Here is a 288,358-nt window from a genome sequence, read left to right on the forward strand (position 1 = left end):
GTTCCTTCCTGGGGGTAGGGGGGGGCGCGGCGCAGCCTGAGGCCTGACAGTATCGCGTTGCGGTGGATGTGGAGAGGTGCAAAGGCCCAGACCTGTAAATGGATATGGTCTCCATGGAGTGCAGTGCGGGCAGGAGCTATTAAAGCCAAGAACCAGCACATCTCCTGACCCAGCAGATTCAGTTCTCAGAGTACACTTCAGACGTGTCTGTCCAAGAAGTCAGGGAGAAGGAAGAATGGCCATGGCCATGCTCTACATGATCATACAAATGGAGCGGCCTAAATCCCCAAGGAGTCAGAAAGATGCAGCAAGAAGAAAATACGGAACTTGTGTCCGCTTTTAAAATTGTCACTTTTTTTTATAATTTTATTTGTCCTTCATAAGGTGTTGAAATCTCTCTCTCTCTCTCTCTCTCTCTCTCTCTCTCTCTCTCTCTCTCTCTCTCTCTCTCTCTCTCTCTCTGTGTGTGTGTGTGTGTGTGTGGTTGTGTGGTTTTGTGTACACATGCAAGTTTACTTACATGTGTGGGAATGTGAGGAGGTTGGATGTCTACATCAGATCCCTTCTCTACCTTGGTTTTTTTTTTTTTTTTTTTTTTGGTTTTTCGAGACAGGGTTTCTCTGTATTGTTTTAGGGGATGTCCTGGAACTCTACCTTGGTTTTTAAGACTGGGAATTTCATTTACTGTGGAGCTTGCTGCCTAGACTAGACTAGCTGGTCACTCAGGGAGCCCAAGGAATCCATCACCCAATCCTAGGGAAGCGTTCTACCATGCCTGGATTTTCACTGGGTGCAGGGGATCCAAACTCAAGTTCTTTCCCCACCAAGCCAACTCTGTAGCCCCTGCACTTTACATTTTTTAATAAGAACAGCAAACTTGCTATGTTTTGCAAGCCCTATTTTACATTTAATTTTCACAACAGCAGCATTCTGGTATGGGTACTATTATTATCCTTTTTATCAAGGAAGAAAGTGGTGTACAGAGAAGATAAGTAATTTTTCCAAGGTCACCAGTGACTTTGGGATTTGAACCCAGGCAGTCTGCATTATGCAAGTGGGGTTAATCACAATGCTATATAGCTGTTCCTTTTCTGGAATGTTCATGAGATAGCCATTTAGAGAGCATGTCTTACCATGTAAAAATAATTTTCGGAGAACTTGATCATAAAGTTTAAGCCGGTTTAGAATAGTGTTCAGCTTCCTACTTCCTGAACCCGCCAGCCCATGACCTAAGAGAGTCTCCATCAAGGGATCACCTCAGTCAAAATGGCCTGTGAGCACAACTGTGGAACATTTTCCTGATTGCTGATTGGCCTGGGAGGGCAGAGCCACTCCTGGGGCAGGTGATCTCGGGCTGTATGTGAGCAAACCGTCAGGGGCCAGCCAGAAGCAGTGTTCCTCTGCGATCTCTGCTACAGTTCTTTCCTTGAGTTCCTGTCCCGAATTACCCCAATGATGAACCGTGACACGAAAGTATGAACCAAATAAACCACTTCTCCCCCAGTTGCTTTTGATCAGGGTTTTATCACAGCAACAGAAAGCAAACCCGGACAGCTGCCACAAAAAGATGAAGTCGTCCGTCATGTTCACTTCAGTGTCAGTCCCTTTGCCTCCCAGGTCCAGTGGGCACCTTGCACATGCCGAGACCACATGAAGACCGGGCGTGCCTTGATAGCTTTCATGTATTGCTTGCCCTGGTCTGCCTGCAAGTGGGAAAACCCCTAAGGTATGCGTTTAGGCTCCTTGCTCCCCCTTGCCAGACTCTGTGACCCCAGGGTGCTGGCTGGGCAGGTGCAAGAAGCTCAAGTGTCTTAGAGTAGACCCGGAGATCTTTCAGGCTGAGTAACAGAGCCGGGGATTCCTGGAAGAGCAATGAGAAACCTTAAGAATAAGAAACAGCTCCTGGAACTGACATGCATACAGCAACAGCACAGAAATACAAGACTAGCACACGAAAGTCGGTCGTCTTTAAAGTAACTCCACTTTGCAAAACCTGTGTGCAATTAGGTCCAAAAGGAAAATTACAATGTTGTTTATAATTACTAAAGACCTTAAGGTATAAACCCAATAAGGTGATACAGGCAATAGAATTAAGATGGTGAACTGCTGGTGGGAGCTAAGTGGAGACAAAGCATAAACATGCTATGTTCATGAAGCAAAACAACCCGATTCTACCGACAAAAACACAAAGCTCAAATGGAACCTAACACATACACAAAATCTGACTCCTAAAGAATCATGGTATAAGTCTAAGATATAAAATGATAAAAAAATTTAAGAAGATGTAAGAGAAAAGTGTCATGGCCTCGTGGGAGCTGAAGCTTCCTTGGACATAACTCCTAAGACACAGCCCCTAGGAGGAAGCATGGAAATCGGACTTCGTCAGACTTTTAAACCTCACTTTTCTGGAAGAATCAGTTAAGAAGCTAAAAGATGGTCACAGCCTGTGAGAAAGCACAAAACATGACCCTGTAAAGTAATTTTAAAACTTAAGAGACCCCCCCAATTCCAGGGCCATGGAGACCACTCTGTGGGTAAAGGCACTTGTTGCCATGCCTGGAGACGTGCATTTGAGCCCTAGGTCCCAAAACGGTAGAAGAACTGACTCCTGAAAATTGACCTCTGACCTTCACATATATACGGTGCCACACACATACCCATGCACATGCGTGTGGGTCCCCCCAAAAAAATATAATTAAAAAAATTCCATTAGGCCGGGCGGTGGTGGCGCACGCCTTTAATCCCAGCACTTGGGAGGCAGAGGCAGGTGGATCTCTGTGAGTTCCAGGCCGGGCTGGACCGACAGCCTCCAAAACAATACAGAGAAACCCTGTCTCGTAAAACCAAAAAAAAAATTCCATTAGTAAATGGGTTCAAGATACAAAGAGGCACATGGGATCTAGATAAGCATATAAAAAAGAGGCGCAGTGTCTCTGGCCATGAGAGAAATGCAAAATAAAGACACAGTGAGTAGCTATTAATAGATCTCAAAAAATTTCAGATCTGGTAAGTGTTGGTGTGGTTTTGTGTTTCTTGTGAATTTCTGGTGGGACTCTAGAATGATACAGCAATTTGGAACACATTTAGCAGTTTCTTTTCAGATTGATGTATTTTATTTTATGTGTAAAAATGTTTTGCCTGCACGTATACATTGCATCACACGCAAGCCTGGGTGCCTCAGGGGGGTCAAAAGAGGGCATTGTATCCCCTGGAAATGGAGTTATAGATGGTTGTGAGCTGCTATGTGGGTGCCAGGTTTGGGTCCTCTCCAAGAGCAGAAAGTGCTCTTAACTACTGAGCTATCCAGCCCCTGGCAGTTCCTTGCGTGTTGGACACACAGGGTCCACATAGATGGCTCAGCATGTAAAAGTGCTTGATGGGCAAGCCTGAGGACCTGAGTTCCATCCCTGCAACTCACGATGGGGACGGAAGGAAAGAGTCACAAAGCTGTGCTGAGACCTCCACAAGCACACACAGTAACATAATATAATTTGTAAAAGTGCACCCTGAGACCCAGCCATTGTTTTCCTGTGCATTTCTAGTAAATGTGAAAGTGGATGCATGTGCTGAGTCCTATTCATGAACCCTCATAGCAGCTTTATTTGTAATAGCTCCAAACTGGAAGCAACCCAAATGAACACAGGAGGGAATTAATATTGATACATTCAACCACTTGGCTCTCCAAGACATTAAGCCAAGAGAAAAAAAGAATCCAGTCAAGAAAGTTTAAATACTACACAATGTCATTTTATAAAATATCTCAAAATGACAAAATGAAAAAGATTGTCAACAGGTCAGTGGTGTCCAGGGTTTAGGGTTGGGACCAGCATGGCAGGATACAGACGTACAATATTAGAATTCCTGGTGGTGACGGAATGAGTCCCAATCCCGATCATGATGGTGGTGGTGCCGGTGCCTACACAGGATGGAATTCCAAAGTTTGTTCCATTGGAAGAATGACAAGGACTGCATGCGAACACCGGTGCCGTCTGAATGCAGTGTAGTTTAGTGACGCTGTCAGTCTCCTCTGCTCCCTTTGGAAGCTGCTCAAGTGCAGACAAGACATGGGGACATAATTTCAGCAGCTTCTAGCAAGTGTAAGTCTATTTCAAGATACAAGAGCTTTCAAAACTTTAAGGTAACTTATTTATAAAAATTTGAGGACAGTGACGTAACAATGTATGGTGATTAAAATGAGTAAGATGTCTTCCTGGGCCAGTCCTAGCTTACTAGTGTTTCTCCATGTTATCACCATGAACAACCAATAGAATGGAACAAGGAACCCTTGAATAAATGGAAATCTTGTGTGGACTCATGTCTCCATGCTCAGGTGACCCCTTCTCTAAGCCTTGTGACCTTGTCCCCAGGTTGAGTAGGGACGCTGTTTCTTGTCATAGGGAGACAGGTGCCAGAGCTGGCAATTGCTGGAAGAATTCTAAACAGGTGATGGGGTGTCAATCAGGCACAGCTGGTCCAGGTTTGACAGAAAACAAGCTCTTTCCAGGGCTTGGTTCTGATCTGGGCTGGTCATATGGCTCTAGGGACACTGGACTCCTTCTTTTGACATAAATTGGCTGCTCCAGCAAGCTTCCTGGCACTCTGAACTTATTGTCCTCTCAAGCACCCCTCAGTTTTGAGTTTGGAGTCCTTCCTCATTGTGTGAACTTGAGATAAGTTGTTTCACCACACTGGAGAATCTGTCCTTGTATCTATAAACTGGACATCATATCCTCTTAGCTTGCCAGACTAATACCACACAGGAGTGTGGATTAGTATTTTTCAAGTCAGGATCTCAGGGATAGGCCTTTTTGTTTCAGGGTCCATGATACAGTGTGCTTTCTTTCTGTAAGGTGTGCCCTGGGTGCCAGTAAAAGTGCTGGCTCTAGTATTCTGGATAATTTGTTCTTCCTACTGGCCCTCTTAGCTGACTTCTCTTTTGTATCTAGCTGAAAGCAAGTCCTACCAGTGTCCAGGGTGATGTCTGAGGGGTTCAGAAACCTGAAAAGAGCAGTCAGGAGATTGACCAGTGTGAGGCATAGCCCATTGGTAACAAGTCAGGCTGCCAGGGTTCCCATTCCAACTCTCTTCTTTATGGAATTAGATGGGTGTCTTACTTAAGGTCTATTCTAACAGAGATGAGTCAGGCCTGGTGGCACAAACCTGCCATCCCCACTTCTTACAAAGTTAAGGTAGAAGGATCAGGAGCTCAAGGCTTGCCTGAGTTACAGTGAGTACACAGCCAGCCCAAGTAATTTAGTGGAACCTCTCAAAATTTAACAACAAAAAGGCTGGGACATAGTTTCATGGCAGAGCCTTTGCCCAGGCATGCATGAATCTCTGAGTTCGATCTCCAAAATAAACAAACAAACAAAATTAAGTAAAATGGGGATGAAAGCCTAGGCTCATCGGACTACACAAGTATTAAAAATGAGTATAAATACTGCATAGAAAACCCTAAGCATCATGTTGGGGACACCATCATCATTTTGATGTCTGCACAGGTGAGGAAGGGCACAGAGCATTTGCAGATGTTTCCAACTTCCAGACTGTTTCTGCCACCCCCACTGGCCATCTCTGGGAGTCACTTTCCCAGAAGGGTGAGGCAGCTGTCCTTGTCTCAGGTCCTGCGGGAAGTATCCTCCAGGGAGAATATAAACTATCTGGGTTACCTGCAACCTCACCAGACACATTCCCTGGAAACTAGGCCCCAGTTATCTAGACCCAGTGGCTTTGTCAGGACAAGATAACACCCTCTGTGTCCTCGGATGCCCCAAGAGTCGGGTAGATGCCAAGGCCTGCTGGGGAGGGAGGAGTGAGCACGCCTGCAATTGGTCAGCAGGCCAACCTCACCTGGCATAGACAGGAGAGGAACTCAGTGTCCCTGGTCTGAGAGCACGGTTTTCTGCTGCTGTACGCTCTGCCCTGATTTTCGAGTCTCACTGAATAGCCAAACCTCAGAAGCCACTGGAAACTGCACAAGACAGTCCGTCCAACCCCTTGTTTTTCAATCAGAACACTAAGGCCTATGTCAGCTCCCTGGACAGTGCTCTTGCCCTCTGTCCTCTGATCCCCATATCAGTCAGAGACATTTGGGTAAAGCTCTGGTTCTACTGTTTGTGGGAACTGTGTATTGCCACAGAGGCCCCCCTCTGCCTTCACTTTACCATCTGTAAAATGGAATAACTCAAACCTCCAAGGGGGCTTGTAGGATGCATCAAAGCAATGCCAGGATGAGCAGGGGCTCAGGGAGTTCAGGAGAGCTATTTGCCTACTATAGGCCATATTCCAGGTATAGACTCTGTACCTGTAAACTCATGTTACCTTCCCACCAGCGGCCAATGAGACCCCATCTTTACAGGAGACAGAGGCATAAACTAGTTGAGACACTAACTCAGATCCAGTAGCCTGGATCCTGAGCTGGTGAGGAGCCCTCAGATCCACTGAGGATTCAAGCCGATCCCCTCAGAGCTCCTGGTAGCCTAGGGCTCACGTCAGTAAAATGGTAAGAATCAGAGAGCAAGGAGGCTACACAGAGAACCTGGAGCAGGGTCCTTTGCCAGGACACCCTAGAAGTACAGCCCCGGGAGTCTGTCCTCGCTTTCTCCCTTGTTTGAGACAGGGTCTCTTGTTGTTTCCCACTACAGATGCCTGGCTAGCTGGCCTGTGAGCCCCTGGGAATTCTCCCATCTCTGTCTCTCATCACTTTGTATGGGCACCGGGATTACAGATGGGTACTACCTTGTCTGGCTTTATTGTGGGATCAAATTCGGGTCCTCATGTTTGCACAGCAGGGTCTTTGCCCACTGAATCGTCTTCCCAGCCCTCAGCTTGAGTAATTGAATGTGAGGTCAGCAGTTTGTGCCATCCTGATTCCAGAGACCTCACATATAATTCCAGAGACTGCTCATATATAATGGCAGGCATCTTGAAATGCTCAGAACAGACTCAAACAATTAACTGCCCCAAAGGCCAGCAGCCTCCTAATGATGAACTTATTTGTTAAGAAACCTCAAGGGAGGAGCTGGGCAGATGGCTCAGTTGATGAAGTGTTTGAACATGCTTCTCAGGACCAGTGGAAGAGGGCATCTGGGTGTGGAAGGATGCATTTATAATCTCAGTGCTAGGGAGTCAGAGACAGGAAGGTACCATGGGCTTGCTGTCTAGCCAGTCTGGCCTGCTTGGTGAGCTCCAGACCAATGAGAGACCCTGCCTCACAAAAAAGGTGGACATCACCTGCAGCATGATGTTCAAGGTTGTCTACACACATAGAGACCCCGCGTGCGTGCACACGTGTGTGCACGCACATGTGTACACACACACACACACACAAACACACACACCTACATACCTTGTGAGGAAAGACCTGACACCTATAGACTTAAGGTAAGACTCATGTAGCTATACACCTCTCTTCAGTTGTCTAGAGGGTAAGGAATAAAACAACAGGATTTCATTAGATCCATATTCTCCAAACTTTGATGCATAGGAAAACATTCATCATTTTAATAATGCAGCCTAATGTGTACTAGAAAATAGTACACCAGATTCATTATTAAATGAAAAGTATTTCTCTATTTAAGATGAAACCAAAGTCCCTGTTGTCTCCAAGGGGTACTGGTTCCAGGGAGCCCCACAGATGCCAAGATGAATTGATGCTCAAAATTCCTGATGCAAAGTGCTATATTATTTGCATGTAGCCTACATACATTCTCCCATACTCTGAACCATCTGTGGAGTGCTTGTACCCAACACAGAGCATACACTCATAATCACCACAGTGTATTGTTTAGGGTACGATAAGAAGAAAAGTGTGTGTATGTGTGTGTGTGTGTGTGTGTGTATGTGTAGCACAGATGTGATTAAAATATTTTCAATGGTTGAATCACAGTGTATAATGCAAGGATAGAAAAGACCAGCTGTTTGATTGTTTTCTTTTAGTAAGTAGACAATGTTATCTAACAGGACCAAAGATAAGTTGGAGTAATATTGTGATATAACACATAACATGTTTTTCTATTTATCAGTTAACTATCTATCCAAAATCAATTATCTATCATCTATCAAGCAGTCATATATCTACCAATCAATTTTCCCTATATCAATCAGCTCTATCAGTCAAATATCTATATCTATTTATTATCTATTAATCATCTATCACCCATCTACCCACCTATCATCTTCTTTAAGTCATCCATCTACCCACTATTTAGCTTTCAATCATATAATAATCATCTCTCTACCAGCTATCTAGCTATCAATCATATATCAGTCATCCATTTATCTCTCATCTATCTATATCTATACTCTATCTATATGAAGTGCCTATCTCTATCTATCTATCTATCTATCTCTGTCTGTCTGTCTGTCTGTCTGTCTGTCTGTCGATCCATCTATCTTGGTCTTTGTCTCTTTGTCCTGCTTTGACCACAGCTTCTGAAACCCTTGTACTCTCCTAAGTGATAGTGAAAAAAAAGCATCTTTTGTTATACCTACATTTTGTTTTATAACCCCAGAGCCTGAAACAGAACCAGAGTGATAAAGGTGTTATTCATCACAATCCATTTTCAACCACACCCAGATGCAACCTGGACAAGGATCCCTCCTTTACTAGATATTGGTTAATCGTTTGAGAGCTTATATCATGCACAGGTCATTATTACTGCTACCTTGCACATGTGCCCAAACTAATCCTCAGTGAAGCTGTGCTGGTAGGCGGGGTCTTTAGAAGGTATTGGATCAAAAGGACCAATGGGGATACACAGTGTTGATCACAGAGTGCATTGCTGGATGTCATGCTTACATCTGAAATGTTCCTCCCCATGCTGCCAATACTTTCAGAGCTTGTTCCCCAGCTGGTGGCACTGTGTTGGGAGGCTGTGGAGCTTTTAGGAGATGGGAGAGGCTGGAGGAAGTGAGTCACTAGGAAAAGGGTTTTGAAGGTTTGACCCGCTCTGGTAACTGTCTGGCTCTCCATTCCCTGTGTGCCATGATGTAAAGAGCCCCTGCCACACACTCCTGCCATAGGCTGTACCAGTCCACATTAGCTTCCTGCTATAGAACTGTGGGCCCAAATAAATGCTTCCTCCTTTACATTGTCTCTGTCTGGAATGTTGGTGACAGTGATGCCCATGTCACTGAGACACTGGTCAAGGAAGCAGACTCCTGCTGAAAGGGTGGTTCTTCTCTCTCTCCAGCACACATGTCCCCTCAGAACAACATAAGACCAGAAGGCCATCACAAGAAGCTGGCGTCTAGAACCATGTACCAAATTGATGTCTGTGCCTGATTACTTATCTCTAGCATTCTATTATAGCAGTGGGAAACAAATCATCATGACACCCGCCATCTGTCACTCCAGGCCATCCCTACACACCTAAAATGCTGTGTAGAGTTTAGAGGCACCCACCCCCTCCATTTGTCCCTGCTACATTCCAAGAGGTTCATTCTCTTGTCAGGCTACTATTCACATCAACTATTGTTTTTCCTGGAAAATCAGAAATTGGGCTTTTAGTGTGTGAAGTATCCTAACATCTTAATGTTTTTAACAAATAAGTTTTTAAAGCAGCAGCAACAACAACAAAAACTATTGTAGCCAAATAAAGCCCATGTGTAGAACAGATGTGGCCAGTGGGCTTGTGACCATGTCGCATGACCATGCCATGGGAAGACACTGGTGTCCCCAGCTTCAGAAGGTCAATGACAATTCCCACTTTGTGCCACTGAGTTCGATGGAGTGATGGCAAGGTGCAGCACTGGGCACATTGCTGACACTCAGTAGGTCTAGTTATTATGACAACAGGGACATTAAGCAGCCCCAGGACGCTGGCAGGCAGAGGTGGAGCAAGGCAGATGGATCACTTGAAGTTTGTCAGGTTTTATGTGCTTTGAAGACACTGGAGGAAGATAGCCAAAGGCCGACGGACATGGAGATTGGAAACTGGGGATGTTTCTCTGGAGTGCGGATGACTTCTACTGAGAGTGTCTGTTTACAAAGAAGTGAGATGATGTGTAAGTGTGCGTTCATATTTATGTGAGTGAAGCCCAGAGGAAACCTTGGATGTTGTTTCTCAATAGACATTCACCTGGTTTTTTGACACAGGGTCTCTCATTGGCCTGGAGCTCACCAAGTAAACCATACTGGCTGGTCAGAGAGTCCCAGGGATCCTCCTGTCTTTGCCTCCTTGCGCTTGGATTTTAAGTGCACACCACTCCATCTGGCTTCCCTTTGTACATGAGGCGAGGGATGGAAGTCAGGTCCCCATGCTTCCAAGGCAAGTATCACTGACTGAACCTTCTGCACAGCCCCAAAAGTGAGCTTTAAAAACAGCTTTGTGAAGATTCACTCTTCCTTTTGATTGTGGGGTGTGTGTGTGTGTGTGTGTGTGTGTGTGTGTGTGTGTGTGTGTGTGTGTGTGTGCTTGCGCATGAGTACAGAGACCAGAAGTGGGTGTCAGGGTCATTGTAGCTGGATTTCTCAGCAGTTGTGAACCATCCAACGTGTGTGCCATGAACCAAACTCAGGGCCTCTGTAAGAGCAGCACACAGCCTTCATCACTGACACACTCTCTAGCTCCCTTAAAAATCTTCTCATACACTTTTGTCTTTTTGTTTGTTATTTATTTTTTATTTTTAAATTTAAATTTAAATTAGAAACAAGGTTGCTTCACATGCCAATTCCAGGTCCCTCTCCCTTTCCCTCCCTTCCTCCCTTGTCCTCCCACCAACCTCCCCAATATCCCCTCATTTCCCCAGGGAGGGTGAGGCCCTCCATAGGGGTGTCCATAGTCTGTCATTTCATCCAGGGCAGGGCCTAGACCCTCCCTCAAGAGTTCAGGGTGAGAGTGCATCTCTCATTGTTGGATGGGAGTCCAAAGTCCATTTGTATACCCGGGATAAATACTGATCTACTACCCAAGGCTCAATAGATTACCTAGGCCTCCTCACTGACACCCCCACTCAGGGGGTCTTGATCAGTCCCATGCTGGATTCCCAGCCATCAGTCTGGGATTCAAGAGCTAACCCTCGTTAGGTCAGCTGTTTCTGGGGGTTAAACCAGCCCAGTCTTAACCTCTTTGGTCATAAGTCCTCCCTATCTGTCACTGGATTTCTTGAGTTCAGCTCAGTGCTTAGCCATGGGAGTCTGCCTCTGCTTCCATCAGCCACTGAATGAAGGTTCTATTTCCCAGACTCTCTGGCCATGGGATTGTAGGTTGGCACTCCCCACAATCCATATATGAGAGAGTACATACCATGTTTCTATTTTTGTGACTGGGTTACCTGGCTCAGGATGGTTTCTTCTAGTGACATCCATTTGCCTGCAGATCTCAGGATTCCATTGTTTTTTTCTGCTGAATAGTACTCCATTGTGTAAATGTACCACATTTTCTATCCACTCTTCGGTTGAGGGGCATCTAGGTTGCTTCCAAGTTCTGGCTATTACAAATGATGCTGCTATGAACATAGTGGGACAGACATCCTTGTTGTATGAATGGGCATCTTTTGGATATATGCCTAAGAGTGGAGTTGCTAGGTCTTGTGGTAGGTTTATTCCCATTTTTCTGAGGAATCTCCATACTGATTTCCAAAGTGGCTGTACAAGTTGGCACTCCCACCAGCAATGGAGGAGTGTTCCCCTTTTACCACATCCTCTCCAGCATAAATTGTCGTTGGTGTTTTTGGTTTTAGCCATTCTAACAGGAGTAATATGGTATCTCAGAGTTGTTTTGATTTGCATTTCCCAGATGGCTAAGGATGTTGAGCACTTTCTCAAGTGCCTCTCAGCCATCTTAGACTCCTCTATTGAGAATTCTTTATTTAGTTCTGTAGCCCACTTTTTAATTGGATCCTTTGGTGTTTTGGAGACTTGCTTCTTGAGTTCTTTGTAAATTTTGGAGATCAGCCCTCTGTCAGATGTGGGGTTAGTGAATATTTTTTCCCATTCTGTGGGCTGCCTTTCTGTCTTGCTGACTGTGTCCTTTGCCTTACAGAAGCTTCTCAGTTTCAGGAGGTCCCATGTATTAATTGTTGATCTCACTGTCTGTGCTACTGATGTTATGTTCAGGAAGCTGTCTCCTATACCAATTTGTTCTAGGGTACCACCCACTTTCTCTTCTAAGAGGTTCAGTGTGATGCCTCTGGACATTGCCTTGTTGAACAGGGTTGTTTTGGCTATCCTGGGTCTTTTGTTTTTCCATACAAAATTGATTATTGTTCTTTCAAGGTCTGTGAAGAATTGTGCTGGTATTTTAATTGGGATTGCATTGAATCTGTAGATTGCTTTTGGCAGGATTGCCATTTTTACTACATTGATTCTACCCCTCCAAAAGCACGGGAGATCTTTCCATTTTCTGAGGGCTTCTTTAATTTCATTAAAGATTCAAAATTCTTGCAATACAGGTCTTTCACTTGTTTGGTTAGCGTTACCTCAAGGTATTTAATGTTGTTTGTGGCAATTATAAAGGGTGATGTTTCTCTGATTTCTTTCTCAGCCCTTTTATCATCTGTATATAGTAGGGCTACTGATTTTCTTGAGTTGATCTTGTAGCCTGCCACTTTGCTGAAGGTGTTAATCAGCTGTAAGAGTTCCCTGGTAGAGTTCTTTGGGTCATTGATGTAAACTATCATATCATCTGAAAATAGTGAAAGTTTGACCTCTTCCTTCCCAATTTGTATCTCCTTGATCCCCTTTTGTTGTCGTATGGCTCTGGCTAGAACTTCAAGTACAATGCTGAATAGGTATGGAGAGAATGGACAACCTTGTCTTGTTCCTGATTTTAGAGGAATTGCGTTGAGTTTCTGTCCATTTAGTTTGATGTTGGCTGTTGGTTTACTGTATATAGCTTTTATTATGTTTAGGTATGTTCCTGTTATCCCAGATCTCTCCAAGACCTTTATCATGAAGGGGTGTTGGATTTTGTCAAAGGCCTTTTCAGCATCTAGTGAGATGATCATGTGATTTTTGTTTTTCAGCTTGTTTATATGGGGGATTACATTGATGGATTTTCGTATGTTGAATCATCCCTGCATTCCTGGGATGAAACCTACTTGATCGTGGTGAATGATTGCTTTGATGTGTTCTTGGATCCGATTTGCCAGTATTTTACTGAGTATTTTTGAATCAATGTATATAAGGGATATTGGTCTGAAGTACCCTTTCTTAGATGTGTCTTTGTGTGGCTTGGGGATCAAGGTTATTGAAGCCTCGTAGAGTTTGGCAAAGACCCTTCTGCTTCTATTGCATGGAATATTTTGAGAAGAATTGGTATAAGCTGTTCTTTGAATTTCTGGCAGAATTCTGCACTGAGGCCTTCTGGACCTGGGCTTTTTTTGGTTGGGAGACTTTTGATGACTGCTTCTATTTCCACTGGGGTTATAGGTCTATTTAAATTGCTTATCTGTTCTTGATTTAATTTTGGCAAGTGATAGCTATCCAGGAAGTCATCCATTTCCTTTAAATTTTCGAATTTTGTGGAGTACAGGTTTTCAAAGTATGACCTGATGATTCTCTGAATTTCCTCAGAGTCCATTGTTATGTCCCCCTTTTCATTTCTGATTTTGTTAATTTCCTTGTTCACACTCTGCTGTTTGGTAAGTTTGGACAAAGGTTTGTCTATCTTGTTGATTTTCTCAAAGAACCAAGTCTTCGTTGCATTGATTCTTTGTATTGTTTTCCTAGTTTCTACTTTGATGATTTCAGCCCTCAGTTTATTTCCTGGCATCTACTCCTCCTGGGGGAGTTTGCTTCTTTGTGTTCTAGAGCTTTCAGCTGTGCTGTTAATTCTCTAGTATAACTATTCTCCAGTTTCTTCATGTAGGCACTTAGTGCTATGAACTTCCCCCCGTAGCACTGCTTTCAAAGTGTCCCATAGGTTTGTGTATGTTGTGTCTTCATTCTCATTGAATTCTAGGAAGTCTTTAATTTCTTTTTTTTTTTATATCTTCTTTGACTCAGGAATGGTGCAGTTGTGCATTATTTAATTTCCATGAGTTCGTAGGGTTTCTGCAATTTGTGTTGTTGTTGAATTCTAATTTTAACACATGGTGGTCTGATAAGATGCATGGAGTTATTCCAATTTTTTGTAGCTGCTGAGGTTTGATATGTTGCCAAGTATGTGGTTAATTTTTGAGAAGGTTCCATGTGGTGGCAAGAAGGTATATACTTTTTATGTGGATGGCATGTTCTATAGATGTCTGTTAATCCCAATTGGGTCATTACTTCTATTAGACCCTTTGCTTCTTTGTTGAGTTTCTATCTGGTATTCCTGTCTAGTGGTGAGAGTGGGGTGTTGAAGTCTCCCACTATAAGTGTGTGGGGCTTTATATGTGATTTAAGTTTTAGTAATGTTTCTTTTACAAATGTGGATGCCTTTGTATTTGGGGCATAGATGTTCAGAACTGAAACTTCATCTTGGTGGATTTCACCTGTGATGAGTATGGAATGACTTCCTTCATCTCTTTTGATTGATTTTATTTTAAATTCTAATTTGTTAGACATTAGAATTGCTACCCCTGCTTGTTTCTTGGGTCCATTTGATTGGAAAATCTTTTCCCAACCTTTAATTCTCAGGTAATGTCTGTCTTTGAGGGTGAGGTGTGTTTATTGTATGCAGCAGAAGGATGGGTTCTGTGTTAGAATCCATTCTGTTAGCCTGTGTCTTTTTATGGGTGAGTTAAGGCCATTAATATTGAGGGATATTAATGACCATTGATTGCTCATTCTTCTTTGATTTGGAATGGTTGTTGTTGGGGGAATTATGTGTGGAATTACACCCTTTTTTCTTTTGGCTGTTGGTAAAGTAGAATTATCTAATGCCTATGTTTTTCTGGTTATAGTTAACTTCCTTGGGTTGGAGTTTTTGTTCCAGATCTTTCTGTAGGGCTGGGTTAGTGGATATGTATTGCTTGAATCTAGTTTTGTCATGGAATATCTTGTTTTCTCCATCTATGGTGATTGAGAGCTTTGCCAGGTATAGTAGTCTGGGCTGCCATCCGTGGTCTCTTAGTGTTGGTAGAATATCTATCCAAGACCTTCTGGCTTTCATAGTTTCCATGGAGAAGTCTGGGGTTATTCTGATAGGTTTGCCTTTATATGTTACTTGGCCTTTTCCCTTAGCTGCTCTTAATATTCTTTCTTTATTCTGTATATTTGGAGTCTTGATTATTATGTGGCAAGGGAACTTTTTTTGTGATCCACTCTATTTGGTATTTTGTAAGCTTCTTGTACCTTCACTGGCATGTCTTTCTTTAGGTTGGGAAAGTTTTCTTCTATGATTTTTTGAATATGTTTTCTGCCCCTTTGAGGTGGTTTTCTTCACCCTCTTCTATATCTATTATTCTTAGGTTTGGTCTTTTCATGGTGTCCCATATTTTCTGGATGTTTTGTGTTAGGGATTTGTTGAACTTAAGATTTTCTTTGGTTGATGAATCCATTTCTCCTAGGGTATCTTCAACACCTGAGATTCTCTCTTCCATCTGTTGTATTCTGTTGGTTATGTTTGTATTTGCAGTACCTGACTGTTTGCCCAGCTTTTCTATTTCCAGTCTTTCTTCAGATTGTGTTTTTAATCTCTATTTCAGTTTTCAACCCTTGCACTGTTTGAATTGTTTCTTGCAATTTTCAGTTTATCTTTTCATCCATTTGTTGAATTTTTTGGTTTGTTTTTTCTTCCATTTTTTGGTTTGTTTTTTCTTCCATTTCTTACATTTTTTGATTTGTTTTTTCTTCCATTTCTTGCATTTTTTGGTTTGTTTTTTCTTCCATTTCTTACATTTTTTGGTTTGTTTTTTTCCATTTCTTAGAGGGATTTTCCTATATCCTCTTGTAGGGCCTCTATCATTTTCATGAAGTTGTTTTTAAGGCCATTCTCTTCTGCTTCATTTGCATTGGAAATGTTGGAGTCTTGCTGGTATGGACTTTCTAGAATCTGGCAATGTCATATTTGCTTTTCTGTTGCCGAGTGTGTTTTTGTATTGTCTCTTTCTCGTCTCTTCTTCTAATGGATGCAGAAAGAGCCCCTTACTGGTCTGGTGGTTAGGAGACCCAAGTTCCCTTTCGGTGGGTGCAAGCAAGTCCAATACTCTGGTAGTTCTTCTATTCCTCGTCCTAGTTCTGGTCCTGTGGGTGGAGAAGAAGCCCAGGAATCTGGGGTGCTTAGTCTCCCACCTGGTCCCCTGGTCTCGCTGGTGGAAGAGAAGACCTGGGATCTGAGGTGCTTGGCTCCTGCCGGGATGGGAAACTCTGTGGCAGTCCCCAGGCAATCCCCAGGCATTGGAATGCAGGGCCTGTTTTATCTGGTCCTGCTGCACCCGCTGGTTCCCTGGTCTTGTTGGTGGAAGAGAAGACCTGGGATCTGGGGTGGTTGGCTCCCGCTGGGATGAGAATCTCAGTGGCATTCCCCAGGCAATTCCCAGGCCCTCACATGCTTTTGTAAGTTCTTCATGTTCACAGGTTTCTGGCCACCACTGCCATGTTGGATGCTTGGCATTGCTTCCTGGAGGAGGCACTGTTCTTTGAATCGACACTTTTCTGTTGAGAATTTACAATATAAAATCAGACTAGTACTGGTACTTTTTTATGTAGGCCATTTAAAAAAACATTTTATTTTTAAGTGTGTGTATGTATTTGTGTGTGGCATGTGTCCACATAAGTGTGCAAGTATGCATGCCTATACTCACTCTCAGAGGCCAGAGGAGGACTTTGCATGTCCTCTTTCATCACTTTATACCCTATTCTCTTGAGCCAGACAGCCAGCAAGCTCTGGTCTACCCCTACCCCCCACCACACCACCCCTCTAGACTCCAATGCAGCCAAGTAGACTTTTTACATAGGTACTGGAGATCTGAACTCAGATCCTCATGATTACACAGCAAGTGCTTTTACCCATGAAGCCACCCCCCTGCACACGTGTGTGAGTGTGCATGCATGCGTGTGAGTGTGCATGCGTGTGTGTGTGTGTGTGTGTGTGTGTGTGTGTGTGTGTGTGCCTGTGCATATACGGGGCAGAGGAGGACACTCCGTGGCCTGCTCTATCACTTACTCTAGACATAATGTCTCCCATTAACCCTGAAGCTAACCTGGCAAGCAGCTAACCTCAGTGATCCTCCTTTCTCTGCCCCCCCACCACACTGGGGTTACCATTGCATGGATGGTATGTAGGTGCTGCTATCCAAAGTCAGGACCTTGGGTCTACTGAGCAAAACTCTTACTCTCCGGACATCTCCTCAGCATCCAGACACTGTTGTCTGCCGTCCTGCCATCGTGAACATGGAACCAGGAGCTTGGTTGATGTCCACCAGCATTTTCAGAGTCTTCTGTCATCAGCAGGGTCTTGGTCTTACTTATGGGAAGAACTAATTCTCCAGTTAGGGGATGTTGTCTGCTCCTATGGTTCTGCATCCTCTGTGTGTCTTTGGCTGAGTCACAACTACATTTTGGACCTGAGTTAACTGTTTGTAAAGCAAGTGCTGGACTGTGATTCGCTATCTAGGGTTGCCATGACAAAGGACTGCAGGCTGGGAGTCTGAAACAACAGGAACGCATTTCTTCACAGTTCCGATGGCTGGAAGACCAAGCCCACAGGGTCAGCAAGGCCTCTCCTTGGCTCTCCTGTGCATCCAGTTGCCTGTGTCTAAGCACTTTTTTTATACAGATGACATTCATTTTGCATTAGGACCACCCCATGACTCATGTCATCTTAGTCACCTACTTACAGATTCTGTTTCTGAGTACAGTCACATTCTGAGCTATGGGGGAAAGAGGGCCACAACTCCAGTAACAGTTCATGTGACAGACCAGTATCTTCCAGTGTTTAAGTTGGGGTGGCTTCATGTCAAATGCAGCAGACCATGAAGAACCATCAGGCATTCTGAGTACATGAAGAAAAGACAGTTCAGTTCAGTGCTAATGTGACTTTGGTTTTTGTTGTTTTGTTTTATTTTTATAAAGCTTTTGTTGAGACAGGATCTCATCACAGGGCCTGTGCTGGCCTCTAACTTCCAAATCTCCTGTCCAGACTTCCTGAATACTGGAATTACAGGTATATACCACTATATCTGGTATGCCTTTAGCACACATTTGAGACATTTCAGTGAAAAGGAAGAGTAGGACCCTGGCAGAGGTTTAGCAAATATCTGCAGCTGTGTAAGTCACCTACAGCTGTGTAACAAATCACCCTCAAATTCAGTGGCATCAAAAAACTACTCATGTCCCAGACAAGTGTCCACAGGTCAGGAACCCAGGAGCATCTTAGATGAGTGGCTCTGATTCTCGGTCTCTTATGAGGTCACAGTGACCTCAAGGTTTGACTGACTGTAGATCCACCATTAAGTTGGCCCTGGGTGGTGCTGGAAGCTGGTGGCAGCTCTCAGTTCCTTATCACCTAGGTGTCTCCCAGGCTGCTTGAGCTTCCTTACAGCATGGTACCTGACTGGATCCAGAACCAGCAGTGGAGAGAACCAGGGAGTAGATAGGAAGCAGCGTTAGACACCATCACTCATAGATCTGTCCTGTCAAGGGGCTGTGAAATACATAGGACCCAGGTCAGCTCTGTTCACTGCAGAGGGGACCGACACAGAGGCCTGAGGGGCAGGAAGTGAGGCTCACTGGGGACCATCTCAGAGGCTGGAACTTTAGAAAGTCACAGTCCTGCTTTCTGTAAGTTATTTGATCAGTCACTTCCTTTACAGCTGTACACACAGAAAATGTGTATTAGTGTTGCCTGCTCTTTTAATTCGCCAGCAATGCTGTGTGACCTCTCTGGGTTAGCATTGGTAGACCTGGTGCACTGCCTTAATTTAACTGTACATGCCACTCTATTTACCCAGTGTCCCATTTGTGGCCATTTAGAAATTCCTGGCCTTTGCTTTTATAACAATGGAGGCTGGAAATCCTTGTACATATCCTAGGATAATTAATGAAGAGAAAATGCTGAGTTGTAGCATGTATGTATTCCTTTGTGTAGACAGGGCCAATTGCCCATTAAAATAATGATTTACAGTCTAATCATTCTCCAATAAGGTAGTTTCCATTTCTCCAAAACATCACTAAGTCCTGTTGCTAGAAATCTTAATTTTTGCATATCCTTTGTTTTTGTTTTTGTTGTTGTTGTTTGATTTGGAGTCTTTTTGGTTTTATAGTTTTTTTTATCGTTTGGAGAGTCTTGCTATGTTTCTGCATCATCCTCCTGAATTGTAGAATTACAGGTATGCCCCATGACAACTGTTCATTTTGACAGTCTGATAGATAGAGAAATGGTATTTCAACATTTGGGGCTTTGTTTGTTTGTGTACTGTTGTTTGTTGTTTTTTAGATGGGGATTTATACTCAATAGCTACTTGTGCTATAGGTAGCTAGGAATGATCCTGAACTTCTGATTTTCCATCACCTGAGTGTTGAGACTACAAGCAAATGTCAACACACAGAGTTTATGCAATACTACAGACAGAACATGGGACTTGGTGCAGAAGCAAGCTACCAGCTAAACCACACACACAGCGCTTAATCATTTGTCAGTATGTTTGAAAAAATAACACAGATTTCCCTGAGTCCCCACAGCTATCATGCTTTCTTTTGATCAAGCTCAACTTTAGATACCCCACGTAAGTGTGTCCATGCATCCCATATTTGTGCTTTGCACCTGGTTGGCTTCTCTCACTACAATGTCCTCAGACTCCATCCGCATTGTAGTATGGACAGGATTTCCTCCTTGTGAGGCTCCTGCCATACTTCCTTCATCCGTGTACCTGCAGGTGGGCATTTGGGTTGTCCCCACGTGTTGCCTATTGTGAATAATGGCTCTGTGGACACAGGTGCACAGATTTCTTTCAATCTCCAGAAGGAGATTGCTGGGTTGTGCAATAATTCTATTTTTAATTTCTTGACAACCCCCAGGACTGTTTTCCACAGCACTGCATTTTTTTTTTACATTCTCATCAATGATGGGACAAGAGTTCTAGTTTCTGGACCCAAGTGAAGCTTGGTTGATAGATTGCCTGCCTAACATGCATGAGGCCCTGGGTTAGATCCCCAACACTTCATAAACTAAATGTGATGGCACACCTCTATAAAGGAAGATCAGAACTTCAAGGTCCTAGCTTACATAGCTACTTCAGGGCTAGCCTGGGATAGATACGTGGAACCCTGTCTGAAAGAGTCACAGATTTTTCATGTGCTTACCAACACTTACTATTTTCCCATAATTGTTGTTTTTTGACAATGGCTGACCACTATGTGCATCTTTATACCTCACTGAGTTCCAGTGACGTTGGGCATCCATACATTGTCCCACTTGCAAGATGGAAACTTGCAGCTCTAGAAGGGTAAAGCCTTTATTCTGAAGCACAGGGCTAGACAATGGGGGAGCCAATGCCAAAGGCAGGGTGGCGTAGCCTGGAGAAGCACACCCTTGTCAACATGCCACCCCTGCCTTTCGGCTTTCAGTGCTTCTTAAGGAAGGAGGAGGGAAAGGTTCCTGCTCCTGACTTCCTGCTGCACACACTGCAGACGAGCGGGGGATGTGTACGGCATTGTTGTTCTTGGACTCAAAGACCAAGTGGCCTCTACCTTCACCTAGAAGGAAACAGCATACAAGCTAATACCCTGGACGGGAAATGTGTGCCCAGAAGATTATAGCTCCATTGTGTGCAGCTGGACGCTTTCCACTGGTTTTGTTTATGGGACAGATTGTTTTTGCTAAGTTGTTTGCTCCGGTAGGTCTCCAAGCTCTTGAGGCCCCTGGCCGTGGAGAGGGTCACATTTATGGGCCGCGCAGAGCACAGGCAGGAAAAGTCTACAAAGGACGTAGATTCCGAGAGAGACCTCCAAAGCTCCCTGGACAAAACACAAGCTGCTGTTACTTTATTTTCTAAATTAATGTGCCACAGGTGTTGATCTTTCCTTCCCTCTTGGCCGTGGGTGCCGATACCCTCGCGTTACTGCCTACACTCCGTGACGACTCACCTCTACACACTTCCATGTGTGCCGCTGCAACTTAGAGGCATTTTCTTTGGTTTTCCTACTTTTTGCCTTCCAGGAGTACAATGCCCTCGGTAGTTCAAGCTTTGCTGCACCATTTGTTCTAAATCACGGAGCAGATGGAGCCTGCGGAGTGTAAGGTGAACACGCCCCACTCAGGGGCCACGAGGGGTGTCTCTCCTCTGGTGGTCTTGGCGCTGTGTTCCTCTGACGGAGAACGCATTGTGTCTGGCTATCCGAGCAGATGCCAGCTGCTAACTGCGCTCCTTCTTCATTGTTCTTTTCCCACCCACCTCGCAGCCCAGCCCAGCCCACCTACCAGCCTTTCCCACTCTTCCCAAACCTCAGGAATTTAGGCCAGTTAGTCTAGAAGACAGATGTGGAAATAGAGAAGGTTGAGGGTCTTACCCTGGCTGAACGTTGGAGAAAGGCCACACTTGGACACAGAGGTCACTGCAGCAACAGGGACATTGGTGGAAAAGCACTCAGCACAGAACTGGGAACCTTGAAGCATTCAAGAAGTGCTTCCTAGGGCTGAGGGTGTAGCACAATGGAAACCATGTCCTCAGCATGCACAAAGTCATGAGTTCAATCCTAGCCCAGTGAAAATATAAGTCCCTCTAGCCCCTGAATGCTACCGTGGGTTAGACCTTCTGCTACAGACACTCTCGCCAGTGTGAACCACAATGAACTGGCTATAATGTACTGATTAAAAGTAGACACCTAGACCCAACTGTATCAGGGAAGGCTTCCTGGAGGAACTGACATCTAGATTGAGCCTGAAAAAAGAAATCTCCTTCTGCTATTTAGGCAATCTCACCGAGAACAATCCAGAGCCATAAAAGATACTGTTTGGTGTCTACGGCTGCTCAAGTGCTTAGCCAGGTCCACTTCCATTCATTTATTCATTCACTCATTTAATCAATCTACAAAGTGTCAGTGAGCATCTATAGTGACAAAATAAACCTGGGTCTCAGATGGCTTCAGGTGTCTCCCATGCCTGTGGGAGGAGAGCTGAGATGGAGAGGGTCACACTCTGAGGTCCCATGCCCAGCATGTGGCCTCCTCGTGGTTCTGACCACCGTGCTCCTCTGTCTTCATAGTGCTAGGAATGGCTTTTGTTCCCATTTTAAAGGAAGGACATTGAAGTGCAGGTACTGGGTTTTCTGGAATTTAGAACACTGTAACAAACAACTGAGAGACTTACCTGACTCACAGCTCCAGTCAGTGGTTTCTGCTTCTACTGAATGTTATGGAAGGATGGGGTTAGGGTACATTGCTGACCTTGTGGCAAGAGATAGGAGGAGGGAGGAAGGGTGTGTCTTTGGGCAAAATAGAGCCCCCAAAGATTTTGATTTTTCTAGAACTTCTCAAACTAGGACCAGCATTTGGGAACTATACACCAATGGGGTACATGCCATATTCCAGCCATAACAGGGATGGCATGTAATCTTCATGGTGCCTGCCACTGTGCTTGTCTGCAAACCAGAACAAATAGGAACCCACCATAAGAGAATGAGCATACTCTCACGGTGCGAAGCAAAGGCTGCTCCTTGGTGCCCCAAACCTTCTCTGACCTCCCCCTCAGGCTTTGCCCATCACTGACCCTGAGCCAAGAGGGTTTGGAAATTCACCCAAAGACTCCATCATCCCAGAATTCTATACTCACTTCCTCTGTCTCACAACACAATGGGAAAGATGGATATGTGTGGGAAAGAGTCCAGTGTGTCATAATACTATCTGTTGGGCCCCATGGCAGGGCTTCCTTTGTCCGTGGTCACTTTCCCAGAAGGCTACAATTGTTGAGTTTGTAATTCTGGGACTCCTGGATGGTAACCAGTGACTCCAACCATCCAAAGCAGCTCCTAGCTGACAGCCTGCTTTCTGTACTAGGTTGTTCTCTGGGAGCATTCATTTTGGCCCTGGTCATCGCTGGCCATCTCTTGATCTCAGAGCTATCTCACCCCTCCTGTAATGGCTCCATCCCTCCACAGCATATATGTAGCCTTCCAGAAACTTCTAGATGCGTGATCTAAGACCTCCCTCTGCCTAAATACGTTGTTTGTCAGTTTTGTGTATTATTCCTTCTAGTATCTCACATGGGAAATTATGTAAAGTCTTCTCAGCTGTTGAATTTTCCATACCCTACCTAATAATCCTGACTCAACAAGTTCAGCCCAAGTGGACATCTGAGGACTGACTGTTTCCTGTGTGTGTGTGTGTGTGTGTGTGTGTGTGTGTGTGTGTGTGTGTGTGTGTGCTCCCGCTTCATGTGGAATACCATGTACAGTGAAGGTCTGACCCTAGAAGTGGAGAGAGAGGGGTAAGCTAGGGAGATGGCTTAGTCAGTGAGGTACTTTCCTTGCATGCATGAGGACGTGAGTTTGATCCCCAGAACCAAAGGGGGTAGTGCATGCTTACAATCCCAATGATGGGGAGGCAGAGACAGGTGGATCCCTGAGACTTGTTGCAGACAGACGGGATTACTCAGTGAGTTCCAGGCCAGCGATAGACCTCGCCTTAAAAAGCAAGGTGGTAAGTACCTAAGAGTGACCTTTGAGGTTGACCTCTGACTTCACATGCATGTGCACAGGCACATTCTGCCATGCACACACACAATGCAGAAAGTCACAACAGAAAGCGACTCCAGGAAAGAAGGCAGCTAGTGAGAGAACATGTGGCTTTGTGGGCTGGCATCTGAAAACCCAGCCTGCTACCCTAGCATTCAGCAATGTGGGGAGAATGGAGAGTGTGAGAGTGTGCAAATAGGAAAGACCAGAAGAGTAGGAAGAGGATGGGTGCTGGCACCCAGTTTTGTGAGTTCAAGCTCAACGTCTACCAGCTGGAAGTTTCATGACCCATGGCAACTCACTTAACTGATTCTCAGTTTACCCAGCTGTAAATTGGGGATGACATTAATCTCTGCCTCACAGACCTGTGACAAATAAATGAGAATGTGCCACTAGAGATGATAATAACATGTGAGCCAGCTTTATTCAGGGAGTTATGTTTCTTGGCACCTGATTGAATAAAAATGAGTTTCAATTGTTTATTACATGTATTATTTATTACATATGTGTGTGTATTTCTATGCCATGGTGCCTGTTTGGTGGTCAGAAGACAACTTTCAGAAGTGGCTCTCTACTTGCGTCACGGAATCTGGGGATCAAACTGGAGTCATCAGGCTTGGTGGCAGATACCTTTATCAGTGAGTGATCTCATTGGTCCAAATGTGAATTTTTACAGGGAAGCAAGGAGAAAGAAATGGGCGCTACTGAGTGGTCAGTGACATTAACCGTGGCTGGTGAAGTGACATCAGCATTGTGCCAATTACAGAGTACATTCTGGAGAACAGCAGTTATCAACACAACACAAGGCCTGAAAACTTGTACTAGTGTGACATGGTTGGTTGCAGATTACTGAGGGAAGTCCACAAAGTCATCAGAATCAACAGATCATAATGGTTTCTTGTTTTGTTTGTATTGAGACAAGTTCTCAGGTATCTCGGGCTGCCCTCGAACTCACTATGCACCTATTTTAATTTGGGTTTCCATTGCTGTGAAGAGACACCATGACTACAACTCTCATCACCATGGCAGGAAGCATGGCGGCAGGCAGGCAGACATGGTGTTGGAGAAGGAGCTGAAAGTTCTATGTCTGGATAGGCAGGCAACAGAAAGAGAGAGACACTGGGTGTGGCTTGAGCATCTGGAACCTCAAAGCCCTCCCCCAGTGACACACTTCCTCCAATAAGGTCACACTTCCTAATTGTGCCACTTTGTATGAGCTTATAGGGGCCATTTTCTTTCGAACCACACAGTATCCAAGGTGATCCTCCTGCCCGCACTTCCCAAGTGCTGAGATGACAAGTATCTGTCACCCTGCTTGTTTTATGCACCACCGGGTATGTAACTCAGAGCTTTGTGTGTGAAGTGAGCACTGCTGAGCTCCACCCCAGCCTGGGAGATTGTAATCATTTCTGTCCAGCTATGGATTGCCTGCCAGCTACATCTCTACAGAGTACATAGCCGGTGGTTAAGAAACATTTTCTTGAGTTAAAAGGGGGGAGTCTCCTGGGCTCTGGTGGGCTGCAGCTTCCCATCACTGTGCTAGCGGAACCTTGGAGTGGCTTTCAGGAACACCAGTTACAATGAATGCCAAGCTCCATCCTTCCCATGGTACACAATAGCAAAGGCACATTTCCTGTGCGGCATTTCTTGGCCTGTACATGAAATCACCAGACTTTGTGCAATGCCTTTCTCCTCCCCAAAACCCCAAAGCACTAGTCTGGCCACTCTCAGAAAACAGTGTGAATCTCTCCTAACTGCCACAATCATTGTTCTTAACCTATATAGCCTGACTTGTTAGCACCAAGTAAACAGGACTTAGAGCTAGACACCGAAGTGTACTGCCGCAAAGGCACTCGGACAGCAGATCCTTCCAGCCAGAAATGAATCCGATCATAATGTCAACAGACAATAACAGTTCTCTGAGCAGTGATTACACACCAGGCGTGGCTCTAAGTGCCACACATCATCGACTCCTTTCTTTTAAGCTTTTAAGCTCCAGGGATGACCCCTAGTTTATACAAGAGGAGCTACAAGCACACAGGCCAGTGGTTGTCGGACTTGATCAGGGGTCAGCCCCAGCCTACAGAACTGGGTGTGGGGTCATGGGAAGAGGATGGGTGGGGGCCTGGGGGTTACAGTTGGGCAGAGAAATCACTTCTTGGCAACATTTAGTTGTATATTTCGAAATAACTACTGAGGAGGATTTTTGAGTGTTCCAAGACAAGAAAAAAGTCAGCAGTGGTATGCAGATGGGCTGGTGGCCCTGATCCCTTTGCACACACCTGTTGAAATGCCACCCTGGACCACATGAGCTCCTATGGGTGTTAAGTATCAACAAGCACACACGTATGAAGAGCAAAATTCACACTAAAATCTCAAATAGAATTTGGATTTGAGATACTTTGGACTAATAACAGTGGCTCAAACTCTCGGGCTTCCTTTTCCCTCAGGAGCAAAAGTAAGAGGATTCTGAGGTGGCTCAGGGCACAACAGCTCCTTGGGTTTCAGGAAGCTTGCATACTACTCAGTAAGTACCACCCTGTAGCTCAGCAGGGAAGGAAGGAGAGGAGGGAGGGAGGAGGGAAGGAGGGAGGGAGGGAGAGAGGGAGGGAGGGAGGGAGGGAAGGGGAAGAGTAGGAGAGGAAGAAAGGAAGGGAGGGAGAGAGGATGAGGAGGTTTTAGTGCCATATCTGGAGTGCTGGCAGATCTCTGAGCCTCGTTGGCCAGGAACCACCTCTGCCCAGATTGTCACTCAGGAAAAGGTCAGGTCAGCTTGCGAAAGTGCCGTGAAAAAGCTCTACAGGGCAGGGGACACAGGGTGCCTGTCAGGACAGGGGACATGGCTCTGAACAGAGGCCTGGTGACCGGAACCCAGCTTCACTGCAAACAGAGCTTTCTACACAGAACAGGGACAATGCAAAAACCCTGATCTGGAAGCAGGTAGGGAGGGTGCGGGGCCAGGGTGTCTCTCAGCAGAGAGGGCAGTTTAGGGTCAGTGGAGCCTGAAAGCCACAGAAAGACAACAGAACAGGGTGGGGGTGGGCGCACAGGGGCATTTAGACTGGGGCCCAAGGGGGTGGGGTAGACCTAGAGCTTTCTGTCGGGGACCGGCAGGACACACTCACAGTTGAAACACACCATTGGTGTGCCCGGGTTCATTTGAGGGTGTGATTCTCCCTGATGCTTTCCTTCTGGAAATCCTCACCCACTCCACCCCCTTTTATGGCAGCCCAGGTCCTAGAGTGCAAGCCTATGTCCTGTTCTCCCCGGGACCTCGTGCAGGGCCAGAGGTGGTAGAGACACCTGCTAAGCACCACTTGAGCTGACCTGAGCAAGAAAGTGTCTGCTCCAAGATCCCCCACCTGTTTTCACAGACTCTGCCTAGAGAGCTGGCTCTTGATGGGGCGGCTTTGCCTCCCAGGGGACATTTGGCAATGTCTGAAGACACGTTGTGCTGCTGCCATAACTAGAGAGAAGCGACCACGTTGCCACTGTTTCCCTACAGGGCACAGGGTGACCCACACACAGAACAAGCTGGCCCCAAATGCAGTAGTTCTGAAGCTGGAAAAGCCACACTGGATCCAAATGTTTCCTAATATTTCCACCTAATTAATTCACCTTTTTATTAGCACATATTAATTGTGTCAAATAATGGGTTTCATTGTGACATTTTTATACAAGTGTGAATGTACTTTGATTAGATTCCCCTCCTTTGTTCCCCTCCCTTAATACATCTCCCCAAATGAGTTCCCTTTTTAAATGAGGACAGAAAAGAGTGGGGGAGGAAGGAAGAAGGGGTGAGTTAGGGTGCTTACTGAGCATGAGCAAAACCCCGGGTTCCATTCTTACCATGTAAAAATACACAAATAAAGAAAAGAAAGCATGAAGTAAAATAAAAACCAGACCATGTATGGCTCCCTTAATTAACAAACCAGGATGACTTCTGGCAAATAGAAGACTGTATGAAAATTAATACTCATTAAAAATCCAGATAAATACTCATAGAAAAAAGTTACACCGTAGCTGAATGTTTCAACCACCTCAACAAGGTCCTGAGCCTGAAGCTTCTCTCTCTCAAAACCAGAGTCTGGTGGACATCATTAACACCTGATGAATTAGGTTAAAGGAAGGCAAAAAGAAAAAGCAGGTAAATGTAGTATGATTCTTGGTTGATTTTGAATCAGAAAAAATATTTAAATGACTCAGGTGGCCTTATTGTGACAACTGACAAACTCTAGACATGGTAACAAGGAGGGATCAACATCACATGACTGTGGTTATATTCGAAAGGGCCCTTGTTTTCAGCAAACACATGAAATGTAAGAATGCGGCCAGCAACTACGACACTGGCAAGTTATTCTCCATGCTTTTGAAAGTTATTTTATTGTATTGCATTATCACTATGTTTATGACTAGAGGCGTTTGCATGTGCCGTGGTACTAATGTGGAGGTCGCATTACTAGTATGGACAATTCTTCTCTCCTTCCACTGTGGGATCCAGGAATCAAACTCAGGCTTTTGGGCAAGCACTTTTACCCATTTCACCATCTTGCCAGCCCTCAAATGCTTTTTTTTAATAAAAAAGTGAGATACAGACACACACATGTGCAATACACACATGTAAAGAGACATGGAAAGAGAGGCAGACAAAGAATATAAATATAGCAAAATATATAAAGCTAAATCTAGTACATAAGAGAAATTGTTGTATTGCTCTTTCAACTTTACTTTTTTTTTTGAGACCCAGCCTTGAACATATTAGAACTGAAGATAACCTGATACTTATAAACCTTCTGTAGCACCTCTCGAGTGCTCAGAGAGCAGTCATGTGCTACCATCCCTGGTTTATGCTGTGCTGGGCATGGAAGTTAGGGTTCATGCATGTGAAGCAAGTACGCCACCCATTACCCAGCCCTGCGCCTCACATTCACCCAAAAGAAAAAGCTAAAAGCAGGGCTGACACAGGTTGTGGAAATAACTCAGTGGGAAGGTGTTTTCCTTGCAGGTAAAAAGAAAAAACTGAGATAGACCCCCCCCAGGTCCCACATTTAACAACAACAAAAGCCAGGCACTTAAAACCTTGGTGCTGGGAAAACAGAAACAGACAGTTCCTTGCAGTTTGCTGGCAGCCTCGCCTACCTGACACACTCCCGACCAGTGAGAGGATTTGTCTAATAAAGAGAGAGAGAGAGAGAGAGAGAGAGAGAGAGAGAGAGAGAGAGAGAGAGAGAGAGAGAGAGAGAAAGAGAGAGAGAAAGAAAGAAAAAGAAAAAGATTGACATTACCTAAGGAATGATACCCAAGGTTGTCCTCTGGTCTCCATAAGCTTGTACACATGTCCATCTGCCCACCCACATGAATGTATTGTGTATGTGCTTGAAAGCAAGCAAACACATGTGTGCACACACATAAGCAAGTAAAACCTCCTGACTTTGCCTCTCACATAACAAATGCCCGTATTTTAGGAGCTCAGGGGGGCTTGGGATGTTAGCGGTGTCTGATGAGTTGAATACTTCTGTTTTTCCCCCAGATCGGTAACAAAACAATAGAGAAGTGATGCTTTCCATGCCATCCCACCATGACACACATGTAGATAAGACAGGCAGATCACCTGCTGGGGTCAGGAGGTAGTGCTAGTTTCGAGAATCCTGCGGGCAGTGGCTAGTATGGCACATCTCTGTGGGAAAGCTGCTCCAATTTGTGCAGCTGAGTCTGGAATGCTCCCCGTAGACACTGCACTGCTTGGTAATAAAAAGTTGCTGCTGGAGAGAGAGTGTGAAGGGCTACCCTACGGAAGAAGAGAGGGCACACTCTCGCTGCCCCTGGGCGTGCTCTGGCCAGCCAGATGTGATACCGGCTCACCAGCTGGTAGCTTCTCCTCAATTTAAAAAAAGCATCACCTGTGAGACTCAGTTTCCACAGCTGTGAGGCGGTGAGACACAGTGTAAACTGGGTGTTCAACGCGCCCTCTGAGATCTCTAGAAAGCCTTGACTCAACTCACCACCCACACTCTGGTTCCCAGTCTTGGGGAAATTCCAATACCAATGCCAAGAGGTCACTGGATTCCTGCAGCCTTAAATTCCCACCCAGGGCTCTGTCCCCTCTTATCTAGGCTGACTTACTGACCTCCCTCCAGCATGCACAGCTCTCTCACAGAAATTCCCCTGTAATGATGCTCAGCACATACACAAAGGCAGGAGGACACAAACCTATCTAGACGTTTAGGAGACAGAGGCGCGCACACACACGCACACCCAGATATAGCGGCATATCTAGGCCCAGAAGTGAGAGGTGCATAGACAGACATACAGTCAGAGCCGGGGAGGTAGCTCAGCAGTACAGTACCTGCTTACAATTTGTAAGGCTCTAAGACAGTCAGTTCTCAGTACTAATGGATACATTCCTTCTCAATGGGAATGGTGGCTTATGCCTGTAATACCAAAATATGAGAGGCTGAGGCAGGTAGAAAACTATGGGTTTTAGGCTAGTCTGGGCTTACACAGTGAGTTGCAAGACCTCTTGGGCTACCAAGTGAGACCCTGTGTCAAGTGAAATAAGAAAAATTTTTATCTTCAGCTACACCATTCTGAACAGAGTCAGGGTAAGCTTCAGTGTGGGAGATAGAGAAAGAGTGCATCTAGACACACATATACACATGCATGTGGATGAATGCATCATACACACACAAATGCATAAACAAGCCTACATGTGGGGAAGTGTATAGAAATGTTGACACTCTCAAGTAAGCAGAACACACACACACACACACACACACACACACACACACACACACACACACACACGAGGCCTGAATGTGTGGTCAGCTTTACAAGGTCTGGGAATCGGGAGTTTTGATGTGCCAGGTGCACATGCTGCTGTAATCCCAGCACTCGGGAGATGGAAGAGAGGTAGTTACAGGGTCAAGACCAGGGTGTGATTCATAGTGAGACTCTTTCACAAAAGACAAGAGTAATTGGCAAGGCAAAGTTGAATATTAAGAATCTTTTCAAAGCACTCTGAATATCCTTTCTCTCTTCTACAATGTTTCTCATTAATAGTCTCCATTTTTAAAATCAGAATTATTGATTTCTTTTTGACTATTACAAACCCTTCTTTTGATTTCCACGTTACATTTGCCTAGTTGTTTGATCCTCCTCTACAGGAGGCTTGTTGGAAGGTTGGTGTGAAATGTGGCCGTGGGTAGCAAACCCATGGTTTTGGGTAGCAAACCCATGGTTTTAGGAAGCAAACCCATGGTTTTAGGATCCCAATATAAGTCAACTTAACCAATTAAGCCAAAGTTCATGGGGATGGGTACCACATCCCCTAAAACACATCTCCACAAGCACATTGCTATGATTTGGGCAGGGTCTCAGTTTGTCCCTCAAAAGTTCACACACCAGAAAGGCACTGCCGACAGGCAGGAGGCTGTAAGAGGTGGGGATCAGAAGCAGGTGGCTAGGTCACTGGCTCTAGAGGGACACTCTTGGCAGGACTAGTGCAGTTATGACAGGAGCCTAGGCCACTCCTAGGAGAGCAAGTTGTCATATAAGAAAAGCGTAAAGTGGAGTAAGAGCGAGGCTGGGGAGATGGTTCAACCGGTAAAGTGTCTGCCATGTAATCATGGGGCCCTGAGTGCGGATCCCTGGCACCCAGGTAAATGCCAGCAAGAAGTAGCAGCAGGTGCCTGTAATCACAACACCGAGGAGACAGGAGTCACGGAGCTTGCTGGCCAGTCAGTCCAGTTTCAGGTATAGTGAGAGAGACGCCATCTCAAAACTGAAGAAGACCTGATGTTGACCTCTGGCTTCCACACACATGTGCACACACACACGAGTATACACGCACAAACCAAGGCCGGCCCATGTGTCTCTGAAAACTTCCTGTCGCAGCATGTGCCCTCTCTCTCCCTTCTGAATGCAGTCCCATCGGGATGCCCGCCATCAGACATGGTACAGACAGACAAGAGGCAGAACAAATGAGTCTACCTGATCCTGAACTTTCACCCTTCAAAACTGAAGTTAAACGGAATGGTTTTCTTTATAAATCTTGTAGACTCTAGTATTTACTTATAGCAATAGAAAATGAGTTAAGACACACACCTAAATCTTCCCTGACTCAGGGCTTCATACACGCTGCTTCTCTGACTGGCAGTGTTTCTTCTCTGCCGGGAGATTCAGCTCTTTCTTGTCGGTCAGTTCCTGACTTTTTATCATCAGTTCAGGAATGCTCCCCAGGCCATCCTGCTGGCTTCCTGCATCTGTCTTAGCTTACAGTGATTCTGGATTTTTTTCTATGTGGTTAATTTCTTAAAAGATTTTTTTATGTGTATGTGCAGTTGTATATATACGCACTACATGCTTGCAGAGGCCAGAAGATGGCATCAGATCCCCCTGGAACTGGGCTTACAGACAGTTGTGAGCCTCCATGTGGGTGCTGGGAATTGAAACCAGGTCCTCTGGAAGAGCAGCCAGTGCTCTTAACTGCTGAGCTAGTTCTTCAGCCCCTTGCTTTACTTTTAAAAATATTTCATTATTATTCCTATGTATGTGCACGTCTCTCTCTCTCTCTCTCTCTCTCTCTCTCTCTGTGTGTGTGTGTGTGTGTGTGTGTGTGTGTGTGTGTGTGTGTACATGTGAATGCAGGTCCTCTCCAGAGCTGGGGTCACAAGCAGTTGAGAGCCACCAAACATGGGTGCTGGAACCAAATTCTGGTCATCTTAGAGAGTAGCAATTGCTCTTACCAACTGAGTCTGTTGGACTCCTTGTTCTTGTTTTTAGTATATTTTCTTAGTGAGTTCTTAGTAAGTATGCCCATGTGTCCACTACATACCCGCAGAGTCCAGCACAAATGCTAAGTATGATGTTGAATGAAGATTCCCCTTTGAACGCCTCACCACAAGGTATAGATTGTCCTAAAGAGCCTTACTTTTGTTTTGCTGTGATTTGAGTTTTCATTTTTTGAAATGGTTGTGTCAGTGTATTTAGGCATTTTACTGGCCTGCCTTTGGAGTTCTGGTGATACGCCCTCAGCTGATGCCACTAAGAGCACCATCTGTGCCTATTCACTACATTCCCTTTCAAAGGGCCCTGCCCACCTCCCATCCCTCTCTCTCTTTCTTTCTCTCCCTCTGTCTGTCTGTTCCTTTCTCCCTTTCCTCTTTACTGATGCTCCTGTCCCCAGAGGTCGGTCTCCCCACTCCCCTTTCCCCCTTTTTTACGATCCTTTTCCCTTAATATAAAACCCCTCCACTTGAACTCTGTTGCATGGTGTCTTTCTTTTTAGAGCTGCTTTTTAAAAATTACAAGTTGTGCTGTGTAACCCAGGCTGTCTTCAAACTTGCAAACTTCCTACACCAACCTCAAATCCTAGGACGGCAGGCATACCCACCATGCCTACCCAGGGTGTCCAGTCTATTACCAGCTTTTGGATATACAATTTTCAGGTTCATATTGCTTCTAGAAAACTGAAGAAATGTCCCTATCAATCATGTGGGTGGAAAGCAAGTGCTATATACTGTCCTAAGCGTGCAGCCCTGGTGTGGCTTATTAATGGTGATTTGGAGCCCGAGTCACTTGATTAATGTGGAACCTGTTTAATTCATAGACTCCTATGAATTAATGCTGTGGTCCACTGGGATTTTTCTGGTTACTTAATGTCTCCCTCAAGTTTTAATTATGTCTCCTTAAAGATGAGAATCCTATCCATAGGTGCTCATAGAGTATGTTGCGTTCTGTGACTTCTATTCCAGCACTGTTACTGTTCTGTTGCTGAAACTGTCCCAGCTTTGATTGTGGGTCTTCTCTCCCGTATCCCTTCAATCCTTCCTCTGTCATCCTGGTTCCTTTTCCCAGGTAGCATTTAGAAACTGAGATTTGTCTGAAAAATATGCTCAGCATTACAGCCTGGGGCCCTTGAGGCTAGGCCTCTTAATGCTGCCTTTCTTGATTTGTAATTGCTAGGTATTTTTTTCCCTCCAGTTGAAGGACTAACACTTAAAATCTCGACAAAGCTGTGAGTAATGTTCCCTCTCATGCCCCCATGCCTTCTTTGCCCCTCACATGACTGGGAGTTAGAGTGCAACTTTGAATGAATGCTAGATGATGTCGTTAGAAGCTGACACCATGGCCCTTCCTTCTGTAGGAAGCCCTGAGCAGGGGTGCAGGAGGGTCAGCTGGGCTCTGGAATGTGAGCTCATTATTCCAGGCAAATGAGTCAGAAGAGATGGGAATGAAAATGCATCTGAGCAGTTCTGTGTCAACATGGTACTGGGGAAAAGGGGGGGGCCTAGGGCCTTCTGAGGAGATCCCTGCAACAGCAGTTTTTCCCTTTAGCCACTGGCTTCTCTCCTGAAGGCACTTGCCACTATCTTCTTGGTGACATCTGGTCCCTTCTCCTCCTGATGCCTCATTTCCATCTGACTTTCCATCCTTATACCTGTGAATCTTCACCTCAGTGTCCCAGCTGGGTCCTAGGAACATTTCCCATACCAAAAAATGAAACAAACAGACAAACAAGACAAACAAAATCAGGCTTCTATTGCATTTCTTTTGCTGCCTGAGGTCTTTCTTTCCTCCTGTGAGGTTCCTCAGTTTGTAAAACACTGGGTGTTTGAGGAGATATTCTGCATTTCCATCCTTTCATACCAGCAGAGCCGTGTTTAGCATGAAACTTCAAAGAGTGCTTCCACCAGAAATCCAAATGGTGCCCACTGCACACCGGATGTGGAAAAGTTAGGGGAGGGTGTTGGTATCCTGGCTTCTTCCTCTCCCCGGGTCCTGGGCAACCTGGTCCTGTTCCTTTTCCCGACCCCTCTCCTTCTCCCTCCCTGTGGTTTCTCCTCAGCACCTACCATCACTCCGCCCCAGCCCTCTCCTGGGCCTGGGCCTTCCCCTTAGGGAACCTTTCCTGGTCGCAGGGACTCTTTAAACCTCAGGTTCTCTCCCTGCCCCGGGACCCTTCTGTGGGCTATCTTCCCTCGACCCCGGGATCCATCTTTGACAGGTGATCGCTCCTCACTGACAGCTCGAAGGCTGTCAAAGGTTGCATGGCTGTGTCGTGCATGTGTTAGGTGGCTGCATAAGGACTCTGTATGCAGAAACCATGTGGAACTGGGACTGCGCAGAGCTGGGCCAGTGGGAGCTCCATGACTCCAGTTTCAATGGCCCCAGCTGCCAGAGACTCCGTCTAAACCGCTCCCTTTCCCTTTATAAGCAGGCACCTCCTGATTGTTCTCTCTTCCCTTTTCTGCTCCTGATTGGCTAACACCTACCTTTCCCTTTGCTCCCTTTCCCAATAAACTTCATGTGGGCATGTTGGGTTGCGTTTTATCACCCGAAGCTGCAGCCAGGATATGCTCCCTAGGATGGCCTCCATCGGTGATTCTCAACCTTTTTAAGGCTGCGACCCTTTATAGTACAGTTCCTCGTGCTGTGGTAACCCACAACCATAAAGTTATTTTTGCTGCTACTTCATAACTCTAACTTCTTTCTACTGTTATTAACTATAACGTAAATATCTGATATTGTAAATATCTGACACCGTCAACTCACAGGCTGAGAACCACTGGCCTACAAGCTTTGGGACTGCACATCAAGAGACCCACTTCTTTAAGCCTCTCCTCGAGGAAAAAATCCTGTCCCATATACTGCTGTATCTCATGTCATCAACGACGCCTGAATCCTGCCCTCCCACTGGCAAGGTGGCTACCAGGAATAGACTACAAATCCCTGACACTCCACAGCCTGTAGATGTCAAGGCCACACAAGAGAGAGCCTAGGGTGAGCCCAGATTTTCTTAGCTGGTTTCTAGGAAGTCTGGATAGAGCGTTACCAGGCATAAACCTCCCAAGGACCCACTGGGTAGCTTGCTGTGGGGACTGGGTGTCTAAATCATTGCCTGCATACTGAACCTTCACAAGACAATGTAGAACTCATTTGGAGAGTTCCAAGAACACTCTCCGTCTTTGAAAGGAATGTTCAGCAAAGCTCCTTGGAGGTGGCAGGAAGGGACAGAGGATGTGGTGAGTAATATCGTGGATGATGTGGTCAAGGGCGTGAGAGATGGCGGCAGGAGTTGAGGCAAGGAGACAGCGATGCTGAAGGGAGCTGGGATTTCACCACCTTCTTTAGAAGCCTGTTGATGCTCTTGAGTTTGTATCTTTCCTGGATTCTCACTGTGTGAGCTGCGTGCTCTCATAAATCCATTTTTATATCCGATAACCGCGCTTCAGAGAACTGAAGCGTAGCGGCTGTAAAGCCACAAAGCGGGAGGGTTTGGAAGAAAACCGTGGAATATTGGCCTTTGGTCAATCTTCCCTGAGTGATCTTGTTAGAAAGGTCCATCACGTGGGTAGTCAGGCTTTGGTTTACGAGTGCTAGTGTGTCCCGTGTATGTGTGAACGTGGGCGTATGCACACATGTGTGGGGGTCAGATGTGGGCGTCATGTTTTCCTCAGTCGCTCTCCACCTTATTTTCTGAGACAGGGTCTTTCACTAACCCTGGGGCTTCACTGGTAAATGAGCAGGCGCTGGGGTTTGCTGCTGTTTGCTGCAGCTGCGGGTAATGAATGAAACACGAACCACAAAACTCAACAAACCCAGATGGAGTTTATTGGGAAAGGGAGCAAAGGGAGGGGTGGGTGTTGGCCAACCGGGAACAGAGATGTGAGGGGGAAGGGAAGAGAAAAAAGGTGAAGTGAAAAGAGACACAGAGAGAGGACAGGAGAGGAGAGGAAGACAGGAAAAGTCCGGTCTGCCCCAGGGGAACAGCAGGAAAGAAAGGAGAGCGAGAAAGAGAGTGAAAACAGAGAAGCAGGAAAGAGAAGACAGCAGAGAGAGAGAGTAGGCAAAAAGACCGTGAAGTAGGCGGGGTCTTTCTTTTAAGCAGTTCCTTTGCACCTGCGTGCAGACTCCATGGAACCCTGGGTACTGCGTGAGTGCGTTCTGTCAGGTGACAAGGGCAGGCAAGCATAATGCCTGCATCCGTATAGAGCTCCTCCCGCCTGCCTCCTGAATTCTGGGATTATAGAAGTGCTCGTCAGTGCCCGTGTTTTCACATGGGTGCTGGGGATCCAAACTCAGGTCCTTACGCTTGCACAAGAAGCACTTCAGTGACCGAGTCCAAAGGCTTTGGTTTTCCTGAACTAAGTACCAAGGTAGCCAAGGCTGACACTTTTTAGCGCATGGTTTTGATGTTAGTCCCATGACTGAGAGAAAGGCGGTCAAGGTTCCACCCTCTCTACATGTGCAATCTAATGACAGAAGCACCTAGCTGACAAATTAGGGCCACTCAGTGGGGACCGCTACAGCATCACCCAGCCTTCAAGGATCTGGCCGCGGATTCTGGAGACAAGGTAGTGAGGCCAGAGAGAAGGCATGCCAGACAGAAGGCTTTGTTACTTGTAAAGCGCCTACAGGTTCCCACTCCATGCTGTCTCTTTCAGATGCTAACCCCACTTCTTTTTAACTCCGTGTCTCTGTTTACTCGGTCCATGTGACCCTTAAGAGTAGGGACTGAGCTCTAGACCAAGTTCTTCATTCCACTTGGCAATGGTGGGAGGCTGGTCCCCAATGTCTGCAGTTGGAATCCTCAGGGCTGCAGCCTGAGCTCTCTTGCAGTCCAGCTAAGCACAACGCTCTGAATCAATGAATGAAGGATCTTGTTGAAGGTATCCAGGCCCCCAGGGATTTCCAAATCATGGATGCTCAAATTGTTTATAGAAAAGGCATCATAAGACTGGGAAAATTGCTAGGTCAATCAGCCAGCAGTAAGGAGCAGGCTTTGGATCCCAAGAACCCACAGAAAAGGTGGACACAGGGGCTCCCTAGAGCAAGCTGGCCAGCAAGACTGTAGATATCAGCCAGCTCTGGGTTTGACTCAGACATTGCCTCACTGAGTAAAGTAGAAGAGAGTTGAGCATGACTCCTGACATCAGCTTCAGGCCTCCACATGCACCAGCACTCACATGTATTCACACACATGCAAACACATTTGCACACACACATGCATGCAGCATATACACAAATGGAATATCCAAAACAAAAATGACATGGTATTTGCACATTATATTTGTAACCATCAGTAAATGGAACCATCTCCAGATTGCTTTAATATACTACAGTGTAAATGTGATATACAGAGTTGGCATACTGCATTGTTTAGAGGGGGTTATCTGCTCAGTGAACATGCAGATTAAAACATTGGTTCCTCCGTTGAGTTCACAGATGTAAGATTCATGGCTATGGAGGAGAAATGGTCATCCAAGACAGACTAGAGCACATGGGGACAGCCATCACGGCCCACTTCCAAATGTCTTAGGATCAAAAAGCTCATCCTCAGCTCACATTGTGTGTCCATGTCCCCCATGGACACTGCTCAGCAGACCCACCACTGTCCTGGGCGCTGCCCTGCTGGACAGACAGAACCTTGTCTCAGTTTAGCTTTTAAAGCTTTGTCCCAGATATACCATCTTCTCCCTCTATTCACCCTCTTTGACTAGACTGTGACCCAACCCAAGGGAACCAGGAAGTACCAACATGTACACACCCAGATAGTAGGGATCCATACATCTTTGTTGAACAGCACAGACAATAAGCAGCCTTCAAGAAGGTGATCTTGCCATTTCACAGGGGGCCTAAAGACACCTGTTCAAAGCTAGGCATGGTGGTGAACACCTATAACATACCTATAATCACAGTACTTGGGATTTAGAGGCAGGAGGGGTCAGGAGTTCTCTGGAGTCAGCCTTGGCTACATGAGTTGGAGGCCAGCCTGGGCTACATGAGGCTCTGTCTCAAATAAACAAAACAAAACAAAAAGTGTATTCAGGAGCAGAGAGTAAGAGACTGAGCTGGCTTTGTGCTGAGGAAGCTGCTTCCAGGCTATAGCTTTTATTTTCTAATGTAATGAGGTTGGACAGTACATGACATTAGATGTCGTGGTTAAAAGCATGCAACGTCCTATAGACTGTCGTCTTTGCTACTCACCGGTTGTATGAGCAGAGGGAAGAGACCACTTCACTCATCAAGCAAATAGGAGGAGTGGGGGTCGGGTGGGGGCTGGAGGATGTGCTTTCTAGACTGAAAGAAGTGGATCTGGACAGGGCTTACGGGAACAAGTCTGATGGGGAGGGAGGATGTATGCAAAGCCTGCCCAGCAGTTGGAGCAGCCTGGGCACAGCGGGGGCAGGGCATGCAAGCTTACTCCTCAGAAACTGCTGCCTTCTTCTCGTGCCAACGTGAATGCTTAGGTTGCTGGGGACAGAAACCGCATGCAGTTGGTTATTAGCTCAGTGAAGGGGCTGTCCAGGGCCCTGTGGGTCTGGAGTCCTCCCAGAGCAGTGTGCTGATGTCACCAAGGAGCCAAGCTCTTTTGACTTCTTGGTTCTCTGTCTTGACGGCTCCCACCTCTTATGGGCGAAGCACCAGTGACCACAGAGTGTGCTGGTTTCCAAGAGATGGTCAGTTAGAGCAGAGAAAGCTGCCTTTGCCCTGCAGTCAGTAAGCCTCTCCTCCAAGTCCCCCAGGCTCCAGCCTGCTTTGGCTTCTGTGGGTTCAGAGCTCCTGAGTAGACGTCTTATTCGCTTTAAGCAGAAAGGTAGAGGATGTTAGGTGCTCACAGAGGCTCTAGGGGAGAGGAGAGCATTCCATTAAGCTTCTAAGAAAAGTACCCCAGATCACATGGTAGGCTGATCCCATGAACTCACCACCACTGAAAGGTGGGTGAGTCTCCGCCATCTCGGAGTGCTGGGTGTCAGGGGCTTGGCCTGGCTGCTCTCATCTGCTTGCCAGCACTCACATGGACAGAGTGGAGGCTTATATTGGGGTTCAACCTCCTGTGAGACCACAGGTTGACAGGGAACGTGAGTGGCAAAGGAGGCTGACTCTGGGATGCTAGGACATTTCCTTGCCTGCAGATGGGATGGCTGTCAATTACAGCCTTTGTATCTTTGCTGGCTAGTTTTAACTGTCAGCCTGGAGTCACCTAAAAAAAGAGTCCTAATGAGGGATTGTCTCTGTCAGGTTAGCCTGTGGGCATGTATGTGTGTGTGTGGCAGGATTGTCTTGGTTGTAAACTGGGGGTGAGGGGGGAACCCAACCTGAAGGAGGGCATCACCATTTTCTGGACTGGTCCTAAACATGTGGGAGTGGAGAAAACACTAGCTGAACACAAACAGGGAAGCAGCCTGTGCGCACCCACTTTTCTCTGCTATTGACCGTGGGGTGATGTGACTAAAGTAGGTTCCTGCCCCTAACTTCCCCCACACAAACTCTAACTCAAACAAAACCCTCCTCCTTGTGTTGCTTTTTTTTAAATCACAGCTACAGAAGTAGAATTAGAACACTACCCTTGGGCAAGCCTTTGAGCAGAGATGGAGGACTCCACAATGATGAGACTGGATTGGCCAATAAGGAAGGACAGATCTGTACCTGGGGACCGTCTTGATTCAGTTCAGTCACCTCCTTTCCAGTGTCTCTCCATGTTTATGGCATGTGTCTTAGTTAGGGTTTCTATTACTGCGAAGAGACACCACGACCATGGCCAACTATTATAAAGGAAAAACAAATGGGCTGGCTTACAGTTTCAGAGGTTTAGTCCATTGTCATCATGGTGGGACAAGGCAGCATGCAGGCATGCTGGAGAAGGAACTGAGAGTCCACATCTTGACCCACAGGCAACAGGAAGTGAACTGATACTTGGTGTAGCTTAAGCATAGGAGGCCTCAAAGCCTGCCCCCACAGTGGCACACTTCCTCCAACAAAGCCACACCTCCTAATAGTGCCACTTCCTATGAGTTTATGGGGGCCAACTACATTCAAACTACCACAGCATGTACAGGCCTTTGTGGTTGTTGTTTTGAAGTAGGGTCTGGTCTGGCTGTGTAGCTCAGGTTGGTTTGGTACTCAAAAATCTTCCTGTCTCAGACTCTCCAGTTCTGGGACTGCAGGTGTGTGTCACCACGCCTGGCTGCATATGTGACGTACAATGTTTCCAGAGGCCCCAAGGTACTCTGTGTTCACACCTACCCATACTATTTCTTGGGGATCCATGTTGTCCCTATCTCTAGAAGGATGTCTTCTTTCTACCTTGCTAACTGTATGGATTTGAATGAGATTGGCCCCCACATGTTCATATATTTGCAAGCTTAGAACCCAGTTGGTGAACTGTTCAGAAGGATTAGGAAGTGTGGCCTTGTTGGAGGAAGTGTGTCATTGAGGGTGTTCCAAAGCCTGTGCCAAGTCTAATGTTGCTCTCTCTGTCTCCTACCCTGCTCTCAGGATGTAAAGCTTTCAGTTACTTCTTCAGCACCATACCTACCGGCCTGCGGCCATATGCTCACTGCCTTGATGATAATGGACCAGCCCTCTAAACTATAAGCCAGCCCCCAATTAAATGCTTTATTTTTATAAGAGTTGCCTTAGTTATGGTGTCTCTTCACAGACACAGAATACTAAGACACCTACTATCTCTGGTATATACTTAAGAACTCATTTCAAGCATGTTTTTCCCCATACTCTTCCAGCTATTAAAAAATATCTTGTGTATGTGTATGATATGTATGATATGTGTGTGTGTGTGTGTGAGAGAGAGAGAGAGACAGAGAGAGAGAGAGAGAGAGAGAGAGAGAGAGAGACAGACAGACAGACAGACAGACAGACAGAGGGACACAGAGATATGTTGTAGCATGTGTATGAGACAGGATCTCTTTGTTGTTTGCTTGAGTGCGCCAGGATAGCTGGTCCTTGCATTTCCAAACATTTATCTATCTCTCCCCCGCACTGGCATTACAAATGTGGGCTACCATGGCAGACTTTATGTGGGTTCTGGGGATCTGAATGCTGGCCCTCACACTGGCACAGGCAAGAGCTTTCACCTTGAGCCATCTCCCCAATCCTTTTTAGAGAGCTCCTTTGTTCTTATTGATTCCTGCCTCTCTCCCTCTAACACAACACTAGCCAGTTAATGCTTCAAGTTTTCACGGGAGCATTAACCAAACCCTATTACCAGCATTTATAAAGTCCCTCATGGATCAAAAGACATTTTGATACCTTACATCCTCAGTTATACCACCTACTATATAATAAGCCTTGACCCTCTAAGAATGGACACATTTGAGCCAGGCAGTAGTGACTTTAAACACCTTTAACCCCAGCCCTTGGGAGGCAGAGGCAGAGGCAGATGAATCTCTATGAGTTCAAGGACAGGCTGGTCTACACAGCAAGTTTCAGGACAGCCAGGGCTACACACGGAAATTGGGTCTAGAAAAACCAAAACTAAAACAAAGAATGGACACATTTAGATACCTCTCATATTTTAGTAGTCGAACAATAATGCCCTTGTGGATATTGTTACACCTACCCCTTCTGAGGGTCACTCCCATAACAAGCCATTGCCGTTGCTGGGGACATGGGACAGCTTCTCTGTTCACAATGTCACAGATGTTAATGCCAAATCCCACTAGAATTTTGTTAACAAGTTTCAACTTTATTCATTTTCAAATGTTGCCCTTGTTTTCTGTTATTTGTGGCTGCTTTTCCCCCAGTGGAGTGACTTTCAGAGTCAGATATTTAAAAATGTCTGGGTAAATTTTCCTGTAAAATGGGGAGAGACTTTTAAAAAATGCTGTTCCTCTTATCGAAAGTTGGGAAGAAAGGGCTTTGGGGAAGGCACAGTCTCCTTTCAAACTACATAGTGGATTCAAGGACAACCTGGGCTACGTAAGACCAATCTTTTTCTTTTTTTTTCATTGTGATAGAAAATGCTTTTAGTCCCACAACCAAGCCCATCTTCCAGCATGATTTGGAGCTTATATTGGGAAAAGAGGAACAAGACAGGTATTAAGGGAACTTTCCCATGGTAAGAGGTCTTCAGTCTGTTTAAGACAATTTTACATATGCATCTTGTATACTAACTTAGTTCATACCCGTATTTTATATCAGACAGAAAAATGCTGAATATTTTTTTGTTGAAATCTTGATCTCAGGCAATTTGTACAGTGGGAGGTCAGAGGACACCTTGAGGGTTGGTTCTCTCCTTCTACCATGTGGATCCCAGGAATGGATCTCAGGTGGTTAGGACTGGCAGCACGTGCCTTTACCTACGATAGGGTATTGGGAGAGGAAAGAATTTGTAGGTCACAAAAGCCAAGTTTTATATGTTTGGAGTCAGTGACCTGGAGTGGGGTTCCTAACACTGCCACTTACCAATTTTGTGTCCTTAGGCAAGTCCACTCATTTTCTAGACTCCTGGTTTCTTCGTCCGTGAAAAAGAAACAGTATACACTTCTACATAAGTGTGTGACAGTTGATTTGAGGCATCCACCTGACTGGGTTAAGGGATTCTCAGCCCATTATGTGTGAGTGTGTCTGCTGGGCGTGCCTGGAAAAGACTGCAATGTGAATCAGTGGGCTGAGGCCAACAAGGGCAGTCCTCTAAGCCCCAGACATCAGCCCTCTGTCCTTCAGCATAAGAACTTCAAGTACCCTGATCTTTAGGCTCAGAGACTTACACCCATTCCCTCCCAACCCCTGGCATGCTCTTGGGCCTTCTCACTAAGACTGAGCACACTACATCATTAACTCTTCTGGTTCTTGGGTCTTTGGACTTGGACTGAGCTATGTCACAGAGTTTCATGGTTACCAGTCTGCTGGTATTGTGGGGCTTAGCCTTGGTGATAAATACCTTCATGAATCTATACCCTATTGTTTTTTCCCTGGAGAACACTGCCTAATAGGGGCTCTGGGAGGACTGACCAAACTAACAGGGCTTGTACTGGTAACTACCAGTTGGATGGGATCTTCTCTCTTCAACTCCATCCCATTTTGTTGAGCTGTGTTGTTACATTTCAAATGCTCTGGTCTCTATTAGAGGAACGCCTTCTAGAAAGGTTAGGTTGGGAAGGTTGATGTGGACCCATATTTGCTGACATAAAGTGACTGTCAAGATGGGTCAGCTCAGACAGCTTCAGTACAGCTTGCAGAGGTGAGCTAGAACCTTCCAGGCTCTGAGTCTACAGAAGCTGCCACAGAGGAGTCAGCTCATAGGAATACACAGATCCAGACTGTGGTGGACTGAATAAAATGTGCTCCTCCATAGGCTTCACAGAGAGTGGCACTATTAGGAGGCGTGGTCTTTTTGGAGGAAGTGTGTCACAGGGGATGGGCTTTGAGGTTTCAGAAGTTCAAATCAAATTTAGTGGCTCACTCTTCCTTCCTGCTGCCTGTCAATCTGGATGTAGAACTCTCAGCTACCTTTCCAGCACCATGTCTGTCCATGTACTACCATGCTTCCAGTAGGGAAAAGAATCACACTTTGGCCCTGCGACCAGAGCCAAATCTGACCCTAAACATGTGCAGAAAACTAGCCAATCCCGGAGCATGAGATCTAGCCATTCTGAGCTCAGGGATTGAAATCTGACCAATCCCCACCCTGGAAATCTCTCTAGAAAAACTCTGCCCCCTAAGAAGCCCTATATAAACCCTGTGTCTGTTCAGCTTGTGGCTGTCGGGCTGCCCAGCTGCCCAGCTGTCCTCTGCCACCCTGTCCTTCCTCTAGCGAAGTGGAGTTGTTACACTCTAGGGAACCTGAGCCTAACTGTAACAGCTTCACCTTGATGCCCTCCTCTGCTGGAGCAGAGCTGTCATACTGGGGAAGCCTTTCCCTGAAGCAAGGCTGTAAGTTGCTATGCTTACTGCGACCTGTGGCACTCCCAACTGCCAGAATAGCTTTCCACCAGAGCTGTAACACTCAGTATTCTGTGGCTCCTGATTGCCAGAATCCCCATCCATCTGAGCCACTGTAATGCTTACACTTCCCACCATGGCAATGATGTGTTAAACATCTGAACTGTAAGCCAGCCCCAATTAAATGTTTCCCTTCATAGGACTTGCCATGGTCATTTTGTTTCTTCACAGCAATAGAAACCCTTACACAAAGACCTTCCCACAAGGCAGTGCCAGGCCCTGGACTCAATGCAGGTTCAAATACTGCCTATGACTATGTGGGATATTTTCTTAATTGCAAGCTTGGGAGATTATGGGTACCTACTTTGGTGTACCTCAATATACCAGCCTCTCTTCTCCTGTTGAGAAGTCACACGATCCTCCCCAAAGGAGTGGTTGTCAATCTTCCTAATGTTGTGACCCTTTCATATAGTTCCTCATGCTTTGGGGACCTCCAACATAAAATTATTTCGTTGCTACTTCTTAGCTACAATTTTCCTACTGTTATGAACCGTAATGTAAATATCTGATATGTAGCATATGTGATATAGACCCCTGTGGTCTAGAACCGCTGCCCTAACACCTTCTATGCTCTGGTTCTGTCCTTGGTCCAGTCTATCCTACTGTCTCCCACTGCATTCTAAGGAAAGCATATACTGCTTTTTAGGGCTCAGGGAGTTGGTGCAAAGAGTGAGGGGCATGCAATATCTTGCTGCACAAAGGTGGGAGTGAAACTGGGTTCAAGAGAAGGGGGGCCCCTCGGGGCCAAACCGAGGTGCGGATCGGGCATCAGAGAAGCCCCGGCTCCACAAAGGGTCTGCCGTCCTGGCTGACCCCCACTCTGGAACGGGGAGACGGTAAGAATGCACTCAGTGAGGCACCATAAGCTGTGAGCGTGCAGGGATAGCATGCACTGACTGACTGACTTCGGGCACAGCCAGAGCTTATGCAGAACCTCTGAGCGCGCTGCTCCGTAGCCCGGTACGCGCATGCGCTCCGGGCCAGCCAGGTGAGGGCTCCGTGATAGCAGTCTCGCACCTGGGCTTTAACCCTTCCGGGTCACGTGCGTGGGCGGACGCCGAGTGGGAGAAGAGAAGCTGGTCGTAAACTCCTAGGGTCCGCAAGGCGCTTCCTGGAGCTTCTAGGCCGGGGTCGGTGCCCTTCTCGTTCGGGCGGGAGGGGGGGTAAGCGCGGGGCGGAGCGAAGTCTCGCGAGATCTGGCGGTAGCTGCGGCGGCGGCGGCGGCGGCAGCAGCAGCGGCCCGGGAGGTGAGCGGCGGACGGGCAAGAGGCGGCCGTTGGGCTGAGGAAGGGGAGAGCTACGGAGGGCGAGGCCGGGCTCGGGGAGAGGGGCGGGTAGAAGGCCCGTGTCCTCGGTGGCTCCCCGAGGCTGCTACGGCGCCGTCTGGTGCGCGCTGTCCCGGGACTCGCGCGGGGCGGGGCGGGGCGGCCGCGGTCTCCGGGCCAGCGGAGCCAGGCGTCCCTCTCTGGGGGTCCCTGCGCGCGGCCGGCCGCCACCCGATCTTCCCCGTCCGCCTTGGCTTGCACGGTGTCAGGCGCGTCACTTGCACGCTCCCACGCTGAACTGCAGGGAGCTGCAGCGCCCTGGCCGAAGCCACACTGCGGGGACGTGGTGGGGATGGGGACGGCCCACGCCCCGGACTCACCGTCCATCCTCCTCCCCAGTTCTGCTCGCGCTCTTCTCCTGGGGCCCCCGCGGGGCTGCGGAGGGTGCGTGTGCCTGGAAGCCCTCCTGAAATTGCACGCAGCGTCCCATGTTTCTAGGCAGAAAGTTTGCCCTGTCCCAGAAGGTTCCCTAGCCCTGAATGTTCAAGAACTATCTTTTGGCCCTGTGTGAGAGAGCAGACGCTGGCCGAGAGTGACGAGGGGTGCGCTGGGCGTGGGGTCTCAGGCCGGAGGGGTAGCTCAAGGCTTGCCTCAGGCAAAGGAAACTTTGAAGTTTCTTGTCTGAAGCCTTAGTGATTGTGAAGCTCGCCATCAAGGCCTCTTAACTTCTGTGGCAAACTTTTGTAAAGCCCACCTTGCCACCCTGACACGAAGTTCATAAATAATATACCTTTATAAATACGACCCAAGGTCAGTATAATGCTCCCATTTGGATGTAAGAAGAGGTGCTGTCGCGCTTGGATAGCCCAGATGCCCTGCTAGGAAGTAATACTGCAGACCCTGCAGCCTCAGGAACAAAGATTGGGACTTGAGAAGACCATCTTGGGATAATTGATGCTAATAAGAAAAACAGTGTAGGCTGAATGACAGCATACAAGATAAATCACAGCCTGAATCAGTCAACACTCAAATAATACAGCCCTCCAGGGGTATAGTACTCCATGCTACATTGTAACCCACGTTTTGCATCACAAAATCCGATTACCACCTTTTAAGGGATCACGTCAAATCCCTAATGTGTATCGTTGGTAATCAGGAAATAGAAGATTGAAATTGTTGCATTTGGCAGTAGAGGCTTCTCTTGTGCCTAGGAAGCCCTTTGGAAGTTCCCATGGCTCCCCGTTCCCTCACCACTTTGTCCTCCATTGTTAGGGCAGGATGATGAGTGTTTCCCAGAGTATCTTGCCAAATGGTTCAGGATTGAATCCTATAGTGAGCTCGTGGGCCAGGGTAGCCTGGATTTTCACCTCTACCACCCACGTGTTGTATGGGTCTAGATCCTGGATCCCAGGCCCAGATGCTTTCTGCTGCCTGCCGTCAAGAAGTCTCTGCAGTAATTAACAGTGTGCCTTGGGGACAGTTCTGCCCCCTTGAGAACCACTATATAAAGCACGTGCTCCACTACCTAGCTAATTATAACAATCTAATGCACACTTTTCGTTGGGAATTAAAAACAAAATTCTCTCTGATGTGTCTGATATATAAAAAAGACAGTGTCTTTGGTAAGTGACACTTTCATTGGTTACCTTCAAGTCTCAGGAGGTGGGGTTAATACTTGTTCACCTGCTGCTGTTTCTCTTTGGAGGGAATCCTTGTTGGGAATGTTGGTCACACTTGAACTGCTGAGCAGCTTGAGGTGAAAATGGAGTTGTAAGCCTCAGCAGCCTCATGGATGGTGATAACCGAGTGGCATTGAGTACCAGTCAGTGCAGCCCCTACATAAGCAACCTTTGCTGCCTTTGATAATCTTATTAGAGAATTTGGAGAATACAGATATGCTCAAAAGTGAAAACTAAAATTGCCCATCTAAGCCATTCTGGGGATGGCTCACAACAAAACTGTCTGTACCGGAAGTTGTTGCTGAAAGTTAAGCTCAGTCCGTTTTGTAGCTACAACATAGCAAATTTCTCCAGTCCGAAAAAGTAGTTTATTTTCACTTTTTTCCCTTTAATATAGTTGTTTCTTGCTATAGATTATTTATTCTGGTTGCTTATTACTCTAGGAAGGCACTGAAAATTAACATAAGTAAAGACTTGTGAAAATAGGATACATTTAAAGTTGTCAAGTCATAGATATAGTGAACTCTTCTGAGTTGAAAAAGTCATGTAAATCGAAAGTAATTAATTTTTATTGCTTTAAGCAAACACTGTCCAGTTCCCAGGTAATAAAGGCAATGCTTTTGGTTGTTTTGTTTTTTACTAATCACTACTTTAAAAGAATACTTCTGTTTTAGTTAGGGTTTCTATTGCTGCAGTAAACACTGTGACCAAAAGCAACTTGGGAAGGACAGGGTTTATTTTGCTTACACTTCCACATCGCAGTCCATCATTGAAGAAGGTCAGTGCAGATGCTCAGAGCCAGGATATGGAGGAAGAGCTGACGCAGAGGCCATGGAGGAGCACTGCTTACTGGCTTGCTCAGCCTGCTGCTTTGCTTTTTTTTTTTTTTTTTTTTTTTTTTTTTGAGACAGAATTTCTCTGTGTAACAGCTCTGGCTGTCCTGGAACTGGAACTAGCAGAACTAGCTCTGTAGTTCAGGCTGGCTTCGAACTCACAGAGATCCACCTGCCTCTGCACTACCACTGCCCAGCTCACCCTGCTTTCTTATAACATCCAGGACCACCTGCCCAGGGGCCTCTCACTAGTCACCAGTTAAGAAAATGCAGCATAGGCTTGCCCATAAGCCAAACTCAATTGAGCTTCCCTCTTCTCGTCAAGTTGACATAAGTCTAGCCAGCACAGCCACCTGTTCTTAAATGAATTGAGTACGAATTATGAATTAAGAGCATGTTTTGATGATACCATCTCAGAGAAATAGGGATTGTTCAAACATGTTCATGTATTGGTTGATTTCTAACAAAAAAAATTGAATCCAAGGGATGACTTACACAACGAAGCTACCCACTTTCCAGATCCTTCATCTTGACTGGAATTCTTTACTTTGAAGACTTAAAGATCACTGTCACTCTCGGAACCATTTTAAACAAGTGTTTAGAGGAAAGCCTCTTGGGATGGTGGCGTACGCCAGCATGAGGTTAACGTGAGTTACTTTGGTCGGCTGCTTAATTTGCTCTTCCTTTCGGTAAAGCATGTTGTTCTCCTGATAATCTTTTCTCGGATGGGTCATCCTTAGAGTAATTTCAGTGATTCACATTTGCTCCTGCATAGGAAGACATGTGTTTGAAAACACTGACTGTAGGAAGCAGACAGTGTATGTGGAGAGCTGTCCCCTGGTGTCTTAGCCATTCGACACCAAGGGCAGGCTCGCAGGAAACCCAACTGTATAACACAGCTTGAGCACCTTGTCCTTTTCAGGTTTTCAGGTTTGGTGGTCCCCCACTAGCAGCTCCATATAAAGCCCTAGAACTTGTTTGCCAAGCAGACAAGTGCTGAGCTGAGCCTGTGAGGAGCACCAGATGATGGGCTGTGGAGATGGAGCCATAGTTAATGTGCTTGCAGCACAAGTGAGCTCTGCAGGAGGCCCAGGGAGATGCTGGGTGAGTGTGGCAGCCCACCTATAATTTCAGCCTCGGAAGCTGACTAGTATGACCATATCAGTGAGCTCTGGGTTTGATTGAGAGAGCCTGCTTCTATGAATAAGGTGCAAGGACAACCAGGGATAATTCCTGACATCTACCTCAGGCTTCCATATGCATTTGTACACACATACACATGGAGCCACACTCGTGTACACACATGCAGACATGTTGGTATATAGAGTGTACAAACATACACATGAAAACAAAGAAGCAGCAGCAGAGTGGAGCGTGAACCCCCAGGACTGCTGGCCACCTGGAGCCTGGGTAGGTAGGGGGAGCACTTTGCATTTTACCAAGTCAGCCACGGCTGCTGCTCTAGAAACCATACTTTTAGCATCACTTTTAGCATCATCACATGCTTTGCTTGCCTTTCAATATTAAATTTAAAAGAAATATTCCCTCCTAATCGTTAAGTGTAAACTCTGGCTTATAGGCAGTTCTCTTTGTGTGATTATATTTTCCACATTTAAGAATTCTGTTTACGCCGGGCGGTGGTGGCGCACACCTTTAATCCCAGCAGAGGCAGGCGGATCTCTGTGAGTTCCAGGCCAGGCTGGACCGACAGCCTCCAAAACAATACAGAGAAACCCTGTCTTGTAAAACCGAAAAAAAAAAAAAGAATTCTGTTTATATGGACAAAATGTTCATATGACTCAAACACTTAAATAATGCAGGTATGTCCGGAAAGCCAAATTTCCAGTTCTCTTGGGTCTCCCCATATAGCTTTTATCTATTTCCTATAAATATGTCCATCATTTCTCTTTATAGATACGAGCAAATGTCAGTGGGTTGTAATTTTTTTATATAAAGTACAGTGCACTATGTAGCCTGTCCTAACGTGGCTTTCCATTAGTTACTTAGTTTATATGCTCTTGAGAGTGTTTGATGTTAGCACCTAGTAAGTGTATCGTGTTCATTTACAGAAAACATTTTTAAAAGAGTATTCATTTTTATTTTATGTGTATGAGTGTTGCTTATATCTATGTCTGTGTACCACATGCATGCAATGGCCTCAGAGGGCAGAAAAGGGTATTGGATTCCTTGACACAGGGGTTACAGTTTGTTGTGAGCCACCATGTGGTTTTGGGAAATCAAACCTGGGTCCTTCGCAAGAGCAGTCAGTGCTCTTAACTTCAGAGCCACTGGCATCTCCAGCCCCAGAAAACATCTTAAAACAGCTCTAGGCATCTGTTCTGTCCAGGGTTTGCTTTGTCTTCAGTCTTACACACTGTGCATACCATTGTGATGTACTCCCAGAAGTGGGGTTGCTGAGTTACTGGGCTGTGTGTTTTAATTTATAAATATTTCCTTGCTTCTTGAGTTGCACCATTTTGAACTTACACAGGTATGATTGTCCTCAGTTTCTGTGGAGGGTTGATTCCAAGACTCCTGTGGAGATAATGAAATCCAGGCTTGCTAGAGGTAGTGTTTACATATAGCACATAAACACACTTCACAGGCTGTGAAATAATCTGTGGATTACATGCTGTGCTGGCTTTTTTAATATCAACTTAACATAAGCTAAAGTCGTCTGAGAGGTGGGAACCTCAAATGAGAAAATGCCTTCAGACAATCTGGTTGCAGGCAAGCCTGTAGGGTTTTATCTTAATTAGGGTTGGTTTGGGAGGGCCCCATTGTGGGTGGGGTCACCCCTCAGTTGGTGTCCTGGGTTCTGAAAGAAAGCAGGATAAACAAGCAACGGGGGGGGGGGGGAAGCCAGTAAATAGCACCCCTCCTTGACCTCTGCATCATCTCCTACTGCAGGATCCTTCCCTATTTGAGTTCTTGTTCTGACCTCCTTCGATGATGAGTAGTGAGTGATATGGAAGCGTAAGCCAAATAAATCCTTTCCTCCTCAACTTGCTTTTGGTTATGGTGTTTGATCACAGCAATAGCAACCCTGGCTAAGACACATACACAGCCTGAATCAGTCGTGGTGCTATGCCGCTCTTGTTCACCCTCCACCTAGACTCTCCAGCCCCATTAAAGAAAAAAAAAAGACACTCTTTAAAAAAAAAAACAATTTATTTGTGTCTGTAAGTGTTTTGCCTGAATATATATCTGTGCTCTACGTCATGCAGTGTCTGTGGGAACCAGATGATGTTGCATCCCCTGCATCTGAGTTATAGATAGTTGTGAGCCACCATGTGCTAGGAATTGAAGCCAGACCTTCTGGAAGAGCAGCCACCAGTGCTCTTAACCATGGAGCCATTGCTCTAGATCCACATGTTTTTCTTTAAGGTTTACATGGTTTCTGTTGGTTTTCTATGGAACCTGAATTTGGATGTCCTCATTCTTGTTTCTGTTAAGTCTGTGGGTTTATTTCTACACTTCAGTCTCTGGTCTTTGTAAGATTTAACCTGGGGGTGTTGGGGGGGGTGCAGACTCAGCTGCATCACTGCAAATATTCTCTGTGCTCTGGTGTATTTGGCAAGAGCCTGTCTGGGAACTCAGTGCTGGCTGCCATGTGTGTTAGGCACATCTTTGCACTTTGTGTCCTTCCTTTCTAGAGGGAAATAGAAGAAGTGAAATCACATTAAAGAAATAACTCAAAAGTCTGTTTAGCTTTTTTCAAACCTGATTGCCTCATCTATAAAAGGAGTAATACGGAGGACACTAATAGACATACTAAGGAGGAAGGGGCAAACTTAAGTCTGCTCAACCACTGCCTTCTTGCATTCTGTTTCCTACACTCTCCTTGACATTTTTTGAAAGAGAAAGAGAAAAGCCACAGGAATGTTAAAGTTAGAATTAAGATCTTGGTCTGAGCAGGGTCATCACTTTGGTGATGTACCCAAGGTCTCTCTTTTGCTAGGCAAGTACTCTGCCACCGAGCTAAGAGTTCTAGCTTCACCCTCTTTTTATCATCAAATTTTGGGTAGAGTCTCCTTGAGTTTCTCAAGTTTGTCTCGAATTCACTATGTAATTCAATCAAGCGTTGTGCTTGTAATCCTCCTGCCTCAGCTTCTCCACCACCGGGGATTATAGGCCTACCCTAGTACAATCATTAATCAATACATTTGAGAATAGAGAATGAGCCTGACTAGCATTCAAGGCTTCCTTCTTGCTTTCTGGCCTGTCACTACTTAATCCTCCCTTGTATCCACCCTGGCCATGATGCTGCTAGGCGTGTCCCAAAGGCCTTGGGTTTCTAGAATACTATCCAGAATGTTCTGTTGCCTCATGCTGCCATTCAAGTGTGGCATTTAGTAAAAATTCATATCCAGCAGCTTGTTCAACTGGTGATTTGTACCTGAGTAGCTTGGAAACTGAAGAGATACCATGCTTCTCTTATGAGAAACACCTAATACCCAAGCAAACACCTGGTAGAGGCAAACCAGATATTAACCAAATGAAGGAAGACTCGACTGTGGTCTTCCTTTTCCTTGCAAGTCAGGTAACTCATCTCACCTATTACACTTAGCCCTTTGAGGACAGCCATAGGAACACAAACATTAGATGAATTGAGAGGTAGACTTCTCTTTATAAGAAGCTATACTAACAAAAGCATGAACAACATGTGTGTTCAAGAGCTGCCAAGGAGTACCTGGCTGGGTCATCCATGTGACCTTCAGTCTGTAGTTGACTGCTATTGGCAGACACACAGAAAATGGGTCCAGATGTTTGATGGCTGACTGAAGATACCCTGGTTGGTGCAGGTGGTCTGAGCACCATGCCAAGCTCCCAGCCAGATGCAGAATTAACATCATCTGAGGGTCCCTGAAGGATTTAGAAGTTTTCTCTTTGTTCAACTTTTTTTGTTTCCTGGCCATCCCCTTTTTGGTGATCTCAGTGCTCTGAGTTGTCTGTAACTACCTGCTGGCAAGCTGTTGGTGGTCAAGAAAAGGTAATTTCTTCTTTTTTTTTTTCAGGTTCATAATAAAGGTGCTAAGGAAGAGAATGTAAGACAGGACAATACATATTTTTATTGAGGTAAGTCTTATGATTTTAAAACCATTTCTTTGAAAATATAAATTTTTCACAATTTCCTTTTCTCTAATGTAATGGGTGGTTGTCTTAGGAGTGTTTGAGGTTATAAAACCTGGGGGTTGTGATGTGTGCAGAGGGGCTACAATTTAAATTTGTGCCATCTCAGAGAAAGAGAGCAAGAGAATGACACATATACATGCGCACGCGCGCACACACGGAGAGTCCACATGTAGAGGTCAGAGAACAACTTTTGGGAGTTGGCTCTTCCATTGTGACATTGGATCAAACTTAGGTCCTTAGGCTTTTGGTCCAAGTTCTTTCCCAACTGAGCCATTTTTGCCAACGCTAACAACTTTATAATAAAGAGATCACAATTACGCCGAGGTGGACTTGGTAGGCAGTAGTAGGCCCTGAGTGAGGAAGGTTTTCCTGTGCCTCCTCTGATAGTCCCTCTGGTGTCTTACTGGGAATAATATTGTAACCCCCCCTATGTTTCCCTACAACTCTGTAGTTCTTTGTTCTGGAATCCCTTTCTATGGTAGTATAGTAGTTGTTTATACAGCCCTTTTGTTTCACTGGTGAGAATGCCTTGAAACCCAAGTTCTAGTTACTTGGGGAAGTGAGTAGTGAATGGAAATCTTAATTCAAACTCACTGCATTGGTGAAATGCACTGTAAGCTGATCTCAAGGCTTTCTCACATGGTGACTGTTTAAAAGGGGGTGTCTCTAGCAGCTTCCTCCCATTGCAGGAAGAGTTTTGAGTTTAAACTGACAGCCTCAGTGACCACTGGACTAAAAGTTGGGCCGAGGTGGGAGGTTGAGTTTGAGCATTCAGGGCATGTGATTGTCAGCTTTCTCAATGGATCTGCTTTGCAGGCAGGGGGGTTAGGCTGAACTGTGTCAGGGAAGGGGTCTGCTGCTGCTGTGTGGTGGGAACAGTAGGCCCTCAGGGTCAGTCCGATGTGCTCTCTCCTTGTGCTTCTATGCTGAAGGAAGAGTTTTGGAAGGGGGTGGGGAGAGAGGAAAGCAGTAGCCTGGGGCCACAACTTATTTCCTAAACTCCACATCCCTCAGCTCCGTGTCCCATCCTCCCTGAAAAAGTGTTTCCTTGCCAGCCCTGAGAGCTGTGCCTTGTGTGTGGCCTGATAGAAATTCATCTAGAGCTAGACAGAGGAAGGCCGCTGCTTTGGAGCCTAGATGCTAATCTGACATCTAACATGAGATTACAGTACAAACTGGCCTTTTTCCTCTAGCATAGACACAGCTCCACACAAGCTCTTCTTCTTTATCTTTAGAGAGAGGAAGATGAAAGTTAGCTGTGTATGTTAAAACCCAGTAAATTTCATCTTGATTGCATTTCAGTCGATTCTAATGTGACAGATTTTTCCAGTCTGAGCTTGTTCTAGCAGCCTTCAGTCAAATGAGAATTGCTGTCAGGGGAAAGGATACCCTCCCACACCTCTCTCTGAGTGCTTGAAGCCATCCCACTTCCTTTTTCTTTTACCTTAAGAACTGACTGCTGACACTTGGGAATTATAATCAGATTGCATCAGTCTTATGGAAAGGTTACCAATTACTGTTCTGCACAATATGCACTTCAAGTGTCTCGGTTCAGTGCTTTTAAATGCCTGTTAGGTGAATGAAGGCTTTGTGTCACGCCCTGATTTAATACATTTGATGAGAGACTTTATTGATGGCTTCTTGTCTTCAGTTCTGTGGTGGGGGCTACATGGAGGAAGGAGGTTATTTAGGATGAAGTCTTCATGGGGTCTTTCGGTGGTTGCTCCATGAAGCTGGATCCTGGAAGAAGTGTGCCTAGTTAAGTGACTGGGACTGCGGGTAAGCCCTGCCTGGGATGTCACATGATGCTGTGAGCAGGAAGATGTTTCCTGGTGGAGCATTCTTGAGTACTGTGCCCTGTTTTCGTGACCTCATTTTGTTCATTCAGTATCTCACAGAAGGACACAGTGAGATTGTGAAAATTGTCCTTGGGCATGTAGCTAGTAGGTGTGTGGCTGAAGTCCTCTCCTTGGCTCTCAGATCTGTCGTATGTCACAGAGGATGTAGGTATTATGTTAGGAATGGTTAGAGTGTCTCCAGTGTTGTAGGGTCTGCAGTTTTGAACAGGATGACAGTCACACCATGTGATCCTCTCAGTGCTATGTTCTCTTGGTTTCCTACATCTTTAGCCATTGCCTGATGAAGTCTCTCGGCTTGCCAGGGTGTCTGACTGTGTTCAATACAGCATAGTCTTGTTTAATTTAGCCATGCTCAGAGGTGAAAGGCAGCTGACAGCCAAGTACAAACAGGCCTTCTGCAGGATGTTGATGTAGTGAGAGGAGAGAATGCGTGTTTCCTTTATTCTGTGCCAGTCAAGAGGCTGGCAGGTTTTCTCCTTATGAGGCAGAAGTGCTTAGACTTACTGAAGTAGCTGTGGCCAGCGGGAGGTGAGCTGTGTGTTGGAGAACACTTCTCCGCATACAGTCTTGAGTTGGTTCCATCCTATACCTACGGGCTGATTACAGATTGTATGCTCTTTTGTTCTTGGCTCTGTTTACCTTGGATTTCATTTTATGGTTGGCCACAATGGGGATTTATTGGTAGGAAAATCAATCCTTTCCTCGTTTGAAAAGATTGTGTGTTCTTAAGACAGATTATCCTGTCGCAAACAGATTCAAGTAGGCCTCTGAGTCGGGGCACTACTGTGCTATGCCTCTATGCCATTATTTCCTAAAATAATAGTTTTAGTCATACTTAAGTCACATACTGCAAGGTTCATAAAAGTGGGTTTTAGTGTGTTCACAGAATTCTACAGCAGTCACTATTGTCTAAGTTCAGAATACTGTGAGCTCTCTATAAAGATTGTCTAACCCTCCACAGTCACTTCCCACTCAACCCATTCCTGACAGTGCTAATCTTTGTCTTCTAGATTTAGCTGGTCTGGATATGTCATGTAAATGTATTCATTTAGTATGTGGTTCTTTTAGTTAGGGTTTACATTACTGTAGTAAAACACCATAAACAACTTGGAAAGGAAAGGGTTTATTTCAGCTTACAACTCTTGGGTCACACATGGTTACTCAGGGAAGTCAAGGTCGGGACTCAAGCAGGGGCAGGAACTCAGAGGCAGGAGCCGATGGAGAGGGGAGCTGCTCACTGACTTGCTCCTTGTGGCTTGCTTAACCTTCTTTCTTATAAAGCCCAGGACCACTGACCCAATATGTGATATTGCCCACAGTGAGCTGAGCCCTCCTCCATCAATCATTAATCAAGAAAATGTACAGTACAATAGACTTGCCCACAGGTCAATTTAGTGGGTCATTTTCTCAATTGAAGTTCCCTCTTTTCAAAAGACTCTGGCTTATGACAAGTTAACATAAAACTATCCAGCATTAGCGTGTTATTGAGGTTGTAGCAGATATCAGAGCCTCATTTTTACTTTAGTGTATTCTGTTGTGTGGATATACATATTTTGTCAGTTGGTGGACATTTGGGTGCTTTCCACCTCTTGACTTTTACATATACGTTTGTGAACTTCTTTTTTTGTTATGTTTTGTTTTGGTAGTGGCTTTTTTGTGTGTGCTGGGGCGGGGAGTGGAGGTGTACAGAATGGACTCAGATCTTGGAGACAAGAACTTCTTATTATCTCCAGTGATTGTTTCTTTTGGTCCTTTCTGCTTGGTGTGCTATGCACGGGCACCTGCCATCCATGCATGTTTAAGCCATGTGCACAGGGCACCCCACTCCACTTCACCCCACCCCACTCCACTCCTCTCTTCAACCAGTTGTAGGTTTCTGTGTTAACCACCACCCGCTGCACAGAGAAACTTCTCTGATGAGTCCTGAGAGCTGCACTAATCTGTGGGGAAAGAGACCCCAATTTAAAGAGGAGTTTGATGCTGGGTCTATTTAGCAGAACAATAGTAGTATGTTTAGTGAAGTGCCCAGCCACAAATCCATCCCTTCACAAGGGGAAAGGAACATCACAGAAGAGTGGGCAGAGACTGTAAGAGCCAGAGGTTAGGGAGGCCCAGAGAAAGCTGACTTCTGAATGTGACGGGACTTACGTGCTCATGAGCTCACAGCACCTGAGGTTGCCTTCACAAGATTAAGCCAGTCAGCATTTTAACATGGAGTGGGGTTATGACCCCCTCCCCCCAACTAAGGGGCTGTGGATAGTTGCTGGCTTCTAGGGAAGAGTCAGTTGTGGCCCCACTGCCAGGAGGACATGGACAGCACTAATTGGACTCCTTGGCTTATAAAAATAGAAAAAGAAGACAAGAGGTTATAGGAATAGGGAGGTGAGGGTGGAGTTAAGGGAGGAGTTGAGTGAATATGGTCAAATACAAGAATAAAAATATATATATTCTACAACAGCTTTTCAGTGTAGTCATAGTAAAGTGGAGGTTTACATCGATGCTTTGATGCCTAGGTTATTAGAAGCCCAAAGAAAGCCACTTGACTTGAGTTTCGTCATGCTTGTAGGAATGAAAGCATCCTCCTAGTAATGGGTTCAGCATGTGTGGTGGTGGTCTGAGGTCAGCCTGCTCCAGGGTGCCTGGTTCAGGACACAGCACTCTCATCAGAGTACCACGTCTTTGGTTGGCTAGGGAAGAATATTGGTTGTGGAAGTTAAATGTGTCCTGTTGCAGAGTTAGCATTTTGTCCTCAGTAGTAGGTAGGGGGATTGAGGCATCTAGCAGAGAACAAGGGGATACTGTTAATGTGTACTCTAGAGCCTGAGTGTGCTTTGTGCTGCTGTGCCTGAGAGCTGGTGACGACCCAAACTGGGTGCTGGGGTGCAGTGAAAAGATGGAAGCTGCAAAAGTACAAGAGTAGTTGTCAGGATCCTGGCTGTAAGTTAACAGGAAGCTCATGCACAGTATTGCAAGTAAGAGAATTCACAAACACTAACAACATTGCAGAAACCAGGAGGACTGCAGCCACCCTGGGAATTAGCATTGTGGGCCTCATCACTGGACAGGGCTGTCCTTACACTAAAGCTGAGAGCGAGTGAGCCTCTCCTCCCAGCTGTCCTTTCACAAGTCCCAGAGATACTCCAGCCTTGAATTTTGTGCCCTCTTTGCTGGAGCACTCTGATGCGATCACTGAGTTCTCAGTAGAAAGGGAAGATGCCCAGCAGGGTCATCTGTGCATGTCATTCTGGGAAGGTGAGCTGGCACAGTATCTGACATGAAGGGACAGGTCAAGGGCACCTCACAAGTTTGTGGCTTTGGGAGCCATTCTGCCCAAGCATAAGGAGGTTCAGAGTTGGACAGAACAGAAGGGAGGACGCAGGCTGAACAGTTTTAGACTGGTTGGGTCTGGTATACCACTTCTGGGGATAACCCTGCTGGGGATAACATTTTAAGTATCTGATTGACTTGGCTTCCTTCATTGTTAGAGGCTAGAGAATGTTCCCTTGGCTTTGCCTCTCCAGAGCCAATATCTTGCACTTGCCACATGACTGGTGTTGGAAGCAGGTTTTGGGTGGATCCTCTTTTGGATGGGGAGTTACTGCATCAGGCGAGGTGGTTGAAAAGCTTTGGACCTTATTGGTTAAGGGACATTTCTAGTTCAGATACTCTGTGGTCTGATTTCCATGTTCAAGTAATATTATTGTGCCTATTTCTTTCTTCCTTCATTTTTTCTTTCTTTCTTGTTTTACCTTACATTTAATGCTGTTAATTACCTGTTGATAGTCCTGTCAATAAATTAATTTTTTTCTAAATTTAGACTTAGGGAATAAAGATGATAAAGACAGAGAGACTTCAGAATAATTGAGCCAGAAGGTGGAGCCCTGTTTGGCTGCAAATCTCTCTGGTAAATGTAAGATGTTTATGAAACACTTGGAATGATACAGACTGTACTTAGAAAATGTGTTCTGATCAACCATGGAGATATGAAGCAGGAGCTTAGTAACTCAAGGCCTCTGAGAGTGAGGGACTTGAAGTTCACCTTCAAAGAGTTCTGTTCACAGCAAGACTTTAGAATTGAGGCTTTTGTATTCCAAATAGCAGATGTCAGCTTGTTTCATCTTTATGTAAAAATAAAATGAATCTCAGCATCTTGAAATTAGACTCCTTATTTCTGTTTTAATAACCACCAGACACTAGACCACAAGTAGAATTTGACTTTGTTTTTTTTTAACCCTTTAGTTTTAAAATGTCTCTGCTTCCAACTCCATCTTCTCTCCATAGCCAGGAAAACCAAACCATTGGTAGCTTGGGTATGCTATAATTTTTATTATTTAAGTTTTAGAAAAGCACACTTGTGTTTATATATATATATATATATATATTAGCAATATTATGTTCTTACTAGGGCAAAGTATTTTTTTGTTTTGTGTTGTTGTTTTAGTTTTTCCAGACAGGATTTCTCTGTTTAGCCCTGGTTGTTCTGGAACTCTCTCTGTAGACCAGGCTAGCCTTAAACTCACAGAGATCTGCCTGCCACTGCCTCCCAAGTAATGGGATTAATGACATGCGCCACCACCATCCAGTGGGCAAAGTGTTTTTACGGCAAAAATACAATTGTGTTGCTTTTGTAGGTTAAAATCACATCACCCTACCAGTGGCATGCTACTATTGGTATCTGCATGTTCAGCCATCAGTATCTATGACTGTTGTTTCCAAACACTCTGTGGGTACCAGAATGTGCAAGGCCCTTTGTGGTGGTTTGAATAGGAATGGCCTTCATAGACTCATGTGTTTGAACTTAGCCCATAGGGAATAGCACTATTGGGAGGTGTGGCCCTGTTAAAGTAGGGGTGGCCTTGCTGGAGAAAGTATGTCACTGTGGGGGCAGGCTTTGAAATCTCAGAAGTGGAAGTCAGTTTACTTTCTGTTGCCTGTGGATCAAGATGGAGAACTCTGAGCTCCTTTTCCAACACCACGTCTGCTGCATCCATGCTTCCTGCCATGATGATAATGGACTGAACCTCTGAACTATAAGCCAGTCCCAATTAAAGGTTTTCCTTTAGAAGAGTTGCCTTGGTCATAGTGTCTTTTCATAACAATAGAAACCCTGACTAAGACACCCTTATATAAAGTGATGTAATGTTTACATATAACCAATCACATTCTTCTGTCTACTTTAAAGATTTCTTTTTAATTATATGTGTTGCAGGATAAATGCATGAGAGTGGGTGCCTGTGGTGGCCTAGGTACTCCTCAGGATCTGCAGTTTCTGGCAGTTATAAGCCATCCAGTGTGTGCTGGGAACTGAACTTAGGTACTCTGCAAAAACAGCCCACACTCTTTGAAGTGCTGACTCATCTCTCCAGCTCCTTTTGTCTACTTTAATCATCTTGAGCTTACTTACTGTGTTCGTATAGTATAATGTTGTACTCTATCATTTAGGGAAAGGAGGATATGTACAGGATAAAAGCAGTGTTTTTAAAGATATCTTGTATGTGCACTATTGAACTCATAGCTGCAGAACTGATGGATAAAAACAGCCACGTATATTTTCAGTGTTGTTGCCTGTTGCCTAGAATCTTTTCTTTCTACTATCCAGTAGAGATGTGAGCAATTTTTATTTAGTTTTTTGCTTATTTGTTTAATTGAATCTTCACTATTTAAAATCTTTTTTTCTTTCAATACATCTTAACCCCCACATCCACTCCTCCTCCATTCCCCTTCAGAAAAGAGCAGGCCTCCCAGGGATAGAGGAATAGGTTGTTTTTCTTTTTCTTTTTTCTTTTTTTCTTTTACAGAGAATTGATTAAATTTGGCTGCATATGCAGGCTCTTATCAAGTTGAAGTTTAATAGACATTTCTCTGTAATAAGTCAGGTTATAGCCTCTTAAATTATTGTAAGATATGCTGCTATAATTATTTAAAAATAACTGATATTTTCATTTGAACTGTAGACAAATGCTTATTCTGCCTGAGTCTGCTTCAGATGGATTGAGGTCTTGCATAGGCTGCATTTTCACAGAGATACTCAAAGGCTTTGAGAAAACAGTCCGTCATAGAATAACCTGGACCAGATATGGTGACTCAGGACTCACACCTATAATCCCAGCACTCAGAGGCAGTGCTACTATGAGTTCTAGGCTAGCCTAGGTTACTGAGAGAGCTCCAGGCCAGCCAAGCTACAGAGTGAGACCCTATCTCAAAAAAGCAAAACTAGGAGCTGGGAAGATTGCACATTGCATAAATTACTTGCTGCATGAGCATGAGTGCATGAGTTTGGATTCCCAGAACCGTGTAAAGCTGGGCACACTTGGTCTCTTGTAATCCGAGCTCTCTGGAAGCACGAACAGGCAAATGGGCAAGTGAGCCAAGCTCATCAGGGAGCTCTGGGTTTCAACTGAGAGAATAATTGCCTCAAGAAATAAAGTAGAGAGTGATTGAGCACAGCACCAGATGTTAACTTTGGTCTATACAGCCATGTGCATATATGATACACTCACATACACACATGCATTCACTACACACACAGGCAATTTTTTTTTACAAAGGCATAAATAAAGGTGTGCAGTTTCCCATGTAGGTTAAGTAATCATATGGGAAATGCCTGTGCCAGGATCTCAGACCTTTACATATAACATCATACTTTAAATCAGCTATCAAACAGTAGTGGAAGATAGTTGATTGGAGGAGATAGACATCCTTAACTGCTCCTGCAAAAAGTAACCAAAGTGTACCTGATACACTACAGCTTATTCTGTTTTCCTAAGTGTTAATTATTCCTTAGGAAGTAGTTAGTGTTGGTCTTTACCAATTAACTCTTCAAAGGTGGTACCATTTAAAATAGAAGCCCCAGCCCCAGTGTTGTGATAAGTAGACAGGTGTTATCCAGACATTCTAAGCATAGGCTTTGCTGGAAAGAGCCTCTGCTTGTTGGGGCTGCTCCACTGCTGGATTACCATTTACAGTAGGACCACTTTTCACACACTCTTGACATTCATTAAGTTTTGAATTTCCTTTATTTTTACTTTACTTGTATATTATTATGTAGGTGATACCAAGATGGGATTTGTGTGTGTATGTATGTACACATGTGCATACATTCATGTGCCATGGTATATGTGTAGAAGTCGGAGGACAGCTTTATGGAGTGGGTTCTCTCCTTCCACCTTTACATGAATTCTGGGGATTCAACTCAGGTCATGTGTATTAGTTTAGTCAGGGTTCTCCAGAGAAACAGAAGCAATGGGATGAATGATTATATTATTATTATATTTATTATATATAAAAGAATTTATTAAGCCAGCTTCTGTTAAAATAGTAGCAGTTATCTCACAGCTGAGAGACTGGGATACTTCAGCAGTTGTAGTCATACCATAGTAGCTGTCTCTCACCAGAGAGGCTAATAACCCAGTGGCTAGCTGGTCAGTTCATGGGGTTGGGTGCTTCAGCAGTCCTCGTTGGGCACCAGGCCTAGACGATTTCTGATTGCCCCTCATCCTCAGCCCATGATGGAAGTCTGGGAACTCCAGACTCCACTGAAGGAAGCAGCAGCAGCAGGTCACCTTGGTGGTAAGAGGCGGCCACATAAGAAAAAGACTACTGATTTCCCTTCTGCCATAACCTTTTTAGCTTGGCTGCTATGAGAATGTGCCAGCCACAGTTGGAGTGGGTCTCCCACATCAATTAATGTGATTAGGACACTTCTTCAGATGATGCTTCCTACTCAGGTAATTCTAATTTGTGGCAACCAACCACGATCTCATGCCATTTTGCTAGCCCTGGTTTTTGCTTTTGTTTTTTTTGGACAGAGCATAAATAATGGAACATTGGCAAATCCAAAGGATCTGTCCTTACTGAGATGCAGTCAGAAGCACTTGAGGGAGAAACTACTGAAATGCACTCTGGTGAAGTGCATATAGAAGTTAAGCTGAGTGGCCGCATGGGCCATAATACATTTGGGAGGTAGAGGAAGGAGAGTCAGGAGTTCAGTACCTGTGTTTACATAAGATCATGCTTCAAAAATGCAAAAAAGACAAAGAAGAAAGGTGGGCTGTGTGCTGGCTAATCTTATGTCAACTTGACACAAACTAGTGTCTTCTGAAAGGGGGGAATCCTCAGTTGAGAAGATGCCTCCATAAGATCTAGCTGTAAGGCATTTTCTTAGTGATTGATGGGGAGGGCCCAGCCCATGTGGGTGGTACCCTCTCTGGACTGGTGTCCTGGGTTCTATAAGAAAACAGACTGACAGAGCTATGAGGAGCAAGCCAGTAAGCAGCACTCCTCCATGGCCCGTCTCCAGGTTCCTGCCATGCATGACTTCTGCCTGCACTTCTTTTGATGATGAACAGCAGTGTGCATGCAAGTGTAGGCCACATAAACCCCTTTCTCCCCAGGTTGCTTTAGTCCTGGTGTTTCATCGCAGCAATAGAAACCCTAACTAAGACAGGCTACAACACCCATAAGAGGGAGGTGAGGAGACGGAGGGAAGGAGAGTATACACCCAATACATGAACACACATTTCTCAAGCACCCGTGACAGGTGTGTTCATGCTGTCTGGTTTCCTCATGGACAAAGGGGCTATAGCTGTTCAGATCATTCTTGTTCCTGTCCAGTGAAGTCTGAATTTTGGTTTTAGTTTTCATCTCAATGATAGCAGAAGTCCTAAGAGGGTGGGAGTTTTTGTGGCCTACTAGCTCCTTTTCTCGGTCTATTATCCATGGAAATCTCAGTCTATAGCAAGTAGAGCAGGGGTTTCATCCCAAGACCTGGCTGCTGACCCTGAAGCACCACTCAAAATCACTGTGCCATGTTGCATAGACAGTGGAAGATATGCATCCTGTTACAGCCTTTCATAAGATTATACACTCAAGAGTACTGGTAACACTTAAAATCAGAATTGTCATAATATAAAGCTACTTTAAGCATGCTAAGTAGTAACATTACTGCTAAGAAAGCCATTTCATAGACTGTAGATGCATGTTGGGGTGGAGGCTAGAGAGTGACATCAGGTGTCTTCCTATGTTGCTGTTCACCTTGCATTTTGAGACAGGGTCTTTCACTGAACCTAGGGCTTGCTGTTGTGGCTAGATTGGCTGGTTGTATACTCTGCGTTTAAAAATTATTTTGTGCATATCCGTGTTTGCCTGAGTGTGTGTTTGTGCACCATCTGAGTGTAAGAACCAGTGGAGGCCAGAAGAGAGTATCAGATCCCCTGGAACTGAAGCTACAGTTGCTTGTGACCCCGATCTCTGCAAGAACAGTGAGTGCTCTTAACCACTGAGCCATCTCTCCAGCTCCATGCCCAGCTGGTGGGGGTACAGGGAGATAGTGGAGGTACTAGGGATCAAAGTTAGGACCTTATGCTTCTACAGCAAAGACATTATCCATTGGGCCATTTTACTTATGAAGTGAAGCCAGGTCTTTCTGGTAAAACGGCCCAGTGGATAACGTCTTTGCACAAGTTTTCTGCTTAAGCTGCTCAGAATATAAGGTGTTGTATGTAGCCAGCCCTGTCACTAAGACAGACCTTTAGATTAAGGCAAATTAAAGAATATTGAAAATAATTAAACTGTAAGTGTACATGGTGAGGTGAGTCTGCATTCTCAGAAGTTGTGGTCACATCTGGCCTGGGAGACAGGAGCTGATCTGTTAGTTGTCCTTGAGCTGTTAGTAATTCAAAGTAGCTCTGTGGCTGTGACAGTCATGATCACCTGGATGTTCTCTAGCATAGTGAGGGTGATGGGGCTACTGTGTATGAAGCAGCAAATGATTAGTAACTGGTAGCAGATGTTGGGCCATGGCATGGAACAGTGTTCCCTTTCAAAGTAAAATGAAATTCTGGGACCGACCATGTTTGACAGTAGAGATGTCATGGGGAGGCACAGATGACTCTGGAACATCAGTGGCGTTCAGACCATAGCAGATGTCTTCCCGCCACCGTGACGGAAGGCAGGGCAGCATAAGCAGTAAAAGTCTAGATCTGTCAGATGTTGTCTGCTTTTACTTTTTGGATAATTTATTTCCTTACTGCTTACCTAATATAAAATCATTTTCATTTTTAAATCTCAGAAAAACAAGAACCAGAAAGTGAATTTCCGGGTACTGTGGTTTCCTTGTCATCTTTTGTTTGATGGGTACCACTGCTCCCTGGGGCTGAGGATATTTACAGGTGTGTCACAGAGCCTGTGTTCCAGAGTACCATAGCCACTGGACACTCACAGGGTTAGCAAGGCAATATGGGTCTGGCTTAGGTTATGATGCTGTAGAAAATGCTCCAGGGAATCGTTCTGTCCGCTAAAAGCTTGCTGTTTGTAAAATTATTCCTCTGAGAAGATAGAAGGTGGTGTTTCAGAGGCAACTGAGGACCTTTCCCAGGGGAGCCTGAAGCTTATGTAGCACCTCCCTATCCCCAGGAAGAGATTTTTAGTGAACCTGAGTCTCTTGTGTGAGGTCAGTGGATTCTTGTAGAGAAAAGCCAGAAGCAGTATCACTACAAGGAACACAGAGAGTAGTTTTCAAGTGGATGTATGTGGCCTGCTGGAAGATGTGTATCTTGTGGGTTTTACTGAAGAGTAAAGAAAGCACACATATCTTCTGTATGCAATTTCCATACTTGATCCACAGCATAGAATTCTCTATAATCAAAAATAAAGTTCTTAGGGATGGTGGCACACATGTGTAATCTAGCACTCAGGAGGCTAAAAGAGGTCAGTCTAGGCTTCATTATGAGTAACAGCCCGGCCAAGGCTCCACAGCAAGAGCCTGTCTCAAACCAGAAAATACAAACACATTCCCGCAAAACGGGAAAAGCTATGGCATGGAATATTACCTGTGCTATAACCCCTAAGAATTTACTTAAATTTCAGGGTTATTAATAGTTTCAAACCTTTAAGTCTAGTTTGAAACTATTAGCGTTCCACAGTTTCCTGTTCCAAGCTGGAAGGACTTGTTTGGAGCCAGCTAGCTCCTTTAGAAGACTGGCTATACAGACTGGCTGAATGCATTTTCCCCACCGCCTTCCTCCACTGTGTGCTTAGTACAATGACTAAGTTCACACGAGAGAAGCAGCTTTGTAATGCGATCCTGCCCCTGTTGCATGAAGTCCAGCACTTCAACAATGCAGAGGGCATGTACGGTGCATGTTTACCTCAGTTAATGAACCGCCTTAGGGCAGGTTGCAGGAGTAATGATTTCAATATCTAGTGACAGAGCAATTCGTGCTTATGGTTGAGCTAAACATCCAGGCTTCCTTCAAAGGCAGTCAGCAGAATCCAGGGAGACCAGTTCGTTCACTTTTCCACCCAATACTCATTTACTTTTACAGTTGTGTTTATGTAGAGTAAAGGGCACAGGGAAAGGTGTGTTGAAGGCAATAGCATCAGTTACTTTGTTACAGCTCAAGTTTACTGTGCTGTTGAAAGAGCTGCAGAATTCAGACAACCCCTTCTTTCCTTCCTTCCTTCCTTCCTTCCTTCCTTCCTTCCTTCCTTCCTTCCTTCCTTCCTTCCTTCCTTCTTTCTTTCTTTCTTCCTTTCTGTCCCTCCCTCCCTCTCTCCCTCCCTCCCTCCCTCCTTCTGAGACAGGGTTTATGTGTAGCTTTGGCTAGCCTGGAACTTGCTGTGTATACTAGGTTGGCCTAGTGCTGGGATTAAAGGTGTGCCCCTCTTTATTTTTAATGGCAATTAGTATCTGACAATGCCTTATGTGTGCTAGGCAGGTACTCTCCAGTGAGCTTTAGCTCCAGCTGTTCTGGTTACTTTGTTTTACTGGTCTGTGATAAAACACTGACCAAAACCAACATGGGGGTCGGGGAAGGGTTTATTTTAGATTGCACTTTATGGTTCATCTTTGAAGGAAACCAGGGCAGGGCCTTAAGGGTGGAATGGAAGCAGCACCTCAGAGGAACACTGCTTACAGGCTGGCTTTCCAGGGCTTGTTCCGTCTTTTTCTTTTTTAAACGTCTTCTTTAGTTTTTACTGTCCAATCCCAGTTCCCCCTACCCCCTCTCCTCCCACTCCCTCTCCTTCCCTCCATCCCACCTCCAGTCCATTCCTCAGAGAAGAAGGTAAGGCCTCCTCTAGGATGTCAGCTAAGTCTGTCCCATCAGCCTGCTTTCTTATACAACCCAGGACCACCTGCCCAGGAGTGGCCTGGCCCGCAGTGGACTAGGCCCTGCTTCGTCATCACTAATCAGGAAAATGCCCCACAGGTTTGCCCACAGTCTAACCAGGTTACCTTTGTGTCATGTTGATAAAAACTACCAAGTACAGCAACCCACAATCTTTTTTTTTTTTTTTTTTTTTGGTTTTTCGAGACAGGGTTTCTCTGTGGCTTTAGAGGCTGTCCTGGAATTCACTCTGTAGACCAGGCTGGCCTCGAACTCACAGAGATCCGCCTGCCTCTGCCTCCCGAGTGCTGGGATTAAAGGCTTGCGCCACCAACGCCCGGTTTACCCACAATCTTTTAAATATTACTTTTTGTATTTTTTAAAGTTACAATGGGGATTGAACCCAAGACTTCACATGTACTTGTTAAGCACCCCACCACTGAGCCTCTGACAGTTTCTTGAAGTATAATTGGCATCTGCAGTGAACTGACCATTTAAAATGTGCAGTTTGATCAGTTCTAGCATGATCATATGCCCATGGCATCATCAACATATCCATCATCCCCCAAGGCTTTTTGTTCCACTCTGCAATCCACTCTCATGGTCCTCTGTCCATCTCCAGGCAACCACTGATGTCATTTCTGTGGCTTTTGATGAGTTAGTTGTCTCTGGCTTATAACAACCCTGTTTGCTGCTTTCACTCAGTGTGAGTATCCTGAGAGTTTGATGATGTTGATGCATCAGGGCTGTTGTGGATATACCAGCTTTGCGTGTCTGCTCACTGTTCTAGACTGTTTGGATATGTCTGTGTTTGCTCATCTGAACACTTGCATACTGAGTACCCACACTTTTCTTTTTTGTTGTTTTCACCCTTTTCTTAAGAAAATACCTGGGAGGGAAGTGGCAGGCGGCTGGACCCTATGGTAGCTGTGAAAACTGCCAGAGTGTTTCTGTAGTTACTTTTACAGTTTGATTGCCCAGTGCATAAGAACTGCCAGTGCTTGCTAGGGCCAATCTTTTTGCTCTGTTAGTTGTTCTAATACAATAATCTCAAATTGTGGTTTTAATTTGTTTTTTTCCCCCCAGTGGCTAAAGATTGAGCATATTTTCTTGTGATTGTTTGTCATTCTTTGATAAAGTGTGATAAATTTTACATGTTTACTTATTGAGGTATTTTCTTATCTTTTGCTATAGATCTGCCTCCCCATCCCCCAAGAAAGGATTTCTCTGTGCAATAGCCCTGGCTATCCTGGAACTTGCCCTATAGAGCAGGCTGGCCTTGAACTCACAGAGATCCACCTACCTCTATGTCCTGAGTGCTGGGATTAAAGGTGTGTACCCCCCCATGCAGATTTTTAATCAGATTTATGATTTGAAATATTCTGTCTCAGTGTGTGGCTTGTCTTTTATATTCTTGCAGTGTCATGGAAAGAATAGCTGTTCTGATTTCAGTGAAGTAAAGTTTATCAATTTGTTTCATTAAGCCTTGTGTTTTTTTTAAATTATTTCTTTTCATTTTTTTTATTTTTTGAGACAGGGTTTCTCTGTGTAGCTTTGTATACCAGGCTGGCCTTGAACTCTCAGAGATAAGCCTTGTGCTTTTGGTGTCACATCTAAGAACTGTTTACCAAATCCAAGGTCAGAAGTTCCCTCCTCCAGTTTCTTGGAGAAGTTTTATAATTTGAGGTATTTCACGTAGTTAACAGGTAGTTCAGTTAATTGATTGGTCTGTGGTGGTATGCTTCGTGTACATTAAAGCATGTGCTTGACCACTGACTGTAGCCCCAGCCCATAGTTAGTATTTATTTGTACATAGAGCAAGATGTAGTCACCTTTAAATGACCTATTAAAATGACAAGTTTCAGCCAGCATGGTGGCTCACACCTTTAATCTCAGCACTTCAGTGGCAGAGGCAAGAAGATCTCTGTGAATTTGAAGCCAGTCTGGTCTACAAAAGTAAGTTCTAGGACAGCCAGGTTGTTACACAGGGACGCCCCCCCCAAAAAAAACCCAAAACACAAAGGTCAGCTTCTCCTACTGAATTGCACCTGTGCATTGTCATAAGTCAGCTGCCTTTATATGTATGTGTCTTTGGCATTTTTTTTCCATTTTCTTTGTTTTCACTGGGTTTCAATTTGTAAACCAGACTGACCCCCTATTTCTGGTAATCCTCCTGCCTCAGTCTTCAGAGTTTTCTTTCTTTCATTTATTTGTTTATTTTGGTTTTTTCAAGACAAGGTTTCTCTGTATTGTTTTGGAGGCTGTCCTGGAACTCGCTCTGTAGACCAGGGTAGATTCGAACTCACAGAGATCCACCTGCCTCTGCCTCCCAAGTTCTAGGATTAAAGGCGTGCGCCACCAATGCCCAGCCTGTCTTCAGAGTTTTCTGATTACTGGTCTGAGCCACCATGCTCAACTTACCTCTTTAGTGCAGTTTCAGTACCACCTTGCCTCTCTTGCTGTGGCTTCGGAATCTCCATCTTGCATGCTTCTTTAGGCTGTCCTCTGGATTTATATAGAATGCCTCCTGGGATTGTCATTGAAATAATGGATCTGAAGATCAATTTGAAAAGAGCTCGCTTAACATTGAGTATTCACTGAACTTATTTCTCCATCAGCAGTCTCATAAAGTGTAAATATTAGACAGATTTTTTTCAGATATTGTACTATACTATATGCGTCATTGTAGTGTGATGATAAATGTTAGTTTTTAGAATTTCAGTATATGGCTTCAACTTGCTAGCATGGAGGTTCAGCTCCATTCTGTATCCAGTTCTTACATCTGGCAACCTGGCCAGACTTTCTTAGTAGCTTGCTTGTAGGTTTCATTGGTTTTCTTTTCTGGCTCTGGGGCTCCAACCTAGCACCTTGCTTCACATCCAGCCCTTTCCTTGTCTTTTGTGTAGACACAGCTATAAGGTTGTATCCTCCCAGCCACACTGCTGCCACTGCTGTCTTTATGAAATCAGCTGTGTCTATGTGCTGGAGTTAGTCACCATGGGGCATTCCCTTCAAGGAGAAGGAATTGAGAGGGTCAGTAGACTCTCATCTTTGGCCACTCCTCCAAGCCAGCTGAATGTTTATGCGTGGCTTCTGGGTATTATGGAGGGGCTTAATTATGTAGGCTGGGGAAGACAAGGAAAAGGGGACTTCCATCTTTGTGACTATGGGCAAAACCTCATCCATGCTGGGTGCAGACCTCTCAGTGTGCTTTGGGGTCACCTGTCTGTTTCTGTCTGTCACTCCGGCCCATGTTCTGTAAGCCCAATAAGTTGATTGGTTCCCAGGGTGAACGTTGGTGGAATTTGCTTTGGTTTGTCATTGGATCATTAGGAGGAGGTAGATGATGTTTACATCTCTCCCCCAAGGAAAGAAATTCTTGGGACTATGTCCCCACCCCACCCACCCTTATAAAGCAAAGACAGCATAACTCCTTTCCTAGCTTGAATTTCTTACTCAATTGAGCAGAGAGCTTCTGGTGTGATGTTGGATAGAACTGAGAGTGTGGAACCCTGGCCTTGTTCCTTGATGTAAAGGAAGCTCCTGCCTTTCACCAAGTATGTTGTAAACAGTAGGGTTCTGTGGATCGCTTTACCATGTTGAGCCCTCTTACGTTCTTGCTATGTGTTCATTTTAGCTAGGAAGCATGTTAGATTGCATGGTAGGTACTTAGCATCTGTTGAGATGAACATATATCTGGTTTCGTTGTTTCTGTTTTTTCCTAGTTTGTGTCATAAATTATGTCACATTCCAATGGCAACCATTCTTATGATCAGTCCCGTTTAACCATGATGTGTTATCTTTTTAATACGCTATTTGGTTTACTTGGTTAAGATTCTGTTTAGGAGTTTTTCATATCTTTGTCAGGATTTGATATTAGGCTAATGCTGGCCTCAATAATTTGGGAAGTATTTCTTCTTATTTAGTTTTGGTAGGTTTGGTATTATATTCTTCTGTAAATGCTTTCAAGAATTCACCATTGAAGCTGTCCAGATCTGGGGTTTTCATTCAGGGGAGATTTTGAGGTTTCAAATAACTCTTATCTGTTCCATTCTGGTCTTCTCTTCTTGGTGGCATTTTTTTTTTAGGGATTTGTCCTCTTCAGTTTGGTTGGAGAATTTATTGGATCAAGTTTTCCCAATATTCTCTTTTCCTTTTCATGTTTGTAGTATTTGTGGTGACGTCACCTTTCTCATTCTTCTATAGTAGTTCTCTCCGCTTCCCTCCCCATCACTCTGATTGGAAATTTGTCAATATTACTTACCCTTTCAAGAAACTTTCTTTTTTTCATTTCCTTTCCTCCCTTTCTTTTCTCCACTTTTTCCTATCCCTTTCCCCATCCTCATTCCTTTCATTTCCTTCCCCTCTACTCCCTTCCCCTTACCCCCTCCTTAGGATCTGGGGATTGAACCCAGCACCTTATGCACATACCTTAGCAAAGAAAACAGCTTTTAGAGTGTTCTCTCTTCTGCTTCACTGATCTTTCCGCCCCTACTCACCCGCTCCACTGAGTATGTAATTTTCACAATTTGTCTTTTACTAGATTCTTTTAATTTTAAGGGTAAAGTATGGTTCTTTAAAGTTTTTTTGTTTTATTTTTGTTGTTTTTCTGAGACAGGGTGTCTCTATAGCTTTGGAGGCTGTCCTAGAACTCGCTCTGTAGACCAGGCTGGCCTTGAACTCACAGAGACCTGCCTGCCTCTGCCTCCTGAGTGCTGGAATTAAAGGCATGTGCTATCACAACCAGCTAAAGTTTTTTTTTTATTTAAACTTTTATCTCCCTAATGCACAAAAGGGTTTTGAGGTCCAGTTGAAGTGCATCCTACTGTCCTGTGGCCACTGTGTTTTGGGTGATGTGGGGAAGTCCATAGAGTCTTTACCTAGTGAGGAGCAGAGGACAAGGCCTTTGGAGAAGCCAAGGTCCAAGGCTCCTGGCCTTGTTGGGCTGGCACTTAACCTGTTGCCAAACCCAAAGTATTAGTTCTTTAAATTTATTTTACCCTGGCTATAGGTCTCTCTTGTATATGTGGCATTATGAAAATGAGTTAGAATATACCAAGAATACTTATACACACAGGTAATGTATCCTGGGGTCTGATGGGCAAAACTGATTTTATTTCTATTGAGACTATAGATGTCATGGCTTGGTGATTTGAATAATAATGACCCCCAATATGCTCATATATTTGAATGCTTAGTCATTAGGGAGTGGAACTATTTGATAGGATTAGAAGGATTTAGGTGTGATCTTGTTGGAGGAAGTGTTTCACTGGGGTTGGGCTTTCAAGTTTCAAAAGCCAACGCTAGCTAGGTCCAGGCTCTTTCTCCTTGCTCCCCTCCTCTTTTTGTGCCTGTGGATGAGGATGTGAAGCATTCAACTACTACCCCAGTGCCTGTCCTTAGGCCACCATTCTTCCTACCATGACGATAATGGACTAAACCTCTGAAACTGAAGGCAAGCCCCAATTAAATGTTTTCCTTTGTAAGAGTTGCCTTGGTTATGGTGTCTCTTCACAGCAATAGAACAGTGACCAAGACACATGGTAACTGTGTCTGTAACAGTATTTGTAAGTGTGGCTGACAAGGTGTTGAATAGGAGACAAACCTGGGCCAGGGAAAAGGGGCTTCTAAAAAATATGTTTAACAGTCATTTGCTGAGAGGCTCTAAAGCAACCCCTGATGAATACAAGGGAAGAGCAAGAGGAAAAACTAAAGGATCATAAAGGTCATAAGGACAAAGAGTGTATTGTTATTTTGTTTTTTCTTTAAAAAAAAGGCAATTGAGTTTTATTCAAGAATAAGCTGCTTTGTTGATAGTTTGAGTACCAAATGAGAAAAAAATTCAAACCTGTTGGTTTTTTTTTGTTATTGTTATTTGTTTATGTAGAGACTGGGTCTTGTGTTACCTAGGCTACCCTCAAACTTGAATTCTTGACCTTGAAATCCTTCTTCCTCATCCCTAGTTTTGGGATTACAGGTATGAGCTATACCTAATGGTTATGGTATTGGAGTCCTGCCAAGGGTCTCATGTGTGCTGGGCAAGTATTCTTTCAACTAAACCACGTCCCAGCTCTAAGCTCTTAAGCTTTTACAGGGCCATGCAGCAGTGGGAACAGTGGTAAACAGCTGGCTGGCAGTGATGGTGGGACCAGACCCCCAGCCTCTGGAGTTAGAAACCCCGGTTCTGACCCCAGCTCAGCAGCTTCCTATAGAGGGAGATGGCAGCAATCTGCTCCATTCTTTGTGGTTAACACTCAGTGGATGGCAATTTTGTCTGGGGGCATAGTCATTTTCTCTATCAAGGACTTGAGGAAATAATCAAGGGTCATATACAGATAAGACATTTCTTAGATTTTTTGTGTCTCAAAAGTGAATCCAGTTCGCCTACTCTGTCTGCTTTTAGAATTCCAAGTGTATTTTTTAATTAAACAAATGCAACCAAATGCCCATGCATTTATAATTGCCTTTCAAACTGGTAGGTTTTCATTATTAACAATTGGATCTCATTTTGTTTGATCTTGAATTTGTAATGATGTGTCTGAGTAAACATATTCCAGTCTTTCACATCCAGTGACAAATCTGTGTGATTGCCATGTGTGTTCACTCATCCATGTTTTGACAGGTATTTTGGAATGTGACATCTCTTTGTGGGAGCTTCCTGTTACTTTAGCCTTGAGGACAGTGCGGTGTTGAGTGCTGAGTGTCAGCTCTTCCTCTCACAGCCCAGGCTCCTCCCACCCCTCCTTGTCCCTTAAGCATCCTGTTCCTCAGGACAGAGTCCTTCCTGTGCCTGCCTGGTCTTGGAATAGTTGCTCTCTTATATTCTTTGCACACTGTGTTTAGCTGTCTGTTCTTGTCAGCCTTCCTAATAGTAGGGTAGGAATGAGTCTCACTCAACTCATGTCGACCACCTAGGAAACCTCTAATAAAAGATTCTTCGCCAGGCGGTGATGGCAGCACAAGCCTTTGATCCCAGCACTCAGAGGCAGAGGCAGGAAGATCTCTTGTGAGTTTGAGGCCAGCCTGGTCTACAGAGTGAGTTCCAAAACAAAACAAAACAAAACAACAAAAAAGGATTCTTAGGGAAATGGTGTTGGACAGGAAGGATAAGCTCAATGAATTGAATTCAGAGGATGCTACCAACTCCCTACCTCTGTGTTTTCTGTTCTCACCCTCTTCAGTTTGTTGTTGTGAGGATGCACACGAGCCTTCAGTTTCCCACATGATGTTGCCATCCATCGTGGCCTTGCTCCATGCTGCTGCTTTTCAGGGCTTCTGTGGAGCTTTCAGACACATCCTGTATTTGTCCATTTCTGATATCAAGGACCACTGAACCTTTTCCTTCTGTGTTACACACATTGGCCAAATGGCTGCAGACACAGCCTCTTTTAGTATCCAGCCCAGCAAGACTGCAATAACGTGAATGCTGGCATTGAAATAGAAATAAGGGAATAATGGTTTTAGAGACAAGTTCCCCCATGGAACTTTGTGGGGTCTGCTGCAGTCCTAGATGACTAGGATACCCCAGGAAATAAGTTTTGCCTGGTTTCTGGCTGCTGAGGGCATCAATACTCAAGTGAATGTAGGCTGACAGGATAAACATGAGAATCACATGATAAGACTATATTACACTATAGTCTCCCTAGTTGAGAAAGAGCACTTTTGATTCCCTGAGTATTCTTGACCCAGAACGCAAAAGCTCACAGAAGACAAACTGCAAATGAATGTTGATATGATGCCGAGTGGGAAAGGTGGTGTGAGAGCCTGCGTTGAAAATCTGCAGTGAGGCTGAGCATGGGCTGTTCAGCTGGGCAGGATCTAGGAAGACCAAGTGTCTGGCCTGACTACATTTCCTTTTTTCCCCCTTCTTACCAGGGAGCCAGGGTATAGTGGGATGTGTGAGTCTGTTCATCCGAAAGGGCCCTAGCTGTGAGCTCTTAAGCCTCATTATTTGAAGGGCTTTCAGCTTGTAAACCACAAAGTGTGGGGAAGAGTCAGGACCCAGCAGTGTATCCTCTAATCCACTTGAGAGGCAAAAACAGGTAGATCTCTGTGAGTTCCAACCTAGCCAGGGCTACATAACCAGACCTTGCCTATAAATCAGTCAATCAACCACTCAGAGGCCTATAACCAGACTCTGTCTCAGAACAAACAAACTAACAAATAAATAAATCAGGACCCCAAACTGAGTATTGTTTTAATTTGCACATTGTTATTTTTAATAATGTTAGAAATAAGTTTGAGATTGCAAAGATGGAGCCCACCATTCCAGAGTGTCTTGACAAGGCTGAAGTTTTCTCTTGATCAAAAGGGCGTGCTGCTCATAAAGCAGAGGGGAGAGCACACGCAGGCAGAAAATGCACTTGGTTTTCATTCTGACTTGGGTGCTGAGTGCATCTTTTCCCATGGGTGGGTACTGCTGACCTCATAATCTTTTGAAATTGTCTAGTTTTTCGTTTGTTTGGTTTGAAAGGACAAAGTAGAAACTGTAATGGAACATGCCACTGACTCAGGTGCATTTGCACCTCTGCCTGGCTATACAACTTTATGAGAACTTGGAGCTTCAGGGTGCCATCAGTGTTGAGCTGACAGTTAGGCCTAGAGAGAACAGATGGAAAGAAAGAAGCCATCTTTTCTTTTCATGTGAAATTAGAAATGTAATATCGCAGAAGTTTAGTAAGCATTCCCAAACAGCTTCAGAATGACACACGTGACTGTCTACTTCTGCAGTTATAGCACTTATGTGGCTGAGGCAGGAGGACTGTGAATTCTAAGCCACCCCCCTGGGCTATATGGTGAGGTTCCATCTCAAGAAATCAAATACTAAAGGAAGAAAACTTGAGCCCATTTTTTTCTTTGTGTAGCTTATTGAGTTAGTAAAGCAGTCTCCTTTGCTTGCTTCATGTTGTGTTCTAATCAACTCGGAGAGCCCTTCCCTGGTCTCTCTCTCTAGGGACTTCCCTGTCATCTATAAAAGGTCAGTTTCAGAAACAAATGATGTTTACTTTAAAAATAAAATGCCATGATGTATATTTGTTTTTGCGGGTCAGGATCTGAACATAGTTAGGCAGTTAGATATATTGTCCATCAGATGTGAGATACTGCCCTTTTGTTAATGGATTCTCTAGTTATTTATTTGAAGAAGGAGATTGCATTGTTCATAATAAAGTTAGTTTTAGAGAGGTTGTTAGGGAAGTCAAATGCTGTCATTCTGTCTCTTCACACTTAGGAACAAAAGCAAATGATTGTGAAGTGTTTTAGTGGGTTGAACCTTAATGTAGTGCTTTCCTTCTTCAGTATTACAAGGAGTGCTTTGCCCAGTTGCCATGGAAACAGATTTAAATTATTGAAAATTATGATGTAGAATTTGATACTGATCTGTGTAAGATAGATACTGGGTACAAGGATTTTAATACTATCCCACCAGCTACTTCAGGAACAGGTGTTGGCTGCACTTGTCATCATGGGTACAAAAAAAGTTCCTGGCCTCAGGAGTTGAGATTCTCCTGGAGAGGGCAAGCAGGCAGATGGGCAAGGTAGCAGGTACAGAGTGTCATTCCTGCTGCTGGAGGACTGCTGCCAGAAAGTCAGGAATGTCACACTGACAGGTAAGGTAAAGATGGTGTTCCCTGCAAGGAAGCAGCCAATATGGGTTGAAAAGAGAGGGAAAGTTCATCCAAGTCCATTCTTTTAAATTACAGCCTTATCCACATAGCTAGAAAGTATTGGTGGGATTTTAAATATCTGAATTTATGGACTAGATCAGCCTGCCAGTGGGCCACTTGACCATGGACCTCAACTGTTTGACTTGTAGGTCTCCTAGGACTGCTCTGTGGCATTTCCTAAGCACCGTGTGGATTGTCCAGTCACTGCTCAGATAGCTGCTGGAAGGTGTTTTTTAATGGGTTAGCTCACTGTAGTACTACAAACAGTGCTAGAGATTGTTTATAGTTGGCTGTTGAATGCCTGCCTTGTGCTAAGTGCTGGCCTTGGATTCAGTAAGGGGAGTAGACGTTGCTTCCAGTTGAGAATGAACATGGACAAATATGAGACAAGGCTGGATATCAGAGTGTAGTATGACCATGCATGTAAGTGTTCATTTTGCTGATGGAGGCAGCACAGTTGCCCATGTGACTTGTGCTGTTTTCAAGGAAACCTTGGCATGGTCGCCAGGGAAGACTGGGAACGGAAATGGCAGACTGAGGTGAAAGCAAACTTTTCTCTTCCTGTGTGGTGGGCATGCCAGCTGGGGGTGGGGGGCAGTTGTACTCCTGGCATGCTGGGGGGGCTGGTCATCCACAGTCCACCACTGCAGAGGGCAGCTGCATACCTAAAAAAGGGGGACTCAACACAGCCTTTTCTGACAGTGGTTTTCATCAGAGTTGAGGCAGAGAATAGGGGTGAGTATAGTTGGGACCAATGATGGTAATGTATTGTTCTCCAACAAGCAGTTCAAAAATACATGTCAAATGACTGTCTTGTGGCAGCTGCTGTGCTGAATTAGGAATAGAAGCACAGGTGAGAAGGCATGGTCTCTTTACCTAAGTGGCTTCCAGCCCTACAGGTGAAAGGAAGGGGTATACAAGCAAGTGTGTAGGACACACCAGGTAGATGCAACAGAAGAACGTAGAGAGAGCAGGGTTCAGATGCAAGATCCCCAAGGAGAGCACTTTGAGAGCCTTGTAGGGAATTCTAGAAGACCTATTGAGCATCCTCTAGAACAGCTTCCTGTGTTCTCCAAGTGTCCAGTCCCAGAGGACAGGACACTGACCTCATTCCAGATATTGACTGCCATTGCCTTCTTTACCTGCCACCGCCTCTGCTGGGCCCTTTTGCTTGGGCAACAGTGATGACTGGTTCTTCCAGGTCTGGAGCATTCAGCAGTTGAGCTGCTTTCCATCAGGCGTCTGTTTTAGTGCAGGGTTACATGCCTCAAAGAGCTCTGCATTTGCGACAGCTGCTGGGCCTAATTCTAGAGGCAGTGGAGGAGCAGGGTTGGTATGAGCTGAGCAGCTTCCAGGAGACCGAATAATGGATAGTTTTACATGAATATTGCTTTTTCATAGGCATTCTCTGCCACATATTTTAGAGATATTTACAGATGAAATTGTAGTGTTTAGGAAAGATTACAGTGAGAACTTGAGGTTGTTCAAGTTCAGTTAACAGCCCTGACAGGATTTCCAAGTGTGTGGCAGTGATGTACTGCTGCACACATGGATATTAGCACTAGGGGATAGGCCAGGTGTCTTCTTGGCCCTGCACCTGTTAGCTGGAGTGAGGCTGTGGGAGCTGGCTACTTGGTAACCTGCTTGCTCTCTCTGTATAAGGCAGAGAAAATATATTTAAAGCCTATACCTCAAGGATGTTACCTTTCTTTCTACTCAAATTCAGGATCTTAGGTGCATTTTATCCTTATTTTTAAAGTTGGATATGGTTGTTTTTGTTTTTGTTTTTTAAGAAACACTATTACTGGAGTTAAAATCTGAAAAGCTGTCGAGCAGTGAGTTTGGTCCATGTGTGTTTATGTTTTGATCAAAGCAGTTTCATGACAATTGCAGCAAATATGCCAACAAAGAAAACCTTTCTGTTATCGGCCCTATCAAGAATACTGCCTCAGTATTTGACACATTTATAGGTAAGAGTATTATTGTCTCATTTCCAGGAAGAAAATGTGAACCCTTCTATATAGCAATCTAAAAGTTGTATAATCCTTTTAAAGTTTTGTACTAAATTTCTGTTTTGTAGTTTCTCTTTCTATTCCTGGCTTGAAATTGCTCTTTAAAAGGACGTGTAACCTGACTAAAGGATTACATGTCTATCTTCATTGTCTGTTAGTATTCTCTTTACAAACACAATTCTTGGAGCTAGAGAGATGGTTCAGTGGTTGAAAGCACTGACTACTCTTGCAGCAGATTCAGGTTCAGTTCTCAGCACTGACATGGCAGCTCACACCTGTCTGTAACTCCAAGATCTGACACCCTCACCAGACTTACATGCAGGCAAAACACCAATAAAATAAAAATATATAAAAAACACAATTATTTTTATTCAGGAAGCTAAAAAGGCAGCCTGTTCTAGAGGAGACTGGAGCATGGTTCCTTCATGTCCATACTCTAAACTGAATGCTTTTCCTTGCCTGTTAATGCAAGGACACAGTTTCTGTGAATGAAAAAGAAAAAAACTGAACAACACCTACCACTTAGTCACAGACAGATTGTCTTCTAGTTGCTAAACAAACAGATGCACTCAGGTTATGGTATTAAGGTGCTTTGTACATGTGTGGTCAGAACATCAAATGTCGACGTGAGTTGTATGAGGAAGAAAGGTAAGATGGGAACAAACCCATGGTCAAATGAGAAGTCAGAATTGATGCATTCAGCTGCCACACTGCCATCACTGTGGGGCTGTCACTTTGAAAAATTGTTCATGGAAACACAGAGCTGTCAAGTTGCACAGAAGGATTCGGATGTTTTACAGTTCTTTTTCTTTAAATGTTTTTGTCATGGTTCTTTGGACTAGAAAGAAGACAAACAACAAATAGTGTTCAGCAATTTTGCTTTCAAAATATTCAGCACTGTGGAGTTGACTTGGGCAGCCATTTAATAAGTTAAAAAATCTAGACCTGCCTACTCTCCGCATCTGCTCTAGTGAGTCCAGTTTGTTGTGACCTGTGCTACCTCACACATGTCCTTGTCTGAGATGGCCAGGTTCTAGAACAGCCAGTCATGAGAGTTCAGAAGGTATCAGGAGATGTGGGCTTCTGTTCCTGCTCTGTCACAAGTTGTGACAGATGACAAATCATGTCTGGGCCTCTGCTTCTCTGTTTATACTCAGGGGAGCTAAACCCTGCCTTAGGAGTGCTGTGACTTATGGTAGGTACATGTAGCATTGTATCTTCACTGTGTAAAGTTGGCATGCAGGCTTGAGACTCCTCCATCAATCCAGCAGGTCACCACACTTGCAAATGCCCTGTCTTCCTGCCTTCCTCCTCACTGCCCTGCATCCCATCAGCTGTTGTGTTTTTCAGGATGCTTTATATTATGCCCCCGCCCTTCCTCTAGCATGTCATATCACCTTTGTGCATCTCCTGTCCCTTTCCACCTGGTTCCAACCCTTTCTCTCATCTGCTCTTCCAGCCCATCCAGTTCCAGGCTCTTGGTCTTAGACTGATCCCATCATGAACATTTCCTCATTCAAAAATCATTGCTCTGCTCTGGCTTTTAAAATCTGTGAGCTTGTCCTGCCGCATCCATCCTACTTTATTAACTGTCCCTATGTGTACTCTGGTGTCATCACAGTTGCTGTAAGCATCTTGTGTTTTTCTACTTCCTTAACATTTTTATTCTTTATGTGGGTGTTGTATGCATGTGTGAGCATATGTATGTGGTGTGCCTGCCTGCGTGCGTGCGTGCGTGCATGTGTAGGCTAGAATCTGACTTCAGGGGTCTTAATCTGTCATTCTCCAGTACATTTTTTTGAGATTGGAAATGGGTCTTCCAGTTCTGCTAGACTGGCTGGCTGGCCAGTGAGCCCTTGGGGTCCACCCCCAGCCCCACAGGTTACAGATGTGTGTCAACATGCCCAGCTTTTGTATGGATGCTGGGAATCTAAATTCAGGTCCTCATGTAAGCACTTAAGCTACTGAGACATCTATTTCCCAAACCCAGCTTCTTTATTTCTTTTTGTAAAATATTTCTCCATGATACCATAAAATTAATCAAGAAGCAAGAGTGGCGTTAGAATAACTGAGTAGAGCCCTGCAGAGGGGGCAGAGATAGGGAAGAGGTACCTTAGAAACAAAGAGCACTGGGAGCCAGGAGGTAAGGGCAGGTAGATAGATACTAACCATGCAGGGCTTTGAGTCAGAGAGAGGAAGTGTTAAGTGATCACCACAAATAGCCTTTGCTTTCAGTAGGGTAGAAGCCAAATTCATTAGCCAGAAGAGTGAGTTCTGGTACTAGGGGCATGAAAAAACGTGGAAAAGCCCCATTTACTGTTGGTGGGGGCTCAACTAGAAGTGTGTACAAGATTTTCTGAGCAGGTATAGAGAATCAATTTGCTGGGCTGGAGGGATAGCTCAGCCATTAAAGGCTAGGTTCACAAGCCAAAATATAAGAGAATCAAGTTGTAGTTCATTGGCATGGCTTTGTGGTGGAGTCATTAACTTTTTCAGTTCAGTGTTTGCCTTTGCGGATCTGATAGGAGAACCCAGAGTTGGGCTTTGGTACATGGTTACTTCATTCTCTCTACCACCACACCAGCTTCTAGACCTGGTAAGGATGTGAGTGAACGTGGAGAGGGCTGTTTGCCTGAGAGGAAGGAAAGCTGAGGCTTCAGAGAGGTTCTGTCTGCCTTCACTCTGCATTCCCTTCCGTCATGCCTCTGTCCTTGATTCACACTCATCCATGACTCCATGCACTCTCACTCCCACCATCATGGGTGTCGGTGTGTGTACCCAGATCCTGTTCTCACCAGCCCTGCATACTGGGGGCAACAGTGTGCAGTGGGTTACCTTGGAGAGGAGGGACAGGTAGAAACAGCCTTGCTAGAGGGAAACACCAGATGGGATATCCAGGCTGGGATAGCCATTCTCAGCTGCTGTCCAAGGCTCTCCTTGTACATGGTTGCCTTCCCCTCTTGCCTCTTCAAGAGTATAGCTCATCTTTCTGCCCTGCCAATTCTTCCCTGCTCGGTTGGGTGCTTTTACTCCACTGGCAGCCTAGTTTTAGCTCAGCACTGTGTGGTTGCTTTGCAGGAAGAGTCTAGAATCTCCATTCTCATCTCTCTTGGACTGGTAAAGTAGGCTCACAGCTACTGCTCCAAGGTTGCTTCATTGCCTCGACTGCACCAGAGTGTCCCTGCCTCCAGGACTTGCATGGACCACTCTTTCTCCATGTCTGTAGTTTGTTCCTCACCACATTCAGATCTCTCTTCAAGATTAATCTCTCCTTGATTAAGCACTCTTAGTCCCCACTAAGGGCTCTGCTGGTTTGTTTTTTTTTCATACCCTGACGATCACTGTTTGACAGCATACCCTTGCTGATTGATATGGTACAGGAGGGCAGAGATTTCTGTCTTTATTCTTAATGATGCATTTTCTGTGCATCTATTGCAGAACTTGGCACATGACAGATGGTTATAAACATTAGTTGAGTCAAAGTGCCCATAACCAAATAAGTGACAAAAGGAATTAGGGGGAGGTAGCAAACAGTCAGGGGGAAAGGATGTGCTCACCCTAAAACCTTCGAGTTGAGGGTGGCAGAGGCATGTGGTGAGTTGTTTGCAAGGGAGATTGAAGTGCAGAGGACAGGAAGGTTCTTGTTGTTGAGGAAGTCTAGCTTCAGGGGCTGGGTGATTAGGACTCTACCTCCTGGCATGATGGCAAAGCTGGAGGTCAGGCCCAGGAACACTGGGTAATTTAGAAGGGATCAGGTCACCAGTGACTCTTGACAAGAATGGAAAGTGGTGGTGATTTTACAGAGGAGTGGCTGTGAGGCACACCCACCCCCTGCCCGCCATGCAGATCCTCTTCCCTATGTGTGTTTAATTCCCTGTGAACTCCTCTGGCTTAGTAGATCTCTTTGTTTTGTTTTTAAGAATAAGAAATATATTTCGAGGCCGGGCTGGACCGATAGCCTCCGAAACAATACAGAGAAACCCTGTCTCGTAAAACCAAAAAAAAAAAAAAAAAATAAGAATAAGAAATATTGCAATACAGAACTATAATATGTTAAAGCTAGGTTTTCAGTCTTTTGCTCTGACAGGGGATGCCAAGGATATGTCAGTAGAGTAGTTGGTATGACTCGCTAGTTCCTTTTGGTCTTTGGGACAGAGTACCAGCATTTGCTTTTCAAACTGTCACAGGTTCAAAATACAGAGTATCGTTTATGCTACTAGGGTTGTGGTTGGAAAGTTGAACACTGCCAGAATTTTCCCATTGACATCTGAATAGCTCAAATTATGCTTTTGATAAATTTATGGTCCCAAAGTGCCCTACCAGATCATCCTACCCTACATTGTCGGCAGCACATTGCAGTGACCTCACTCGCTGCTCAGACTCTTGAACTCTCTAGATGCTTCGGGAAACAGCTGCTCCTGCTGCCGCTGTGAAGTACACAATAGTTAATGCTTTGGGACACAGGAGGACTCTCCCCACAGAAGAAAGGGTTTCAGCCTTTCACGGTCAAGTTCCTATCCGTGTTGTGTTTTAGGGTTGAAGCATCTTCCTGAACCTCAGAAGTAGAGACCAGTTTGAAGTAGGATTTCCTCTGGATAGCAGCCCTCTCCTGCCAGCACTTGTGGCCTTGGCCCACCATGCTGTGCAGGCTGTGGCCTCCTTGCCTCATTCCCACCCTCAGCTTTCTGTAGTTATTTTTTACCCTCTGCTTTGCTCGAGTCTGCTTTCTTCCTCATTTTCGTGAGTTCCCTTGGGCTGAGGAGCTCTAGTTACATTTTTAGCTCTCAGCTTTACCTTCTCAGGGAGGTTTATGTAAAGTTCCTCTTTCCATGGGTGCTGAGTTCCTCTCCCATGGGCTGTCATCCTTGGCTTCCTTAGCACAGCTTTGGTATGCTTCTATCATTATAGGCAGCGTGTCGGTATATCTCCAGCTTCCATAGCCTCCAAGGGACCATCTTGATTGTCTTGCTGTGTTTTCAGCACTTAGGATAAAAAAGTAGTTATGAACTCCCCCCAAAAGCTCTTCCCAGATACTTTTGAATGAAAGAACAATAGAGTTGTGTGTCTCTGCAGCCATGGCTATAACCAGTGTCACTGCAGCACATTTGACACAAGTACAGAAAAGATTGGTCTCATTGCTAACAACACAGTCAGATAAATGGTGTACAGCACTGGCTTGGAAAGTGACTGCACATCTCTTTCATCTTCCAGGCAGCAGCTGCATCCAGACTTAGCCCACTGAGAGTGAGGATGGGGGGCAGTGAACCCAGAAGGAGTCAGGAAGGAAATAAGTAAACCCTGTGCAGTTGGTTTTTATTGTTTTAGTTCTTTCCACAGATTATCTGAATCCCATGAGTCACTAGGATCCTGTTACCAAATTGCCAAGATTTTAAGGAACAGTTCCATAAACTTGCTCACATGGCATCCATGTGTACCATGAGGGTTTCACACTGTTTGTGCCTAGATCATGAGTACACAAGTCATCTATTCTCCCATTTGTTCAGTTTAATTAACTTAGTAAACATCCATTCTTCTGTGTAGCTTCGCGATCTTTTATTGAACCCTGCACCTGATGCATGTCAGAATACAGACTTTCTCCTGTTTTTCATTGGCACATACTAACTACATGAGGCCACAACTCTCATTATGATTTTTCCCTACATATATGTAAACCTTTTACTGCCCTCTTGACCCTCCTGCCCTTGCTATTGGCTCTTCATTTCCATATAGTTTCCCTTCTAGTTTCATGTCTTTTGGGGGGGGCAGGGGTGGGACCAGGTTTGTCTGTGTAGCCTTGGCTCTGTAGACCAGGACTTGAACTCAGAGATCCTCCTGCCTAAGCCTCCAGAGCTTGGGATTACAGATGTGGACTACCTTCCTCACTTCTGTTTTCAGTTCTAAGGAGACATTGTACTTCCCAGTAAGTCTGGAGCAGTACCTATAACAGCACTGAGCACTGGACCTGAGGCAGGCAGGTTCTGAAGTTTGCCACATGGTTCTGGGAAGTTTGGGCAACAGATGAGTTACAAAAAGTATGTAAGTTTTGCACTTTGGGGCTTTAGGATTGTCATGTAGATAAGTCTACACACTGGTGGTATGATTGTCCTGCCTCAGCATTGTTCAGCAAGTGCTTCTCTGTGACCTTAATGGCCAGAAAAATGATGAGCTTTGAGAGGCAAGAAGGCTGTTCAGCTCAACATGATTCAGTAACCTGTGTTGGTTCAAACTTCAAGATTCTGACCTTGAGTGGTTTATTTTAGGCATATTTAAGCTTAGCACAATTTGGTGAAAATGATTCTGGTGATAATTAACTCAATCCCACTTCTATCACAAAATGTACATAAATCTCCTCGAGGAACAGAGTAAGTGAAAAACAGATCAGATGTGACTACATTGAAACTTTTTAAAGTCTGTAAAGATAGGTTCTATAGATTGACTGAGAAAAATAAACTTACAATGGGGGAGTGTCCAGTGCTGGTGCTGGAAAATTCTCTAGCCACACAATAGCACAGCAGCCACCAGGCTAGAGAGCACCTCTGCTCCAGTCTTCCGGGTGGATAACAGGTTCTGCATTCCTGCCCTTGAAGGAGCCCTGTGTGTTTAACATTCCACTTCTCCTTGTACTTATCTGTGACCACAGGACCTATGTCTTCATGTCCCCAGTCACACAGCCTCAACTTAACCACTCCTTTAATCCTTCATCCTCATTGGTTTTTCTTAGTCAACTTCATTCTCCATACCCATCTTCGGAGCAGCCTCTTTCTGCCCTGAAGGTAAGCACCTTCTTGAGCTGTCACCACCCACTGGGCAGCCGCTCCCTTGTTTTTATAGTGCCCAGTCCTCCTTGCCTGTTGCCTCTGCCTTCCACCTGGAACAGTCCTTTAATTGTTCCACAGCCCCCATGTCCCTTTGTTCACCTGGGAATGTGAACAAAGTCATATATCTTTCTTTACACTTGGGGAGTAGAAATGTCTTCCAAGGAAGCACTTCTCACCCCAGCTCCAGATCTAGCATCCCATCGTGGTATTTGTTACAAGAGCGTATACTTTGCTGCTTCATGATATGTTTAAAGTTGTTGCTTCTCTGGAACCTACATTTTGGACATTCTGATCTCCTGTCTCAGGTCACTAGCACTTGGCCTATTGGGCCCTGCACTTGGTTTCTGACACGTTCTCCTTGTTAGTCAGCAGACATGATTCTAAGCATCATGCCCCAGGCTTTTCCACATTGGCACTGTTGCCATCTTTAGCTGAATGATGTGTTGTAGGCGGCCCTCATGGTAAGCCTCACTGTAGGATGTTTAGCTGTATCCCTACTACTAGATTCTAGTAACCCTGTTCCCAACTGTGACAAGAACAAATGTCTCCAAACACTGTCAAATATCCCCTGGGTGCAAGGACAATCCTTTCCAACTAAGACCCACTGACTTAGAATCAAAGCTCTGTGGTGCTCTTTATGTTTCCTCCTTAACATGCATCAATTCCCTTAATGCAGACCGCGATGAGTGCAATGGGCAGGTGGGTGGAAAGGCTGACTCCACTCTCCTGACTCGAAGTCATTTTCAAGGATTGAGGCACCACTCACATCCTTTTGCCTGTCGGACAAGGAATTCTCTCTTGCTGTGGAGTCAGTCACTGGTTATAGTACCTTCTGATTTGTTGGAAGAGACCTTAGAACTAACCAAGAAACATTGGTTAAAACAGTGTGCAGATACTAAGTAGCATTCCTCACAGTTTTAGTTTTAGAAATTATTTAATGTTTATACTGCCTGAGACTAAGTTTGTTGATGTTTTTTTAACTGTTTGTTCCTGGTGGACATCCAGCCTATAGTTGGTCTTCTAGAAGATAGTGTGAGCATCAGTGTCAGGTTTTTCACTAAAAGGGCAAAAGTGTAGTATTGGTCTGGATGGAGGGTGTGAGAATATTCTTGGTTACAGCACTTGCGTGAGTTTATAAAACTGGAACCCACAGAAGATAGAAAAAAGAAAAATAGATTTCTCCATGGGCTTGATGTCAAACAGCCTAGTTCAGAATGTTTAGAGCCATGCTCAAAAACTAACTGATAAAGCATGACATGTTGGAGACCAAGCACCAGCCAAGCTCTGACCCAGTTGGTAATTTCAGCCTCTTCCCTCTCTTCCTCTTTGTTTAAAATAGAAGGTACTTTATACCTGAAAAATGCCATGAATACAGAAAAATGTAGAGGAAAAAAATTAGCCCCTCCCCTTTGCTCCCTTTGTCTTACATTGAAAGCTAGAGCTGACATAAAATGAAAGACATACAGTGTGCCCCTCACCCTATTCCCATGCATGGCTTGCATGTATACTCCGTGCATGTTTATAGGCAGCAGCATCCTTGGCTTATAGATAGTGATCTTATAAGTGCACAGTGTGTACTTGTGAAGTACCACAGTTTGTTTCTGCACTTCTCTGTTGGGCAGCATTACTATGAACATAGTGGTATGGGTTTAAGACTGTACAGCTCTTAATTCTTTACTGTTGATCATAGTGCTGGAGATACAGCCCAGTGCCATATATATGCTAGCCAGGTCTCCACCACTGCCTCATCCCTTCACCTACTCTTTCATGGTTTGTAACTAGAAGTGTGTGGGTGTTCCTGTATGTGCAGGTGCATATGGGGGCTACACATATGTTCATGTGTGTGGAGGCCATGGGCGAACCTGTTTTCAGGGGTTGTCCACCTTCTTTTCTTGCAGCAGAGTCACAGTGACCTGGAGGCCCCCAAATAGGCTAAACTGGCTAGCCAGTGAACCCTGGGGATCCTCTTATTCCAGCCCCCTCAGGTCCAGGATTCTAAATGTACTCATCACATCTAAGTTCATTGTGGGTGGTGGGGATCAAACTGAAGTCTTGCTACTGAGATATCTCCCTAATCCCTGAGAGTCTCTTGCCTGGGCTTGGTCTTGTCAGCTTTTTCATTTTTACCAATTTGAAAAGTGCATTCCCTTGATTTCTACTACACTTGAGCATTATAGCTTCTTTTATGACTTGGGTCTTTCTTTTATATTGTTGGAGCTTTTGTACATATTTTAGATCTCTATGTATTTTGGATATATTGATGTTTCCTTTATTCAGGTGTTCTCTCCTGTGGCTTATCTTTCCAGAACGTGCGTGCTTTGCCGTGTGGCAGTTGCATACTGTAATTGTGTTTATCATCTGCACATTCATGGTAGGACTTTTTACATAGGTTTAATAGCTCCATGCTCTAAGATACACTATTCCACCCCCACAAGTTTGTCCTGCTTTTTAGTGTTAGTCTGATCCACCTGTACTTTCTTTTTGTGTGGGACATGAGATAGGGAATACGTTTCCATGAAAATATACTAGTGGCATAAGCCAACATCACTCTTGCATAGCCCATCTTTCCCCACCGATTGCTAATACCACTTTGTCATTTGTTTGAATTGCTCAACATGCATGGCCTCTCCTTGTACACTTGCCATTGCCAAGGCCTCATTTGTTCATATATTACTGGGGGCTGGTACCGTAGGAAGATTAGACTCTAGGGTGGAGTAATCAGTGAGTGCCCCAGGAAAGCTGGTGGACCTGGCACTTCAGAGGCATTGAGGGCACAGATTAGACTTGACTGTGGCATCTAGGGGATCTCTGGTGGATGTAGCTGTCATGACCTTTTAGCTGCAGCCTTGGGACTGAGAGTCTCAGATGCTGAACTTTTCCTCTCCCTGTCCCGGTTCCCAACTGTACTTCCTATCTCTGGATATCTTTCAGCTGACCCTTTTAAAACTCTGGTCCTCCTAAGAAGTCTAGAACCTGCCAGCAGGAGGATTATTGGGAGGTACCATCTTCATTTTCTTGTTCTTGCCATTTTCCTTCTTCATTCATAGGGCCTCCCCCCTCCCTCCCTCCCCTCCCTCCTTCCCCTCCTCCCTCCCTCCCCTTCCCCTCCCTCCTTATCCTCCCTCTCTTCTTTTTTTAAACTTTTAACTTAAGGCCTATTTTTTCCTCTTTACTTTGTACTGAATTAAATCAGAAAAAGAACACTATATTTAAATATCATTGTTCTTTTGAAGAAAAGCTTCAGTTTAAAATGTTTGTTTAAACTGCAGGGGGTATCTGTCAGCTGCCCTGCTTCTGCTGAGCATGGGTAACGTGACTTCTTTGGGTGTCAGAATGCATCACCATGTTCCAGATGTAACTGTCTATTTTGGAGTCTATACAAATGGGGCTACATAAATGAGAATCAACTTGGAGAAGACTGGGCTCTGTAGAAGTTATTAAGGCTATGTGGAACCCCTGCTGCTTGTGTAGTGTTTGGAAAAGTAGTAGTAAAGAAATAGGGAATGAGAAGAGAAAGCTTAAAGTCTGTTTTCTTTTCAAATTGGGAATGTCTTCATTTGCTTTACAGACTATAGAAGTACTACACAGTCACTGAAGGTCCAGCAATTCCTGATGGTGCAGAACAGCCCTGCTCGTGTGCAGTCTCTGCCCATGAGGTCTGGTGTAGCAATCAGCCACGTGTATCTGCAGCACTTGGAATGTGACAGCATAGCTGTGGAGCTTGCTTGTCTTCCAAGTCACTGTAACTTATCGTCACAGCTGGGTGTGATGACACATGTCTGTAACCCCAGCACTCTGGTGGCAGAGGCAAAAGGATCTCTGTGAGTTGAAGGCTAGCCTGGTCTACATAGTGACTTCCTGGACAGCCAGGACTAAATAACAATATCCCATCTCAAAAGAGTAATAGTGCCAGGCGTTGGTGGCGTACGCCTTTAATCCCAGCACTCGGGAGGCAGAGGCCGGTGGATCTCTGCGAGTTTGAGGCCAGGCTGGACCAACAGCCTCCAAAACAATACAGAGAAACCCTGTCTCGTAAAACCAAAAAAAAAAAAAAAAAAAAAAGAGTAATAGTAGTGATGATGATGATGATGATGATGATGATGGACAAGAGGGATGAGCAGCAACTAAGATCCCCTGACAGCTCAGCTGTCTCACTCCCAAGTGTGCTTCAGGAACACACTTCCTCTGTGCCTCTCCTTCCCTCGCTGCACCACCTCTGACTCTCTGGCATGCAGCCTGCTGTGCACACACTCCCTACCTGCCCTTGTCTTTCCCTTGCTTTCTCCATGTTCTTGTTATGTGGACAGTAGTCTATTCTGTTCACACATCAGTTGTTTTCCTTAGTTAAGCCACATTAAGGCCACTTTTAAAGTACCCAAGGACCTGTTTGTCTCCTTTTGGTCAGTTGTGGTGTTATTTCAGTGGGATAAGTTCACTGGCATTTGTTTTTAACCATCTGGTTGTTTCAGTTTATCTCTATTAATGTTTTTTTAAGCAGCTTGTTTTCTCACTTCATGTTTTGCCTTGTAGTTTGTTCAAAACTGGGGACTGTGTCTTTGCATTTGTATTTTGATAGCTGTTAGGATTTCCGTGTAGTTGCAAATAAAACCCGTCAGAATGTTTGCTTGCATTTGATGACTGTGTCACTGCTGGCTGACTTCCTAATATTCTTTTGACTGTCGTTCAGTGTGCAAGGGGGAGCCCAAGTATCACACTGCTGTGGACGCTTGCTTGTGGCCCCAGGCAGCTGCCTTAGTCTTGCTTGAGGCCCCGATGGCAAGGTGGACGTGAGGGCAGACTCCTGATAGGCGCTTGCTTCATGCATAGTTCCATTGAGACTGAACCCATTCTGCTCCAGATTCCTTCTGGATTTAAAAGGAACTGGAATTCTAACTGTTGGTTTAATGGTCACCCACCCTGGCTAAGAAAGCAGTCATGCCAGGCAAGGGGGCAGATAGGAGGTGCTCTGAGTGTAGAACACAGCTTTGGGAGTAATGAAGGCTAGCTGGCAGAATTATTTGCTAGCCAACGCCTCAGTTTTATCCAGTTAGTGATTTTTACAGCGTCCTCTGTAATTTTTCCAAAAGTACCCTGTTGCCAATCTTTTGATAAAGACTGTTTTCCTTTTAACATGGTCAAATGGCACATTGCTCAGTGCACTTATGGCAGCCCCTTGTCCTTGGGGAGTGGGTTCTGCACATTAGGTCCATGGCAGAAGGTTCATAATATGCTGAGATCATTTACAAGTCACGATTAAAGGGTTTAAATTTTCAAGTGAAAATCTTTTTCTTAAGGACTCTGATGTATTTATAGGAAATAATTAAAGCAATGCTACTCAAAAACAAAGGATGTTAACATAAAATCCAGGCTGTCTTTCCTTCTCTAAATACCTGCTTTTAGGGACTCAGCTCAGCCCTGGCACCCTGCAGAGGGGCAGCACTGACAGTGTAATGAGAAGTAAGTACTGGAACAAGGCTTACTGTACTGGTTGAAATGAAATGAAAATTCGGTGAAAAGTCTGAGCCTATGGAGATTCAATGACTAGTCTTTTCAAGTAGCTTGAGGGACACCTTGCTAAGAACTGTACGTGCTTTTCCTTAAGAAAACAAAAAGTCTTAGTTTAGCCATGTTATGTTGCCAAATATCTTGACATCTAAATGCTTGTTACTCTCTGAAGGTTGGAAAATTAAGCAAAAGTAACTAATTCCAGCTTCTGTTATTTTTAGAAATAGGCTGTATCCTAGGGTGAATATACCATCACTATGCTAAACAGACATAGAATCAAGCTGCCCTCTAAATACCCCTGTGCCCATAGATTACCAAAGCTCCAAACCTTGCCAGGGGATTTTCTATGCACAGTGGACTGTGGTTAACACAGAAACTCACAGCTTATCAGAGTGTAAAAATTAAGTATCTGTAATATGCTCAGCCCCAGATGAGACCTCTATATTACCCACCTACCCAGGCTTAGGGACCATCTCAGAAGAGGGACTGGAAAGCTTGCAAGAGCCAGAGATGAGGGAGAACTGGGTTGGAAGTCTCTTCTGGACATGACATTCTGTACCCAGGAACTCAGCAGCTGTGCCTGCACAAGACCCACACTAGAGCAAGCCAGTTAACATTCCAGGACGGAGTGGGAAGGGCTCAGGGGATTCTACCCCAGCTGCAGAGCTGTGGAAAGTTGATGGCTTTGGGGGGAGGAGAATCAGTAGGCTCTTGGTGGACTGGCCATGCTCCAGTGGATGGTCTCGCACAGGAGTGTGAGGTCAGCACATTGGACTTGGTTTGTTATTTAAAACAAAAACAAAACACAAAATACAGTGTTGGAAGGGGATAGGGACAAGGAGAAGTGGGGAATAAATATGACCGGAGTACATTGTATGACATTCTCAAAGATTTAATATATTGTATGAAAATTGATTTAGAACCGGCCCATAGTGTTTTATGGAAGTTTAAAAACCCTATTGTTATTATTCATCAGAAAATTTTTGTGTATGTGTCAGAACAGTTGGTAGGAATAAACTTTCCCTCCATTTGGAAGTTTAAAGAACAATTTAAGACAAGCTAAAAAAAAATGAGGTTTGACATGTAGTTTGAAATCTTTTTAAAAACGATTACTGTACTTTTTGTGTTATTTCACATAATAGATGCCGGAAACCAGGGATGTGACAGACAAAATAATAACACCAATTGCTCACATTATTGACATGGATTGATTTATTCAGATCTCTGCTGTACACCACAAGTCTGTTACTGTTTCTTTATCCTGTCAAAGTCAGCATCCTGTGGCCCTCACTCTTAGTTACCTCCTGTGGCTCCAAAGGTAACAGTGAAACCACCTGGAAGGTTTCAGAGCTGGAATTAGGTGCACGCTGGCCCACCTGGTAGCAGAGTTTCGCCATCACTGGTCCAAAGGAAGGGCATTGAGTGTGGTCCTTTCTCTGATTGTGATGCAGGCAGACTCAGCTGTGTTTCAGGTGTCCATGGTTCGTTCCTTTCAGCACTCTTGTATTTGAGCACCACTTAATGGTTCTGTTTAGAGCTAAAGGTCATTTAAAGTGTGAATTTGATTGGTTTATAATTAATTATATGCAATTTTATGGCCATTACTGCAATATAATTCACATCATTTTCAATAAAACAAAACAAAATCATCCCCCAATTGTACCTGTATACAGTCAGTCTCTTTCTGGACCCCAGTTCCAGGAAGCCACCAACTTAATTTGCCTCTGTAGGCCAACTTAGGGAGCTGCACGTGAACGGAACCACACAGTGTGCATTGTTTGGCTGCTGGCTTCTTTCACTTGCCATATTTCCAAGTTTTGTCCTTTTCCATGTGTGTCAAGATTGCTTCCTTTCTTGTTACTGAGCAGAATCTGTTGCATATCTCACACTGCATACCGTTCACTACCTGACAGTTTGTTAATGGTTCTTGGTGACTTTGAATGATGCTGCTATGAACATTTACCTCCAAGTATTTGTGTTAACGTTTCTGTTGTGCAGGTAACTTAGGAGTAGAATTGCAGGATCTCCTGGTGAAAATTATGCTTTATATTTCAAGGACGACTCAAAGTTTTCCAAAGTAACTATAGCAGTTTGCACTTGGCTAGCACTAGCAGGCTTCCTGTTTTCCCCTTCACTCCCCAGCATTTGTTTCTGTGAACTTTTGTTGCTGTTCTAATAGTAGTTCTATAGGGTATGAAGGGTGCTCTTTTTAACTGCATTTCCCCTAGAAATTGATGCTTGCCAGAGAGGTGCATGTCTTCCTTAGAGAAGTTTGTTCAGATCCTATGTATAGCTTAAAATTGTGGTAGTGACCGCTTGTTGAGTTGCAAGAGTTCTCTGTATTCTGGATTTCTATCCAGATCTGTGATTTGAACAGTACCACAGAGCACCTGCTTCTCACTAAGATTCAATAGTTTCCTCTTGTGTAAGATTTCTCTTGTCTGCCTTTTGTCAATTTCTAGAGTTCTAAAAGCATCATTTTGACACTGTTCCTCCCTATTGTTCTGGAAGTCCTGTTTCCATTTCATTTTGAATAGGTTCCTAGAACATAAAGTGCTGGGTCAAAGGACTGATGGATTTGTAGTTTTCATAGGTGTTAGTAATTTTTTCCACAAAAAACTGGAGGGTTTATAATTGTGTTGCACAGGTAAGGTTCAGGCTTGCCAGTGACATGTGTTAACCAAATTTTGTCATTTGGCCCATGCAGATATAATTAAAAATAAAATCTTGTGGTAGTATTTTGTTTATTTTCTTATTTATTCCTAGTGCTGAAATTGAAGTCTTGAAGTCAGAGTTTTACACATGCTAGGCAAGTGATCAACTCCTGAGTTATGTCCCTAGCACTCTTCCCTCTGTAAAATCTTTTTTTTTAAAGATAGGGTCTTGTTGAATAGGCAGGCCTTGAGCTTGTAACCCTCTTGTCTTACCCCTTTAGTAAGTAGTACTGCAGTCTTGTGCCACCAAACCTAATTTGACTGGCCCCTTACAATCTTAAGGCATACTAGAGAGAGTCCCAGTCCCTGTTGCTATGCGACAGATGACCTCCAAACCTCTAATTTCTTGGGGAGGTTCTTACTTGACTTCTGGTATGGTTAGGGGCAGGTGAAAGCTGGAGCAAAGGAAAGAGAGCTGAAATAGTTGGAGCTGGGGGCTGATTGGATATCTCTTTTTTTTCTCTCCAAGTCATCTCAAAATTGCTTTATGTGATGTGTTTGTGGCTTCCTCATGGTATGGCAGCCACAGGGCAGTCAGCTGGCTTACAGGGTGTCTCATTTATTCCAAAGATACATGTCTCATAAGACCTTGGGAGACCTATTGTCTTACTTTGAGTTTCTATTCCTGTCATGAGTACCAGGACCGAAAGCAACCTGAGGAGTAAAGGGTTTATTTGGTTTACACATCCTGACTTGCAGTCCATTGAGGGAAGCCAAGACAGGAACTCAAATTGGGCAGGAACATGTAGACAGGAGCTGATTCAGAGGCCACGGAGGAGTACTGCGCACTGGCTTGCTCTCTGTGACTTGCTTAACCTGCTTTCTTATAGAACCCAGGACTGTCAACTTAGAAGTATACCCACAATGGGCTGGGTCCTCTCCTAGCAGTCATTAATTAAGAAAGTATCCTAGAATCTTGCCTGCCTACCACCTAATCTTATGGAGACATTTTCTCAATTGGGGTCCCTCCCTCTCACATGACTCTACTTGTGTCAAGTTGACATAAAGCGATCCAGCACACCTGTAATGACCCAGTCTTCATAGTCACTTGGAAGTATATCCCTTTCTTGTAGAAGAAACTAGCCAAATCTTAAATAGAAGGCTATATGCTCTGACTTTTATGGGAATGGCTACATATGAAGTGTATGAATATGTGAAATGAGAGGTAGTGTCATATTCTTTGGGGAAACAATCTGCTACCATAGTTTCAGCAATGAAAGGAGACTTCTACGTGAAAGAATAGACATTTTCACACGAGCATCCATAAGTTGACTGACCCAAGAGGAGGCTAGTTCTGATTCTGAAATGATTGGGATCTTTTACATTCCATCTTTAGAGAGACAGTTCAGGCAGTATTTGGCTTAACTAGTTCAGACATGAAAAATGGTCACTGCTGTCAGTGAACCCCACATGTGAAATAATACAGATATTGCCTAGCAAGGAGGAAGAGTTGAACTTTGTGAGCCTTTAGAACTTTAAGTCAGTCTCATCAAGCAATCTCAAATTTATAATTCAACTTCACACCTTAATACACTAGAAACAAGGTAAATCAAACACAAGCCAAGTAGACAGCAAGAAATGAAGATGAATGCAGAATAATAATACAGGAAATGGAAAATAATTAAAGTTGGTACTTTAACGACATCAACTTTTAGGTATTCTGATGAAGAAAAAGAGAATTCAAGTTACTGAAATCAGGAATGAATGTGGAGATAGTAATTCTGGCCTGCTTAGCATTGTATAGAGTGTCTAGCCAGGACAGTTAAACAAGAAAATGAGATCGAGATGTCTAGGTAGAAAGGGAAGAGGCGAAACTATCACTCTTTGCAGATGACTGACATACGTACGTATGTACGTACATATGTATACATACATACATACATACATACATACATACATACATGCTCACTCCTTGAAGAACCCGAAAAAGAAAACCTGTTAAGGCTTTTCAGGTTGTAGGGGAAACAACTCATGTACAAAATGAGTTCATGTCTTTGTATCCACAATGATGATTTTAAGAAGAAATCATCAAAAAGAAATACCCAGACAATATTTAACCATAAGATACTGTTGAAAGAAATTAAAGACAATCTTTTTAAAAAGTGGAAAGACATCCATCCCATGGTTGGAAGAATTACTATTATGATGACTATATTGGCTTCCTTTCTATAGATTCAACACAATATCCTTGGGCTTCCTTAAAAACCTGTGTTTGAAAAAAATGGGTCAGCTGGGCGTTGATGGCACACTCCTTTAATTCCAGCACTCAGGAGGCAGAGGCAGGCAAATCTCTGTATGTTCAAGGCCATCCTGGTCTACAGAACGAGTGCCAGGATAGGGTCCAAAGGTACACAGAGAAACCCTTTCTCGAAAAAACCAAAAAAAAAAAAAATGGGTCATAGACTGGAGAGATGGCTCAGAGGCTAAAAGCACTGGCTGCTCTTCCTGAGGTCCTGAGTTCAATTCCCAGCTGCCACATGGCAGCTCACAACCATCTGTAATGAGATCTGGTGCCCTCTTCTGGCTTGCAGGCATACATGCAGGAAGAACACTGTATATCTAATAAGTAAATAAATCTTAAAGAAAAGAAAAAATGGGCAAGTTAAAGTTCACATGATAATTCAAGAGACCCAGAATAACCAAAACATCTTGAAAAAAAAAAAAAAACAAGAGTTGGAAGAAGCCCATTTTTCAGTTTTAAAACTTACTACAGGGGGGTGTATACCTTTGTTCCCCAGTATCTGGGAGGTAGAGGCAGACAGATCCTTAGGAGTTCCAAGCCAGCCAATAGTGCATTGAGATTTAAAAAACAAAACAAAGTAAAACTTACTACAAACCCGCAGTAAGACATTGTGGTACTGACTTAAGGATAACCATATAGATCTGTGAATGAACTGAGAGTTCAAACATGAGTGCCTGGTAAATTTAGATTAAACACAGGAGCAGCAAGACCATTTAAGTGGATAGCCTTGCTATTTGTGAAGGCACACACTAGTCATCCCAGCCCTCAGGAGATTAAAGCAAGAGGGCTGCAAGTTCGAGGCCAGAGTGAGACCTAATCAGTTGAGGGGGGGGGACAGACGACAAAACAAAACACAGACAAGTCTTTTCTACAAATGGATGGTTCTGGATGTTGCCATCAGAATAGTGAAGTTGTATCCCTTCCCCACGCCATGTACAATAGTTTTAAAAAATGGATCGAAGAAAACTATAATACTTTTAAACACGAGAAATATATATATATATATATATATATATATATATATATATATATGGGATTGGTTTTAGTTTCTTAGATGGTACAATAAAACAACCAACCAAAGCAAAGCATGGGTAAATTAGACTTCATCAGAATTAAAGATTTACTATTAGAGCACACTCTTAAGACAAAGGAAAGTCAGTCTGTACAATGGGAGACAATATTAGCAAATCTATATTTAGACAGATTATTACATTTATTTTAACAGAAGAAAAACAATTGTACCAATTGAGTATCATTGGAACACAACAAAAAGAGGTTTTTAAAAGCCCATCGCAGAGGCATGTATGTTTGAATACCTTAAAATAGGTTACTTAGTGGACTTCCTTGGTAATAATCACGTAATTGTGTTTCTTATATTATGGAAATGAATAACAATGCCAAACCTGCCATACTGACATTAATCTACTAGTCTGAAATAAAATCACACTTACTGAGTTTCTAGGAATTTGAACATTATGAATAATGAATATTTCATATCAGAAGAACTCTGGCAAGGTTCTTTCCAAATCCTTAGAATTTCAGTGTTATCTCTGTACTGATGTCAGTGACTTTGTTTTTTGTCAGGTGTGGCCTATGTCAGCAAATCTGTTAAGATGTAATATTAGTTATGTTTAATGTAAAAATTTAAGTAGAAATGACTGTTCCAATTCAATAATATAAAGACAAATATTTTAAAATGGTATGTATAAATGGCTTATACTCACAAAATAGATATTATCATTAGGCGTTAGTGTTGGGCAGATTAAAACCACAGTTAGATGTCAGTTCATCTACTAGATTATCATTTTAAGAAAAGATTTGGGTGCTGGGTGTGTGGTTCAGCTAGTGCAGTTCAGTTAGTGTAGTTTTTACCTCGCATGCAGAAAGCCCTGAATTAAATCCCTAGTCCTACATGAGCTGGGCATGCTGGTGCAAGCCAGTAATCTAGAACTCGAGTGGTAGAAGCAGGTGGCTCAGAAATTCAAGGTCACTGTCTGCTACGTAGAACATTTAAGGGCAACCTGGACTATATGAGACTGCCTAAAAATAAAATTAAAAAGATATGCAGAAATTGGAGAAGTAACATTTTACTGGGGTGAACATCAAACAGTACTGCCTTGTAGATACCAGCTGAGCATTTCCTCAAACGGCTAAATGTAGAGTTACTCTGTGACCCAGCAATTCTATGCCTGTGTGTACTCCCAAATATCAAGGGTTTAGGAAGGAGGCTTACATCAGGTTGGGGTTGGCTAAAAAGTTCTGAGGGATCAAAAGGATATATGTTCATAAAGGACTTGTACATTAATGTTCACAGTAGCTTAATTCACAATAGTCAAAGTCCATCATACCAGTAATGGGGAAACAAAATATGGTAAGTCCTCACAGTGAATTATTTAACCATAAGAAGCCATGTAATACTGATACTTGTGACAATGTGAGTGAGTCTTGAAAATATGTTAAGTAAAAGAAGCTACACATAAAAGGTCAACAGTCTGTGATTCTATTGCTAACAAAATCTGTAGAGCCAGCAAATCTGGGAACACAAAAGGCAGATTAGTGACTGCCAGACACTGAGAGAAGAGATGAGGAAACAAATAGCCATGAGTTCTTGATAAACAAGAAAACAATTCCTTATTTACAACTCAGCATTAAAAAATACTTAAAAATGGTTATTTCTTATCCACAGCTATAGAGCAAATGATAAAATGTTCATAGATATAAACTGTTATTTTATACACAAAATGAGATTGACACAACTCATGAGCGTTTTGAAGGGCTAGTAAAACTGTAGTAAATTATCTCACACTTTCTAATGATATCAGATGCATATCGACATAGTCTTTTAAAACCCTATAGATGAGCTCCAAGTATTAAAGAGTACTAAATAAATACCTGGGTTTTGATTAGAGATTCCTTTGGCACCAATGTTGTTGACTCTGAGTGCTTGGTGATCAAGCCTTACCATCCTCCACTGTGGGCTTAGTGCTTCCTGCTTTCTCTACACTCTCTGTCCCAGGACTGAGCTGTGACCAAGAGTGATGCTGGAGTTTGGTATTGCATTTCTGGTCTAACAATGGAGTCATTTGCTAAGTACAAGTCAGCTGTATTTACTTCTAATCTGCTTAGGCTGTTGCAGTAACTGAAATGTTATGTAAACAGATACAGTACAAAATACGTGATCTTTAGACACACAAAGTCATGTTATAAAAATACTTTTGAAACAGGTGAGAAATTGGGGCAGAGAATGGGTTGAGTCAGGTGGTGGTGGCTCACACCTTTAGTCCCAGCACTTGAGAGGAGATCTCTGAATTTGAGGCCAGCCTGCTCTACATACAGAGTGAGTTCTAGGACAGCCAAGGCTACACAGCAAAACCATGTTTTGAAAAACAAACAAACAAAAAATAAAAGAAGTGGGTTGAAAATTTGAAAGTATAAACACATTTTGTACTCAAATTGAGTGTTTATTCTGCTTTCTCAAAGCAAAACTTGGAGATCACAGGCATTGTGTATGAGAGAGTTAGACAGCCTGTCAGAATGCTGGTAGTAAATGGCCATTTGCACACTTTATTTAAACGAAAGTGTTTTAAGATCTGCCCATTCTGTTGATTGTTAATATGAAGAAGAGCAAACAGCTAGGGGAAAGACACTTGTGTTTAGTTTCTCCTTTCCTTATGTTTCTCTTACTCCTTTATTCTTGATGTAGAGTGTTTGGAAATGAGAATATGGTATATTTTTCTTACCAGTTAAATAAGTGCTTGGAAGGTATGATTCAGTGACAGACTCTGTCACAAGGCTCTGGGTTCAGTTTTCAGCATTGCACAGAAATAAGTAATGAAATATTTAATGTTTTAAAATATTTGCTTCTGGCCAGGCATTGATGGCACACACCTTTAATCCCAGCACTTGGGAGGCAGAGGCTGGAGGATCTCTGTGAGTTCGAGGCTAGCCTGGTCTACAGAGGGAGTTCCAGGACAGCCGCCAAAGCAATACAGAGAAACCCTGTCTCGAGAAACCCATATATATATTTACTTCTTAGCAAATTTTGGTTCAAAATCAGCAGTTGCTTTAAATGCAGTGTTTACTAAATGTGAAAATCATTCTAGTTTAAAATTAATCCTCTAATCAGTTTCATACCCTGTAAGAATCATCCACTACAAACAAAATTTTGAAAACAGATGTTCAAGCTAAAAGGGGCATTTTACCTATATTACTTAGAAGTGATTGACGTTAATTCTGTCTTTTTAATATAAAAGTTGAAAAGCTACATGTATTCCATACTTTCACCAATCCTGTTTATAGATCATACAGACTATTTGCTTATGTGTCATCATTGTGCTCATCAGGACTGAGTTGTTGGGAGAACAGCCTACAGCCTGCTGCAGGTTGAAAACAAACCATTACTTGGCATTCTCAGAGCAGTAACCATGTCTACAGAGAAGGGTTGTTACATCATTTTCTATGTAGGGAATTGTCAGTATTTGATACATTTATAGTATGTTTTGTCCTGCATTTAATAGCTACATATAAGTCAAACTGATACAAATAACAGCACTTTTAGAGGGTTTCTTTGAATGAGCCATAAACTATTGTCAAAAGATACCCCTTAATCTGGCAGTGGTGATGCACGCCTTTAATCACACAGTACATGGGAGGCAGAGGCAGGCAGATCTCTGTGAGTTTCAGACTAGTCTGGTCTACAGAACAAAATCAGGACAGCCAGAGCTACACTGAGAAACCCAGTCTTGGGGAGGGGGAATGAGATACCCCATTTATACCATTACATCAAGTCTGCAGCTTCCATTTCTTGCATCTGGCATATGATTCAGACAGCTGTCTCTGTCCCCAGCCACACCTGTCTTTCATACTCTTGCCTCGGAGCCTGCAGTTTTCTCCCAGTGCCGTGGGTATTCCTGCTCTGCCTTTCACTCCTTCCTCTCAGTGCGTTGTGTACACCTATCTTCTAACTGCCCATCTGGAGGCACCTACCCACCCTCAGCTGCTTAACGTTTCGCATGGTCCAGCCCTGACACTTTGGAATTGTCTCTTAAATGCTGTTGGAACTTGGTTCCATCGCACAGTCACTGCCTAGTTCCTGGCATTTCACTCTCTGCTGCAGCTCCCTTGTTAAAATCCAATTCTGGGCTGATTCCCACTAGAGTCCCCATCCCTAACCTGAGCTAGTCTACCACCCCTGCCTGATTCCTCCCCTCTCCCTTCTCTGCCTATGCTGCTGTCTTTTGCTGAGGAAGAAAACTCTGCTGGACAAATGCTAGCTCACCCTCATGGACTACCCTGATGTGCCATGGACATACTGCGCTCTGTTAAGGTCTCAGAACACTTTAATCTCCATGCCGTCTTCTCTTCACACATGCTACAGTAATTGCTCTCTGACTGATTTCTTCTCTGTGAAAGGAGTCTGGATCCTTCTCCTCTGTTCCCCTCAGAGGCTGGCTGTTCCAGTGAAGAGGGAGAAGCACACCTACTAGGCATAGATGCCTTCTAACCAAGATGTTCTGTGGTTATTTTGATCCATTTATACAACTATGAAGTAACATTTGTTCATAAAATATAAACAGGTTTGATCATGAGTTTTGATTGTGTGTATTTTTGTCTTTAAACATCTTTGTCCAAACCTGCTGTTTTATCTTGTTTATTTAGACGTTCATTTTTGTCTTAATGTTTGAGATTCAGAAGAACATGAAAAAGCAGAGACACAGTTTTGCTACAGCTAAGGCTTTTTTTTTCTTTGTGTAGTGGGTAATCCACTTATCCAAATATCCACATTTGAATAGTTGTGTATTGAACTTCTGAAGCTCCACACAGACATAGCTTGGGTGCCTTATTTATTTAACATATGTAGCAGTGACTATATGTTAGCTATTATATGTCCCTGAAATTGACCATTATAAACAAGGAGGTATTATGGGAAGAAGCTTGGTTTTGAATTTACATTCATTTGGAAATAAATGCTAACATTGATTTAAAGACTACCTTAACCCAATAACCTAGTGTTTAAAAATACAGAATCATTATTTGTGGTATTATCTTGATTCCATTTTAAAAGAAGATTGAGAAATCAAAGAAGTAAAAACAAAAAATAGGGTAATGTCTGCTGTTTTGTTTCCATATTAAAGTGATTTGTTTATTGATAATTTTTATTTTTTAATTACAGTATAATTCATCAGTTCCCTATCCCCTTTCCTCCCTCCAAACTCTCTTCTTATTTGTTGTTACATATATTTGTATATTCTTAGATACATAAATGCAACCTGTTCAGTCTGTATCATGTTACTTGTTTTCAGGCCTTACCATTTGATGTTGAGTAACCAATTGTTGTGTCTTCCCTGAGAAAGATGATTTCTCCCACTCTCAGTATCCCTTGGTTTCCTCGAAGTCTTTGTCTAGGGTTAAGACTCATTAGCTTTTCCCAGCCCACACTGTTCAGCTCATGTTTAGGCAGCCATATGGGTGAGAGTTTATGGGTGGAGCTTCTGTTTGAAGGAATCACAATTTCATAGCAAACGCTGATCCTTTAGCTCTTAGACTTTCTCAGTCTCCTCTCCTGCAGTGTTCCCTGAGCCTCAAGTACAGGAGCTGTGTCATGGATGTGTCAGTTGGAACTAGGCTCCACAGCTGTGTATTTTGATTAGTTGCAGTTTTCTTCAGTGGTCTTGGGCTGTTGCAAAGAAATGTTTCCTTGATGAGGGCTGAAGACTACGCTTAACCAACTAGACCCTGGAGAATGATGTCTGGTTTGTTGTAAGAACAAAAGTTGAGTCCTGGGTTGATGTTACAGAATCTCCTGTGTCTTTACTTCATGCCAGATGAGTGCTGGATGTTCTGTTTTGGAATGTTTCTGTTACTAAGTTTTGTAAGGAATAAAGTCCCCAGTCATTCACCACATTGTCAGTTCCAGACAAATGAATTTTGTCATTCTTTGTTCACTTCAGATGAGTGATATTTACCTTATAGCTCAGTTTTGACCCAGAGGGACAATTTATTTTAATGTTCTTTCTTTATCATTTCATGATGTCTCATATTAGATCTCAATTAGAGACTTCTAGACAGAGTGCTGTTTATAATAGATGTTGAATTTCATTTTCAAAAGAAATTGTCAAGCACCTAAGTAGACTTTAAGATGACATCCTACAAATTTCAGAGTATATTCCATGCTCTATCAAAAATGTTCACGAGTATTAAGTTAATTTCTTTGAAAACTTATTCTTTTTCCTTTGCTACATTTTGTAAAGATTTACTTAGCTTATAATTTTCTCAATTTGGAAGTGTGTGGGAGTTTAAGGTGAGTACAATGTCAAGGCATAAGTTGAAAAAGATCTTTTAGTATTAATAACAGGTAATAAAATACTGCCTTGAAAATAAAATCTCTGTCTAAAGCACCCTCTGGGTCAGTACCACACTGATATTCAGGGTTTGCACATCTTGCCATTCTACAGTTATCATGGTTCTTGTGTCTTTGAAATATTTTGTTATGAACAGATTTTATTTTATAGGAACAAATAATTCAAAATGAAAATTCAGTGTTGAAAAATCTTTGAGTTGTATTTTAATGTTTCTTAGTAAAATAAGTAATCTTGCCTGCAAATTTATCTACCTAATAGAACCTTTTGAAATGAACATTATTTGATAGCAATGTATAGTCTTCCCCATCTTCTTGGTTTCCCCTAGTGTTCATTTACCTTTCCTAGAATCATATCTTTTTCTTTTTTAAGTGTGTTAGTTGTGAACGTATATATTTGGACTGAAAAAAACAAGCATCGTCAACCTCTCTTTTGAGTGTTTAGCTCCTTAAAATGTAATATAATTATTAGAATATTGGGTAAGGCCTACTATTTTATTTGTTGTTTTTGCTTGCCTCATCTTCCTCCTCACCATCGTCCCTTTCTTTTGGGAGTTAACTGGGTGTTTTTTAGAGTATCATTTAAATTACCTTGTCAGTATTTTAGCTAAGATTATTTGTATTGTTGTCTACAATTATTTTAGGATTCTGCCTTAACTTCGCAGTCAGTCTTTTTAAAGATTTTACTTAAAATCTCTAGAGATATAAAAAGGCTGATTGCATTTGCCCCCTTCATCCTTCATGCTCATATGGATTTCACCTGTGACTTTTGCATTGCACTTAATATTGAAGAAATTAAGAAGAAAAACTAGTCTTAGTTTTTTACTTGCATATTCACCACTTCAGTGCCTTTGCTCTTAAGAAGTCTCTATCTGCTTCACCTTCCTGATATCCCACACGAGTTCTTTAAGCATCTCTAGTAGCGTCCATCTGCTGGTGATGAATTACCATCCTTATTACAGCGTATTTTCAGTGACTGTGGAGTTCTGGTTAGCAGCTGCAGAGACTCTAGATTTTGGTAGTTTCTTAAGACTGTTTTAGGGGAATATAAGCTTGCCTCACTTGTTTGTATAGCTCTTCCTTCTGTATGTTGGGCAGCCTGGTACATCTCAGTGGGGTTCTTATGGCCATAGCTATGTTCTGTAGAGTCTTTCCTGCACATGTAATGCTTAGGGATCTCACAAAGATCTGGGGTTTGGTTAATCTTTTTGAGGAACTGAATTGAAAGACAAGGGATCCCTCCACACTATACAGGCTAAATGACTTTCAACAGAGATGCAAAGACAATTTAGTAGAGAAGATGATCTTTTCTAAAATGATGCTGTAGCAATCAGATGTCCATAAACAATCAATATTGATTCATATCTCACTGCATATATAAAACTTTGCATCTTGCTCTTAAATATATGATGTCTTTCTATGTCTAGAAGGAAACACAAGAGTTAAGTTCTGTGACCTTGTACTAGTCTAAAATTTATTAGCTACAACAGAAGTGTGACACATAAAAGTATTTGTAAATTGGACCTTACCAAATCAAAAATACCTAACTTTTATAAAACACCAATGAACACAAAAGTGGGATGCACTAACTGGAAGAGAGTGATTACCAGAAGCATACTAACAAAGTACTTGTGTCCAGAATATACAAAAGATCTCACTTTTGAAAATCCAACTGCATACTATTAAAAATGAGCATATTTCATCAAATACTTAATTCAAGAACATAAGGGATGGGAGATAATTGCATAAAAAGATATCCAACATCATTAGTCACTAGGGAAATAGTTTAAAAAGGGCTAGAGAGTTGGCTCAGGGGTTAAGAGTAGAGGACCTGGGTTTAATTCCCAGCACCCACATGGCAGTTCACAACTGCCTGTAACTACAATTCCAGGGGATCTGACACCCTCACACAGACATACATGCAGGTAAAACACCAAATGCACATAAAATAAAAATAAATCTTTAAAAAAAAAACTACCATGAGATGAAAAACCTCATGCCCTCTAAAATGAAAAGAATCTACAAAAGGATTGTCAAGGATAATGGACCAGCTGGGATCTGGTGCCCTACCACTAGGGGTGGAAAACACTTTTCCAATTTCTTAAAAATCTACATATACTGCTATCATGTAATCTGGTCATCCCATTCCTGATATGTAGGAGAGAAGTGGAAGCATGTATCCAGGCTCGTGTATAGGAGAATTTTTGTGTTGTAATTGTCAAAACTGCAAACCACCCAGCCACTAGGTAGCTCGACAGTCTAAATGTAGAGAATGCTACTGTATAAGTAGACCACAGTTTCAGCAGGCAAGTTGCCACTGCATAGCATGGATGGACTGCCATTGCCTGGCTTCCAATTCAGTACCTAACTAGTATCGCATGCTTGAGGTTCTTGTGTTTTTTTATTCTGTTTTTACCAGCTTCTCAGTAATCAGCACAGTCCAACATATGCTGTGGTAACAAACAAAACCAAGTCTCCGTGACCTAAAATAAAATTTCTTTCCCTTATGAACTGTGTTTTCTTTGTTTTGGGTTTGTTCATTCTGAGACCCAGGCTGATGAAGGAGTCTGTGACTGTTGACTAATTCAGAGTCACCCAGAATAAAGGCATCGAGATGGACTTGCAAGCCAGCCCATTTCTTTTTTTTACTTGGTATTTGTTGACTTCTCATTTTAGCATGTGCTAAAATCTTTAAATAACATCAATAGCTAGAATTTTCTTTAATCCTTGATATAAAATGTATATAAATGTCATTTAGCTTTTATTTACTGTAGAAATTCTTTCTAGGTAGAAACTGTATTCCTGTGAGTTGGACAAGGAACCTGAGATACAGAAAGGGTGAGTTGGTAATAGGCACACAGCAGTAGAACTGAGCTGTAGTGGAACCTAGGAAAAAACTTAAACTGTTTAATTTACACTTTTTAAAACTTCTGTCAGTTTCAACAGGTCACGTCTGAGAAGTGTCTCGTACTTCCTGTTGCCAGTGGCTGGAACATGATGGATCACACAGGGGCCATAGACACAGAGGAAGAGCTGGGTCCTCTAGCCCACCTTGCACCAAGTCCTCAAAGTGAGGCTGTGGCTCATGAATTCCAGGAGCTCTCTCTACAGTCCAGTCAGCACTTACCCCCTCTGAACGAACGCAAGAATGGTGAGTGTTTGATCACACGTGGGGCTTTGATCTAGGGGATCACCCTCTTTGTGAGTCTAGCTAATTCCCATTTATGAATGACGCTTTATCATTTGCACTGACAGTCCCCACAGGGGACACTTTCCCAGAGGTACAAGACAATTCCTGAGAAGGGGCAGTATTTCACTTCCCATCTACTTCTTTGCTTGTGTCTCCAGTAACTCTCTGCACTGGGAAGACCTTTTCCTGGAAAGGCATTGTGAAGGTGCTGATGCCAAAGAATTAGGTAATGGCCTTGACCGCCTCCCTTTTGCTGTCTCCAGTATATTAGAACTTAATTTCAGAGGCCAGAGTGAAAGCAAGAACTTCTTGAGTGATTTTATACTAGTGGGCACAAGATGAACTAGGTTCTATTTGGAGCCAGTTCATTCTTAACAATATGGCAAATTCTCACTGATGACAGAAGGCATCCCAGAGGCCCCCAGAAAACAATACTAATAAATATAGATTAGGTACATTTAGTTCTAATACACAGCAATACACTTCAAATATAAACAACAGTGTGATGTTCAAAGAACATGCTGACCATGCCAAGGCAGAAGAACCCAGAACTTCAAGTGGGTTTACCCTGCTGTCAGAGTTCTCCTGTGTTTACCTTTACAAGTACATTTTTTAAATTACAGTTTTTTTGTTTTTGTTTTTTAGCATCTTTTATTCTCCTTCCTTTTTTAAAATTTAAGTTAGAAACAAGCTTGCTTCTCATGTCAATCCCAGCTCCCTCTCCCTCCCCTCCTCTCCTGCCCTCCCTACCAGGCCTCCTGGCTCCCCACCCAATCTCCACTCTGATTACCAGGGAGGGTGATGACCTCCATGAAGGATCTCCAAAGAAGAAATCAAATGATTTTCCTGCAGAATGTTTCCCATCACCCTGGTAGGATTCTAGGGCCTGAATGTGTCCCAGTCGGGCCTACTGACTTGTCCTTGCTGAGGACCGCAAGTAATGTTGAGTCTTTCACCACAGGCTTCTGCATGAAGTTGCAGTGCCTTCTTTTAAGAGTCATGTAGTTTTGTGTCCTAAATCTTTTTTTATATATAGAAATCAGTTTCTAGGGATGTTTTATTATACTTTCAAGACACTTTATTTTATTTATTATTTTTTTAAATTTAGAAACAAGCTTGCTTCACATGTCAATCTCATGACTCTTTTGAGAGTCATGAAGTTTTGTGTCCTAAATCTTATTGTTAGGTTCTGCCCTCCACCATCTTAGCTTAAAACATATAGACTTGGTTCAGAAAGAGCCCTGAGTGACATTTTTTAGACATTCTGTCACCATGATCCTGGCTTTACTATAGACAATCATCTGAGGCAAATATATTTACTCAGAAATGGCAATCAGGTTGCACAGTATCCCTAGACTAGTTTCATGTCCCAGGTATTTGAGTTGTATTTGATATAAAATCAGAAGGCCACAAACTGGCCCTGTATAGCAGAGGAGGGAATGCACAGAAAATGGGTACACCATAGTCATATAGTTCATATAAGTAGGCATATTCTCTCACAGATGCTCATGTAGATGCCTGAGTGTAAGGTACACATGTACAACAGGCTCCCCTTAAACATTCAAAGTTTATTATTTTGGAACCCAGAACCTTGTCCTGCTGGGTAAACACTCTACCCCTGAAATATGCTCCCTTCCTTTGTGTGTCGTTAGGGAGATAGGTAAAAGGGTAACATGATTAATTTTCAACTTTATTTTATGAAGTAATGCAACTATTTATATTGTTCTCTCTACTCTCATAGTTACTAAAACTATCCTGCCCAAACTCTGTATGACTCTATGTGATTAGTGTTTTACCAACCCACATTTATGTGTTGAGCTGTAATTTCCAGGATACATCTTCATTTCTGTCACTCTGAGTTCCAACAGCTTTTAAAATCTATGTGTGATCCAGCACTGAAATTCTATGCTGAATCCTAAGCACCACTCATGAAATAGTAGGGCTGGTTTTCTCCAGTTGTCTCATATCCATGATCTTTGTGACATAATCATTAATGTTTGATTTGTCATCATTTGTAATCTTGTGCAGCTGTAAACTTCTGTTTTAGAATAAATCCACTTTGTATTCTGTTTTCAAACCAAATGCTCATTGTTTACCTGTTCTGAGAATACAGGAAGAGTATGTTGACCTCCAGTCTACCCTTTGCCTGCCTGAATCAACTTTTACTAGAGTCCTTTCTGAGAGAAAATATTTGACTAATTTTTTAAAAAGTAGTTTTAAAACACTTTTTTTGAAACAACGATGTTGCACTTTGAAATTATAGCTTGGAAATAAGTAATGTTATGATATTTTTCTTTGATTATCACTATAGTGATTCCATAAACATAAAATTAATTTTGAATGAAGTAGGCTTTTTAGCGTTGAGTTTTCCTCGAGAGTAATTTCTATTCAGTGTGAAGCCATGGAAGAACATGTCACAATGAGGTGCCATCTAAAGATTCAAACAGGAGCCAGCTCCCTTTTCTAAGGGATAACTGTGGGAACTTTGAAATGTTCAGGCATGTATTCTAACTTCAAGCTCGTAGCATCTTCCTGCCTTACATACACAATTCAAGTTGTGGAAGGGATCTTTGTGCACACAGTATCAGAAATGTAGGATTTTAAGGAGTTGTTAGTCAAGGAGTGAAATAAAAACCCAAGTCAGGAGGAGTGAGTTTCAGTGGTGTACAATGACTGTGGTTATAATGATGTATGGCATTCCTGAGAGAATCTAAGCATCCTTACTACAGAGATAATCTGATACAAGGCTTCATTTAGCTACCCACAGAGTGTGCATATTTCAAAACATCATTACACATGTATGTTATAACTATGTACCATTTTGTCCAATTAAAATGTTAAATAGAAAGGAATCTGGTGTTGTGTGTGTGTGTGTGTGTGAGAGAGAGAGAGAGAGAGATAAATGATAGACCCTGACTTGCTTTCTTTAATGTTTTCATGTATGTTGTTCATATTTTTAGCTCTTCGTAGTCTTATGTTTAAATCATATCAAAATGGAGGTATTGGTCTCAAATCCACTTACAAAGTATTGTGTAACCACTATAAAAGCATCACATTCACATGTCCTTGCTCGTGTATTTTGTTGTTATTCCTGAGTATTTAACTTTTTTCAATGATGCTGCATTCTTTTCTGTTAGAAAAATTATAGGTCATTCAGTTGGTGATTAGAAGGGTTATGTAATCACAGCTGATAATTCAGCTCTGTGAGCAGATGGCTTCACATTTAGGTAATGATTCCAGTATCTTCTATCATCTATTTTTTTAGAAATATTTTTGTTATTCCATTAGTTGAGTGGCAGAATGTTCCCACTCTGGAGTAAATATGGAAGATGTTCAGCACAAATACACTACATTCTTTTCTTTATGTCTGAGTGTTGCTAAAATTACAGCTACTAACATTTCAATAAGGCAATCATTTAGGTAGTTATCTTTTCTACATGGGCCCTGTAAAGGAAAGTAGATATATAGATACACATAAGCTGTGTTTCTTTATGAAAAAGTCCATCCATAAAACACCAAACTTCATTCTGTCATAACACACCAGTTAGCCCCATCTTATTTCTATATTTATGTTGGCATTTCGTGTTCAATAGGAAAAGCTCAGGTGGAGGACAGTGTAGGTGGATACCACACTCCTCAAAGGAACTGCAACCTTCCTGTGTCCACACTCAAGGAGAGCTCTGTTAGGTGTTTTGCAGGATGAAGGCAGGGAAACTGCAGAGGTATCAGGCATTGCCAGTGTTCCTGCAGAGGAGCCTGGGTAGCTGCTGTGATAAAGAGCTGTACACTCTCCAGAGCATCTTGTGTGTTTGGAGTGAGACTCAGTGCCCTTCACACAGCCTCAGGCTCACCTTCAGTAACCCAGTAGCAGTGAGGCAGTGCCTGCCGCCTGCCCGCCTATCCTGAAAAACTTTTGTCTGTGGCCTATCACCTCTGACTCCCCCAGTCTCATCTGAAGCATTTGCTGTGAAATAGCAAGTGTGTGGCCCTAGTAAAGAGAAATTTCTTTTTCAGACATTCATATCGATCATTGGTTATCATAGTTAGGGACTTCAGCCTCATCTGAAAATTTTTTTGAGAATTTTTTCCTTCCGTTAAATTTGTACAGTGAAAAACTTAGACCCTCTTGTGCTTTGTTCATTAATGACCCATTACTAGAGAGTAAATGGCATATTCAAAGGTTGGTTGTCCATAAGGAAACATAGAGCTCTTGACTTTGGACTCAGCACAGGGCTTTATGTAGCTATACACAGGACAGGGAACTTTCCAAACTGTGGCATTGAAGCAAGGGTAGCCACTTGCCTTGCACCTTAGTGAATAATGGCTTCTATCCATAATTGCTCTGCTCTTTGCATTTTCTCTGAGAACATTTCCCCACCCCTCATTAACCTGTTGGTCCAGGTATTTGGAAATGTACAAAGGTAATAGACATTGTTCTTGGACAAACTGCTTCTCAGACTGCACATGAGCTGGCACAGTTGAGTGGAAATGTGAGGGGATAGGCAGTTCTGTCTCCAGAGCCAGAAGCCACAGAACCCTGAAGGCAGCAGAGAGGGGCTGAGCAGGTGCTAAGCAGAGGAGCTGAGGCTGTCCCTGCTCCTTTGTACTGGGGAAAACAGCAGGGCATCATTTTCTGTAAAACTCCCATAGTCACTTTTCTGTTGGCATCTAGGGTCCAGGTACTTACTGTGACTCTTCAGGCGTCGCTAAACTGTCTGAAGAATTTTGATCATTTGTTTTTCTTCAGGAGTCAGACTCAGAAAATTACTGCTTATTTCTAATATTCCTTAGTCAAGATTTTAATTTTTTCAATCAGCCTTAGGATTTAGACTAGACACAATTATATAGTCCAAAAACAAACTTGAGAACAACACCTGCAAGTGAACTTCTTCAGGTTGTGGCTAATGATGGTATTTGTGAACAGTGTGTTTCCTGACTCCTTCAGAAGGAAAAAGAAGCCTCATAAGCCCCTAAGGTGAGGCACTCCCTTTCATAATGGTCCGTAGTCGCCTATTGAATAACTTGTTTTGTTTCACAATGTCAGTAGGCACCTATAACCTGTCTGCCCTCTTTTTTCTACTCTGGATTTCTTCAGACAGTTGTTGGTAAGGATTTAGTTTGCTTTTGTGTGTTGCTGAACACACCCTTGTAGTATATGCCTGGTGGGAGGGAGTGGGAGGGGACCCTTTCCACACCTCTGAGCTGGGCATGAATCTTGTCTTGTATAGCAAGTACAAGGCCAGAGTACTCGTAGTGCTCATCCATGTTCATTTTAGGGATTCTGGGGCTCACAGTTTCACATGACCACAGGGCCCCCCACAGCACCCCTGACTCCTCATTTGGAGTCATTCACTTGGGCTTTTAATGGTGTCTCTTAGAGAAATGCATCACCTGGAGCATCGGTGATTACCTTTTGTATTAACAGGGCAACTTAGTGAATAGTAATTAGCAGTTTACTTTAATCTACCATTGAAACCACATTATCGTAACATACAGAAATGCCTAACCTAACACTTTAAGATGCTTTCTAGGTACTAGATTCAAGAAGTGTATTTTTACATAAATTGAAATGATTTTCTTAAAGTTAGAGTCTACTGTATGTTTTATTAGACATTGGATTGGTGAATAGTAAATGTACTTGTGAAGGAGGAATTGTTGTCCTTCAGAGAGCATCAAGGAAGAGAAAAAAGACATCAGAAACTTGTAGTCTGCCATACCTGTGAAGATCCTGTTAAATGGAGGGAGGGTATTGGGAAACGCAGCCCATGAGTATTTCTATTCAGTGTCATTTAGTTTATACTTTAGGATATCGATATCATGGTACTGTGATAGCAGAAAGCAACATGACGAATGAGAACAAATGAATTGGAATTTTCTCTTTGGTTTTCTGACTCCTTTAACCATGCTCTTGGCTCTCCTGCCTCTCTGCTGCCCTCGCTGTTATTGACAGGAAGTATAGTGTTTGGGGAGTCAGGACTCCAGCTTCCTCTGCCGGCTCAGTCTGTGAGCACGGGTAAGTCCAGAAGCGCTCTGTGTCACAGTGTCCCCATCACGGCGTCTGTCTGCAGCTTCAGCCACATGCTCCCCTCCTGCTGCCCTTTCTCATCACATCATGCACTCTTTCGCCTCGTTTCCACTTTTGTCTTACTCTTCAGTGGGCAGCAGAACCATGAATACGCTTCCTTCTCAGCCAGCTGACGTTATTAAACATACACATGAGCTCTCTGTTAGTCAAATGCTCCTCATTGTCAAAAGGAAAAGAAATTGACTTGATGGATGCTATTTTTAAAATAATGTCTCTACTTTAGAACATGCGGTATTTCTTCCTATAGCTCTCAAAGGTTAGCCAGGTATGTGTTATGTGTTGATGGTGGCATCAGTCTATCAGTTTAAAAGGGACTATTTCACTTTTTTTTTTAAAGTCCAAATGATCGATGTTCTTGTCATGTATGTTGCTGGTTTTCACTGAGAGTGCTAATATCTTTATTCACCATCTTAGAATTTTGGTGTGTGACCTTGTGTTTAATAAGGAAAGCAGGGGTTTTGCAGGCAGCATTTAGCTCCTGCCAGTGTTTGGATGGCTTTCATGCTGTGGATTGGCATAGACACCATCATCATGGCAAGGCAATTAAGATGCTAATTGGGTTGCCAGCTAGCCAGCCTCTCCCAAGGTATTGAAAATTGGTACCCCAAAGACAGAAATAAAGATACTTTTATTTTTCATTCATTCATTTATTTATTTATGTGTTTGAGTTTGTACACACTTGTGTTTATGCCGTGTAAAGGCAGAGTAGTTCTGAGGATTGAACTCAGATTATCAGGCTTGGCAGTACATGTCTTGACCAGGTGAACCTTCTCACTAGCTACCAAAAGATATTTTTAAAAAATATTATTAGCAAACATTTATTGAGATGACCATTGTGTGCCTTGATCTAAGATAATTTTTAGACTTCCAGCCTCTAGTGCAAGGTCAGCAATTCAGAGTGCAGTGTAGTCCTGTAAAACTGTTGGGCACATAGGTCTCTAAAAGCAGTTCCCCTGGCTGTATGCAGAAAAGCAGTGTAGAGATGATTCTTGAAGAACACACAAAGCACAGTCATGCTCACACTGCATGCTTGATGAGCAGGAATCTCCAAGGAGCAGCACACAGGGTGGTTAAGAACACCAACAGGACCTAGCTTCTAGCTGGACTATTACTTGGCTGTGTGTTTTCCTCCCTCTGCCTGCTTCCCACCGGCAGATTAGGGGCCACACCTAGTACCTGCTCTGTAACACTGCTCTGACAGGAGAGGAGGTGAATCTCTATAGTGTTTAAAACAGTACAGAATTAATGTAGGTGCCTAGAGAGACTGGTGTCTCTGTTCGTGAGAAATAGGTTTCCCCCAGTGATGTTTTATGACTTGTTGGCTTTGTTTCTGTTGTTGTTTTTATTAGTCCCAGTAATTTTTGCTTCCTGTTTCCACAATTATTTCTTCTTAAAGAAAATAAAATGGTACACAGCTTCTTCCTGCCACTCGTATACCTTCACAACACTGACAAGCAGCTTCTCTGTTGAGCCCCGAGAAGGCAAAAGCAGTGGGTACAGGTTTCCCATGAAGTTGTCTCTCGTGGGTCCTGCCAGTTCCCACAATCCTAGCATTCCCTGGGCATCAGTCAGTGTCTACAAAGAAGGACTTTGAGATTGTGGAGCATGTGAAAAGACAAACAGGCCAACACTCAGGCTCTCTAGGGACCCTGCCCTCCAGAACAGACTCCAAGCTGACATTTTCACAGGCTGCTTGCAGGAGTTCCAGTAGGGCAGGTCCAGTCAGCAGACCCCTGAACAGTGCCTCCATCACCCAGGCAGCTGTGCTGGAGGAGATTAAGTCAGTAGATGTAGCTGCTGAGATGCTGAAGGCCTGTGTGAACACCCAGGGCTGGACAGAAGATGTTCGGTATAATAAAGTAATAAAGTGACTGTGATGTTTAAGGAGGTTTCTTGTTCTAGGTTGTCATCTAAACTTTTTTCACTTTAGTTACAGGAAACCTCTGATATAATCACATCTCAGACTTTTTTATTATGACCTGATCATTTAACAAAGAAATTAGATTAGATCCAGAAATGACCTGTTAAAAAATAAATATGGATATTAAGAACATGTTTATGTTGCTGTGATTTGTTTCCCAGTGACCTTTGAATGCATAAAAGCAGAGACTTGCAGTCATTTAGAATGCTATTCTGAAAGATCTTCGGTGACAGCAACTGTTTAGCCTGATGCTTTATGTTAAGGAAAGGGGCTGCAATTGTTTTTATTTGGGCCCTTTATGTTACTTTATTGTGTGCTATCATACTTTTAAGAAGTTTCACACACACACTATATATAGTGTGTGTGTGAAGAGCAAGGGATTTGGAGGCAGGATTACTTAAGGAAATAGGTGATTAAGATTGACTGAGTGTATACTTGGCTATAATTGCTAAAAGTCCTGGGGCTATCCCACTGAAAGTCTGGGTGGCATGTCTACAATTCCAGAGGTGGACAGGATTCCACACTGGAGCTGTTTATCAGAGGTGGGAAGTGTTGTTCTTAAAGTTTTTGTTTTGTTTTGTTTTGTTTTTGCATTCTCCTGTTTCTTTTCAATAAAGCTACAGAATTCCGCTGTTAAGAGTCCTTATCAAAGCCAGCCGGGTGGTGGCGGTGGCGCATGCCTTTAATCCCAGCACTTGAGAGGCAGAGGCAGGTGAATCTCTGTGAGTTTGAGGCCAGCCTGGTCTGCAGAGTGAGTTCCAGAACAGCCAAAGCTACACAGATAAACCTTGTCTCAAAAAAAAAAAAAAAAAAACCAGAAGAGAGTCCTACATAATTAGAAATTTATGATCCCAGATCCATTTCTGTTGTCATATGCTTTGAATGATTTTTTAAAGGACACGAGCAAGTAGACCATGTATGTGCTCAACCAAGCCCCTTCAGATTGGCAGTAGGAATAAAATAAATTTTATCATAGTTATCATAGTCTGTTGGGAATTCAGGATGTTTTAGATGTCCCTAGTTTTGGAAGGTGGGGGAGGAAAAGGAAGGAAATTAAAGTGAAGTAATAAATTGATCGTGAGTAGTTATCAAATATCCTGAATTGTGTGACTCCTGATCACCGTGTAAAATATAAATACTGAAAAGGATATGTGGACAAGTGCTTTTCACAACCCAGGAATAACAGTGGTGTTTAACTAGATGCAATCTTAGTACCACCCCTGTCTCTGTCTTTGCCTCCCCCAGCAGCCCCATGTCTGTGTGTGCTAGCCTTCATTTTTTTTAAACACCTGGAATATGTTGATGAGCTGGTGAATTCTCTACTTGTGTAACTGTATGCTTGCTTGTTTGTCATAGACATAGAGTACCTATTTGGTTGTCAAATGCTTTCCACAGAGACACCGTATGGACCGTATTAGTTACTTGTCTGTTGCTGTGATAAAATACCCTGACCAAAAGCAATTCTTTGGGCTTATGGTTCTCGAGGGAGAGTCCATATGTCTGGGGAGGTTTGGCAGCAGGTTGTTGTAGCAGGCTGAGAAATCACATTCAACCACAAGGATGAAGGGTAAAGAACTCACTGTACGTCAGTTGTGGCTTTGAACTCTCAAATCTCAAAGCCCACCCTCATTGACATACTTCCTCCATCAAGGCCACACATCCCCATAGCCCACCCAAGGAGCACCACTAACCAGGGATCACGTATTCAAATATGGGAGCCTATGAGGAACATTTCTCATTCAAACCACACACACTAATGCCTTCAAAGTATGGAAATTTTTACTTGAATATACAGATGTCATAATTTGGAGGTCAGTATGAAATGAAGTTCTGACTAAAATACTGGCATTTAAATAATTTGGAAATTGTGACTCAAGGCTAAGTGGTTTTAGAAAGTGTCTTGATTTTTATTTTCTTCAACTGTGGCGCTAACATTCTCTGAAGTATACTTTCTTATGGAATTGTATACATTTTACAAGCAACTGTGATTATTTCATGTAACCTTGAGGGTAGAATGTTGTTTATGTCAGGTCCCACTTACGAAGTGTCGTTTGCTGTCACTAATGACTTTCTATTCACTTGTTCCACCATGTATTCAAAAATTTAAAACTGCCTATTATCCTTGTGGATTTATTTTTCTTTCAGTATAAGGTCCTGTGTATGCATGTTTGTTTATATATGTAAAGGACAAAGGCTGATGTCTGTGTCTTTCTCAGTTACTTTGTATCTTGTTTGTTTGGTTTTGGTTTGGTTTTGAAGCAGGGTCTCTCACTGAATCTGAAGTTTATTAATTCACCTAGACTGGTTAGTTAGTGAGCTTCAGGAACCTCCCTCCCCATCTACCTATGTTCAGCACTCCCAGAAGTGAAGTTATGGATATTTGTTGTCACATCTGGCTCTCATGTGTGCTGAGGATCTGCACTTGGGTCCTCATGCTTGCATAGCAAGCACTTTTGTGGAACTGAGCTGCCCCCAGAATCCTATGTTTTGATACAAGGTCTCACTATGAAACCCTGGTTGACTCTGTAGTCTAAGCTTGGGGCAGTCCTCAATGCCTCTGCATCCTAAGTGTTGGGATTACAGGGTATGCCACCATGTCTGGATCCTTTTTGTCTGGATAATCTTTGTTTCATGTGTTTGATGTTTCTTGTAAGATAGTGTGCTCATTAATTTTTGTCAACATGACACAAACTGGAAAGAAGGGACTTCAATTAGGAATTGCCTCCGTCAGGTTGTTCTGTGGGCAAGTCTATGGGACATTTTCTTGATTGATGATAGATGTCAGGGGCCCAGCCCAATGTTGGCTATGCCACACATGGGCCAGTGGTCCTGGGTTCTGTAAGAAAGCAATCTGAGAAAACCAGGGGAAGCAAGCCAGTGAGTGTACTTCCCCCATGGTCCCTGCTTCAGTTTCTGCCTTGAGTTAGGCTTTGACTTCCTTTCATGATGGACTGTTTTTGGTCATGGTATTTATGACAGCAAGAGAAAGCAAACTAGGACAGTAATTGTAGTTGAGTCTCCTTTTTTAAGATATATTTTTTATTTAAGTATATGTGTTTGAGTCTGTGTATATGCACATATGTATGTGGGTACCCATGGGTATGTGGGCAAGAAGAAGACACCTGAATGCTGTCCCCTGGAGCTGGAATTGCAGGCAATTATGAGCTACCTGGTGTATATGCTGGGAACACAACTCCAATCTTCTGAAAGTACACTTAACCACTGAGCTCTTTCCAGCCCCTTGAGTCCCATTTTAAGCACCTCCTTTTTACAATTTCATGTGTTTCTCATGAAGTTATCCTTTCACATCATGAAATACCCTCATTCCAGGTAATGAACTTTCTTCTGAAGTGTTTTCATAAACATGACATGACATGAGGTCCTAACCATATATCTATTTCTAGTAGTTTCTTTTTTGTCTAAGTTTTTCTTTTAATTTCATTGTGCATTCCAACCACAATTCTCTCTCCCACCCCTCCTCCTGCTTCCCCTTGCCTCCCCCCTAGCCCACCCCCCATCCAATCCTCCTACTGGGTAAGGGCTCCCATATGAGGTCAAGTCGAGGCAGGACCAAGCCTCCCCCACACATACACATTAAGGCTGAGCATGGCATGCCACCATAGGGAATGGACTCCAACAAGCTAGCTCATACACCAGGAATAGATCCTGGTCCTGTGGTCAGGGGCCCCTAGGATAGACCCAGCTACACAGTTGTCTCCCACATAAGGAGGGCCTAGCTCAGTCTCATGGAGACTCCACAGCAATCTATCTACAGTTTGTGAGTGCCCACAAGTTTGGTTCAGTTGTCTCTCTAGATTTCCCCTTCATGATCTTGGCCTCCCTTGCTCATGTATTCCTTCCTCCCTCTGTTCACCTGGATTCCCTGAACTCAGCCTGGTGCTTGGTTGTAGATCTCTACATCTGGTCCCATCAATTAGTGGATGAAGGCTCTATGATGACAGTTGGGGTATTCACCAGTCTGATTACAGGGGAAGGCCAGTCCAGGCACCCCCACCACTATTGCTACGAGTCTTAACTGTGTCCTCCTTGTGGATTCTTGGGAGTTTCCCTAGTGCCAGGTTTCTCCCTAGCCCCATAATGCCCCTCTTTCATCTTCTCCCACTTGGTTGGTCTGTGGGTCTCTCTGTCTCTGTCTCTGTCTCTGTCTCTCTCTCTCTCTCTCTCTCTCTCTCTCTCTCATACTTTGAACAAGGAGATGGAAAAAATAGGGTATCACTATGATCACTTGGTCACACTGCTCAGCCCCTATCTCAGCATAATCCTAACAATGATCAGACTTTCTGTGTTCTGGCCCCCAAAGGCTGTGTCCTAGTTTATCATCAGGCTGTTGGATTAAGGTCCATACCTCAGCTCACAGGACTGTCATCACTCCCTGCATGTGCGTGTATAACTCCATTTCACATGGAGCCAGAGCAGTTGAAAGACAGCAGAGAATATTTGATAACAGGCTGAGTGTACCCAGGCATCCATATCAAAATGCACTAGAGACAGAGATGAACCACCTAGAGTAAGTGAACAGCACCATCAAGGAGCTAGTGAGACCAAGTAGGTCCAGGAAACCTGCTGCTAATGCAGGAAGCCAAATAAGAGCAGAATGAAATTAGAGTCAGCTCTTGATTGACACTTGGAACTGTCCAGTTGTCAGACTAGGATATTACCAAAGGGGTTTCATAACATAGAATTCTTGTTTGTTAACTCACATGTTATGTATGTGGATTTAGTTTTATTTGTAACCTGTTTTGAGACAACATGTCACTATGTAGCCCAGACTGGGCTAGAACTAGACATCCCCTTCCTCACCCTCCCAAGTGCTGACTTTGCAGGTATGGCTACCACTCACAGCAGATCATTTAAATTAAGGGTTAGATGGTGTAATGTGCTAGTGCAGGGTATTTTCAAAAAGAGGTTCCATCTCCATACTGTACCCTTTCAGAAGCTACTGTTCCTTTAGCTCCTTTTTGAGATGCACAGATGGATAAATCCTAGCACTTAGTTTTGACCTTCTTAGTCACTGTGCCACTTACAAAACAACCCACATTTTTATCTCCACTACCTTTAATAATATAGCCAATGGACATCTGCAAACAAGCTGCTGTGTAAAGTTTTCTGTGTGGTGCTGCATTGTGCCAATTCTTCCTCTTTGCTATACAGTAGGTCTAGATCCCATGAGTCCACAGCCAGATACAGCCTGGGATTCTGCACACAGAGAGGTTTTCTTCCCCCAGAGAGACAAAGCATTGAACTTGTGAGATAGGATGTGACTGTTTACATTTCATGTGCCCTTAAACTGAGATACAAGGGGAGTAAACAAGGCACAGAGTGACTATTGGGAAATATAGTTTCATAGATACTCAAAAGTTGCCACCAGGGGTGATGAAGAAGACTACAGAGCAGAAAAGATTGGTTTTAGCTAAAGCTAAAACCATCTTTAAGGTATTGCCTCTTTTTACCTAAAATTGTTGGAAAAGGTAGAGAGGTAGACATATATAAAACTAGAAGAGACTTGAAGATTTTACATAGCAGAACAGTTGTCCTGTCAACCACCAGCCTCTTTAAGCCTCTCTTCTCTGCCTTCTGGTTCAGTTCGGCCAACAGGTATTACAGATGCTATCTTACTCACTTACCAGTTGCAGTGATAAAGCACTATGACGAAGAGAACTTATAGAAGAGTTTTTTTGGGTTCATGGTTCTAGAGGGATACGAGCCCATAAGGCTGAGCAGAGGCATGTCAAGCAACAAGCATGTTTGCAGGAGCACCCATACTGCAACCAAACATGTAGCAGAGAGAGCAGACTGCAAGCAGAGTGGGGCCTTAAGCTCTCAAAGCCCACCCCTGTGACATACTTCCTCCAGCAGAGCCACACCTCCTAAACCTCCCCAAACACCACCCACAGCTGGGGACCAAGTGCTTAAATGCCACCCTAAATGTGAATTCAGACATCCATGCAAGCAAAAGTTCACTGCCACCTGTCCTCATGCTTTTGTGTATCCCCATCCATACTCCTGCCTCAGGATGTGAGTGCGTGAGGAAGAGCGACTTCATAGCTCAGCACCGTTGCAGTTCAGAGCCCAGAGCCATACATGATTTGGTATAGCCTAGTACTTTTAAAGATTCTCCATGAAATGAATCAACAATTTTTAAGAATTCCTCTAGCAAAAAGAAAGAAAGAAAGAAATGTTTCAACAATCATTTGATTCTTTTTAATCTTCAAAGAATTAATTATGTGTGTGTGTGTGTGTGTGTGTTTGCTCATATACCATTTCACTCATGTGGAGGTCAGAGGATAATTTGCAGGAGTTGGAGTTGGTTCTTACTTTCCACCATGTGGGTACTGGGGATTGAACTTAGGTCTGCAGACTTGGTGGCAAGTGCCTTTACCCAATCAGCCCTCTTTACCCACTGGCCTGATTACCTCATTTTCCAGGAAACTGAACAGCCCAAAATAGGTCACCCTCTTCTGCAGTTTATTTTATAATAAACTGTTTGACATTTAACAACTAAAGTAAAAACCTGCTTTTGCTACTTTTATAAATCAACTGTCTTTTCTATGGTAAAGTATACACAAGCATTTTTCACTTGTAATTTTCTACAATAGAGTGGCAGCCTTTTTACATGTTCTTTTAACTCTTAGAGCCGAGACTGTGTATTGGCTTACATCTGTGTGTAAGTTGCAGGCATGCCCACATACACCTGCACACATCTTGTAGGAATAGAGACATTCTCCAGCCTAATTGCTGTTGTTGCCTAAAGTTAATATGAGTGTGATAGATGTGTTTGAGGTGTGCCCCATCCCCACTATCCCCATGCTCCTCAGAAATATGTCTTTTAGTTTTGTATTCTTCAGCTAAGGCCTTACCAAGTATGGCTCCATGTGTTTAGCTGATAGACTTTAATTTCTCCTACTGTAGTGCCATTCTCCCTGCCTTTTGCAACCTGATGCTTTTGGAATATCTGCAGTATTCTGGAGTATTTGCAGAATGGCGCCAGTTCTTATTTGTCTGGTTGGGTTGTTGTGAGAGGTTCAGGTCAGAGTACGACATGGGCGCTCTGTCCTCACTGAGTCACATCAAGAGGTGAAAGACAAGTTGATCCATTATTGAATGAGATTAAACTGTCCTTTATTCTCTGTAATTAATGAGTAGTATGACCTTAAGACACGACTGTTCTATGTCCCAGAGTCTTTCACCCATTGTTTAAATGACAGTTTTCACTTAATCATTATAAAGTCACTTGCAAAAATGATTTCCAGTTCTGACATTCCTTCTGGAACTGGACAGGCACTATGGATTTGTAGGTTCTTTATCCACAAATGTCCCCATTATTTCTCCACATATGTACTGTGTATGTGTAGATGTGTGAGCATGCATGTGTGAGGTCAGAAGACAGCTCTTTGGAATTAGTTCTCTTTTTTCACCCTGTCAGTGCCAGCCTGTCAAACATGGTGGCAAGTGCCTTTATGCGATGAGACATCTCATCGTCATCTTTATGCACAAATTAGTTTCAATTTGAATAATAAAACTCCATTTGTGACTAAATTCTTCTTTTGTGTACTTTTGACCTTTTCCTATTCATCTTTGGATCACTTTTAAATGTTCATTGACCTAATTTTGGGCTTAGCTGTTCCCCTGTAAATCTCTGGTTCCTTTAGTGGGGAATAGTATTTAGGAGCCATAGTGAGCTACTCATGGTCATTATCATCTGGGTGTCATTTATCCCACTCTTTTTTAATAGGTCACAGAGGACATTATTTAGAATTGTGTCTTCAGGCCAAGAATGTCCATACAGGTGTAAAGATGATAAAAGTGCCAGAGTGTTGAGTAACAGCTGAGTCCTAATGTGATCTTATAGGACTTGAGACAGAGAAGCAGTCTGCCAGGGGAGCAGCATAAAGGAATTAGGGATAGACAACACTCAGACCACCTTGACCATTCCAGAGGAACTATAGTTTGAGAGATTTGGAATCTTACAGGTTACAAGTCTGAAAGTGTGCAGTGAGCAGGGTCTGAAAACAGGTCTTTGTGACTCCCAAGTTCAGTGATAAAGCATGCCTCCTTTCTCAGAGCAGACTTATTTTTTTATTGGGATTAAGGTTGATTCTGGGTGAGAATTAAGGGGAACAAAACAAAAAAGCTAACAGTGGTGTTTGGCTTGAGATATTTGCATGTCCTCCCATGTGAAAAAGGCAGATGCATGGTACTCCTGGTTCCCGGAAACAGTTTCCAAAGAATCTTGTGTCCCTGTAGTGAGCTTCCTCTAAGCCAGGAGTGCATCTCACAATAAGGTTTAATTACTTGATATACGACTTGGAAGTCCTGACTGCCCAGAAGGTAAATCTTGTGCTGAGTAGCCTAAAAGCCTTGAGAATGCACTTTAAGGCTGCTCCTCCCTTTGCACCATTTGCGTTGCTCCTCTGCAGCCTGGAGCATCAAGTGATCTTCCTGGTGCACATGTGCGCATTTCCTCCAAAAAAAGGTATTGGGAGAACCAAGAAGAATCCTATCCTTGCTGATCTCAGGTCCTGCGTCTGGTGCTTTCCTTCACTGTTCTGGGCATCCTTCCAAACACACCACTCCTGTCCATAGTGCTTCCATGATTCCAGACTGTCTTTAGCCAAAAACCAAACACCCTACAGAGCTGCAAATGCCATCATGCCTGAATTTCGCACAGCCCTCCAACCTTCCTTCATGCTTTCTTGTACCCAGCCCTCAAGTCTTGTGTAACTACCAACTCTGACTCATAGCAACCAGTCTTGACACTTCCTCCTTTTCATACGTGTTCTGCCCTTCCCATCCCAGCCTTCTCGCCCCTATGCTCTTGTTTGCAAGGTGCTGTCCTCCAACACCCCTGCTTTGTTTTGTCCAACTAGCCACTTAGTGCCAACCTTTGCCTCCATGGCACGCCTGAATTTGTGATCACTTTTCTAGAGCCTCCATGTGGGTACTAGGAATCAAACCCAGGTCCTCTGAAAGAGTAGCCAGTGTTCTTATCTACCAAGTCAAAACTTCAGCTCTGTGTTTTGTTTGTTTGTCTGTATTTACTTTGAGGTGAGTCTTTTGTTACCTGGGCTGGTCTTGAAGTCTTGATTTAAGTGAACCTGTTGCCTCAGCCTCCTGAGTAGTTGGGTCACCCAGGCCTGCTCTAAAACTTTGTTTTGAAATGATTATAGGATGGTTACAGAAATGGTGCAAAGAATCCGTGCTGTTCCATTATCTTGTTCTTTCCATCTGGCTTTTTCTTTGAACCACATGAAAGTAGGTTTCTGATGTGCTGTTTTAGTGCTAGACACTTAGGTATGTGCTTACTAAAAATACAGGTACTGTCTTATGTATCCACAGTGTTAAAATGAGAATGTGACATTGACTCACTACCAGTAACTAACATCAGACACCTCTCAGGTCCCCCAGTTGATTCAGCCATAGCCTTTGTAGAAGAAGAAATAATAATATGCCTTTCTTGTTTTGTGCTCTACTCCAGGGTCACATTCCAGTTCCAGGTCTCCACTTCTCCTTTAAGATGGAACTTTTCTGTAATCTTATTTCTTGTCTTCTGTGACATCTTTGAAGGTATTAGTTATTTTGTGAAATGATCTTTAGTTGGGGCTTGAGTCCTGGCACCCAAGAGGTGACAATTTGATTAGGCTGTATGCTTTGGCAGCTGCCATGCTGGGAAGTTATGTTTCCCATTCATTGGACAGCAAGGTATGGCATGTCATGCCGTCTATTTGCCCAATACAGGTTACCTTTGGATTTAATAGTGGTAATCTTAATATCTTTCTATTTAAGCTTTCATAATAATGTTTGTGGAGAAATATGCTGGCACTATCTGACTGTCTTACAATTGTTGATGGTTCTTGCCTAGAGCAAGAACTGGTCATTAACTACAGAGTGGTGTTTTTATGTTTCGGTCATAGTGTGGTTCACAGTCTGGTTACCAATTGTGGATTTCTATAATGGTCTCTGAACTGTGAGAAAGAAGCTTCTCTGATAAATAGTGAGGACTTTACCTTTATCTGAGGGCATAAAGGTAAATATTTAGAATGCGGTTAAAAATTACAGTAGTTTAGGAAGGTAGCAGCTCCACAGCCTCACCAGTCATGAGTAGTTGGCTATGTTTATAGTACTTGGCATCACTTCCCTCTTGTTGAGCCGGCCTTACATTCGGTTAGACAGTTGTTGGTTACCCCCATGATCTAAGTGCCATTATTGCATCTTTAGGGGTGTTTTACTGTGCTTGTCATTGTCATGGTTTGCAGGTGTCACAGCTGGGTAGAATTATTGATTTTCTCCCTGGGCAGCTTGCTTAGCATCTTCCAGTTCTTAGAGCAGAGGTTTCCAGGTCAAATTCTAGGTTAGATCATATGAGTCCTTAGTTCAAAGTCTGTGACGTCTTTAGCAATAGGGACTTAACTTCAGATTCTGGGAGGCAAAGAACAATGACAGTAGTATGTGTTGTGTTGAAGTCTTGGCCTTACCTGACCAACAACTTGAAAGGAGTTTTCTTCTACCTGTTACTGGGGGAAGCATTATCACTCCCATTGATATAGCTTCATTTAAACTCTGTGTGTGTGTGTGTGTGTGTGTGTGTGTGTGTGTGTGTGTGTGTGTGTGTGTGTGTGTGTTACAAAATGTATTTTAGGTAAGAATAAATTAATTCACATTAGCTTTTTCTAACATTCTCAGTGTTATTTATACCTCCTCTGACCCTCTTCCTCTGTATTGCCCTCCTTTTCTGCTCCCCAGTTAGAGCCCCCCCCCCCGTCATGGAGGGGGGCTACTCCTATGTCCTTTGTAGCATCTGAGTTCTGTACTTCTCTCATCAGAGCTCTTTCTCTCTCTTGACTTTTGACTTTCCTGGTTTCTGTGGTTAGTCCAGGCTATGTATTCACATCTTTCTGTAGTTAGTCCAGGCTCCGTACTCACATGTGTCTGTGGCTAGTCCAGGCTATATACTCACATGTGTCTGTGGTTAGTCCAGGCTCCGTACTCACATGTGTCTGTGGTTAGTCCAGGCTATGTGCTCACATGTGTCTGTGGTTAGTCCAGGCTACGTACTTACATCGGAAGGAAGAAACTGTAGATGAGAGCAAACTTGTGGTGTTTGTCTTTCTAGGTCTGGGTTACTTCACTCAATATAATGCATTCTAGTTCCAACCATTTACTTTCAGACTTCACTTTTTGTTACAGCTGAAGAGAATTCCAATGTGCCTGTGCACTGTGTTTTCATTATTTACTCACCATTTGGAGGACATTTAGCTTGTTTCTGTTTCCTGTTATAAACAGACTAGCAGTCAACACAGATGAGCCAGTATCTGAGGGGTTGGATGTCCAGTTGTTTGGGCTGGTCATTCAGTAGATCTGTTTTTAGCTTTTTGAGAATTCTCCCCACTGATTTCCAGAGTGGCTGGACCAGTTTGCTTCCTACCAGCAATGAGTAAGAGTTCCCTTTTCCCCATATCCTTGCCAACGTTTTTCTTCAGTTGTTTTCTATATCTTAGCCATTCTGACTGGGTAAGATAAGATCTCAAAGTTGTTCTAATTAGCACATCCTTAGCTTCTAAGGATGATGAACACTTTTGAGATATTTGTTACCAATTTTTATTTCTTCTTTTGAGCAATCTCTGTTCAGAGCCATAGTCCAGTTTTTAATTGAGTCACTATATATTCTCTATATTAAACCTCTATCTAATGTATACCTGGAAAAGATTCTTTCACATTCTATGGGCTTCTTCTTCACTTGGTTGATTGTTTCACTAGCTGTACATCTTTTTAGTTTTATAGGATCCCATTTTTGTCTTTTGTTGTCCTTTTATTGTTATTTTTTAATTACATGCATATGTATGTGTCTGAGCATGTGTGTGTGAGTGTGGTGCCTGCTGAGACCAAGAGAGGCTGTCTAACTCCCTGGAACATCAGTTAACGGGTGGTTGAGAACTCTCTGATGTGGGTGCTCGGGATCAAACTGAGGTCCTCTGGGAAGAACAGCAAGCAGTTAAACTGCTAAGCCACCTCTAACCTCAGTGTTTCAGTTTGCTTTTTGTTGCTGTGATAAAACACTAATCAAAACCAACTTTGTGGAGGAAAGTGCTTACTTGGTTTACAGGTTACATTCCATCATCAGGGGAAGCCAAGGCACAAGTTTGATGTAGGTGCTTGAAGCAGATACCATGAAGGCACTGTTTACTGTTGGCTCTTCAGTCAGCTTCCTTACAAAGCCTATGCTCACCTGTCGAGGGTACACCACCTACAGTGGGCTGGACCTGTCCATACCCATCGCTAATCAAGGAAACACCCAACAAGAGTTGCCTACAGACCAGTCTGATGGAGGTGTTTCTTCAGTTGCTATCCAGTCATTCCAGGTTCCTCCAGATTGTGTCAACTTGACAAATACTGATGATTCACGTAGCCAACAAACATCTTTTCTCCTGTTGTTTAATTTTAGAATTCACATAAAGAAGGTTCAGTATTGCTATCCACACAACTGTGAAAGTAAATCAGCATTCACACACATAAGCTTGGTGGTTTATAATTTATATTCTAGTGAAACTACTTTTTAAATATCTGTTAAGTATTTGTTTACATTCTTTTTATTTTCACCCAAAAGTCTACAGCATTGCAGTCTTGCATTGAGAGGGGTTGTGTCTGGCTCTGCCCTCTCTCCGGGGTGTTGGTTTTTGCATTTATTTGTTTTCATTTTCATGTGTGGCTAGCCCACGTCCTTCCTGATGGACATTAGCTCACATTCCAGCCAACAGTGCATGAGAAAATGAGTTCCCATAGACTATGCAGCCAAGTATGCTGAACATCTGTACCATTTGATATTTTGCTATGACTTTGATTTAAGTTTCTCTAATTGTATGAGTAAGCTAATGAGTAAGGCTGAGCATCTTTTCCTGCTTTCTTAACGATTACTTCAAAATACTTGATTTGTGGGGGATAAATGATTTGATCATTTCTCTGGCAGGTTTTTGAACTTTTTTGTTTTTGAAACATTATGAATATTCTTTTTTGGCATACTTAGGAGCTTTTTTTTAATGTGGCCAAAATCTGCATCTTAGATCAAACTTAGAAAACCTTTTCCAGTGTCTAGGACCTAGAAAAACCCTGATCCTCACTCACAGCACCCATATGATTTGATTTTTTTTTCCATTTATATACTTGATCCTCTCAGAGGTTTCTTTTTCTTTTCTTTTTTTTTTTTTTTTTTTGGTTTTTTCAAGACAGGGTTTCTCTGTATTGTTTTGGAGGCTGTCCTAGAACTCACTTGGTAGACCAGGCTGGCCTGGAACTCACAGAGATCCGCCTGCCTCTGACTCCCGAGTGCTGGGATTAAAGGTGTGCGCCACCAATGCCCGGCCTAGAGGTTTCTTTTGTTTGTTTGTTTTTTAAGATTTATTTTCATTGTTTTTAACTATATGTGTGCACACCCATGCACACACACATGAGAAAATGAATGCAGTTGTCCATGTGGACCAGAGGTTTTGAATTCCCCTGGAGCTGGAGTTCCAGGTGTTTGTGAACAGAACTGGGCCCTCTCTGTCGAGCACTCTCCAAATCCAGAGTTGGTTTTGCAGCCCCCCCCCATGACATGAGTTTTACTTTTGTATGTTTTCCTGCCTCTCTTAGGGTAGTATTACTTTTTCCTATATAAACTTAACTGTCAGTTTGTCTGTTTTTATTGAAAAACTATTAAGTATTTTTATTGGGGTCATACTAAATTTGTAGACTGACTAGATCTTTATGATTCTCTGTTGTCTGTGTATGAGGACTGTCTTTCTGTTCAATCCAACTTCTGTGTAGGGAAGAGCCTCACACATTTCTTAGTTTATTAGTAGGAATTTCCCCCTTTTTTTCTGTTCTTGGTACCTAATATGTTTTTGTTGTTGATCTTTGTTTTCCTTGACTTTTTTGAGACAGAGTCATACTACATAATCTAGGCTGGCCTGGAGCTTATGAGACTATCAGGCTCTGGTATTTCTTCCTTATGTTTCTTGAATCTGTCCCACTCCACATGTGTAGGTTTAAGTCTCCTAAGTTTATCTTTTCCATGAAGTTGGGTGAATTTTCAGGCATTAGTTTTACAAATATGTTTTTTCTGCTTCATTGTCTCTCTGCCATCTTTTTATGGCTCCTGTTGCGTAAAAAATAACCCTTTACATTCATTTGTACAAGTGTATGTGTAGGTCACAGGCTTTCCCCGCTGGCTGTGTCAAGCTTGGGCAGCAAGCACCTTTAGCCACATGGAACAGTTTTAAGGTGATCTGGGTGATCTGCTCTGAGGGTCACTCCCCACAGCTTCTGGGTCTGTAGTGCCCTCCTGCCCACCACAGTGCATAAGGCTTCCACTCCTGCTCCGACAAAGCCTCCCTCAGCTCCCTTTAAAGGACTTTTTAACAGATGAGTAAGTATATCCGGTTTGGGTTTGCTCAGTTTTCTAAATAGTAGAAACTATTTCAGGATCATCATATTGCATAAGAGGCTTTTTTCTTTGCCCCTACAAATACCATTATGCGGTTTTTGAAAAACATATTTATTAAAGTACAATTGACATGCAATAAGTTACTCATATTTAAAGTTTCAAGTTGAGGGATTTGGACATGTATACACCCTGTGACACCATCACCACAACCAAGGTAAGATAACCAACACTTTCATCAGCCTAGAATTTTCCTCCTACGACTGTACAATTAACTCAGTCTTCTTCCCAGGCAACCAATGATCTGATTTTTGTCCCTGTTAATTAATTTATATTTTCTAGAATATTATAGAAACAAAATCATGTTTGTTTCATATATTGGGGGTTGTTTCTTTCAGTGAACATGGTTATTTTGTTTCATATTGCTGGGTATAATTTTTTATTGCCAAGTTATATTCCCTTGTATGGATATTTCAAAATTTGTTTATATACTTATAGATAAATGACTTTGCATTTTTGATTCTTATAAATACAGCTGCCATGAAGGTTCTATTAGGAAACTTTTCTTCAAAAGCGAAGTGTAAGGGCTGGAGAGATGACTCTTGCAGAGGATACTGGTTAAGTTCCCAGGACCCATGTCAAGCAGCTCTCATCTTATAACTGCAGTTCTAGTGGGTTTGATGACTCTGCTGGTTGTCATAAACACTGCACTCCAGTATACATACAGAGATTCACACACATGCACATCGTTAAAAATAAAATGAATCTTGTTTTAATAAGCTGAATGTATGCCTTTTATGTAACCATACCTTATGCAAAAGAAATGACTATAAACGTTTATACAAAGAGGCACAGAGAAGCATAGGTCAGAAGTACAGTGAGTTAGCAATCAAATTTTGTGAGGAGGCAAGAGAGCTGTAGTCCTAAGCAAGGGACCTGAATTTTTCCTGGCAAAATCTCTCCTGGGGGGGGTAGGGTGTGGAAGGGGGCTGTGGATGTCAAGGAGGAGAGCGCCTATCTAAAGACTGAGAGGCCCCAGTTTCTCACTAGAAAGATGAGGGGTACTAGGGCAGTGTGATTTGAGAGCAGTAAGGTGCTGAGACCTGGTGTTGCTGATTGCAAACAGCATGGGTAAGAGAGGGCACACTGCTGTAAGGGCCAGCATGACTCTTCTGGGGTCTCAGCCTTTGTCGTGACTCCTGAGATGCTACACAAGGGCAGTGTGTCACTCACTAGGATGATACTGCACAGAACATGCCTTGGGTTATGAACCACTCCCTTGCAGAGTCACATGGTAGAATAATGCTTGCAAGCTTAAGTGAGACAGATCTTTAGGAACACCTAGTAGGTGATTTCATTCTTACTGGTGTGACACTGTTTAATATATAACCACGAGTGATGGGTAAACTGTGTTTAGTGGCACTTACATTGATACACAACAGAAAGTCCTTTTTGCTGATCCTGAAACCCACAGCATGAGTGAGGACAAAGCCCAGCTCACCTGCCTTGAAGCTTCCTGCTGGGCCAGCTCACATGAAAGTGTCTATAGGTGTGACGTTTTCTGTACTGTCTTCCCTTGCTTAGTTACAAAATAGCTGTCCAGATCACTACAGAGAAATTTTTTCTAGGTTTGAGAAATGAAGACATGATTAAAAAAATTATGAAGAGGCTGGATCAATAGCTCCATGGTTAAGAGTACTGGCTGCTCTTTTAGAGGACCCACCCAGGTTCAACAACTAGCACTCTGTCTGTAACTCCAGACAGGGGGATCCAGTGCCCTCTTCTGACCTCTTTGGATACCTGTACACACACACACACACACACACACACACACACACACACAATTAAAAATAAAATAAATCTTAAAAAAAGACTTCTCTGCAGCTGAAAATAAGTATATGAAGTCTGAGTACAAAATACCACACTTCACATGTATATCCAAGGCACATGTTTGTTTTCAAGTTATATAACCTCACGTTGTTACATAATCATGAACCATGACTAGGAAAGAACTGTGATGGAGCATTGGGCTGAAGAGGGTAACGCCACTGTCAGGCTTTGTTACTATGCAAGCAGGCACTCAGCATCACTGATCGTAATGTGATAACTAGCCACCCCATCTTTGCAGGGATTTGGTCCACTTTGCCTTCCTATAATCCCTTACATTTTTCCTGACATTTCAAAATTGTCGTTTCATTCTCCCATCTGTTTATGGCTATGGATATTTTCTGAGAGCTCAGAGGACTGGCTGGAAGAAAATCCAAGAAGAGCTCTTGGTTATGACTCCTCCAGCCAGTTGTCTGTGTTTATGTAACTGTAAAGGTTAGGAACAATGAAAGTATTTGAATAGCTTCTTTGAGCATTACCAAGTGTATTGTCATCTCATAATTACCCATACTGTGACTTGAAGCAAGAGGTAACATGGCATTGTTCACATGGAGTCAATGTTGCCATGGTGCAAAGCTGCTGTAAGGAGAGAGATGAGACCTGAGAATGAATTGTGGCAGAATACTTGGCCATGTGCTATTCTTCACCCTGCTCTACCAGTCTGAACAGGTTTTTTGTTTTGTTTTGTTTTTTGTTTTTTGATGTTTTTAGTTTTGTTTTTAGAATAGGTTTCACTCTATAGCCCAGGCTGGACTGAAACTCACTGCAATCCCCCTGTTTGAATTTTCCAAGCACTGAGGTTACAGGAATGCACTATCCTTGACAAAAATACATTGTTTAATTGATAAGGATAAAGACCTTTTAAGATAATATTTCCATGATAGCACTATTTAATTTTAATTTCCTTAAAAAATTTTCAAACTCACCATTGAAGTTAACCTATCTATTTAGTAATTATTTCAGAGTAGTGTTTGTAGTGCTAAAAAGGAAACAAATAAGGACCCAAAGTAAAATTGTTGTAGAAACGCGGGTGCCCTTAGAAGAAAACTTGAAGTGTGTCCTCCACTAAATGTTTCTTCTGTGAATGCGTCTAGCCAAGTGCAGGAAACCACCAAGTTCACCTCTTTCCAGAGAGTAGCAGCTGAGGATCTGTGGCAAAGTAGCACACTGTGGAGGTGACAGGAAGGCCACGTTCTCGCCATCTCCAAGTCAGAATCCCAGCAGCCTCTGTGTTGTTGCTTTTAAAAGATTTGCATCAGTGGGACAAGCACATTCCCTGTTCTTGCTGGGTATGGCATCATCCCAGAAGGGATCTTTTCATCGTAGTTTTGAGAGCCTCCATTGGCTCTGCCAGGTTTCTGTGTGGGTCCCTTGAGCCATGTTTGTTTGCAATTGATCCCTGAAGCCTTTCTTGAAACATTGCTACTCTAAGCCACACAGTTTTTCTCACGCTTATTAAATATCTGTGCTTGGTGCTGGGGAAATGGACTTGATTTATGGCAGTCTCTCTCAGGGCTAAAGTGCTCGTTTGAGCATACATACATACAAACACCAGCAAGGCAATTTTATCTTAAATACAAGTGACTTGATTCGCATAGTGTATCATTTGAAGTTAAATGTCACTTGTGACATTAGAACCAAATGACAATGAAGGTGTGCAATGCATGGGGCAAGAAGAGCACATCCTCTGCAAAGCAGTTCCTGCGACACTGCAGATTCTCCTGCTGAAGTCATGCCAGGCGCTCTCTCCTCTCTACTCAGCCCAAAGAGTGGTGTGAGGTCCCAGCAAGGCATCTGCCCTGAGACACTGGGAGAGGTGTGTCAGGATGAGATAACCCCTGTGCCAGGCAAGGTTGCAGCACTGGCTGTGACAGCGATGGGTTTAGAGATGCTGGAGGGCAGATTTCACTCTTGGAAAAGGGAGTTATGAATGTGGAGATGAGAAAATGCTTGAACCTGAGGAGTTGGGCTGGAAATTAGAAGTGTTGGGGTGAATTTGTGTTCTTTTGCTGTTGTAAATAAATACAGATGTCTATATCTAAATACAGATATATTTTATATCGTAAACATATAGAGATGTAAATGTGTATATGCGCTAAATGTAAGCACATATAGCACATCTTAGCTCTGTGCACAGAGAACACCTGGAAGACTGACCATACCAAACATTCAGACCCTAGTTGTTCCTGAACAGGGCAGAAGTACAAGGTAGACCTGAAACTTCTTGTCAGAGGATAATGCCAAACTGCAAGTCCTGGTGAAATAGAGACTGTTCTATCACCAAATAAATGGCAGTCATAGGTGTAAGCCCTTGACCAAAGCAGGAAGCCACGAGACTGTGCTATAAATGGGTAATATATGCCAGCTCTTCATTTTCTTACAGTTGGATATACCTCTACTATAGATGATCCCCAATTTATGGTTCTGCTTATGAGTTTCCAGCTGTATAGGGGTATAAAAGCAACACATACAGAGTAGAAAGCATGCTTTGAATTTTTATCTTTTCCTGAGCTATATAGTCTTATACAGCAATACTTGTGCAAAGTTAGGTAGTAGCCAAACACTGCCACTCGTGGTTAGCCTCAGGATCACCAGGAGAAAATGGGTATGACATAGTGTTGTGCTACTGTGGTGTTCTGCAGGTTGGGGTATTGTTTAATGCACTTTGAACTTCACAGTACTTTTATTTATAACTAATTATCAGGACATAAATTGTAACCATAGGTAGAATGATCATCTTCCTGCCAAACTTCATCACCCCAGTCTTTTCGGGGGACACAGTTCCCAGACCCAAACCTGAAGTTCAGTGAAAGAACAATCAAGAAAGACTGAGAAACTGTACCAGATTGATGGCTCTGGATCCTTTTGCTGTTTGGACAATTTGGAACTTGTTTGGGGTTTGTGGATTGATGGTAGTGGCTTATCAACCTTGATTTCTCAGGACTGACTTTTATGCTGTGGCTCTGTAAAAAGATGCCCTTGTGTATAGGAACATGCACACTAGCATTCTTAAAGAGATATTGTATCGGAATTTCTTAGAGAGCTTGAGGAAAATGCTCTGTGAATTTGAAACTATTTCAAATGATTTGAGAATTAGCAAAAAACAAGTGGAGTTTTTGTTGTTGTTGTTGTTGGTGGTGGTGGTGGTTTTGAGGTTTTTTTGTTTGTTTTTGATACATCCATTACTAGAGCAATTATTTCCTTTCAAAACTACAAAGCTTAGACTTTAACATAGCCCTGCAGTGGACAGTGCTGCATGGTTGCAATGTAGATACTTGCACAGAGCAATAATACGCCTACAGAGGGTCCTTTAGAGAGCCTTTCACACAGTATCTTGAGTTTTAAAGTAGTGAGTACAGCCTGAAATACACTCCTGTTTTTGAGCCTACAGAGTAAAACATTTGAGCAGCACCCTAGAAAAATACATACCCGGCAATTGTTTTCACAGTTCTTTTTGCAAATACTATAGACTTTATAGCCCTTGAGCTAAGCTTATTGGGTGGGAATCTTGGCCTCCACTTGTGAGCTATGCTAGCTCTAACAAAGTATTTGATTTTCATAGGACTCAGTTTTCCCGTCTGTAAATTGGATTGGCTATACTGAATTCACAAGTCTACCAACAAATAAATCATTTAGACTCAGCATATACTAGGCATTAAATAAAGTGTTGCTGCTTCATAAAAAGTTAAAACACTTTTATAAATCAGTATAGTGTGATCTCTCACCAAAAGCAGAGAGGATGACTTCTGCTCTTAAAGCTGTCTCTAGCTAAAACCTAAAAATAGGGACTATTCTAGAAGAAAACAAGAAGAACTTTGGCTTTGAAGAACTGCAAATGTGGTTCAATTCCAAGCCTGCTTATGACCTTGGTCTTGATCTGTCAATGTCTATGATATTCCAGTCACCATAGAGGTCAGCAGAATTGCTGGGAGAGCATGAAATTGTATGTGCAAAACAATGGATGAAGGACCCAACTGAACAACAGTAAACCCTTGTTACTCATTTGGAAGGACAGGAATGTTTTTTCTGGAGAATGGGTGCAGGGACAGGGGACATAGCAAAAGGTTTGCTTGAGGGCATATGAGCCGTGTGATAGACACCTCCGTGTGTTCTGAGGTTTAGACTGCCCTGGGCGGCTTCTGTTGAGCCTCAGAAGGAATCTCAGTTGACAAGAGGCATGTCATGTGTTGTGTAATCCTGTTCTCCAGAAATGCAGGAGAAGGGTAGATGGCAGTCTTTTGGATAGTGTGCATTGAGTGCATGCTAGCCTTGGAACCAGGGTGCCTCATCCAGACCCTTCTGTGTCAGCAGGGAAATATGCTTCTGGGTACAAGATGTAAACCTTTCTTAGTCCACAACGACCATGCTGTGGGTGTAACTAAAATATATCTGCATTTTTTCTTAAACAGAAATTTAGAGGCTTTTTTGTTCATCTTCCATTAGTGGTACCTGCCTTGTCAGCAGGGACAGTGTTGTTAGCCATTTTCTCATGGCTTCTTCCAGGTTAGTCCCTTCCCTTGGTTGTGCACAAGTTAAAAGCTCAGGCAACAAGACACCTTGTGGATTACAACTCTTGGGCCATAGCCCTTCATTGACGGGCATTATGGGAGCTCTATGCGAAGGCACATAGTTTGAACTCTTAAAATGAGAGTATTGTGTCTGCCAGTATGTATTTGGTTTATATAGAAGAAGACTTGTTTCTGTGTTGCCTGGAATTTCCGTCCATAGACATTTCCTGCCAGAGTGCCCCTTGAATGCATGAGCAGCAGCCTGTGCCTTGCAGGAAAGGTGTTCCTGTTGTGAAATAAAACCAGCCCATCACTGGTTGAGTCTGTTAAGAAGTATATGATCTCTAGCCGGGCGGTGGTGGCACACGCCTTTAATCCCAGCACTCGGGAGGCAGAGGCAGGAGGATTGCTGTGAGTTCAAGGCCAGGCTGGACCGACAGCCTCCAAAACAATACAGAGAAACTCTGTCTCATAAAAACCAAAAAAAAAAAAAAAAGAAGAAGTATACGATCTCTCCGTGGCATTGCTTTGTACTTGGGAGGTCCCTTCTCCTTAAAAACAAACAAACAAGCAAACAAAAAGACCAGTGATTTTAGCTCTCTCAGCTGACTAGTGGCACAAGGGCAAACTGCTGCTCTGCTGGGTTCTGAATGACCAGGGAAGCTGCTGCTTTGGAGTACATTCCTGGCTAGGAAGCCTTGGCTCTGCCAGGGATAGCCCTGTACAGCACACGGCTCCCACAAAGGAGCCTGGGAGTGAAGGGACGCTTCCACCCAGATGTGCTGGTAACGTGTTTATTCATTGTGATGTCTCTGCTGAAATAAACCTCTTCCTTTGGGTGCTCTCGCCTGTCGTTTGTATAGCTAGAGAATTTCATGAGTAATGCATGTACTTGTCTGGCCAGTTTAAAGTATTCCACAGCCCAAGGCTTTGCTTATAGAGAGCCTAGAAAAGCCTGCAGACAGCGTTTCATCTTCCTGTTATCAGCGGAGGTTTCTCTTTAACAGCTAGAGGTTTTATTTTTAACTGCTTGACTCAGTGCTCGTCAGATGATTGGGACCATCTAGCTGCAGATCGAGCAGCCAGTGTGGGGGAAGTTGGAATGGTGAAGGGAAAGGGGATGGCTGGGAAAGGGGGTGGGATCTTAAGAGTCGTGCCTCGCAGGCTCTGCCTCCTCCCAATGTGGAAGAGAGTTAAGGGCTCCCACCCACTGGAGTGTGTCTGCAGGTCAAGCTGGGAACTCCAGGAGAATGGCTGCCTTCTGCCACTTAGAGACGTGATTGCCCTATGGTTAGTGTGCTGTGAGGAGGGAGCGGGACCAGAGTACTGTGGGCTTTCTGCTGTCTTGCAAATCGAGCTTCTCTCCCGCTGGATGCTGCAGTCTCCAGAAGCCTCTCACCATGATCGATAGCTCCAAGAAGCAGCAACAGGGCTTCCCCGAGATTTTAACTGCTGAGGATTTTGAGCCTTTCAAAGAAAAGGAATGCCTTGAGGGGAGCAACCAGAAAAGTCTCAAGGAAGGTCAGTCTGTCTCTGGACAGGGGCATGATGGCCATGCTCCTGTTCCTGTCTTGCCGGCCAGCATGTCTGTCTGCTTACCATCCATGTGTCTGCTCTCTGTTCACTGTAACCCTTACACTGTTCAGGTTCTATGTGGTGACAGCTGCTTCCAAAGAGCCAGTGCGGTTTTCAATAATTGGCACTAATAAGAGCTCTTAGGAAGCCGGTCCTTGTTTCAGTTAAATTTGTCCAGCGTTGTTTGTACATTTCCCCCAGTTTGGTTCTCCCCCCCCCCATATCCTGTGGTTTTTGGAGAGGCCATTTCCTTTTTATTATTTATCAGAACACTGCTTCGTTTGTGTTTACAATCACCTAATTCCAGGAAAATTAATTATTACCAATTAACATGTTGACTGTTGTTGTTCAGCAGCAGGAAGGTAGCTGGTTCTTTCTTACTTGAGTCCTGAAATGATGAGTCAACTATGTGTGCATTATAAGCAATCTTATTTTAAAAGCTCTTTGCATAGGTTTTTTTTTTTTAAGCAAGGAAAAAGCTTGAGTGTGCTGACTGTCAGTTGTAATTGACAGTGTGTCCTGCACTGAGAAAATGGACAGGGATCTGGGAAGTGCTGCTTCTGTGTGCCCAGCACTCACTTTTCTCTGTTAAGGCTGAGGGCAGGGCTGTGGCTGAGGAAGCCCAGAGTCTGAAGAGAGCAAGATCTCCTCCATTTGAAACCTGCCTGTCCCTGATCCCGATGCTCACTCAGCTGGTTTTCTGATCCTCTCTGGTAGGCTTTTCCCTGTCCATGCTCTCAGCTCTGTGCAGACCCGCCTGTCCTCTTCAGTTCGGTTCCAGCCTACAAGAGACCTCGCTGCCCTATGTAGCACTGGGAGCTGCTTCTATCTTTTTCTCTCAGATATTTAAGAGTGTGAAAATGTGATGATGAAATGCTATTGATTACAAAAGATGCTAAGAAACAATTCTTGGTCTTGCCAGAGTTGAACTGCCCTTGGGAATGGGTAGAGAAACACCTAGGTCACAGCAGATAACACACAGGGAAATATAAGTAACTGTTGCTGAGAACTGAACAGTGGGTACACTCTGCATGACATGTGCTACTGTAGATTGTCTAAAAAAAATCAGTGCCAATTGAGATTTTAGGATACATGGAGACTCATGGAGGGGTGTGGGAGGCTTAAAGTTTTAAATCATGCATGATAAACAGTTTATGAATTTGCTTTGCATCATTTAAGTCAAGATGTTTATATGTCAGTTCCTTTTAATGTCATGTATTTAAAAAAAAAACTGTGTGCTTGTAAGATCAGGCAAATTAAGTGAAATAGGAGAAATAAAAAGATACCAGAACTGTTGAATGTGATGTAAAGGACTTAGGAAGCAAGGGTCAAAAATGTGAAGACTAGCACATAAGAGTCCCAGGTTCAATTCCCAACACTGTGCATACAGATATACCTGCATACATGTGTACATGGTAGAAGATCACAGCTGACTGATTGCATAATCAGTCTGGGAGCTGTGCAGTGCAGTATTAAAAGAACAAGGATGGGCAGTGAAGTGACCGGTCTTTAGGTTCAAAGCCAAGTGCAGCACTGCTTTTGTGACCCTGGATGCATGCATTGCTCTGCAGTTTAATTCCCTCATCTGTACAATGAAGAGGAACAGTAGGCACGTCCTTCTATGCACGTGGGAGGCTGGGTGCAGTATCAGTCTCACATTTGCTCTCTTACCCATTTGTAAACCTTTTGTTAGTGTTTGCTTATGTGCAAAAGTTAAAGAGCCAACATACACTTTTCTCATAAATAAGTGCCCTGTATGTTCATAAATGTAAATTCACAAAGAGGTGGGGAAGAGAAACTCGTGTTTTAAGAGATTCCACAGAAATGACTGGTAGTGAAATTCATATCTCACTGGAATTGCATGGAACTGGTTTTTGACATGTTTGCTTAATGTGTCATGTTTTTCAGTAATACAAAATGATAGTAAAATGATATAGCCAAATATCAAATCAAGGGTGGTCTACTTCCTCAGACTTGGATTTAGTCAAAACAGAAAAATGATTTTTTTGAAAACTCCTTTATTTGGGTCATATGAAAGCAATTTGTTGATATGAAGATGTGACCTGTGAAATTCAGTGGCCCCAGTACCAACTGCAGGTACGTAAGAAGGTGAGAGTAGTATATTGGCTGAGCTTAACCTGGCAGCCAGGCCGTGTCCTCTTGTACATCAGTTGCAATGTTTCATGAGAGAGAGTTACTCAGATGTCTTAGACTGCCTTCAAGTCTAAGTGGATCCAGTGCTGTTTTGACAAAAGATATAAATCTATAAATGACTAATAATAATGCCTAATAGTTTGTCTTTGTGTGTTAAGAGGCGCTTATTAAAGATATTTATAATATTCAGATCGACACTGTTGGATTTTTCTACTACTTGCTAAGAAAGTTGCATTTGTTTCATTGAAGATCAACCTATAGAATTTTTTAAGCATCTACATTATAAAATCATAAGTGTCTAGGCAATGAATGGTTCATCTGATTCTAGTCACAGAGACACCAGCTTGGTCCCTCTGATGTTGCTGACTTGAGTCTGCTTTAAGGGCTGGAAGCTACTCTGCCTCTCAAGTGATAGTTTGCTTGCTTGTTTGCTTGATTACTTGCCTATATTGAAGTATTTTCCAGTCCTAAAACTGTTGACAGTGCTGATTGGCTAAAATTAATTTAAGACTACAGGGGGTATGGTTCAGATTTTGTAAGCAAATAATCAAGGGTTTAAGGATTTTTGTTTGTATGCTTGTTTATATGGGGAAAGCAATTTGGCTCAGTGGGTAAAGGTACTCACCACTGAGACTGACCACATGAGTTCAATCCCTGGGACCCATGTGGTAGAAGAGAACTGACTCCCACAAGCTGTTTTCTGACATCTACGCTCATGCCATCACAGACATGCACATACAACTTTATAGAATTTTTGCAATACATCTACATATTTTGTAATGTGCAAAATAGTTAAAGCTGAACCTCCATCTCATCCAGGGTCTTGTGCATGCTTAGTAAGTGTTCTACCAGTGAATCACATCACCAGCCCAAGTAAAAGGTTCACCATTGGTAGTTGCTGTAGATACCAGGAATTGAACAGCAGAATATGCTACCACACTCTGCTAATGCTTATCGTGTGCAAACATTTTGGTAATTCCTAGTCAGTGTGTGTAGGTAGAGAATTTTGTTTCTTTCTACTATGAGTGAGAAGTAGCAGTCATCGTGAATTCCCTGAGCAGTGTCAACGTAAAGCATTCCTCATTCCAGTGCCCTCTGTGAAAGCAGCAGTGGAGACTCTCACCTTCTACCTCATCTACAAGAGCTTTGAACATTTTCTAATGATGCTTAGAACACATGCGCTTTAATTTAGCTTATAGTTCTACAACATGACAGCAGAAGAATTGCTCATGTGAATTCCAGGAACAGTCAATAAGTTGGAGTTGTTTAATTCAGACAAGTCTTCTAATGAGTTCTCATTAAAATGAGCGATAGAGTGTATTTATCAAAGGCAAAGTGGTGGTACTTACTGTAAAAAGAAATAAGTAGAATTGGAGATGAAGAGCTCTTTGCTGTTGAAAATAAAGGGCCCAAGAAAGAAAGCTGGATCGTGTATTTGACGGAAAGTGTCCCCTGCATCTCACCTGGCAGGCAGCTGTCCCCTGGCAGTGACCAAGTGTCTTGTCCCTTTCACTGAACTCAGCCTTTGTACTGGGGTGGGGAGGAGTTTCAGATCTGAGGGAACTGCTGGGTGAAGTGTGAGTCTGTGGCCGTTTGCTGAGGCAGCATGTGATGCCAGACTGGAACACTAGATTTGTTTAAGGAGAGAGAGAATATTTGTCTGAGATATCCTAGGGAATCCAACCCAGAGAGAGAATAAGCAAAAATAAACAACTTTGCCAAAGCACACAGCTTTTATGTGGCAGAAATGAACTCATGAAATTTTACCTGTGTTTATCTGTCAGCTAATTCAGTAGCTCACACTTACAGTCCCAGCTGCTCCAGGGCTGAGGCAGAAGAATCATATAAGTCCAAGGTTTCAAGACCAACCTGGACAGTATGGCGACACTACTTTGTCATAAAGGGGCTGAGGATTAATTATTTTTTTAAGACACTCATGGGGTACAGTCACAGAAAACTGCCAAGACCGCATGCCCTGAACCTCCTGTTCCACAGCTGTATAGGCCACAGTCTCTTAACATGTAGTTCCTTACCCTTTCCTAAAGAAAGCTATTCACACCAGGCATGGCGCCAGCCCAAAAATCTTAGCACTCAGGTAGCTGAAGCAGGAGGATCCACAAGCCTGGACTCAGTGAGGCTCTGTCTCAAAAAAAAAAAAAAAAAAAGTCGTTTTAATAGCTGAAAATACTTGATCATCTCCTGCATACTCCCAGTAACTTACTGGAGTCATTGGCATTTCACCAGAGACCACTGTGTTGAACATCAGTTCTGATGTCACGATTAAGCCATAATGGTCCTCCGAGATACACTCATGTTTTCAACATAACCCCAAGTCCTGCATCTCACAGAAATATTATTACACAACAGCCATTTATTCCCCTTTTTGCACAGTGTGGGAACTGAATATAGGACCTGTCTGTGCTAAACAAGCATTCTAGGGCTGGGGCTGTATCCCCAGCCCAGCAACAGATATTTAGAGTATTGTGCCCCCCACCCTACCGTAAACAGAGTATGTTTTGAACTGTTACCTTCAGATATAAAGTATACATTCAGACTCAGCCCAGTGTCTGGAAGGCACTACAGGGGGTGTGAGGACAAACACCAATCACCAAGGCCTGCTGTTGCAGACAGAGTGTAATCAACACTTTCCCTTGCTGGCCCTCCCCCTCTGATCTGCTTCACTTGATAGACATCTTTAATGTGGACAGCCAGATACACAATGGATTTCTAATGCTCTTGAGCCCTACATGATGACAAAAACAGACAAGATGCTGCTACAGAGCCCATACATCATGTAGCGAAAGGACATGAGTTTTACAATACCTGCTTTGATTTCTCTGGGAATTTTTACTTCTTTGTTTACTGCCTCCATTCTACCAATTGAAAGTACCATACATGTAAGTTAATGAGTTAATTAATGTTTACTAAGTAAGTTTGAAAAGATGTAATTTCATATTCAAGTGATTTAACATATGAATAAAGAAAAATCTCTTTCTCAGACGTGATTTGCTATTTTTAAATGGGTATATGCTACTTTTGAGATGAAATTATATAGTCTACTTTTTATTGAAAAATCATGGTTTTGGTTTTGGTTTTTTGAGACAGGTTCCTCTGTGTAGCCCTAGCTGTCCTGGAACTCACGCTGGAGACCAGACTGGCCCAAACTGACAAAGATTCACCTGCCTCTTCCTCTGCCTCCCAAGTGCTGAGATTAAATGTGTGCACCACCACAATCCAGCTGAAAATCGTTATTTAACAGAAAGGGAGTGCCTTCCACATAGGACCATGGTAAATGTCTTAAGCCTCCATAAGCCACAACATTCTAAAAGCTTGTGTAGCCTAAAAATTAGGAAATTGAGATGACATTATAAAAGTCCATACACACACACACACACACACACACACACACACACACACACACACACACACACACACACGCAAAGACAGCAGAAGAAAACTACATGTGCTTTGGTCCAAATGAGCCAGCCTGGGGACCCAGCCCCTTCTCAGATGCATACAGTCACCTCCTACAGATGTCCTCCCCAGGCGTCTTATTTCTTACATGACACATACTCCTCCAGGCTTTCCCATCACAATGAACATCACCTTTCTTAAACCAATGGCTCTCGCTAAGAGTAGCCGTGAAAGTGATCCTGGATTCTTCCATGCCCTCATCTTTACCAAGTCTGTCAGTCCTTCCTCAGAAATGCATTCTTTCCCCATAGCACTGAAGCACTGTGGCCCAGCCTTCCAAGGTGTCTGCTCAGGTGGAGGCAGCAGCGGAGTTGGCCTCCATTCCCTTCTAACAGTCCTGCACTGTCCCGCGCTACCGTCTTGCCAGCAAGAATGACGCGGCACACTTAGGATCCTTCTGCAGAACAGCTTTAATGCATCTTGAGAGGGAGAGCATAAGCTTACAGAGCGGAGACCCCGGGGAGCGAAAAACCCAACCCTTATATAGCCCAGCAGTCCCCGCCTTGGACGTGTCATCTCCTGACTGGTTCCTGCCTCTGACTGGCTCCCGCTCCACGCCTCTGATAGCATTCTTCAACATGGGAGAATAAAGCCCAGTCCCATAATGTCTAGGGCCTGCCCTGACTCCGGGACTTCTCTCTCCTCCCTCCAGCAGTGTTCTCTCAGAAGGCCTGTGTTGGCCCCTGTTCTAAGCCCCATTCTCCAGTTCCACTCCAGATGGCAGACACTGCTGTAAGGATCTGGCTGTGCCCATCTCCTCACTCTTACTTGGGTCGTTGTTGTCCTGTGTCCACCAGCATCATTCCTAGAAATACTACCCCTTCTGGACTGCGGGGTTTCAGAGGGAAGGAGCTGAGTTTTTTCTTTGTATTTCAAAGCCTGTTCTAGAGCAGGGTGGTCTCCTGAGGTGATCAACAGGGATGTGAGCATAGGCTTCTAGGGTTACCCTGATCCCTTCACCTGAAAAAAGAAAAGCCCATCAGAGCCACCCCCTGTGTGATTCTGTGAATCACCTGAAACTGCACGTGTGCAGCTGGAGATGGAAGGGTGGAGCTGGGTTTTATGTTATCTCACCATGGTAACATGGCAGGTTAGTATAACACCAGTCTTGTTGAAAAGCTTTAATAATAAAAATGTTCAAAGCTTTGGTTTTCAGATATTTCCTAATGGTGGCTATCCAAGGATGTTTGCTTTGTGCAGGAGCTGAATGGTGAAGAAGGAACAGCTTAGAGTTTATGTCTAAGCCACAGTTTCCCACACCTCCAGAGGCTGGAAGCCTAGAGGGTTGGGCTCTTGGTGAGGGCTCTCTTCTTGTCCTGCAGCTTTGCCATGAGATCCACAGGGAGAGGAGCAACACGCCAGCTCTCTGTATCGTTTTTTATAAGGACATTAACCCTTCTGACCCATCAGCATGACCTTCTAAAGGTCCTGTCTCTAGAGAGCCACTGCCTGTAACACAATGAATTCTTATTGGCATGTATAGCTTTCTGATTACACAAGACTTCCCGTACATACAGTCTGTGTGGTTAGCAACATTGTTGAGGGAAGTTAGTGCTATTGCAGAAGCTCAGTGCTATAATATTTCAGTAAACATTCTTTCTATGAGCTAAATTTTTTTAAGAAAATTATCTGTGGAATTGGCTTAATTTCTTGTTTTCTTTCTGCTTTTGTTTCTCACTAGTTTGCTTATTTCTCTGAAATAATAAATATCCATACCTACCTCATAGTGCTGCTGGGAAAGGAGATGGGTAATGCCAGGGAAGATGCCAGTGGAACCTGCTGTACAGGAAGTCGTCCATGATGTCAGCACTGGGAACCCTACTTTGCTTCCCTTTCAGCTTGGGGACACACAGCTAGACTGGTTTCTAGACTGCTGACAAGAGAACACAGAGGCAGGCAGTTTCCTAGCTGTGTACCATTTCTGAGTGGTGAACCTTCCTGTTACTGTGAATTCATTGTGTATGTAGATTTATGGACATGGTAAATTCTAGCATCCTTGTTCATTGGCTCAAACTGCGCTTTTTCTTATTTGTTTTGATGGAAGAGAGAGCATCGCCAACCAATAATCCATCTTCCAATCTAAACACCAATCAGCAATCTTTCTCCTTGTGCACACCCTGCCATTGTAGTACCAGAAAGGTGATGAACTGCTGTGTAAAGAATAGCAGGCCACATACAGCGACTCAGTGTGTCACCTGATTCATCATGAGTAGTTGCAGTGCTGTTAGGGTAACACATCATGACAGTGTTCAGTTGTCTATGCTTTGTACATTACATACATGTGAACATGGATAAATACATGAGTTTACATGTATGTAAGCATATATGTTTATATGTTTACATAATATAAGACAGAAGAATCTCTGCCAGCTGTGGTATCTTTCTTATAAAGGCATTAATTCTACTAGATTAACTTACCACATTCCTAACCCCCCCCCCCCACCAAAAGTCCAAATAGGAGGAAGCCTGGGTCAGGCTGCTGTGGAAGTGAATAGAAGCAATCTTCTGCTTTCCTGTTTAGCTCCTGATTGCTTGTTGTTGTTTAGGGAACCCACCTTCGATGTTTATGCTAAAACCTTTTAGACAGCTGTACACTTGGGCATTACAGAGGCGTTAATAGGTAACTGAAGGTTTACCTAGAGCCCATCATAAGACACACCTCCACTGTACTTCTAATATAGCACAGTAATGTTGACTTTTCATTATCCCCAAAGCAAGAAAAATAAGCTCTCTGTTCCCTTGGAGTCATGTAGATAAGAAATCTTCGCATGAAGAGCCTCATGATTCTTCAAGTAAAAAATTGGGGAAAAATCAAATATTGTTCTGACTTTTTGGTCTCTCTTGTATCAGGCAAGTGAATTGATGTGTCTGCTCCTTCAGCGCTGGCCTGCATAGATGCTGCTGTTGGCTTTTCCCTGCTGCTTTTCTACCAAGTGAGACACTGTGTATATCGTTCTGGAATTCTGCCATGGCTAGTGTGATCTCTGCCCTTCCACCGCTAGGTGACTATCAATCACATTGTCATACCAGGACAAGCAGACATTACTTCCAACTCTGCAAAAAGGGATGAGGAATCTGTGAAGGTATGCTCAGTTTAAAGGAGCATGCCCCATTTTTAGCAGTCTGTTTCCATGACAACAGAAGCAGCAGCCAACTAGAGAGTTCTCAGAGCTCCTGTAAATTTCCAGGGCTTCGTAGTGAAAACATTGTCTTCCTGCCCTGGTACCACAGAAGAGTGCAGGGAACCAGCAGGGCCTGGAGTGAGTTGGGCTCTTTAAGTGCTCTTAGGAGGGGTGAGTGCTGCACCTTGGGACTTCCCACCCTCACCAGCAGTGTGCTTGTAAGGATGCCTCAGAGGGCACTGCGCTGCTGCTCTGAAGAGGGAGGCGTTACTTCCCGCTCCACCATGCGCAGCATTTTAGTTAGTGTCATGTTGGTCCTGTTTTAACCAGAAGAGAGTCATAAAAATTCTAGAGTAGATGCTGTTTGTTCCTGCTCATGGCAGTTGCCTTTGTTCCAGATAGGGAGTGGAGACGGAAGTGTGCTCAGTCCGTGCAGACAGCCCAGCTCCCAGGGCATGCTACAACTGCACTCTGGTCTGCTTTCATCTCTTTGCATTACATTACATTAAAAATTACTTGAAGAACCTAATTTTACTGTGAGCAAATTAGACCCCCAATCAGCTAAAACCATGTGACCTTTGGTCTCTCCTTTTGGCATCTGAGGATTTGTAGGTTCCCAGTGGATCTCACATTCAGTGTGAGTAGGGCTGAGAACAAGCTGGAGCCACCATGCTTCTGTGGGTATCGCACCTTTGCTCATACCCTGTCTTTTTAGTCCCCTTTGTCCTTCACAGCAACGTAATTACATTTTGTTTTCTATTCCTATCCTACCAATATCAATTCAAAAATAAGTACAAGGACTGACAAGATGGCTCCCTGGGTAAGGACCCACGTGACAGGAGGCATTGACTTCCACTAGTCCTCTGATCTCCATACTCACTCCATGGTTCCCCCCGACACACACACATGGTAAGTTAATAAAATACAAAAAAATATTGATTGTTTTGAAAAAAACACTGATTCCCAGATTCATACAATGAGATGAAACAGTTTGGCCCAGCATAATCACTTACCCATAGAAAATCCTTTTGATAATTTGTTCCTAAATGTGGCATAATACTCCCTTTTCTTAGGAAACTGAAGCTAGTTGCATATTCTAAGTACCATGTAAAGTGAAGAAAAGTGTTGTTTTCAGTAAGCATTGTAGAAGATGCTGAAGTACAAAGGAAATGTCTACTTCTAGGGAAGTGGACAGAAGTCAATGTAGCAAGAAATGAAATTTATAACTATTTAAGTTATTAAATCATCCCATTAATGGCTAATTGAGTTGTGTTGGTGGGGAGAGGACAAACCAGGAGGTAGGAAATTGGAGATGTGATCCAAAGAAATTGGTTCTTTAGTGTATCCTACCTTATCCTCTATTAAAAAAACAGCATGTGTTGGCCAGGTATGGTGGTACATACCTTTAATCCCAGTACTTGAGAGGCAGAGTCAGGTGGATCTCTCTGAGTTTGAGTCCAGCCTGGTCTACAAAGCTAGTTCCAGGACAGCCAGGACTACACAGAGAAACCCTGTCTCGAAAAAAAAAGAAAAGAAAAAAGAAAATCTCACAGAAAAATGTGTTAAGGTGAAATTCACTTAACATTGAATTAACCATTTTAAAGGAAGCAATTCAGTAGTGTTTTGTATATTTACTGTGTTATACAATGATTGCTGCAGTGTATGCTCACAGAAATTTCATTAGCTGAAAGAACAACAGTACCATCAGCAGCTGCTTCCAGGTCCCCTCCTGGGAGCCAGCAGTCTAAGTGAAATAATGTGTCACATTATGTCTGGCTTCTTTCACATAGCATGTTTTCCAGGTTCATCCACGTTCAGATTTATTTTTAAGAATATATACCTCCTTCCTCCGTGTGTGTGTGTGTGTGTGTGTGTGTGTGTGTGTGTGTGTGTGTGTATGCATGTGTGTATGCATGTGTGAATGGAGGTACTGGCAAAGTGGAGGCGAGAGTATCAGATTCCAGGAGCTGGAGTCACAGGTGACTGTGAACGACACGTGGGTGCTAGGAACTAAACTAAGACCTATAAGAGCAGCAAGTGTTCTTAACTACAGAGCCATCTCTTAGGCCCCTCACCCACATTTGGTCTGTTTAAATATATAATTCCTTTCTATGGCTGAATAGTACTCCATTTTACGTATAGACTATTGAGACGCCTATGAGTAACACTTAAGCTGTTGAGAGTATAGTTGCTGTGAATATGTGTGTACGTGTCTGTGTCTGCATACCTGAGCTCTTTACATTTCACTTAGGAATAAAATTGCAAGGGCGTACTTGTTTTTAACAGAGGATCCATATACAGAACTTTTGAAAGACGCCAGATGTTTTGATTTTGTGTCCTATCGTCTTTTTTGCTGATAGAAATGGCATAGTTCAGAGACAGTGACTTGCTAACTAACTATAGCCTCTGCCTTATTATCTGGAATGTGTAAGTAATAAATGGCATTGTTTCTCTTTTATCTTTTCCAATTGTGCTATGAGTAAGCGCTTCATGCTTCCTTTACTGACCTCCCAGATGACCTTCCTTCCCATCACCCTTCGTACTTTCAACACTGGATCTTTTTTCCTACTTCTCTGAGAAAATATAAGCCATCATCCCAGAACTCAGTGGCTGTCCCAGACGAGAGCCTAGTGTAGATCTAGCCTTCCTGTGACACAGTAACCACCCACAAAGACTGTCCTTGGGTGTCAGCCCCTCCCACAGCCTCTAGGACACACTCCTGTCTGCCCCTTGCTCCTTGGCCTCCTCCCATCTGTCTTCCACAGAGCAGCTTCTGTGTGTGTGGAGGCAGCAGCACCCGACGCCCTGCTCCATTCTTCCTCTGATATCGTGTTCTCTTCTTTCTGAGTCTGACCCACAAGTGCTCTTTGATTTGGTTTTCTTGACAGTGGAGCCCTGAATTCCTTTGCTTTCTGTTTGTCTCTGCCTCAGCAAATGCCTGTAGCTTCAAATACCATATTGTCCCCAGTCTCACACCTGGACCCACAAAACCAGCTGCCAACTGACTTCCATATCAAATACGAGCTTCCTAAGGTCTAGCCTGAGCAACTCACATCTATAGCTGGTCTACCAAATACTCAGGCCTGAGATCATCTCAGAATGACCCTGAAGGCACTAAGGAAAATTAGTCCTGTCAGAGTTCCTGCTATGGAATATTGGAATGATTCCCCAAGGTCCCCGAGCTTCGTCACGTCACAGCCCAGCCTGCTGTCCCAGGCTCTGTGGTCCCAAGGTTCGTGCTCTTTGCAGCCCTTACTTCTTATCATTCAGTGAATATTTATATTATTTGGCATGAGGTTACCAGTGTGGCCTAGTGAATGAAGGCAATCTTAGTTTCTAAGATTATTAAAACATGGTGGTGCACATCATGGAACAGGTGGAAACAGAGTCTGTGCTTCCTGACACTATACTGGCACCACCTCTGCGTAGCAAAATGATTCTATCAGAATAGTATGTCCATTATTAGAAATTTAATCAGGCCAGGTAGTGGTGGCTCCCAGAGGCAGAGGTAGATGGATCTCTGTGAGATTGAGGCCTGCCAGGTCTGTAGAGGGAGTTTCAAGATACCCAAAGCTACAAAGAGAAACCCTGCCCCCGAAAAAAATATATATATATACTTCCAAAATGAATGATGCTCTTAACTGCACATGTTTCTAGTAGCAAGAGACCTTGCTATACAAGTACTAAGTTTTTAAGAAGAAAAAGAAATAGGTTTCATTTTTAAGCCAACTCACAAACTACATGACTAGTACAATCCTGCCTTGTGTGTTTTCTTTGCATACTTTATATGTACTATTAGTAGACTGTTCACCAGACATTTTCTGAAGCCATGGTGCTCTCACAGTGGTGACAGAAGTCAGGAAGTCTGAGCAGAATAGAATAGCTTTCATAGTTGAACAAATAAATAGGAAACTTTATAAAAATGTGGTACTTATATCAAGGTACTAGCATCACAGGCAGTGTTCTTCCTCTGAAGCCTAGGCTCAGAAGGACATCTCTGAGCTAGCTTCTTCCCCTGACTGCAAAATAAACCTTCCCAGCCAAGAAATCTGGAGAGATGCTCAGGATGAACATCCCATACTGAACATCAGAGTGCCTGGGCTCAGTTCCCAGCACCCACACTGGGTAGCTCACGGCTGCCTATAACTCCAGGTCCAGATATCTGACACCCCTGGCCTCCATAGGCACCTTCACATGTAACATGAGGTTTCCACAGCTGTTTTGCCCCAAATAAACACACACACACACACACACTATATTAATTATTAAACTGTTGGCCAATGACTAGGGCTTGTTTTTTTTGTTTTTTTTTTGTTTGTTTTTGTTTTTTTTGGTTTTTACGAGACAGGGTTTCTCTGTATTGTTTTGGAGGCTTTTGGTCCAGCCTGGCCTCGAACTCACAGAGATCCGCCTGTCTCTGCCTCCCGAGTGCTGGGATTAAAGGCATGCGCCACCACCGCCTGGCGACTAGGGCTTCTTATTGACTAGCTCTGTCTTATATATTAACCCATTTCTATTAATCTAAGTATTTCCACATGGTCTTACTTTACTGGAGAAGGGTTTCCATGTCCTACCTTCCCAGTCTCACATGATGTCTGCTGTCTGCCTACACTTCCCAGAATCTCCTCATCTCCTAATCCTGCCTATTTCCCTGTCTCTGTTTGCCACAGTGTTTTACTCATCAATAAGAGAAACATAAACAGAAGGACATCCCCCATCATTCACACATGTGTACCTACCTACACACAGACACACAATTTAAAATAATAAATCTTGAAATTAAATATATAAATGTGGAAATATGTTAGCAATTTTCTTAATTTTGCAGTTTTGTGATTGCAGTATTAGTGGAGGTAAAAATGAACAGCCATTACCATTTTAAACATTTGTTTGACTTTTAAATATGAATTTTCATGATGTGATTTGCCTATAGCTAATAAAACAATGGTTAAATCCCACTTGGCTACTGAACTGCATGACAGACACAGGTTAGACATGGGCTGACTTGACTCTCTGTGCCCGTGCCCAGAAGATAAAGCAAGTGAGCTGTGCTTCTGTGAGCCCTCAATTTGTCCTGCTCAAACAGCACGTGATATGCTTTTGCCAGAGTCGAACCACTCACTCTCTTAATTACTCCTGCATCTGTTTGGAAAAAAAGCTGAAACCAAGATCTGTTCCCCACAGTTTCCATCAGTTCCAGGTGTTATTTCATGTCCATCTCTGCTTTTGTCCCAGCCTACCCAGTCTTTGCTAGACTGCTCAGGGTTGGGTTTTATTTTCAGGGCTTCTTACCCTCATGAGTCTGCAGTTTGCCTTACCCTTGTCCTATAGTTGCAGAGCATATACTGACCCCTGTCTTTGACTGTGGCCAGCTGCTCATCACCCTTCCCTCTACACACACATTCACACACACACACACACATTCACACACACACACACACAGAGCACTGCTTTCCAGAAAGTGTCATTTCTGCCTTGTTTTGTAATACACAGCCCTCAGGTGTCCTCACAGTCCCAAATCAAAGCTGTGCTTTGTTTTGGCTTGCTTGGCTCCTATTGTTCATTGTTATTAATAAACATGAAAATCACTTTAATCATATCAAATGTAGGAAACATTTCAATACTGGTCATTTGAATTTGAAAAGCTAAAATTTTATATAAGTATTGTGTAAGTTATTATATTAAGATCTTATGTTAGATATTAATCTTAATTTTATTACCTTAGACTCTTTAAGAAGAAAGGGAAGGTAACTAAAAGAAGACACTTTACTGTCAAAACACTTGTCATGTTTACATGGTACAAGATTAATCATTAGATAAACTACCTTTTTCATAGTAGTGACTAAGATCAAGTATTTTATTTTATGAAAATAGAGTAAGTTCAAAACACTTAAATTGACACAATTTGGTTTTTGTGTTTTATAATAATTATTAAGTTAAAAAATTTTTTAAAAACTTTCTCCTTGTAGAAGTTAATAGGAAAGACCATGAATGCCCTGAGGAACATGAGACATTTTGCCTTGGTAAAAGAAAGTAAGAGTCATTTGTAGCCTCACTCATCTGCTGTAACTTGAAGGCATGATGTGTGTGCACAGACTAGTCCCATTACCTAGCAGTCATGCTGCGTGCAGAGGCCATTGAGGCATCCTTCTGTCTAGAAATTTAAATTTAGGAAGTGAGGAATAAAGTTTATGCCCAAAACCCCACCAGAAGATCATTATTGCAAACATTGGAAACAAGTCAGTGATAAATAGTGGCTCTTGAGAGCTGTATGGTACCCAGCAGACGTAGCCCGCAGCTGCTAATGTAGTGCTTATCGCTGTGTAGAGCATGATGAGACAGCAGTGTGCAAAGCAAGGAACCACTGTGTCCTGGGTGTTGGCATCCATGGTTTTCACTTTTAGTTCTCTTTCTTTTCTATATTCTTGTTTAATGTGACTTAGGGCTCAGACTAGTTGAGAAAGATGGGAACCATGCACGTATCACAAATGGACTGAGCCCTCATCTGCCACCATTGGCAAGGCCTTTGTACACCCTGTGAATGTTACACATCTGGAAGTGCACAGCATTTGGATTCACACACTGCGATGGAGGCTCTCAAAGGTGCCCTGCTGCTTGTATGCAGTATACTTCTGTGTGTCAGCACTTCTTTTTCTTTTTCCTTATGAAACAAATGTGTTTAAGGACTTCTCAGGGGACAGGGCATTGAAATGCTTTCATTCCTCAAATTTCCAAAAATAAAGACAACCTCTGCAAGAATTCAAATGTGAATTCAGTTTTACTTTCTTAGCTGTGGCATTTGCCTTATGAAAGATGTAAGCATATCGTCGGTGTGTGTTTTGAATTGGTCTCCCACCAGAATTCCACTTCACACATATTCTTTTCCCTTCAGTCATTTGCTTATAATGCGCACTTTGTGATGCTATGAGCCCATTAGTGCAGTCTGATGTCTCAGAGAGGCACAGGATACTGCTGTCTGGTACAGTGGACAAACATGAAGCGCTCCTCAGTCACCTGTGCCATCATAGGACATTATGGTAGGCTGATATGCAATCTAGGAGGGCAGCTAGGGATGCAACTCTACAAGGGGTGGAGTAACATCCAACGTTCTGGGATTTTTCTTTCACATGGATAGGCCAGACTTGGTTAATGTAGAGACTGCAGAGAGAGGAAGGGGACCTTTCCTGATCAGGCATCTCAGCCATTGCCACGGGCACATCTGTGGTTGAAAGAGTCGTGTCCTCTGATTCCTTTCTCAACCCCTGAAAGGCACCAATGCCCAACCTCTGCCCCCCAGCGTGCTGCCCCTGTCTGCTGGAATGTATTCTGTGTTCATTGCTTTCTACTAAGTTGGTGAGAGGAGTACTAGCAGGAAGTTTGCGATTTTCTAAAATTACTAGTCTGTACTATATGGCACTATATATCTAATATATTCTAATAACCTTTACCAAATTGCTCCTCACTAGTTGTGTTTAGTATGAGCAAATGCCATAGTTGTATTTTAAAATTCACCAAGGTTTGCAATGTACTGGGACATCTCTGTTTCCCACTCTCGACACCCAGGGTTCACCAAGCCCTACAACTGATCTATACCCTCTCTCTACCTGAGTCTGTGTATTAGATACTGTATGCCCCATACTGTCCACCTCTGGGCACAGGCAGAGGGTGGAAGAGATGGGCAAACAGCAGACATAACAAAGCTCAGTACTTCTAAGTCTGCCTCCTCTCCAGTCATGCCCTTTCTAATGTCTCTGCTTCAAAATGGCTGTCCCATTAGCAGTTAGCTAGTGCTCCTCCAGCAGTCCCATACAACAGAGGTGCTGTGCATGTTCTTACTTTGGGAACGCTATACGAGGAATTTTGAGAGCATTGGCTAAATCATTCCACTCCCTTCAGGAAAAATGACCTAGGTTATGCAGGAGGTTGCTTATTTTAGCCATATAGGAAGCTGGATAAAAACACAGGACTTGTGTGTGTTTTTGTTTTAACATTTGGTGGTTGGTGCCTCTTCTTGGTGGTATGAGAAATGTATACCTGCCCTCTGCGTCTGCTTCCTGGCTCATGGCTCCTAAAATGGCTTCCTAGGTGGCAGAAGGAGGGGGCGAGTAAGCATCTGTGAGCCTTGATCTTAGTCCTCGGTTCCTGACACACAGGCTGCTCAGTGTTGCCAGTGATGAGAACATCTGGGGTATGCTAGATGATAGGCAGATGGGGTCCCTATATGGCTTCTGGGTATCCTTAGTTCCAGAAAGGCACAGATGGAGTCAGAGAAAGGATAGAAGCCCAGCAGAGGACCCCTCCCTGTGCATTTCTTCCATTGATCTGTTTCTGAATTGTGTCCTTCATAGTAAAACAGCAGTCATAAATAATGTCTCTTCCTACATTGTATGGGACAGTCAGGCAAATACTCAAGTCTGAGGAGGATGCTGTAGTATGAATAGCCTAGACTAGTGACTAGTTTTTGAAATTGGGAGAGTCCAGAGAGTCATATTTTACTCTGAGTATATAGGGTGAGATTTGATTGGAATTGTTGGACACCCAGTTGCTGTCCTCAGAGTGGAGGACAGAGATACTGTGGAAGCCTGTGCATTTGCAGCAGGAGTGTTGGCCCAAGGAATGCATCAGATGGCATGTGTCCATTCTGTGTGCTAGCCTCACAGCAGCAGATACACTGCGCATGTTAGCATGAGTGATTTCAGTCTTGAATAACTCAGGGCTGCCCTCCTGTGCTGGTGGGTCCCTGCAGCACCCAGTATCCAATCAGAAGAGCCTCTGAGAAGCACAAACTTGCCCGTGCCTCTTGGCTTGCTGAAGGAGTGATGCTAATGTATGTCCTGATGAAAATATGTAGAAAGTGCAGTGTTCAAAGCGTGTCTCATAACTACATACTGTGTTTGGGGTTTGGTTTGTTTTTTTTTTTTTTTTATGGGACCATTGTTGTTTCTGTGACCTTTCTTTGAGGATCTCTGGGGAGAAGGGAAAGACACTGCTTACTGCTGGAGCTTCTCCCTGACATGGACCCTCTGAGCTGGAGTGACACCTTGACATTCTATCCTCTCATTCCTTTCTTTGGGATTCTCCCTGCTGTGACCACCTTAAGTACTACCCAGGGTTAGCCTCAATGTTCCTGAAAAATGCTAATGTCTGAAGTTTGCATGCTGATTAAGTTGCTTTTACTTGACCTTTGCTGCTTGTGACAGTTTTATATCAACCATTTCAGCTCTAAATGCTATCAGTGAAACTCTGTGACCCAAAAACAACCCCATCACATTTCTGTGTTCAGTACTCAAAAGAAGGTGTTCATGAGAGTCATGGAGCCTTTCAGGGCTCTTTGTGCAACCTAAGGCAGGACTCTGCTCTGTAGTCCGCACAGGGCCAGTACTGTCAGGACAGGTCCCTGAGGCACCCAGGGTCTCCTGCAAATGTGAAACACCAGTGTGCTGCATTCTAAGCCTCTGTTCAGCCGGCTTCTCTCCCTGCCATGAAGAAACATGCATATTAGCATGTTGGTAACTTTTATGCAGACCCTTAGTCATCCCAACCATAATTTGAAAATAAAAGCAAAACAACCTAAAATAACAAGGAAAAAGGGTTTCTGTTTTACTTGCTATGTTCTTTTTAAAATAGACTTGTTTTCTAAATTGAATATCTAGCGATTCTATAAAAAGAATCTCCTTGAAAAATCAGGGGAGATAAGTTAATTTTTATTTGGCAAGCTGAATGTCCACATTCCCTAATGTGGGCCTTGTTTCTACCAATTCTCACTGTATTAAACAGTGATACCAGCTGATTATAGCTTTCTCAGGACTTGGAGGGTGAGACTCAGTGTTTATTTATGCAAAGACCATTAAACTCATGACTTAGAAGTTTCTCTCTGGCCTAATTTATTTGCATTCAAGTATCACTAAAGCTGTTTCTTTTATATTCTTTCCTGGTGGAGAAGTCCTTCCAAACAAGCCAGTCTTTTCTTAAAGTAAATTGTTACCATTAACAGAAAAATGTCAAGGAATCTCATATTATGCTCCAAATGAGATTTCCTTTGAACAAATCATAAAGTATAAGCTAACTATCAGTTTGCTTGAGTACTTTGTGAAGTATTTAAATAGGTAATGCTTAGCATTCATCATAGATTTAAATTAACTAAACAAAAAATTACTGAGTAAATTCAGAAATCATCAAGCAGATTCACAAAATAATTTTCTTTCCCACCTTAGTGCCAAGTACTGTCTTCTCTCCTCCCTCCTTAAGACAAGACCTCACCCTACAGGTAGTTTAGGATGTCCTGGAACTCACTATGCAACCTTCAGTGGCCCTGTTGCCTCACCCCTTGAGAGCTGGGTTTACAGACATGGCCCACACTCAGCTTTCCAACTGACTTCTGTCTTGTTGGATATTGCAGTGGGTGTTTAATAAAGGATAACAGTGTCCCCTTTGGAATTTGGGGAATGGGGGTTACAGCTGCTGATAAACTCAAACTCTTTCCTTTCCACAGTGCTCCAACTGAGGCTGCAACAAAGGAGGACACGAGAACAGCTAGTGGACCAGGGCATCATGCCACGTAAGCCCAGCTCACTGTTGTCTCTGGTGTGTGGGGAATGATGGCACTCCTGAGGGAGGCTTACCTCCTTCCATTCCATGAGGGCTCATCAAGACAGCCCGGTGTCAGCATGGCCCAGCTAGGAGAACCCTTAGTACATCTTAGAAACAGATGCAGCTTAACAATGGGCTTGAATTTTACACTAATGAAGAATGCCTTTAAGACCGACCCTGTAGTTCTCTTTTCTTTTTAAGATTTATTTATGTGGTTTATGTATACGAGTGCTCTGCTTGCATCTACTCTATGTGCTCTACTGTGGCATGACAGAAGAGGGCATCAGATCCCATTACAGATGGCTGTGAGCCACCCTGTGGTTGCTGGAATTGAACTCAGGACCTCTGGAAGAGCAGCCATCTGTACCTCTGAGCCATCTCTCCAGCCCCCAATATGAAGTTCTTACTGCGAGCTTTAATGTCTGTTTGAACCTTAAAGTGGTTGAACTGGTAACTCTTCTGGTACATTTGAGGTTAGACCTGTAAGAGTAATGTGATACCAATAACTCATGACCTTCTACCAGAATTTAACTCAAGGTCATTGTCCTGTGGTGCTGGGCTATGATCTACTTAATTACATGCATCTCAGGTTTGCAACTGACAGAATGCTATCTACAGTTAGTTTGGGCTTTCTGGCCTGAATACACTTGTTTCCTTCAAGAGATTTGTAAGAGTTCATTTTAGGATACGTATCTAAACTGTTTCCTTTACCTTTAACCACCAGCTTTGGGGATTTTAGAGGAAGGAATGGTTGTTTTCTATAGGATTGTTTATCTGGACTTTGTTTAGAAATTAACTTTTCTAAGAGTTAATTTATTCCACTTTAAAACACTAGAAATTACAGAACAAACATGTGTTTCCCAGTCCTATAACTCATTGCTAGTCCAGAAATCATTTATTAGTTACTGAAGATAGAGGAATGTATTTTGTTTGCTTTTTAGCAGATTGTTTTTCATCAGTGAAGCTTTTATAAACTACTTATTGTCTGTCATCTAAATATCTTAAATCCAGCTGGGGTAGCCCGAAGTCACCTTGATAATCTGCTAGGTATCTCCGCTGCCATAGTCCTCCCCTAGTCAGTTAATCAAAAGGTACCACTGCTAGGTCAGCCCTGGCTGGTGTGGAGAGGTGGGCTCCCAAGAGGTGTCTTAAGAACCAAACGAGAAGATTATGCTCAAGACAACCTGCCCTTACTGACCTATGTCCGTGGTTCTTACATGCTACTATTCCAAGGCAATAATGGATGGACACAAATCTAGAGTCTCCAAAGGTGGCATACTGAAATGCAAATACCACTTCCGCTCGTGCTGAGATTCTACAATAGAATGCTGATGACTAACGAAGAGTCATCTTGTGTGTGTTGCACTATGGTGTGGTACAAAGAGCATGATCCTTTAAATTGAGAATACTAGATTTAAAACCCACTTGACCAACATTTAGCTATACTTCGTATACTGGGGTTCATACCCATTTTGCAGGTTTATTAGGGAGACCAAAAGAAGTCTTAACTGTGCTTTACCACAGAGCCAAGCTGGTTGTGAGTTCTGCATAAATGAGTGTTGTGTGTCCCCATGTTCAAGTTCCAGGGCCAAATGGGCTTTGTCTAGCAGCATATATGGGCACCTAGAACCTTAAAGGCCTGTGGAAGTCCCTGGGCCTTGGAATGGTCTAGCCTGGCACTTACACAGTCATTACACATCGGCTCTGTTTGAAATGTCCACTTGTTTTACTAGTGATGTATATAATTTCAGTTGGACAACATTGAAGTCTTCTTATTTAGAGGAGTCTCATAAAGGAACTGTGAATAAATCAGCACAGATGCATACTGTTGGGGTTAGCAGAGTGGTGAGCTAAGATGTGAGCTCCTGTTTTATGCTAGAGAAACTGTTTGTTTTCTTCCTAACAGCTTTGAAGAGTCCGGCAGCATTCCATGAGCAGATAAAAAGCCTGGAACGAGCCAGAGTAAGTAATTTCACTTTTTTAAAAAAATCTTTATTTCTCTGCTGTATCCCAAGCACCAGAACTCTTAAATATATTGATGCAGAACATATATATTATCTCAAGATATGTGGTACCCCACATTCTATATCACATATACATGCATTATCACCCCCACTCTACATGGACATGCTCACACATATACACACATGTGTATGCATTACTCCCACACATACCCATAAAATAAGAAACAAAATAAAATTAACTAGTTACTTTGTTTTCAGGCTTGTGCTGACTAGCTTCTTATTAACTTGACACAAGCTAGAATCATCTGAGAAGAGGCATCAACTGAGATGCAAGCCTATAGGGCATTTACTTGACTGATGTAGGAGGGCCCAGCCCATCACATCTGGGCTGGTGGTCCTGGGTTTCATAGGACAGCAGGCTAGGGCAAGACCAGAGTTGAACGACAGACTGGGCAAGAGCCTCTGCTGTTTGTTAGCCCTGCAGAGGGACAAGGAAGTCAAGTGCTTCTGAAGGTCATTGGCCAATTTCCCTGAGTCTGTGTCACTGTTCATATGCCTAAGGATTGAGAACACAGCTAAATACAGAACATGCTACACTCAACTGTGTTCTTTTTCTTTTCTTTCTTTCTTTTTTTTTTTTTTTTGTTGTTGTTTCGTTTTGGTTTTTCAAGACAAGGTTTCTCTGTGTAACAGCCCTAGCAATCCTGGAACTTACTGTAGACCAGGCTAGCCTAGAACTCACAGAGATCCAAGCTCTGGGATTACAAGCATGAGCTACCACTGCCCGGCTCATCTGAGTTCTTGAAAATGGTTCTTTTGTGGCCACATGTCACATGGGAGCTCAGTGCCATGATGCACATACTTTCTGTTTTGCCTGAGGGAAAGGAATTCTGTTAACCAGTATGAAAATAAAAATATAAAAATTCCCCAGAACGCAATTATCAGCTCCTAGACCTATTTCTTGAGTGTTGAGTACAGTTTTAGAGATTGTGTGAAGACTATGAACTTAAATAATATATATTATTTTTAAGAATTTTAGTATCTGTATAAATTTCTCCTCTTCTACAATATTTGTTTTAAATAAAGGAATTAAATATTATGTTTATTCAAAGCTCATCTTAAGAAATTGAGCTTTTCTCAGTTTCACGTTGATGCACATCGACCCATGGATGAGACTGCAGGCTACACTGTTGAGACTGTGTGCTCGTGATAGTTCCCCTAGGCACTGATGTCTAGTTACTCTCTCAAAGATACAACAAAAAGGACATAGTATTGATTTTTGGAGAAAATATAATACTACAATAAGTCATAAACAATACTTTTTTTTCTTTAAAGACTGAAAACTTTCTGAAGCACAAGATCAGGAGTCGCCCCGACCGCTCTGAACTGGTCAGGATGCATATTTTAGAAGGTAAGGGGTGTATTTCTGCTGACTTGACTTCATTTCTGTAAGAAGAAAAGTGAGGTGTCTGCCATTTCCATTTATTCCTATTTTAATATCTTTTTTCCCCCATGGGCTGACATCCTCCAAACTGGATAACACCATAAAGACTCAAAACTTGACACCTGGGGAACAGTCACTTGATGAGCTGGCTTTTCTACCAGCTGATTCCTAAGTTTCACTTGTACTGTCCTGGAAGGACATTTTTGGTTCATAAGACTTCTCTGTCATGAGAGAGAGAGATGTATCATTAAGTCAGTGCACACAATAGTCACACATCTAGCTCCAGATTTTTTGACAGCTTAAATCTCATTGATATTTATCCGAAACGATGCCCACATATGTCACTACTCCTCTTTGTCACTGCTGACCTATAGTGGTCTTGACCTGACCTCTGAGTGGTATAGTCTTAGCCTTTGGAGGCAAAATAATTCTGAAATTCCTACAGAATACAGGCTCACATGGCTATTTTTCTCTCTAAGAAAGTCATCTTGAAGATCAGCTTCTCCATCAGAAATGTTCAGAGTTTCAATTCTCCTATCACCCGCCTCTGTAACTGAGGAAGACTAGGAGCTTGACCTTTTGAGCAGTCTCAAGTGTGTCAAGCTTTAAGAAGAGTCTGGAGACACCACAGACATTTACAGACAGTGGTGGGGCAGAAAGAGCCTAGTGACAGGGTTAGGATGATCTTCACATGCAGTCAAGGGTGCCGCTCCTCAGAAGGCTGCATTCACTGCCTGATGCTAGGCACCAAGGGCCCAACAGTGAGCAAGGTAAAGCTACCTGTCTTCCTGCATCATGTGCTTCAGGGGCAGACAAACAGAGGACAATCATACAGCTCTGACTGAGAAAGAACACAGGCTGATAACTGCATTAGAATATGCTCTGAAGAAGTTCCAAGCACCGCACTGGCTTCTGCAGACCTGAAGAGTGTGTTCTCCTATATGTGTCCTTCTTGGTCCCATGTGGGAGATGGGAGATGTGTACCTTTCTCTATCATGGGTTGTGTTAGTTCCCTGAACTGAAAACCTTACCAGAGATTCAGGGTTAGGATAGAGCACTACAGATCTCAGGAACCATTGACTTCACTAAGCCCTCCACTAAATAACACAGCAAAAAAACAATGTGTGTGCTTGTGTATACTGTGCTGTTTATATTTGCTTCTGACTCTAGAAGCTGTCATTAATATAATTAAAATAAAAAGAAATACATGTACCCTTTTTTATTTTATTTAAAAAAAAAAAGAAAGGAAGAAAGAAAGAAAGGCCAAGGAGATGAGATGGCTCGGCAAGATGTTGTATTGCTCTTGTAGAGCACGCTGTTCAGTTGGAATGCCCATGTCAGGCAACTCACAACCTCCTGTAACTCAAGCTCCAAGGGATCTGATGCCTTCTTGTAGCCTTCATGGACACCCACGCACATACATGGTACACATATACACATGTAAGCAAAACATTCGTACATATTTTTAAATATAAGAACATATGTTAAACATGCATTCTCAAATTGAAAATACATCATCTTTAATTTTTTAATTGCCTTAAAACCATATTTTGACATTAACCTAATTTAATTGAAGTGGGTATTTAGTAGGTTAGAGTCTAAATTGTCTTCCAATATTCAACAGTAAAAATGAGCCTTGGCTTCATGGAGTTAAGGAGGAAGCAAGACAGACAGAAGCACACCAACCAGGCTCTGCTTTCTACTTTGGGAAGACTTTCCTTGCAGATGTACTGCTGCTGTCACTTACGTGGTGTTAATGGGAGAAGGGAGAAAGACTGAAGGCTCGCCTTCTTTGAGATTCATAGAAGCATTGAAAGCAATCAGTGTAACTGGCTGACTGGTCCTATTCTCCCTACACACAGTGTTCTGTACAGCTCTGGGTACTTCATCTCAGAGCTCAGAATCAACTCAGAATTGGGGTGATAGTATACCACTTATTTTTAAACCAGCAAAACATAGCTCAAGACAATGGGAGGAGATGTCAATGGCTTATCCCAAGTGACAACTGACAGGATGAAGCAGAGGCATTGGGAGAACTACAGCAGCTTCATGTCTGTGGTAGCAACTATGTCATTTTAAGGATATGAGCTGGTGGTTCTGTGTACCATAATCTCTGTGCAAAATGAGGTTTTCTGTTCCTAAATAAGCTCAAATTCTTAATTATAACTGACCTAAGATACAATCAACCCAAGAATATTAATCATAGCTCTTCCCACCGAAGAAAGTAAAGAAACTTCTAAGATTCAGTGCCTCCCTTTTGAGGAACTGTCTTTCCAGGGAAGCCAAATGAGGACCATCCACTTCTAGAGCTCTGGGCCACATGTGTCTTCATGCTGTGTCTCCCTGGTACCTAGTAAATGTGTTCTACACAAACCTGACCTCCTATAAGCAGATGGTGGCAGTTCCCATTTCCAGCTTCAGTTCATGATCATGCAACCCTGGGACCTTCATATTGCATAGACAGGTAGCTGCCCCACTCAAAGAAACAAAATCTACCCCGCTTTCTCAGCAGTCACTCTCTCCTTCCAGAGTTTAACCTTCTTCAAGTAGTTTAGTTCAGTTACTTGCCCTGATAGGTGCCATGATTAAAGCTGTGCTTCATCTTCCAGAAACGTTTGCAGAGCCGTCTCTGCAGGCCACACAGATGAAGCTGAAGAGAGCTCGACTGGCAGATGACCTGAACGAGAAGATTGCACAAAGGCCTGGTCCCATGGAGCTGGTGGAAAAGAACATCCTTCCTGTAGACTCCAGTGTCAAGGAAGCAATTATAGGTAAGAGTAACAGTTTCTGTCTTCCATGCCAGTTTTAAATAAAATGATTTGATTAAAATGTTAGGATCAAGCTAGGGCATCATTTTCTTAGTTAAGTAGAAACTGATAAACATCTGTCTTGTTGCAATTGTTTTGTTATAGGTAAGAAAATAGCCTCTGCTTCCAGTTAGCATGGATTTCCATTTCATGCCAGTGACTTCTGATGTCATCATCACATTTTCTAAGATAAATTACTGTATTGTACCATTCCATTTCTACTGCTTAATACTGTTAAGACTTCATTATGTCTGCCTAGAAAGATAATAAGCTTCACAAGCAAGGGGTACGGCCCATGGGTTCACCGCACTCTTGTAGAGAAGTAGCGTCTGTCCGCTTCCCCTGCTCTTACACTGGGCTTGTGTTGCTCATTCTGTCCTTGGCGCTTGAACCCAGGCCTACGTGTGCGCAGCACATTCTCACACACTGAGGCCTTCCTGTGTTACTGTTGAGGTTTTTGTTTCTGGCATAGTTTTCTAAGGGAAACAAATAAGGAATGATACTTATTCAGCACAGTTTTGTTTTTGTTTGTTTGGGTTTTGTTTTGGAGGGATTTTTGTTTTTGTTTTTATACTAACTGAAGAACTAGCTAGTACAGCTCTCATAGTCCCAAGAACTTCACACTCTGAGTTAGTGTGAGTTTAAAGCTTAGTTAGTTTGTAGTCACAAACTTCTAAAACAGAGTCAACTCTGATTCCCATCGTTTGGGAAGACAGCCCCAAGGTAAGATGTGAGTGTAGGGTGCTGTCCCGTGGGATGGAGAGACAGGCGTGTAGACCCCTCGGCACTCTCACTTCTTGCTTTCTCCTTTGCTTCCCCATGTTAACATTTGGGTTGCATGCATCTCTTAAAAATGACTCTGTGAGCAGGTGCACTCCTGCTGCTTACATCCCAGATTGCCCTCTTCTGTGGTATGCTCCTGTGTCATTGAGACTCCCTCCCCTCTGGGCCAGTCTGCAGAGCAGTGCTCATTCTCTGGCCTCCTGGTCAGCTTATACAGAGTCCTGGCTCCATCCCCTGCTCCACAAGAACAAAGTAACAAGAAAGCATTCCTGTCTCCTGCCCTTCCTACAGCTGGGAGCTGGACACAAGGCTTGATGTGACTAGAAGAACATCAAACCCAAGGAGTACATGACAGACAGCAGTGTGGCTCCTGCTGGAAGAGCCTCCGTTTCTGTAGTAGTGAAGCTCTCTCTGGGAAGAGCCCAGCTTTAAGCCAGCTCCTAAAACTCCCCTTTCTTGGTCAGCCGTAGGGTTCCACGGCCTTTGTTAACCATGGTTCTCTCTGCAGGTGTGGTGAAGGAAGAATATCCGCACACTCATGGGGAGTTCTCATTTGATGAAGATAGCAGTGATGCTTTGTCTCCAGACCAGCCAGCAAGCCAGGAGTCTCAGGGCTCAGCAGCGTCCCCCAGTGAGCCAAAAGTCAGTGCCTCACCACCTCCTGTGACTGTAAACACTCCGGCCCAGGTAAGACCCTCCTGATATTCTTACAGACTCTAGCAAGACAATATTTTCACCAGAAGCAAAATCTGAAATTACTAACACTTCCTGTGAGCCAAACTGTAAAACTGCACAATTGATTATCACTTAATAGTTCTGATACACATACACACACATTAGTCTACCTTTTGGTGAGTTTCTGAAAATCTTCGTAGAACATTGACAAATATAATATAATATAATATAATATACCTGTTTTTTTTTTTTATCATCTGAACCATTCTTAAGGGGTCACATACATTCACAGTCTTGTAACAAATCTCCATGGCCTCTTCACCTAGTGACGCTGAAATACCATTCCTTTTAATTTTTTTAATCTTTTTTATTTAAATTAGAAACAAGCTTGCTTCACATGTCAATCCCAGCTCCCTCTCCCTCCCCTCCTCCCCCGCCCTCCCACCAGCCCTCTAAACCCCGCACCCAATCCCCACACCACTCTCCAGGGAGGGTGAGGCCCTCCATGGGGATCTCCAGAGTCTGTCATTTCATCCAGGGCAGGGCCTAGGCCCTCCCCCATGTGTCCAGGCTGAGAGAGCATCCCTCCATGTGGAATGGGCACCCAAAGTCCATTTGGATGCCAGGGATAAATACTGATCTACTACCCAAGGCCCATAGATTGCCTAGGCCTCCTCACTGACAATCATGTTCAGGGGGGTCTGGATCAGTCCTGTGCTGGCCTCTCAGCATCAGTCTGAGGTCCAAGAGCTCCCCCTTGTTCAGGTCAGCTGTTTCTGTATGTTTTATCAGCCCGGACTTGACCCCTTTGCTCATCACTCCTCCCTCTCTATCACTGGGTTCCAGGAGTTCAGTTAGTGTTTAGTAGTACTCCATTGTGTAAATGTACCACATTTTCTCTATCCACCCTTCAGTTGAGGGGCATCTAGGTTGTGTCCAGAATCTGGCTATTAAAAATAATGCTGCTATGAACATAGTGGAGCAAACATCCTTGTTGTATGAATGTGCATCTTTTGGGTATATGCCTAAGAGTGGAATTGCTGGGTCTTGTGGCAGACTGATTCCCATTTTGCTGAGGAATCTCCATACTGATTTCCAAAGTGACTGTACGAGTTGGCACTCCCACCAGCAGTGGAGGAGTGTTCCTCTTTCTCCACATCCTCTTCCAGCATAAATTGTCATTGGAGTTTTGATTTTAGTCATTCTGACAGGAGTAAGATATACCTTTTGACACCTCCTCCATTCCTGCCTGTCCAGCTGCCAGGAGCCATTGTCCTGCTACCTGTTTCTATGAGTTTGACTCTTGGATAACTCATTAAAGTGGGATGAGACTGTGTGTATCTTTGTGACTGGCTTATTTCACTTAGCTTAATATCTAAGGTTCCAGCGAAGTTGTGGCTGAGCCATGTAGAGAAACTCTGTCTTGATAACAAAAAAACATACAAATGTATAAAATTTTAATAGAATTAAACTTTTACATCACATCTCACTGAGCCAGTCCATGTCATCAGCTACCCAGAGCTATTTCCTCGTTTTCACTTTTGTATTTACAGCAAGATGCCATTGTCTTCACTCATGTTTGCTGATTTTATATATGTATGTATGTGTGTGTATACATACATATATATATATATATATTTGGCATTTGCTTGATTATTTTAGGCTAAATTGCCAGATAGTGAAGTGAGCCTTGGTTTAAGGTCAGCCTGTGTTCACTGGAAACTTCAAAAATTGAAAATGCATTTCTTATGTCCTTGTCTTGTGAACACATTCTTGTTAGGAATGTGTTTCTTCATTGCACTCATCAGCATATTCCAAAATAAGTGTTCTGTTTGGTTGTTTTCTTCAACAAGAATGTTAAATAACTCTTGATTGTCAAGGGCAGACTACATAGAGTTGGCCACAGGAAACTTTGTGAAGGGAGTAGACAATCTAGTGTATGTATGGAAAGTAAACAACTTAGTGTATGTATATGTGGAGGACAGACAACCTAGTGTGTGTGTATATGTATGTGCATGTGTGTATATACCTGTTTCCCAAAGGTGTTTAATAAAGGCTGACTTAATTAAGCTTTCTTAATGACTGACTGGAACATCTGTAGACGTTTGTATTTTTGTATTTAAAAGTGGTCCCATCAGACATGGTGTGGTAGTTTGAATGTATTTGGCCCCTATAAGCTCATAGAGTGGCAATATGTGTGGCTTTGTTGGGGAAAGGAAGTGTCACTGTGGATATTGGGTGTAGGCTTTGAGTTCTCTTCTGATCGAGCTACACCCAGTGTCACAGTTCATCTCTTGTTGCCTGTGGATTAGGATACAGAACTCTCAGCTCCTTCTCCAGCACCATGTCTGCTTAAGTACTGCCATATCCCGCCATGACAGTGATGGACTAAACCTCTGAACTGTGAGCCACCCAATTAAATGTTTTCCTTTATAGGAGTTGCCATGGTTGTGGTGTCTCTTCAGAGGAATAGAAACCCTAACTAAGACAAACGGCATGGGTAGTGACAGCCCAGATCTTCTGCCACAGAACAGTATTGCTGGAACATAGCCTGAAGGGAAACTGGAGTGTTTTGTTTTGTTTTGTTTTTCTTTAAGACCCTGGCTGCCTAGAAATTTCCTCCGTAGACCAGACTGGCCTTAAACTCAGAGATCTGCCTGCCTCTGCCTCTGAGTGCTAGGGTTCCAGGCCTGTGCCACCACCGCCAGGCCAAAACTGAGGGTTAAGGAGCATCACAGACTGCAGTCTGAGCAGATGGAGAAGGGAAGCCTGCCTCTACTGCGTTCTCACACACTTGCTTTCCCTGGCTAGAGCTTTAAAAATAGGCCTAAAAAGAATGTCAAGTATGTAAGTAAATAAACTTTAGAAAAGAGTTTTACGTAGCTGTTTGGGTTACTTTTCTGCTTCTGTCTGAATAGACCAAGTTGTGAGGCAGCTGTTCACATGGCTGTAGCTGTTCACATGGCTGCAGCTGTTCACATGGCTGTAGCTGTTCACATGGCTGCAGCTGTTCACATGGCTGTAGCTGTTCACATGGCTGCAGCTGTTCACATGGCTATTCACATGGCTGTAGCTATTCACATGGCTGCAGCTGTTCACATGGCTGCAGGTGTTCACATGGCTGTAGCTGTTCACATGGCTGCAGCTGTTCACATGGCTGCAGCTGTTCACATGGCTGCAGCTGTTCACATGGCTGCAGCTGTTCACATGGCTGCAGCTGTTCACATGGCTGCAGCTGTTCACATGGCTGCAGCTGTTCACATGGCTGCAGCTTTAGTGGCAGAATTGGCAGCTCCACTGTCTGGCTTCCTGGGGCTATGATCTTTACTATCAGGTGACTAGATTTGGAATTAGGTAGGAGATGTAAGCAAGAGAGTGCCTGCTGGGGGTGTTTCTCAGAGACTCTTAGCTGAGGAGAAAGCACACAGGGAGGTGCTGCCCACGAGACGGATCCCACTGAATAAATCAGGAGGAAGGAGGAAGCCAGGCAAGCTCAGTCTGCTCTGTTACCAGACGTGTGCAGTCGTCACCCACTGCCATGCTTCTCCACCATGATGGGCTGTAGCTCAAGACTCTAAGCAGAATACCCTTCCTCCTTGGCTCCTAGGCAGGTGTTGGTCACAGCAACAAGAAAAGTAAGGGCCACAGAGGCTCCACCTGCGAGAGAGATTACCGTCCTGCCTGTTGCAGGCCTTTTCTTTGCTCATGGAAGTGAGGTGCCTAACCAGGTTTATGGGAGAAGGGTTAGCGAGAGGCAGCCCTGCCAGGCTGACACTGTAAAGCCCTTGGAGGGGAACATGAGTGGCAGTGCCTGTCACAGAATGAGGACAGTGCACACAGAGCCTCAGCTTGCTCCCTAAGTGGACACTGATGTTCACCTGCCTTCAGTGTGGCTGCAGCATTGTGTGCACCTACTCCCCATACCCAGCAGCCAGACCCGGGACAAAGACCTGCTTTAGGGAACTAAACAACCCCACAATCAAATGGCTCCACTGCAACATCACTTCTCAGGCAGTTTCTAGCCTCTGTGTGTATGTGTGTGTGTGTGTGTGGAGAGAGAGAGAGAGAGAGAGAGAGAGAGAGAGAAATTCTCTGTGTTGTAGGTTGTGGATTTGTAAATAAGGAATTGATAATTCTTACACTTATTCATCATCTGCATGACCCTGGCAGCTGAGAACAGGAAGCCTTTAGTAGTGTAGTAACATTGTTAGGGGTCTGTTCTGTTTCTAAGGTTTTTTATAAATTGTTTTGAGATAGGGTTTCTTTATCTGTAGACCAGGCTAGCCCTGAACTCACAGAGATCCGCCTGCCTCTGCCTCTGAGTGCTGGGATTAAAGGCGTGCGCCACCACTACCTGGCTTTCCCAGGCTTCTTAATTTGTTGTTGTTGTTGTTGTTACCTTTCTCACGGCTGTGAGCAAAGACTAACAAGAAGCAAATTAAGGAGAAGAAAGCAGTGTTTTGGCTCATGTTTATGAGGATAAAGTCCGCCGTACCAGGAGAGGCCTGGCAAAAAGAAGTGGCTCTTCACATTGCGTCTGCAGTCTGAAAATGGTGACTAGGAGGAAGCAGGCCAGGCTCTAAAAGCTCTTGACCCGCCATGCCCAGTGACCCGCTTCCTCCAGACAGGCTCCACCTCTGAAAAACTCCAAACACCCTACCCACTCAGGACCATGAGTGGGGCTGTGCAGGGCATTTTACATTCAAATGCATGCATAAAATCTATTAGTATTCCCTTACCTTAATATCATTACTCTTATGTCTTCATGGGAAAGGACCTTAACACAGTGCTCCTCACCAGATACAAGTTCTGAGACAGCAAGATCTCCACTCATTCTACCATAGAAACACAGAATAAACAAGCCCAACACACAGCACATCTTTACTGATTTACTGACTGGGACACCTTAGGAGATTGTTAAGGTCCCGCAAAGGCCTGTGTGTGAAGGCTGCCAACTGATGGACTTGGGAGGTGAGTGGATCATGCAGGCACTGCGTTCATCAGTGGATTAGCCATTCAGAAGTTCATAGCCAAATGGGCTATTAGGAGGTGGGCCTGGTGGGGGAAGAGCATGTCTGTCCCAGTCTCTCTTTCCATCTTTCATCACCATATTTCTGCCTTGCCTCAGGCCTAATCGCAGCATAGTCACTGAAACCACAAATGAACAATAAAACTAAACCCAGAGATTCCCAGCTAGGTATTTTTCATTCTTAGAACTCATTTCAACCCCAAAAGTCACACATTGCAAATGGGGTACAATTTGTTTTATGCTTATGCAACTCATGAGCAATGTTTACCTTTGTGGGTACAAGGGAGTTACCCTGTCCCTTTCATCTGCAGACTCTTCTCAGGAACCTCTTAAGCTATTTATTTAATTAATCTTCTCTTATTTTTAATCACCATGATGTCCAGCCATAACCATGATCTGACAGCGCTTCTGTGAACCCCCAAAGCCTGGTACTTTGAGAAAGAACTGTTGGCCAGCTGCTCTGCTAAGCTGCTCTTCCATGTCTTTTACCTCTTCTGCTCGCTCCCTTGCTTCCAGGCTACCATGAGGTAGCAAGCCGTCTCCTACATAACACTTCTACCAGTATGGTCTTGTGCCAAAGTGACAGGGCCTGTGAAACCATGAGCTAAGTAAACCTTTTCCTTTAACTAAGTTGATTATCTCAGACAGTTTGTCATAGTAATAGTATAAATGTTATAGCTTGAATGGAAAGAAACCCTGGCAGTTAGTAGTCAAGGAATACCACAGAGTCACACTACACAACAAACCTCACACAAAAGATTTATTGGGAGGGAAAAAACAGGAGCATGGCTGCCTCTGCTTGGACGAGAAACAGCAGAGAACTGAGCAAAAGGCAGGATTTATGTAGAGTTTCTTGTGGGGAGTGGAACTTTTTGGAGTGAAGTTTTCCAGTGTGGGATTGGTGAGATTTCATGTACAAGGATTGGGCTTTTTATTCTTGTAGGGTGGGGAGCTGGGTCCAGCAATTAAGAATGTTCTGTGGGTGGAACCTGGCAGTTGGAGGCCCCCAGGGCCTGTCCACTTGGTATGCCTTGAGAAGCTTACAAATAGCAAGATAATTAGTTAATAATGTATGAGCAAATATTTAAAAAAAGATATTGCAACCTTGATTTATAACTCCCATTTTTATACAGAATTTTAAAATATATTTAAAAATACAGATCTATAGTAATCACTGTGATTTCTAACAATCTGTGCTTTGATAGTATGGATGAGTACACACACCTGTATTCCCACACTCCAGAAGCCAAGACAGAAGGATCAGTGCTTTCAGGTCTGCCTGGCAGACATGGGGATGCCATAAAGCAACATCTCTGATGTGACTGGAACTGATCTTAAGAACAGCTCTCAGTGTTGTGCATGCTTGTCCCAGTAACCAAAGACAATGCATATACAAACCATACACAGAAAGAGAGAAGGATGTCAGTTCATCACTCCAAAAGTCAGCTGAACATGGAAAGACACACGGGGTTCATAGGCTTCTGTTAAGTCATCCACATGATCTCAAATATCACCAATTCAGTACAAGCCCCAGGATATCCCAACAGTGATTCCCACTGAAATAACCTAGTAAGGGACCCTGGAAACCAAAACCGTCTTGAATTTAAAAGAATATAATGTTGTCAGCCTCATCCTTTTTTTAAAAATTGTTATTACTCACATTGTTTTCTTTGACAGTTTCATACGTGCATATAATACATTGATTTTAAAAACTTATCTTAATGCCATCAAACTCAGAATAATGTGGTGTTAGCATAAAAACAACCACACAGATAAGTAGAATCTTCCAGAGCCCACTGAAATCAGAGCCTAGAGAAAACATCCTCATATATATGACAAAGTACTCCTTGACAGAGGCTCTAAGGTCACTCAGAGCAGGAAATGTGGTGTCACTATGGAAACCATATATCTATACTTAAGAAATGAATCTATGAGCAACAAGAGATAATTAGCTCTCATCAAATTTTAAAGTTTTGTACAAAGAATCTTAACAGCAGAATGAAAAGCCAACCCAGAGAGTGGGAGAAAGTATTTGAAGGATTGTCTCTGGTATACATAAAGGACAGTCACAAGTAAACAACATTGTTCAAAAGTAGGTGCAAAACTTGATTGACATTTCTCCAGAGAAGATATATGTGCTGGCTAGTTTTAAGTCAAACTAAAGTTATTTGAGAGGAGGAACCTCAATTGAGAAAATGCCCCCCATAAAATTAGGCTGTAGTCAAACCTATAGGGCATTTTCTTAATTAGTGACTGATGGGGGAGGGCCCAGCCCATTATCAAAGGTGCCCTCCCTGTGCTGGTCCTGGGTTATATAAGAAAGCAGGCTGTGTGAGTGATGAGGAACAAGTCAGTGAGCAGCTCCTGTCCATGGCCTCTGCATCAGCTCCTGCCTCCAGGATCCTGCCCTGTTTGAGTTTCTGTCCTGATTTCCTTCAGTGTTGAGCAGCAATATGAAAATGTAAGCCAAATAAACCCTTTCCTCCCTAGCTTGCTTTGATCATAGTGTTTCAACACAGCAATAGTAACTCTAAGACAATGTACAAGTGGCCAATAATATGATATAATGATCTCTGGTATATTATAACTATGTTGTATAGACAATGGAAATAAATGCATCACAACATAAAGCATAAAAAACATTAAACATAAAACTAAAAGGTGCAATCACATACCCAGAAAACACCAGGTTCTGGTGAGTATGTGGAGAAACTGGAATTCTTGTGCATTGTTACTGTAGTAACATATGTAGTTACATAGGCACTGTACAAAATGTTGTCTTAAAAATACAGTTTTACTGGGCCAGTGGCATGGCTCAAGTGAGTAAAGGCATTTGCCACCAAGTCCGATGATATAAATTCAGTCCCTGTAATCTAGCAACTGGGAGCATGCACACCCACACTCTTACACGGAGAAACTAAGTAAATAATGTTTAAGACAGAACTTAACCAGTGACCCAGAAGTTCTGTTTCTAGATGAATGAACTGAAAGCAGGAAGCAGGGTGTTGTGGTACATGCCTATTATCCAGTACTTCACAAGCTGATGTAGGAAGGTTGCTCCAAGTTCAAGATCTTGGGCCATATAGTAAGACCCTGAGCATTATAATAAATGACCAGTCCCAGAGGGACACACACCAGCAAATGAGAACTTTACATGCGTATACTCAACATACAAAACATGTTTGGGTTTGTATTCAGCTCATTCATTGTTTATTTTTATCTGTGTGGGAATTGAGATATCTAAATAGTATTCACAGAACAGTCACAGTTTGAAGTTATTTGCATGTTGCCATCTTCAGCAAGAACTTTTCTGCATCCTGAATTAAAAACATGCTTATTAGAGATTGAAAAGCTAAAGTGTAAAAAGTAAGAGCTTTCCAAAAGGCAACACCTGAGCCTTTGTGTGCAGACAGTAGTCTACAGGGGAAGCAGCCAGAGCCTGCATTGTGAACTTTTCCTGTAGCAATTTCTAGTAAAAGAAATTGTGAAAATAAGTTAGAAAAAGAATATCCAATATTTCATTTTTCTGACATTTTCCTTTGAATGATGTGTGTTGTGTATACACATGTATGTGGAAGCCAGAGGTCGATGTTAAATACTGTATATGTTGTATGTGTTCATGTGTAAGTGCATGTGTCTGAGTGTGTGTGTGTGTGTGTGTGTGTGTGTGTGTGTGTGTGTGTGTGTGTGTGTGTGTAAGCTAGGGAATAGCATTAGGAGTCATCCTCGGTCACTCTCACCTTATTTTTTAGGACAGGATCTCTCACAGAGCCTGCAGCTCGCTTATTTGGCAAGGCTGGCTAGCCAAAGAACTCCAGGGATCCTCTTGCCTGTCTCCCCAGCACTGGGCTTATAGATGCACACTTCACACCTTGAATTGTCTACATGGGTGCTAGGGTTCCAAACTCGGGTCCACAGCAAGCACTTCACCAGCTGAGTCAGCCCTCAGCCCTCTGATATTTTCTTTGATAGTGTTAGGATGAAAGTGGAGGCACCAGAAGTCATGAGCCCTGTATCCTTTGGTGGGAACAGTCATCCTGAGAACTCAAGTCTGCAACTTCTGTTTCTTCTTTAGGGAAATTAATTCTGAATCAATGGAGTTAGATATTCACAAAATGAACACAGGTTTTGGTGTCACTTTAGACACTTATGTAGTATTCTTTCTAAGGTGGTGGTGACATACTGCTCATATGATGACAAACTAACTGTAGAGCAGAGAAAGTGTCCTCTGTGACCTGGATGTTTTCAACCCTTTTAGAAGAACATGGCCATTTCAGAACTCCAGCACCTGGGTTATTTTGGAACCCTAGATATGTCTAGGTGCCATTTGGGAAGGATAGTTTGGTTTGAGTCCTTCAAGACACGTAAGAAGCTTGACAGAACGCCTGGAGGACTCTGGATATCTCTCCTTTCCACTTGTTTACCTTTCCTTAGGTACAGTGAGCAATCACTGTATCTCAGTGGACTCAGTCTTATGGTTTCTCTGGACAACAGTCACATTGAAGTAGAAGTAGTGAGAAGACAGCATCTATATTAGAGGCTGAAGGAATGCAGCCTAGGAATGCAGGCAAGAAGACGTCCTCACAAGCATCCCCAAGCTGCTGCATCTGTACTTCCAGATGGTCCTTGACTCACTCTCAAATATGTCCTGACTGTGTGAGCTGGTCAGACAGCTTACCAGGTGGAATGCTTTTGTAAGGAGACAATGTGTAATTCAGCATTCCAAGCATTTGATTCTGTTTCATATACCAGTTATACAAGCACCCAAGAGTATATTGTCTGTAAGACCACCCAGAAGTAAGTAAATCTGTCTGCAAATATGCCAGGTGCAAGGACCACTGATAGTATAAGACCATGGTCTGTAAGGAACTGCCACCTTTCGTTTGATGCATGACCCTTGGCTGGCCACAGTTTTCTCAGTCTGGAACATGGGATGCATCCTTAGCCTTCATTGCTGGATGAAATGAAGCTGATCACAGCCATCTTTAACACATGGTCTTGTGTTAATAATCTCAAGCTGAAATGAGTAGCAGGAGCCACCCTCAGAGAGAGAGCCCTGACTTGTACAGTCGCATACTCACTCACACAGGCACAGCTGGGCTTGAGAATGTGACTTTACTGAGGGAAGCCACAAGAATGCTACTCATCAATTAAACAGATGTTTATTGAGTATGCACCAGGCTTCATATTTCTTGTTGCTAATAGCACTCCCAAGTTTTCAGGTTGTTTATCTTAAGGAAGGGAAATAGTTTGTTATTTTAAATACTTCCACAAGAGGACTGATTTTGATTGTTTCTATGATGCATTTGAGGGTTCAAGGAACTGATGGGGGTGGGATGTCTTCCCTGAAGAAAAGCAAAAGTGAGAACACAGCATTCCCTCTGGCCATGGGCATCTCACATACTTGGAGTGGATTACCTGTGAGAAATAAGATCTTCTGCAGCTGCTTCTGCCCCCATGTCCACCCTGGCTCCTCAGAAAGGACAAAACCATTGTAGGAGAAGCTCCAGTGTGCAAAGAGACAGTCTCCTAGAAACACGTCCTTCAGCTTGTCTTTTAAATGACACGGGGATGCGGTCGTTAGCATTGGTCTGGAGACAGAGTGTGAGTGAGGTGTGTAGTACATTGAAAGCCCCGGGGATGGCATGATCCTCCTCTGAGATGCTGCCAACAGCAGAAGGGGGTGAGCATGGTGCAGGTACATGCTCTGAAAGGCCAAACCCTCCATGTGAATAAGCCAGGGTTAGCATGACCTATCAAGAAAGGGTTAGAAAAGCCATGCATTGTTTTGAGTGCTTCTATGAGTGGTTTTTAGTTGTTGTTCTTGTTGTTTTGTTTTTACCAAAAATAAGGATGTTTCTGACCACACTTCTGAGGGGAATGTGGGGTACATCACACACAACCATGTGCCAATTCATCCTTCCTTAGTTCCGGCTGCCCACTGCTATAGAGGTAACTTCCTTCATGGAGATTCAGCCTGTAATTCCCTCTGGATCTCAGGCACAATAGTATATTTTTCTTTGTTTCATTTTTAGACACTTTTATATTTGTAAGTTTTTATACATTTTAATTAAAATAGAATTACATACTTACCCATCCCTTTCTTCCTCCTAGCCCCTCCCAGGTCTCCTCCCTCCAGACCCCTCCCATTATCCCCTATTCTCAAATTGATACTCTTTGTTCTTATTACATATATGTATATGTGTATGTATGTGTGCATAAATATGAAAATACGACCTGCTGAGTCTGTTATGAATATGGTTTGGGGCCATCACTTTGTATTGGATAATGAGTAAGGATGCTTTTTGTAAAATGAGTTCATCCCCTGCAGTTCCAGGCCTCTCACAGTCACTGATCTCATGGCCTGTGTCTTTCTGCCTTTCCCACCAGTTTACCTCAGTGTCCCCAGCAGTTCCTGAATTCTTGAAAACCCCTCTAACTGCGGACCAGCCTCCCACGAGATCTACAGCTCCCATCCTCCCCACGAACACTGTGTCCCCAGCGAAGCCTGGCCCAACGCTGGTGAAGGTAGGTGCCCAGAGCATAGCACTGAAGGGCTCCACCCAGTGGCTGGTGCCTCAGTATCAAGTCTGGGGACACAAGACAGAGGCGTGTGTCTTGAGTGCCAACAACCTTGAAAACAAAACCTAGCTTTCTGGGCTAGGTCAGCAAGTGACCTGTCCTCGTAGTAACAGAATGACAAGGAGCTTGGCTTGTATGAAGCGCTGACTGAGTAACATCCCAGGGATGTCTTATGACAGCCAGCTTTGCACTCTTTGCACAAGGTGAAGCTCTGTGGCATCCAGATGGGCGTCTGTGCTGGTCAGAGGCTCAAGAGGACCCTTGGGTTGAGTCATCTTGGTCAGAAGCAGCTTGGCATGATCTCATATGCCTCCAGTTCCTGGCACTGTCCCCCAAAATACACTTGGTTGAAATAATTCAGTTAGAGTAAATCCCAAGGCATGAGAAAAAAAACCTTAAGTACGCAGTACATTTTTAAAGTTCTTAAAATCCTATTTATAATTTCCAAGTAAAATTATGGGAAAAACTGCAATAAGGAATAGACTAACCATCTCATTTGTGACTTTTCCTAAAACTGGTAGAGTTAATATCTCAAGCCTTTTGAAGTAAATAGGACATTAGTATTAGCTAACCTCATGTCACCATGCAGAGACTGACCTTCAAATAAGTTAAGAAGTGGTGTGGCTAAAAAGGCCCAATCTCCCAGGTTCTACTCCAGCCTTTTTCTGCTCTGAAGGTCATGGCAGCATTCAGTTATAAGGCTAAGGATGTCTGAGCCCTTGGGACTCTTAACTTCAGAGCACCTTTCCCCAACTTAACACCAGAAGCAGTAATGTCAACAAAGTCACTTCCTAATGTGTTGTGCAATATCTCCTCCACATCCACCCCACCAGTGTCCACCCCACTTCCCTCAGTGTCACAGAGGGCCAAGATGCCAGCCTGTCCTTGTCACCTCTCTCCTCCTCTGCTTCCCTAGTGTCTTCTTTTAGGGAGGTGCGGTCCCGGGGCAGGCAGAGGGAGGAATGCACCAAGGACTCCTGTGGTAACAGAGAGGCACAGGCTCCAGCAACATTCACCTGACACAGACTCTTCCTTGTACTTGCTGAAACTCGCTGAGCAGCTAACTGGACTGCTACTTGAGTGGTGTGCCAGAGGGCGTGTAATAGTTCAGCAGACTGAGAGCAAGTTACAGCCTTGCTAGTTTCCATGGGATATCTGCTCCCATTTTAACAGCCATGAGCTTCAAGTACCTATGTGATGTCACAAGTGCAGAGTTGGGAAAAGATGTACACTAAGCTTTTGTGAGTCAGAGCAGCCTGTTTCCCTGAGCTCTTTGTACCACCACTATAAAAGTCATGCTGTGGAACCATTCTTTTATGACAAGAGGAGTCCATGCGGTCTGTAGCATGGGAAGCGGGAGGTCATTTCTAGTGAGCATACATGAGGCCCACCCTGTTCCACTTAACACTGGCATGCATTCACATAGGAAGGATGTGCCCAAGAGTGTTAGCAGCCTTGGTGTCTGGTCCACATTATTTGGGGAGGACTTGTCATTTCTCATTCTTTGGTTATAAGGATGTTATATATGTAGCTTATTCACAATATCTGTTCAGTTGTCTCTCACGAATGCAGCCTAGGAGTGATGTCCTATTTTGTCTGGGGTTGGGTTTTTTGTTGTTGTTGTTGTTATCATTCTTTATTTTTAGATGTTTTTTTTATCGTATGAGTATTTTGCGTACATGTATGTATTTGCACCATACAAGTGAGTGGCTTGTGCTGAAAGAGCTCAAAAGATCCCCTGGAAATTAGAGTCACTGATGGTTGTAAATCACCGTGTGGTGCTAGAACCAAACCCAGGTCCTGTGCAAGAGCTGCCAGTGCTCCGTAAACAGCTGAGCCACCTCTCCAGTGCACTGTTCTCTTTAATTGTGCTTTTTGTTTTGTTATGTTTTTCTTCTTTTTATTGAAAATAGATGCTTTTTGTACAATATATGTGAATCAGTTTCCCCTTCCCCAATCCTGCAAGATTCTCCCCACCTTCCCTCCTATCAGGATCTATACCAATTCTGTCTCTCATTAGAAAGCAAACAGGCATCTAAAGAACAATAAGATAAAACAAAAACAAACTGAAATAAGACAAAACAAACAACTTGCTTTGTTCTTCGCCTGAAAAGGTAAAGGTGTAGTATAAATACTAAAAAAGCAGAAAATGATCTGTTGATCTTGAAACCGGAAAGAACAACTTGAGAAAGTTTTCTGACAGCCACAAGATAGGAGAGATGAGTGGTCTCACACCAATTTAAAAATAGAAATTAAACATCTTCAGGGGTTTTAATTTATATTACCTGGCATTTTAAGTTCTGTTATTTTTCCTTATTGCTGCTTATATAATCTATCTTACTCTCTTTAGAAGGAAGCATGTATTTATTTTTACATGGACATACTAGGCTTTTCAACAGGAGATACTGTATCTATGCAGAAGACCCAGAGTGGATGTCTGCTAATGTTTGCATAGGCAGTGTCAGACCAAGCATCTTGGCTGTGCTGAGGGAGCAATGAAGAATGAGAATTTAAAAGTCAAATTAAGTCTGCAAATGTCTTCATGGTTCTTTGAGACAGGGTCTTATTTGCCTGACTGGCCTCAGACTCTATAGGCAAGGCTGACTTTGAACGTCCAGTCCTCCTGTTCCTGCCTCCTGAGCGCTGGGGTTGCAGGCCCAGGTCAGTGGCTCTTGAAATATACTTCACGTTTTCCTCCCCAAGGCTGCTCAAGACCATCTAAGGCACACTGCTTTTTCTTATTTTTAATTCTGAATCACTGAGGCACATGATAGAATCCCTTTCATGAACTGACGTCTCTTAAAATGCTCTCCCTTTTATTTTTTTCTATTTCCTCAAAAAATAGCAAAGCCATCCTAAGAATCCAAATGACAAACACCGTAGCAAAAAATGCAAAGATCCAAAACCCCGAGTGAAGAAGCTGAAGTACCACCAGTACATCCCTCCAAACCAGAGAGGGGAGAAGAGCGAGCCGCAGATGGACTCCAACTACGCCCGCCTGCTCCAGCAGCAGCAGCTCTTCCTGCAGCTGCAGATCCTGAGCCAGCAGCAGCAGCAGCAGCAGCAGCAGCACTACAACTACCAGACCATCCTGCCTGCACCCGTCAAGTAAGCCTGTGCTCGGGCCGTGTCCTGACTTTGGGAGGATCCCAAGCTACAGAAGGTTAAGTGTGGCCAAGTGCTCAGCTCAGGGACCACCCTCACTTGGCTGCTGTCCAAGCTTACCGCAGTTTCCGCAGCAGTCCCAAAGTGAATGCGGCCTACCTTCTAGTTCAACACTTGTCCTCCGTAGCTTTTCACAGCTGTTCGGGCAAGATGCACCCATGGGACCTGTCAGTGTCAGATGCCATGAGAAAAACCTCAGGATGCACACCCACATACGATGAAGAAGCACGGGTGTAAATGTAAATGGGAAAGCTTTGTGGAAAGTTCCACATGGAAGGTTCTAGCAGGCTCTTCCAAACAGAGAATGAGACAAGCTCTGGTAGAGGAAAGGCATGTAGTGGTGGTGAGCAAAGATGCCTGTTGGAGACCATGAGTGATTCCTAAGAAAGGTGAAATACAGGAAGTAGAATCCGTGCTGCAGGAGACTGTTCCACATTGCAGGTGGTACAGTGTCTTAGACAGTGGTGACCTGGTAGGGCCAAATCAATACAAACAACAATTGGATACGAATAATGAAGGAGACTCTGGAAATGTTCAAGGGTAAAGGGTAAGAAGTGATGAGATAATGAAGGAGTCACCAGGTGACTCACAGAGAAAGGTCTGCATGCCCAGGAACAGAGAAGGACGCCATTTCCACAGCTTGAAACCTACTGTTAGGGCCCAGAGGAGGCAAGTTTGTACCCTCAACTCCTTGACTAGAAGGTTTTTTAAATATTCGTTCCAATATGCTTTTTCTGAAACTCAAAGATGCAAAAATCCCATCTCTGACTTGCCACTTACCCAGCTCTGGAGAGGCCAGGAAGGTACAGAGAAGCTCGTCATTTAAACTACTCTGAGCATGCCGTTCAGTATCATGGGGGAATGATGAGCAGTTTTCTTAAGATAAAAACATCATGATGAAGATTAAATTCACTGGTAATTTAGACCATCTTGTGAAGCACATGCCTAAAACAGAGCATGGAGATGGAGAAGTAATTTTGTAACATGTTATTTTTAAAAGCAAGCAAGCCCAAGTGTGCTATTATGGTAGAACAAATCCAGGGAAGGTGGCAGAGTCGGAACAGAACCCAAGCAACTGTCACTATGTTCTAGCTTTGTCTAAGACCTGGGCAAACATCTGCACCTGCTTGGGCACCAGTAGTGACAACAGTGGTGACCATGGCTCCCAGCTGTTCACACCGCCATCCGCCCTGCTGCAGTCTAGTAGGATTGCTCTTTTGACTCCATCCCAGTAAGGAAACTGAAACTGAAAATTCCACAAAATGGCTTTTCCTGTGATATCTACCTATGAATTATCCTTTTAAAGGCGAAACTGACATACTTGCAGGCCAAGCATCCATGCACATAAAACTTTAAACCATTTTTAAGGGTTATTATTTCACGTGTATGAATATTTTGCCTGCGTGTATGTGTGTGTACCATGTAAATGCCTGGTGCCAGAGGAGGTCAGGGAGGGCATCAGGTCCCTGGGACTGGAGTGACAAGACAGTTGTAAACTTCCATACGGGTGCTTGGAATGGAACCCAGGTCCTCTACAAGAACGCTAAGCCCACTCTTTAGCCTCAAAATAAAAATTGAAACAGCTTACTTCTTTACCTGGGAAGAGGACATCTAGGACATAGAACTTCAGACTCCACAAACCCTGTCCTTCCTTGAGGCTTCAGTGTCCCTTTCCTCCACAAGCATCCCCAACTACCATAACTAAACCACCCACCCTAGGAAGAGGAACAAGCCATCTAGTGTCAGTAACTCAAATTCTGGTTAATTCCCAGATCTGAAAAATGAGGATTTTGTTTTTCAGCATACTTCTAATGTTTAACACAGATCTGTCCCAGAATAAAACAGAACTGAAGCAAGGTCTGATCAGCCACAGCCAGAACCCCAGCACGAGGGGAAGTGAGGCTGGAGGTTGTAAGTTCAGGTCTAGCTCAGGCCATCTCAAAAAACAAAAAGAGAAAAAAAGCCCTGAAGCTGGACGGTGGGATTCTGTGTGTCTCTGTGCCTCCTTTTTACTGTAGAGTAGGGCTTCAGATAAGCCCAGGGTGGCCTCACACCAGCAGATTATGGAAGGTGTCATGACGAAGCTCACTTCGGGCCTCAGAACCTCAGGTCTGTCAATTGTGCTTTAGGTAGAAAGGAAATTCAGCTTTTAAAATAACAGAAATAAGTTAAACAGTGAATCACAGGCACAGATAGAGAACCTCAGCCATAAAGGTAGCAAAAAGGATTAATTTGTGGTTCTGTGTGCACGTGTGTGCAGGTCCGAGGTCAGTATCAGGTGGCTCCTCCATCACTCTTGAGGCAGTGTCTCTCATCGAACCCAGAGCTTACTGAGTGGGCCAGCAAGCCCCAGGGACCCTTATGTCTCCACCTCCCAGTGTGGAGATTAGACACATCTTCTGTGCCCAGCTTTGTATGGAGGTGCTGGGGATCTGAACACAGGTCCCCAAGCTCACATGGCATCTTCCTAGCCCCAAAAGTAATACTTCACTGTATATTCTCCAGAGGACAGTATCACCAAATAGGAAATGAAAGGTGGCTTAGGGTGGGGACCTCAGGTAAGAAAGCAAAGTATAGCTGTTACTCAAACTTCATAGAGGGGTTGATTCAGAAAAAAAAGTCTAAGCCTTGTGGGGATAATATTGAATGACAATAAAACCAGAAGTACCAATTGAGTTTTTAAAACTCTTGAGGTGAGACTTTAAGTTCTGTTTGAGAAGAGACTAATGTAGCACGAGTTCTAATTGGTCTTAATAATAAAAGTCTGGAGTCAGATACAGGGGAAAATGCTGAGAGATCAGAGAGTTAAAGGAGCAAAACCACAGCCACCTTACCTACTCACCTTCCCAGCCGAAAAAGACCGAGCTCCTGCCTTATCACTTTCTCTCTGCCAAGTCGTATCACTTCCTGTCTGTCTGTACAGACCTCCAGGCCTCTATGGTTGGCTAGTGGCTAGCTCCGCCTTGTGATCTTCAGGCAAGCTTTATTTGTACAAATTCATGATATGTAAAACACTCAGCATTGAACCCAAACCTCAAAAAACTTGATCTTCCAGACTAGGCATTTAACTGCAACCCACATCAGACAAGAATGAAAGGCACAGATGAAGCATGTGCCACAGCTAGTACGTGGCCCTTACAGCTTTCCTTTCAAGGGTGCAAGCTTAGAGCCACCTTCTAAATTTCCTCTATGCTGACAGACAGACAGACAGACAGACAGACAGACAGACAGACAGACAGACAGAGTGAGCCTCTAGGGATTTGATTGGGATAGGATGCAGTTGGGATTTCCATGATACTGAGTCTTCCCAAATGTGTTCGTAATTGAGTCTCCTTGTAAGCTGATACATTGTTAATAGAGTCAAACCTAGCAGCAGCATGTTGTAAACTCGTAACTCCTTCTTTTGAAGAAATGACAAGAACAGCAGTGGTAGCACGGCTGTACCTGCGAGGAGGCCAGGACCTCTGCCTTCCAGCTTGGACGACTTAAAGGTAATGATTCTGCCTCAAGTTTATTTGCTGCTAAGTCCCTTGCACATGAGCAAATAGCCAGGTTTGCCTGTCACACAGGTAGTTTTCCATAGATGGACAGCAGTCGTACCCTTTATGGGAGTGTTTTCTTTTTGTTCCCATTAAGTTTTGTCTTTCAAATAACTGCTGATTCTCATTTGCTGACATGTGCCTTATTTGAGCCCCATGGGAAAAACCAGTTCTGTGTAGCAGTTCTCCAGTACCAGCTGTGTTCAGGTATCTCCCACAGGGTTCTGTGAGTACAGATGGAGAAAGTCTACGTTTATATGTCAGCATCAGACATCTGTTGGGAGTGGAGCCCACCCATCCCTCTGTGGACAAGGGAGGTAGTTCTGCCATTTATGCACAGGAGACTCACAGAACCAAACACCTGATCTGCTTTTGCCTCCAGGTGTCAGAGCTGAAGACGGAACTCAAACTGAGGGGTCTGCCAGTATCGGGCACTAAACCAGACCTCATTGAACGCCTGAAACCCTACCAAGAAGTGACCAGTAGTGGCCTTGCTGCTGGCAGTATTGTGGCAGTGTCATCAGCAGCTATTGTCACCAGTAACCCAGAGGTGACGGTGGCACTGCCAGTCACAACACTGCATAATGCCGTGACTAGCTCTGTGTCCACTTTCAAGGCAGACTTGCCGCCTGCTGGACCCAGCAATGTGGCCCACGTTGAAAGTGCCCATTCCCCTCTGCCCATCTCTCCATCGCCCTCCGAGCCATCCAGTCTCAGTACCGATGACACAAACATGACAGACACCTTCACTGAGATCATGAGCATGATGTCCCCTTCCCAGTTCCTGTGTGCCTCCCCCCTGAGGGTGGCAGGCCATGAGGACAGCCTGAGCCCCACCAGCACCCTGTCAGCCCTAGAACTGGACGCTGCTGAGAAGGACCGCAAGCTTCAGGAGAAGGAGAAGCAGATTGAAGAGCTAAAGAGGAAACTGGAACAAGAGCAGAAGCTCGTGGAGGTCCTCAAGATGCAGCTGGAGGTGGAAAAACGGGGGCAGCGGCCGCCAGACCCTCAACCCAGCGGCCCCTCACAGCCCCTCAGTACATCAGAGCAGACTCACGGCAGTGTTGGGTCCTCTGTCAAGGATGAGGCCTCACTTCCTGACTGCTCCAGCCCTCAGCAGCCCATCTCCACAGGTAGCCAGACCCTTGTTGCCAAAAAGGCTGTGGTCATCAAGCAGGAGGTTCCCATAGCCCAAGCAGAGCAGCAGAGTGTTGTCTCGCAATTCTATGTGAGTTCCCAGGGACAGCCACCTGCCCTTGTTGCTCAGCCGCAGGCCTTGCTGACCACACAGACCACTCAGCTGCTGTTGCCAGTGTCCATCCAGGGCTCGAATGTCACATCAGTGCAACTTCCAGTAGGCAGCCTCCAACTCCAGGTACGAAATATGTCTTACAGTGTTGCCTTTACAGTGAGCAGGAGTGGTGCAGCCAGCCCTGAGCTACTGTACAGCTCAGCTACTTAGGCTATGGTTGTGGAAGGCATAGTGTGGGTGGGTGGGGCAGGGTTACAAACTGTTCTCACTTCAACAGCACATATACGAAAAATGGAACAACCCGAGAAGATTAGCATGACCCCTGCACACGGATGACACACAAATTCATGAAGTGTTCCATAATTTTACTTGGTCATTAGTGAGTGGCACTACTTGAGAGGGATTAGGAGGTGTGGCCTTGGAGGAAGTATGGCCTTATTGGAGGAAGTGTGTCATTGGTGTAAGACTCTTAGGTTTCAAGGGTTCCAAGCCAGGCTTTTTCTCTGCCTGCTGCCTGGTGATCCAGACATAGGTCTACCAGCCTTTTCTCCAGCACCATGTCTGCCTTTGTGTCTCTATTTATGCTCCCCACCATGATGAAAATGGACTAAATCTCTGAAACTGTAAGCAAGCCCCAATTAAATGCTTCCCTTTAGTAAAAAAAAAAAAAAAAAAAAAGATAAATGACATTAGCATAGACTGTATGCCTTGAGTGCATTGCATCACCCCTGCCCTGATTCTAAGTGCAGGGCATTTGTAGACAAGGAGCCTGAGAACATATGTGACACAAACCCTGTCTTCTGACTGAGGTGGGGGTGCCATCCACATGAGGATGCTGAGGGAACACACAGGAGGCCTGTTGCGACTGTGGGACCTGCTTGCTTGTTGACTCGGTGCTCTGTGCAGCACTGCTGGTAGGTGTTACCGGATGTGACCATAAGGAGAACAGAGAGTCATTTGACCCAGTGCTGTTTTAGTTTCCCCAATACCTGTGACAGCAGCAGAAACAAATTCACACCTGAGTTTAGGAGGCAGAGCCCACACCCTTGGCAAGTGCAAGACTCCTCTGCTTTGATTGTAGATACTTGCGAGTCGGAAGTCCATCCTATAACTTATCTTGAGGGGAAAATTGATCTAAGTGTTTTGTTAGAGTTAATACAAGAACAGACTCTCTTTCCTACTGGGCCCTGTTGAGCTGTGTGCCCCACTATAAGCAGGGTTGTGGGCAGTTGGATATCACAGTTTTCCTCGGCACTCTTAAATGTGCCACACACCTGACTGTTGTGTGTAGAGCTGCCTTGTTTCTGTTTTCTGCCTTCAAAACTTGTAGTGAAATCTCAGCCACATTAAGGAGCAGTGTCTGGTTTGCTGTTTGTCACTGGTATAGGATTGTTGAGCTCACTCAAAGAAGTTTGATAGAAGTCCCAGTGTGTTGTTCAGGCAGGTGACTGTAAGTAATGATGTACTGTGTTTCTTGAGAAGCTAGACAGTTTTGAACTCCAAGTCTCAATCTCCAGAGAAAGAGAAAGGAGAAAATGTTTCAGGACACAAAATGTGTGTGTAGCACAGTGTCGCATGGCACCCAATTAATGATAGTTTTTTATATTTCTATCAGTAAAAAAAAAAACAAATTTGAAAATAATTAACTGGGCTCTCAGGACTTGGGAAGCAGATACAGGCAGATCTCTGAGTTCCGTACCAGCCTAGTCTACAGAGCAGGTTCCAGGACAGCCAGGACTTTACACAGAGAAACCGTGTCTCGAAAAAAAAGAAAAAAAAATTGAGAAAATAATTGCCAAAGATCAGATGAACCAAAGTATGTGACTGTAATTGTTTTGTGTCATTTTATCTCAGCTGTGATTCCCAAGCAGTTACACTGTGTTAAAAACTCAATCCCTTCTGAACTTGAAGATTAATTTTTGTTTTCTTCCTAGACTTCAGCACCAGGAGGAGCTCAGACTCAGCCTCAGGTAGCCGCTGCCACACAGATTCCAGCAGCAGCCTTGGCCCCAGCGCTTCCTCAGAAGCAGGATGCCTTCCCACAGCATGTGCTGGGCCAGCCTCAGCCAGTCAGGAAGGTGCTTCCCTTTTCTGTCACTTCTCCCCAAACAGAGAATGTCGCCCAAGAGCCTGCTCCTTGGGAAGCCCCTGTGATGCTCAGCCATAGAACAAACCCAAGGGCAAAGCTATTTGGCCACAGATACTCTGTCTATGATTGGGGGAAATCTTTAGTATGAAAGATGATTGAGTAGCCCAAGCCTTTTCCCAGTAAGTTTCCAGAACGTGTTTTTATAATCTTGGTATACTGGATTTACTGAGTTTTAAGATCTATTTCTTCTCTAATTAAATGTGTTGTTCCATGGGTAAAGGTAGTTGAAGATAAAAAGATACTCCTGGCATTTCTGTCTCACATAAAAACATCGTGTGTGTGTCTGTGTGTCTGTGTCTGTCTGTCTGTCTGTCTGCGAGAGCCTCTGGCACATTGCTAAGGAACTGCTGCAAGGACCAGGTGCAGGCGCACACCTGTGACCCAGCCCTGGGAAGGGAGAAGAGGGTCTCACCACAAGGCCTCAAAACAGACATTTTTATCTTGGGTCTGAGCCCAGAGCTTTGATCTTAAACAGGTTATTAGGCATCCCGATCTGAAAGTCTCGGGTGCCAAGTCTACTTGAGGGTGAGGCTGAGGGCCCATCTTGTCAACAGCGACATTGGCATGGGTGAGAAAGGAAGCAGAGTCATGCATGACCAAGTCTAGAAATCGCAAAATACCACTCTAGTGTAGTTATGTAAGCTCAAAAGAGGCTTGGCTTCCTTTGCCTGAGGGAAGAGTGTCTACAATGATACTGACAGTAAGAAAGGGTTTCTCACTTCATCTCAGACTCCTAGGGTTAGGAATTATTTCCATAAAGTATTGTTTGCCCAGTAGGTACATTTAGAGAGAGATAGGTGCACCCATGTACTCTCATGGTAAAAAATATTTATATTGGAGCTAGAGAGATGGCTTCCAGATTCAACCCCCAGCATCCACATGGTACGCCATAGCTGTCTGTAACTCTAATCCGAGGCGGAGTGGACTACATGGCATAAGAACAAGTTGTTCACCTGAGGTACCCACTCCTCCTGTGTCTGCAGACCCAGTCCTATTGGCAGCTGCCTTGTCTCCCTGCTCAAGGTTGCCTTCATGCTTCCAGAAGAGACCCTGTGACCCACAAACCTTCAAGGTTTGTTGGCCCCTGCTCTAAAACAGTTTTCTTTCCTTCATTTTGTTATAGGTCTTCACAAACTCAGCACCAAACACAGTTCTTCAGTATCAGAGGCCACCTGGCCCAACGACCCAGCAGCCCTTTGTCAGTAAAAGCTCCAACCCTGTTCTTCAGCCTAGAAGTACCCCACTTGCACCCCTGCAAAACGGCCCTAGCCCTGCCAGCAAGGTAAGCTATAGGGAGGCAGCATCTACAGTGCTCCCTGGCCGAATGGTCATCCTGGCACCTGAGAGTGTGCTGACGTAGTGCTGGAGCTGAGGGAGTGAACTAGGCCTGTCAGTGAAGAATCCTTCCACGAGACAGCCATCAGCTGTCACTGCCCATGTACTCAGTACACCTGTCTGTGAGGCGATGGAGGAGGCACTGTGGGTACCACAGCATAGCTGAGTCACTGCAGGAGCAGTGTGTGGCCAGAGCTAACAAGTGCTTCTCCCTTGTTCCATGCAGCCTAGCTCACCCTCCCCACCCCAGCAGTTTGTCGTCCAGCACTCCTTGTTTGGGACCCCAGTCACCAAGACAAAAGACCCACCTCGCTATGAGGAGGCCATCAAGCAGACACGCAGCGCCCAACCAGCACTTCCAGAGGTGAGTGTGGTCACAATCATATCTCAGCCACATTTCAGGTCATCCTCTCAAGAACTTGCCTCAGTTAGAACACAGATTCTGTCTGGGAGTTATATTTGGGCTGGCTGTTTTTAATTGGCATTTGAAGACTCCCAAGCCACTTGCCCACAGTAACTGTGAGATCAGCAGTTACAGTGTGGCCTCAAGCAAGGTGTCTATGTCTCCTTGGAGCCCTCCTGCGTCCCCTCTAACATAGAGGTAGCAGCAGAGTGGGAACTCTCAACTATAAAAGGCATCGAGCCTGTGGAGGATGCCAGTAACCCTAGCACTTGTTACTGATTAACCAGACACATCCGAGCCCTGTCTGTCCAGAGCTGAACAGAGCTTAAATTCCTAGGCTGTAAGCATCAGATGTGTATCAGCACTTCTAAGTCCCACTGGGAATCTTCCTTTGAGAAAGGAGCCCAGCCTCCTACAGGACCTGAGGGGTGGACCCGAAAATAGGTCACAGTGAGTCCTAGCAAGAGTTCACAGCAGCTAGCAAGAACCTGAGCATACATGTGCAGCCCCATGGCCCACATTCTGTGGAACTCTTCAGGGACACATGGTGTATTGCTGCACTTGCTAAGGCATGAAGAGGCAAGGACGAACTTTTTTCCTGCAAATATCAAACAAGTGAGCTCCCTTAACTAGGGTGCAAGCATCAGCACTACCTTCACGTGGTTAGTGCCTATGAGGAAATGCTCTAGGGTGCAGAGGAAAGACTGCTCTCCTGGTTGTGAGACATCCCAAACTAAACAGAGACTGAGGGAAAAGTCATATTTAAAAAAAAAAAAGTCTAGACATTGCTATGGGAGTCTAAATAAATGAATCTTGGCCTGCCCTTCCCCACGGTCCATTTGGAAGTAGCATCTCCTCCCTGGGGAGCAGAAATGAACTTCCAAGTGATTTTAGTGACAGTAAGAAGGCAGCCCTCACCCACCAAGCATGGTTTTCACACACAGGTGTACTGGCAGTGCCCACCTGGTGTATATACCAACAGAAAGACACCAGCAGGAATTCTGGGATTCAGTGTCACTGAGTTAAATTCCTAGGCTGTAAGCATCAGATGTGTATCAGCACTTCTAAGTCCCACTGGGAATCTTGAGGGATACCAGAGGCTGAGTAAGTCCCTGATGACTCCATCTTCCCACAATAACAGCTAACACAAAACTAAGGCAGACTCGGCGCACTCAGCACTTTGGTGGAAAAACCCACAATCAGAGGAGGGAACTTAGGTGGCATGAGTTCTTCTTGCTGCTCCATTTGCTAATGGTCAGGGTTGCCGGCAGAAAGGGGTAGTCACATAGCCTTCAGACAACAGGACCCAGCTGTGAGCTCCTGAGGAGAAATTCAAGAGAAGAAAGTCCTAAACTCTGGGTTCACAGCTCCACCTAAGCTCCAAGCCACAGAGTCTTGGAATAGACTCACAGCAACCTAACTGCACACAGAAGACAGACTGAGATTGAAGCTTCTACCCAAGTAGCATTTGAAAGCTGAAGTTAACCCACACAAGCTTTTTGTTAAGAAAAGAGCCACTCATGTGAGAAAACAACACAAATAGTATCCTGTCCTCAGAGGAAAACCCACTAAAGCGCTGAACCCAGGCTGAAGTGTGGACTCACCCTGTGTTTTCACCCTCTATAAATGAAAACAGATCCAGGAAGTCTTTTAAAAGACTAACGGGGAATTCTAGAACTAAAAATGCAATGCTTGAGAAAATCATAGGGGAACTTAGCAGAGGGGAGGGAAAGGAAGGGAGCTAATGAAGTGATGGAATTGATCTGGGCTGCACACAGGCCTGAGTCATCCTGAGTTAGCCTCGCACATTGTATACATGAGTGGCCTGTAAATATGTACAATTACATCATGTCACTTAACCTTTAACTCAAAAACAAATCCCATGACTGGAACCTCAGAGCCTGTGTAATGGTTTCCTACAGTGTAACTCCCATGGAAACCCTTGAAAGAGAAACAAGAGAGTTGGGCGGCTGAGTACTGGAAGAGATAACAGCTAGTGCTTTCACAGCTCTGAGATGTTCAGCAGACACCAACCTAACAAAAGAGAATTCCGTTACATCATAGCATCCCATGGTCTGTCATAGTCCTGCTATCAAAAGTAAAGGTAACAGATGCGGAACAGAAAAGCAGTACATCACATACAGGGCCAACGACTATCTGACTGATGTCAGCTTTTCATCAAAACTGATGGAAAGAGGCTGGCAAGGTGGCTCATTGAACTTGACAACTGAGCCGGAGAAGCTGAGTTCCATCCTTAGGACCCATATGGTAGAAGAAAAGAACCCATTCCTGCACTCATGTACAGTGGCGCACATGCAACAACATATATGTGCACAAGCACACTCACAAAATAAATGTATTTCTAAAAACTAATGAAAACCGGGAAAAAAAATACCACAACATTATTTCAAGTTCTTAGTGAGGAGGGATCAGAGAGACTGTCACCTGGATTCTGTATCAAGTGAGAGTGTTCTTTAAGAATAAATATAAGCCAATACCTGGTGGCACATGCCTTTAATCCCAGAACTCAAGAGACAAAGGCAGGAGGATCTCTATGAGTTCAAGACCAGTCTGGTCTACAAAGCAAGTTCAGATAATTTCAGATAAAACATAATCCATCAAACACAAAGACATGGGTTTTAAGTCAAGGGTTGGGGGGAAAACATACCATTCAAACAGGAAACTTACTAGATCTGCTGGTGGCAAAAGACTTAGACATATATTTCACCAAGGATGGTAAGTGATAAATGAGTAAGTGTATGCAAACATGCAACCATCACTAGTCACCAGGTAAATGCATTAGAACCACATCTCCATCCCACAACATACCTCAAGAATTGAGACTAGAAATGCAGAGCACCTGCTGGTGGGAACCTATGGTCTTATTGGGAAACAGTTTGACTATTTTCTAAGACATTAATTGTACATCACTCTGTCACTCTATTCCTAGATACTTACCTGAGAGAAAACAGGGCATGGGTATGCAAAGACTTATATACAGGTTTCTATAGCAACTTTGTTAACAGTCTAAAAGTGAGAACCCAAATGTCTATCAACAAGTAAATGAATGGGAAAACGGGCATTTCCATACATGGAGTACCAGTCAGCAATAAAAAAGGGTGAACTACCCATCAGATATACACTACGACATGGATGAACCTCAGAATAATAATACTGCATGACAGAATCCACCTCTTCTGTATCCCCAAGAAGTGCATGTCTGAATCACTAACAGGAAACTGGCCTCTTCTGAAAGAAACAGAACACTGTTGTCCTGGAGAGGAAGGAACTTCCCAAGTGACAGAATTGGTGGTGATCTTGTTGATGGTTTCATAGACACATACATATCAGAACATCAAACTCCATGATCTATGGTGTCTTAATTAGGATCTCTTGCTGTAAAGAGACACCATGACCACAGCAACTCTTATAAAGGAAAACATTTAATTGGGTGGTTCACCTACAGTTCACAGGTTTAGTCCATTATCATCATGACAGGGAGCATGGCAGGCAGACATGGTGCTGAGAGTTCTACTTCTGGATCCCCAGGTAGCAGGAAGAAAATGAGCCACTGGGCCTCTGAAACCTCAGAGCCCACCCCAAGTAGCATACTTCCTCCAACAAGACTACGCCTACTCCAACAAGGCCATATGTTCTAACCCTTTCAAATAGGGCCACTTCCAATGAGCCATTGGGAACCATTTTTATTCAGACCACCACATTCTACTCTCTGGCCCCCATAGACTTGTAGCCATATGATAATACAAAGTGCATTTAGTCTAGCTTCAAAATTCCCCATAGTCGGAACACTCCTTCGTTGCTGGTGGGAGTGCAAACTTGTACAGCTGCTGTGGAAATCATTATGGCGATTTCTCAGAAAATTAGGCATCAACCTACCTCAAGACCCTGCAATACCACTGTTGGCCATATAGCAAAGGAGGCACATTCACACCACAAAGACATATGCTCAACTATGTTCATAGCAACATTATTTGTAATAACCAGATCTTGGAAGCAGCCTAGATGCCCCACAACTGAAGGATGAATAAAGAAAATGTGGCATATTTACACAATGGAGTACTACTCAGCGGTAAGAAACAATAACAACCTAAAATTCACAGGCAGATGGACAGAACTAGAAAAAAAAACATCTTAAGTGAGGTAACCCAAAACTAGAAAGACAAATATAGTATGTACTCACTCATAAGTGGATACCTGACATAAAGCAAAAGATACCCAGCTTACAATCCATAACCCAGAGAAGCTTGAACCCTCTTCCAGAAACAGATGAAAGCAGATGCAGAAATCCACAACTAACCAATGAGCCAACCTCCTGGAATACAGTTGAAGCAAGGGAAGAGTGAAAATATGAACAAAGGAATCAAGACCTTGATGGGGAAACCCACAGAATCAGCTGACCTGAGCTAGTGAAAGATCACTGACTCAGGTCTGACAAATGGGAAACCTGCATAAGACCAAACTAGACTCCTTTAATATAGGTGACAATGATGTGACTGGAACAATATATGAGGCCACTCACTGGGTCCAAGATCTGACACTAATGCACAAACTGACTTAGTGGAGACCATTCTATATGGAGAGATACCTTGCCCAACCTAGACACAGGGGAGTGGGGGTGGAGAGGTGCCTTGGTCCTGCCTCAGCTAGATGTTGGGACAGGCTTAGTAGGCTTCCTAGGGGAGGCTTTACCCTCTCCATGGAGCAGATGGGAAGAGTGGGGATGTGAAGGGGGTGGGAGGAAAAGAGGGACAGGGAACTGGGATTGGAATGTAAAAACTTAATTTTAAAAATGAACAAAATTCCCCATAGTCTATTACACTCTCAACACTCCATAGTTCAAAGTCTGTGATACTCATGGCAGTCTCTTAATTATAGTTTGCTATAAAATCATAATCAAAAAGCAGATCACGTATTTCCAATACAAAATGGCACAAAATACATTGCTATTCCAAAATTGTAGAAAGGTAGCATAATGTGAAAATGCTCTTCAGATCTCCAGCTCTGTTCAGCTTTCTGACTACACCATAATTCTTTCTCTTGGACTGGTTCCACTCCCTGTTAGCAGGTATCCCATGACTGGCATCTCCAATGTCTTGGGGTCTCCAAGGCAATCGGGCTTCAATTTCACAGCTTCCTCCATTCAGGGACACCCTTGCCACATGCCTGTTTTCAGCTGTTTTCCTTAGTCACATAGGGTGAGATTCTATAACCTCTTTCTTCTATCTTTGACTCTAAAGCCAGAACCATGTGGCCAAAGCTGCCAAGTTCTACTGTTTACTGGGACTGGAGCATGGCCCCTCATTCAATAACACTTCATTAACTTCCTGTTTTCAATGGTTTTCTTCACTGCCTAAGCTTATCTGTCCTGGAACTAACTCTGTAGACCAGGCTCTGTAGACTCAGAGATCCACATGTGTCTGTCATCTGAGTTCTGGAATTAAAGGTGTGCACCACCACACCTAACCCTAAACTTTTCTTTAATTCTTTTCACAAGTTGGAAGCTTAGCTGGGTAGGGTCATCTTGCTCTGAGGTCATTACTCCCTTTATTCCACTTAGCATCAGGCTTTTCTTGAATCTGTTTATACTTTCTGGTGCCCCGTTTCTCCTCAGACCATATATTTTGTATATTTTCATGCTCATCTTGCTCCTTTTCATTATAGATCTGATTAAGCATGGCCACTAATAACACAGTCAGTACTAGGCTGTCTTAAAATCTCCTCTGCCAGAGCTGTTCATTCATAATTCTTCAGTTTAGCCTCAGGCAGATTTTTGGACAAGGGCAAAAAACAGCCACATTCTTCACCAAAATGTCATAAGGACAATCTCTAGGCCACATACTAATATTCCCCTCTGAAACCTCTTGAGTCAGGCCCCCACAGTTCAGATCACCCTCACCACCACTGTCTTCCATGTTCGTACTAGTGTGACCCATGAAGCCTCATTTAAAGTGTCCAGTTGCTTTTCTAGTCCAAAGCCCCAAAGTGTTCCTTATCTTCTGGGCAAAAACATGGTCAGGCCTATCACGGCAATACCCAGGACCAAGTGCCAACCTCTGTCTTAGTTAGGGTTTTATTGCTGTGAAGAGACAGCAGCTCTTTCAAACAAAGCTTTTTATTGGGGAATGGGTTACAGGTTTAGTCCATTGTCGTAGCGGGAAGCATGGTGGCACACAGGCAGACATGGTGCTGGAGAAGGAGCCGAGAGTTCTACATCTGGATCGGCAGGCAGCAGGAAGAGAGGCTGAGCCACTAGACCTAGCTTGAGCTTCTGAAACCTCAGAGCCTGCCCCCAGTGACACACCTACTCCAAGAAGGCCACCACATGTCCTAATCCTTTCAAATAATGCCACCCCCTATAAACCTGTAAAGGCCACTTTCATTTAAACCATCACGTGATAAATGCAACTTACATGTCAGTAAACCTCAAAGCTGAAAACTCGTGCATAGTGTGTTTATCTTTAGACATACCAATTTTTGCTAAATGCACATGAGTTTGAAACTTTTAAAATAAAGTATTACAAATCTCCCAAAGTGCCATTCAGTGACAGTAAGGGACATGTGGAAGACAGGGAGCTGACCTGCTTGTCTCCTAGTTGTTCTTCCATGCTGTGATATTTGGGGTAAATGTCTCCATTTCCCAAGTAACTCAGCTGTTTTCCAGATTATCAAATGTCAGATGAAAGCAGAGGCTCAGTGGAGGACCATCAGGGCATGACTGCAGACACTGCCCCTGTGAAGGCTGCTAACTCTGCTTTCTTTGACTGCAGGTTTCCAGTGTGCACAGTCAGCAGATGGACGACCTCTTTGACATCCTCATAAAGAGTGGAGGTAGGTCAGAAGAGGACAAGAGGCCTCACTCCACTGGCCCAGGGCAACCTTTCTCTAAAGATGGAGGTTGTCTTGGAAACTGAGAAGTGGTCAGTTCTAAACCTGTTCAAGTTAGGTCATTAAAACACATAACAGAGGAAAGGCTCTGGTTCCACATCAGACAACGGCATGGTGCCCCACAGCTGTTACCTAACCAAAGGAAAGACCATTCCCAAACAGCAGAGCTGGACCAGCTCTAAACTCTGCAAACTGCAAAGTATGCCTATGTCCCAGTCTAGCCATGGGCTAAGAAAACTCCCGTTACCTGGCCTGGGCTCCCTCCAATTGTTCTATTAGAATTCCAAGCACTGCTAATATATAAGGAATCATGAAGGCTAGTGAGATAACCTATGGTAAAGGAGCTTGCTGCTAAATTTAATGACCCAAGTCTGATACCCAGGACCTCACGATGGCAGAAGAGAACTCACCCCCACAAGTTGTTTTCTGACTTCCACACACATGCTGTGGTGGCATGCACACAAATAATACAATGTAGTTAAAAATTAAAAAAGGTCATCAGTTTACAGCATGTTGTCTCTAAACCAGACATTAACCGCAGAAAAAGTCTGCCTCAGCGTATGTGTCTTCAAAAATGAGCATAGAATCAGTTTTTCAGAAACTTTGGGGATGGTTGCAGCCCAGTGGCAGAACACTGCAATACAAATATGAGGTGCCATAACATTTGGCACGCACACACAAGCCAAATGTTAAAATCCTCTGGTGGAAGCAGTCTTGTATGAAGTTTCAGTCTGATCACTGTTTCTCCATTGGTGTGGAACATAATCTAACCAGGAGGCTGATGTTCTGGACTGAACACTTGGCTAGTGAAGGACCCTTGCCATCTGCACATAGTTCACACGTGTAAGTGGAAGTTTTTGCTAAGAATATGCATGGTTAGCATAAAGTATGAAAACTTGAGAGTTTAAAAATGAAATGTGTATTTAAAAATAAGGACATTCAATTTTTGCTCAATCTGGTAAAGATAAGGATTTTTTTCTGGTGGTTAATAATAATAATTTTTATGGGGCCAAAGAGATTGTTCAGTGGTTCATGGTTGCTCAGCGTCAATTCCCAGCACCTACATGGTGGCCCACAAACACCTCTTCTGGCTTCCAGGAGCTATGCACACACATGCACGGACATAACACTCAGACACACTGAGCTTTGAGTTCATTGAATCTTTCCCGGGTGTATTCTCAGAAAATTGAGATAGAATCAAACATGGTGAAGTGTACATTTAATCCCAGTACTCAACAGATCTCTCCAAGTTCCAGGCCAAATCAGCCAGGGCTACACATAGTGAGAACCTGTCTCAAAAAAGCAGTAAAAGAGGTTGTTAAAATTCATCTAAGTGAGCATTAGTGTATCTATAACAGAAGTCTGGCACGGAATCAGTACATGATCAGGTAGGGTGATGAATCCATCCATCATTATGAACTATGCAAGCCTGAGTTTGGTTCCCCCAGAACCCACAAAGAAAATAAAAATGAGCCGGGTAGTTGGTGGTGCATGTCTTTAACCAGCACATGAGAGGCAGAAGCAGGAGGGAAGATCTCTGATTTTAAGGCCAACCTGATCTACAGAGCAAGTTCCAGGATGGCCAGGGCTATGCAGAGAAACCCTGTCTCAAAAAAACAAACAAAAAGACACAGTAACGAATGCCTGTAACCCCGGTATTGGGGAGATGAAGACAAGTGGTTCCTTGGGGCTTGCTGGCCAACCAGTGGGGCTGAACAGGTGAGCTCTAGGTTCAGCTTCAAAAAGTGGGGGTACAGTTAGTTTTGAGGAAGACACACACAGAGACCCACAAGGAACTAAAAGGGTTGGGGCTGGAAAGATAGCCCAACACTTAGAAGCACTTTCTGCCCCTGTAAGAGCACCTTGATCTTGCTAGAGTTCTGTTCTCAGCACCCATGCTGGCAGACTCTCCCAGTGCCTGTAACTCCAGCTCAGGGGACCCATGGGTACTTGTACACAGGAACACTTCACACAAATGTATACATAAGTAAAAATTAAAATTTTAAGAGTAAATTAAATAAACAAATAATCAATGCTTATTGAGCCAGTTACCTAATCCTCCAAAATTTATATAACTCAGAAAAGAATAAGAACTCAAGAGTAGCAGCTGTCCTTCCCTACTGTGAAGAGGGCAAAGGAGTCAGAGTCAGCCTTGAATCATAAGGTATATTCTGTCTTTTTGGGAACTTTCTAGACTATACTGCCAAACTGGAGTGAAGTCCAATAGTAAAGACTTTCAAAATAAAGAATTAAATAGAGCATAGTGTTTCTGCTTCTAAGATGAGAGGAGGGTGACAAGGTGTTCACTAATACAGAGTTGGATGGCAGCATGTCTGTACTAACACCAACCAATTCTTCTGCAGAGATTTCCTTCCCTATAAAAGAAGAGCCTTCTCCAATTTCCAAGATGAGGCCAGTGACAGCCAACATCACTACAATGCCAGTCAACACAGTGGTGTCTCGACCCCCGCCCCAGGTCCAGATAGCACCACCGGTATCCTTAGAGCCTATGAACAGTTTGTCTGCCAGCTTAGAGAACCAGCTAGAAGCCTTCTTGGATGGAACTTTACCCTCGACCAATGACGCTGCCCCACTGCAGAGCAGCAGTGAAGATAGAGAGCCTTTCTCTCTGATAGAGGACCTCCAGAATGACTTGCTGAGTCACTCCAGCATGCTGTACCACTCTCACTCTCCCATGGAGACCTCGGAGGCCCAGTTTGTGGCAGGGACCCCCTGTCTGTCTCTCGACCTGTCAGACTCCAACCTGGACAACATGGAGTGGCTAGACATCACCATGCCCACCACATCCTCTGGGCTCACTCCTCTGAGCGCCACTGCACCAAGCATGTTCTCTGCTGACTTTCTGGACCCACAGGACCTGCCACTCCCGTGGGACTAAAGTCACAGGTCACTTGTTTCAGAGTCGTGAGGTTTCAGAACATGAAAACAATCCTGAAGGGTCAGTGCTTAGAGCTATAGCCATAGCCGCACTGTTGCAATTAAAATATGTTGTCACAGAAAAAAAGGACGGTCATAGCCTGGAAGCCAAGTGTGAGAGCACCTCATGCATCTAGCAGTGACTCCACAACTACAGAGGCAGGCCTGTTGCATGCAAGAGACCTTGTGACATGCCTTAGAGAAAGCCAAAGGTCAGGCGCCATCCACAGCAAGTGGCACTGGGGCTCTGGTCATCAGCTACCTTTCAACCTCAGTGGTCACCTCACGACCCCAGTAAGAGGCAAACAGCTCTGCCTGAAATACAAGGCCACCACAAGGGAGGGGAGAAGGGCGGGAGAAGCCACTGCACATGTGCTCCCTAGAGTGGCCCAAGCCAGGTCTCCAGCAAGGCCAGAGGCATTTGAGCATGCTGTACAACCAGCAGCAGCAGCTTCTAGTCAGAGGCTCTGAGTTCCACTCTGAAATCTGTGTGGCCCTGTGATGTCATAGGTCATCTTGTGAGTTTGGGAATCTAAATGAACAGCCTCTCACCATAAGCATGTGTCTGCAAAATCTGTAACACAAGAGCCCAGTGCACAGTCCAGATGTGTTGGTAGTGCTGCAGCTTCCCCAGTAGCCTCAGATGGGTGAAGCTGGTTCCCATGTGATGTTAGGCATTGGAATGTGCTGACCTTGTGACCTCTGCAGCCTGCAATAGAGTACAAAGATGGCCATCCACTGGTCCTACTTGTTGTAATAACTCAGATATCTCTAGAGTACCTGAGCCACGGTATCTCCATCTTTGAAGATTTGCCTACAGACTCTCAGGTGACCACACCCATCTCAAAGAACCAAAAAAGGCTTCAGCATGAAATTCCTGTCACTAGATCCTTGGTTCTCTTTGTATAGGCTTGTAACTGGATGCCCTGCCTGTTCTCAGTGTATCCTCAAGCCTAAGCCTAAAAACTGGAGGTTTTATTTCTTTTTTTTTCTCTTGATCTATAAAGGAAAAGTTATGTTTGTCAAGTAATTTAAGAGTTTTCTAAAATGCCAACTGCCACAGGATTTCCATAACTCTTGATCTAGTCCTTTAGTTACTGGCAAATTGTAAATAACTGACCAAAGTATGGGATTTCTGTTAAATAAGAGCCTTATCCTAGTCCCTTCCCACTCCTTTAATTCTGCATGTGGGCTTCCTACACAGACCTGTTCCACAGGCATATCCAGGAAGTAGCCTGACCCATTGCCTAGACAGAACCAGAATCATTTCTGAGGAGGTTTTGCCCCAAAGTTATCTTCAAATCTGTATTTGTTTAATCCCACTCTGTCAGAATGGTCCCTATTCCTGGCTTTACCCCTCTGAACAGTGCTTCCTCACCTGAAGCTTGGCTTACTGGTAGTTAGGGGCCACCTGGCTTGGGGAGTCCTCTTGTTTAGGAACTGTTCAGTGTTGGGAGACATCACCATTCTGATAACTGGACACTACCGTCTGAGCAAGTTTTTGAGAGCAATCTCACATGATGTACCAAGTTGGTTCTGCTGTACTGCTGCTTGTGTCCAGGCCCCAGATGTGGACCTGGGAAGGAACTCTTCCCATGGGAATTTAGCTGTAGGTTTTGGTAGAGAGGTTTAGTCACCTGTCCAGCTTTGAGTGTCCAAGTATTGGTGAGCTTGTGGGAGACCGTTAAATGCTAGCGCATTTCCTCCTATAGAAAGATTTAATTTCTGTAATCCTGAGTTGTGAGTAGAGACAGCATTCTAACCCTCAAGTTCTTGTATTGCTTTTTAAGTTGCTTTGAAGCCTGTCACAAGAAAGTTGTTCTCCATATACAAGTGAGTACAAAGGAAGCCATCTCCGTTGTTCATGTACCCATCCTGTCCAGGCTTCAATCCATCAGGGTCCCATTTCTTAAAAACTAAGGAGCCTCCAGCTCCCAGCTTCACCTGCAACCAACTCACCTACAGCATTCCTTGCCCTGCTCTGCTGGTTCAAGCATCCAGTAGGTACTTATGACACCAGTGACATGAGAGTTAGGCCTCCCCCACATGCTCTAGGTGAGAGTGGCCATCTTTCCCATGTGCTCACATAAACGTGTCATGACCAGAGACCATTCGGCAAAAAGGCCTCTTGACCCAGCTCCAGCCCTCAGTGAGTGTGTCAGAAAAGGTGTGTGTTAGGCCAGCAAGATTACTCAGCAGGCCGTGGTGGGGCAACAGGCCTGAGGAGCTGAGCTTGAGCCCCAGAATCCATGTAATAGAACAGAACTGACTCCCACAGTTGTCCTCTCACCTCCCCACACAGACCCATCTGCAAATGGGTGTGAAGTTATTTCCCAGCCACTAAAGCACAGGTCAGCGAGCCCATCAATTCCCACTGCATGTACATGTGCAGTAGGCAGGCTTCTGTTTGTACCATGTTTCCAAGGAAATCTCTCCTAGAAGCCTGTACTATCTGACTCCAGCTTCGCTTTTCCACATATCCCCAAGTGAACGGTATCAACTTGACTTTGTAAGGTACAGCTTTCCAGTCATCCCCTGGGGTGGGATGAATAGGAAGAATTGCCCTCCAGCTTCTAGAAAGCTGATGTGGCTTGGCCTCTCTAGGAAATCAGCACTCATTCAGGCATCCTCCTCAGGTGTGCGGTCAACACACCACAGAGATGCTCTGAATTCATGGAACTTTTTGCTCAAATACCTATGTGTTTGTTTCACACATATATTTCCTAAGACTTTACTAAAATCTTCTTTCAAAAGCTCCATGGCTCCCTGACCACATGCTGTGTGTGCCTTGCTGGTCTGAACACTCCATAAAGCCAGGTGGGCTCTGCAGAGTCAGGGACATGGGGCAGTGCTATTGGCCCACGCACACAGTCAGCTGACCCAGAGCAGGTGAGAGCAGTGTCCACCTTGTCAGCAGAGTGGACTCAAACCACCCGAGCCCAGTTATTCCAGGTAATTTTCCTAGCAGTGACACCTGAGGAGACAGCTGTCCCTCAAGTTAGAGGGCAGCCCCTTTACTGTCCTCAAGCAGACCTGCCCAGAGAAGTGGCCAAGAAGACCCTACGTCACATCGACACCCTTAGCTGTTCCCACAGTGGCCAGTCTCAGAAGCTGCCGCTGGTAGGAGGCTGGGGACTTGGGTACCACCAAGACTGCAGAGAAAGCTGAGAGTAGCTGTTACATTCTACCATCAGAGCAACTGGGTCTGGACTGGCAAACTCAACATCCACGCTTGCTTCTATCCATCACAACACACAACACTGGGCACAAGGCCTGCCCCAGAGGACAGTTAGCCCCAGGTTACCCCAGCACACTAACTGAAAAGCCAGGGTTGCTAGGAAACACTGGCCATGCTCACTGGAGGTGTATTTGGAATACTAAAAGCTCAGCTCGTTGTAAAGAGTTCTGTCAAAACTGGAAACTAGCAGTTCAGATATAGTCCTTTTGTTTCCTGGTTCAGACCTTCAGTGGCTTGTTCACTCATCAGTCTCTGGGCTCCGTTTTCTATTTGACTGGGTGGCAGTGAGAAGGTCATTTTTCAGCTGCTCACCCTCTCACAGAACCTGAGAAGATGTGTCCCTGTGTCGTTTAAGGCATGTGATAGAAGAAGCTGCACATGTTCACAAGCTTTCTCTCCACTCAAGCCCTGGGGAGTGGGCTGTCACAGGCTTGTGACAGTAGCTTGACAATCTCATGTACTAGGTGCTGTCTGGAAGCCCAGTATGACATGTCATCAGAGACATCAGCAGTGACACAAAGCTTTATGCCAACACCCTAGACAAAGCTTAGCAATTGGATAGGCTTGCTGGAAGATGGCCCAGTCGTGTCACTTCTACATCCTGCTGGGAGGACCCTACCCACCAACAGGAGATGACGGTTTAGGCAAGGGTTCAGTATCCACCAAAAGTACTTGACCTCAAGAAACCAATAATAATGCAAAATGCTTAAAGGAACCAAAGGCATCGCCAGGTATTTGCCAAAAGCAGCCACTTTTTATTTAAAAATTGAGACTAATCTCAAGTCAGTCCCAAAAAGGTATCCATTTAAGGTTATAATTTTCACAGAGATGTAGATATTTCTTTCTTGTTTTCCTGTAAAATAGTATAGAGCTGTTTTGTTGGTTTAAGAATAACATACTTGGTAGTAATGTAAAGTTGTTTTCTTCTGTGTCGAGGTTAATTCTCCGTTGCTTGCAATGGACATGCAGGTGTTTCTCTTCATCTTCACATAATGTCTTAGCATCTCACTTCCTGAAGAAAAGGGGAATACACCAGGGGGCAGCGCCATTCTTACTGAAGCACTAGTTTCATGAACAGGAAATCATGGCAATCGGGGGTCCATTCGTGTGTTGCCTTTATGTTGTTTTTAAAAGAAAAACCATGATGCCTTTGTATGTGCTGTTTGCACCCCTGACTCGATTCTGTACTGTGTCTGAATGCCATATGTTTGCACATGTACTGTACATAGGCGATGCAGACTGTATTTTTATATGTGTGTGCATTTATCATCAGATCTTTTTGTACATAGTGGCAGTATTGTAGCTGATCGGGAAATGTTTGATATCTCAGCGATTTTGCATTTTTGTGTCTCAAATAAAAATTTTTGATGTACCATGATTTTGTGTGTACAGAAGAACACACTGTGGGGAGTGGGACCATGTAGACCTGTGAGATGGGGCAGCCTCAGGGAGGACAGCATCCTCAGAACAGCTCCCAGCCAAGCAGCAGGGCCAGTGGTATGACATGTAGACCCCACAGAAAATAGGCTGCCCGCCTCATGTCCTCACAGTGTACAGCAGAAACTTGCAGGTACCTACTGACCACCAGGTCCTGTTCTGTCCTCCAGAGAGTCAGGAGCCACTGGGTGAAAAGCGCTAAAGTTTGTGGGCCTTGCTATCTACACTATCTACAGTGAGAACTGACTCCTCTTCCATGGAGACAAGCACACCACCACCAAAACTTCCAGACACCCAGAACTGAGTTCCTCAGTTAAGTCTCAGAAACAACCACCTATGTAGAAAATATCTTATGGTCCATATAAAATGCTCTTTAAGAGTAAATTGTGGGGAGAGGCATTTTGGCCAAAAACCCCAAGGTTAAATGGGAGTTAATGTTTTATTTTCTTCTTAGCTTAGAAGAAGCCAAACAGCGAGAAAGCTTGATTGACAATCATAATTGATAACACGTGTGTGACAGTCACAGGAGGTAGTCCCTAGTAGCAGAAGAAAGCTAGTTAAATTGCTAGTTATCCATGTATCCTGGGTGCAAGGGAGCAGCCAAAAGATGGGTGATGGAGCGGTCTGCAGTGTCCCTCATCTAACAGACAGATCTGCCTGTCTGTGGGGTGACATTGTGCATGGGGCAGAGCTGGGATACTCAGGCAGGTGTCGGGAGGAAAGGGAACCCTGGCAACGAGCTTTTAATAATTTTGGGGTTAAAAACAATTATTGCAAAAGCAGAATTAAACTTTAGAGAGAACTATCTAGAGCCTTCCTCGCATTGTACGAGAAACAACAATATCTGGAGCCCCTACATTCTATACTGCCGCAAATAAGTAAGAAAAGGCAGGTTACTAATCAGAAAATTAAAGTCAAAAAGTCAGAATTATACACTATCATTGTATTAATAGATCATAAGGAACCTCTCAAACATAGTTACTGATTCACAATATGCAGAGTTTTACATATTGAAACTGCTGAATTTATACCAAGTGATACAGAATTGACTTCATTATTTATTGGTAACACGGATTAATAAATGACCCAGAGACTGATATTGGAGTTCAGACTTAAAGCTGAAAATCAGAAAAGCAAAGCAGCTGGCCACTAGCTTCTTACCTCTACTTAAGGCTGAAAGGGCTGATCCACGCCCAAGGTCTTTACCAAGTCTCAAACTATTGCCTCTCCTCAGTGTGTTTTTACATACTTCCCTATTATTTGCATTAAAGGTGTGAGCTATAATTCTCTTTTAGACTGATTCACTCTTGTGTAGATCTGGGTGGCTTTGGACTCACAGAGATCCATCTATCTCTTAATCCTGAGTCCTAGGATCAAAGGTGTGCACCTCCACTCCTAGCTTCTGGCTGCTGGGATTAAAGGTGTGTTCCACCACTACCTGATCTCTATAGCTTGAGGCTGACTTTGCTTTTCTGAATCCTCAGTCAAGCTTTAATAAATCATAAATAATATTTACATTCAGTTACAAGACAATCAGGTACAGGAATCATCCCATATATGTAACACACATCTGTTCCCATATGGGTCTGCCAGGCCCTTTAGCACAAGGTAATGATGAAATTGAGCAACTATTGATAGGAAATGTGATAAAGGCCTCAGAATTTCATGAAAAACACCATATCAGCATCAAAGGTTTGAAAAAGCACTTTTCTATCACTTGGCAATAAGCCAAGGATATTATAAGGAAATGTCCTACTTGTTTTTATACACCCAGACTCTATTACTTGCAGGAAATAACCCAAAGGGTACTCAACTGAAATCTGGCAGATGGATATGTTCCATTTAGTAGAATTTGGAAATTAAAATATGTACACCATACCGTTTGTTTTCAATGGGCAACTACTTTGAGTTCAGAAAAGGCTGATTCGTTAATAACACATTTGCTAGAAGTTAATGGCCATCGTGCATATACCTGCACAAATAAAGACAGGAAATTCTCCAGCATATGTCTCTAAGAAAATGAAAGTTTTTTTGCTTATTATAATATTAAGCATATTACAGACATACCACACAATCCTACAGTGCAGGCAGTTATAGAAAGATCAAATTGAACTCTAAAGGATATGCTAAATACACAGAAAGGGATGACAACAAACTCCCAAAATAGATTGCATAGTGCTTTATTAACTTTGAATGACCTGAATTCTAATGAGAAAGAAACAACAGCTTCAGAGAGACTTGGATAATAGAAAAAACTATGGAATTAAATCAGCCTGTATGTTTCAAAGATGTGTTGACCTCCAAATGGAAACCAGAACATGTGTTATATTGGGAGAAAGGTTTTGCTTTTGTTTCCACAGGTGAAAATATATATATAGATACCATCAAAACTAATAAAGATTCAATTTGAACAAGACACCTCTTAATTAGAAGAGATGATAGTCCATCAAGCAACATGGCCATTTAATCAAAGCTAACCTGTGAAACCAACAAATGCTTTTCATTTGATCAGATATTACTTCGCAAAGGAGAACTTCCTCAAAATATAGGGTTGGGGAAGGGTTTAATCTTGTCTTTTCAGGAGAATAAATGTATCCAGCTAAGGAATCTGGAGACCACTGGACAATTGAGACATCTGAAGATATGTGACAAATAATCCATAAAAATTGTCCCAAGAAAAGTAGTAAATTGGCCTATTGGTATATCATATTTACAATAGGATAAAATTTCATAAATCTCTAAATGTTTCTACTTTTCTCTACAGACGTATAATGCAAATGGTCTTTTTGTAGTCCCATCCAATTAAAGATTAAAGCTGGCTTTGGAGTTGGAGTGTGGCTCTTTCCTTTTCCAAACACAAGCATGGTTGTTAAAGAAAAATCAATACTCTGTCTCATCTGAGAGGAGCCACCTGATATGGAACAGAAATAAAACAAATATTTAAGAACTATTTATTGCCACTAATCTCTTAATCCTTTGGTTTTATATTGACTTTTAACAGCTTTACTTAAAGCATAAGTATTACATCTATATAAAATTTAAAAGACTAATATATATGTATTTTGAAGTTCTGCCATGATATTAATGGTCATATAGATTACTAATTAATTCTAGGAAAAGGTTTCATCTACCTTCCTGTACGTGACTTCAGGTTTGAATCTCTACCAGCTCTCTACAGTGAACCATAACAGCATCTTTTAAGTCTCCAAAAGGAAGACAGGGCCCCACACCAACAATTTCACCAGGACTATGACAACACCTTTAAGCTGAACAACTCCAAATAAAGGTCAGTTTTGGACTACAAACTACTCAGAACAATTTTAAAGTGGCTATCTGAGATGATCCGGACTCACAGACTACTCTAGCCAGGACTTGAGACAAGCCCTGCACTTTCCCATTATGCAGAGACAGGATGACAAATGATACATCCTGGCAATTAATCCTAATTTCCTTTTCTGAATCCCCTACAGATGCCATCACCCCCAGAGAGCAGGAAGTACTTTAAGAACACGATGCCCACATTTCCAAGAGGTGGGGTGGGTGGCTTTTTGTCACTCAATGGGTTATGGATATTTGTCATTGTTGGGGGGGATTGGTTACAAGTTGTTATTGGTAATTGGCAAAAAAAAAGAATACAGATATGATGCAATAAGAAGGTAGATTATTGAATCTACTTTTTAAAAGCAACTGTTAGTTTTACATATTTGGCATTGGATTGGACTTCTGTATATTGTATACAAATATTCCATATTGATACAAATTTAGATTAATTTTGTTAAAATATACTGTAGATCTATTTCTGAAATTGTTCATGGTATTACACCTATACAGCTCATTTATCAATGTAATGCAAATTTTAGTCCTTCAAAGTTATTATTGCCAATTATATAGGATAATAAGGAAATTTAGGTTAGTAATTAGTCAATTATTACAATAAAACTTGCAGCCATTACTTAGGCATGTTATCAAGATCAAACAGATATATTTTAAAAAGACAAGTCATCTCCAAACACTTCAGAGATCTACAGAAAGTAGCATTTAAGATCATTTGATAACATAGGGTTTTTTTTTTTATGACAATGAGACCTGTCTGTTCCTGGCAGCACCAATATACTTAAGAGAAGATGATGGACATTGAAGAAATTCCACATAGAATTTACTTTCTTTGTGGAAAAGTAAGCTGGACAAGAAGTGCCCTTGATTCTACTGCCGACAGTACGCTGTCCAAATTGGACAAACAGGACACCAAAGAGAGTGACTGCAAACCTTGTCAAGACAAGGTGGGATAGTCCCTGCTTCACAGAAAGTCTGTCAGACATGCTAGGCCTATAGGCCAATGTTGCAGAGGAACCTTGGTTGACTGTCCAGACAGCTCTTTCTGTCATTTCTCACATTTTTGGAAATCTCTTGCTTGCACTTCCTACTTACTCAGTTAATATTATTTCCTTCTTGGATATCTGAGGTAGTTGAAAACTAGATGGTTTAGTTATTATAGTTTTTCCTTGTTTACCAGATTCAGAAAAGAACCTACTAAAGATATGTAAAGTGTAACGGGTTGAAAGTCATTAAAAGATAATTTGATAATGCAAATTAGAATAGAAAGTAAATTAGGTACAAGTGTTTGTACTCAGCAAGATAGGCTAATGAAGGATGTTCTCTGAATTTGTCAAATGCAAATGGACTAGACATTGTTAATGTACTTATTGCCTTTATATATTATATATACTTATTATACTTATTATATATAGTTTTTTCTTATGTTAGTTATAGCCTTCTTTTGTATTAGACAAAAAGGGAAATTGTGGTGATATATTATTTATGATTTATTAAAGCATGCCTGAGGATTCAGAATGCAAACCTAGTCACAAGCCATAGAGGTCAGGCAATAGTGATACATACCTTTAGTCCCAGCTGCCATACTAGCAAGACATAGAGCCAGGCAGTAGTGGCATGCACCTATAATCCCAGGACTCAGGCAGGAGACAGGCAGAGGGATCTCCCTGAGTTCAAGGCGACCATGACCCACACAAGAGTGAAGAGTAACATCACACACCTTTAATCCGAGTACTAGGGAGGTGGAGACAGGAGTGATATTGCTGGGCAGAGAAAGAAATACAAGGAGGAAAAGACAGGAATTCAGAGCTTTTACCTCTGAGGATTTGTGGAGACAGGATTGCCATTTCAACTTTATAGAGGTAAGATCTACTGGTCTGGCTGTTTTGCTTCTCTGATCTTCAGCTTAAAGCTTGAACTCCAGTATCAGACTCTGGGTCTTTTGTTTGTTGTGTTACAGAAGTATCCAATCACCAGATGAGTTTTGTATAAGCAGCTAGCCTCTAATAGCCTGAGATGTCTTTATTTATACTTCAAAAACAAGCATGGTTTTCCTACCCTCCAGAATTAACCTCCAACTTGTACATCAAAACATCTCTTAACCCCCCACAAAGAAAATCATTCAGCATTTTGTTAGCTTGACTAAATACTGAGTCATGCGCATCCTGTCCTTACAAAACTAAAAGGTGATAAACATAGATGCACATTATCAGGAACAATATAGTTCAAAACTCAACAACAGAAATAGAATGATTTGTCATACACTGCTTGCATACAGTTAGCTTGTATTTCTCCAACTGTTCCCTTGTCCTATAAAACACATGCCTAAGCCTCTCTATAAAGGGTAAAACTTGATAAGGCACTCTTCTCCATCTTAATGTTTTTTCCCAGAATTGGGAGATGTTGTTAATGTCCCCTGTGTTGCTTTCTCATATGTTCCCACTAACTTTTATTGCCTCCAATCCTGTCAGCAATGAATCAGAAAAGTTCCCAGGGTCATGGGTGACAGCTGGCATTTCCAGAAAAGAAACCTGAGAAGCATCAGTTCCCAAAGAATTTTAGGGGAAAATATTGAAGAAAAAAATGATCACAACTATTCCATGCATGACTATCAAAATGAAACTATAAACCACCAAGAGAAACATCAACTTTATGAGAGAAGAGAGCATACAGGCTTCAAGGTCTCAGCAGTATTCTGCACTGTCCAGTGGCTCACTGGTTCTTGCTGAGTGAGAGACTGTCTCCAGGGACCTTGTCTCTCAGAGACCCATTGGATCAGCATTCATATGTGGATCCAAAACTAAGCTTCATGGCTCCCAACCTTGGTGTGTGATATTTTCCTTCTTTCTTACTTGCATACTCTGTTAGAACCCTTCCACTTCACATAATACCCTAGCCTGGGGTGTTATGAGATATTTGACACACACACGGACGTACTACCTCAGGCCACCTGTACTTGGCACACAGGTGGCAGCTCCTTCCTGCATGACATGGTACACAAAGTGGGATTTGCTATTGTTTCGGACACCGTGGTGGTCGAAGCACAGGCCCTTCCAGTCCAAACCACAAACCAGCAGGCCATTCGATACCTCTGACAACTAGCAAAGGGACAGTCCTAAACCTTTACACAGGGCCCAGGGATGCTCTTCACATTCTCTTGTCACGTGTAGCTATTTGCAAGGAGAGCGGGCTACTAACAGCGAAAGGAGGGCCCATGACCAACTCAGACCAAATCACGGCCCTGCTAGAGGCCTCTCATGTTCCCATGGCCCTGGGAATCACCCACTGCCAATCACACCACGTGAACAGTTCCATTATTTCCAAGGGAAATAGCCTAGTTGACGAGGCAGCTAGAGCTAGAGCTCTCGGGCCTGGGTCCCCCTCACATGTCACAAGGCTTTCTGATTTTACAACCCACATTTTCATCTCCATCTCCAGATATTCAACAAATTCTATCCTATCTGCACCAGATCTTTCATTTGAATCACCAGGCTTTGTCTCACTTTATTAAAACCCATTTACAGCCTACCTCTGAGGATCTATCCTATCTAAAGCCTACCATTGCTTCTTGTAAAATCTGTCAAACTTCTAATCCTACCTCCAGGCATCAAGCCTCCCTTTCCCTATTCACCAAGCCAGGGGATCCCTCCCTGGATCAGACTGACAGCTCAACTCAACTTCTCCCACGTGCCTACAGTTAGATGCTTCAGATACCTTTGGGTCCTGGCGGACACCTTCTCAGGGTGCGTAGAAGCTTTGCCCACCACTAATAAAAGATAACAGACAGTTTCAGATGTCCTTTTCAGGGAGGTCATCCCCTGCTTAGGAGTTCCAACCTCCCTTCAATGAGATAATGGCCCTGAATTTGCCTCTCAAATCTCTCAAACTCTAGCCAAAGCCCTTACCATCCAGTGGCATTTCCATGTCCCCTCCATCTCCAGTCTTCAGGCAAGGTCGAACATATAATGGCTTTCTCAAAAACGTTCTCATCAAGCTCTCCCAAGAGCTCCACACTGACTGGATAAAGCTCCTGCAGTTGGCTCTTCTGTGACTAAGAACTTTCCCAACGAAACCTCTCCTCCTCTCCCCTTTCCAGTTCATGCATGGGTGGTGATTCTGTCTTCTGGCTCAGGTCTCAGCTGTCACCTCTCTCTGATCACCATCTTCCACCCTTGTCACACTGTCTTCACACTGTCCTGGGGAGCGTCACCCACTGCCGTTTGCCTCAGCCCCATCCAAACCACCCTTATTCTTCAATCAACATCAGGGACTTAGTTCTCCTCCCCAGGTTACAATCCTCTCCTTTCTCCAAAAGGGACAGACCCCTTCAGGGTCATCCTTACTGCCCCAACCACCGCTAAGCTCAAGGGTTTTCCTCACTGGATTCATTTTTCTCATTTCAAGCCCTTTATACTATCAGCTCAAGATAACCCTCCTTCTTACATTTCCACCCCAATAAGACCTTATGTTTTAGAAGATACCAAGGTTGGCCAGCCTGCCTCTGGTTTCAGAAGAACGAGGCCTCGTATATCTGCCGAAGACCTGAGCCCAACCCACTTACAGCCTCCACCCTGGGTCTGGCATCTTAACTAGCCATCATTCACAATGCTGCCCCACCCAGACCCCAACAGAGGAGGAGCACACAATGCTTTAAGTATTTGGGGTATTAGGGAAAAGCCTGTTGTCATCAAGTGGCCTAAATACCCAGGCCTATGGTTTTGTTTCCACATGCAAACAAATTTCTCCAAGAATACTGCAAGCCACTTGGAGGGACTCTCCAAGCAACATCTGGAGCTGCTAGCAGGCGTGTCTCCTGGGAGTGGGTCACGGCAGAACCCAGGGCCTCAGCCACACTCACCTTTAGTACATTTTGCAGGGAGGACCTGTGTACCATCAGAGAGAGGCTTAGCCCAGCCCCGTGGAAAGAACACAGATGAATGCCCTCACAACCTCTGAAGGAGCCTTGGAGCCCATGCTACTACCTCTAGAGAGATAGATGGCCGTCCATGGAACCCAGCTGGTGGAGCCAACTGAAGAATGTGTCCTCCCCAGAGTCATTCTCATCACACTGGGCATGAACAATCCAGCCAGCATCCACCACCATAGTCAGATCATTACATCTCCCGCCCACACATAGCACGCGTATTCTCCATTCATATACCGCCAAGAAAAGAAGCAAAAACCACTGGAAGACTTCTGACACAGGCAGGGAGGGGAGTGTTTGCCGCCTGATAGGGATGGAGTGCCCTTCGCAGCAGAGCTTCTTTCTAGAATAGCCACAGTCAAGCTTCCACTTCCAGCACTGCAAAATAAATTAACAAGTTTCAAGAATTGCGTCTGTGTGCAGGCAACCTTTGGACCCCCCTGGAGCTGGGGTTGTTACAGGTTAGAAGTGTCCAACACGGGTGCTAAGATCATGGCTGAGCAGCAAGCACTATAACCCCCTGAGCCATCCCTCCTGCCCCGTAAGTCACATTGTTTGTGTTTTGTTTGCTTGTTTGGGTTTGTTTGGTTTTGCTTTAGAAAAGAAAAAAAAAACTACTTTGGAGATAGGCACTGGGACAGAAGTACAGGAAGGAAACGGAAAACTGTGGATAGTTTTTCTGAAAAATCTAAAAAAGTGTCTCCTGAGCACGAAGGAAATACAGACACTTAGAAATTGCTCAGACTTCAACAGCTCAGCCATACACAGGAAACGAGACGTCCCACCGTGCCAGCGGGCTTATCCACTCAGAAGCTTTCTCACCTGAAACAGGCTTGCCCCACCCCCAGATGGCAGCCCAGGTCTCCTAGAAGGGGAAGGCAGGTTGCTACGGGTTCCATGGCCACTCTGGGCTACAAAGAGAGACCTTGCCTGAAAACAACAGGAAACAGAAGCCAGCAGCTTCTAGCAACCCTCCCCAGAGTGTTTGGGAAGCTTTCTGACTTGGTGCCCCTAAGAGTGTCCTAAGCCAGAGGCCTGGGGCGACAGAGGAAACTTTCGATAGATTTGAGTTCTTTCAATAGACTGGAAGCAGCCAGGCTGGGCCCTGGAGGGACTGCCAGAGTGTCTGCTGGCTGCTCAGTACCTGCTAACCTTGCCTGGAACTCAGAAGGGGCAGGCCAGGATGCTTCCTTCCACCGTGTTTATTGAGGCCTCTCTGCAAGCACTGCTCTAAGATGTGGGGCAGGACAGACTGCCGCTGTACAGGTGTCTGCTTCTCTAGTGCTGGCAATACAGACTTATGAGTATTTTAAGGCTTGGATTCCAGTTTTTAAATGTATGGGTTATTTTCCCATGCCTTCTTATGCCCTTGCCCAAAGGCAACTTGATAAACTTGGTCCTGGCATCCATTTGTTCTGTTTGTTTTCGACAAGGTCCCATTTTGTAGTCCAGGCCTGGAACTCACTGTGTATCTCCGACGGACTTCCAACTCAGGCATTCCTCCTCCTCAGTCTCTCAAGGGCTGGGACGACAGACATAAACCATCCTGGCTCGTGATAAGGCCCTGCTTGCTTCTGCATGGCATGCTGGACTGTGGACACTCCTAACTCATGGCCTACTGTCTGACACTGGCGTCAGCCACAGGACACAGCAGCAGAGCCCCATGGCAGCAAAAACTGGCACAAGCACCCTAGTGGTTAGCTCCCAGTCACAGATTCAACCAATTGTGTGACTCGTGCAGCGGGCAAAGGCAGCTTTTCTGTTTGTTTTTCAAGACATGGTTTCTCTGTGTATTGCCCTGGCTGCCCTGGAACTCCCTGCGTAGACCAGGTTGGCCTCGAACTCACAGAGATCCACCTGCCTCTGCCTCCAGAGTGCCAGGCCAGGCAAAAGGCAACTTTTAATTGAGGCACATGAGGAAGTCCATCCATGCATAATGTTATAGTACCTGTTTTAGCATACCTAATCCACTCCGTAGTGGTGCGCTTATATCATGCAGTATGCTAATCAGCAGTAGATATTTGTGTTTTCCAAACCACGGGCTAGCAATAATTGTGGTGATTACACAGTCTTATCTATTACAGGTCACTAATTAAGGCAAAGTGCGGGGGATGGCATAATTAGTCCAGTTACAGAAAAATAAAAAGGCCTTTGAATCCATGAACAGGAACGTATACGGTCCTCAACCCCAACACAAGTCGCATTTCTAGCGAAGATTCCGGATCCCCACGCCAGACAGCGGCAGTCTGAGTGAGAGCTTTTCTTTTACAAAGCCAATGCACACATTCACAACCCTGATGACGACCGGCGACCTTGCCTCTGTTTCCTGTGGGAGCCCACTGACCGAGCCGGGATTCGAACCACGAACGCCGGGACGTCAAGCAAGCTCCGCTCCGGATGTGCGGACCCGCGGGAAGTACCGAGCCGCGCCGGCCAAGACCGGGAGTCGGCGAGCGCCGGCGGCGCGCGCCGCGCGGGGCTCCGCCTACCGGGTCGCCAGGGGCGGGGCGGGGCGGCCGCGCTCTGCTCGTGCCCGCGCTCGTGCTCAGGCGGGCTCACGGGAGGAGCGCCAGCATAGAGGCTCGCGCGGACGCCGCCCCAATGTAGGCGCGGTGGCCAAGTGGTAAGGCGTCGGTCTCGTAAACCGAAGATCACGGGTTCGAACCCCGTCCGTGCCTGCTGGTGTTTCCCTCCCACACGAGAGACTTTTTGTGAAACCACCTTCCAAGAGTCACCGTCACATCCCCGGCGCTCTGGATTCGGTCGTTCCCCTCCGTTTTCTTTCCGCCTCGTTTCACACTGACTCCTCCCTTTCCACCCTTCCAACCTTGGCCCCGCCGCACCGCCAGCCTTGCTTGGGTCTCCCTGGCAGCAGCGCCCCTGTCGGCCACGAGGTGCTTAAACCCCGCGGTCTGCACGGCTTGCGGGAAGAGCTTCGCGACGATTGGCACCCGAAATGTTTTTCTGATCACCGAAGCTCAGTGTTACCCGCCCTAAAGAAAGCACCGCTGTGGCCCACACTGAGCCCACAGCCACGGTCATCTGGTGCCTGTCTGGCTTGCAATTTTAAAAAAGAAACCCGCCGCGCAGGTGGGCATCTCCCTGGGGAAGAGAGGAATCCCTGCCCGCACTTGGAACGATTCTGGCTTCAGCATTTAAACCTCTGGCTCGGAGCCTCCTTTCACCCCGCGCTAAAACGGGTCACGTGGCCCAGGGGCGGCGCTGGCGTGGGAGACTCTGGCTGCGGAGGTGGCCTCGGTCCCCGCTGCGGCGTGCCTGTCACATTACATCACAGAGGCTGGCTTTGCATTCTCGAGGGATGGACCAGAGGGCGCTCGCTCAAAGTGCCTTTGAAGGGGTCATTGTCTGACGGCGACTCTAGGACCAGAGTCTCTAGAACCTGGCAAACATCTTGACCTAGTTTGCGGAAACTGTATCGGACCTGTCTGAGCCAACCGAAGCAAGCACGCTATTAGCGTGCTCCTAAGAGAACCAGACTCCGGGTGGGGGGGGGGGGGGGACCGGACCAGCAATCAGACCAGAGTGGGCTCTCCTAACGAGAAAGGGAGAGGGAGCTGTGGGCTGGGGGTGCTGGGTCAGATTCCTGACTGGACAGTAGTGAGTACTGTCCGCGATCCTCTGGGATAGGACCTGGTCATTTGTGTTTCTAACGGGCTGGTGCTGATGCTCCTGGGTCCCAGGCCACACTCTTGAGAACCGCTGCCCGGCTGAGAGTCATATCACAAAACCACACCCAGGAAAGAGAATGTGCTGTGGAAGGCAATCCACGGCGAAGTAGGGGCTTTAAAGGCTGCACCGATGGCCTTCTAGAACACAAGTTACAACAGCAGAGTGAAGGCAGAGCGTGATGGTCCCAAGCCATGCATCCATTCCTTTTTGATATATTTTATGCTGTTTTCTTTATTCGTTTCTTTTGGAAGAGCTACAAAAAAAGCTCAGGTACTTCCCCCTTTAAAAATGTCTCCAAACCAGGTGTGGTGGTGGCACATGCCTGTAAGACCAGCACTTGCGGAGGCTGGGGCAGAAAGATGGAGAGTTCAAAGTCAGCGTGGGCTACAACAACAAAAGCAAATCTGGTTTAGGAAGAGCACTTGCATTCACACAGTCCTGAGATTTCATGCCGAGCATGCACATTCACGTGGGGGGAGGGTAAAGGTCAAATTCACTTAGGAGGTGTTTTCTGTTTAAAAAAAAAAAGCATTGTGTCTGTGTGCACATATCCACGTGTGCACACATTGTTCGTGAGTGGAGGCTAAGTGTCAAGGTCAGATGTCTTCCACTATGGCTTTTCACCTTTTTTTTTTTTTTTTTTTTTTTTTTTTGGTTTTTCGAAACAGGATTTCTCTGTATTGCTTTGGAGGCTGTCCTGGAACTCACTCTGTAGACCAGGCTGGCCTCGAACTCACAGAGATCCGCCTGCCTCTGACTCCCGAGTGCTTCACCTTATTTTTTTAGACTCATCTCTCTCTGAGCCTGGAGCTCCCTGGTTCTGCTGCCAGCAGTCTCCAGGATTCGCCTGTCTCTACCTCACCCCCATTCCCACCCCCAATGCAGCACACCTCCCCATCCAGCTTTTTACCTGGTGCTGGGGAACCCTTGTCTTTTGCCAACTGGGCCGTCTCCTGTTGCATGAATAATAAAAAACCAGAGACAGATATCCGAGTTACAGCCGAAGATCAGAAAAGCAAAGCAGCCAACCAACGAGAGAGTTCTTACCTCTACCAAGGCTAAGGTGATCCTGTCCTCAGCCTGACTGGAAACTGAATGCTGAATGAGACCCTGAGCTCCTGTCTTACATTCCTCTCTAGTGCTGGGATTGAAGGTGTGCACCGCACTGCCTGGTCTCTATGGCTGTGGCTGGGTTATCAGATCACAAACAAAATATCACCTGCTACCTTTGTTGTTGTTGTTGTTTTGGAGCGTGGACGATTACACAGGAATCCCAAGGAGTCAGACCCTCAGGTTGAGGGGCGCAGGGTGCCATGGAGTTGTGGCGCTATCATGCTAGTGCTATCCTACCGGAAGCTAGTGACCCTGATCCTGAATTCAAGTTGTTTGCAACTTTGTGAGTGAAGCTGGCCATGTGTGTGAATGAGCCAGATGTTTCCTGTTGATTTGAACCACCTGTCTTCATAAAGCCAGTTTCTAGAGCTTCTGTGTGGATTTCCTGTCTGCAGGTCTCCTCGAAGACCGCTGCCTTTGTGAAGAGTCACACACAGGATTGTATTGGGAAGGGAAGCTGAGAGGAGAGGCCTGAACAGTGGTGTTCTTCTAAGACCCCAACGAGAGAAATGACCACCAGGGAGGAGGCGATTCACATGACTGACAAGAAGAAATTAAATGTTCCTCATACGCCTCTCTGTGTCTGAATACGCAGTGGCAGCAAAGGTCTTAATGGCTTCTTCCAGCAAAAGGAGCCTGAGCTCCCAGATAGACCTGCAGTCTCCTAGGACCGAAGGAAGAAGCAGTCTCTGCACAGATGCAAACTGCAACAGTGCCACCCTGTGGCAGCACAGAGCAAAAGCATTCATGTGTCCGATCCTGTTCCATTGGAAAGAGACTGGGCTGGGCCATTTAGTTCTTGGTTCTCCTGCCTCACTGATTACAGGTTTGCTCCATCTTGGCTTTGTCGTGGACTTTTGATGACCAAACAGATGGTTCTACAAAAGATACCTGATGACATCACAGCTTGATCACTGAAGAAACTATTTAATCTGAAGGGGCGACAATGACTCAGTTTGGGCCTGGTTTGTTTTAAGATACATGCTAATCTATCTATTGTAGGGTCTGGGGAGGCGGTGAGTAAAGCCCTTTCCACACAAGCATGAGAACCTAAGTTTGTCTGGGTCCCCGGGACACATGTAGAAAGCTGGGCAAGACTAGGGCCTCGGAAACAGGAGGGCTCCCCAGGGTCACTGGGCAGCCAGATTACTCAAGCCAGAGAAATACAGGTTCTCTGACATTCGCTAAAATTCCTTCCCAGGTCCTCCTAAGGTTCTGTGGAAGCAGGATTCCACCATTCACTCAGGGAACCAACGCGTTTATTGGGCTCCTTTGCAGAGCACAGGAGATGGGTGTGGTGCTCCTCCCTAACAGAGCACAGGTGAGGAAAGGGAGGCTCTTCCATAACAGCAGAGGTGAGGGTGGGGTGCTCCCCCCTCAAAAGGCTGCACTGGAAAATTTACCCAGCAGGGACCATGACTTTCCATACCCACTTAGACGGAGAACCCATCCTCTCTTTCTCAGCCCATATATGATAGCACCCCCCCATCTAGGACACTTGTATAGCAGGGAGAAGGAAGTGCTTGGGTTCTCCCGCGGGTCCTATGACCCCTCATTCCTCTGTGAGGGGCTGTGAACAGTCAAGTCCTGCCAGGATGTTAGTGGGCATATCTGAACACTCCAAGTTGCTTGGCTTGGAGGTTAGTCCTGAACAACACATGTGCACACTCAGACAAACAAACAGAAATGCCGTACACACAGACAGATGTTAATGCACTGTGTGTGGCTGGATGGTAAGAGTGTTGTTCGGGGTAAAGACAAAGCTTCCATTCCCAGCACCATGCACACATATACAGAAAATAACTGCACAAGTTTCATTTAAACAGTCTGACAATGTGGGGGTCAGCACACCCTTGATGCTGAGAATAAACATACACATTGCCTCCAAAAGTTCCTTTGTGTTTCTTTGACATCTTATTTGTCTGGGTGTGGCCAGTACTCACCGTAAGAGACTCTCCTTGGCTCTCCAACACCGTGTTCCCACTACCAGGCATTACGCTGGTAGCAGACCCCTGGTGTTGGCTGTTCTTGTAACCACTTGAACTTCAGTTGATGCTCTGTCTGTAAAACAACTGTCATTGGCTGAGTACCACCTGATTTGGGGGACAGGGCGGTGTTTGCTTTCTTTTCGCTTCTGAGACACAGTGCCACTGTGGAGCTGATGCGGGAACTCATGGACCTCAGCCCCACAAAGGTGGGCCACTGCACACAGCACTGGTTCCTTCTCCACACAACACCCCGTGTGCGTGTGCCTGCTGATAAGGGTAGACCTCCAGGTCAGGGCGAGGGAGGCAGAGAAACCAAACGGAGGCTTCCAGACTCACTGTTTCTGCACAAAAGCTTATAAATGAGAAACCGTGGAGAGCAATCGGGGCAAGGGCTCGGGGGAACAGGCTCGGTTGCAACGCTTTCATACGTCTGTATACGTTCATGCCCTGAAACCACATTTCAAACCAGAAGAGCATTTCAGCTGAGCAACACTTAAAAGAAAAAGCTACGGCAGAGCCATAGTGGCAGCCATTCAGGGCACACCAGGGGGTCTGCTGAGTAGATCCCTGGTGGCTTTGTGTTTCCTCTGCCAGGAGCCCCCTCACTCTGGTGACTGTAGGTGGATGACTTACTGTGGACAAAACTGAACCAACAAATCAGGAGGCCTCACCATATGCAAAATCTGCCAGCAGCTCCCTACCTCCTCCTCCCTTCTTTCTCCTGTGTCTCCCTCCCTCCCTTCCTCCCTCCCTCCCATGTAGCCCAGGCTGGCCCAGAACTGTAACAATCTATGTATCTTTCTGCCTCTGTCCTTCAAGGACTGATATGCTTATAGTCACGCACCACAGGCTCAGTTTATACGGTACTGGGAATGGAACCCACTGCCTCGTGCCTGCTAGACAAGCCCATCACACCATTCTGCTCCAAATGACTGTTGCCCAGTGGGGCTGTGGCCCTTTGGTTGCAAATTCTTTGGCCGTCTATTTTTTTAATCTGTTTTTTTTTAAATGTGGCATTTCCTGATTTAAAAATGTTGGCCACTGAATAAAATTATTATTTTAGATGCTATGAGGGCCAAATGAAACATGTTTGGGTCATCTGGACCTGTGGGCTGCCAATGGCAGGTAGCCTGTAGGTAAAAAAACAACAAAAACAAAAACTTCCAAATCCAGAAATTTATTTTTACATTGTTGTTGGTGTGAGAGGCAGGGCTGTGAATTTTAAAGAAAAGTTCTGTGCCTGTGAAGAACTAGAACAATCTTTTCATTTTCATTTAGGCCAGGCTATCTTGTATCTCTCTTTCATTGACTGCCTTCTTCTCCTCCTCCTCCTCCTCCTCTTCCTCCTCTTCTTCCTCTTCCTCTTCTTCTTCCTCCTCCTCCTCTTCCTCCTCTTCTTCCTCTTCCTCTTCTTCCTCCTCCTCCTCCTCCTCTTCCTCCTCCTCTTCCTCTTCTTCCTCCTCCTCCTCCCCCTCCTCTTCCTCCTGCCTTCCTTTCTTGTATTTCAGTTCCTTCTCTCCTTTCTTGCTTGTTTTGTTGTTGTGTATGCTGTGTTTGGTGGGAGCGTGGTCCTCACGTGTGTCTGTGTCATGCATGTGTGCAAGTGTTCACGTAGAGGCTGGAGGTCAGTTCCGTGTCTTCCTCAGTTCTCCACTTGCTTCAGACAGCATCCCTCACTGAACCTGGAGCCTGCCCACTCAGCTGGACCGAAGAGCAAGGCCCAAGGGTTCTGCTCTCCGCCTCCCCAACACTGAGATTACAGGTGAGCACTGCCACACCCCGCTTTCCATGTGGGTGCTGAGCCAAACCCATACCTACAGAGTAAACACGTTTCCAGTGGAGCCCCCGCCTCGGCCCTTGTATGTTCTTTATGTATGTCCTTTGAGAGGGGTCCTCGATGTAGCCAAGGGTAGTCCTCAACTCTCCATCCTTCCATTCTACCTCCCAAGTGTTTGGATTCCAGGAACACACCAATAAGCCTGGCTTCCTCCAGTGTATCGACACATGTAGTTCATATGGCTGAAACTCTAAGCATTCAATATTCTTTCACTGGGGGTCAGGGGCAGGCCAGTCAGGTCATGCTTGTTCACCCACTCAGGTACAAATGCCCCCTCCACTTCGGCCCCAGTGGAATGAAGCTGTCGCCAGAGACACCTTACCGAAGGGAGACACCCTCACACTTGTGACTTCACAGCGCCACAGGCACACCTGCTCCTCAGCGCGTGTTTGCTCATCATGATTGCTATAATTTATTGAGTGCCTACTTTGTGCCTGGTTCCTGCGAGCCTCCATGGAGATCATGCAATTTGATCCTTTCCTATCCCCAGCATCACCACCATGGGAACTGAAACTCAAGAGGGCTAGAGATCTGTACTCGGCTGGATCTCTGGTTTCCTTTTGTTGTTAAGCCGCACTCTCTGCCAGCCTTCCGCCTAAGAGGTGACAGTCTTTGCCCCAGCCACCAGAAGTCAACAGCAGAGTCTGTAGGCAGCAGCTTGTCTGTCTACACAGGGCCTGGAGTTCTCACCTCCTGGAAGCTTTGACATTGCCACGGACGTCACCCCGACATCACCCAGTCAGTCTCTCTCTCCCAATGCCTTCCTCCCTTGTGCTCATTTTCCTAAACAAATATTGCCGGAGCTCTACTGCCTGCAAGATGGGGCATGGCGCCAGGGCCTCCAGAGCTTGAGAGAATGGATGGCTGCCCCAGGGACTCAGAGGATGGAAGGGGAGGCGCAGATACAAGGATACAGGGTAACGAGGGAGGCAGAAGCAAAGGAGAAGGCTGGGCTTGGAAGGGAAGAGCAGGCACCAAGTCGGAAGCCAGGGAAGGTGGTCCAGTGGGCTGAGCACCCACAACCTGGGGGAGTCGGAGCCCATGGGGACCCTTGGACCAGTCGCTTACCTCACTGCCTTTATGAAGCAACCCTGTCCATCTTCTCTACCCCTGGAAATTTGTCACCTGCCACCCCCCCACAAACGAATGTAAGAAAGCTTGGGAAACAGTGAATGGCACTTCCCCTAAATGCCTTTCTAGGAACACATAGTTTCTAGAAATCAACTTTCTAGAGATTTCCAGACTCATGAGCCTTGGGTATAAGTTACCTCACTGCCGTGGCCTTACGGTCTCCTTGTCTGACAGAAGGGACCAAGGGCAGATGCTGTTCTGTGGGTTCAAGATGATTGATTCAGTGTTTGCTACGAAACCCTGGAAACTTTGATTTCATCTCCCAGAAGCCCACAAAAAAAGAAGTGTCCACAAAGTCATTTTCGGACTGGTACACTGTGACGTGCACACACACACACACACACACACACACACACACACACTTAAAAGTTCTTATTTTGTATGCACATGGCACATAAGCACTCTAGTACTATGAAGCAACCCCAGACCTCTTATTTCATCTTTGAGCCAGTATCTCATGAAGTTGCCCAGCCAGGCCTTGAACTTGGGCCCCCTGGCCCCCAGCCTCCTGAGTGGTTGGAATTACAGACCTGTTCCACCTCAGCTGGTCCTTATGCTTTTCTATTTCACAAAGAAACGCAAGGCTGGAGGCAGACTGGGGACCAGAAGGCAGGCCAGGTGGCTCTCAACATCCAAGACTCCAAGGGCCATGGGAGTGTAGAGGGCTGCTCTTGCCCTTGGCCAGAGAGTTCGCCCAGCACCACCCAGGCAGCAGCAAGGATGCAGTGGGAAGTTGGACCGTCCTCTCCTTCCCTGTACAGAGTCCAGAGTCTGGACACTTCTGGTTTGGGGGAAACTTCAGACCTTATCTGTAAGGGTAATGTGGCCCAAGATTTATGAAGAGGTCTTTGTTTTTGTTTTTAAGATAGGATCTCCTGCAGTCCAGGCTATTGTTAAACTTGCTCTGTAGCAAAGATAACCTCGAAATCTTGATCCCCCTGCCTCACTTTCTGAGTACCACGATTACAGGCCTGTGCTACAGCACCCCATTTACGTGGTGCTGGGAATAAACTCAGGGCTTCATGCATGCCGGGCAAGCACCCTAACCCTGAGTCACACCCCCAGCTCCTGGATTAGATTCTTAATGTTATCTTCCATGCTGGGGTGGTTGGTCAACATGGAGAGCGGCTCTATTAGGTGTGGCCTTCTTGGAGGGTGTGTCACTGTGGGACTGAGGTCTTGTATATATTCCTTCTGCTGCCTGCAGATCAAGATGTAGAACTCTCAGTTCCTTCGCCAGCACCACGTCTGCCTGCAAGCTACCATAAGCCAGCCCCAGTTAAATGGTTTTCATTATAAGAGTTTCCATGGTCACGGTGTCTCTTCACAGCCATAGAACCCTTGGACACATGGATTTCACAACCCCCTTCTGATGGGGTTGAAAGGGCGGAGGGCTATCATGCCCCCTTCAAATTGCATCCAAGATCCTATTGGGAGGACTAAGAATCTGTTTTCTATCTATCCAGACCCCATTCCATATTCATGTAACTTCACTTTTTTTATTCACTTGCATTTGTTGAATGTAAACTTTTAACGGGCACTGTACAATAATTTATTTCAGTGCTGACGATGGGTCTGGGCCTCCCAAACCCTAGGCAAACTGCTTAGTCCCTGACACGGCTCACTAAGCTGCCCAACCTGTGTTTGAGCTCAAACTATTCCTGCCTCAGGGTTGTGTCATGGTTTTTGTGCTTGCCTTGGAAATGTAGGGTTTTTATTATTGTTACATTTGTGTGTATGTATGTATGTATGTGTATGAGTATATGTATTTGTGTGTGTGTGTGTGTGTGTGTGTGTGTGTGTGTGTGTGTGTACACTCAGGACAAGTTGCAGGAGCAGGCTTGACAGCAAGTGCTGCCTGTTTTACTCTTTCCCACTGGCCTGGCATCTTCTCCCTTCCTCAGCTCAGGCCTCTCCAGGTAATTCCACCAAGCTCAAGTAATGAGTAATGGTTTGCTAAGTACTCCTAATGGAGAGCCTCTTTTTACATCTCCTCAAAGGGCTTCAAAGGGCTTCTTCCTTCTATTCACGTGTCATCCATGGGCTTATGGCTTCTTTTTTTTGTTTGTTTCTATGTATTGTTTTGGAGGCTGTCCTGGAACTCCCTCTGTAGACCAGGCTGGCCTCGAACTCACAGAGATCTGCCTGCCTCTGCCTCCCGAGTGCTGGGACTAAAGGCTTGCGCCACCAATGCCCGGCTGGGCTTATGGTTTCTTAACTCCCACTTTACAGATAGGGAAACTGAGGCCCAGAGAGGCTCTAGGGCTGGCTTTACCTGCTCAGCCATCTTGCTGGCCCTTAGAAGTTTATTTCTTTTATACTGAGAGTCTTGGCAGCTGAGAGTAACTAGTCACCTTTCTGTCACCCTCCCTCAGGCCCCTTGAAAATCCAGAGAAACACCGTGAGGCCTCTGCCTGCCCTCTCTCCCCAGCCTATGGCTGGAGTTGCCTGTGATTCTCTGGGGCTGCCATGTCCTTTGAAGCTTTGCCATGGATTTGGCTGAGTTTTGGTGTCACCACAGGGCCAACAAGTGGGGTTGCTTCGTGAGAGAAGACCTTCACGGGCCTCTCGGTCTTCAGGTCAAATAGCAAGTTGTTTCCCATGTGTGTGGATAGCAACAGTGCTTAACTGAACCTCAGATCCATTACTTGCCTAATTGCAGGCAGCTGAGCTGGGCCTGTAAGGCAAGACTAATGGATCTGGGGGCATCTTTCAAGGGGGTTTAAATTACAAGGGAAAAAGCCAGGCATCCCCAGCCTGTGGCGAATCCTACGTAGTCCACCAGAGTCTGTTTTGCCCTCCTGCATCCAATCAGCTAACTCTTTTGGTTCGGGCAGCACCTGAATTGGAGTGTCAGGGTGAATCCTGCAGCTACACACACACACACACACACACACACACGGAGCATGGTCATCCCTGCAGGACCCTGAGCTGGCAGAGGACAGTCACCTCAGCTTCAGAGTGGGGCTGGGACCTCACCATGCCACTTACAGGCCCACTTCCTCTTTCCCACTGGCCTGGCATCGTCCCTGGTCCTCATTTCTGCTCAGGCCTCTCCGGGTAAAACCACCAAGTACAAGCAATGGCTTTGCTAAGTACTCCTAATGGAGAGCCTCTTCTATTTATTATTTATTTATTTATTTGTGCTGGTTTTCGCACCATGTATCTTGATCCCACCCACTTCTCGTCCCTTTGTATCCGCCCTGCACTCCTGCATCCCCCTCAAACAAAACAAAATCCAAGAGAAAAAAAAGGAAGAAAATGAAATGAGAAAGGTTTAAAAAAAAAAAAGGGAAGGAATTTAAAATCCCGTCCTGGAAGCTGCAGTGTGATCCAACGAGTCACTCGGTATATCCCTTTGTCCAAACATCTCTACTTGCAAGTGTTTCCGTTTGTTTGCTGCACAGGGTCATTGGTGGGGTTCAAGGCCCCCAGTCTCCACCACATGTTCCTTACTGGGTCCTCGATAGGACTTTTCCTGGACACTCCGCTGTCACCCTGTGTTACGAGATGCCGCAGTTTGGGGTCTGCAGGTCTGGCTAGCTCTCCAACTCCCACAGCCACAGAGCCCGCTCAGGGCTGGCAGGGCGCAGGGAGGTGCAATTCTCCCCCACCCTTGTAGCCATAAGATAGATAGGTAATGGGGACAGCTCTTCCACGGTCATAGTTTCGGGGCTGGCACTTCCACGCCTGTGCTAACAGATTTGGTTCAATTGTGCTGCCCTGGGAAGGTGCAGGGCCTGGAAAGCCTCTTTTTGAATCTTTCCCAAAGGTCTACAACGGTGTCACCACCATGACATTATGGCTTCTTAACTCCCACTTTCCCGATGGGGAGATTGAGGAGGCTCTAGGGGGTGTCTAATCTGTGGCTCACAATCTATATGTAGCTAAAGATAGCTATGAATGCAGCTTGACACACACAAGAAGATGTGTGTATGTGATTTTTTTTATTGGGGGCACAGGTGTGAGCATGAACTTTGTAGATAACAACGTCGTGTCCCAGTGTCAGAGGGTTTGACACACCTGGACAATGCCCGGGGGGAGCAGAGCACCACCCAGAGTGCCCACGCTGCAGCATCTGTGGGGACAGGACATAGCAGAGATTATTACCTCAGTCTAGCCTTACCCTCATGGTCCCCTGACCCAAGAACCCTAGACAATGGAGACTACCAGCAACTCTGGACTGTCCCCCAGAAGACAAGCCCCTGAGGACAGGGGTCACCATCAATACTGTACCTCCTGGCACATAGAAGTCAAGGACTTTGAGAAGCCACGGACCTGGAAGCATGAGTCTCCCTATCAGCGACTCAGTGGCATGTCTTTGTTCTGTGTGTGGCTCTCAGACTAGAGGGGCAGTTATCAGTAATCAAGCCCTTCACTGTAGGAGGGGTCCAACCTGTCTCCCTTTGCCAAATGTCCTTTCCAAACTGCTATTGGAAAAGCCATTCTGGGAGGTATACCCAATTTTCCTTGCCTTCTGGAGCACCGTAAGGGACAAGGGCCACAGAACCAGCGGCTCACAGTCCTGATGCTAGCGTTGTACCTCTAAAGCAAAGGGAGGGGACACTGCCTGGCTCACTTTCCTTGGGTTTCTCTGGACCCCCGCCCCCATGGAATCAAGACTGTGGGTTGGTTGATGTGCTTTTCAGAGTGTGACAACCGCTGGCCGACAGAGGACAGCAAATACATTTTTTATGATCCCGGGAAGCTCAGTCCAGTCACGTTTTCGCGCAGAGAGGCTGGTCTACGGAGAGGCACAAGGCGTGTCTCAGTTATTCGGATCCTCTTTGGCCAAGAGGGGTGGTGGCTTCTGCAACGGTTCTGGGGAACCTTGGGTAGGGTGTGGGAGGACGATTCAGGAGCCAGCCGAGCTAGGGCAAACTCCCTAATGTTGAAAACAAAAGTACCTTTGGGAGACAGGGTGACAGCATGGGAGGCCAGTACTTTGCCAGGCAGAAAGTGTCCCCTGCGTGCCCCACCCACCCCCATTTCCTGAGCCCGGGGCTGCAAGAGTGCCGGTGGATTCGGAAGGAGAAAGCTCAACTTTTCCTTTGGGTCTGAAGGTGGGTTAGTTTGGGGAGTAACTCTTGGGAACTGCGTGGAGCGTACCCCTGAAATTTAGACTTAGGGCCTTCCACGGTACTGCAGCCACCCCACCCCATAAGGAGATTTGGGACAGACAAGGGGATGGGCGAAAGATCTGGGAGCGCTTGCTGCCTAGCCTGTGTGTGTGTGTGTGTGTGTGTGTGTGTGTGTGTGTGTGTGTGTGTGTGTGTGTGTGTGTGTGTGTGTGTGTGTGTGAAAACTGGGGAAGAGGCCGAAGGCACTCCCTGCCGCAGGCACGGGGAGTTTCCAAAAGAAGGAGGTAGATCCGAGGGCGGGTCTGAATCTTAAGGGCACCCCCGCCGCTCCCACCCCAACTCGGGGATCCCTGGAATCCTGCCTGCTCCCCACTCCAACACCCCCAATCTCCCAGAGCGAGGCACAGTGGCATCTCCCTCTCTTGGCACATTAGAAGTGGGAAGTCTTCTCCCTCCACTAGTATGGATAGCCCTGGGATCTGTTGTGTCCCTCTCCGCATTCTCCGCAAGGGTCGCAACTGACGTGGCCCGGGCCGCATTTCTAGGAATGCGGGTGCCAGTGGACTATATCTGGAGAGGGTTTCTAGGAAGGTATCCCCCAGCCACCCCCACCCCACTAGCCACTGGGGCGGACGAGCTCAGCTGGAGAGCTCTAGCCCTCTCCCTGGCCGGACTGGAGAGGAGCCGCCTCCCTAGAGCGGCCAACCCCCTGCCGGCCCTGCCCCCGCCCCGGGCCGGCCACAGGGCTGGGGGGGGGGCTCCCGGGCGGGGGCGCGGCTTTGTGGCAGGCGCGGAGGCCGGGTGCAGCCCCGTGGGCTCGGCGCGCTGCTCTCGGTTGCAGGAAAGCCTGCCTCTCCGAGCGTGGTTGGGGAGGGGGCTGGGTTTTGCTTTTTGTTTCTGCAAGTCCCCCCTTCACCCTCGTTAGTCCCCGCGTGCAGCCGAGAGGTTCGTGTGGAAAGGCTGCAGGGCCCCAGGGCGCACCCCCCCCCCGCGCTGCACGCTGGCCGGGACGCCAGAAGGCGCAGCCCTGGGGGGTTCTCGGCACCCAGGAGGAGGCGCGGTGAGTGCCCTGGGTCTTCTTGCACCGCTCCCTGACCCGGGCTGGGGTGGGGAGCGCGGCAGGTGAGTGCTCAGGCCTGGGGCGTGGGGTGTGGGGCTGCTGTCTGCTGGGGTGGGTGGGTGGGGACCCGAGCAGGGAGGTGGAAGCGGGGGCTCGCGCTCGACTCTTCCCAGGACCCAGCTCTAGATGCTGGTCTGGGCTACTGCCATCCTGGCGGCTGGAGACGCTCACCCCCCACCCGAACCCCTTCCCCAGAGGGAAGCGCGTGAGGTCGGGAGGTGGCACAGGGGCGAGGTGGCTCCCACTTCCTTAATGCCGGGGTTTGGAAGTGAACCGGGAGGTGGAAAACCAGCCACCCCGCCCCCATCCCGGAAAACCTATTCGAGACACTGACTTGCTGCGTGACCCCGATATCAATGCCGCGCAGAGCAAGGCGGCTGGCTGCTCCCCGCCGCGTCCGACACTCCACGTGCGTCCGTGGGCCGGGCTGGCAGGGCGCGCTGGCGGTCTCCGAGAATCTGGAACAGCTTACCACCTTCCCCTAGATAAAGTTAGGGGGGCCTCCCGCTAGGAGCAGTTAGCCTTAGCGCTTTGGTTATAGCCTAGCTGGACTGAAGTAAAATAAATAGATTAAAACTAGGTTTCGGGGTGAGGATCCGGATGTCTGGGACTGAAAAGGACACCAAGTTGGGAGGTGGTTAGGAAAAAAAGACTTACTGATTCGGGTTAGGGGGAGTGGCCGCTCTGGTTTCTCTTGCCTCCAATCCCTCTAAGGGGATCGGAGGAATGTGCGGCTCATGTCTTCTGAGGACGCATCCATATTTATAATTTATTTTTAGGAGAAGTTGTGAAGAAAAGGAGGGGGTTAAAATGGGGAGGAAAGGTGTGCTTGGAATGGTGTCCTCCTGGGAACCCGAAGGCTAATTGAGCTATTAAAGATGGAAATAATTTCTCCCAGTCTGGACTGAGCAGCAAATTTGACTTTAATGAGCGACAATTAAGGGCATAAATGGAACTTTAGCTGGGGTTGGATGGGGTGGGGTATTCGAGGCCCCTCAAACACTGGATTTATGCTTGGTAAAGGACTTTGCGGGAGCCCTGGTATTTGCTGGAATGTTTACAGGCCTGGTTGTATGGGACTGATGGTGGGGAGGAGCGGGAGGGTTAGGGAGTAGATACAGTATCTCCCTCTATACCAACCTTCTGGGCTTGGGGGAGATGAACCTCCTTCCAGTGACTTTAGAAACCCTGCCTTCTTCCAAACTGGTCTCTAACGCAAGGCTGCCTAGGGCTGAATCACAAAAGGGGTTCATTTCAGAAAAGAGGCTCCCGAGGCTGTGGGCCCAGAATCGGGGTTTTGAGGGCGAGATGAGTTTGTGTTTTATCCAACTGGCCCACAAAGTCCCGCTTTTGGGGTCATCCTAACTGCAAAGGGTTCGGGCCCTGGCAGCCACCAGAGGGTGAGGGCCAACACCCCCAGGCAACATCCATCCTGGTCTGAAACTAAAACTTGCAGAGGAGAAGGAAGAAGGCTGGCTTCTTTGGTTAAAGGGAAAGGCTGTTTGGGGGTGGGAGGTACTCTTATCTAGCTCTGTTCTCAGTGCAAACCTGTGAGAGGCAAACAGATAGCAGAAGGGGGTGGGCAGTACACGCACTCCACACATCCCAAGAGGCTTCATGTGGCCTTTTGGTGGACAAGACCAGTAGGAAATGGTCACCTCTGTGGGCTATGTTTCTTAGCTCGAAACCCGTAAACACCACTGAGATAAACCATAATGCTGAGACTTGGGTTTACCTCTGTCAAAGGAGCCAGCAGCAGGCTGTTTGCTTCCACCCGGATTCACGGATCTGTAACCCATGCTGAACAAACCATTGTGTAAGAAAGTCTGGACAATGAGTTCAGGAGGCGTCTGTCTGTAAGGCAAAGCAGTGTCCTCAGGATGATCACCTGGTGTTCACACACGCAGACAGACACCTCTGCCCTCTGTTGGGTAAGCACAGCACACCACATATGCACCTACACCCTGAGCTATTTGCAGATCCAAATTTAAATTAAACATCCACAGCAGGGCATAGAATGCCTCTATGGCTTTTGAACTGAGGCCCTGATAGCAGAGTGAGTGGTTTGCTTGTTGAGGCACAGGCACGCACATACGACATTTGTGCTTCCTTGGCAGACAGGACACTCTTCCCTTCCAGAGTTCCTTGTTTTTCTTAACAAGGCTAGACGAGCCCACACCATTTCCAGGAGCCCGAGGTGGTGGTGCTGGGGCTCACCCATGGGTGATGACCACGTGTGAGCTGTGTTTGTGCTTTGCTGACTCGCCACCTAGAACTGCCGGCCAGATCCTGTTGACTCTGCTGATTAAGCTCTCCCCAATTAGCCTTTAATGATACTTGGACAAATAGAGTGTTTTTATTTTTGTTTTTTGTGAATGAATGAGCCTGGAGCACCAGATGATGAGCTCAGACCATGGGCTGTCACGGAGGCGATGAAGCTGAAGGTGAAAACTATGGAATCGTTAAAAACGTAGAAAGCCAGGCAGAATTTAGTGCTAAATGTGAACCAACTCCTGCTCTTAAGGTGAGCGTGCCCAAAGCACAGGGCAGTGTTTTCATCCACCTCTGTGGGTCCACACATGTAATTATGAATATATTTAGCAAACTGCTCCCCACCCCCAACTAGAGTTTGCTAACAGGTAAAGTGGCGTGGCAAGGAGCTTATAAATCGGTACTTTGCAGCTCGGGGTCGCAGTCGGAATCAGCAAAGAGCACAGATTCTCTTCACAGTCCAGCCCACACCCAGCTTCCCCCCCACCAGTATGAAAAAAAAATGTCCAACCAGGACTGTTAAATACTCTGAATACATTTAGGTTTTCTCCCTTGGCCTGTCCATGTGAAATTTCATTAAGCAGTTGCTGCCTCCCGCCACCCCACCTCCTTGCTCATGCAAAGAGTGTGTGCATTTTGGGGGGGCAACTTTGAATTTAGCCCTTTGCAATATATATGCTGTACAGGAGAAATTTTCAACAGGAAGTGTGTCAATAATGTATGATTAGGGGTGAGGTAGGAGGGACATGCCCTCAGCAAAGCAACCTTGAGTGTGCATGACGACTCAAGCCAGTGGGAGCTGGGAAGACCCCTGCTCCCCTCTCCCCTCTAACTGAAATTAGGGCTGGGGGAGTAATTCAACCCTACCGCTGTAAATACACAAATCAACAGGAGGGTTCAGGCAAGATAAACTTAGAGCTCTCCAGGAGAGTAAATGGCTATTTTAGACATGAAAATGAACATTAGTCATGTACCCCCATTGCCCACTTCAGAGCCGCTTGCCAGGAAACACACACAGAAGGAAGACTTCATGGGCCTGTGGTGTTGGAATGTCTTTCTCACCCACCTTCCTAACCTAAAGTCCTTCTTGCTTCTCAGATTTGGAACAAGGTAAAAATAAACCCCGTTCAACCCTGCCCCACACAAGCATGTTTTAAACAGCTGTAGAGTTTCCAGGGACCGAGGTGGATGCTGAAGAAGGAGGGGGCTGGGGAGAACAGGAGCAATAGACTCTGGGGTCCCTCTATTCGCTCTTTGCCGGGCTAAACCCCCAGGTGCCTAGTGGTGTCTTTCCACAGCCACCACTGTCCTGCTGTGGCCTTCACAGTCAGATATTGACAAAAGTTTCTGGGATTTCATAATTTTCTTCACAAAGGACACTCAAGTTGTACAGACCCACAAAGTTCACTGTCCCCAGTGTTTTGTGCCCTGTGGCAGGAAAGGGACACCCTGGAGAACACAAAGGTAGATGTCCAGGGAGAGCCCCTGTAAGGGGATCTGTAGGGCGCAGGCCCATGCATGCTCCTTCTGAGGGCCAATCCTAGATGGGAAGAGAAAGCCACGTGGGTGCAGGGGTGAGCTGAGCTGCTGAGTTTCAATGTGGTGTCCAAATTTTGAGACATCAGCAAACGGGCTCTATCTGCTAGAATCATCCATGAGAGCTGTGCCTGGGGCCTCTTGGCATCGGTGCCCAAGACAGCCTGGACTGCTGCCAACTGAGGCCCAGACATGGTCTTATTGCTATGACTAGAGTCCAAACAAGCTACAGATAGTAGCCAGGGGGTCTTTCACTTAGGGTCTGGGTAGAAGCAGTGTAATGAGAAAGTAGGTGTTTGGCTCCCTAGAGCGGTTTTCTCAGAGACCCCAGCAGGTTTAATAGCTTGGTGACCTTGTGGGCTCTGGGGAAGGATAGGGCTCCTTGTGGACACTCAGAAGGAAACACATGAGGCTGTTGCACTTGAGCTTCCAGAACACACACAGGGTTCTAGAAAGTTTCAGTGCAGAGGAGTGCTTCTGTAACCAAGTAAAGCCTTCTCTGTTGTCCAGGGGTGGTGAGGGAGGTTGGGGTGCCCTATGGCCCATCTCAGCGACTGTGGAATTCTTTGCCAATCCCTTCCCCAGCCAGGAAGCCTGGTGTTCTCTTGGGAGTTGAGCATTTTCTGCCGAGGCCTGAAGAGGCAGAGCTGTGGGCCCAAAAGTGGGGGGAAGGTTGCAAGGTATTTGAGAACCCGAGGGAAGGCCAAGTGGGCAAAGAAAAGGGGACACCTGAGCCACCTTGAGTATGAGACCTGGGTGGGTATGCTGGCCTAAATCCCGCAGGGAGAAGGGTGTCTCCAGCCTGCTCACCCTTGGCAGATCCACCTGCTCCAGGAAGCTGGGCCTAGCCGTGAGTCAGACAAACCCCTGGGATTCTCATTTGAACTCCAAGCCTCCAGGTGGGCCCTCAATGTATCTCAGCATGGCATTCAAAAGACCCAACCAGGGGCTCGTGGGCCAGGCCACATCTAACCTCAGGTTCTCCCAAAGAGTATTTTAGGTGCTGCCTGGAAGGAGAGCTCTTTGCTGAGCTTCTGGCTATCAGTCACATGGTAGAAATGGAATGGCACCCTCACAGGTCTGGGCCAGATGCCTGGAGGCTGCACCAGAGCTTTGGGGCCACCCAACCAGTACTGTGAATGAGTTAGGAAGGCTTCTCATCCCATTTTTATTTGGTGCTGATAAGGACACTTCCGTCAACCCAGCTGGTCTTCTCTGAGGTGGCCTGGTGTGATATGTCAGATGCCGAGAGCAACCTTTGTGGGTAGATTAACCCTTGGGTGCTAACTGGCCTGGCAGGACACCCCCAGTAGAAACCTCCAAGGTCAAATGTCTTGGGGATGAGTGCTGTAGATTTTTTCCCCCAGAGCTTTGTGGCAAGACTCCAAGTGAGTATGTAGACATTCACAGTGACTTTGTCCCACCAGCTATAAACTCCCTGTGGTCCTTCCCTAAGCTCTCACCCTTCATAGGTCAGCCATGGAACCAGCCTAGGTATGCCCATCTGGGTCCCAGCCGACTCACTCTCCCATAATGCCAGAAGGGAGGCCCCGATGATCACTTGCTCTCTTTGCCCATCAGCAAGGGCCAGAAATGAGTATTTGGTGTTTGGGGAAAACAGGGCAGGCCTGTGCTTTAGGGCACCATCTGTGTGATCATCTTTGGAGCCTGCTGGGGGGGAGGGGCTCGGATGCCTGGTTCCCTGCACTTGGACTGAGGCATGTCTGCATGGAAACTTCTGCCTAGAAACACATATAGCCAGTTGCTGCAAAGACACTGAGGGTCCTGGGAGACTGTACCTACCGCCACACCCCCTCGAAAGATCCCCTCGTCTCAAGTTTGCTTTAACTTCCTGCATTTTTTTCCTTTTTAGTTTTGGCTCTTGGTGCCGCTAAGAGCCTGCACTTCCTGCCAGCTGGTTGGTTACCGCAGGGAAAATGAGGGACTTTTGGGGGCAGATGTGTTTCCATTCCACTATCATAATGCCCCTAAAAATCCTTATTGCTCTTGCAGTATTCCTCGGGGTCCCTGGGCCAGAGCTGCCAACAGCTCACAGAAGAGAAAGCGTTCCCTGAACCCTCTGCCCCAGCTCGTCAGGTTCTGGGGGTGGATCTCTCCTTGCCGTGCACAAGACCCGTGGAAAATAAAAAGATGCCGTGTGAGGCCGCTTGCCAGCTTGCCATGCTTTTTACCCTCCACGCAAGGGTAAAATGATGGCACTCAGGCCTGGGAAAAGGCTGGCTGTGGCTGCAGTCCGTCTGTCCGCCTTAGCTCCTGGGAATGCAGGGAGGCTGCAAAAGTGGGGAGAAACAAGAGTTACCAGTCTGACAGGCCTGGTCCCTCCAGGGCTTCTAGGATCTTCACTGGGTGGGAGGGGGGCGGGAAGTCCTTGCCTGCCAGCTCCCTCCCAGAAACAGGACACTTTCCCCACTCTGCCTCAGTTTCATCTCGCCTGTACGCCCTGCACTAGCCTCAGAGTTCTTGGACGAAGCCAAGGGTGTAATGAGATCAAAGACTCTGAAGGTGCTTGAAGGAATGGGGAGGCCAGTGCCTTCAGTATTAATCAGTACTGCCACTAGTGCTTACTAATACATGCAGATGACTCAGGCCAGGGGTTAGAGTTCAGCTGCAAGCCTGGGTTTCTAGAAGTAGCCTATCTGCTTAGCCATATCCTGTGTAAGCACTGGGATTCTCTGACTGTCACTGCAGGGAAATTACTCAACCCATCTGGCCCCCATTACCTCACACCTGAAACCCATGGCTTAGAGTAGAAGTTTCTCCGAGTCTCTTAAACATATCTACCAGGTGACTTAAGTGAATCGTGTCTAAAGTTATGAATTGTACTAGTAGGCATTTCCTTGCGCAGTAAATGTTTAGTTATGGCTGGTTGCTTTCCACTTAGGGTGGGGATATTTCACATGCACTTCTTTTTTTAATGAGAGGGTTCTTTTTCTCACCACGTCCCCCCCTTTGAGAAAGGGTCTCACTATGTGTCAGTGGTTGGCCTGGAGCTTGATATAGTTAGTGACCAGACTTGGCTCATACAGCGATCTGTCTACCTCTGCCTCCTTGGCTGGAGTAGGTTTCTTGAAAGAAAGCTATGAAGCAAGTGTGCCGAGGCCAAGAGGCAGAATCCAGCACTATGGTCTGTAAGGTATCCTAGGTCAACTTTTAAAACTCCTGTTTCCTAGGTGGTCCCTACTTGATTGGTGTGAGCAATGGTGAGGGTACAGAGCTAGCTAACATCCAGCTATGACATGGCTGGGTGTTCTGTGACCCACATAGTGAGGTAGAGCCATGTTCCAGGCTCCCCATCCCCAGAGGCCAGTCCATGCAATCTTATCTGTGGCTCTGGTTTGTGTCACTCTGGGTGACTCTCTGCCTCCTTCCTGGTTTTCTCTGGCAAACGGGAGACTCAGACCTCTGCGATAGGCCACCGGGTGGTTAAGGAGCCACCACACAGAGCTTTCGTGGATAGGGCACCAGGGGCACCACACTGATTTTGGCCTTGAAAGGTGCCAAGCTCCCAGCCAATGCCCCCAGGGAGGTGGGGAGGGAAACAGGAGGACCCAGCAAGGGGCCAGCTCTGGTTACACTTTATGCTGTGTCATGGGGTGGGGGTGCCAGAGAGGGCTGGCAGGCCAGCTGGGGCAGGTACAGTTGCCAGAGCACTCTCTGCCCTCACCCTACAAGTCCACCAGGATAGGACAGGGCTCTAGAGGCACCCCTTATGTACCTTTCCACCTACACATTGCGGGGATTTTTTTAAGACAGGGTTTCACACTGTAGCCTAGATTGGGCTTGAACTTGCAGAAAGCCCCGTGCTTTGGCCTCTGTAGGCATGGCCTACAGCACCATGCCTTGTTACTAAAACAAGCTTGTGTGTCTCTCTGTCTCTGTCTCTGTCTGTCTCTATCTCTGTCTCTCTCTCTGTCTCTGTCTCTCTCTGTTTCTGTCTCTCTCTGTCTCTCTCTCTCTCTGTCCCCCCCCCACTCTACACTTTTTTTTAAGGCAGGGTCTGTCACTAAACCTAGAGATCACTAATCAAGTGAGGCTGTCTGGCTAGCAAGCTCCAGGGATTCTCCTGTCTTCATGGGGGTTATGAAGATGCAGCCTCCCTCCAGGTTGGTTTCTGTGGGTCCTGGAGTCGAACTTAGGTCCTTGTGCTTGCCTGGCAAGGCACATTACCAACTTTGTCCCTGCCCACAGCCCAAAGGCACAATTGTAAGCTACATGGACTTGACTTTAGAGGTTGTGACTGCTGGTTCTGGATCAAGTTGTATACCTCCCTGCTCGCTCCCTCCCTCCCTCCCTTTCTCTGCTGAGGGCCAACCATGCCAGGCACAGTGCCAGGTTCTGGGGGGAGGTTCAAGGCTGTGTGAGGTGCAGTCCTTACATTCACAGGTGTCTCACTCGAAGGGGACAAGATGGAAGGAAAAGCTAAGAAGTAGATTCCCTGTGTGAAAGCAAACTAACACGGCTTGCTGAATACTCAGGGTTCAAGAACGGTCATATGTGCAGCCATTTCGGTGACATGGAGACCAAGGGAGCGCCGGGTGTGGTTATTGCTCTTGCCATCCTAGCACTTAGGCGGCAGAAACAGGAGGATTGATTGTCCTTGAGTTCAAGGCCAGTTTGCTCTAGGTAGCAAATTCCTGGCCCACTGGGACATAGTGAGAGCCTGTCTCAAACAAACAAACCCAGTAACAGCAAAAAGTATCTGACTGTTCTTATTTGAATTTGGGCTCTCCTAGGGACTGGTTTTACAGTCTCTAGCGTGTGACAATGCTTTGTTCCTTAGTTTTCCCGTCTGTAGACAGACACAGGGCAGCAATGGGAATGAGATAAATGTCAGTACAGACCCAGAAACAACACTGGGCAGTAAGGCATGCTGTGTGGGCCTGGCTATTAGCTATTATGTCATATGCACAAATCATCATAAGAAGTCAGATCCTGCCAGCCATCAGGCAGAGGGATGACATCGGGACATTACAGAGTCTCTTCCCATGATGAACATTATTACGCAAGAGCCTCTCTACCTCTCAGGGGGGGCCTCATCAACTGGAGGATGAGATGGGGGCTCAGACCTCTGCAGAGATGTGCTGGTAGCTACATACCTGGCAGACAAGTCATTTGAGCCTAGATTTGGGCTGGTTCCCAAAGCCTGGGGTCCACACTTGGGTCAGCCTTGAAGTGTTGTTACCTTGAACTTAATGATTTTTGAACCAGGGGCCTACATTACATTTTTATTTTGCAAGCTATTCTGTGCTGCCTTGCTCTGGCAGACTTCAAAAACGGTCACTCTTCTGTTATTAGTAGTTTGTACATCGGGGCCAAGGGTAATTTTTCAATTCATCAATCCAGTGTTTGGTGCATTTTGTTGATTTACTTTTTGAAACAGTCTTTAGTTGAGGCTGGCGTGGAACTCATTAGGAAGCCAAAGCTGGACTTGAACTTCTGGTCTGCCTGCCTGGATCCCCTTCCTGAGTGCTGGGGTTATAGGTCACACTCAAGTTTTGTGCCATGCTGGGCCTTGAACCAGGACATCTCTATACAGGCTGGGCAAGCATTCTAACAGCTAAGCTCCATTCCCCAGTTCTAAGTGTAACGCTCCACGAGAAGATGACATTCACTTTAGGATGGAATAACCATAAATGTGGCTGCCTGCCTCTCTCTCACAGGCAGGGTGGCCGCTGAGGGCAGGGCAGGCCCCTTCTCCACTGAAGCTTCAGACCCCAGCACAGATAGCTCCTCAGTGGATCATAGGCTACTCTTACTCCTGACTCGAACCTACCTAAGCAACTGACCTCTGCCAGGGAAGCAATGTCAGTTCCTGCCATCCTGCTTGGCTTCTGGAAGCTCTGTGAGAGTGGAGACTGAGATCCTCCCCCTGGCCCCAAGCCTGCCCCAACACCAACACTATTCAATGGTTTGGTGTCTAACAGACTCTGTGGGGTTCAAAGGCAACACAGATTTAAAGGTCTATAGGCTGGGTCTGTGAAGCCTGTCTCAGGGAAAGAAGCTAAATACAGCTTGGAGACACTCAGATTTCCTTTTGGAGTGGGTGTGAGACCCGGCAGGAGGCCACAGGTCAGGGTTTCTGGACTGTAAAATGAGACAGTGTAGAGACTAAGTCACCTCTCCAGAGGCTGAAGCAGGAAGATGTCGAGATCCAGGCTAGCCTTGGCCACCCAATGAGACCCTGTCTCAAAAGACACCATACACGATGGTGTGTGCCTGTAACCTCAGCACCCGGGAGGACAGAATGGGACTTTAACAGCTTTATTGAGTGACCCACTACTAAGCATGAAAACAGTCACATTGAAAATGTGACAGTCAGTGCCTTCGGGTGTGTTCAGTGTCATGTCATGCAGCCATCGTCAACAGGAACTTCAGAACCTTCCCATTACCTGTCTGTCATCCTGTCCCCCAATCCTCATCAATCACTACTTTCTGGCCATTTCACACATGGAATCTTTCCGTCTGTGGTGACCTCAAAGTACAGCCATGTTGTAGTCTCAGGATGGACTCCCTCCCTCTCTCCCTCCCTCCCTCTCTCCCTCCCTCCCTCCCTCCCTCCCTCCCTCTCTCCCTCCCTCCCTGTCCCTCTCTCCCTTTCTCCCTTCTTTCCCTCCCTCCCTTTCCCTTCCCTGCTCTCCTCTGCCCTCCCCTTCTTCCTTCCCCTCCCTTCCTCCCTTGCTTCTATCCTTTTCCTTGTATATTTTAATCTTTTGGTGTTTGAAGGTAGCTTTGAACTGATCCTGCTGCTCCTACTTTCCGAGTTGCAAGTGTTATAAGCTTGTGCCAGCACACCCAGCTTAAGACTTCATTTCCTTCTGTGAGGATTGTTCCATTCCATGGATGGCTACCTGTTGCTTGTCCACTTGTCAGATGATAGGCATCGGTTGTTTCCATTTGTGGCTATCATGAACAATACAGCTGTGAGTGTTCATGTATGCTTTTGTGTGAACGTACATCTTATTTTCTCTTGGGTGTGTTGCTAGGAACAGAGTTGCAGATACCCATTGTCCAGGTGCCCCAGTGGCAGGCCTTAGCTGGTTTTCTCTGTCCTTCCTCATTTCCTTTGTTTTCCTCTGACTATGTTGCCTCTTGGCGAGTGTTTTCTTACTCTCTTTTTGGCGTGTGTGAGCGTGTGTGTGTGTGTGTGTGTGTGTGTGTGTGTGTGTACACATGTGTATGCAGGTGCCCACGGAGGCCAGAAGGAAGTAGAGAATTTCCCTGGAGCTGCAGTTATAGACACTGGTGAGCTGCCCAATGCAGGTACTGGGATCTGACTCCTCCCTAGAGAGCGCAAGCGTTCTCAGTCAGCGAGTCTTCTCTCCGCCCCTTCTTCTTGGTCGTGTGTGCACACATGTGGCTGTGGGCTTATGCGTGCACAGTGCACGTGTGGCAGTCTGAGGACAGCAGCTCCCATGGGTCTTTACATGCCTTTTGCCTCTCCTTTGAGAGACTCTCCTTGGTCTGGAACTTTATCGAGCTGAGCCAGGCTACCTGGTCTGAGAGCTTCCAGGGATCCGCCTGTCTTTGCCTCCTAGCTCATCATTGTGGGCTACGGGTGCACACCACCACACTCATCTTTTCCCATGAGTCCTAGGGCTCCAAACTCAGAGCCTCATGTTTGCAAGGCACAATCTTTACTGACAGCCATCTCTCCAGCCCTAACATTTCAACATTTCCCTTTGTCTCAAACTCTCAGTGGATGGAATTTGGACAGGATAGGGAAACTGAACAGAATCTGGAGTAGGGCAGTGTAGCATGGGATTCAGAGTGAAATCACCACTTTAGAGTCCCTTTTTCAAAAATGGTGGAGTCTGAACTGCAATGGCAGAGCCAGCAAGGTCCCTAAGTGACTACACAGAGTGTGAGCAGAACAAGAAGATGCAGTAGACGCAACAATTTAAACCAGTGGGTACCCAGGAGACACAAAAACAAACCTCACCCTATCCCTGGAGTGGTTCCAATGACTGTTGGGTGCTCTCCAGTATGCATGTCAAGATCCAAACCCATAGCATTGGAATCTCACAAAGTAAGATGACCCATCCAACCCGTAGACTCTAAGAACTTGAAAAACAATCATTTGTTTGAGGCCTTCTCCCCAAGAATCACAGTTGTTTGATTTGGCCACAACATTTAGTTCTAGCTTCTGAGTGGGCTCAGATGCTCCAGCTGGTGGCAGGGCCACACTCTTAGGAACACAGGCACATAGGGATCAGACAGCCAGAGCTACAGCAGATCCAGAAGCAGGTGGTCACGGTGGACACCGGCAGCCAGATGTGGTAGCCGATACCTCCCAGTTCAGAACAGATGGTCATCATCTTTCTCCAGGGCTAGCCTCTTCCAGTCCACAAACCTCATTCCCCATGCTCACCTAGACTCCTGGCCCCAGGACTCATTATCACCTCCTCTCAATACTTTGGGATACAGAGCCTCCAAAGCGTTGGGGAAATGTGTCAGGTCCTTTGTCACGAAGGGACATTCAGGCTGGCTGTGGTGGCTAAGGAGTCAGCCAGGAATTCAGAGCAGATGGGTGGCTGGGGCGTATTTGTTTGTTAAATGTGATACATAAGGTCCTACAGACTGGGCACACACTGAGTCGTAGCCACACGACAGCTGTAGTCCCTTCCTGATGCCACCCCAGCCCAACAGGCATGTGGTAAAGAGATTGGTATATTATACTCTTCCAACCGGGATGCAAAATGAACTGCTTCCTATCCCTCCCCCTTTCCCTCCCTCCAAGTCCTCCGTCCCTTCTCACATCTCAGCCATCTAAGTGCTGAGGTTGTGGGCATTTGCTACCACACCTGGCCAGAAGTGATTTTTAATGTATCGTCCAATGTTTTTTTAATTATCCTGGATATGTAAGAAAATGTAATGTTTATGGTTTAAAAAAAAGAAAATAAAAAAGCTAGTACAAAAGAGAATGGAGGGACCAGTGAGAGAGCTCAGTGGATGAAGCTCCTGTCACCAGGTGGACCACTCGGGAGGTGCGAGGAAGAGTGCTGCCCCCCACAGGATGTCTTCTGACCTCCTCATGTGTGTTGTGATGTGTGCCAGCAGCACACGCATGTGTACACTCACACGTGCACATGCAAAGTCCAGCCTCACCTTCTGAGGAGTAACCGCCATGCTGGAGAGATGGTTCAGTTGGAAAAGCCTGAGGACCCAAGTTCAGTTCCCGGGGCTCAGGCAAACAGCCGGGTGTGTGGTGCATGCCTGCAAACCCAGCCTGGGAGAGGCAGAAGCTTGCTGGCCAGCCAGTCTAGTCTGATCGGAGAGTCCAGGTCGGTGAGAGATCCTGTCTCCAAAGAGCAAGATAGTCAGTACTCGAGGAACACCCAAAGTTGTCCTCTGGCCTGCACACATACACATCTGCACACAGAGGAAGTACCACCACAAGTACCCTGGAGAATCGGTCCTCAAGGCCAGTCTATTCCAGTACCAACCAGCACCCCCACCATATTTAATGTCCCCTACTGGCCAACGTTCATGTTAAGTTCGGAACTTGGCTGTGATAACACACACCTTCCTTGGTGCAAGTGCTTTTAGCATAAACCGGAGAAGTGGAATGTCTCCATCACAAGGGCTGTTCCCTTTTAAATCTGCATCGATTCCCTGGTGCCCTTCAGAAAGGTGGTATGACCACTCTTCAGTAGAGATGCAGTATTCTCAGTGAGGTAAGTAGACTTTAAGAGTGGCCCGGGTGGCCGGGTGGCCGGGTGGCCGGGTGGCCGGGTGGCCAGGGTAGCCATCCAGCAATCTTGGGAGTCTAGGTTATGTAAACAAAGGCAGCGTTTGAGGAGAAACTCCGTGAGTAGCATTGTGTCAGCCAGTGTTTATTTCCTTAGTGTGGTTAGGACTTAAATATGGTCAAAACATATTCTTCTTTTTAATTTTACACAAACAAATATGTTCCCAGGCTGACACCTCCGATGCCAAGTTTCTAGGGGAAACGAAATTCTGCTGCAAAGATAGCAAGCCGCAGAGAGCCACTGAGGACAGAAGCGCCATGGAGTGTGGGACGTCCCACCCGGCACCACACTGCCCAGCACTCAGGTAAAGTTGCCAGGAACCTCAGTGGGATGTAGCAAAGCCAAGGTTGGAAAACGCTTGGTCTAAAGAGTTTGCCTCAGCTTGATAAGCCATCCTGCTGCTGCCAGTCAAGTGTGCTTCTACGGGGGCTGGAGGGAACGGGCATGTCTTCACCTTTCTGCCCTTCACATTCATGTAATAATCAAATAGCCTGAAGCTGGTCCAGGGGAGTGATGGGGAAAGTCCTTCTGTGTATATGTTTGTCTTATCGGTTGATGAATAAAGCACTGTTGGCCAGTAGGGAAGCAAGATAGGTGGGACTAGTAGTCAAGGAGGTTTCTGGGAAATGTAGTCAAGAGTAGAGGGTTGCCATGTGATCCCGGGAAGAGAGGATGCATGAGGCTGGCATCCTCGGTAAGATAAAACCTTATAGAAATATAGATATTGGTAGTTATGGGTTAATACTTAAGACAGAACTAGCCAATGAGAAGCTCTGGACATTGGCCGACAACATTGTAACTAATAGAGTTCCTGTGTGTTATTTGGGGTTGACACAGCTCAGGGACCAGGCTGGCTGGAAGAATGCTCCTTACAGGGGAGTAAAGCAACATGTTATTTGCAGTGATTGCTTAATTTATTGAGCAGCTACTGGACCTGTAATGAAGTAAAGTCCTCATAGCCCACAGTTTTCACTGTCTTCGCTCCTCTGTAATGAAGGGTATTTTCCACGAGTTTCTCTGGGATTTTTGCTATTTATCTGTTAAGTGTGTCACGTTGATGTTGATAATAGACTTAAGCATTTTATGGGGACTCATGTGCCCCCAAGCTTTATATACATGATCTAATCCACACGATTCCCCCACTGGAATAACTCACCAGTCCCTGTTTTATAGATGTGCAAGCATAGTAAGTGAGGAGTTTTCCAGAGAGGGGCTGTCCAAAATGGTGGCTGCTGCCATTTGTGGTGATTTGGGTTTACATTAGGTATATTTAAGTACATTTAGCCAAGTGTGGTACTGCAGGCCTGTATCCAAACACTCAGGAAGCTGAGGCAAGAGGATTGATGATTTGAAGACAGCTTGGGCTACATAGTGAGTTACAGGCCAGCCTGGAATACAGAGTGAGATCCTGTCTCTAAAACAAAAATTTTATATGGATTCCCTAGGGTGTCCTAGCATCAATTCAAATGCTCAGTGTCCCAAGTGGACTCACAAATCTCAATCCCTGCGATGGGCAGAGAAACATCTGGAGCTTATGGCAGGCCCAGAGACTTCACAGCTGGAATGAGCCAGCCAGTGCTGAGACCAAACAAATGGCCTTGTCCTTCCTTCTCTGCTGAGACATCACAGCTCTGACCACAGGGTCTCATGTAGATCAGACTGGCCTCAGACTCACTCTGCAGCCAAGAATGACTTTGAGCTTCTATGTACATATGTACACATGTTCCCATGTGTTTGTTTATATGGTTGTGCATGCATGCACACTGGTGTACACACACACACACCTGAGGTTGATGGCTGTTGTCCACCTTATATACAGGCTGCTGGTTTGGCTGGTCGGCTTGCCCTGGGGATCCCCTGACTGTGCCTCCCAAGTACTGGAATGACAGGTGACCTGTAATTTTAAACCATGGGTTCCGGGAGTGAAAACTTAGACCTTTGTGCTTTGTAGCACACACTTTATACACCAAGTCATTTCAGCAGTACCAACCTTGAACTTTTGAGCCTCTGCCTCCTAAGTGGGATCAGCACTGGGGCAGATCCAGGCCTCATGCACACTAACGGGACCACACCCCAGCCCCACACTGACACTGTGTATGGAAGTGTTCCCCTCGGCAAACACAAGCTAAGTGTGCACTATTTTGTGATCTCTGATGAAACGGTAGTTGAGACAGTGACCTGGAGAAGGGAAGTCAGATGTCACCTTTGAATGGGATGTGAAACCACCCTTGGGAAATAATCCTACTAAAATAAATAAAACGCATATCTAAAGGAGCTTCCAAATCTGAGTACCACTGTGCAAGAAATATGGGAGTCCAACATGTGCCACACCTTTGTGAGGTCAAAAATAAGCCAAGTCCAGACTCCAGCTAACCATAAGATGGTTCAAGTGCTTCAACAGACCAATGAGTGAACTGTATGTAAATTAGGGCAGAAGTAACCAGCATGACCTGTTGTGACATTTGAGCTTTCTCTGGATTCTGATTTCATGCAAATGTGAAGAAGGCACTGGAGGCCCCGGAAACTTTGGGGAACCATATTTTCACTGACATTAAAACATTAATTACTGACCGTTTTCAAGGGTGATGGTGGCAAGGCATTTTTTTTCCTGTTGGAGTCTGATATATACTGATGTCTATGTTTGCTTCAAGACAATCTGGATGCTATATATACATGGAACAAGACTATCAAATTCATCCTATAGTCTCACTCCTATGTGCATGCTTGAAGCTTTTGAGACTAGCGGTAAAGCACTTGCTTGCTGCACGAGCATTAGGAGCTGTGCTTGGATCCCCAGCATAATTGGAAAAAGCCATGCATTGTAACATGCACCTGTGACATCAGTGCATGGCCTAAGAGGCAGGAGGCTCCCTGGGCTCACTGGCCAGCCAGTCTAGCTGAATTAGCAAACTCAGGCTCATTGGGAGTCCCTGCCTCAAAAAATAGGATGGTGATTAAGGAAGACATCCAAAATGTACCTCTGGTCTCCACAAGCATTCACATCTATACCTACCATCCACAAAGAAGGGGAAAAGGGGAGAAATTACTTTTTCCTGACCTCTCAAGGATATCAGATTGGTTCCTATATTAGTTAGGGTTCTTCAGATATATATATGTATATATATATTTCTGTTAGATGTATTTAATTACATACAATAATTATGCATACACACACACACACACACACATAAAGGGAATTTACTAGAATGGCTTACAGGCTGTGGTTCAGCTAGTCCAACCATGGCTGTTTACCAAGAAGGTCCAGCAGTTGTTCAATCTGTGAGGCTGGTATCTCCTCTGATCCTAAGTAGACTCTGGAATCCAGAAGTAGGCTCTAATGCCAGTGAAAGGATGGACTTGCTGGTAAGAGCGAGAATAAGGAGAGTAAGAAGGCAAAGGGCAAGCCAACTTCCTTCTTCCATGTCCTTCATTCAGACCTCCTGCAGAAGGTGTAGACCAGATTAAAGGTGGATCTTCCCACTTCAAATGATTTAATTAAGAAAAAATCCCACTTGCTCAGGTCAGCTGTTTACGTGGGTTTCTCCAGCATGGTCTTGACCCCTTTGCTCATCACTCCTCTCTCTCTACAACTGGATTCCAGGAGTTCGACTCATTGTTTAGCTGTGTGTGTCTGCTTCTGCTTCCATCAGCCACTGGATGAAGGCTCTAGGATGGCATATAAGGTAGTCATCAATCTCATTACTGGGGAAGGACATTTAAGGTAGCCTCTCCCCTATTGCTTAGATTCTAAGTTGGGGTCATCCTTGTGGATTTCTGGACATTTCCCTAGTGCCAGATTTCTCTTTAAACCTACAATGGCTCCCTCTATTATGGTATCTCTTTTCTTGCTCTCCTCTATTCTTCCCCGACTGGATCTTCCTGATCCCTCATGTTTAGCTCCCCCCTCCCCTTCCTCCCTACTCTTTCTCCTCCCTCCCTCCCTCCCTCCTTCCCTCCCTCCCTCCCTCCCTCCCTCCCTCCTTCCTCTCCCAATGCTCCCAATTTGTTCAGGAGATCTTGTCCCTTTCCCCTTCTCTGGGGGGCCATGTATGTCTCTCTTAGGGTCCTCCTTGTTCCCTAGCTTCTCTAGAGGTGTGGATTGTAGGCTGATAATCCTTTGCTCTATGTCTAATATCCATATATGAGTGTGTACATACCATGATTGTCTTTCTGTGACTGGGTTACCTCACTTAGGATGGCTTCTTCTAGTTCCATGCATTTACCTCCGAATTTCAAGATTTAGTCTGACACCTAGGAAACCAGCATAGGACCAAACCGTGCCCCCTGAACATGGGTGTCAGTTAGGAGGCCTGGGTAGTCTATGGAGCCTCTGGCAGTGGAACCAGTATTTATCCTTAGTGCATGAATGGACTTTGGGAACCCATTCCCCCATGGAGGAATACTCTCTCAGCCTAAATACGTGGGGGAGAGCCTAGGCCCTGCCCTAAATGATGTGACAGACTTTGATGATCCCCCATGGAAGGCCTCACTCTCCTTGGGGAATAGATGGGGATGGGATGGGGGGCTGATGGGGGGCAAGGGAGGATGGGAGAGAGAGGGAACTGGGATTGATTTGTAAAATAAGATTGTTTCTCATTTTTAAAAAAAGAGAAGAGATGTGACTGTACTTAGAGATGCATGGCTATGCAGCAGAGAGATAGATGCATGTATGTAAAAAAAGATATGTACTTGTGTGTAAACAATGTAGCTGCTTGGAGACAGAGATTTTTCAGATTGAGATCTTTCAGCAAAAGGGAAAATTATCATCAAAAAAGAAAAAAAGAGAAAAATCCGTCACAGGTGTTTTCAGCCACTTGGGATTTAGTTAATTCCAGGTGTAGTCAAGTTGACAACCAAGCACAGCCACCACAGTTCCCCACTCCACTACTGCATCTCCAGGTTGAGCCTGGGGAGCAGGTTTAGGTTACATCTTCAAGAATCCTGCCTCATCTCCATGGCAACTAGTAAGGACCAGCATTCAGAAGCCACCTTGCTACACTAGGGTCATGCCAGGCTGCCAGCATCATATCAGGACATGATGTAACTCTCTTTGGAGCTTCCCCTAGATAGATTTCCACCCTACTTGCCACACCCTTCTCTCTCTGGACCTTCCTGCATAGTCACCAAGGAAGGAGTGAGCAGTTGGGGTGGGGCAGTCCCCAAATCATGTGAGTTCCAATTCTGACCCTGCCACTTCATGTCAGGACCTCTTACCTTTCTGGACCTCTTCTGTAAAGTGAATAGAATATAAAGGGCCAGATCAGGACTCAGAGCTCATGCAAAGTAACACATCTGTAACCCCAATGCCCCTCCAGGGAAAATGGGAGGCAGAGAGCTAGCTAGCTGGTGTACCCAGAAGAAGACAAAAGAACCCCTGTCTCAAACAAGGTGAAAGGTAAGGACTGACACCCAAGGTTGTCTTCTTATCTCCACTTATACAACATGGCATTTGCTCATCTCTGTCTCTCTGTCTCTTTGTCTCTGTCTCTGTCTCTGTCTCTGTCTCTGTCTCTCTCTCTCTCTCTGTGTGTGTGTGTGTGTGTGTGTGTGTGTGTGTGTGTGTGCGTGTGTGTTTGCCAGGGATTCATGTAGCCCATTCTGGCTTTGACAGTGCTCTGCAGCCAAGGCTGACCTCCAGATCCTACTTCAGCCTCCCAAATGCTGGTATTATAAGCATGAGACACACACCTAGCTAGAAGTTAGCTTCACTACGTCCTGTCCTAGAGCAAGATGATGGGCATGCCTGCTCATCTTGGGTTTGGGGTCCTGGGAAATTCAGGTGGTAAAGCAGAAAAGCCTGGCTATCTCCTGCTCTGCTCACAGTCAATCCCACAGACAGGGACAAGGCTAAAGGTGTTTTCTAAGAAGCAAACTCCAGGGATGAAGCCAATTGAGATCAATTTACAAGATGCCTTTGAATTTGGGGGCTTCATGTGTGTGAGGCCCATGGACTACCCATGTGTCACCTCCATGGCCCCTCAAATTGGTCTGTTATTGCCCAATAGCTAAAGTGCTCTCCCTGACTCAGTTTACCAACCAAGTAAGTTCTCATTTTCCCCATTATTTTAGGACAATCTAGAAACTTTGCAGGTCTGGGGCTTGGGCCTTGTTCCCTTGAGACTCAAACAGGGTGAGAATCACCTTGCACACATATCCTTTGATTCCTAGCACCCCTCCCATTCCTTCCAGTATCAGCACAGTTCTAACCAGAGATCTGTTGGTCTGATCTCCTAGTTATCAACCTCTTGGGACTGGGGAGATGGCCCAGCTGGCAAAGTGCTCGCCACTCAAGTGCAAGGACCTAAATTCAAGCCCTAGTAACATATAAAAGCTAAGCATGATGGAACACTCACAATCCCATTGCTAGAGAGGTAGAGAGACAGGTGCCTGGGGCTCCCTGGCCAGCCAAGCTAGACTAATCAGTAAGTCCCAAGCCCCCATTGAGAGAACCTGTCTCAAAAAGTCGGGTAGATAGCTTCTGGGAAATGACAATTGTTCCTGGCCTCTGGCTTATACACACACACACACACTCTCTCTCTCTCTCTCTCTCTCTATATATATATATATATATATATATATATATATATATACACATGCACATATACACATATTAGTTGGGCAGTCTCCCCCAGCCATGTCAACCATGTCCCCCAGACTGTCAATCCAAGGGGCCGACAAGTCTCTGGTACTCACTTCTGCTTTACAGCTCCTGGATGGTGACATGTGGATGACACTCTATAGTCATCGAATGGTCCCACCACTGCTGCTCCCTCTGAAGTCAGAGAAACCCTCCATACCCACCAGGCTCTCCCGTCCTCATTTCTGTCTGGCAAGTCACTCTGATGTCTCAAGATGGAAGATGATCCCCAAGAAAAGACATGATCTGGCAGGAGAAAAGACGGCATCTGGGGTCTGATTTTTCTTCCATGATTGTACCTGCCCTGGGTACCTCTCTTAGTTACATTGAAATCCATACCACAGCACTCACTTGGTGTTTGGGGGACCGTGAGCCTCAAAGTTAGAGTTAAGGTAGCTCTCTGGCTCTTGCAGTAATCAACTCTGAAAGCATTTGTTCCTTGCTTTGCCGCCAATAATAGAATTCCCAGCCCCATCACTTGCTTGCTAGCTAATTCCCTTCTCATTATTTTTGTTCCCCTTTCCTCAGATGGATTCCTGAGTTCTTCCAGATTGCTCATTGCTAAACTATCAAGTTCCAGCTTCTGCAGCCTTACTGCTCATTGGCAGGGAGTTCCTGGGCTGCTCCAATCAGAAAGAGGCTGCAGAGAAAAGGCACTCACCCTGGGAGCTGGGACTTTTCTAACAGTTAACATCGTACAAAGGTCTTTGTCTAGCTCTGTGGAATTTGCTCTACTCTTGAATGGACTGAGGAAAGATGCAGAGGTTCTAGAATGCGCTCCCCACCCCCAAGATGAGGGACCATGGAGGGACAGCGTAGCCTCCCACCCTGGAGCAGGAGAGACAACTCAAGAGACCATCAGTATTAATCTGCCCAAACCACCTCCCAGTCTGGCCAGATGACAGCAGGAGGCTGAGGACACTGAGTACTTGGAATGAGGGCTTCATTTGCAAAAGGCCTCTTAACTAAGCTGCAGTCATCCCTAGTCCCTGAGCAGCTGGGACAATATGGGCTGCCATGGGTGGCTGTAAAGGACTGTAAAATATATGGATAGAAGAGCGTTTGCCTCAGCAACCTGACTCCTAGCTTCACCAGGAACTTAATCTCTTGCCATTCAGAAGCTGCCCTGAACATCTGGAGACCATGAGACTTGGCTTTCAGAAATAATGAAGTCATGTGCCCCAGGCCTGGTGCTTGAGGTAGTCACATGGCCTAGATGGGCCAATCAGAATTTTCTGATACTTTCCTGCCGGAACTATAGGAAAAGACTTCATGCACTCCACTGGCTGTGGACTAATGTGGAAGGTGTTTGAGAAAATAGAAATCCCTGAAAGATAAGAGCCCATGAGATCCAGCTGAGGGTAAACATACCCATGCCTCACATCTAGTAGTGTGTGTGTTTTGCTAGGAAACAAGAACATATGGATTTACTACATGGTGCTTGGCTGTATATCAGGTGATTTGCATACAATCTATACAACGTTCTTGAGATCACCTAGATATTTTTTTTTTTTTTGGTTTTTCGAGACAGGGTTTCTCTGTATTGTTTTGGAGGCTGTCAGTCCAGCCTGGCCTCGAACTCACAGAGATCCACCTGCCTCTGCCTCCCGAGTGCTGGGATTAAAGGCGTGCGCCACCACCGCCCAGCTCACCTAGATATTATTACAGAGACTCCAAGAGATACAGAAGCCTTACCCAGGGGACATTGCCACTGTGTGGTCAGGAATCCCAACATTTGCTATCTAAACCTTAGCAAATTCAACTTGTGCAAAACAGTCTCCCCCCTTCCCCCCCTCCACAGCCTGATACCTTTCTTAAGACTTCCATCTGTTAGTCTAGCAGACTCACTAGAAGCCAGGTCCCATCGGGTCCCTTTCTGTCCCTCTGTAGCCCCCATGCTTCGCTGAGCCTGTCCTTCTCTGTCCCTCTGCAGTCCTGGAGCAGGGTGTTTTGTCCTATGCACTCTCCGTGTTGCCCTGGCTGCTTTCATTTCTCTCTTGGCCTTCTAGAACTGTCCCCTCCTAGGTCCCCTCCCCTGCATCCATACCTTGAGCTTGTCTTCCCACAGCACCCACAGGGTTTGTCTCAAATGCCAACCTGTTTTGTGGGTCATGCTTGAGTTTCATGATGTAAGGTCGCATGTCCACCTTTGGGAACCTCTTGAGACTTGGTCAGCCCCTGGTGGGTTTACCCAGCTCTCAGACTTTGAGCTGGAGAGCCTGGAAGCCTGTTTCCTGTATCCTGCATCCAGCATCCCATCATTTACTACGAAATGTGTCTGTTATAAAAGCTACTTCATTGTCATCTGGACACAGGGTGCCCTCTACCATTTTAAAATGCAGTGTGAGATCATCTGAACAGACACCATGGCCTTCCAAGACTGTGAGCTAAATAAAAATTTCTTCTTAAATTACCCAACTCTGAGTATTTTGTTACAGCCACAGAGAACAGACTGAGGCAGCTGGCTTCCTGTTGGGATGAGCACTTGTGAGCAGGGCACTGAGCACAGGCAGATGGAAGACATGGACAAGGTCCCAAGGTGCTCAGCGACACTTGACCAGAGTTTCAGGGTCCTGGATGACCAGATGTGCCCTAAAAGCAGGGATTTTGTGGGCACCAAGTGGGTGCATACTTTGGATCCAAAGCCCTTTGCCCTTTAGGAATCATATAGTTCTGCCCTCCTTCAAATGATGTGGCCAGAGTCTGAAGAGAGCATTGTTCACTCCCGGGATAAACTGCCAAAGCCTTGCATTTTTACCTGTGGTTGTCTTCCATCCTTGTCTGCTTTGCTTTGCCTTCCATGCTGGGTTAAACCATGTCCCATAAGCTTCCATCTGACCAAAACCTCAGCATCTGACTTCATTAGAAATAGAAGCTCGCCTGGTGGTGGTGGCGCACGCCTTTAATCCCAGGGCTTGGGAGGCAGAGGCAGGCGGATCTCTGTGAGTTTGAGGCCAGCCTGGTCTACAGAGTGAGTTCCAGGACAGTCAGGGCTACACAGAGAAAACCTGTCTCAAAAACAAAAAAGGAGAGGGGGGGGAGCTACTCTCAAAAACAAAAAAAGGAGAGAGAAGAGAGAGAGAGAGAGAGAGAGAGAGAGAGAGAGAGAGAGAGAGAGAGAGAGAGAGGATAGCATCTTAATACCTTTAAAAAAAACTTACTGGGCATGAGTGTTTTGCCATCGTGGATGGATGTGTCCCACGCCTGTTACTCTCAGAGGCCAGAAGAGGGCATTAAGTACACTGGAATTGTTGTGAGTTGGGTGCTCAGAATTGAATGTGGGTCCTCTGGGAGAGCAGCCAGTGCTCTTAACCACTGAGACATCTCTTCAGTCCCCAGAAATAGCATCTTTGTAGATGTGTCAAACAAGGCCACCCTGGACTATGGTGGGTCCTGACTCCAGTGAGTACACAAACCTTAGAAGGAGAGGAGCCAGGAGCGGTGGGTGATTCACAGTTTTAAACCAAGCACTTGGGGACAGATGCGGGTGGGTCTCTGTGAGTTCAAGGCCGGGGCTAGTGAGATCCTGTCTGAAACCAAGAAAGTGGCAGGGGGGGAGTGGGCACAGACTCACAGGTGAAGCCTGGATGGATACAGCCATAGACCAGGGAAGGCCAAGATGAAGGGAATCCCAGAAGCTGGAAAGAACTTGAAGGCCTTTCCCTGAAGCTGGCAGGGGGAGAGGGCTCTGCTTCTACCTGGGCTCTGCACATCTGAAATGCTCTGGGTTGGATTTTATTTTGAAACCACGAGGTCTGTGTAGTTTGAACAGTAGCCACAGAAGCAAATACACCTCCCTTCTTTCTCTCCAGCATCTCTCACATCTAGGGCTGCTTAGTACATAAAACCTTTTCAATTACCCAGTGGTAACAGCCCTACCCATTACAGATACAAATGGTCTCCACAGCTCAAGAAGACAAACATGTCCCCACCTGGTCATCGCAGCCTTTGGGGACCAGCACTGGCTGGGTAGGGTGAGGGGTTGTCAGGCCCTAACCCAGAACACAGGGAGTGGACCCTGCTCTGAGGGGAAGCCCCTCATGACTTTCCATTCTCAACCACACCCAGGCCCAGTGCCCCCATGGTAAGAATGTCACAAACTAAACTCCCAGCTCTAAGCTGTGATCATCACAAGTAGTAGTGTTTATGGCTTGGGTTTTGTTTCTGCTGTCATTGTTTAGTGGGCTGTTTGTTTGTTTGAGACGGTCTCACTATATAGCTCTGGGTGGCCTAGAGCTTGCCTAGAACTAGACAGGCTGGTCTCTAACTCAGAGAGATCTGCCTGCCTCGGCCTCTTACATGCTGAGACTAAAGGCGTGCCCCACAAGTCTGGCTTTGGTTTTGTTTTAACCTGACTGGAAGAGGTATTGCGAGCCATGCTAGGAACAGAGGGAAAACATACTTATAATTTTTTACACCCAAAGCCCAAGGAATTCTCTGGCCTGCCCTCTTCCCAGACCAGGATGGATGACTGAGCAACAGATCGGGGCTCTACACAAATCGAGGCATTTGAAAACCCCACGGAATAGCGTGATTTGCTGTTAACCTTGAAAGCCACTCACCTCCACCCCATTGCCAACTTCCCACTACAGCTGCCCCGGTAAAAACAGTGGTTCCCACCCAAAGGCTGCCTTCTGTGGATCTGTAGACTTTGCGTGTGATACACTCTCATTCTCACCGCTAACCCCACAAAACACATGTCACAAGACCTAGTTTGATGAAAGCAGAAATGCAGACCCCCGAGGTGTGGCCCCCAGCCCTCACACCTATGCCTCTTCTTCTGCTCACAAAAAGGTGAAGTCTGTCTCCCCACTCCTCTGCATCTCGGCCATTCTCTCAACATTTCTACTGATAGAATGCTCTAGAACGCAGGGTAAGGATGTCGGTCTTATTAAAAGATGCAAGGCCTTGTGAAGAACTACAATTTAGTCGCTAGCTTGTATCAACTGTCATTCCGAAATGGTGACGGTCACTGCGCACCCTCCAGCCAACCATAGCCACGAGCAACACCGGGTGTACTCAGTTGAGGAACCATCCAGTTGGTGCACAAAGCCATCCACGGTTGGCTGCTTTAAGCCATTCTAGTTTGGGGATTGTCTGTTATGCAGCAAAAGCCAACAAATACATTATAAAAGGCCACACACACCGGGTTCCCAACCCAGGTCTCCCACTGTTAGGATCTCAAAAGCAGAGTCTGTGTCCCCAGAGCGTGCAAAAGACGTCCAAGCAGGGAACTTGAGGAAACAGATGCCAGCACACATGGATTAGCTGGCTGGGAGAGGGAAGAGGCAGCATCCCGCATTAGATCGTCTGTGTGAGAAGGGGCAGTATCCCACATTAGATCTCTAGGGCACTGATGTGAACGGTTCGTTTTAGAAGCAACCACTGATGGATGCCGGAGGTGGGGGTGTGGTACATGCTCTCTGGACTCATGAGCCTGGAATTTGGGGGAGAAAGTAGACAAATGTGCGTGCTGTCCATTCCAGGTCCTCTGCTCCTGTGTCCCCACCATTGTCTAAGCCCCCAACCCTTCTCACTCAGACTATCCAACGGCCACTTCATTCCCCAGCCACCCTCCACCTTTGGTCCTGCTCTAGATGGCTCGTCCTGTCAAAACTCACACTGAAGCCACTGCCAAGGATACTGTAAAATGTGAGCTTCGTGCAGTTGAGGGGTAAATGTCTTTCCAGTGCTCGCAGCTACTCTGTCTATCTGTCTGTCTGTCTGTCTGTCTGTCCGTCCCTCCCTCCCTCCCTCCCTCCCTCTCTCTCTCTCCTGAGTGAATTATCTTGAGAAATGATCCTGTGCCCCCCCCACCATTCTTTTCCTGCCATGGGCTGAAGAATCAGGGGTTCTCTTTTGGACCATACACTGGCCTTTCAAATTGTGAGTCAATTTAAACTCCCTTCTTTTTCCTGTCACTTAGTCGCAGATAATAGCAATAGAAAGCAGACTAAGACAGTTTCCATCCAGAAGCCGTCATGATTTCTTACATGCAAAACCAGACTATAACACTCCTACTCTTACCCGCAACAGCATCCATTGGGAGCCTGATAACATCTCATCCAGGCCTGCAGCCCACATGCCAACCCCAGCCCTTGCCACTCTATTCTTGCAAAGATACACAATGTGATCCCTCTCACACATGGGCCTTTGGGTATGCTCTTCTTCTGGCTGGATGCTATTCCTCCATCTTCTTGTAAAGCTGACGCTCTCTGATCCTGTGTGTCTCAGACTCAGAGGCCCATGTCCCATTCATTTGTTCACATGATGGCTTTCTCCCCACCCTGAAGAATTCGCACTCCATGAGGTGAGGACTTTTCCCTTTCCAAAACATATGACATAGGCAGGCTCTACATGTACTCAAGGCCCAGTGGGCATTTATTGTTCATATGTTTGTTTATAAATGACTGCTGTGGTGACAAGTTCCTTATTTGCTCATATGGTTTTGAGCCACATTGAGACATGAGATGTTTTCAAGCATTCTCCATCCCAGCTTGGGAATGAACTCACCATGCAATCTTCACGCATCATCCCAGCCCCCTTCATATCCAAATGTTCAATACCTTTTGCTGAGACCCTGAAAAGAAAGAGAGGTCCCTTTTCCCAGCCCCAGCAGATGCTGTTGCATGCTTGGAAATTCACCAAGAGTGAACCTCTGCCTTTCTCTTTTCTTCACAGATGTGGGGTGGCCCAGCAGCCACTCAGCAGATATGACAGATATAGGTGATGCACACCATTTCCCACTCCTGATCCCACCCCAAGACAGTGAAAGCTGTCCCTTCATCACACAGGGACTCATTGCATGGACACATCCCCACAGGCTATGATGGTTTGTGAGCTGTGCTCCCTCAGACAAACCACTCAACATCTCTGGTCCTCAAAAAGATCAAAAGGGGCTGGCATGGTGGCACATGCCTTTAATCTCAATGCGGCATCCTTGCCACAAGCAAGTCCAAGGTATCAGGAAAAGAAAGATCAGACGTCCATCTGTTTGTACTGAGAATGCATGTGCTGCCTTTATTGCCGAGAGAGAGAGAGAGAGAGAGAGAGAGAGAGAGAGAGAGAGAGAGAGAGAGAGACTTCATTGCAAGTGCTAAGAGGTCTCTCCCTTGTAGGAAGGAGCAGCCTTATATACAGGCTTACAGCACAGTGGAAAAACCCCAGGTGGAAGAGAGTGTGTTTTCCTCCTGCTGGATGTTGATGTCAGAGGGTCAAGGCCAGGGCAGGAAGCCAGGACTAGAAAACAGGATGTACTTAGACTGGAAAACAGGATGGACTTGTTGACTGACCAGTGACTCACAGAGACCCCGTGGGGGCTGGGGAGGAAGGAAGCCAGCCCAGGGTTATCTCCCCCCCCCCACACACACACAGTACCCACAGAGGTTTCTAAAGCTGACAGCAGCTCCAGACCCTCAAGAAATGCAGCAGCTTCTGTGGTGTGCACAGAGCCTAGCTGAGTAAATGCCCAAAAACATTTTATTGCATTTTCTCTTAAAGCTTCTGAGGCGATAGGTGCCCCTGAAACAAGCCAGTCGGCGCAGAGGGAACGGGAGGCCTCGAAGCTTCCCAGGTCCCCTCTGGCATGGCACTCCCAGGAAGGACAGCTTGGCCCTTCTGCTCCCACGGCAGTCTCTCCCGAGGCCTCCCTCTCATGTCTCTCGGGTGTGTGCTCTGTTCACTTTCACACACGTTTTCCCAGGTTAATGCCACAGACTACCCCCTGGTGGCTGGGAAGCCCAGGGTGTCCCCTGCTGCTGTACACGCGGGCCCGTCTGTAGACCGTCTTTCCTCAGCAAAGCGGCCTTGACCATTTCCTTTCTCTGTGCCAGAGCCCTAGCATGTACTCGCTGGGTCAAAGGGTGCAGTTTCAGTGTGGCTTTTTCAGTGAAAGTGGGTGGCTAGGTAAGTGTGTGTTGAATGACTGGCTGACTGTAAATAGCTCTGAACTCCCTTGGCTGCCTCCAGGAAGGCCCAGGTTACCCTCATAGTGGGCAGGATGCCCCCTCTTGTTTGTTGGTCTTTTTCGTTTTCTTCCTTCCTTTCTTTTATTATTTCTTCCCATTTTGGAAGGTGTCATTGTGAAGCCTAGGATAGCTTAGAACTTGCTATGTAAACCAGGCTGGTCTCGAACTCATAGAGATCTGCCTGCCTTTGTTTCCTATGTGCTGAGATTAAAGGGTTGTGCCACCACACCGTCTTTTTCTCTTTGCCATATTGGGGAGCAAAGTGTGCTCACCTCTTGTCCTAGCTAGAATCTCAGAGGTGAAGACAGGAGGACCAGAAAAGTTCAAGATCATTCTTGGCTACATAGAGAGTTTAAGATCAGGCTAGGTCAGATTAGACACTGTCAAAAATAAATAAATAAATAAAAGAAAGAAAATAAAAGAGAAAGTAAAAACCAAAAGGACAAATGATGTCAGCAGGAGGTAGGGAAGGAGTGGTGTGGCGAGGCCCAGTCCTGGCTGGGGTAGCGGCCCTGCTAAGGACATGTGACATTCCTTAGTGCCAATTTTCTTTTAGCATATAGATGAAAGGTTGCTGGCACATCACATCCAACATCCCTGGAGGAGGGGGAGCTTAATACTGAATTAGCAGGGCATAGGCTATCATTTTGGCAGCCCTGTTACACCTCACCACTATCAGGCCCTCTCACCCCATGTCCTCGTCCACACTGCCTCCCGGCAGCCCCCTCTCCCCAAACTGGCCACCTAAAGCCTGAGCCAGGGAGATGACTCTGCAGGTAAAGGCATTGCCACCCAGCCTGATGACCTGAGTTCAAATCCTGGATTCCACATGATGGAGAGAGAGAACTCTCTCGTATGATCTGCACATATAGATTGTGGATGGGCTTATATGCCCACACACATTCTCTCTCACACACAATAAATGCATGTAATAAATAAATTAATTAATTAAATGGCTTGTCCTGCCACTCTCTTGGTACCTGGCTTTCCAGGGTGCAACCTTGACTTCTGCTCCCAGCCCACTTGCTACCTCGCTAGCATGGCTCGATCTCTCTTTCCCCAGCTCCGTCTTCCAGCCTCAGCTCACGGGGTGCAGGGAGGCCTGCGTGGGCCTGTCTCCTGGAGACCCCTTCACCCATGACGCATCTAAAGTTAGGTGTGGCGGTGCACACTTGGAATCCCAGCACTCAGGAGGTGGGAGCCAGGGGATCTAGACTCGGAAGTCAGTCTGAGCTGCAAGGACAGACACTGTTGCAAGTAAAACAAAGCAAAAAACCAGGTTTTCTCTCAACACTTCACTGTCTCTGAAATGACCTTGACCTTGCTGTTCTCTCTGATTCCCAGGCTCTGAGTGTCTCCCAGGCAATGTGGTGAAGACTTTACAAGGCCTTGTCTCTTCTCATTCGAAAAAATTACATTGTAATCATGTTCTTTCCCTCTCGGCTTCCTCCTGGCTCCTCCCCACCTCCTCGCCATCCCCCTCCAGGATCTCATGCAGACTAGGCTGGTCTCATACTTTCTATGAAGCCAAGAATGACCTAAGCGCTAGGATGGCAAGGGTGCATCTTCACCTGGGCTATTTGGACCTGGAGATGGAGCCCAGGCTACCAGGCTGGGCAAACAAACTGCTGCCTATCAAGCCCTATCCCCAACCCCTGCTCTTCCTGCCCTCTCTTTCCATAAGCAAAGGGGAAAACATCCCACACTGCCTTGAGAACAGGCCAGGGGTGAGGGTGTGACCTCCAGGTTGCTGTGTCTCCACAACATTGTCACAAATTCCCCTTGCGACATCTGGGTTGCTTCACTAAGACAGTCCTTCACTTCAAAGTCAGAAGTGACCCTGGGGAGGAGAGAAAGTGACACAGCTTTAGGAGGGGAAAATGTGCATGCCCTTTCACCAGGAAGCCAAGGGCAGGCCAAACCAATTGGGTGGGCCTGCACAGGCTGAGCCCACAAGGGAACTGACCACCTTCTCTTGAGTCCTGCCAAGTCAAATCAGCTTGCTGGCAGCCATTCTCCCCTCCTGTAAGCACGGGGCCAGTTACCCAAAGTGACCTGCCTGATCTTGCCGGAGCCAGTTTCTTGACCATCCTTCTCCATACTGGGCACTCCAACTGTATTCCCCATGCTCTCTCTCCGTCCAGTCATCCAGCAGGTGTCTACTGAGTATATGCTGGGCAAGATGGCGGTCAGGGGGGTGCAGTGGTGACCCGAGAAGGCCCCCACCCCCAGTTCTCACGGCACCCCAAAGATGTCCACATTATATTCCGGGAACCTGTGTGTCAGCTGTATGGCAAAGGGACTTTGTGGTGGTGGTTAAGTTAGGAATGTTGAGATTGTACATAATCGTCTAAATGGGCTAATGTAACCACAAGGGTTATTAAAGGAAAAAAAGAGATAGACTCCAGTTTCAGGAGATCCAACACCCTCTTCTGAACTCCTCAAGCACTGGGCAGGAATGTGGTGCACATATATACATGCAGGCAAAATGCCCATACATATAAAATAAATATATCTAAAAATTTTTGTAATGTATTTATTTTTATTTTATGTGCATTGGTCTTTTGCCTGCATGTGTGCCTGTGTGAGGGTGTTGGATCCCTTGGAACTGTAGTGATAGACAGCTGTGGGATGCCACAGATACTGGGAATTGAATCCACCGGAGTCCTCTGGAAGAGCAGCCAGTGCTCTTGATCGCTAAACCATCTCCACAGCCCCTAAATAAAAATAAATAAATAAATAATCTCAAAACATCCACAGCATTTTTGCAAGGGTGGGCCTATAGTGGTTTGAAAGAAAACGGTCCCCATGAGGAATGGCACTGTTAGGAGGCGTGGCTTTGTTGGAGAAAGTGTGCCGTTGTGGGGGCAGGCTTGGAGGTCTCTTATGCTCAAGCTACCCCTGGTGTGGCACAGAGAAGCTTCTGCTGCCTGCAGATGGAGATGTAGAATTCTTGGCCTGACAGTGGTGGTGCACACCTTTAATCCCAGCACTCGAGAGGCAGAGGCAGGTAGATCTTTGTGAGTTTGAGGCCAGCCTAGTTCCAGGACATCAGGGTTACACACAGGGAAATCCTGTCTTGAAAAACAAAACAAAATAAAAAATGATGCAGAACTCTCAGCTCTGCCTGCCATGAAGATAATAGACTAAACCTCTGAAACTGTAAGCCATCCCCAACGAAATGTTTTCCTTTCTAAGAGTTGCCTTGGCCGTGGTGTCTCTTCACAGCAAGAGAAACCCTAGCTAAGACAGGGCCCCTTTGGGCACACAGCCAAGTACAGCTGCATAGGTTGCAAACCCATCAAGTTGGACAGAATGGTCTAATCAAAACGAGAAGCAGAGCCACGGGGGCCTTGGAGTACATGATATGACTTTACCCAGTCTGGGTGAGGGAAGCTCCTGGGGGAGGGGTGTGCTTGTGACATCCCTGGGACCAGGTGAGGGCACGGAAGAGGGGGGAAGACACTTCTGGAAGGAGCATCTTTTCCTCCTGTGAGTCTTTTCCTCCCTTCCCTTCAGGAAGACTTTCTAAATTTCCTAATCTGGCTTAGCACCTTCCTTCCATGATGGTGATGCCACTCCTGGATGTTTCTCAGTCTTCTCCATTTTTCCATCAATGTGCTTGCACTGTTCTGAAAGCAACCCACCCCCACCCCTTCCTGAACACCTGGCTTCTGCAGTGCTCTGGGCCCTGGCCCAGCATTTGACCCTTAACCACTGACCCTCACGGTCAGCTCATTCCCGTCTCACAGGTTTGGAGATTGAGGCTCAGAGACATTACGATCATCAAGCCCTGTTCCACAGATGTTGGCTTCCCATGATGCTGGCCCCAAAGCCCCACTGCACCTGCTATCTCTCCAGGACTCCAACATCCATCACATCCCAGGGTCCCCTGACCGGAGTCAGCGTGACCTTTCCTCCTGCAAGCTTTCTCTGCTTTGGGTTTTCCCTCCGCAAACTGACTTAAACCACAACCGTAGCAGCCATCATCATTATCGCTGCTGGTGTGGATTTGAACATGGTCTTGCTATGCACAGGCTGGCCCTGAACTCTCTTGGCCTTCTTGGTACAGGGATGACAGGCACATGACACTGTGTCCTTCTGAGTGGACTTCTTATGGAAGAATGCTCTGTAGCCATAGCAGAAAGTAACTGCAGGGACCAGGAAGATGAAATAGTGGTGCCTGCTGTCACTCCAGCACTTAGGAGACTGAGACAGGAGGATTACAAGTCCAAGGCAGCCATACAGGGTTCAAGACTACCCTATGCTACATACATACATACATACATACATACATACATACATACATACATACACACACACACTTTTGAAACCCTGTCTCAGAAATGACCCCCTAAAAAGATGGGTGCAGTAGCATACTTCCCAGTATTTGAGAGGTGGAGACAGGGGTATGAGGAGTTCAGGGTCAGCCTTGACTATGTAATAAATTTGAGGCCAGCCTAGGCTAGATTTGCCTCTGTCTCAAAACAGAAACAAAAATGGAATAGAGTGGAACAGGACACACCAACCACGGAGGTGGCTGAGTGATGGTTGCCCTTGGTGACCTCCTCAGGAACCCAGATAGCGCGCCCTAATGAAGTCACCTCCTTTGAGCCTGACTGATTGGGCACAGGCAGCGCAGAGGTGTTGGGAGTCTTGCCCAAGGTTTTACACAGGCTGAGGGTGAGGCCACCACTACAGTCTAGTCCCAGAACAAGAGGCCTTAGCTCCATGGGGCACAGGAATTCAGGCCGCTGAAGAACCTCTGACCCCAGGCACCCTGAATAAGCAATTGTAGGCAAATCAGCAAATTACCTCCAGAGGTAAATTAGGAGTGACATTTGACTTTGAAAAGCCTTTACAGCCAGGCTGGGTGAAGTGACTACCTCACTTTCTCCTCACTGCTCTGCCTCATCCCTCCACTTTTTTGTTTTTTGTCTTCGTGACGGGTTTCTCAGTGTCCTAACAGTACTGGAACTTACTCTGTAGACCAGGCTGGGCAGAGCATGCAGCCACACACGGTACCAGCACTTGAGAGATTAAGCACTATCACGGGATCCAGGGCAGCCTGGGCTACATAGTGAGACCCTGTCCCAAAAGCCTGAAGCCAGGCACGGTGTGCTCCATGCCTGTAACCCCAGAACTGGAGAGGCAGAGGCAGGAGGACTGGCAGTTGATGGTCGTTCTTCACTCGTAACTCAGTGAGTTAAGGACCAGCCTGACATACATGAAACCTGGTCTCAGAAAAATAAAAATAAAGGAGGAGGGCTTGCTGGACCGTAGATGATTCTGAATGCGTGTGAACCATGCATGTTACTTCTTTTAGGGCTGCTGTGCCAATTATCTTTAGATTATAAATATTTATATTTGCCCAGTCCACATTCTTGCCAGTCTTGGTTTGTTTTTTGTAATTGCCATCTGTCAGGGAAGTCCCACTGTGGTTTGATTTTTGCATTTCCTTGATAAATGACATGGGGCAGCTTTTCACGGACCTCGTGTCTTTTGGGGGCAATGTGTCCTCAGACCCTTTGCTGCCACTGTTAGAGTTGTTTGTTGTTGTTAGCTAGTGTGATGCAGAAGCTCCTGATAGGTTTTTAATATTACCCTTTGGGGTAGTTACCTTTAACCATCAACTTGACACAGCCTAGGGTCATCTGATGAACCTCAAAGGAGGAACTGCTCAGATTAGATTGACCATGGCTTGTCTGTGAGGGGTTGTCTTCATCGTCAGTTGATACAGGAGAGTCCATCCCACTATGGTCAGCACCATTCCCTAGGCAGGTGGTCCTAGGCTGTATAGGAAAGCCAGCTAGGTAGCAGGCAGTGTTCCTCCATAGTTTCTGCCTCAAATTACTAATTGAGTTCCTGCTTTGACTGCTCTCAGTGATAGAATGTAACCGGAAGTATAAGCCGAATAAACCCCTTTTGCCTCCAAGTTGCTTTTGGTTCATCAGGAAAGAAACAGCCTCTTATCAGACACGCGGTTCATGATCATTTTCTCCCACTCTAGAGGTTGTATTTTTTTACTGTTCATCATTTCCTTTAATGTGCCATCTTTGTAAGTAAAGTTTTATTGGGACAGGCCTACTTACCTGTGCATGTCCAAGGTTGCTTCTGACCTACGTCAGCTACTTTACTACCACAGACATGGCACACACACTCCGTCCCTGTGCTACACAGAAAGCTTGCTAGCTCTTGCCATTGCCGTCAGAGGCAGCAGGGCACTGAGGTCAGGCAGCACAGTTGGTGGCAGAAGCAACAGGGTAAAAGGTGACACAATGCCAGGTGCAGGGGTGCACGTGTACAATTCCGATGCTCAGACGGTTCAAGATCAGAGGTTTGAGGCCAGCCTGGGCTATGGAGTGAGAACCCTGTTTCAAGACACCACATCTCCGGTACCACAAAAAGAAAGAAAGTACAGTGGATAGAAGAGGGGGAGGAAGAGGGAGAGAAAGGTAGGAGGTTAAGTCCAAACATTAAGAGAACCTCCACTGGGACCAGGGATGATCCTGCCTATGGGTTCCTGTCCTGTGGTCACCAAACTTTCCTGCCATCAGGCTCTTGATATGGCACACACCTGACTGAATCCGGACAAGAGGACTAGTTCCTACACAGCTGAGCCTGGGGCTGTAGTCACTTCTAGTCATGAGATTACTGCAAAAGCAAGCGCACCACAGAATCTGAGGTAGAAGCAGGCACAGCAAGCCTGTGCCTCAGTCCCTGCTCCTTTCACAGGGACTGTGAGCTGCATCTTGCCCTCAGGGAGAGAAGGCAATAGGGTTACTACCTGTGAGAGGTTCTGAGCAACTCCAAAGCCACAATGAATGGAAGCTTCTAGAAAAGGCCTCCTGGTCAAGAAGTGGGTCAGCCTCTGAGCCAAGAGCTGTGGTCTGTTGCCAGACCATGGACTTGGGGGTTGTCTCAGCTGGGGTCCCAAGGGTTGAGTGGAGACTGTAGACAACAGGTGGCTCAAAGGGGGGCTCGCCATTATGTGTCATCAGATGTCACTGCATCAATATGAATAGTATCTGCATGCTTTAACTAGAGTGTTTAAGACTACCTGTAAGTGTTAAGGCTCAGATGGGGAAGTATTCTGGCACTTGGGATCCACAGAATACTAAGTGTTACAGCTCGGATGGCAAGGTATGGTGGCACCAGGGAGCCAAGGAAAACCATAGGTCACAGTAAGTGTAGCCCTGCTCATGGGAAAGGATCCCCAGTGTAACAGTTCTGCTCAGGCAGGGGAGGGCTCCCCAGCGAATTTAGAGTGTAAGAATTCCACTTTGCTAAGGGAAGGTCTCCCAGGCTAAAGTGTTGCAGCCCTGCACTGCTTGGGCTCAGGCAAAAGGTTGCTACTTTTCTCCTCTGCTCAATTCAGGCAAAAGAAGGTCTCACCCAAACCTCATTCAAGAGATTTATTGGGAGGAAAGAATGCAGAAGAGTGGCTGTGTCTGTCAGGGTGGAAGAGGACAGCTGGACAGTCACAAGCTGAACAAACACAGGGTTTATATAGGGCTTCTTAGAGGCAGAGTTTTCCAGGAGAAGATTTCCAGGTTGGGGATTGGTCAGATTTCAGTCCCTGCACTCAGACTGGCTAGATCTCGTACTCAGGGATCGGTTGCTTTTCTGCTCTGGGTTAGGGTCAGATTTGGCTCTGGTTTCAGGGCCGATGTGTGTTTCTTTCACTGGTCGTTTTTAGACTTCTGGCTCTAATTTTAGGGCTCAGGCATATATGTTTCACTGACTTTGATTCCAGGGACAAAGTGTGTTTCCTTGGCACTTGTTTCAGGGTCAGGGTGCATTTCTTTGACTCTGGTTGCAGGGTGTGTTTTTTGGCTGGCCCCTTTCCCTTACACCACAGAGTCTCAGGCTGGAGAGATGGCTCAGCAATTAGAGTGCCCGCTGCTCTTCCAGAGGTCATGAGTTCAATTCCCACTAAGCACATGGCGGCCCACAATCATGTATAACTGCAGTCTCATGGGATCCAATAGCCTCTTCTGGTGTGCAGACATACATGCAGACAAACACTCATATACGTAAAATAAATCAATGAAACTGAGAGAGAGAGAGAGAGAGAGAGAGAGAGAGAGAGAGAGAGAGAGAGAGAGAGAGAGAGAGAGAGAGAGACTGTCTGCATGGAGTCAGGGAAACCCCCCCACCCTGTCCGCCCCTTCTTGTTGCCCACCTCCTGCACACCAGGCTCTGGTTATAGTGGATCTCACTGAAGCATGTGTGCAGCCATGATTGGAACTGTTCTTCCCTTCATTCCTTTTCTGGAGGAACTGAAACAGAGGCGTCAAGGACTTAGCTGCAGTCAGGGGCTCCAGCAGGATTCTGTGTGATACTCTGTTTATATATGAGTACATTGTTTCTTTTTATTGAAAATAGATCCTTTTCTCACATAATACACCCTGGTTTGGTTTCCTCTCCCTCCACCCATTTACTCCCCACTTCCCCTCCCATCCAGATCCACTCCCTTTCTGTCTCTCATTAGAAAGAATAGGCTCCTGAGAGATAACAACCAAACATGACAAAATAAAATATAATGCGGTAAAACAAAGACTGTCACACTGAAGTTGGACAAGACAAACCAACAGAAGGAGGAGAGCCCAGAAGAAGGCACAAGAGTCAGGAACCCATCCATTCACACACTCAGGAGTCCCATAGAAGTACTAACCTGGAAGCCATAACACATATGCAGAGGACCTGGTGCAGACCGTGTCAGCCTGTGCGTCTGCCTCAGTTTGTGGGCTCACACAAGCTTTGCTCGTGGGCACTCAGAGGGCCTTGTTTCCTTGGTGTCCTCCAGCGCCTCTGGCTCTTACACTCTTTCTGCCTCCTTTTCCACAGGGTTCCCTGACCTCTGAGGGGGGAGATTTGATGGAAACATTCCACTTAGAGTGGTGTGTTCCAAGGTCTCTCTCTCTCTCTCTCTCTCTCTCTCTCTCTCTCTCTCTCTCTCTCTCTCTCTCTCTCTCTCTGTGTGTGTGTGTGTGTGTGTGTGTGTGTGTGTGTGTGTGTGTGTGATGTCTGGCTGTGGGTCTCTATATTTGTTCCCATCTCCTGCAGGAGGAAGTTTCTCAGATGACGGCTGAGCAAGGCATCTGTGAGTACAGCAGAATGTCATTAGGAGTCATTTTATTGCTACATTCTTTTAGCAGAACAGTATTATTTGGTTTTACCCTGGGTCTCTGGGCTATCTTGTGTTACCCAAGCAGCGTCATATATGGGTTCCTTTTTGCGGAGCGGGTCTATAGTCAATCAGGCATTGGTTGGTTACTCTCACAAGCTTTGTTACACCATTGCACCAGAACATCCTGCAGGCAGGATACCGTTGACAAGCAAAGGGTCTGGCTGGTTGGTAGTGTGCAGAGTCCCTCTCTGGACCAAGACACTAGAGCATAGGGGTGAAGCTCTGTAGAGGCACCGGCTTGACTTCTCCATGTTCAGCGAGTTGGTTGGCTGTTGTCTTCAGCAGAGGGGCCTTGCAGTCAGTTTGCAGAAACCTATTGTCTTAGCAACAGTCTGAGTTGTTTGGGGTTCTCATGATATCCCTCTGATCAACAACTCAATTATTTGTAGCTCAATCCCAGCATTGGAAGCTTCATTTAATGATAAGAGATGTCCAGTTGGGGCTCTGTGTCCCCCCATTATTTGGCAATTTCATTTGGATCATGGTCATATATCAATCCTCTCTCTCTCTCTCTCCATATATATATGGAAGTTTCTATTGTGTAAGTGCTCATATTATCCCTCAAACTCCTTAATTTTAGCTATTGCTCCCCATATTCCCTCCCTCAACCTCCTCTCCCAACCCCTCCCCACTTGATCCTACATTCCAGCTGCTCCCTCATCCTTTCATAGTTACGTTTTTTATTTCCCTTAACAAGGTGATGGAGAGGAAAGGAGAGACCCACCCCTCTCCTCTCTGGCTGTCTCCTGTCCCCAGCTGAATTGTGGCGACAGTCATTGCCTTAAGCACACCCTGAGGAGGCTGGAGTTAAGAACATGAACTGTTCTCATTGAGGACCTAAGTTCAGTTCCTAGCACCCAGGTGGTTCATAATCACTTGTAACAACAGCTCCACAAGATGCAACATAGTCTTCTGGCTTCCATATGAGCACTTACACACACCCACACATGGACACACTCACACATAAAGGCTTTCACATATCCACACATGGACACACACACAAATAAATAAAGATTTTCGCATACCCACACATGGACACACACACAGACACACACACACACAAAGATTAAAACCCTTAAGAAAACATACACACCCTGTAAAGTAATTTGTAGCCCAGAAAGGCAGGAAAAGACCCTGATTTGTTAGGAGTGGGCAGAATGGAAAGGCATGCCTAAGAAGGGTAGCCCCCAGGCCCTGTTAGTGTCCAGGGATGATGACCAACTAGGGAGGAGCTCATTCTCAGGACCGACAACCCCTAAATTGAGCCACTGAAAGAAGATATGAGCTGCCTGTCTGTCTCTTTCCAGGGCTATTATCTCATGAACAGGGTATCTAGGGCAGCCATCCCTCCCTGACACAGGGCTTCACGTGCATAGTCCCAGAAAACGCTCCCAACCACCGGTGAGGTCAGTGTTATTCTTACCCATGTTGTCTGGGAGAGGACACTGGCGAGCTAACTGCCCAGCTATGCAACACACTGGGCAGTGGGATGAGCAGAGCCACACATCACCCAGAGAGTATTCAAAAGGGACAGGTAATGGCATTAAAAATATTTGGAAAGAATTCTCAGGACAGCCAAGTTCCCATCAGATCTCCACCTCCCGTGGGAGCCAGAGGAGCCAGAGAGCTCCTCCCCAGCTCCTCATTTGTCGTATCTACAAGTCTGTTATTCAGTTGACTTAATGCCCCCTAATTGCAGACAAGTTGAAACACTTCGGGGAGAAATTGATCCGTACACCCAGGACCCAGGAAGCCTCTGTGACGAGTCTATCAGCAGCTGGACTGTTCCCAGCACAGGTATATCTGTCCATTGAGCTAGGTGCAGAGTTGGGCGCGTGAGGCGAGAATGCGTCCATTTCAGATTCTTGTTTTTATTTCTGCCAGTCGCGGGCGTGCAGGTGCCCACAGAAGCCAGGAGAGAGCATTGGATCCCCCTGGAGCTGGAGCGAGAGGGGGTATAAACAGCCCAGCATGGATGCTGGGAAAAGAACTTGGGTCCTCCGTAAGAGCAATGTGCCATCTCTCCAGTCCCGATACTCATGCATTTTAGGCCCAGCCTAGCCCAGACAGGCCTAGCTGCAGCCCTCAACAAACACCTGAACGAAGGAGAGCTGAAAGAAAGGGGGCCGTTCCAGGAGGGGACTGGGATAGCTCCTAACCGGGAGGGTCCTTGGGCAAGGGAAGGGGACAGCTCTGCTGTGTTTGTTGGGGAGGGGCTGCGCTGGTGTAGACAGAGTCTCATGTCGCCCAGGATGGCCCCAAACTTCTCACCTTCCTGTGCTGAGAAAGCACAGGCATGCGCCGTTATGCGTGGTGAATGCGGTGCTGGAGGTCAAGCCCAGGGCTGCCTGTCCAATGCTTTACCCGCTGAGCTACATCACCCGCCACGACTTTTTAATTTAAAAATAAATTAGGCAGTATAGCCCAAGCTGGTCTCCACTTCAAGGCGATTCCCCTGCCTTAGTTTTCTGAGAGGGTTATATGCCTGTGTCACCATGCCCAACTATGTCAGGGTTTAATTTTGATCTCTTATTTTTTGAAATATGTGCCTGCGGTGGAGGGGTGTGCACACCAGAAAGGATGCTGGATCCCCGGGATTTGGAATTGTAAACTTCCCAATGTGGGTGGATGCTGGGAAAGGAACTCCAGCTTTCTGGAAAAGGAGAACACGCCCGTAACCTCTGAGCCATCTCTCTAGCTCAGTGCCAGGACTTTTTAGTGATGGCTTCGTCCTGGTGAATTAGAAGCCACATGCTGCCCATTAACAAATGGGTTAGAAGACAACACAGCTGTCCCAGCCAGGGTGCCACGAAGGCCAGCAGACTGCAGCTTGGCTCGCTGCCAGGCTGCCCAGAGGCTCCAGGCCTGTGGAATCCTTCCATACACTTTCTATTTACCAGTGCCATTAGCTGGATGATGAGACATTGTGACCAGGGCAACTTTGGAAGACAACGTTTAACTGGGGGCTGGCTTGCAGTTTCAGAGGGTTAGAGTGGATGTGAGGGAGCATGGCGCTGAGGCAGTCGTTGAGATCTCTCGCCAGACTCACACGCATGAGGCAGGGAACGAACTGGGAATGACATAGGCTTTTGAAACCCAGAGCTCGCCCCGGGTGACACACCTCCTCCAACAAGGCCACACCTACTAATCTTTCCCAGGCAGCTCCACTTACTAGGGAAACAAGTACCTAAGCATACGAGCCTATGGGGCAGGGACAGGGGGCATTTTTCACATTTTTCATGCAAACCACCATTTGCTTCAGGTCACAGACAGCCGTCCCTCTCTGAGGGGTACCATTCAAGCCCCTGGGGAAATGCTAAGGTTGAGGCCTTTGCAAGTGGCGTTATCTTGTTTTGTTTTGAGACAGGGCTTTGCTATGTCAAGATGGAAGGTTCCAGATCAGGGGTGTTCCAGTATGGAGTGGGAGGCCTTCAGTGAGCCCTGATGACAACTTGAGCTGCTTTGGTGGTACAGTTAATCTGAGGTCTCACCCAACTCAGATCATTAGGTTGGCAGAATGCACTATGAGCCATCTCGCCAGCGTTTTCATTATATTATTATTATTATTATTATTTTGAGATAGGATTTGTTAGCCCAGGCTGGTGAGATGGGTAACCTGGTTCCCTAGTAACCCTTTTCTTTCCCTTCCTGAGCGCTAGGACTCCAGGGGTTTGCCACCATTCTCACTACCCGAATTCATCTTAATCCTTCCTAACGCTTAACTTCACCCACAGTCTCCGCGCTCACAGAGGCAGCGCTGTCGTCCCCTCCTTCCCTGCCCCATGTCCCTGCTGTTAGGAGGAAGACCTTAAGACTCTTTTGGGAATGCGCACAAGGAGAAAACGTGTCCTGAGAAGAGTCCTGTGAAGCAACCACCGCTAACGGCAGCCAGCCACCCAAACTGTTTGCACCCCAGACTCTTCCCTACCCCAGGGCCCTTGCACAGACGCCCCCTCCTTCTATAACACACTCCCCGCTTTGCTACTGGATCAGTTCTCTGTAGGTGTTTATTTCCCCAAACTTTCCAGTTGCATCACACTCCATAGCATCCCTTCTCACTTCTCTCTGGCCAAACGAGGCCATCTGCACCCAGAGGCAACTCTGTCAGCGCCAGGTACTACCTAGCAGTGCACGCTTCTGCATCCTTTGGCCACGTTTCCACCATGTAAAAGGTGTTCCAGGGTGTCTGTTCCCAAGAAATGACAGGAAGGTGACGACTGTATTGGATGGCCTGGCATGCAAACCAGCCTCCTGAGACAGGCTACAGGGAGCCTCTCCATTGTGCCCTGTCCTTTCCTGGTTAAAGTGGCACCTTTGTCTCTCCAGAGGGAAGCACTGAGCATGACCCTTTGCCCATGCTACAACCAGGTATCCGTTTAAGACACACTTGACCCAAAGAGCCACGTCCCTGTTTCTTGGATCTCAGATACCTCACTTGTGGCCCTGGCTTGGTACAAGCCAGAGTGAGGAAGGAGCAGAGGGCACAGGGGGGCTTCACCTTGTCACCTGTCTGTGTCCTCTGTGGACAGCACCTGGCTCTTTTCACTTACCTGAAGAGTGATACCCGAGGGAGCTGCCCATGAAAAACAAGGAAGGGTGACGACTGGCCCACACAGGCAGAACAATGGAGACACCGAGGAGGTGGCAGAGCTAAGACCCCCATTTCTGGCCACCTGAGCCAGGCTGAGGCCACTCAAGTAGGGCTGAGGACACAGCTTGGAGGAGAGTTGGTGAAGCCCTCCCTGAAGGTCTTGCATGGGCAGAAGGAGCTGGCATCATAGGATGCTGGCCCGAAGCCAAGGAGCCCACAAGGGAGGAATGGGGAGCTGTGTGCTCTGACCCCTGTGAAGGTCCCGCCCACCCTGGAGACCATGGGAGCTGCTGGGTGTGGTGTGGCTCAGGGAAATCATTGGGTGTGGTCAGCTGGAGGTCACACTGACCTCTGAGACAGGCTGGTGATAGCCATCGTTTCCAAACCCCACAGGCTTGGCTGACGGCTCTGCCAGGAGATTCATGATGGAAGGGACTTTGTGTTGCTGCTTCCATGGAAGCCACATTTACCAGGCTTCATCACTGTCTGCTAAGTCCAGTGTGTTGGTGTATATGAGTGTGTATGTTAGTGTGTGAGTGTATATGAGTGTGTGAGGGTGTGTGTGTGTGACTATGTGTGTGTGACTATGTGTGTGTTATCGTATCTAGCATCTACACGTTAGGCTCTACCAACGCTTTTCCATTTGGAAACATAGTCTCAATTACAAAGTTCACTGTGAACTACCTCTGTAACCCAGTCAAGCCTTGAACTTGTCACCCTCCTGCCTCAGCCTCCAGAGTAGCTAGGATTACAGGCCTGTGCTGCCAAGTCCAATGAGATAATTATTGGAGGCTACTCATATTCCTTCCCTCATGGCCTTAAGAAAAGAATGACTTTCCTCAAACTGCTGTGCACTTCACAAGGAGCCAAGTTTCCAAAGATCCAGAGACCCTATACAGGAGTTTAAAAAGGCAGGTGAGACCGAGGGTGTGTCTCAGTATAGTGTGCTTACCTAGGGCTCCGAGTTCAACCTACAGCACCACATAGTGGTGTGGTCCATGCCCTAACCCCAGGAGGACCAGAAGTTCAAGGTCATTCTCAACTACATAGCAAGTTTGAGGCCAGCTTGGGCTCTATGACAGCCAGTTGTTTAAAAAGAGCTTGCTTCCAAGCTTGGTAATCTGAGTTCAATCCTGAAGTCCTTCAGGGTGCAAGGAAAGAACTGACTCCCACAAGTTGGGCTCTGACCTCCACACAGTGCACACCATGCCATGGCATGCGCATATGTGCACACACAAATAAATATGAGAAACATTTTCAAGGAGAGTGTTACTACACATTCCTTTGACCCTGACCCTGAGTGGGTCCCAAAGGGCCTGCGAACAGACCTGGAAATCTAAACTCAACTGGCAGTAGGGAAGGGGGGCACCTTGCTTGGGTAAGAAAGAAGCCAGAAGTCCTAGGCTGGACTGCAAACAAGCCTTGTTGCTAAGTTGCCCAGTGACCCTGAGCTGGTCATTTCCCCAATGTGACCCAGTGTCAGTACTCACTGGGACAATAAAGGACCAAAACATGAGTAGGGTGGGTGGTAGTGTCAACTTGACAGGATCTAGAATCACCTAGCAGACAAACCTCTGAGGAAGTTTCTAGATCGGGTTAATTGAGGCGGGAAGACCCACCCTTAACATCAGTGCCATCCCAAGGCCGGGAAGACTGAATTGCAGAGGAAAGTGGGCTGAGCACCAGCGTTCCTCTGGCATCCTGACTGTGCACAGTGTGCCCAGGCACCTCACATTCCTGGCACCGATGTGGGCAAATCCTTCAAGCTGAGCTAAAAAACAAAACAAAACAACAACAACGAAAAAAATCCTTCCTCTTCAAATTGCTTCATCGGGTATTTTGTTGCGGCAATGAGAAATGTAACTCATCCACCCAAATGAAAGTGACAGGGGTCCCTTCCCTCACAGCTACGGCCATTGCAGTCCTTGGGCTTTCTCAGGAGGAAGGGACACCTTCCTACCATGGTCTCCCACCTGAGATGTGAGTGAGGCTCCTGTCTACATAGGAGACAAGGGACAGCAATTTAGGAGCTGGATTATAGCTCACTATTGTGAGGCCAAGGTGACAGCCAGGGCCTGCCAGAATTCACAAGCATACAGCATGTCCAGTTAGCACTGAATTTACTTCCTCCTCCACCCCACACCCCATGCTGGTGTGAACATGAGCCTTACCAATGCTGGACAAGTGCCCCACCGCAGCTCAACTCTGAGTTTCAGATCAGCGTGTGTGTGCTGTGTGTGCGTGCGTGCGTATGTATCTCTGTGTGTGTGTCTGTGTGTGTGTGTGTGTGTGTGTGTGTGTGTGTGTGTGTGTGGTCATGCTGTTGTCTGCTGATGTTAGAAGAGGACATCAGGTCCTCCCTGGATCGGAAGTGACATACGGTTATGAGCTGCCCTTTTGTAGGGGTTGGAATCACCCTTGGGTCCTTTAGAAGAGCAGCAAGTGCTGTTAACCCCTGAACCATCTCTCCAGCCCCAAGGACTGTGGCTCTTTTTACTGTGGCTCAGAGAGGCACAGCCTGGGCAAGGATGCACAAAACTGTTTCCTCTCTGAACTACACAGTGCCACATAAGGCCGTTCAGCGGAAGAATACAACATACTTCTTGAGCATGTCCCCTTGTGGCCTTTGTGAATCGCTGTCTGTGTCCCCTCTCCCTTTCCCACGCCATCAGTCCTCTCGACTCCCCTGGACACCCACTCTCACTTCGGTATCCACATTGCCCCCTTTCAAGGACAGACGAATTGTGACAGGGAAGAAGCAAGGGCCACCAGTGCTGGAGTGGGTGAGAAATCTTTGCCTGTGGTAGCTCATGACAAGCCAGGATGGCAAGACAGGGAGAATATACAAAAACGGACATTGTGAGAAAATCCACGAAGCCCATGCTCAAAGCTCACAGCCAAGAGGGCCAGCCAAGCCAGGAGGCCAGGCGTGAGGCAGGGACTCCTTGATGTCTCAGCCTGGTGTCATCTCCAGCCACCTAAGACAAAATGAAATCTACCTAAAAGTTCAGCCTCTGAAGCCTCCAACCCAGAAGTATCCTGGGAAGAGGGGATGTCTCAGCCATTCGGGCACGCTCAGCACAGGGCTGCCAAAATCAAGAAGCAGATGTCCTCACCCCATCTAGAGGAGATGAGTGCCCAGATCACGGCCCCATTTATAGAAAACACTTAGAAATGGGAGTCCTACAGAGACTGGTGGTGACCAAGGGAGTGGAGCAAGGAAGGGGAATGACTATACACAGACCCAAAGTTCCATTTAGAACAAGGCACGTGTTGTACAGGTGTCCTCTGCTGCTCCCAGTTTTGCTTTCAAAGGTCTCATGTGACACCTGGTGATCCAAGTTGACCTATGTTCAAATCATGCATCCTAAAGTATGAAATGGAAAATTCTAGAAACAACACACAGGTTTTTTTCAGCTTTACACTCTGCTGTGTTCTGTGAGGTCTTGTGCCTTACACCTGAGGTTCAAATCTTCCTTGGTGTGAGGTATCCACATTGTATATGCTGCCCTTCCGTTGCTCACTTGGAGAGAGGTTGTCTAAAAAGCAAGTGTTATAGTCAGGCAACACCATCTCAGCCAGTGGTGCCCCCAAGCTGTGGCCAGGTGACCCAAACTTCTAAGCCATTAATGGTCCCCAAGTGACAAAGTCATGATGCTGGTGATTTAAACGTGACAGAGAAGCGTAAGCCACAAAGTGTTTTCACTGAGTGAAGAGGTGACAGCGTGGTAAGGCGTTGTGAGAGACTGAGAAGGGCCACATCCACGTGAGGACCACCACGGTGTGTGCACACTGCTTTGTAATGCATGCGTATGTTTGAAGGTGCACGTATGTGAGTCAGGGTGCACATGCTTGTGTGTGAAGGCCAGAGGACCATTCCTCAAGTGTCATCCAGCTGGGCTCTGGAGGCAGGGTCTCTCCCTGGCCTGGAGCTTGCCAAGTGGAATAGCCAGATGGCCAGCAAGCCCGGGGATCTGCTTGCCTCCTCTCTGGAGTGCTGGGGTCACAAGTGAGCACTACCACACCCGGCTTTGGTGTGGCGCTGAGGATCTGTCTCGTGGGTGGACAGGAAGCATTTACTAACTGAGCTATTTCCATAGTCCTCTATAATATTTCTCGAGGCAGGGTCTCACACCATATCCCAGATTGACCTGGACTCATTATGTAGTTCTGGCTGTTCTCAAACTCATAACAATCCTCCTGCCTCAGCTTCCCAAGTTCAGGGATTGCAGGAGTGGGCCCAGTACCAGCTCTATTGAGTGTATCTGTATAGTGGTACTACTATACCATTAGTTACTGCACTGGTCTCTTATTCTACCTAACTTCTGAATGAAACTTTATCTTAGATGCACACTTACAGGAAAATCGAGCATTCACATGACTGACTACTACCTATGGTCTCAGGCTTCCAACGGGATCTTGGGGCACATCCCCTAGAGCAGATGGTGCACTTGTACATTATGGGTATGGTGACAGTCATACTACTCTATACATTTACTAAGATTCATACAACTGCTTAGTGACTTTCATGGTACACAATGTATCTCATTAGAGCTGTTTAAAAGACAACTTCTCTCGACTTTCAGAGAAGCAGCCAAAGACACCTGGGCAGCCCAGCCTTAAATAACCATCCTGGCCATGAGATCTCCTAGGCTTCTTAGTTTATAAGGCACCTTGGGGGCTTCCTCTTGGGGAAGTCAGGAGTTGTACAGGCCCAGCTGTCCTTGCCTTTGTAGAGGCTCTCTAGCCTGATGACACATCCCCAGGGGAAAATGAGCACAGGGTGCCAAGGAGGGAAAGGAGCCTTGTTTGGGTAATCCGTTCGTTTTGTGACAGCCTCTTGGGACAGCAGCTAATCAGCCAGATGACTTGGGCAGGGTGAACTGGTACCAGTGCCAGCTGAGGTGAGGGTCATGGGTTGATAGCTGGGCTCCTGGGTCGTGCCCTTCTCATCTCTCCCCTCCTTTGGGGTCAGGAGAAGAAGCCTCTTGTCATAGCTATTGCCCTTGACCTGATGTTGTCCAAGCAGAACAGGATCTCTCTGTCCTCGAAGCACCAAAAGGCACCCTGGCCACTCTCCCACTCACTCAGAGACAAGAGGCATTGACAGTATTGGTTGGTGTTTATGGGTATGACATCGCAGTCTGGGTACCTGGGTTCAAGTCTTAGCTGGGTCAACTTTCATGTCACTGGAAAGGGTGGTACATGAAGCTGTGAGAATGAGACTGAAGACAAGATGGGAACTCCAGAAAGTTCGAGCTGCCAGGAAACAGGGAGTCTGCCCAGGAGAGCTTCAGGCAATGAGTAGAGCCACGAAACAGCAAGGCCATGGGGACAGGGTTGCCTAAGCCCTCTGAAATCCACAGTCTGAAGTCACATGGCCCTGCTGGCGCTCAGGCTTGCTCCTGTCCCTTTCTAGGCTTCCGTAGCCTGCCACTTGGAACGAGAATGTTTACTGTTGGAAGTACATAACATGCTTCCTGAATTTACAGGGGTTCACGGAGGGGAGCCTGTGTGAGCCCCAGAGACTGAGAACTTTAGTTTGTATCTACTAAGATGCTGGGCACTCTGGGAAATGAACTGGATGCCTTTTGGTAGAATGTTTGAGTTTACTATGTGCTGTCCCCCAAAAGGACTCAAGTGTTGAAGGCTTGGCCCTTGGATAGTGTCAGTAATAGGAGATGACAAACCACGGAAGTTCAGGCCTAATCAATGCATACACCCACTGATGAATTTGAGGTCAGAAGAAAATTGGCAATAATTAAATAAAGAGTAGAACAGAAGTTACTTTCTATGGAAGAATACCTGCAAAGATAATAAATATGTATTCATATATATATTTACAGATTTTATATATACAGGGAACATACACATATTACATATATATACACATATATGGGGTTAAAAAGCAAGAGTTGGCATACCCAACTGGAGCTGAGTCAGGCAAGGTCATGACCAGAGCCTAGCACTGGGTTAAAGGTCATGAGGAGCTACTCCCCCATTGCTACTACAAAGAGGTACAACCTGCTGATACGGGCTGCCGAGATAGTTCCCACATCTGGGAATGTCTTTTCTAAGTCTCACCAAGGTCACAGCAAGCACAAATTGCAGAAGAAATTCAACAACCCCATAGGCTAACAATTAGGGAATCACAGAAATTGTTGGGGTTTTTTTTTGAGATTGAAAAATCTAAATTCTTCTAAAGACAGACTGTGTGAGGTGTAAAAAGATGGCAGAGCAAAAATAAACCAAATGATTGAAAAGATGCAACCGAGTCAGGCACGGTGGCACGCGCCACCATCCTACTCTCGGGAGACCAAGGCAGCTCAGGGGTTGAGGTAAGCACTGGCTACACAGAGAGATCCCATCTCAAAAGCAAAAGAAAGCATGTGTTTGGTGACCTCATTTTGTGTGTGCTCACGTGTGTACACATGCATGTGGGGGACAGAGGTTGACTCTGAGTGTCTTCCTCAGTCACCACTACTATACTTGCTGAGACGGGATCCTTCGGTTCAGCAAACCCAAGGAAGTGCGGCCTCCACCTTCCCAGTGCTAGGGTTTCCGCTGCATACCACAGCGTCTGGTTTTTACGTGGCGCCGGGGATGGAAGTTAGGTCCTCATGAATGCACAAGCACTTTACCAACAGCCATTTGCAACCTCTTGTGACTGTTGAAAAGTCACACCCACACCTTGCCTTGGGATGGTCCTACAAATGGATGTCCTTTTCTTAATCCTTTTTGTCCTCTACTCAATTATGACTAAACTTAAGCAAGTATTTAAAAAAAAAAAAGACACCCCCCCCGAAAAGCGTGAAACCGAATGCAATGTGACCCACACCTGGGGGAGCCTGGTTGAAAAGGCAGCTATGAAGTACTTTTCAGGGCACTGGGAAGGCAGAGCATATGATGGCGACTGGCCACCAGCATCCAACGGTCCAGGGATAAATTCTCTTGACTCTGTTTAGGGAGGACATGTCCTAAAGTGCTCAAATTATCTCTGCTCCTTCTTCCCAGAGCCTCACATGTACTAAGCATGTTCTACAGCTGAATTGCATCATGGTCCCTATATCTCAGCCCGGGCAAGGAGACACAAGGGGAGCTGCTCTGAGCAGCAGGTGACAGGTGCTCCCTACAAGACTATTTAATGTTTTGTGTGTATGAAACCGTTCATGAAAATCAGAGCATGACCCCTTTTTGCAAATTTTAAATTTGTCTTTATTTCATTTAATTTGATTTATTATAGAGGTTTTTAGGCCTGACCTTGGTAGGGAAATGGATGTAGCTGGAAATCATTATGTTAAACAAAATATTCCAGAATGATAAACATCACATGTTTGCTCTCCTGTGTGTGGCGGGGAGGGGGTTGTGGACCTAGAAAGTGGATCATGAGAGAGGAGGAAGAGATCTTAATGGAGAAAAGAGGGAAATGGAATGGATGCCAGCAGAGGGGGAAAATTTGGGGGAAGGAAACGAACCAGCCAGAATGGGAGGTAAGGGGCATGGGACAGGATGCTGGAGGAAGACAAATTAAAACCGACTATAATGAAGTATACATATGAAAATGTCATAATGACCCCTTTACCATGTACGCTAACTTTGAAATTTTAAGGCTGGCCAGGTGGCTCCTGTGGGTAAAGGCGCCTCACAAGCTGAGGGACCTAAGTTTGATCCTCAGAGCCCTTGTAAGAGGGTGGGCAGTGGTGGATCACATCTTTAATCACAGCACTCGGGAGGCAGAAGCAGGCAGATCTTTGTGAGTTCAAGGCCAGCCTGATCTATGAGTTTCAGCACAGCCAAGGCTACACAAAGAAACCTTGTCCTAAAAAACACAACTGAAAAAGAAAAAAAGGAAGGAGAGAGTCAGCTGCACACAGGTGCTCTCTGGCCTCCACCACGAGTGCTACAGCAAGCATGCCTCCTCACCTACAGATAGTAAATGGAAATCTTTCAGTGTCATGATTTGTGCTGGGCTCCTAAGGGCTCTGATTTAACCAGTCAGGGGCACAGCCAGGAGTCTGCTTTTAAGCTCCGATGCAGTCAGAGCCTGGAACCAGCACGCGGTACGTCTCCCAAGCTGAAGCAATGGCTGCTTGGCTGTCTGGAATGGAGAAATCTGTGTGGAGCTGAGACTCTTGGATTCTGGCTTCTGGCTTTACATGGTTGCAAGTGGCTTCTCCCAACTGGACCGGGGGGTCCCCAGAAGGAGGTATCAGATATGAGATGCTGAGGATACCACCCCAAGGTCTGCAAGATGTAAGACTTTGTCTAAAGTGGGGGATAACTTGTTCTTTCATAAGTTGAGGCCTCAAACTTGGGTGTTTCTGGCTCCTGGTTCCAGGTCATCCAGGACACAGTAAGACCCTATGTCAAAATAACACACACACACACACACACACACACAATCTAGATGTATCCAGATTCCAGATCATGGACAGGAAGGAGAGGAGAAAGAAATTCCCGCTATTCCTGGGCACTGAGCTAATCATACTCACTTCACACACCGGCGGTCTTGAAGACACAGCCTTCAGGGAAATTCTCTATCACTCTGGTGCTTGCGGGATAGCACAGACGTAAGCCAGTGTCTCTGGCTGAGCCTGTGCTCCCATCCGCACTCAGGAGGGACCCCTATGGGGCAAAGAGCAGCCTAGCTGGGAGGCAGACTGCTAGACTCTGAAGACTGAGGCTCTTCTCTTAGACAATGGCCGTCCTTTTTTACATTTAGACATGTAAATGCATATCATGTACTTTATATGTGAGCAGATAGACCATTAAAGCAAATATAACCGGGATAGCGCCTAGTGAAAAAAATATCAAATGGTGATTGCATACATCTGCCAGGACATTTATTTGGTTTTGCTAATGTGAGAAGTCTCACTGTGTAGCTTGAGCTGGCTAGGAATTTGCTTTATAGCTGGGACTTCAGCTCAGTTTGCAGAATGCTTGTCTAGCTTGCATGAGGTCATGGTTTCTAGTCCCAGTACTAGAGGAAGCCGGGAGAAGTTAAATTTGTGATGTAGCCTAGTTGGCCTCAAACTCACAACCCTGCTGTCTCAGCCTCTCAAGCGCTGGGATCGCTGGCACACACCAGCACACCTGGCAATGCATTCTTGGTTTTGCTGCTCTTTTATCCAGGAATAGCAATGATGACAAGCCTTGGGTGTGAGCTTGTCTGCTTCAGGCAGCAGGTTCCTGCTGAGCACTTATTACAAGCTGAACATTGCTTTACTGCTTGAACCCCATCACAGTGAACTGACATCACAGTCCAAGTTTCAGATAAAGGAGATGGGACACTAAACTGGTTTTACCAGTGACACAGGTCTCTCGTTGATGGAGGGCATGTAACCCTCTTGTAAAGGGGCTCACTGTCTATGTAACTGCTGGACAACTCAAGGTTGCAAAGGACACCAGAGTGACTGAGGTTGGAGCCGCAATACACATGAGAGGACTCTCTCCCCAGTCAGGGCAATAATTCAGTGGTAGCAATGGTCACATGGTGACACAGGTGCAGAAACAGGTCCCAGCCATGTCAGGGCCTGGGCTTTAGAAACAAGAACAAATTCTGGGTAGAGCTCAGTGGGAAGGTGGGGTACAGGTAAGTCCGTCTGCTGGACAATCTGAAGCTGCTCACCATGCCCAGGTCACAGAAGGTGGCCAGGGTCTAACACAGCACAGGGAGTCCAGTTCTCAATGCCCCTCACCCCCATTCTTCCTGGCTTTGACCTCAAGCAGGGTCATTCAGGGATCCAGGCTGTTACTTGTAAAAATAGGCCAACTCTAGCCCTCTGCGGGGCCGAGAGACACATGGATGGTTCTTGAGCTCCAGAGGCTCAGTTGGGTTTTTAATGCACTGCATGGTTTTTAAAACTAAGAGAGATGCAGGTCCTTTCCCCACTGTCTCACAGACAAGGGAGTAGAGGCTCAGTGCTGGGTGCCAGCTAGGGCTCCCATCAGAGTCAGTCCTGTGGTCCTCCACCCTGCTCCTGGGCTTTCACAGACACATGGTTGGGAGTAGAAAAGATCACAGGGAAGGGAGTCCTAGTCTATTAACACCTTTTGGCCAGTTTTCTAGCTAAAAAATGAAGATAGCATAGCCCGGGGAGTGGGAGTGTTCACCCTGCAGTCACATGTCCACTACCGTGAGGCCCTAAGCCCCAGACTAGATACAAAAGCAACTGGCTGGATCCTGCTTGTCACAGAGTAACACGGCCTAGGAAGAGCTAACTCTCACACAGTGTGTGTGTGTGTGTGTGTGTGTGTGTGTGTGTGTGTGTGCGTGCGCGTGCGCACGCGCGTAGTGGGGAGGGGCTTGTGAGCCCATCTGAAAAACTGTATCAGTGAAGGCAGAAAAATATCAAAATATCCCTCGCTGGTGCCAGGTCAATGCCTGTTAACACAGGTTTCTGACATCTCACAGCAGAGGACAAGTGCAGAGACACAATATGTGGGGGAAAGGCATCTTCTAGAACTGGGCCAAGAAGCTGCAACCCGTGGGCCATGTCTAGCCAGGCTCCTGTTGTTATAAATAAAGTTTTATTAGAATGCAGCCGTGTCTGCTCGTTTACAAGCGGCCTGTGACTGCTTTCCCATGGAATGGTTGCCACGGAGACTGTATGGACCACAAAGCTGGAAGCATTTGCTCTCTGGCTTTTTATGGAGAAGGCATGCAGCCACCTGTTCTAGAAGATCTGTTGCACAGGGTTGGGCTTCAGCGGTTTCCTCAGAGCATACCCTTCCCTAACACCTAACACAACCCAGAGTGGATGCGTCATTTTCTAATCCTGGAGCTGTTTGCCAGCATAAGAAAGTGTAGGTCCCCTGTTCCCACCCCTCGCGGAATAGAGAAGAAGGTGGTGGCCCTCTGTCCACTGGGGTCTTCTTGTCCCCTGTGTAACTGCCCTTTGTGGCCTGGGGCTGCCCTATGAGCCTTGCCAGGCCTGTGAATCATCAGGACTGACTCATTCCCCGTCTAAAAATATCGATTGTCTCGTACAGGCCACGCAGCTCTGGTTGCTATTCGCACTCAGGTCAGTTTCTTTCTGCAGGGCTCTTTGCAAGCAGGGTCCTGGCTTTGCCATTTTGGAGCCACAGGACCAGGTGGCACCTACCGTTTTGAGCGGGAAAGAAATTTTGGGAGAAGAGGTTGGACATGGGTGGTTGCAGACTCTGACCTGTAAGTTTGTTTGCTGTGTGACTCTGAGCTCCAGAGCAATATGCTGTGGATTATACAGGGTCCACACAGCAAGAAGGACACCACAATAAAATCAAAGCAGGCGGCTGGAGTTGCTTATGCCCAGCAGGCTGACTCCCAGTGTTTAAGGTCCCTGGAGGCTCTGCTGACTGCAAGTGTCTCTTTCATGCCTGGTTATAGGGAAGGAGAGTAATGTGCCTACTGTGGCTGGGCTCTGCCAATGAAATCATCCAAAGCCATCCAAGGAAACCAGGAACCTTACCCAGCAGGATCCTGGTGCCAGGCCTTAGGGGAGCTCAAATTACAGAAAGCAAGTGGAAACTGCGGGCCAGGCTGAACTTGGAACTGAGTTGGGCACAGCAGTAAGACACACAGCAGGCTCTTGGAAGGCCATCACCACAGCCAGGAGTCACCCTTGCAATGGTCCATGTCCTACTAATGGCAGAGAGAAGCTTGGGGTGGAGCTATGCAAAGGCCTGAGTGGCCTTCAGGTTGAGGCAACTTCCCTGAGGTGCTACGTGGCCTGCAGATTGCTGCTTCCCATTTCCGGGCTCCATTTGCCACGTCTATTGCATGGGAACCCTCCTAGGGGACAACTGACAAAATGCCCAGCCTCTAGGAAGCCACCCTACCTCGGGGACATTAGGACTAGAGGTCAGCAGTGTCCTGCTCTGTCTAAGTTTGATTTCTATTGGGAAAGAGAGAGTTGATTTTGGCTTACAGCTCACAGCCCATCTTAAAGGGAAGTCATGGCAGGACACTAGAGGCAGAAACTGAAGCAGAGTCCTGGAGAACACGGCAGCCCAGACTGTCTGTCCAGGGTGGACTGGGCCCTCCACATCTATCATTAATCCAGAAATATTCCAACAGGCATGCCCAACGGGGCCAGCGATGGAGGCACTTTCTCAAGTGTGGTTCCCTCTCCCTGGGTGACTCCAGCTTGGGTCAAGTTGACAAAAACTAACCACCACCCTTAGTCATACATTCATAGAGCAGGAGTGTGAGGTATATACAACAGTAGGGAGGAAAACACACCTGCCCGAGTACTACCAAGAAAGGAATGAATAGCAAACAGCTAACTATCAAACATTCCTAGGCAATGAGTGAAGAATGGGGAGGGGGCTCCAGGGCGAGGGAAGCAAGGGGCAGTCAGGGGGGGAACTGTAAAGGACCAGATATGGGATTGACACAAAATGGGGCCATGAGCCATTCAGGATGTCCACTGGCCTGGGAGTGAAACGGGCTGGGCCAGAGGCTTGAGCTATCCTTGGGGTTTCCCAAAGAAGCAAACCCATCCTACAGCTAAGGCAGGAGGGATGGTGCTTAAGGTGAATGACAGCTGAGGAGCTGTTCCCACCCTTTAAATGCGTCCAGATTTGCTGAGCCCACAAGGTACCATGCACTATGACAAGCAGAGGGAACGATGCAGGGGAGAGGTTAGACCTGGGGCTTGTGCTAGAGTTCCCTGCATTCCAGAGTTACAGACACACGCAAACACCTGCACCACGCCCAGTGCTGCCTGCTCCCCGGATTCTCCACCTTCCAGCTATTCTCAATCACGCCTTGCCCCACCCACTGTCCCGCCCTCAGGTCTGCCATTTGTTTGCCGCTGGGGCAAAAATTTCACCCAAACTCACGGGCTTTCCGCAGCCCTCCCGCCTTACCTTTGGGAGTGAGGCTTAGTGGGAGGCAATAGAACCTTCATGCATACTAGACCAGTACTCTATGGCTGAGCCACACTTCCGCCTATGGTATACATTTAATGTCTTCTAACACAGGCTTGGGCGCCGTCATATTTGTCACAAAGTAGGTGCTCAGGAAATGCTGCCACCTGTCATGTCAGGTCCTGGACACCAGTACTTTCTGGAAACTGGGAGAGACGTCTCTAACCTGAATCCTCGTTGCCTCAGTACCACGAGGGGTAAAAGCCTCACAAACAGGGCCAGAGCTGCATGTCGAGGCATGAGGTAGGGATGGGAAACCCTGCCCCATGGGAAAGGAGTGGCTGAGGAGACCCTCGGCCTTTCCTGTGGTTGCTGGCATCGTAGAGGGGAGCTCTTTCTGCCAAGGGCTTCCAGCAGCTCTTGCAGGACCAGCAACTGAGAGTTCAGGGAAACACCCACACCCCGCTTACGGAAATGTGGGAGGCAATGGACCACCTGCCCTTGGCCACTCTGCTGCCTCCCCACCTCCCTTTAACTTTCGTCCCCTGAGACCTCTGCCACGTGCAGGATGGTACTGCACAGGAGACGATGGTGTGTGAATTGATATCAGACTGTCTAGAGAGCTGGGGTGGTGAGGACTTCTCACTGGCCGAATGATGTTCTCACTGGCCGAATGCTGTCTCTGGCAGACAAAGCAGGACGGGGTAGGGTGGATCCTGGAACCTTCCAACCTGACTCTATCCTTCTGCGTACATCATTTGAACTGGGTAGAGCTGAAACCACAGGCACCAAACTGCCTGCTCCTCCCATAGCATGGCTTTTAAACGACCTTGGTGGCTGAGACTCATCCGAGAGACCATGTGGCCTTAAGGCTTGGCTTTACAGAGGGAATGGCCCACCCCAGGGCCTTTACCCACGCACATGAATGGAGTGGGGACATAGGGCTGTGTGGGGATTTGTCTATCAAATGAGTGACTCTCTGGTTTCAGCCTCTTGACTACGGGTTACAGGCCTATCAGCTCCGCACTGGGCTTTGTAAACTCAGTGTTCCTAGGGAGCAGTTAGCCATGAGGATTTTGTGTGGCTTCCCCATAGCAGGGTTGCCCTGAATTTAAAAATCAGAAGCCTAAAAACCCCTTTCAACTTTATGCTAAAAGCTTCTAATATATTCATTCATGCATTCATTCATTCATTCATTCATTCATTCATTCACAGGGGCTCATGAAACCCAGGCTGGCCTCAAAGTACGTAGTTGATGATGGCTTTGAATTTTTGATCCTTCTGCCTCTACTTCGTGAATGCTGGGATGACAGGCATGTGACACCATGCCGTGTTTATGTGAAGCTGGCAATCAAACCCAGCACTTCATGCGTACCAGACAAACACTCTACAAAGCCCCTGAATGGCAGGTTGTAGAGTATACTAAACATATTAACACAGCATTCAATAACTTCTCCTGATATTTGCTGACTTTAGTGAAATTGCTGCTTTTACAAAGTTCAGATAACTGGTAAAAGCTTAATAGAGCATCTGAGATTTCTGTGAATTAAGTTCCCACGTAATCTCGCTCATTAATATAGAACACAGAACATTTTACCTTCCATATTTTAAAGATTGGTGGTATAAAAAAAACTGTTACGTAGATGAGTGTTTTCTCTACATGTGTGTGTGTACCACGTACATGCTTAGTACCCTCGGAGGTCAGAATATGCGTCAGTTGTGGGTGATGAAAACTGAATCCTCTAGAAGAGCAGTCAGTGCTCTGCACCAGTGAACTATCTCCCTGGCCCCTTATCTTCTGTATTTGGTATGCATATGTGTGTCTGAGACTGAATGTGCTGAGCACAGTGCCTGCTTAGCATGCCACCAACTTAACGCTCCCAGCCCATCCCGCCATTACTGAAAGCAATTAGTGGGAGAAGACAATCTTAAGCCTCAAGCGTTCTCTCCCTGGAACATTTGTTGCCTCTGAAAGGCTTTGGTTTCTAGCTGTTTTGAAAAACCAGGACCTCACTGTACTTGAGGTGACTCCAGAACCCATATTCTTCCATGGTGACATTAAACCCTGTGTCCGCGGAGGGGGGGACACGGGGGACACGGACACACACCTGGGCTCCATCCTGGCCTTAAGTGTACCTGGTGCCTTGGGGCCATAGGTGTGTGCTCTGGGCTTCCCTCCTGGTGACTCCACCACAGATGGAGCCCTGGGAATGGCTGCAGGAGCCTTGCTCAGTGCCAAGCCAGAGAGGCAGAGTAGGGGCTGCTAACAGCTGGAGGAGAAGGCAGAGGTGTGTACTCGTGCAGAAGTTCCCTACATCCCGTAAACTTGACCTGAACTCCTAGCACAACATTCATTCATTCATTCATTCATTCATTCATTCAAGACAAGGTCTCCCTAAGACCCTTGCTGCTCTCAGACTTTTGGGCTTGATTAATCCTCCTCCGCCTCTAAAAAGCTAGGAATGTAGTCAGATGCATACATACTGGGGTCTTCCTCAGCCACAGCAAAGTGGGAAGGCAGACCAGAGAGCCATGCTATCTACAGGGCCAGGGCTTTGAGGCTTTGAAGATGCCTGACCTGGAGCTGTGTCTGGTTCCTGCTAATACATGGGACAAAGAATCTAAGAGGCAGCCAACAATTCTCTCTGAGAATTTACATTCTGTGACCCCATCGGACAGACGGCCCATTCATTATTCTCCTGCTTGCACAGGGGACAGAGGGTTTGAACTATAAAGGGGAAGAGAAATCAGGAGAATCCCAGGAGACACAGCCCCATTGCGTCTACTGACAGAGCTTGGCTGGATGGGACACAGCTCTTCATTAACGACCATTTCTCTCCAGGTACTTTCTGATATCAGGTCCATTTCAGCCATAACTCATTTTATCTTCACCATAATCCTATTAGTTGTAGATCACCCCTCCATCCCTATCTTCCCTTCCCTCTTAGTAACAGAAATCTGGTGTGGGTCTAGATAGAAAATTGTACTAGTCAGCTAATGCCATGTAACAAGTGAGCTCCAAATTTAGCAGCCCAAATAAACAAACAAAAATGTTTATTGTTTCTCTAAGTTTTTCAAGTTAGTTCTGTGGGTCCTCCAGCTCAAATGCTGTAAAGGCTGCAGTTAAGAGGTCTACCCAGACACAGTCATCTGAAGGCTCACCTAGGGGAGAAACTTCTTCTGAGCTCACTTGTGATGCCTCTGCCGGCCTTGGAGAACTGTTCAGGCTTTGAATCCTGTGTGAGTCTCTCTGGAGAGCAGCTCAAAATACAGCAGCTGGCTTTCCTCCGAGCAAAAAAAGGGCACTCATCCAAGACAAAGGCCACCATCTCTCTGCAACCTACTCTCAAAAATGGTACCCTACTGTGTTTTCTCTTCTGGCTAGGAGGCTTGTGTACTCAAGGGAAAGGATTATACAAAGCAGGAAAAAAACAGGAGAGACCGTATGGGTACAGGGTGAGGGGGCATCTTAGAGACTCCTAATTCTTTTTTTTCCTCAATATATGGTTTTATTTAAATTAGAAATGTGAATGTTGAGCCGGGTGGTGGTGGCACCTTTAATCCCAGCACTCAGGAGGCAGAGGCAGGTGGATCTCTGTGAGTTCGAGGCCTGGCTGGACGGACAGCCTCCAAAACAATACAGAAAAACCCTGTCTCGTAAAACCAAAAGAAAAAAGAAAAGAAAGAAATGTGAATGTTTCACATGTCAGTCCCAGCTCGCTCTCCCACCCCTCCTCCCTTGTCCCTCCACCAGCCCCCAAGCCTCCCACCCAATCCCCACATCATTCCCCAGGGAAGGTGAGACCCTCCTTGGGTAGATCTCTAAAGTCTGTCATTTCATCCTGGGCAGGACCTAGACCCTTCTCCATGTGTCCAGGCTGAGAGAGCATCCCTCTATTTGGAATGGACTCCCAAAGCTCATTCATAAACCATGATGAACACTGAGACTCCTAATTCTTGTTGTTGTTGTTTTCAAGACAGGGTTTCTTTGTGTAACAGCTCTGGCTGTCCTGGAACTCACTCTGTAGACCAGGCTGGCCTTGAACCCACAGATCCACCTGGCTCTGCCTCCTGAGTGCTGGGATTAAAGGTGTGCACCACCACCCAAAGACTCTTAATATATTTTTGGGGGGGTGGTTTAGATACAGGGTTCCTCTGTGTCTTTGGAGGCTGTCCTGGAACTAGCTCTTGTAGAAGAGGCTGATCTTGAACTCACAGAGATCCACCTGCCTCTGCCTCCTGAGTGCTGGGATTAAAGGCATGCACCACCACTGCCTGGCGACTCCTAATATTTTAACCCACTTCTCAATCTTTTGCAGCTAGATGGCCATGTAACTAAGCTCTTGCCAATGAAATACAAGCAGAACACTGTGGTGGTCTAAGAAGGATTCTTAAATTATGGGACAGAGGGACTGGCTCAGGGGACACAGAGCCTGCTGGGAATGCAGGAAGACCTGAGTTTGAATCTCCAGCACCCATGTAAAAGCTGGGCATGGCTGCTTATGCCTGCACTGGGGCAGCAGAGAGGTGAATTCCTGGGCTCACTGGCCAGTGAGCCTAACTGAAACGGCAAGCTTCAGACTCAGTGAGAAACCCTGTCTCAAACAAGAAAGTCTCCACACCGCTGTCCACTGGCCTCTAATATGTGCTCACAGGTGCACACACCTGCACGCACATGTGCATGTATGCACACACACAAATTTACAAATAAGACAGAGTAAGTGTCCTCTATCCCCTTCTCCCCTGCCCCATCACTCTCCCTCCTCCTTCTCCTCTAAAGTCAGGGTGGCCTTGAACTTAGGACCTGCCTGTCTTAGCCTCCTGAGTGTCGGGGTTACAGGTTTACAGCTTGCACAGACACAGGGTTGGGCTTCCTCTTCCCTGTGTTTTAGAATAAGATGGCTGGTGCCCTAGCAGCCACCTTTGACCATGAGGTGACCTTTGTAATGGAAGCTAGTGCCAACAGATAGGGTGGATATCATACTAGTCTTAGTCTATTTTAGTCTTACATTAATGTCTTATGTTATGTGTGTGTGTGTGTGTGTGTGTGTGTGTGTGTATGTGTGCAAGTACAATTATGGGGACTCTTAGACACTTGGGTATGTGTATAAGTGGTGACCAGAGGTCACCTTGGGCATTGTTCTTTGGGAGTCCTCCTTTTTCTTGAGACAAGGTGTCTCACTGACCTGGGCCTCACAAAGTAGACTGGCCGGTCGGTGAGTCCCAGGAATCTTTCTGTCTCTGCCTTCCCAGGGCAGGGATTTAGAAGTGTGTGCTTTTTTTTGGCTTGGGTTAACTGTGCTAGAAGTCTCCCAGCTTCTATGAAAGTATCTTAATCCAGTGATTCAGAGCTGTTCCTTCCAAACCCCAGCTGCACGCATGGTAGTACCACCGTCCCTCTTTATAGAAAAGCAAAGCAGGCTTCAGAGTTACCCAAAGTCGAGAGCAAGCTTGGGGCTGCCTTGCCTTCTAATTTACTTCATTACAAACCGTATCTTCCCTTTCTTCTAGGGAGCTCTAGTGGGAGTCATCAGTAACTTCTATCCCATCTTTCCATTTCTGCCAGGTGAAGTCAAACGAGACACCCAAGTGTGTGGCAGTGGCAGAAACCACTGGATTGTTCATCCCATGCCCTGTCTGTCCTGTGGGGACACTCAGTGAGGAACACTGTGGACCTGGAAATTGGTGGCTTGGGAAACAGTCTCCATTTCAAAAATAAATCATGGGGAAGACTGGTGTGAGGAACAAAAAAAAAAAAAAAAAAGCCTACCAGATGGCCCAGGAAAGAACTTGGCTATGTCAAAGGCAGGCAGGGCTCTCATGACTGAAGACAGCCAGCCCACACCAAGCCACCAGCAAGCCATCAGTAAGAATGTCCCAGAGGAAGACAGCCTCTAGAAAGCGCCAAGGCACAAGGTCACCTCCTAATCAGGTCCTTGTGAGGGGCAGAACACTCTGTCCAGAGGGGCAAGCCCTCCTCGGGGATTTCCAGTTCAGACTCCAGGAAGTATCAGGTAACCCAGCCGCCATTAGTGGTGAAGTAAGGACCCAGCTCTGAATCATAGCCTGACTCCCTCTAAGCATGCCCCTCCCTGACCTTCAGGGTCCATGACAACAGAATAGGACTCACTGGTCTAGCAACCCACCAGGTATCCTGGGGGCTTGTTATTCACCTCTTAGACTGCTGTAGGTCAAACACACCTCAACGGTCTGAAAAGATGGTCTCATAAGCTTGCCCTTCCTCCTTGCCTCTTTGCAAGGCTCCAGTACACACATGTGGTGCGTGCACTAGCAGGTTGCTCACAGACCCGGAACACGCAGTGTCAGAGTCAGACTAGGCTAAGCAAAGGGGTAAAGCTGAGCCGGTTCATGTCATGGAAAAGGCGGAGATGGATCCAGCTTCCAGCACATGAACGCAAATATGGCTGCCTTTGCTATGTTCTTTCAAAATGGGGGTACCCTTCTCACCTACTCCAAAGGAAGCCCTCATAGGAACTAGAAATACACCATTCTGCCAGACTTTCAACATTCCCAGCACATTCTCACACAGGGAATGCCCTTGCGGGTCATGTGCCCATCCTAGGGTGAGGGCACACTCTGATTGGCTGGGCCTGGGCCATGTGTCCATCTCCCACAGGAAAGGTAGACAGTGTGCAACTGCAGGCCCTGGCAGAGTGTCTTCATTGAAGAAGTTCAGCTCAGAGGAGTAGAGTGTTCCCCTCTAGTGCAATGACACACAATGTGGCCAGTGGCTTCCCCCAAATCCTAGCCATCCTGAACCTTGATGGAGACTCCTTACTTCCTCAAGGTCCCCCTGACTTTCTTCCTCCTAATGACCTCCTTAACTTTCCCACCTGTGTTACCTTGGTTAATGTGTTTGTTTGTTTTGTTTTGTTTTGTTTTTATGAGGTATTTTTGTTTGTCTGGTTGGTTTTGAGACAAGACCATACTACATAGATCAGGCTACCTTCAAACAGATAATACTTCCCCTTGGCCTCTGAGTACTGGTAAGACAAACAGGTACCAGGATGTCCGGAGGAGCTAGCCACAGCAAATAAAGACCATGGGCCAAGTCCTTCACTCACTCTGGAATGCATCCTACCAGGACAGGCTGTTTAGATGGGAAAGGGAACCCCTTTCTGGTCCTTGCCTGAGCCTCTGACAGCTGTCATGTGTGACACTCCTTAAAGACAGAAGAGCTGCTGGTACCCAGGCTTCTCATCCAAATGCCATTAGGCTTTCCCACCCTGGAAGGCTGAAT

At 45.3% G+C, this 288,358-nt stretch overlaps 1 protein-coding gene, 1 long non-coding RNA gene and 2 other non-coding genes across 8 annotated transcripts; all 4 read left to right on the forward strand.

Annotated features, from left to right (window-relative positions):
- Window positions 1–45,454: 45,454 nt before the first annotated feature.
- Mrtfb (myocardin related transcription factor B) lies at window positions 45,455–202,004 on the forward strand. 5 transcript variants are annotated; one of them, XM_040730944.1, is made up of 19 exons: window positions 45,465–45,533; window positions 53,082–53,142; window positions 106,266–106,316; window positions 106,416–106,629; window positions 112,619–112,681; window positions 156,321–156,386; window positions 158,325–158,380; window positions 159,718–159,793; window positions 162,436–162,597; window positions 163,925–164,103; window positions 175,511–175,648; window positions 178,548–178,810; window positions 182,277–182,358; window positions 182,789–183,781; window positions 185,593–185,736; window positions 186,931–187,089; window positions 187,369–187,506; window positions 194,334–194,394; window positions 196,815–202,004. In XM_040730944.1, the coding sequence occupies exons 4-19, from the start codon at window positions 106,473–106,475 to the stop codon at window positions 197,348–197,350; spliced, it is 3,273 nt and encodes a 1,090-aa protein (XP_040586878.1). In that variant the 5' UTR covers window positions 45,465–45,533; window positions 53,082–53,142; window positions 106,266–106,316; window positions 106,416–106,472; the 3' UTR covers window positions 197,351–202,004. The 5 variants fall into 5 exon arrangements, with proteins under 5 accessions (XP_040586881.1, XP_040586877.1, XP_040586879.1 ...); XM_040730943.1 differs by lacking the exon at window positions 106,266–106,316 and having other exon boundaries at window positions 45,457–45,533; XM_040730945.1 differs by lacking the exons at window positions 106,266–106,316; window positions 112,619–112,681 and having other exon boundaries at window positions 45,457–45,533.
- LOC121133876 lies at window positions 183,920–184,025 on the forward strand. The gene has a single exon (XR_005870893.1). It is a non-coding gene; the product is annotated as a U6 spliceosomal RNA (small nuclear RNA).
- Window positions 202,005–212,926: 10,922 nt separating the features above from the next.
- Trnat-cgu lies at window positions 212,927–212,998 on the forward strand. Its single transcript has one exon. It is a non-coding gene; the product is annotated as a tRNA-Thr (tRNA).
- Window positions 212,999–236,726: 23,728 nt separating this feature from the next.
- LOC121133807 lies at window positions 236,727–248,907 on the forward strand. Its single transcript, XR_005870804.1, has 2 exons — window positions 236,727–240,161; window positions 247,023–248,907. It is a non-coding gene; the product is annotated as an uncharacterized LOC121133807 (long non-coding RNA).
- The last annotated feature ends 39,451 nt before the right edge of the window (window positions 248,908–288,358 follow it).

The sequence above is a fragment of the Mesocricetus auratus genome, unplaced genomic scaffold, assembly GCF_017639785.1.
Source record: "Mesocricetus auratus isolate SY011 unplaced genomic scaffold, BCM_Maur_2.0 Super-Scaffold_100024, whole genome shotgun sequence".
NCBI lineage: Eukaryota > Metazoa > Chordata > Mammalia > Rodentia > Cricetidae > Mesocricetus > Mesocricetus auratus.

Coding starts and splice junctions, on each gene's coding strand:
- Mrtfb (XM_040730943.1), top strand. CDS start 106,473: ATGATGGATCACACAGGGGCCATAGACACAGAGGAAGAGCTGGGTCCT. Junction 185,737..186,930: donor AGCCTCAGCCAGTCAGGAAG/GTGCTTCCCTTT, acceptor ATTTTGTTATAG/GTCTTCACAAACTCAGCACC. Junction 187,090..187,368: donor GCCCTAGCCCTGCCAGCAAG/GTAAGCTATAGG, acceptor TGTTCCATGCAG/CCTAGCTCACCCTCCCCACC.